At 49.2% G+C, this 287,537-nt stretch overlaps 4 protein-coding genes across 11 annotated transcripts; 1 reads left to right on the top strand and 3 right to left on the bottom strand.

Annotated features, from left to right (window-relative positions):
- Positions 1-4,995: 4,995 nt before the first annotated feature.
- WBP1L (WW domain binding protein 1 like) lies at positions 4,996-88,549 on the bottom strand. Of its 5 annotated transcripts, none has more exons than XM_077823259.1 (4): positions 88,407-88,549; positions 37,718-37,820; positions 8,915-9,076; positions 4,996-7,230 (listed from the first exon to the last, which is right to left on the bottom strand). In XM_077823259.1, the coding sequence occupies exons 1-4, from the start codon at positions 88,491-88,493 to the stop codon at positions 6,479-6,481; spliced, it is 1,104 nt and encodes a 367-aa protein (XP_077679385.1). In that variant the 5' UTR covers positions 88,494-88,549; the 3' UTR covers positions 4,996-6,478. The 5 variants fall into 5 exon arrangements, with proteins under 5 accessions (XP_077679385.1, XP_077679388.1, XP_077679386.1 ...); XM_077823262.1 differs by lacking the exon at positions 88,407-88,549 and adding an exon at positions 52,320-52,343; XM_077823260.1 differs by lacking the exon at positions 88,407-88,549 and adding an exon at positions 51,026-51,342.
- A 7,623-nt stretch (positions 88,550-96,172) lies between these two features.
- Positions 96,173-125,130, bottom strand: SFXN2 (sideroflexin 2). 3 transcript variants are annotated; one of them, XM_077823267.1, is made up of 12 exons: positions 125,079-125,130; positions 111,289-111,461; positions 110,482-110,652; positions 106,928-107,026; positions 105,713-105,788; positions 104,431-104,516; positions 102,604-102,664; positions 102,070-102,136; positions 101,176-101,225; positions 100,266-100,315; positions 98,365-98,412; positions 96,173-97,788 (listed from the first exon to the last, which is right to left on the bottom strand). In XM_077823267.1, the coding sequence occupies exons 2-12, from the start codon at positions 111,444-111,446 to the stop codon at positions 97,689-97,691; spliced, it is 966 nt and encodes a 321-aa protein (XP_077679393.1). In that variant the 5' UTR covers positions 111,447-111,461; positions 125,079-125,130; the 3' UTR covers positions 96,173-97,688. The 3 variants fall into 3 exon arrangements, with proteins under 3 accessions (XP_077679393.1, XP_077679391.1, XP_077679392.1); XM_077823265.1 differs by lacking the exon at positions 96,173-97,788 and having other exon boundaries at positions 97,921-98,412; XM_077823266.1 differs by lacking the exons at positions 96,173-97,788; positions 125,079-125,130 and adding an exon at positions 117,232-117,355 and having other exon boundaries at positions 97,921-98,412.
- Positions 125,131-125,293: 163 nt separating this feature from the next.
- On the top strand, positions 125,294-164,197 carry ARL3 (ARF like GTPase 3). Of its 2 annotated transcripts, none has more exons than XM_077823268.1 (6): positions 125,294-125,420; positions 139,201-139,344; positions 140,747-140,863; positions 146,732-146,782; positions 147,897-148,074; positions 160,391-164,197. In XM_077823268.1, exons 1-6 carry the CDS (start codon positions 125,418-125,420, stop codon positions 160,555-160,557), a joined length of 660 nt encoding a protein of 219 aa, XP_077679394.1. In that variant the 5' UTR covers positions 125,294-125,417; the 3' UTR covers positions 160,558-164,197. The 2 variants fall into 2 exon arrangements, with proteins under 2 accessions (XP_077679394.1, XP_077679395.1); XM_077823269.1 differs by having other exon boundaries at positions 147,897-148,082; positions 160,391-160,578.
- A 68,478-nt stretch (positions 164,198-232,675) lies between these two features.
- Positions 232,676-286,067, bottom strand: TRIM8 (tripartite motif containing 8). Its single transcript, XM_077823270.1, has 6 exons — positions 283,395-286,067; positions 241,863-241,958; positions 239,901-240,134; positions 238,457-238,488; positions 236,736-236,851; positions 232,676-234,148 (listed from the first exon to the last, which is right to left on the bottom strand). Exons 1-6 carry the CDS (start codon positions 283,962-283,964, stop codon positions 233,541-233,543), a joined length of 1,656 nt encoding a protein of 551 aa, XP_077679396.1. The 5' UTR covers positions 283,965-286,067; the 3' UTR covers positions 232,676-233,540.
- Positions 286,068-287,537: the final 1,470 nt, after the last annotated feature.

The raw sequence follows: 287,537 nt of genomic DNA on the forward strand, positions 1-287,537 counted from the left end.
GCCTCAGCCCTCACTTACCCAGCTGTTCTAGTTCAGGACTGGGAGTACTCTGGGGCGGTATGGAAGAGATTTGGAGAGCCCTCTGGTACTATGACCCAGGCTGCCTCAGCAGACCGGGGCCAGGAACCCAGGAAGCTGGTAGGGAGTAGGTGAAGAGGCAGGACCTGCAAAGGGGAGCTCCAGACAACAGGAGGCCCCCTTAGACTCCCAAGCAGGTGAGGAGCCAAGGGTGCCCCCTTCAAGAATCAAACATTTTAATGTGCGGTTCCGACTTTGCAGGAGGACAATCGAGAGATGACACACTGAATCAGTTGGCCATAGTGAATGGAGAGGTGACAAATTTCCCCCCAATCAAACCAGGTGATTCCTGTGGTTCAGAATCTGAGCTGAGTGGCTTTGCTATCCACAGGAGGACAGTCAAATGGGGGAAGTATGGGGACAGCTCACAGTACTGCAGCCAGAGCATCAGGATCTCCTCCGATTGGCTCACACACCATTGGCAGGACACTTAGGCCAGGAGAAAATCCTACTCAGAGTCAGAGTCCATTTCTTCTGGCTCAGGATCTGTAAGGAGATCAGTGAGGTCTGTGGCTCTTGTCCCGAGCATCAGCCAGTTCCTCCTAAAAGAAATTTCAAAAGTTCCTCTAGTCCCTCTCCCTTTGAATACACAAGGATGGACTTGGTTGGGCCCCTGGAGAACAGTGCCATAGGGCACCACGCTGGTGACACTGCATTATTCCATGAGGTGCCTGGAAGCAATCCCAATACACACTAGGAAGGCTAAGACCATCGCGACTAAATTGATAAAGGTCTTTGCCAGGGTAGGGTGTGCGCTGGGAGATCTTCACCGACCCGGGGACCAACTTAATGTCATGGCTGATGAAGGAGTTACGTAGCCTGTCAAAGATTAAAACCATCCAGACCACCTTGTACCACCCTCAAATGGACAGTCCTGTGGAGTGCTTATACCAGACACTGAAAAGAATGCCCAAGAAGTTCTTGGCCTAAGCCAAGGATCAGGCCAAGGATCTGCAGCAGTAGGATCAACTGTCCCGCCCCGACCCTCCCCCGTTTGCTGTACTGAAATTTCTATTTTTTTTTGCCCTTTGAACTCCGATATGGGGGAGAACCCTCCAGTATCTTAGACCTAGTAAGGGGGATGTGGGAGGAGCAGGGCTGCGGGGCAGAAAACGTTAATTCAGTACATATTCCAACTCCGCAAGAGGCTCAAGGCCCCGGCCACTTTTCACAATGGAGAATCTCATTCGTGCCCAGCAGGCACATGAGTACGTACACAATGGGGCTCGCCCTAGTGTGTTTAAACTCAGGGATCACATACCCTTTTTACTCCCCAGTTTTGTGTCCAAGCTTTCGGCGAAATGGAAGGGGTCCTGCGACATAGCATAGCAGGTGAAGCCAATGAATGATGAGGTTAGGCAATCAGATAAGAAGAAATGGACCTAAGTTTACCATGAAAACCTCTTGAAACCTTGGGATGTCCAATAGCCTTGTTCATAGACCCTTATCTGCTAGAGTTAGGAGCCCAGGCAGCATAGCCTAAAGTAGGGGAGAACCTTCTGCCAGCACAGAAAGTCCAAGTGCAGCAGATTCTTTCCCTTTTTTCACCCTGAATCAGGGTGAACACACTTAACCTATCACGCTATCGAAATCAAGCAGGTCACAGAGGTAGACACACCCTCTGGCTCCTTTTCAGGAAGATGTGGTAAGTTGTTCAACAGGAGCTCCAAACCATGCTGGAACTGGGAGTTACCGAGTGGAGAAGTCCTAGAATGTTGGCCTTCAAATTAGATGGCACCTCCCAGTTCTGCATCAGTTTCTCCCACGCCCAGAGAGGACAAGATACTAGAGTGGTAGGGTGAAGCGAACTACACCACCACACTGGCAGATGCTTCTTGCACCCAGATCCCACGAGAAGACTGCCTTCTCTGCTCTGTATGGGCTCTATCAATGCCAGGTCATGCCATGTGGCCCCCACAGAGCACCTGCAACCATTCAGGAGCTGATGGACCAGGTCCTCCAGCCACAGGCCCAATACGCTATGGTTTATTTGGATGACATGTTCATTTATTGCTGTGGCCAGGAGATCCACTTAAATAATGTGGTGGCCATCCTCAGGTACCTAGAAGACACTGGGTTGATGGCAAACAGAGCTAAGTGCAAAACAGGAAAGGAGAAAACCACCTACCTGGGATACATGTTGGGGAAGTGCTAGGTCCAGCCCCTTGCCTATCAAGTGCAGACCTTGAAAGCCTGACCTGCTTCCACCACAAAACTGCTACAACAGTTCCTGGGACTCTGGGGTCCTATCTCTGGTTTGTGCATGGATTCTCCACCACAGCAGCCCCCATCATGAGGCTAGGAAGGGCTGCTAGTCAGAAGCTTGTGAAATAGCCTTGCTGACACATGGATGGGTAGGAAATCAGTCTAACAGTCTTGATATCTCCTGCTATACATTAGCTGGAAGCTGAATCCCCAAGAGATGGCATACTCCATCACTGAGAAGGAAGGCCTGGTCATAGAGTCACAGAATATCAGGGTTGGAAGGAATCTCAGGAGGTCACCTAGTCCAACCCCCTGCTCAAAGCAGGACCAATTCCCAACTAAATCATCCCAGCCAGGGCTTTGTCAAGCCTGACCTTAAAAACCTCTAAGGAAGGAGATTCCACCACCTCTCTAGGTAACGCATTCCAGTGCTTCACCACCCTCCTAGTGAAAAAGTTTTTCCTAATATCTAACCTAAACCTCCCCCACTGCAACTTGAGACCATTACTCCTTGTTCTGTCATCTGCTACCACTGGGAATGGTCTAGATCCATCCTCTTTGGAACCCCCCTTCAGGTAGTTGAAAGCAGCTATCAAATCCCCCCTCATTCTTCTCTTCTGCAGACTAAATAATCCCAGTTCCCTCAGCCTCTCCTCATAAATCATGTGCTCCAGCCCCCTAATCATTTTTGTTGCCCTCCGCTGGACTCTTTCCAATTTTTCCACATCCTTCTTGTAATGTGGGGCCCAAAACTGGACACAGTACTCCAGATGAGGCCTCACCAATGCCCAATAGAGGGGAATGATCACGTCCCTCGATCTGCTGACAATGCTCCTACTAATACAGCCCAAAATGCCATTAGCCTTCTTGGCAACAAGGTCACACTGTTGACTCATATCCAGCTTCTCATCCACTGTAACCCCTAGGTCCTTTTCTGCAGAACTGCTGCCTAGCCATTCGGCCCCTAGTCTGTAGCGGTGCATGGATTAAGAAATCTGTAGTAGTGCTGATGAAGTGGATTATAAATCTGGTGATGAAGTGGGCCATGGATATGCTCTGATATTATCTCTTGGAAACCCATTCACCCTGATCACAGATGACAACTTCCTGTGATGGCTAACCACCATGAAAGACAAGTACCTATCCAGCTGTACTCACTTAAAATACAACATAAGGTGGGAAATGCCTGCCGAAACGCAGACTTATTCTCCCAAGGGAGGTGGGGAGAGCTGATGGTACCCTGGTACCATCCCGAAGGGGAGGGTGTGAGATAAGAGACATCCCACACTGGCCAGGAAAGGGTTAACGAACTGCTGTGGGCTACCTCAGTCCCACCCCACGACCCCTGCAGCAGGTGTCAGGCTTGGAGGGAGGGGTTAAAAGGGAAGAGCACAGTTCATTTAGGGCTGGCTAGGACGGAGAACAGATCCCCAGCCCCCACTCTGTGTGAGGGGCCTGGCTGGAGTCAGGAACTTCTTGAGAGCCTGCTGCCTGTCAGAGCTTCTCTGAGGGGAGGTAGGCCTGATGTGGGACTACTCTTTGCTACCAGTGCCTTGCTTGCTGCTGTGGGGTAAGACTGTGGCAGGTGGTGCCCTGTGTGAACAGGGTGGCAGCCAAATGAACCTGTTCTTGTTCCTTTACACCTGGCCAAGTTTACACTAGTGATTTTCCCTGAGCCCATCTGAGACCCAGGTCACAGGATCTTTCTACCACAAGGGTAAAGATGGTTTGGAAAAAAACAAAAAAATTGGTTTGTGCCCTTTTTGCTTCTTTATGATCTACGAAGGCAGCCAGAAAGGATTTTTCAAGCACAATGGAAGACCTTGTTTCTCACCTTAGAAACATCAGGACTATCAACTCACTTTCCTTTGTTGCTGGAGAGGATCTTGAAGATTGAGAGAACTGAAGTGGGAGCTTCCTTATCCTTAAACTGAAAAGGCAGAGTGTTGCAAACTAACAAGGAGAACTTTTCTCCTAAATGTCTGTGAGGCCACCTTCAACACGTGGGATTTAGTGAGGAAATGTTGAGGAAGGAGAAGGTGGCGGTATAGGATTCTTATTATTAAAATCCTGCTTTCTGAAAGTTGTTAAATGCTTTTTAAGCTTTCTTGAAATATGTGAGGAAGAGAGTTTAACAATTTGCAGGTCAATTCTGTAGATGGACAGATTTTAGTTCTCTCCTCAAAGGGAAGAAATGATCAATGAGCACAGCAGCTAGCAACAATTCTCCATGGGGGAAGGGTGAGGAATAGAATTCCTAGGCTTGCAGCAAACGATCAGTTCCCTATTTGTATGAGCCACTGTAAGTCTGGTCATACTGTACAAAGAGCCAGTCAGAACAATTAATGTGCCATGGAGTATTTTTTAACCACATGCGCACATCATAGCATAGAACGGGCTCTGACGAATCTCAATGAAAGACTGTTTCAATGCATCCTATTGTAGAAATTGCAATTCTAGTTCCAGTGAACATCTGCTTAATGTAAGGCTGTTTGTTGGGGGAGGGGAGAGAAATGGCTGCTCTTTAAAAAACGTTGCTCATTACAGATGAACAAGCAGAAACTAAAATGCACGATCTTCAGTACAGAGGTAAAGTATTTAAATGAGAAACCTTGAATAATCCATATTTGTTACCAGCAGAACATAGTGTATGTCAAGTAAAATGTAAACACGGATTTTTGTTCTCCGTTCACAAAATGACACACACGCGAGTTATCAGAAAAGGTGTTATATTTGGTTTCCACGTTACTGAAAACTGATTTTGGTTTCGATCAATCAAATCTGAATGCCTGCGTTAAGGTTTCAATTTCCCTCCATAACAGTAATGATCGAGATGACCATAAGTAAAGGAAAGCTAGAGGGGAACCCAAGCACACTTCATATATAGATTGAGTCCTGCCCTCTTCCACAGGAACGCTCCAGGGAATGTTAGTTTCAGCTGTTTGTTTTTTTTTTCCCTTCCCTTTATACTAACAAAAACTCTACTGTTTATTAAAGCAAAGCTACAGTAAATTTTCTTGCAGTCTTACAGCAGGTTTCATGTTACCAGTAGGACATGCATGAATGTATTGCAGTCACACACACAACGCTCAGACATTATACAGTAGCCAGTTGCCACCTTAAAAAAAAAAAAAGAAAAAACCCTAGACATTCATTTCTTTTAAGTGGTCAGCGTTAGAATCGCACCAAACTTTTGGATTAAAAAAAAAAAGAATACTGCACAGGTCTCCGCTGTAAGTAATCCTTTTGCAACAGACGGAGGTTTTTCTCCATTTGTTCAACATGCATCACTGAAACTTGAAGGCACACTGGCCAAAGACAGCCCTGGTTTTTGTTTTATCATCTTAGCTAAAGTGCTGCCCTAAGGGTACAAAAATAAAATGAAAAATAAAAAAAAGGCCAAACCTTTTGCAGCACACAAGCTGAATGTCATGTAGAGACCACAGTACTTGGAAAGGCAGCCCAGCTGCCTGGATTCTAACTCATAGCTGTGCTCTGAGAGGCATTGATTAAAGGAATATATTTGCCTTTAAAAAAAAAAAAAAAAGAGTATGTAAAGGCAAACTCTGCGACCCTTTTTGTAACTTGCATGCTATAGACTAATATTCTGTCTGGAAGAAACTGGTCCTTCAGTTACCAGCATCAAGTGGGGAATCTCCTACACCACTACCTGTTGCTGAAGCACCAAAGATTACAGCACTGTTCTGATTTAGTGATTTATTGTTTGGGAGAAAACTTGGATTATCTCTACTCCCTCAAGAGCACTAATCAAACCAGAACTCTTGGGCTGCTGACTGCCAGTGCTATCAGAAGCTGTGTGCTTCTGGGAAGACACCTGGAGGGTGGAGCCATACTGTATTTCTTATCCTCACAGGGTTAGACTTGCTGAGCTTTATGACTTGCAAGATAAAGCAGGTTTTGGAAAACTAAAACCAACCAAACAGTAATAATCCACCACCAAAATCATCATTAGGAAAGTTCCATTTTACCAAGGTCTCGTTTTGAAACTGAAGTCCCTACTACGTGTAGGCGGAGGGATGCGATTTTAAAAAAACAGGAGCAGTTGCCCACCCTCCCAAGCAGTGCTTTTGGGGATATTCCCAAAATTACATCGGGGGGGGGAAAAAAGCTTGCATGACCTTTTTTAAAGTTGTTCTTACTCCTTTTATAGACTCTCCCTTATGACTCAGCCACTTTAGCTGGGAGGGTGATTGGTATGAGAGTTTGGAGAGTCCTGCTCATTTATGGTGTTCAGGAGGACACACACCGGCTGCTGAGGCAGATGGTGGTGGTTATGTTCACGGTGCTGCTCCTCGGAGGCACTGAAAAGCCCTTCTTCCTCATCCCCATGGAGGCGGCCACTGCAGCTGTCACAGAAGTCCAGAGGCCCATCCAAAGTATCGTCAATGAGCCCATCAAGCTCCTTGAGGTCATCGTCATGGTGGCCCCGGTTGCAGACGCAGACTTCAATTCCCGAGTCGCCAGTGAAACGGCGGTGTCTGCTGGGTGTCTTGTCCTTGGCATCGGGAATAGCCCTGTTATGGTCGAAGCTTTCACAGCTGTAATCTTTAAGCAGTTCCTCCTTGCTCTCGGAATCCTTATCCGGGAAGGACACAGGATCGGCCATCTCCTCCAACTCAGGGCCGGTGCTGGAGCTGCCTGGCTCGGTACCCTGCATTTTGGTGACAGTTCGTTCAGCCAGTGTCATGGAGGATTCAGGGTCCCGGACACGGAGGGACCCAGTGCTGTCAGTGCTGCTGTTAGTGCCACCTGGCGGTGGAGGAGAGCTTGTCTGTGCGGGCTGGAGGTTTCTTGGAGTATCCGGGACTGTGCTGTTGCCACCCCCTGGGACGCACTGCTGATGTAAGGCACTATATGGTGGGGGAGGGGTTGGAGGTCGGTTCACCACTTCCTCATAGGGAGGCAGTAAATAATTTGGCAAAAATCCTAAAATCGGGAGGTAGAAGTTATTTCATGTGCAATTTCATGAAATTTGTTATTTAAAATAGATCAATGTCATTCACGTAATTTATGATACTTTGCCCATCTCTAGCAGCTTCTAAACCAGCGGTTCTCAAACTGTGGAGTGGACCTACAGGGGTCACCAGGGCTGGTTTAGACTTGCTGGGGCCCGGGGCCAAAGCCCCACCACCCAGAGCCAAATCCCGAGGGTTTTAGCCTGGGTGGCAGGGCTCAGGTTACAGGCCCTGCTGCCTGGGACTGAAGCCCTTGGGCTTTTGCTTTGGCCCCTCAGCCTGGGGCAGTGTGGCTGGGTTTTGCCCCCCTCTTCTCCCTCAGGATGGTGGGGATCAGGCGAGTTCAGGCTTTGGTCCCCCCTCCTGGGGTTGTGTAGTAATTTTTGTTGTCAGAAAGCGGTCGTGGTGCAATGAAGTTTGAGAACCCCTGGATTCTAAACCAAGCAACAATGAGTTAGCATCATCCCCTACGTGAGGAGGTAATCATCACATTTTAGAGAATGGGAAACTGAGGCACAGAGAGAACGTGACTAGATCAAGGTCAGAGGGAGTCCGTACAGAGCTGGGAGTAAAATCCAGATCTCTTGACTCCCAGTCCCATGCTTTACCGATTAGACCACCCTGAACAGTGCACTATAAATTACAGCAGAGAATAATCCTGTATTGGTTGCAAGAAACCGACTAGGTGACTTCACAGATTGCTAGGCTGGGGTTCTCTAATCACTGGTGTTTACATTTCCAAAAAAAAAAAAAAAAAAATCAAAGATTTCACCCCCCTGAAGCTTTTTGCATATGTAAGAGGAGGCAGCAACTAGAGTAAAATTAAGAGACTTGGCCCCTATGTTGTTTTAATATTGGATTCAGTATTTCTGGTGTGGCCAGAGTGAAACCCTATCACCACGAGTGGCGAGGGGAACACTATATTTGTGCTTATAATGGACCCACAAATCAATTAAAGGTTTTCCTAAGGAGACAAAACAGGCTGAAGTGGACTGAATTAAGCAACTGATCAAAACACTCTTTAAACAGTATAACTTCAAGGGAAATGTCCTTATATCATAATGCATCAGGGCAACTGCATTCTCTCCTCTTTCTGCCAATATAGCTCCCACAGATGCAGTAACAATGAATCTGTTAACTCACTGGAAATCTAGCATGGTCTAGTAGGCAGAGTATAGGATTGGGAACCAGGAGGGTCACAGCTGAGTCATCATTCCCACCTGGCCCCTGAGTGACCAATCTCTGTCAAGCCACTTTCTTTACCTCAGTCAAACCAGCTGCAAAAATAGGTTACATAGCAGGCGTATCAAAGAAAGATTGCTCCAAGCTCTCCTGAATACGGTCTTTTAAAAACCTCTCCATGGCTCCAGGAAAAGGTACAGATAACCCAGGAGCAGAAAAATGACAGGGATAAAGGCCCTGTTGCTGGCACAGTTCTGCTTCCAGAGTCAGCAGGGCCACATGTTCCAGGCAGCTAAAATTTACCTCCTTCTCTCCACAAACCACAAGTTAGGCAGCAGCAGCCCCCAACCTCTCCCTCTGACCCAGCAGCTTCTCCCCTCCTCCACCCGACATGGCGAATTCTTTGGTCTTTACTCTTTCAAAAGCCAGCCTGCTCCCTGTTGCATCTAGGAAGATCTGTAGGAAGTACATACGGAAATAAAATGGCAGAGCTGAGTAGTTATGGGCTTCCCGGTAAGCAATCAGGTTAATCTCGTGTTGCCGCTGCTGTGCCTGGAGGCGGTGTTTGGCACGCCGATGATGGCAAACGCAACAGCAGCTAAGTATGATGATGACAGTCCACACCAGCCAGAACCCTGGGAACAAACAGGGAGGGAAGAACTGGTTATTCACAGTGCAATTCATTTCCGTGGGGGGAGAAATGCGAATTACACACAAGATGCAGTGGAAAAGATTATGGGATAATATTTAAAGCAACGAGGTGCAAACCTAAAGCTGCAACGTCTGCAGATGTTCTATATGTTACACTTTTGTTCAAAAATATACAGGTTACAACCAGGCTCCACAGCGGTATATTGACCCTAACAACAAACTGGGCAATTTTATACGTGCTTCAGCACTCGAAAGAGCAGAGTTCTGGGAGAGATCACGAACATGCTGGGGACACAGCTCCAAGCTGTCCAGGCACCATGCTTCCTGTCAAACATCTCACCCATCATAAATGTTTGTTCTAGGCAAAAAATATGGTTCCATATAGAGCTGATGATGGCAAAACAGATGACTCTAGACCAGAAGGATACTTCAGCTTCAAATGATAGATCTCACCCAAGCAGCAGTATACATCAGCACTGAGTTTCTCTTTTCCCCGGGGGTGCCGTGCCCCCACTCCTCTCCCTCCCCTGAGGCCCCGCCCTTGTTCCACCTCTTCCTGCCCCCGCTCTGACCCCTCCCCAGTCCCCAGCCTGCTTGCTGCTCTCCCCCTTGCCCCAAGCCCCTCCCCTAGCTGCCAATCAGCAAATTGGGGGTGCCTTCAAACAGCTGTTGCTGGTGGGTGCTGAGCACCCACTATCTTTTTTCTGGGAGCGCTCCAGCCTCGGAGCGCCCATGGAAGTATATGAAGGGCCCTGACAAATGTTAGACTTCCTTTGTAATCTAAGGACAGAGAACAAGTCTGATATTGATCTGACCGGAGACTAACATTTCTCATTAGTAAATTACCGAATATGTAAACTTTGGTGTGACCTGGCACACATGAAGAGGGTGCACGAGGACGACGACCTTGAGGACTTCACCTTCTGTGGCTGCCTAAGAGATGGGATATGGGAGGCTCTGGTGAGAGGAGACAGGTCGGGGGGACTAGGGCTTGTGCCTCCTGCATGGCATGGGGTTGGAACAGGGGAGCCACAGCAGTGCCAGCCCCCACAGGGCCTCCAGGGGTCTCAGCTGGGGCCAGCTCTAGGGCAGTGTTTTTCAAACCGTGGGTCGCCTTGCTTTGGTCATCACCGCCAACCAGGACGTTAAAAGTCCCATTGGCGGGGCTGCCCAGCTAAGGCAGGCTAGTGCTTACCTTTTCCGACACTGCGCTGTGGCCTGGAAGCAGCCAGCAGCGGGTCCGGCTTCTAGGCAGGGGGGCCACGGGGCTCCGCGTGCTGCCCCCGCCCCGAGCACCGGCTCCGCACTCCCACTGGCTGGCTTGGGGGAGGGGTTAGTGGTGCCTGCGAGCGAGAGTGACACGGAACCAGACCTGCTGCTGGCCACTTCTGGGGTACAGCGTGGTCCATGGTGCACCCCAGCTGAGCTGCTGACCGGGAGCTGCCGAAGGTAAGTCCGTGCACCAACCCTGCACCCCTGCCCTAAGCCCCCCCCGCCAACCTGGAATCCCTTCCTGCACTCCAAACCCCTCATCCCAGGCCTCACCCCAGAGCCTGCACTCCCAGCCCAGACCCCCTAATACACCCCGACCCCCTACCCCAGCCCAGAACCCCTCCTGCACCCCAAACTCATCCCCAGCCCAGAGCCCTGACCCCCTCCTGCACCCCAACACCCTGTCCCAGGCCAGAGCCCCCTCCCACACACACACTCATTCCCGGTCCCACCCCGCAGCCCTCACCCCCACACCCCAACCCTCTGCCCCAGCCCAGAGCCTGTGGCCCCAGCCCAGAGCCCTGACCCCCTCCTCACCCCAGCCCCATACCACAGCCCTGAGCTCTGCCAAACCCAGAGCCCCTCCTGCACCCCAAGCTCCTCATCCCCAGCCCCATCCCACAGCCCTCACCCTCACCCCCCAACCCTCTGCCCCAGCCCTGAGCCCCTCCCACACCCCAAACCCTTCATCCCCAGCTCTGTTGGGTTGTGGGCATCTACAATTTTCTTCAACTGGGTCCCCAGTAAAAAAGTTTGAAAACCACTGCTCTAGGGTGCAGGGCTCAGACCTCCCGACTCTGGTATTAACGAAATGGGTGTGAATTGAGTTGTTCACAAAAAGCAGATCTTTTTCTCATGACAGAAGCAAGCAGGGAGCAGGCCACAGAACACTGGCATAGCATGTCATCACTTTATTTTGTATTCCTTTAATTGCACAGGCTGAAAAATTATCTATTGAATTAAGAAAAGATTGACACACACCCAGTGACAGCCAAATCTCTCCAAAGACCTAACTGGAAATTCAACCCTGTGGGATAGGCCTCTCCTGGGATTAGGAGGAATAGGGGTTGGGGGGAAGGAGGCTATCCACCCCCTGTTGGAGGGTAAAGGACCCTGCAGCCCCCCCCATCCTACTGCAACTGTGGCTGCAACTTCTGAAAGAACTCTAAACTTTCTTACATCCTTACTTAGGACACTGAAAAACTCCATGAAGGCCCAAAAATCAGTGAGAGGCGAAGTTTGTTTTTGTACATTTCCCTTTTGTTTGAATTCCCGTGAATGTGAGTAACAAACTTCCGAAACATAAAACAAAATTTCCTTTTGGAGTCCAGCACTTTTGATAATCCAAAAGGAAACTTTTCAAAAAAACCCACACCAGTGTTTTCCACTGGTTGTGGTCACTCCTGCTTTCATTTCTCTCATTCTGGACAACATAAAGTCAACCGCTCAAACTCTTTGGTTTTTGTGCATTAACACAATGCTTTTTCACAAGGGAATTTTAAAACAAAACTCTTTTTATCCACCTCTCTCCAAAAAGCAAACCTGCCCCAACCACTCTACACTAGGACAATATTTCTAGAAATATCTGTTTTACATAGGATTCTGCCTTGCTAGCCACAATGTTTAGGGGTGTTTGGTTCAGATTCATCTCTGGTTTATTCTTTTTAAACCTAATTTTTGGCCTAACTTACTTAGCAGCGCCCCTTTACAAATACACACACACACAGGTGCTGAGAGCATCTGCATAGTTAAGGTTTACTTTTAGAAGGTGGGGAGAGGGAGCAAGAAAAACCTAGAAATCTCTCGAATGAGCAATCATTCATTCCAAACTTAGGACAGAAAGTAGTGTACCCACTGCACTAACTTTGAATAATTTCATTGTACTCAGTTCAAACAAATACAATCTACTGTGCCTCCAAGCTCTTAGAATGGCGCCTTGTCTTGACAATGGGAGATACACAAATCAGCCCAAATTCCTATCTTGGCCAAACAAATGAAGTACTGGATCTCTCTTTCATTATACAATTAGATTTCCATTCCTCTAGGAAAATTATCTTGTGCCCAGAAGTGTTGATGTAGATGTAGGAGTACTCTGCATCTCCTGATATCTGTAGGTAAATCCTGTTTAAAGCTCCCATGCAGTTTTTCTAGCTAGTCTACTCTGCCGGGCTTACTGTAAGGGTGACAGAAAAGAATGTGAAAACAACGAGGAGTCCTTGTGACGCCTTAGAGACTTTTATTTGGGCATAAGCTTTTGTGGGCTAAAACCCACTTCATCAGATGCATGGAGTGAAAAATACAGTAAGCAGTATATATATTACAGAATGTGAAAAGATGGGAGTTGCCTTACCAAGTGGGGGGTCAGTGCTAACGAGGCCAATGCAATCAAGGTGGATGTCACCCATTTCCAACAGTTGACAAGAAGGTGTCAGTATCAGCTGAGGGAAAATGACTTTTTGTAGTGACCCATCCACTCCCAAATTTGTTAGTCTCTATGGGTATGTCTACACTATGACATTAAGTCGAACTTATTAGAAGTCGATTTTTTAGAAAGCGATTTTAGACAGTCAATTGTGTGTGTCCCCACTAAACGTATTAAGTCGGCGGAGTGGGTCCACAGTACCGAGGCTAGCGTCTACTTTCGGAGCGTTGCACTGTGGGTAGCTATCCCACAGTTCCCGCAGTCTCCGCCGCCCATTGGAATTCTGGGTTGTGCTCCCAATGCCTGATGGGGCAAAAACATTGTTGCCGGTAGTTTTGGGTACATGTCGTCAGTTGCCCCTCCCTCCGTGGAAGCAACGGCAGACTATCGTTTCGCAACTTTTTTCTGTGCGGGCGCCATACTGCTTTCAGCAGCCAGTGCAGTAGGTCTGCAAACCATCGTCATCATCCACCGCTTCCGCTACCACTCTGCTCTCCTGGTGGTCTTGCAGGGCCGCTTCCGCTGCAACTCTGCTCAGCTGCTCTTGTCTCACCATACCACGGCAAGCGTGCAGCCTGCTCAACTGTTGTGTCCTGGCAGCAGACGGTGCCGTAGGTCTGCAAAACTGGTCATCCAACCACTGCTTCCCCTGCAACTCTGCTCTCCTGCAGACGCCATACCACAGCAAGCATGGAGCCCGCTCAGATCACCGTGGCAGTTATGAGCATTGTAAACACCTTGCGCATTATCATGCAGTATATGCAGAACCAGAACCTGCAAAAGCAGGCGAGGAGGCGATGGCAGCGCGGTGATGAGAGTGATGAGGACATGGACACAGACTTCTCTCAAAGCACGGGACCCGGCAATTTGGACATCCTGGTGACAATGGGGCAGGCTCATGCGGTGGAACGCTGATTCTGGGGCCAGGAAACAAGCACAGACTGGTGGGACTGCACAGTGTTGCAGGGCTGGGATGATTCCCAGTGGCTGCGAAACTTTCGCATGCGTAAGGGCATTTTCATGGAACTTTGTGACTTGCTTTCTCCTGCCCTGAAGCACAAAAATATCAAGATGAGAGCAGATCTCATAGTTCACAAGCGAGTGGCGATAGCCCTCTGGAAGTTTGCAACGCCATACAGCTACCAGTCAGTCGGGAATCAATTTGGAGTGGGCAAATCTACTGTGGGGGCTGCTGTGATCCAAGTAGCCCACGCAATCACTGAGCTGCTGCTATCAAGGGTAGTGACTCTGGGAAATATGCAGGCCGTAGTGGATGGCTTTGCTGCAGTTGGATTCCCTAACCGTGGTGGGGCAATAGACAGAATGCATATCCCTATCTTGGGACAGGATCACCAAGGCAGCCAGTACATAAACCAAAAGGGGTACTTTTCAATTGTGCTGCAAGCACTGGTGGATCACAAGGGACGTTTCACCAACATCAAGCTGGGATGGCCAGGAAAGGTACATGACGCTCGCATCTTCAGAAACTCTGGTCTGTATGAACAGCTGCAGCAAGGGACTTACTTCCCAGACCAGAAAATAACCGATGGGGATGTTGAAATGCTTATAGTTATCCTTGGGGACCCAGCCTACCCCTTAATGCCATGGCTCATGAAGCCATACACAGGCACCCTGGACAGAAGTAAGGAGCTGTTCAACTATAGGCTGAGCAAGTGCAGAATGGTGGCAGAATGTGCCCAGCCTTCTGTTGCTTGGGCAGTCCTCTGGGGTGGAGTGGTTGGGTGCTCGGAGGCCCCCCGCCCCGCGTTCTTGGGCGTCTGGGAGAGGATGCTATGGAACTTGGGGAAGAGGGTGGTTGGTTACACAGGGGCTGCAGTGGCGGTCTGTGCCTTTCCTGCACACCTCAACCAAATACCGGAGCATAACAGTTTGATCCTCCAGTAGCCTCAGCATTGCATCCTGCCTCCTTTCATCATGCTGCCGCCACCTTTCCTCTTGATCCCGCCACCTCTCCTGTTGCTCCAGCCATCTGTCCTCACGTTCATTTTGTGCTTTCCTGGAATCTGCCATTGTTTGCCTCCACGCATTCTGCTGGGCTCCTTCAGTGCGGGAGGACTGCATGAGCTCAGAGAACATTTCATCGCGAGTGAGTTTTTTTCGCCTTCTTATCTGCGCTAGCCTCTGGGACAGAGATGCTAGTCGCAGTGTTGAAATATCTGCAGCCGCAAGAGGAAAAAAAGGGAGACTAAAACTGAAAAAGACACACTGGCCATTTAAAAGGAGGAGCTGATGTTTTTGGGTTAATGTGCAGCACAAATCCAACTAAACCCCCCCGACACCCAATTCTCTGGAATGATCACTTCACCCCTCCCCCCACCACGACAGCAGGGATGATTTCTTTTCAGCCACAGGCAAACAGCCCAGCAGGAACGGCCACCTCTGATGTCCCCTTAATAAAATTCCCCTATTTCAACCAGGTGACCATGAATATCATCACTCTCCTGAGGATAACACGAGAGATAAAGAACGGATGTTGCTTGAATGCCAGCTAACACTGGACACACGCTGCCATGCTTTCTTATGCAATAATTCCAGATTACGTGCTACTGGCCTGCCGTGGTAAAGTGTCCTACCAGGATGCAATAAGGCTGCCCTCCCCAGAAACCTTTTGCAAAGGCTTTGGGAGTACCTCCAGGACAGCTTCACTGAGATGTCCCTGGAGGATTTCCCTCCATCCCCAGACACGTTAACAGACTTTTCCAGAAGCTGTACTGGCCGCGAATGCATCCCAAGTCTTTAGGGTAAATTAATCATTAAACACACTTGCTTTTAAACTGTATTATATTTACAAAGGTACACTCACCAGAGGTGCCTTCTCCGCCTTCAACATTCGGGAGCCCGGGGTTGGGAGGGTATTGGCTCCAGGGTGATAAACAGTTCCTGGCTGTCGGGGAGAACGGTTTCTCTGCTTGCCTGGTGTGCGCCATCATCTTCCTCGTCCCCAAAATCCTCATCCCTGTTGCGTGAGACTCCCTTGCAGGAGTCCACGTACAGGTGTGGGGTAGTTGTAGGGGCACCCCCTAGAATTGCATGCAGCTCATCATAGAAGCGGCATGTCTGGGGCTCTGACCCCGAGCGGGTGTTTGCCTCTTGGGTTTTTTTGGTAGGCTTGCCTGAGCTCCTTAAGTTTCACGTGGCACTGCTGCGGGTCCCTGTGATAGCCTCGGTCCTTCATGCCCTTGGAGATTTCTTCAAATATTTTGGCATTTCGTCCTTTGGAACGGAGTTCTGATAACACAGATTTGTCTCCCCATACAGCGATCAGATTCAGTACCTCCCGTTCGGTCCATGCTGGAGCTCTTTTGCGATTCTGGGACTCCATGGTCATCTCTGCTGATGAGCTCTGCATGGTCACACCACGATGGCCAAACAGGAAATGAAATTCAAAAGTCTGCAGGGCTTTTCCTGTGTACCTGGCCAGTGCATCCGAGTTGAGAGTGCTGTCCAGAGCGGTCTCAATGGAGCACTTTGGGATTGCTCCTGGAGGCCAATACCGTCGAATTGCATACACACTAACCCAAATTTGACCCGCTGATGTCAATTTCAACGCTAATCCCCTCGTCGGGGAGGAGTACAGAAATCGATTTTAAGAGCCCAATAAGTCGACAACAATGGCTTCATTGTGTGGACGGGTGCAAGGTTAAATCCATCTAACGCTGCTAAATTCGACCTAAACTCCTACGACCTAAACTCGTAGTGTAGACCAGGGCTATGGCTACGGCTACACTTGCAAATGTAGAGCGCTTTGAGTTAAATCAGCCTTCATAGAGCACAGTAGGGAAAGCGCTGCAGTCTGTCCACATTGACAGCTTCAAGCGCACTGGCGTGGCCACATCTGCAGCACTTGCAGTGGCATTGGGAGCGGTACGTTATGGGCAGCTATCTCAGCATGCAATTGACTGCAACGTGCTTTTCAAATGGGGGGGTGGAGTGTGACAGGGAGTGTGTTGTGTGTATGTGGGGGGACAGAGTGGATTTTTGGGGTGCTGAAAGCATGTCAGCATGCTGTCTTGTAAGTTCAGACAGCAGCAGACTCCCCCTCCTCCCCGCCTCTCTCTCTCTCTCACACACACACACAGCATTCCACAGTAATGCTTTGTCTCAGCGCCAGCTTTCAAAGGGCATATCCACATTCCTAGGCATGTTCAAAACAATGAAAAGAGTGGCCACTTGACTTAAGGGGATTATGGGACGTTTCCGGAGGCTGATCAGAGCGCAGTAATGCAACACCTTGTTCACAGTGAAGCCCGGGCATTTCACCCACTACGCACCAAGTGTTAATCTTCTCGCTGAGGTGGAGTACCAGGAGCCCTCTAGCCGTGGAGTCAGAGAGCTCTACTTGTCTTGCCAGTGTGGATGGGGAGTGAGCTGGGGCGCCCAGGACTGCTTTAATGCGCTCTAACTCACAGGTGTAGCCAAGCCCTATGGTGCCACAAGGACTCCTTGTTGTTTTTGCTGATACAGACTAACACGGCTACCACTCAGAAAAGAATGTGAACTTTTGAGTAACAAGAGTGACAAGGAATGTCTCAATGTTCCATCCTGATGTCAGAATTTTGGTATTTCTCTCTCCCCAAAAAGAAAATGAGTACTTGTGAAACTTTAGAGACTAACAAATTTATTTGAGCATAAGCTTTCGTGAGCTATAGCTCACTTCAATGAAAGTTTATACTCAAATAAATTTGTTAGTCTCTAAGGTGCCACAAGTATTCCTTTTCTTTTTGCGGACACAGACTAACACGGCTGCTACTCTGAAACCTCTCTCCCCCAGTCACTCCCACTCCAAAGAGGCCTTTATCCAGAGTACTGAGGATTGCCCCACTCCAATCTCCAACACTGCTTGGAGGGGCTGATTTGCAATCAGCACCTTTCTGGCTGAAGATGAATGGACAGAACTCCTCTTGAAAGAGATGCTATCCACTCACTCAAGCCCTAGCTAGACTAGGAAGTGAGAAACCAGTCATTGAAATCAGGTCTTTCACATAGCATTATTATGGAGCCAGCACCATGGCAGGTCTAGATTTCATTTAATCTCGAGAAGAAAAGAGCAAGGAAAGAGGAGAGGAGAGAGATATGGAGAAAGTCATCCAGAGCCATACTCAAAAAACAGCTGCGAATTACACCCACCCTTTTCCAACTGTTACAGGGTTGCTAAAATAAACACAGAAGCAGATTACTGTAGTACATTTTATCAGTTAATTTCCCGAAGAATTATTCCCATACTGGTAAGCTGTGCATGTTCAGTTAAGATGTGCTGGAGAGATGCCACTGTTAAGCAATTGCAGCTGAGACAGCAGAATTCTTCTATTGGGATAGCTGCTCCCTCCCACGTCTTAGTCCTCCAGATACAAATAAAATATTTCTAAATAAATCTTATTGCAAAGGAACCCAAAGTGCTTTACAAGACAAACTGACAGACAAGCTGGATGGAGGGGCTCAAGTAAAGCACAGTTACCTCTGGGGTGAAGTGTGGCAACTGAATAACACAGCAATATCACACAACAGTTCAGGATAGTAAATTAATGCTGGATTCCACTGAAACTGCAGGTGGACTTTGAGGGAGGCAGAACATAATTAACTTGCCTGTCATCTGACCAATACACCAGGAACACCACACCCTATTCTTATGGAAAGGATCATGGGATTGTTCTTGACCAGAAGCAGTCAAGACTTCTGCTGTATTCCTCATATGAATTTCCGGAACCAGAGCCAGCAAACACCATGCAGAGGGATTGGTTCACTGACCACCAACACTTCTTGCATCCTGTAGGTATTCATAGGTGGCCTCCCCGCCATGCCCCAATTACTGACTCAGCCCAGGCCAGAATAGCTTGTTAGATGAGAGGATCATAGTGCAAGATGTTAAAAGTTGCAGGCCATAAAAATCTTAAAACGTAGCAAATATGTAGTGCAACGATTTATTTGAAGTGAAAGTATGAATATAAGGCTAAGCGCAAAGATGTCTAGTAAGATACACTGAAAATACTGTGCTTACGAGAGGGGAAAAGCACATTAGGGAGTGAACTATACGTGAGTGCACTGAGTGTTGACTGACCTGGAACGAGCAACGGTGAAAATGTGAACAGAAACACATGCAGGATCATGCACACAATAGGTTGTTCTTTCTGGAGGTGGGGGAGAGTAGGGGATTTCCAAAGTCACCCACACAAGACTGGCCACATAGCAATTATCAGAAAACCCACAGAGATGAAAAATGATGAGAGAATGATCTATTGGTTGACCGGTGGCGATCCTGAGCTGGCAAAGCACGGCTGAGCACAGTGGCAGCAGCTGGGCTCCTAATCTGGAGAAACATTCATAGATTCCAAGGCCAGAGGAACCATTATGATCATCTAGTCTGACCTCCTGTATAACGCAGGTCACAGACCTTCCCCAAAATAATTCCTAGAGCAGAGCTTTTAGAACCACCACCAAACCTGTAAGTATGGCCTGCATTTTGTTTCCTACCCGTGGAACATGAACACAAAAGAAAACGTGTTTTCTATTATGCACAGGATAAAATATACTTCTGGAGGGACTAAATAAAAGCCTTGCAAGTGTTGTTTTAAAGACAGAGAGCAAGTCTACCTCATACAAACAATGGGGGAGATATTCAACAGGCAAAATAGAAGTCTGGCACCCAACTCCCAATGAAAGTCAATACAAGTCAGGCACCTACCTGCCCTCTGTGCCTTTGAAAATCTTTCCCTGATGTGTTTCAACAACTTTCTCCCTCCCACGTGGAAGACACCTGCTGGCTTCATTTTGGGCTGATCAAAATTATCCTTCCAAGGAAGGTGCTAAAAGAACAGGCAGGGATTAGGCTACCCTGAGATGGAAAGTGCCTTCTTTGGAAGAATGACCAATCACTTCTTGGCCTATTGGTCGATGGCATCAAGATCCTTCAAATAGACAAATGACAGAGCGGCTCATATTCTTGGTTAAAAAGATGTACAGGACAATCATCAAATTCACGGAAGTTTCTGAATATTTCTCAGTTTACTGAAACAGTTCTGTCAAAAACAGAGGCTGCCCTCATCTCAAAAAAGGTCTGCCTCTGAGACATACTGGTGTCAACAGCAATCTGTGGAGGATATGGCAATAGTGATGCAATCAAAAGTGTTTATTGCATCAGTAACAGCCAGGGAGTTAAGTTTTTCCACAAGAGCTCTGTGCCACATAGTGTCAAAAGCTTTTATTAAAAGATATTAAAGACAATGACATTAGTTCCATACACAGCATCAAACACACTGTCCAGGTAACAACAGTATGAATTCTGAGCATAAGACAGCCAAAACAGGTGCCATACTAGGATTTTTGTGGGTGGAGGTTCTGCTCCCAATACAATCAAACCCTTTTCTGCTACACATCGGTATCTTTGGAGATAGAAATCAGGGATGGGATGGAACACCTACTCCTCCTAGGAAATAGTAACCACTTCAAAACTACCACTCACAGAGTCAGTGTTCCCTATAAAATATTCTGGGCCAATGGCCATGGAATTGCTCAGATTTTTTTTTTTTTTTTTTTTAAAGCCTAACCTATAACAACATTTCACCAAGAGGGGAAGAGGTCATTTTCTGTCTGACAACAGGAGGCACAAATACCATGTTCACCAAGGGCAACATTCCAAGCAAAGATTTCACTGAGGGAAGCTCCTTTTATCCAGTACAAAATGGAAAACATGTTTTCTTTCGTGTTCGTGTTGCAAGGGTAGGAACAGAATAATCTGCCCTAGAGATCACAGTAAACTTGGGTAAATGCCACTGTTCTGTTGGCAAGAAACTCACTAAGGCCAAGCCAAAAAACACCACAGAGTGCTTCTCTGTCTGACAAGCACGTTGGGTAATGATCTTGGCTTCACAATATCTGGTCCAAACAGGAGGGGATGTGGGGCAGTTTCACTGACTGAAAGGCATACTTCCAAGTAGCAACATCTTCCTCAAAGATGCTTGAATAAAAGCTAGTTGAAGGGTCAATATTTTTGTCACCCAAGAACGGGAGACCACTTTAATCAATGTTGCAAGCTTGGTGCACTGGAGTTTTGCAGATTGTGTCAGGAAAAGACATCTCTGATCACAAAGGCCATGTCAATATCCTGCCTTTTCAGAGAAGAAGCTGCTCCAAATCAGTGCTGTCTCTTAAGAAGGGATTATGAGGCTACTGACAATGTACGTTATCATACAACAGCTGAAGCTGCCAAATGTAACAAATATTTGTAGAGTGGAATAGTCAAAACTCCAACCCATTTTGTTGCCCTCAGAGCTGCTGACTTGAACATGTGGCGATGGAGGTTAACTGTAGCTAAATTCTTAGACTCCTAGATGGTGGTGAATATACACATGCCGCAACTACTGTATAAAACCTGGACACAATAATACAATAATAAAAGACATAATAAACAGTTCTGAACATCCCTGCTTGTAGCTTCATCATCTTTCAACTAGAGTCAATATGAGGCAGCAAATCAGCAAACGCTATTTAAGTCTATGTCTCTGTCCTGGGGAAAGACTACCTAGAGATAAATAACTTCTTTATGCTCCAGATGAAATAACAATGCTAGAGGCCTAGTGAGGACCAGCCTAGGGCAACTGATCCCCAGTCTCTGTTACTAGAATACAAACAGCAAGTTGAACAATGGCCTCAAATGAATCCAAGGTGCACATCAAGTTTCAGAACATGTCCAGGCCACTGGAAAACCAACTCCAAGATAATATTTTACACAGGCAAACCAAAGCGGTGAGAGGTGCAGAAGAAGGTCGAGGTAAAATGATCACAGGAGGTATGTCTACATTGCAATTAAAAACCTGCAGCTGGCCCATGCCTGCTGACTCAGGCTAGCCAGACTCGGGCTAAGGGGATGATTAATTGTGGTAAAGATGTTCAGGTTTGGGCTGGAGTCTAGGCTCTAGGACCCTGCAAGGTGGGAGGGTCCCAGAGCTCAGACTGCAGCCTGAGCCCGTCTACACCGCAATTAAACATCCCCGTAATCTGAGCCCCTTAGTCCAAGTCAGCTGGCACAGGCCAGCCATGGGTGTCTAATTGTAGTGTAGACATACCCTAGGAAGGGTTCCTAAGGAACTATCCTGCCTTTCCTTGATGTTTAAGAGGTACTACATCAGAGGTGGGCAAACTACGGCCCGCGGGGTTACGTGCAGGCAGTGAGCTCCTGCCGCTCTGAGCAGCATGATAAGGGGGTGGTGGCAGTGCGCGCAGCGGTGGGGGGGTTGGGCAGGGGGCCCTGGGGGGCAGTCAGGGGACAGGGAGGGGCAGTCAGGGGACGGGATCCCAGGGGGGAGGGAGGGGCAGTCAGGGGACAAGGAGCAGGGGAGGTTGGATGGGTCGGGAGTTCTGAGGGGGCGGGAAGTGGGAGAGGGCTGGGGCCAGGCTGTTTGGGGAGGCACAACCTTCCCTACCCAGCCCTCCATATAGTTTCGCACCCCAATGTGGCCCTGGGGCCAAAAAGTTTGCCCACCCCTGTACTAGATCATAATAGTCCAGACTAGGCAAGACTGCTGCTGCTCCTATATAATAAAGCAATCAGTAAAGAGGGCCAAAACCTCTGTACTGTATATTTCCTCCTCTACCCTTCTATCTGTGACTCTTACCAACCTACATTAAACAGCTTAAGATGATTTTGCCAAACATTTATCTTCTGAAACTGGCTATAAATGGTGAAAAAATAAGTGACAAAATTTCAGAAACATTAATAGTGACAAGTTTTTAATTTAATTTCTCCTTCTCTATTTTAGTCTAGGCTACCTAACGGCAGCAATGAATTGAAACACTCACAGATACTGGAGCAGCAGAGCTATCAAAGGTACAGAGTAGGAGAGGCAAGCCAGATAAGGAGCTGAAAGAAAGGTAAGGTGTAGCAGAAAACTCTATAAAGGAAAACGGACACAGTTATGCCGAAGGACAGCTGGGGGCGAAAACGAAAGAGGATAAATCAAAGGGAATGGGAGACAAACTCTTGGACATGAATCTCAATTACAAATCCTCCCTGGAATATGCACGTGTTGCAGCATCGCAAAGGTTTTAGAAACTAACAGTCTCTGCACAAATATCCTGACTGAGGATTGTGTGTGTGTGTGTGTGTGCGCGTGTGTTGGGGGGAAACAACAACCCTCTCTCAAGGTTCCCGGGAATGCATGCAGAGGGTTAGTGAGAACATGGTTCAGAACAGCAATAATATAAATGGTGCTGGCTGCAAACAGAGAACATTTTTCATTTATAATCCTTCTCCCAGTGGCTGCATATTAAGGATTTGTTTTCTTTCAGAATTGAGGTGATCAGTATCACTGCTCAGGGGTAAAAGCAGCAGAGGCAACTGAGAGGAAACACAGATCTAGATATAATTCTAACTGCCTAGAATTCTTACTTACTGAGCACCTATCTGTATAAAGTTCCATAGAATAAAACTGCCAGTAAAACACTATGGCTGCTCAGGTTTCAGAGTACCAGCCGTGTTAGTCTGTATTCGCAAAATGAAAAGGAGGACTTGTGGCACCTTAGAGACTAACCAATTTATTTGAGCATAAGCTTTCAGTTTTTTTCCACTGAATGCATCTGATGAAGTGAGCTGTAGCTCACAAAAGCTTATGCTCAAATAAATTTGTTAGTCTCTAAGCCCTGGTCTACACTAGGACTTTAGGTCGAATTTAGCAGCATTAAATCGATGTAAACCTGCACCCGTCCACACGATGAAGCCCTTTATTTCGACTTAAAGGGCTCTTAAAATCGATTTCCTTACTCCACCCCTGACAAGTGGATTAGCGCTTAAATCGGCCTTGCCGGCTCGAATTTGGGGTACTGTGGACACAATTCGACAGTATTGGCCTCCGGGAGCTATCCCAGAGTGCTCCATTGTGACCGCTCTGGACAGCGCTCTCAACTCAGATGCACTGGCCAGGTAGACAGGAAAAGAACTGCAAACTTTTGAATCTCATTTCCTGTTTGGCCAGCGTGGCAAGCTGCAGGTGACCATGCAGAGCTCATCAGCACAGATGACCATGATGGAGTCCCAGAATCACAAAAGAGCTCCAGCATGGACCCAACGGGAGGTACGGGATCTGATCGCTGTATGGGGAGAGGAATCCGTGCTATCAGAACTCCGTTCCAGTTTTCGAAATGCCAAAACCTTTGTCAAAATCTCCCAGGGCATGAAGGACAGAGGCCTTAACAGGGACCCGAAGCAGTGCCGCGTGAAACTGAAGGAGCTGAGGCAAGCCTACCAGAAAACCAGAGAGGCGAACGGCCGCTTCGGGTCAGAGCCCCAAACATGCCGCTTCTATGATGAGCTGCATGCCATTTTAGGGGGTTCAGCTACCACTACCCCAGCCGTGTTGTTTGACTCCTTCAATGGAGATGGAGGCAATACGGAAGCAGGTTTTGGGGATGAAGATGATGATGATGATGATGAGGTTGTAGATAGCTCACAGCAAGCAAGCGAGCGGAGAAACCGGTTTTCCCGACAGCCAGGAACTGTTTCTCACCCTGGACCTGGAGCCAGTACCCCCCGAACCCACCCAAGGCTGCCTCCTGGACCCAGCAGGCAGAGAAGGGACCTCTGGTGAGTGTACCTTTTAAAATACTATACATAGTTTAAAAGCAAGCATGTGAAAGGATTACTTTGCCCTGGCATTCGCGGTTCTCCTGGATGTACTCCCAAAGCCTTTGCAAAAGGTTTCTGGGGAGGGCAGCCTTATTGCATCCTTCATGGTAGGACACTTTACCACTCCAGGCCAGTAACACGTACTCGGGAATCATTGTAGAACAAAGCATTGCAGTGTATGTTTGCTGGCATTCAAACAACATCTGTTTTTTATCTCTCTGTGTTATCCTCAAGAGAGTGAGATATAATTCATGGTCACCTGGTTGAAATAGAGTGCTTTTCTTCAGGGGACACTCAGAGGAGCCCATTCCTGCTGGGCTGTTTGCCTGTGGCTAAACAGAAATGTTCCCCGCTGTTAGCCTCGGGGAGGGGGGAGGGTTGAGGGGGTAGCCACGCGGTGGGGGGAGACAAAATGCGACCTTGTAACGAAAGCACATGTGCTATGTATGTAATGTTAACAGCAAGGTTTACCCTGAAAGAGCGTAGTCACTGTTTTATAAAATGTGTCTTTTTAAATACCTCTGTCCCTTTTTTTTTCCTCCACCAGCTGCATGTGTTTCAATGATCACAGGATCTTCTTCCCAGAGGCTAGTGAAGCTTAGAAAGAAAAGAGTAAGTGGCGGGCTGAAGAGAGGGCTAAAGCTCAAATGTGGCAGCTGCGTGATGAGAGGAGGCAGGATTCAATGCTGAGGCTACTGGAGGACCAAACCAGTATGCTCCAGTGCATGGTTGAGCTGCAGCAAAGGCAGCTGGAGTACAGACTACCACTGCAGCCCCTCTGTAACCAACCACCCTCCTCCCCAAGTTCCATAGCCTCCACACCCAGACGCCCAAGAACGCGGTGGGGGGGCCTCTGGCCAACCAGCCACTCCACCACACAGGATTGCCCAAAAAAAAGAAGGCTGTCATTCAATACATTTTAAAGTTGTAAACTTTTAACGTGCTGTGCTTCAAGTGCTGTGTGGCATTTTCCTTCCCTCCTCCACCACCCCCCCTGGGCTCATCCCCCTATTTGTGTGATGAATGAATAAAGAATGCATGAATGTGAAGCAACAATGACTTTATTGCCTCTGCAAGCGGTGATTGAAGGGAGGAGGGGCGGGTGGTTAGCTTACAGGGAAGTAGAGTGAACCAAGGGGCGGAGGGTTTCATCAAGGAGAAACAAACAGAACTTTCACACCATAGCCTGGCCAGTCATGAAACTGGTTTTCAAAGCTCTGATGCGCACCGCGCCCTCCTGTGCTCTTCTAACCGCCCTGGTGTCTGGCTGCGCGTAACCAGCAGCCAGGCGATTTGCCTCAACCTCCCACCCCGTCATAAACGTCTCCCCCTTACTCTCACAGATATTGTGGAGCACACAGCAAGCAGTAATAACAGTGGGAATATTGGTTTTGCTGAGGTCTAAGCGAGTCAGTAAACTGCGCCAGTGCGCCTTTAAACGTCCAAATGCACATTCTACCACCATTCTGCACTTGCTCAGCCTGTAGGTGAACAGCTCCTGACTACTGTCCAGGCTGCCTGTGTACGGCTTCATTAGCCATGGCATTAAGGGGTAGGCTGGGTCCCCAAGGATAACTATAGGCATTTCAACATCCCCAACAGTTATTTTCTGGTCTGGGAATAAAGTCCCTTCCTGCAGCTTTTGAAACAGACCAGAGTTCCTGAAGATGCGAGCGTCATGTACCTTTCCCGGCCATCCCACGTTGATGTTGGTGAAACATCCCTTGTGATCCACCAGAGCTTGCAGCACTATCGAAAAGTACCCCTTGCGGTTTATGTACTCGGCGGCTTGGTGCTCCGGTGCCAAGATAGGGATATGGGTTCTGTCTATGGCCTCACCACAGTTAGGGAATCCCATTGCAGCAAAGCCATCCACTATGACCTGCACATTTCCCAGGGTCACTACCCTTGATAGCAGCAGATCTTTGATTGCGTGGGCTACTTGCATCACAGCAGCCCCAACAGTAGATTTTCCCACTCCAAATTGATTCCCAACTGACCGGTAGCTGTCTGGCGTTGCAAGCTTCCACAGGGCTATCGCCACTCGCTTCTCAACTGTGAGGGCTGCTCTCATCTTGGTATTCATGCGCCTCAGGGTAGGGGAAAGCAAGTCACAAAGTTCCATGAAAGTGCCCTTATGCATGCGAAAGTTTCACAGCCACTGGGAATAGTCCCAGACCTGCAACATTATGCGGTCCCACCAGTCTGTGCTTGTTTCCCGAGCCCAGAATCGGCGTTCCACAGCATGAACCTGCCCCATTAGCATCATGATGCATGCATTGGCAGGGCCCATGCTTTCAGAGAAATCTGTGTCCATGTCCTGATCACTCACGTGACCGCGCTGACGTCGCCTCCTCACCTGGTATCGCTTTGCCCGGTTCTGGTGCTGCATATGCTGCTGGATAATGCGTGTGGTGTTTAATGTGCTCCTAATTGCCAAAGCGAGCTGAGCGGCCTCCATGCTTGCCTTGGTATGGCGTCCGCACAGAAAAAAGGCGCGGAACGATTGTATGCCGTTGCTCTGATGGATGGAGGGGCGACTGACGACACGGCTTACAGGGTTGGCTTCAGGGAGCTAAAATCAACAAAGGGGGTGTCTTTACATCAAGGAGTATTTCAGGCAGGACGTCACGGAGGGTTCCAATAAGAAATGGTGCACCTAAGTTATTGTTCTTATTGGAACGAGGAGGTTAGCCTGGCCTCTGATTGATACATGGCTAGATTTACCTCGCTGCACCTTCTCTGTGAGTGACTGCAGTGTGACCCAGAGGAATGAGTCCCCTAGACAGGGGAGGAGGCAAATGAGTACAAAACAAATCTGGTCTATTTCTTGTTTTGATCCACTCCATCTATCTTTTACATCTTTGGCTGGCAGCAGACGGTGTAGAAGGACTGTATGCCATCCACATCTCATGGCTGCTCGGCAGAAGATGGTACAGTACGACTGCTAGCCATCCTCATCTCTTGCCTGCCCGGCAGAAGATGGTACAGTACGACTGCTAGCCATCCTCATCTCTTGCCTGCCCGGCAGAAGATGGTACAGTACGACTGCTAGCCATCCTCATCTCTTGCCTGCCCGGCAGAAGATGGTACAGTACGACTGCTAGCAATCCGTATCGCCTGCCTGCTCACCATAAGACGGTTCAATAGGACTGACTGCAGGACTAAAAAGAATGACCTGGTCAAGTCACTCCAAATTTAGTTCCTGCGCCCATGTCTGCCCAGGCGCTCCCAGCCGATGTGGCCAGGAGCACCTCGGACATGATGATGACGGCTACCAGTTGTACTGTACCGTCTGCTGCCATAAGGCAAAGGGTTGCTGCTACTGTGTAGCAATGCCATACCGCGTCTGCCAGCACCCAGGAGACATAGGGTGACGGTTACCTGAGCGGGCTCCATGCTTGCCGTGGTATGGCGTCTGCACAGGTAACTCAGGAAAAAAGGCGCGAAACGATTGTCTGCCCTTGCTTTCATGGAGGGAGGGAGGGAACGGGGGCCTGACGATATGTACCCAGAACCACCCGCGACAATGTTTAGCCCCATCAGGCATTGGGATCTCAACCCAGAATTCCAATGGGCAGCGGAGACTGCGGGATAGCTATCCACAGTGCAATGCTCCGGAAGTCGACTTTAGCCTCGGTACTGTGGAAGCACTCCGCTGAGTTAATGCACTTAATGCACTTAGAGCATTTTCTGTAGGGACACACACACTCGAATATATAAAACCGATTTCTAAAAAACCGACTTCTATAAATTCGACCTTATTCCGTAGTGTAGACATACCCTAAGGTGCCACAAGTACTCCTTTTCTTATGGCTACTCAGTTAAGCACTCAAAAATGATGAAATGCCAAAATTAAGATTGCACATGCAACCTGACTTGGCTAATTGCGCACATGTGTTATGATTCATTCTTGTTACAATGAGGTTATTCTTCCAACGTACTGTATTTTCCTACTGCCCTAAGTTGTTGTTTTGGTTTGGTTTTTTTAAGCCCTTTAGGGACCTTTGCCTTGTCAGGCATCAGACTCAGGGCATGTCTACACTTATTGTGGATCGATGTTGCAGCGATCGATCCACTGGGGGTCGATTTAGCCAGTGTAGTGAAGACCCGCTAAATCGACCGCAGATCGCTCTCCCGTCAACTCTGGTACTCCACCAGAATGAGAAGCATAAGGTAAGTCGACAGGAGAGTTTCTCCCGTTGACCCAGCGTGGTTTAGACACCGCAATAAGTCAACCTAAGCTACGTGAGTAACGTAGCTGGAGTTGCATAACTTAGGTCGACTTAACCCCGTGGTGTAGACCTACCCTCAGACTTCAACTCCAGAAGGGATCATTGTGATCAGCTTGTCTGACATCCTGCACATCGCAGACCACAGAACCTCACCCACCCTCTCCTGTAATAGGCCCATAACCTCTGGCTGTGTTACTGATCTCCTCACATCTTGATTTAAAAATTGCAAGTTAGAGAGATTCCATCCTTTCCTCCAGTTCAAACACCAGCAAGTGACCCATGCCCCATGCTGTCCAAGAAGGCAAAAACACCCCAGGGTCTCTGCCAATCTCACCTGGGGGAAAATTCCTTCCGGATCCCAAATGTGTTAGATCCTGAGCATGTGGGTGAGATTCACAAGACAGGCACCTGGGAAAGAATTCTCTGTAGTAACTCAGAACCCTCCCCATCTAGTGTCCCATTTCTGGCGGCTGGAGATATTTGCCAATAGTTACAGATAGGCCACATGCCATCACAGGCAACCACCATAAACTCAAACTCAGTCTTGAAACAAGTTAGGGTTTTTTGTCCCTACTACTACTTTTGGAAGGTTGTTCCAGAGTTTTACTCCTCTGATCGTTAGAAACCTTTGTCTAATTTCAAGCCTAAACTTATTAATGGCCAGTTTATATCCATTTCTTATTCTGCCAACATTGGCTCTTAACTTAAATAATTCCTATCCCTCTGATGTATTTATAGAGAGTAATCATATCTCCCCTCAGCCTTTGTTTGGTTACGCAAAACAAGCCAAGCTCTTTGAGTCTCCTCTTATAAGGTAGGTTTTCCATTCCTCTCATCATCCTAGTAGCCCTTCCCTGCACCTGTTCCAGTTTGAATTCATCTTTCTTAAACATGGGAGACCAGAATTGCATGCAGTATGCCAGATGAGGTCTCACCAGCCGCCTTGTATAATGGTGCTAATATTTCTCTCTCTCTACTGGCAATACCTTGTCTGATGGACCTAGGATTGAATTACTTTTTTTCCCCCACAGACGCATAACATTGGTGGCTCATAGTCATCCTGTGATCAACGAGTACACCCAGGTATTTCCTTTCTGTTGTTTCCAATGGCCATGTCCCCAGCTTGCAATAAAAATTCTTGTTTTTAGTTCCTAAATTGATGACCTCAGACTTTGCACTATTAAATTTCATCCCATTTCTATTCCTCCAGTTTTCAATTTTATCCAAATCTTCTTATGTGATATTCCAGTCCTCCCATGTATTGGCAATACCTCCCAACTTTGTGTCCTCCGCAAATATCATTAGCACACTTCCACATTTTGTGCCAAGGTCATTAATGAAAATGTTAAATAAGATTGGTCCCCAGACCAATCTAGTATCTGACTTTATTGACTCAATGACCAATAACTACTGAGGATGGTCGTGTGGTAAAAGCACAACGATAGGTGTCGGGAGACCTGAATTTGATTCCCAAAGCTGCTATACATTTCTTTTACTTTGGACCTGTCACAACTTCTGAGCCTCAATTTCCTCATCTGTAAAATGGCGGTAACTACCTCATGTGTATCCTTTTCCTCCTTTCTCCATGCTCAAAGATGACATTTCAGGTTAAACATTCAAAAAATGTCACCTAGAGACAAAGGCCAAGCTCAGAAATTTCCAGCAAATTATAAGCAAATGAAAAGGGGATTAGAATGGATATTGTTAACAACCTATTTACAGTGGTTACTGCACTCTCACTATTTACCACTTGGCTAGCGCCTCCCATCTGGGGATTCCAAAAGCACTTTAAAAACATTAAGGCAATTCAACGCCTCTGCAACGTAGGTGTTCTCTCCATTTCAAATCCTCATCTAAAAGAAAGGAAGGCTCTCTTCAGAGTGACATTCTCCCATTTCATTTTCTCCCTGTGCTTAGCAACAGATAATTCAGACTATAGCGCTATATTTTTTTGGCACCAAGGCGTTCAAACTTTGTTTTACTAAGGGATGAGTGGGGAATCTGGACCAAGCTGTTATCTAATTTTAAACACAGCCCGTCCACCTGCTTGACATATCATGTTCTTTATTCCTCCACTCCACCCCTTAACAAAATAATACAATGATTTTGCTTCCTATTCTCCCCCTGTCCCCCCACACATACCATCATCTCCTTTAATTGGTTCATAACACCACATACTTCTCACTCCCATTTATTTCTAGAACTTTTCAGGCCCCTGATTTCTAAACCAAGGCCCCCTCCAAGTCCTGAAAGTGGAAAGAGAACCTGTTTACAGGAACTTCTCCCACTGCCCACAAGATGGGATCATATTACAGGAGGCACCTCCGGCTGGCCAGGACTAAGTTTCTTTCCATTCCTCTCCTGACATCCCTCTCCCAAGGCACTGTGGTAAATAAATCAAGGATTTGTCTCAGCAAGACTGGCAAAGAGGCATGGAATTAGTTTTCAGATGCACAGGGGTGATGGAGGCCTGAACAATGTTCCCTGTAATTTTTTCCATTTATGTGCGGAATGAGTTTTGTTACATGCACATGTGCACCACCAGTAGAAACAAAAAATCTAGATATAATATATATTTTAAAAAAGTTACCATAGGGATAATTACTCCAGCTAGGACAGGTCAGACATTTTAGAACTCACTACTAAAGAATTAAATTTACGCAGCATAAGAGAAATAAAACTATGAAATGCATAGACCAGTGAAAAACTAAAACAACAGCACTTTGAAAGAATAAAATTACAGAGAATATGGCTATGTCTACACTACAGCTGGGATCGATGCTCTGAGATCGATCCACTGGCGGTCGATTTAGCAGGTCTAGTGAAGACCCACCAAATTGACAGCAGATTGCTCTCCAGTCAACCCCTGTACTCTACCCTTGAGAAGAAGAGTAAGGTAAGTTGATGGGAGATTTTCTCCCATCGACCCCCCGGAGACCCGCGGTAAATCATCCTAAGGTACGCCGACTCCAGCTATGTTATTCACATAGCTGGAGTTGTGTAACGTAGGTCGACTTACCGTGGTAGTGTAGATATAGCCTTAATGTGCATTATAGGAAGTACAAAGAAGTAACAACAACATCACAAGTATGTGTTGCGAGGTGAGTGTGTGAGAGACAGAGTGCGTAAGTGTGCATGAGAGAGAGAAAGACAGCAACAGGAGTGTGTGAGACAGTATGCATGTGCTGGTTTCTGGAGAAGTCTATAAAGAGACAGCACACGGTCTCTCAAGGCACTCACCTAAAGGCTCAGACCACAGCAGCTCTCCTGCTACTGAGCCCTGTTCCCTCTCCCCCGCTCTATGGAGATGGGGTACATGGGGAAGGAGGAGGCAGGGGAAGGGGGACACCCTGACATCAGCACTCCCCCACACTCTGCACAGCAAGCAGGAGGGTCCTGGGAGCCTCCCTGTTACCTTCCCCAGGGAAAAGGGGCCAGGCGCTCCAAGGCAGAGGGCAGGAGTAACGCAGCTGCAGAGCAGTGAGGGGATGGAGCGCCTGAACACACGCCGCTGTGAGCGGCACTTGATTCACTCCTGGGCAGCCACGTGACAGCGCAGCTTAGAGGGAACACAGGTCCTGAAAAGGTCAATATGAACTGAAACTTCTCTACAGCTATTTCAGTATATGGATTGCACTGGTTAACGTCAAAAGCTTTATCAAAATTTGCAATGAGCATAAAGCAAGCAACCACAGTTTAAAATGGCAATTTAACCATTCATTATTAAAAATTAATATGAGTCCCCATGCTGGCTGTGTGGAGAGCAAAGCTGTTGCCATGCATGAAATGGCTGTTAAGAACTGTGACAAAGTTCCTCCTCTAGCTTGGTGGGTCTTGCGCTTATTAGCAGATTTGCTTGCCTCAGAGATTCACGGCAGCCCTCAGTTTGGCCGTTTTCATGAACCCACAGTCCAGGTCAACTTCTCCTGTGTCTGACCAGGAGTTGGGAAGTTTGGGGGGAACCCGGGCCCACCCTCTACTCCAGGTTCCAGCCCAGGGCCCTGTGGAATGTAGCTGTCTAGAGTGCCTCCTGGAACAGCTGTGTGACAGCTACAACTCCCTGGGCTACTTCCCCGTGGCCTCCTCCTAACACCTTCTTTATCCTCACCATAGGACCTTCCTCCTGGTGTCTGATAATGCTTGTACTCCTCAGTCCTCCAACAGTCCACGTTCTCACTCTCAGCTCCTAGTGCCTCTTGCTCCCAGCTCCTCACACGCACACCACAAACTGCGGTAAGCTCCTTTTTAAACCCAGGTGCCCTGATTAGCCTGCCTTGATTCTAGCAGCTTCTTGATTGGCTGCAGGTGTTCTAATCAGCCTGTCTGTCTTAATTGTTTCCAGAAGGTTCCTGACTGTTCTGGAACCTTCCCTGTTAACTTTACCCAGGGAAAAGGGACCTACTTAGCCTGGGGCTAATATATCTGTCTTCTATTACTCTCCTATAGCCATGTGGCCCAACCCTGTCACAGAACATAAGAATGGCTATACTGGGTCAGACCAAAGGTCCATCTAGCCCAGTATCCTGTCTACCAACAGCGGCCAATACCAGGTGCCCCAGACGGAGTGAACCTAACAGGCAATGATCAAGTGATCTCTCTCCTGCCATCCATCTCCACCCCCCAACAAACAGAGGCCAGGGACACCATTCCTTACCCATCCTGGCTAATAGCCATTAATGGACTTAACCTCCATGAATTTATCCAGTTCTCTTTTAAACCCTGTTACAGTCCTAGCCTTCACAACCTCCTCAGGCAAGGGGTTCCACAGGTTGACTGTGCGATGTGTGAAGAACTTCCTTTTATTTGTTTTAAACCTGCTACCCATTAATTTCATTTGGTGGCCCCTAGTTCTTATATTATGGGAACAAGTAAATAACTTTTCCTTATTCACTTTCTCCACATCACTCATGATTTTATAGACCTCTATCATATCCCCCCTTAGTCTCCTCTTTTCCAAACTGAAAAGTCCTAGCGTCTTTAATCTCTCCTCATATGGGACCCGTTCCAAAACCCTAATCATTTTAGTTGCCCTTTTCTGAACCTTTTCTAATGCCAGTATATCTTTTTTGAAATGAGGGGACCACATCTGTACGCAGTATTCAAGATGTAGGCGTACCATGGATTTATATAAGGGCAATAAGATATTCTCCGTCTTATTCTCTATCACTTTTTAAAATGATTCCTAACATCCCGTTTGCTTTTTTGACGGCAGCTGCACACTGCATGGACGTCTTCAGAGAACTGTCCATGATGACTCCAAGATATTTCTCCTGATTAGCTGTAGCTAAATTAGCCCCCATGATATTGTATGTATAGTTGGGGTTATTTTTTTCCAATGTGCGTTACTTTACATTTATCCACGTTAAATTTCATTTGCCATTTTGTTGCCCAATCACTTAGTTTTGTGAGTTCTTTTTGAAGTTTTTCACAGTCTGCTTTGGTCTTAACTATCTTGAGCAGGTTAGTATCATCTGCAAACTTTGCCACCTCACTGTTTACCCCTTTCTCCAGATCATTTATGAATAAGTTGAATAGGATTGGTCCCAGGACTGACCCTTGGGGAACACCACTAGTTACCCCTCTCTATTCTGAAAATTTACCATTTATTCCTACCCTTTGTTCCATCTTTTAATCAGTTCTCAATCCATGAAAGGATCTTCCCTCTTATCCCATGACAACTTAATTTACGTAAGAGCCTTTGGTGACGGACCTTGTCAAAGGCTTTCTGGAAATCTAAGTACACTATGTGCACTGGATCCCCCTTGTTCACATGTTTGTTGACCCTCTCAAAGAGCTCAACAGATTAGTAAGACACGATCTCCCTTTATAGAAACCATGTTGACTTTTGAGCAACAATTTATGTTCTTCCATGTGTCTGACAATTTTATTCTTTACTATTGTTTCAACTAATTTGCCCGGTACTGACATGAGACTTACCGGTCTGTAACTGCCAGGATCACCTCTAGAGCCCTTCTTAAATATTGGAGTTACATTAGGAATCTTCCAGTCATTGGGTACACTAGCTGATTTAAAGGACAGGTTACAAACCATAGTTAATAGTTCTGCAATTTCACATTTGAGTTCTTTCAGAACTCTTGGGTGAATGCCATCTGGTCCCAGGGACTTGTTACTGTAAAGTTTCTCAGTTAATTCCAAAACCTCCTCTTGTGACACTTCAATCTGTGACAATTCCTCAGATCTGTCACTTACAAAAGACGGCTCAGGTTTGGGAATCTCCCTAACATCCTCAGCCATGAAGACTGAAGCAAAGAATTCATTTAGTTTCTCTGCAATGACATTATCATCTTTAAGTTGCTTTCCATATGGGAGAGACAAGCTTTCAAGCTTAGAGCTCAAATGCTTGTCTCTCTCATCAGCACAAATTGGTCCAATAAACGATATTACCTCGCCCACCTTGTCGCTCTTAAATCCTGAGACCAACAGGGCTTCAACACCACCACTGCTTTCCATATTGTCATTTAACTGCCCATAACGTTTATATAGCACGTCTCATCTTGAAGGATCTCAAAGCGCTTCACGAGATATACTTATCCAGGGTCCTGCTGTTCTGTGATTTCTGTGGCAATGGATGAAGTCTATAGATGCAGAGCTGGGCTCCAGAATCTGAACTTTCATTTAAAAAAAAATTGTTCCCATGGATGCAAAGAAACCCTTGAAAAATGTAAACTGAAGTGATATCTGCCTGGGCCTGCAGCCAGCCTGAAGTAACAGCTCTGAGGCAGGAGTTGCCCCATTGAGATAAACTGGGCAAGCCTCAAATCTAAAAATGCCAGTTTGAATCCCTATATTGTTACCTATTCCCCAATGAACACCTTAGCACATATATCCAGTTAATGAGTTTACTCACCCCATAATCTTCAACTGCCTTCCTCATTTTCCCCAGCCAAATGTCCCAAATATTTGGATCCCAGATACCTAATTCTTCAGATTTCCTGACTGCTTTTATGATGCAGTGAGACACTGTCAATGCAAAGAACTGTCACATACTGATGATGTGGGCTCAGTGTAAAATAAACTGAGTTTAATATTAAAAAAATAACAGACACTACTATGCTGATTGCATTGTTTGCTTTCACTTCAGTACAATCTCCATTTTAAAACATAAGAAGCTGTCTTCTGATTTCCATATTTCTTCCGAAGAGCAGCTGTATTCAAGGGCCCTGTTGCAAAATTTAGGTCCAACAAATTTCTAGACAAAGGACGAAGCATCAGGAATTACTGCCGTTGAATCTAGAGAGATTGGAACTCTTCATGTTTGTATTACTACACTTTACATAAGTATCTCACTGTGGGAAACTGAGACTGCCAGTATCAGAGGGATTAAGAAGTAGGTACAACAGTTACATAAAAGCAACAAGACTACAGGGTGTGGCGATGAATAGTATCAGCACATTAGAGACGGGTGATCAGTTCACAACAGTTCCAGAGGGTTTGTGCACAGGCCCTCCTTTCTACCCAACCCCTTGGTATTCTAGAAATACACAGAATATCACCACCCCATTTCTTGCGTTGTATTAGGTGGAGTGATCATTCTTACTTCCTGTCCTTTGAGCCTCCCTTTTCCCCTACACCTCTGATAAGAATCCTGCTATCTGGTATCAGCTTCTCTCTGTTTGGTGCCCTCCAGCAATTGGCTAGTCTACACTGGGACCTTACATCGCATAGCTATGTCTCTCGGGTGTATGAAAAATCCACATTCCTGAGAGATGTAGCTATGCTGTCTTAACCCCTGGTGTAGGTGACGACTAGGCCGACAGGAGAATTCTTCTGTTGATCTAGTCACTGCCTCTTGGGGAGGTGGATTACCTATACTGATGGGAGAACCCTTCCTGTTGGCATAGACAGTGTCTACACTGAAGTGTTACAGCGCCATTGTAGTGGTTTAAGTGTAAACACACTCTAAATCTGACATCTCCAGTCCTTGTGAGTCAGCAGATGTATTTGCAGCATAAAGGAATTCTTGCCTATATTTTGTCTTCTAATTGATTTGGAGGACATCTCAGCTCCTTAGGTAAAAACTGAGCTAGCAAGGAGTGTAGACAACAGTGTATGTTAATCAGGGCCCCACAGACCTACTCTATATCCATGGAATCTGCCCAGAATCCATTCCTCACCAGAGGAATTGTGCTCCAAATCTGAACTTTTTAAAAAATAAGATGAAATTTCTAGTCCTGATGCTTAAGAAAACCTTATAAATAAGGCTACAATTATGTCAAGGAATCCGTGACTTCCAGAGATTTCCGGGACATTTCTCGCTTCAGTCCCAGGGCGGCTCTCAGCTGCTGCTAGCGGCGCCCCTCTCCCTCCCCGTGCAACTCCCAGCCACTGGGCAGCAGGGGGACCCGAAGCACCCAGCCTCTGCAAGGAGACCCCACACAACTGCTGCAGTGAGGCTCACAAGAGCTCCCAGCCACAGCAGCTGGCAAGGACCCCTGGAGCTGCCCAGCTGTGGTGGGCGTGGGAGAAGAGGACCCTGGAACTGCCCAGCCGTCGCAGGTGTTGGACCTTCCTCCCTCCCCATTTTGTCACGGATATTTTTAGTAAGAGTCAGGGACAGGTCACAGGAGTCTGTGAATTTCTGGTTATTGCCCGGGACCTGTCCCTGACTTTTACTAAAAATATCCGAGACAAAATCTTAGTCTTACTTCTAAACAAAGTGAATCAAATGTAAACCAACCCAGTGTTGTACAGTACTTCTGTTGCAGATAGCCTAAAATAATGAAAGATAAAGCTGTGCTTATCTCTGAAGCCAAACAACTGCCTGAGCCAAATGGAGAAGGTTTTTTTGTTGCAAACTCCAAGTACTCTGTCATGGCTGTTGGTAGGAAGTACCACTGCCATTACACCAGAAGATGCCAGGTCCCTATTACCACAACGCTCTAGCCCAGCCCAAAGCAGGGATCCAGTTGTTGTCTCTGCTGCAGTACATCTGGATGGCAACATATAAAAGGAATTTAAGAAGGAAACCCAGAAGAAGGATCAGAAAGGCTCATGGTCATGCAGATTATGAAAGGAGTCTATAAAAAAAGGAAGGACTTACACCAGAGTTCATAGTAGTAGTTGCAACACTGTGACTGTCCACAACAGTGACCTGTTTCACATATATAACTTTGATTGTTGACACCCAGGCAGGTTTGCTTGTCCTAAAATTAAAAACAGAGACACACAAGTTACTAACATTATATTTTTAAAATATAACTATATAACGCCTCCCACACAAGGCTCTCAAAGCATTTTAAACACATGCATTAGATTTCTCAAGACACTAGTGAGGTACATAAGTATTAATGCAAATTTACACAAACAGAGAGAGAGCGAAAGCACTGCCCAAGTCTTCCATAGCTGAGAAGAGAACCCAGGTCTACCGACTGTACATGGTCCAATGCTTTAACGAATAGACTACATTGCCTTTTATTACACACCCTTCCATTCATTTTTAAAGGTATCCCATTTTGTGCTCTGGACATTTTGTACATAGGAGAGAGAGATTTTGTTCCACATTTTACTTTGTTGTATTGCTGAGGCTGTGTGTCAAGCAGAGGAAATGCTTTATAAATAGAGAATGTTGTAATCTGAGTGAGAACTGCTTGAGTTTATTTAAATCCAAGTGGCAATTACGGTATATTCTTGTAAAATTCGGCTCTGAAATTATTCTCTTACCATTAGCAGCCTGGTTTATATAAAATCAGCTTTCCAGTAAAGCTGCTTCCTGGAAGCTTCAGCATTCTAGGAGTGGAGCCAAATCAGCTGTACTTTATCACTTTGCAGTCCTCCCTCGCTGTGGTTCTCAATCTGCGGCCCAGGTAACACATTGTGGGCCGCATATGTGACCCACAATGACAAAAAGGTTGAGAACCACTAGTTTACGTGTTACTACAAATAGGACTACAAGTTTTTAAGTGATGTATTTTCAAGTACACACCATAATAGGTGAAGAACATCGGTCATATTCTTGGTATTTACCAAGGCTAACAGGTTCACTAGATACCCTGTGTATTTTTTTATTCCTTCATTTTAGGGTTTGTTTGTTTTTTTAACCAAGTGATATTTCACTTTCATTGAACATACCACTTGGACCAATTATAGTTCATGTCAATGAAACCCCATACGCTATTTTTTTTTTTAAAAAAAAGACGACATTCTATTTTTGGATTCAAGGAACAGGTGAGTATCATTATTAAAACATTCCCACCCCTCCCACCAACCTAATCAAGAGTTAGCACACTCCACAAAAGTCACGCTTCTGGCTTCAACTCCCCAAGTGCCTACATCGAAGTAGCAGTGTAGTTTCTAAAAGAAAAGCCTCCTACGTCCCCTTACACAGCAGAAAGAGCCCTCCTCCATTTCTTCCGTAAGAAGAGCTCCCAGAAGCCTTCCAAACTGTAAAGGGGTTTTTGAGCATGTGCACAGCTTCATGAAAACACAGAACAGTGTGCTACTTTCCCTTACTCTGAACTGGGGAAGAGGCCATGAAAAGATATCAGCAGCCCACCTGCTTAATAGGCAGAAAGAGAGAGGGCTGCCTGTCCTGCTAGCTCTGCAGGGGCAGCAGAACCTTCTGCCAGACAGACCTCCCAAAGAGCTCGGCTGCAAGTGATTGCTTTTTCCACTCACAACCCCGCTGCTAGACTTGCTTTGAAATCAACCTTGTTCAATCATGAAGTATTAATGCAATTAAACAGTGTTAAAAAGTGCCACGTGTTTTACGTTCTTTATTGGAGGGAATTTTTTTTTTTAAATGCTAGATGCAGAAAGCAGATGTCCCACACCTCGATAGGACGAAAAGTATAGAATCATAGAACCATAGAATATCAGGGTTGGAAGGGACCTCAGGAGGTCATCTAGTCCAACCCCCTGCTCAAAGCAGGACCAATCCCCAACTAAATCATCCCAGCTAGGGCTTTGTCAAGCCTGACCTTAAAAACTTCTAAGGAAGGAGATTCCACCACCTCCCTAGGTAACGCATTCCAGTGCTTCACCACCCTCCTAGTGAAAAAGTTTTTCCTAATATCCAACCTAAACCTCCCCCACTGCAACTTGAGACCATTACTCCTTGTTCTGTCATCAGCTACCACTGAGAACGGTCTAGATCCATCCTCTTTGGAACCCCCTTTCAGGTAGTTGAAAGCAGCTATCAAATCCCCTCTCATCCTTCTCTTCTGCAGACTAAACAATCCCAGTTCCCTCAGCCTCTCCTCATAAGTCATGTGTTCCAGTCCCCTAACCATTTTTGTTGCCCTCCGCTGGACGTTTTCCAATTTTTCCACATCCTTCTTGTAGGTCTTTTCCACCTGTAATTTCTAAGATGATAGTCAAATGTTCAAGTCATTCTGCTGAGCTATCATAGAATTTTACATTTCAATGTCTTTAACCACAGCATTTGTTTCCCAAAGTGCAATTATGGTCAAGGAAATAACTAGAAATGGCACATCTCACAATGTCTCTGTGGCTAATGTATCCCAAGTCATATCTGTCCACTTAATAACCATTTTTTCCTCCTATTCGCCACGCAGCAGCAATGCTATTGGAGAACGAACTAGATTCTTTCCTGGCTCATGCATCAACAGAATTGAGACTTAAGGTCTAACTGAAAAAACTGTAATACTGTTGATGATGCACAAGGAAGAAAATGCAGAACTTGATTTTCAGATCAGAAATTTGGGTTTGCAGCTCTGACAAACTCTAAAGCAACATTATTTGTGTCAACCAAACAACTATGAGTTAGAGTCAGAGATAGGCCAGAGCTGGAATCCCGCACTGTCATTTTAAATGTTGCTTTGCACCAGGATATACATTTCAAGGAATTAAACAGCATTTATTCCAATACCTATTTTCTTCTGTTCAAAGTATAACATTTCAAAGAGCAAAAATTAAGACTTTGCAGCAACCACCTGTAACAAAGATATAAACCTCCCTGGACTGTCTCACTTACTTAAAGCTCAATTTTGTTTTGGGGGATTTCATCATAAGTTGTTCAAACCACATCATCATCCCTCTGAGTTCCCTCACTGACTCCCCCTTGTCTACAAAAGTCAAGTTTAAGACAACTGCTCTTTCCAGCCCAACTCTGCACAATATCATCCTTGCCTACATGTACTTACAGGGGGCACTTGGTGACCCTGAATGTTTTGTCTTATGAAGTATGTTGTAACTACCACCAGGCACTTTGTTAAACTTTGATTTCTCACTGCATCCCACTTTGTCCCTTTACTCCTCAAGTGATGCAAACCTGATTTAGAGCCCTCCCGTCCCCTCCCCCCCCCCCCGTCCCCACTCCCCTGTGATATTCAATGTCTTGTAGGCACAGAGGGCTGCATGGAATATCATATTTTCCTCTGTTTATATGCCAGGCTGCCACCCACTTAACTCAATCACACAGCCTGAAAACCCTCTTTTCCCACAAGGCCTGCAAATGTTAAACTTACTTCAATAACATGCCATTTCCATTCCCATCTATATTACATGAAAGATTTAAATTATCACCATCCCAAATCTCCGAACGTGTTCTCGTTGGAACTTTGTGATTTAGGGCAAGCTCTTCTTGGGCAAGGGCTGTATCTTTATTTAACATTTGTAAACACTCTGTTTAGACTATTATTTGGAACACTGAACACATGGTGCTTATATAATAATTAAGGTAGCCTCCAACTGCAGCTCTTTTAAATGAAGATTAATTTTTACAAAATCTCAGCCACAATTATTAGTTACCAAGATACCCAAACAATGTGACTTATATTTCAAATGTCTCCTGGGCAAACACAATGTACCTTTATTATTATTATTAATTATTAAAGTGAGGTATGAAAGGAAAAAAAACAGGTATGGGCAAGACAAAGGACAGGAAGAATATTTTTGTAATAAGAGAACGCACACATGCAAAAAATTATTGTCTCATGGAGGCAAAAATTAAAGGATTAATGCATTGTGCTACAGTGCTTTTGTGTCTAGCAGCTATTTTTAGATGAGTAGCTGTAAAGGTCATTTTAATCAGAGAAAGGACTTTCTGTGTTACTAATAATGGAACCATTAGATAGTTGAAGCTTAAAGCATAAAGGACACCAGCAAATGCCACTTTATGTTTTGTTCTTGCACTCACTTGCTTTATCGTCAGAAATTGGGAGCGGAGGGGAGAGGGGAGGAGGAAGTGGGGAAACTTACCTGACCAATTTTTCCCCCTTGTTTTATAAAAGCATTATTCTTTCCCACAGCTGCAATGCAGGGGTCCTATTGGACACTACTGGCTGTGTCTGGCTGTCAAATAGCAGCAATTTGCAAGCATGCTTCTCCCACCTCAACCTTCACTTGGCTAATAGCAACCATTCTTCTCTGCTGCTAACCTCATCACAGTTATCCATTTACGGTCACCTCCAGAATAGATTCCTGCAGTGGAGTCTACACCAGGCTACTCTTGAAGGACATTCAAACTTCGGCTAGAGCAGAAAGTGCCCGTCTGCTTACTTAGCATTTTATGCATGCACCCATTACATCTATTCTGCAAAGACTGATTGGCTTCCAACTAGTTTCCAGGTACAATTCAAGGAGTTGGCTCATAAAGCCCCGTATACTTTGGGTTTAAGGAGTTGGCTCTCCCCATAAAGCCCTGTATACTCTGGGTTTTAGGCTATCCTCCAAGAGCCAAGACTTTCTGGGACACATGAGTTGGGCCAGCATTAGCGGGTAGCAAGCAGGGCAAATTCCGAGGGCCCCATGCCACAGGGGGCCCCGCACAGTGGGGCTTAGACTTCAGCCCCGAACTGCAGGGCCAGGGCTCCAGCATCAGCCTGGTGGGGTTGGGGTTTTGGCTTCAGAAACGTTGCAGAAATCCAATGTGTAAGCAGGTAAGGGAGGCAGGGTGGGGGCCCACTCCTTAGTTTCTGCCCTGGGCCCCAGCATTCTTGCATGTGAGCTGACCGAACGTTGATATGTACCATTTTGGGGGCAGGCGTTTTCAGCAGAGGGCCCTCAAGCCTGGCACTCAGTTCCTACCAGTCAGCATAGCAAGCTGATGGGCATGCTGCAAGGCCCATCTATTGCTCAGGATTTTTCTGAGGTTGAGTTGGCAGAGTCTGAAGATCCTTTCTGTATTATTTTGACACGTTAATCTGGATTATTTTTGCACTACACCTATTGCATTTATAATACACACTATATAAACAAATAAAAGTAAAACTTGGCTATTTTGGTTTGTTTCCCCATAAATGATAAACCCATCGCGGTGTTGACAACTCCACAACTAACAGGGGATGTGCAAAGCTGTTTTTATTTACAACTTGTATAAATAGTGATTTAAAACTTTATAGTACACTACTTTCAAAACTGTATTAATAAAAGGCTAATTAGGATTTCTATAAACACTTCATATTCAGAGTGCTTTACAAACAATCCTTGTAACACCCATCTGGAGGTGGGCATATGGGGAACTTGAGGCAGCATCGTTAAGCGATTTGTTTAAAACCACAGAGAACACTAATGCACCTGTGCTGGGATGAGGAATCAAATTTCTTACTCCTAGTTCTGCACTCAGACCTCACTGTGTATCCAAGTCAAACTTAGGGAAGGTCAGTTTTGAGGCTAAACTACTTAACGTCTCTAACCTTCACACATATGCTACTTGAACTGTCAGTCACAGGCGAGCAGTAAATGAGATTACATTGTATATAACTATAGAATTAGAGAGACAAGGTGGATGAGGTAATATCTTTTATTGGACCAAATTCACAAGCTTTTGAGCTTATACAGAGCTCTTCTTCAGGTCTGGGAAAGGTACTTGGAGCAGAGCGTCCCAGCTAAATACAAGGTGGAACAGATAAGGAGTTAATACACCGCACAAGAGACCAGTCAAGATGAAGTGGGCAGTAACACATCTACAGTCATAGAACAAAGGAGGGTTATAGTGGGTTACAGATAGTTGTAATGAGCCATTAATCCAGTGTCTTTATTAAGTCCATGCTTTTTGGTGTTTAGCTGAGTTATGAATTTAAGTTCGTAGGCTTGATTTTAGAAGGTGTTGTTGGGCAGGTTTTCTTGGATGATGAGGTCAGAGGGATTTTTTTTCTCTCTTTACTACAGAGGCCATATTCATGAGCCACTATTAGAATTAAGGAAGTAAATCAGAAAGCCTTCAGAAAATGGATAGACACAAACTTTGTATTTTGATTAATTCACAATCAGCTCTTATACGATATATTTTGTAAACCTCCAACAGTAACAAAAGGGAAGAATGGTCGTCTACCAACACACGAAAAGTATCTAAGGGCTCGTCTACATTACCGGCTGGATCGACGGGCAGCGACCGATCCAGCGGTCGATTTATCGCTTCTAGTCTAGACACGATAAATCGACCGCCAAGCACTCTCCTGTCGACTCCGGTACTCCACCAGCGTGAGAGGCGCAGGCAGAGTTGACAGGGAGCGTCAACTGTCGACTCTCTGCAGTGAAGACACCGCGATGAGTAGATCTAAGTACATCAACTTCAGCTACATTATTCACATAGCTGAAGTTGCCTATCTTAGATTGATCCAGCCCACAGTGTAGACCAGACTTAAGAATCATCAATCATAAAAACTCATAAGTAAATCCTTCAAATGCAAGTTAATGTCTTGATTTGATTAGGTTTCACATATCAGACTATAACTAGCCTTTGGCTAGTCCTGTCCATCATCAATACCTCATGAGAGAGTACGCACAAGGGAACTGAAATAATCAGTTGTCTACGTTCAAATAACGAGGGCTTATGTGGCTGTGGGTTTAATGAACTAGTTTTTTTACTGCTGAAGATTTTTGCTGAAATGTTGACTTGTGACTCAGGGCACAAGTGCAACTGCATTTAGTGGTTCATCACTGCCCTCAGTTATGCACATCATAAATCCATGTTATAATCTATCATGCTCAAGATAATCTCAGAAATGTAAAATGGTACCCAGTCAAGGCCAACCTTCACCGTGGACCCAGAACTGTGCAGTGGAGACCCCCATATATTCTGGCGGCACTAGGAGCCAGATGATGCCCCCACCATGGTTCCCTGGGGGAGAACTGCAAAGGAGGAGGAGCCAGCCAGAGATTCCAGCTGGTAGAAGCAGGAGCAACCAAAGCAGAGACTGCAGCACACTCCAGTCAAAACTGGAGGTTCTCAGACTTCCTCTGCCCTGTGCTGATCAGCTGTTTGCTCCCATCCGCCCCCTCCCTCCTCACAGGCTCTTCACTTTAGCTTCCCTCCACAGCCACTCCTCCTACCCTTGTCTTCCCTTCCACGTGCGCCTCATCTTCACTTCCCCTTCCATTTAGCCGATCTATCTAAACTCACCCCACGCCCACAAAAATCATGGAACTAACATGCTGGTTTTGCTGCCATCAATTGTTCACTCTGCTTCTGTGTTATACACCCCTTCCCCCATCCTGTGACTGTCTTGTCTATTTAGACTGTAAACCCTTTGGGGCAATGGGCCATCTGTGTGTGTGTGTGTGTGTGTGTGTGTGTGTGTGTGTGTGTGTGTGTGTGTGTGTGTGTGTGTGTGTGTGTGTGTGTGTGTGTGTGTGTGTGTGTGTGTGTGTGTGTGTGTGTGTGTGTGTGTGTGTGTGTGTGTGTGGAGTGCCTAGCACAATGGGGTCCCACTCTTGGATGCCCCTTAGGCAACACCTTAATAAACCTGATAAATAACAATAACCAGCTAGCATTGCAGGCCAGGACTGAGATGCACTGGCAGAACCATAAAGCACTGGACTAGCTCAGGGGATGCAACTCAGGACTGCATTACATTGGCCAGGCTGTGTACGTACTGTTGCAGGTCAGGATTGAGGCATAATTGTGAGAACTATGTAGTGAACTATCCAGTATCATTATAGATCTTCATTTCTGTACGAGCTAAATTCCTCAGACACATGGAAGAACGGAAAAATTAACAAACATTTGCATTTAAGTATTGTGACTTTGCCAGCATCATTTAATGCAAGCATGAATAGGCAGGAGTTGGGTAAAGGTGCAAACTATGATAATTATGTAACAGTAATTACTGGAATCTGTGGAATTGATCTGTGCCACATCACACGGGCAATAATCTCTTGTAAGCCTGACCCAAGTCAGGTGACTGGGGCTAGAGAATAAAGAGAAGTCTTATCAACTCTCCTGCATGCTATACCTTTATTACAAATGGCAACATGTTCAGTTTTACCTTTTATATATGCAAAATGCCAGATAAAAGGAATATTTTGAGACAAGTGAGCATCAAATGTTGATAGTGTAATCAAGTGCAAAGAAAACATACATCAAAGCGGCCCCAAACACAAGAGAAGGGCCCCAAACAGGAGTTTCAAAATACACTGCTTGTTGCTTTACTACTGCAGGCATCATGAGAACAATATTTAACAAACATTTAATCACCAAGATTAATTGGCCACAGTGGACCCAACCTTCGCCACCAAAGCACAATGTTAGAGGTTTTATAAACACAGTTCACCTTCATGAACAAGCTGGCTCACTCATTTACTTCTGTGCTTGAGAGAGACTCAACCTTTCAAAAGGGTACACTGTCACTTTAAAAATCATGCTGTATATTTATATCTAATATTAAAGTCACTTTTCACTTTTGTCTATAGAAACTTTCATTTTCAGGTGTTTAGTGCTGCAGTGTCAGGGCTGTAAACGTTACATGGAAATGTTTACTTGTTTAACAACTTTTTTTTTATGCCTTGAAGGAGGAGTCCTTGCTGTGTCCGGACTCCTCCCCATTAGTGATGTCATTTCCAGGAAAGAGCTATTTAGAGAACTTTTCAGAACTGGCTTTTTTTTTTTTTTTTTTAGTTGACAGTATTTAAAAGTTTAAAACAATTTTTTTTTTAAATAAAATTAATCCAACATTTTATTTGCCTTTTGGTTTGAGTCTTTAGGTTGTACTCAGGTCAAGTTTCCCTCTGCAGCCAGGAGGGTGAAAAACGCACTTTTAATGAAAGCTGGGATTCTTACAAAATCAAATGCGGTCAGGAGCTGGAGCTTTAAGAAACACCCAAATACCACACCTGAAGAAGAGCTCTGGGTAAGCTCAAAAGCTTGTCTCACCAACAGTAGTTACTCCAATAAAAGATAATACCTCCCTACCTTGTCTCTCTGACACAGTCTTTGCATTCTTTTATATTTTTAAGGGGAAGTAAATATTTCATCTTGAGTGCTTTTTCTACCCAGTTGTCCATTTTTGCTGCTATTATGGCTTCCAATTTTCCTACTCAGCAGCTCTTCCCTGGCAAAAGCACTTCACTAGGAAATGTGGGGCCAAAGAATAAATAGCCACTCAAGAAGTTCTTCCAAATGGAAGCAACTAGACCAATTTATTAAGGCCTGCAATGAGTGGAGTTAGAAAGGAGGCTCCATATGCACATTTCCCTCCCAAGATCTTATTCTTCCACTTCATCCATATTTAGTCCATTTGTTAGACTCAGTTCTGCTAGGGAAGAGGTTACATTCAGTAAAGCATGTAACTGAATCAAAGCAACGGAGCAAAACTTGATGCTGTTTTAGCTCAGATGAAAATATTTGTAAGATTCACAGAAGCTGAGAAATCATACAAACTCTTTTAAAGGGCAAGATCAAATTAAACGACTTGCAGAGATCTATGACCCTAAATATTCAAGAGAACATTTGCATGAGGCTCTCAAAAATAAATTCAGAGCCTCCAACCTTTGTACATTAGGTTTAAAGGAGTGATCTGAAATAGGATCCTCTTATAAATCAGCCTTTTTAATTAGATATTTCAAAAGTGAAATTTGAACCTTCTTTATCACAGATAAAGGTCGTCACTCACCAACATTTTAAAATTAAACGGGGCATAATTTTTCTAATTTGCAGTGAGTTTTGAAACAGATTCAAACTTTTTTTTTCCTGTGCGCTTTTCATTATGTGGGTGCGTTTACAGTAAAAATGTGTACACCTATTGTCCAGCTGAGAAGGAACTGGAATTTTCAGCCCTTTATCATGAAAACCAAGGCACTTCTGTCTACACTACGCTCTATCACTGTTGCCAGGATCAGCTGAGCACCATGTTGTTGGAATGCAGATACAGATTTTCCAGTGTAAACAAGGCTTTGGGGACCATTAAGCAGTCCTGCTAGCCCCAGACACTACAGAAGTTGTTTCTCATCCTTGCAAAAACTTGATTGGGCCTGGCTGATATATTACATAGCAGTGCAGAACACCATGATTAGACCAATAAGGAGCACAAGTTCTTGAGAAGACTGTAGCTGACTTAACCTTGCATGCATTTACATTCTTCTTCACTGTAATATACACATCAAAGTTTAAAAAAAAAAGTGAAGACCTGGAATCATTTTTTGAAGAATAAACAAACCACTTTTCTTCACTGTTATCTACAGTGATAGAGGATAAAAGGGATAAAGTTTGGGTTTAAAGTTCTACACAAGAGGACACAATGATATTTTCCAGGATTACTGTTTTTCTGTTTTTCATTGTCAAAAATCTTGGTAAAGGAGCTGGAGTGAGTAGAGTTTCTGCCTGACCTGGCAAATCGTGCAAGGTTGCTCTTCTCTAGAGCAAGCCCCTTTACCAAGATTTTTGACAATGAAAAACAGACATTTTACTTGCTTGTCAAAAAACTTGCCCAGTTCGGATAAGAAGAACTTTGCAAGGGTGGTGAAAGGGACCTTCAGCTCCAGGCTGGATTAAATATTTAAAACTTTTTAATTGCTGATAAACTATTGGTCACTCAAAAGCAAGATACTTTAATCTTTTCAAACCTGATCCAAGCCCACTAAAGTCAATGGAAAGATTCCGATTGATTTCAACGGGCTCTGGATACAACCCTACTTTATTTAGTACCAAGAAAGAACTGAATTGAGAATAAGGCCAAGATACTGCAACAGCACATTCTACCAGCAAATAGCACTCATAAGCCCCGACCACAGATAAAGAGAGGACTAAAAAAATGTTTATTCTTGTTTCCCTACTAAACACTCAAAGACACAACACTTCTCATAGACATTTCACATTTGCTATTTACAGGACTTATTACTTAAAATGACCTAGCAAGGATGGCCTGGGCTTTGATCCTAACAAGTTTAATCACACAAATGGTACAGTACTTGACATTTTATTATATGTATTATGCAGCTGTACCACATGGTGACGTCACTAGATCACAAGATAAGCGGATTCAGCCCAATATTGAACCAAACTCCTATCATGGTGTCAAGACAATGTAAAATGTATTGCTTGCGGTGTGTCCCTCTCTTTACAAAAGTGGAGGTTGTAACTGCTTGTGGCCATTCTGATCTCCATAACACTTATGTAAGTGTCCTGGCCAGATGTCAACTGGGGTAATTTTAATTAATTCCCCCTACAATTTGATATGAATACCATATTTTTCACTTCCTGTCTCAAAAACGGTTCTGTAGTCCCCATCATGGCCAAGTAAATAGTTGTTCAATATCATACCACAGGCAACTCCACTTCAGTGGTGTGTGACGTGATTCCTACACTTCATTTATATACAGGAAGTTATCCCAAAGCATTTGACCATCTTATCACCTAGAAACTGAAGTTGGTGTTTTACCTACACTTATTTTTTCATTTCATATGTTCCCAACACTGTTTTTATCCACAAATGAAGGACAATTAAAATATACAGAAACCTGTTCTTGAGACACCACCAGCTGTTTCCACTTCCCGTTTATGCATTATGTACCTGGGGTGTGTTTTTTAAAATGTATACCGCAAGTGGAACAAAGATAGATAAGCAGCCTGGTCTCCAACATTAAAATGCCCTGTGTTGAGCTAGACAGATGAGTAAAGGGAACTCTAGAGCTCCTAAACTCTGGTTTAGCATGCTACCTAGTTTATCATGCAATAATCACCCTCAATTTTTAATTTTATTTTGGGATGGGGGGGAATATACTTCATAGATTTAGAAAAATAATCTTAAAAATAAGATACATGAACATCTGATGCTGACCCCACTTCACAAGCTAAACTGATCTTGCAGAATTTTATTACAGATTGAAGATTTACTTAAAATCCTTAGAATAATTTCTTCAAAGATTGAACAGCTCTTCCAGTCCGTACCTACTACCCACACAACTTTCAATCACAAAGGTCTTTCCTTCCACAAAGCTATGACAGCATTGTATTCCCTGTTCAAAACTCTCAGATTTTCAAGCAGATTCTATCTGGATGTGGTTTGCTAACAAGTGAACCGTTATTATAGCCATTATGTACAACTGCAAAGGGTCAATGGGTTAGAGGTAGATTATCATGTAAAACTGTTTTAGAATCAGTGAAAGAAAAAAAACCCACTACCCTACATTTGGAGAAAAAATAAACTGGTAACTGATAAACAAAGTGACAGGGCTACGTATGCAGTAATTTGCTAAACGTTAGACCAGGGGTTCTCAAACTGGGGGTTGGGACCCCTCATGGGGTCACAAAGTTATTACATGTGGGGTCACAAGCTATCAGCCTCCACCCCAAACCCTGCTTTGCATCAGCATTTATAATGGGGTTAAATATATAAAAAGTGTTTTTAATTTATAAGGGGGGTCACACTCAGAGGCCTGCTATATGAAAGGGGTCTCCAGCACAAAAGTTTGAGAACTGCTGTGGTTAGACTCTGCTGTCCTTTTAAGCAACAGAAAGTGCCCAGTTTAAAATGCCTCACATTTGCTTGGTATTTTAATGCTAGATTAATAGCTATAAAGCTATACCTATTTATTGTACATTACCAACTTCAGTAGTGTTGAGGACAGTTTACAGTTAGATCTCTAGACAGACATGCCTCCGAGACCAAAACAAGTTTTAGAACTCTCAGAAGCTTAAGAACAAATAGTTGGCAATGTATTCCCAGCCAGGGAGCGGTGGGTCAGTTGCTACTGTTTCTCATTCCTTGTTACATTACCAAATATAAATTCATTGTTTCTTGTAAAAACAACAACTTTCCAAAGCTATTACATAAGTCACCAAATCCAGGATCTGTGCCTTGCTAAAACGGGCATCGTGTACGTGTTAACTCTTTGCCATTTTCTGTTTCCTCTCTTCAGTGAGTTATTTTGCTACACAGCATGACTCTGGAAAATAAATATTACCCATATATTAAAAAAACTCTTCAAACACTGACAGAAGTTTAAAGCAATGTAAACACATTTCCATATTAGGACCTGTGGAAAGTACATGTTAAAAAAAAAAAACACACACACACACACACACAGGAGAATCCCTCTTTGTTGTGAATCTAACAACAAAAGTTTGTTCTCCCGAACTGAAGTTTTGTTCCTTCTTTGCTAATGAAAAGAAAGTTCTCCTGCAACAGCAACACCAAAACACACACACACACACACACACACACTTACTTACCTCTCTCCTTGGAAAGTGAGAAAACATTTTCTAAAAAACCAAGTTCTCCACCGGAACCGGCAGCAACCAAACCAACCAAAACTAGTTACCTGTCTCAGACCCAAGAGGAAAGGCATCCTGCATTCTCATCATCCACGCTAATGCTTTGGAACAAAAGAATTTTAAAGTCCCTCAACAACCATTTCCTCATCTGATGTGCGCAGGGCCTGCGATCCTATTTAAACCAGGGCTTTCCTGGCTGGGAATGTTAAGTAAACAGGGTCCCAGAAGACAGCATGCACTCGCTCGCTCTCCGCCCTTCCCCTCTTTCTCCTCCCACACCCTGTGACATCTCAGACGCAGCAGAGCTGTAGTGTTTGGCAAGGGGGAAATGACATCAGTTCAGGCACTGCAAAAAACTGGAGACAGCTGCTGATTAACAAGAAAAGGGCTTGCTACAAACTTGAGATGCAACTTGGTATTTAGCAACCCTGCTCTAGGCAGAGGCGTTAAACGCTACATTTTGGGTGAACAAGGAGAACTATCTTGGCTCTAACCAGATACCCCAAATGAAATAAAAACCTGTATTAAAGAACAGCTCTTCAATGACATTTAATTAAAATTCCTTACGCAAAAATACCTCAATTTCTCCTCAAAAATGGCTGTCTAGTTTGGATGTAGCTCCTTTGAGCAGCTTTGTAGTCTGCACTAACAGGCAGCATTTGGGGAAGATGGATCAAAACCAGAACCATGTTTGAACACCTCCACACTTGGAGGATTTGGCTAAAATGGAACACCGATCTAAACCACTCCCCTGGTTTTGCCCACTTTGATTTTTTCTTTAAAGAGTTCTTACTGCACTACTGGCAAATTCACCACCACCAAACCCCTCGCTTACTAAATGGCAAAGCTTCCATTTCTTTCAGTGGGAGCAGGATTGGGCCCCCAAGCAAGCCTACAAAGAGGTGATGTGGCAGCTATTTTTATCCTTGCCATGCCGTGAAAGCGCGTTGCTGTCCCAGTGTAGTGCCCCTACTTCTGGGCATTAACCAGCTCCACACTTTGAGACCAGTGGGAGGTTGTACCTCGTAAACAAACTTATCTAGTCACCAAGAATGCCAATCTTGTCTGTCCTCTCATAAACAAGTGGTACAGCAAGTTCTACAGCGGTAGGGGAGATGACACAGCAGACGGTAATCTAAATTTAAACTGTCTATATCTCCTTCTTTAAAAGTTCAGCAACCCCCCCCCTTTTTTTGTTTCTCTTAAATCAGCAGCTGCTCTCATCTGTCATATGCTAAACTAGAAAACTCACCACTTCCATGTGCAGAGGCAGCAACTAAGCAGGCATTTAACAGAAGGGGAACTTCTCTTTTATTTGATCCTCTCAACCTCTAGGCGGCTACAAATTAAAGATATTTGGGGAGTATCAGAGCAGGAGTCCTTTATGTACAGAAGCCTATTAAATCCCTTAATGGGAAATAGTGGTTTTTAAATCATTTCAGGGCTTTTAAAAAAAAAAAAAAGAAACTACTTACAATTCTTATAAATTCAGATTTTCAATTGCATTACATTTTTAAAAAGCCTTAAAAACAGCCAAACCGTTCACAAGCAAGTTTGGTGAGAACTAGTCTCAGACAATTACCACCTTTTCAAACTTTTCAGCACTCCTGAGCCACTGTTACCATGTTCTCTTGGAAGTTCCTGAATTGTTTCCCAACTGAGCACATAGTTCTGGGGGTTCTCTGAACACAAACAAGAGGGAGAAATGTAGTAAGTATCCTTCATACTTACACAGCACCTCATCCAAACGTTAGAAAGCACTCTACAAACACTAACTAATCCTCTAAACATACAATTCAATGTTACATGGTGCCACCTCCACTTTATCAACAGGGAAACCGAGGCACAGAAGTTAGTAGTAAGCTGCATCTCCTCAGCTTTTGGATTTTCTATCTTTTGCAAGTTATCAGAACTTTAAATGACCCGTCCAAAAAGTTACCCCGATGTCGATTACGCCACATGACACGTCTATAAACTCATGGATGAAACATTCAAACCATCAGAGGTTGCTTTGCCAAGCAAATGGACAATACCAATGATATGTTTTGGTGATGGATAGTTATGGGCTCTTTTGCCAACATCTGAAGCTTCTGGTCCTGGCCACTGCTGGAGACAGGACACTGGACTAGGTGGACCTCCAGTCTGATCTAGTCTGGCAATTCCGATGTTCCTAGTGTTAAAAGTTGACACCCTCTGACAACTTCAACTGATCCTCCCTTTCTTCAGCAAATCACAGAAGAGTCTCCAGTACATATTCAAAAGACAAGAGCTCAGCAGTAAATCTAGTGACTCAAGATCCAGATTCTAGATACACAGTAGTAGGAAAAGGAACAGGAGGACTCGTGGCACCTGAGAGACTAATCAATTTATTGGAGCATAAGCTTTCGTGAGCTACAGCGCCACAAGTCCTCCTGTCCTTTTTGCGACTACAGACTAACACGGCCGCTGCTCTGAAACCAGGAGCAGAAAAGGAAGTAACCGATCTTCAAAAGTAAAGTAACAGCTTCCCAGCTTACTTAGCACCACTCCCTCAGCAGGGGCCTTGATGCTCTATCATTAGAATCATAGAATATCAGGGTTGGAAGGGACCTCAGGAGGTCATCTAGTCCAACCCCCTGCTCAAAGCAGGACCAATCCCCAACTAAATCATCCCAGCCAGGGCTTTGTCAAGCCGGGCCTTAAAAACCTCTAAGGAAGGAGATTCCACCATCTCCCTAGGTAACGCATTCCAGTGCTTCACCACCCTCCTAGTGAAACAGTTTTTTTCTAACATCCAATCTAAACCTCCCCCACTGCAATCTGAGACCATTACTCCTTGTTCTGTCATCTGCTACCACTGAGAACAGCCTAGATCCATCCCCTTTGGACCCCTCTATCAGGTAGTTGAAAGCAGCTATCAAATCCCCCTTCATTCTTCTCTTCTGCAGACTAAATAATCCCAGTTCCCCCAGCCTCTCCTCATAAGTCATGTGCTCCAGCTTCCAATCATTTTTGTTGCCCTCTGCTGGACTCCTGCCAATTTTGCCACATCCTTCTTGTAGTATAGGGCCCAAAACTGGACACAGTGAAGACTCTCTCTTCTCTCCATGGGGTGGTTCTATGCTGGGAGCCGTGTCACTGCTTGGCCCTTCCTTTTGGCTTTTCTTTTGTGTGTTGGGGTGCCGGCACCAGCTTCAGCAAAGATGCTGTCAGTGCCAGAGGAGCTGGAGCTGACGCCGATGCCATGTCTGTTGGTACTGGTGCCAAAGTGGTAGCTCGCAGATACGGTGTTGAGAAAGTGACAGCCAATGCTGATGATCCTGGCATTAAGCTGATCGGAATCAACGTGACTGGTGTAAAATTCAATGCATTTCTCTTTCCTGCCTTTTTTGCACCCCTAGACCCTGCGGTGTGGTGTCTGCTTGAAGGGGCACTTGCTGAGGATGACCCTTTGGGTTACTTGGAGGTGGATGACTCCTCCAGGTCTGAGACCATGAGCATTTGTCAGTCAACCAGGTGTAGCTTCAGCCACATGTCCCTCAATTTGCGAGTGATTGACAAGAAGTATTTTCACTCTGAGTGCTTATCAGGGATGTGCCTCTCCCCCTGACAGAATAGGCATCAGCTATACTGGGGAATGAAGTCTGGCAGCGCTTAAACCCTAGTTTAGAGTCTGCCAGGGTGGTAGGCATGAGGCCCTTTGTTCCACTTGCAGGGGCGTGTCTGGGGAGAGGTGTCTGTTTTGTTCTGGTTTTAGGAAATGTTCAAAGTAGAGAATTGAAGATAAGGAGGGGTGAAGTAGTATTTGTTCTCCAATTCAATCTAGAAGATGAGTTTGAAACAAGAAGAAAAGACCTTGCCAGGTTCAGTCTTGCTGCCTCAGGTGGTAAGAGGGAACAGAGAGAGGGTGGCAGCTGCAGTTGCTCCAGTCCCTTATGCCCTTGCACAGAAGCATGAAGTGGCACCCATGGCCTTGATGGACGCTGCAATGCAAAAAGATCCCATCTCATATGCAGTGAGGTCCACATTGACCCATAGTTGAAGAACACAGTGTTCCAGTTAATGGTATGCCAATGATTTTATATGAAGTAACAATATTTGCTATATTACTCTCCACTGCATTTCTCATGCATCCTAACATTGTGTTTTTCTGACCACTACTGCACATTGAGCAGAGATCCTCATTGAGCTGTCCACAATGATGCCCAAGTCTTTCTCTGGAACAGATACAGTTAATTTAGAATCCCACAGAGTGTATGAGTATTTTAAATTATTCCCTCCAGTGGGCATTACTTTGCATTTATCAACATTGAATTTTATCTGTCATTGTGTTGCTAATTCACTTAGCTTAGGGCTGGTCTCCACTACGGGGAGATCCCCGCTGCTACAATCGATGCAGCAGGGATTGATTTAGCGGGTCTAGTGAAGACCTGCTAAATCAATGGCAGAGTGCTCTCCGGTCAACCCCAGTACTCCAACTCTCCGAGAAGAGTAAGGGAAGACGACCGGAAAGCCTCTCCTGTCGACCAGTGCAGTGAAGACACTGGGGTAAGTCGACCTAAGCTATGTCAACTTCAGCTATGTTATTCACATAGCTGGAGTAGTGTAACTTAGGTTGACTTACCTCCGTAGTGAAGAAAAGCCCTTAGATCCCTCTGAAGTGCCTCAGTCTTCTCTAGGCTTGATAATTTTATATCACCTGCAAGTTTAGGAAAGCAGCAGGAAATCCAGAAGAGAAGGTGAAGATTTTTTCTTACCATTCAGTTTTACAAGGAATATACAGGCTCTACTTCCTTTTATATTGGCTCTGGGAACGAGCATGAATATGTTTCCAGCCAAGTATCAATTCTGCATGGTGGATACTTTGAAGAAAACTGAAAACTCTGACTTACTGGGAGATAATAAATGTAGGAAGAAGAGTCAGCAGTAATTGTCTCTTCCAAAGCACCACCACATTGGGTGTTACACCTTGAAAACAACACTGTGAAGAATAAAACAGCACAGACTACAGCTAAGAATAGGAAAAGCTCCCTGAAGAGTTCTAAAAAGGAACCACAACTCAATCCAACCTGAAGTACTCTCCTGGACATACACCCCCACCCCTCATTCTGACAATACACCTCAATCTTGACTTTTACCACTTGTCATTATTCCAGTCGTGGGGGTCTCAAACAGGAATGGTTGTGTTATAGAGACAAATGCTGACAGGGACTCAGATGACATCAAACCAGCCAGTTAATCCACTGGTCTACTTAGCCCCAGGGTTCTCTGAGGTTTCTGTTGCCATCTAACAAGAAACCAAACCTGTGAGTAGACTGCTGTAGGAAAACAGAAATACTGACAGAGCTCCAGCATAAACTTTGAGGGGAGCCTCTCCAAAAAGAATTAGCATGCACTGATCAGTACAGTGCAGGTTCTGAAGAGCAAGGAGGAAAAGACTTAAGTAGAGTCTCTTCAGGTATCTTCAAAGAACCTAAGCAAAGTTTAAAAGAATAAATGGAACCTATAATTTCAATGCTCAGGAAAGCTCAACACCAGTTATTCAAAAGAACAGCAGTTTCTGAACATACATTATACTTAGACACTGCACTTCTAAATTATTGTACAAAAGCCTGGCTCAAAGTAATAGAGCAATCCGGTCTTAACTTCCATTCTCCATTACTGAGATTTTGTTTTCAAGCATACATCGGGGGGGACGGACCAAAAAGCTCAATCTTAAAAATACACTCACACTAAAAGTTTTCTAAATTGCCCTACAAAGCATTTCCTATAATGTACTTATAATCCATTTGACTATGTGGAAGAAGAAATTTGATCTGTTTTTCCAAACACTGAGCTGCTCTTTTTGAAATGTTAGAACATCTAATACAAATTAGGATGGAGTGAGGGACTGACATGGGTGTTGTTATGAGAACCGATCTGGACTGATTTAGCACAAGTGCTTACAGGAAACAGCAGGAAACATGTCAAGATCTTACAATCTAATGTCGCATTTACTACGTTCATTGTTTCTACTTTGGCTCATGTTTTTGCATAAACAAGGAATACTGTAGATACCCCACTTCTCCCCCCCCCCCCCCAAAGAGTGGGCAAACCCTTCCTTTCTAATAGAGACTGCTGGATGTAGTTCCCTCCAAATCTGACCAAGGCTATTGCTGGGTGCAAAGGATGACTGGAAAGCAGCTCCCCACCCACAAAGCCCAGGGCCTGTTTTGTCATTCAAAATGGACTGCTAGAGAATATGAAACACTCTCTTCACAGGGCTGCCTTGCCTTCACAGCTCTTGTGCTTCCTTCTAGCCCAGAAAGCTTGGATTCCAACTGCAGCCCAGACCACTGACCCTGGACCAGCCCTTTCAAACTAACAGAGTGAGTGACTGGGTTCAGCATATCATGATCTACCCTCTATCTCTAACTCTTAAATTTTCTTTTCTCTCATTTCTGTGCCTTTTGATTTATCTACTGATGCATTACTGGCCTTATAGCCAAATGCTTTAGTTTACTCAAACTTTCTTGAGCATGAGTAAATGACACCATTTATTGTATCATGTCCAGTATTTAATTGTGCAAGGCATTTTAGGACACAATTTGTATGAAAAGTTGAAGACAAAGTATTATATGAAACATTTAAAGTCAGTTTAACGATAGAAGAGGAAAGCAACATGTTATTTGGAGGATGGGGAAAGAAAATATGTTTGTACCTATTGAGTACTTAAACCCTACCAGAATATATCAGATGACAGATGCCTTCCTTTCCCCTCTATCCACATACTCCCTCCCCTCTCTACTCAGCTGTCCCCTAGACCTGGAAAATCTATTAGTTTACCCAAACAAAAGTTGCCACTCAAACTCCATCTTCTCTGCTAGGCAATATACCAGCAGCTAATTCAAACTACTGGGATTACCTAAAGTAGTGGGCAGACGCAAAACGTATCCCCCATACCTGCTCTGTTCTTATAAAAAATACCTGCCTCGGTCAAATGAATGCAGCAGGTCAGCAGACAGATTTAGATTCGTGTATAGAGCTGGAGAGAGTATGGACAGTGTATAGGACACTGGACCAGAAGGCAAGAGAGCTGGGTTCTGTTCCTGGCTCTGCAACTGACCCGCAAGCTGCTTCACCTCTTTGTCTCTATTTCCCTATTGGTAAAATGGGAAGAATGTTACCCTCCTTCTTTAGTAAGGTACTCCAAGATCTACAACGAAGGGTGCTATATAAGAGGTAAGCAGTATTATATATGCCTCACAATCTTGACAATGACCCCTTTAAAGGAGCGACAAGTTATCCAAATATTCCCCATGTCTGTATTTTGTTATGAGCAGCTTCCCAGCAGACTGCTGGGCTCTGCGTAACTAGTAAAATAGCAAATAGAAGTTATGCCAGTAACATTCATGCTTCAGCAATAACCAGAGCACTGCACTCTACCCAAGCACTGCTAACATTAATATCCATCTCTTTTACTGCAGTGGTGTATCCATACACCAGACAGTTTTGGCATCACAAAGGCACAACTTTCAACACCTCTCCCTCGTGCATCATCACCTTTGGAACATCTATAGCGTCTCCACTTGGATAATTTATGCTCAGTTTGTTTATGTAACACTTATTTTATATACTTAAGTGATTAAAAAGCCCATTAACAAATTATCTAGAAGAAAAAGGCTGACCAGAAAAACTTCCTTTATTAGTATCAGCGAATAGGTTTCACCTTGCTATACTGACTACTCTAAGTTTTACTAGAGCTCATTCTCCCTCTGGAACACTAAAGGTGGAGAAAGCCCAGTAATCACACTGCAATGGGTGTAAGACACAGGAGGGGGGTGAATGGACCAGCCTGCCCTAATCCCCGTGAACATTATGCTTGAGGTGAAGATACTGGATTGGCTACAGCAGAATGCACGACAGGAGGGATTCCCTTAGCTGAAATCTTTGGCAACCCCATGCCCTAGACAGGTTTCAGAGTAGCAGCTGTGTTAGTCTGTATCTGCAAAAAGAAAAGGAGCACTTGTGGCACCTTAGAGACTAACAAATTTATTTGAGCAGAAGCTTTCGTGAGCTACAGCTCACTTCATCGGATGCATGCAGTAGAAAATACAGTGGGGAGATTTTATATACACAGAGAACATGAAACAATGGGTGTTACCATACACACTGTAACAAGAGTGATCAGGTAAGGTGAGCTATTACCAGCAGGAGAGAAAAAAAACCTTTTGTAGTGATAATCAAGGTGGGCCATTTCCAGCAGTTGACAAGAACATGTGAGGAACAGTGGGGGTGGGGGGAAATAAACATGGGGAAATAGTTTTACTTTGTGTAATGACACAACCACTCCCAGTCTTTACTCAAGCCTGTGATTAATCAGTCACACTATCAGAGGCTCGTTCATCTGCACATCTACCAATGTGATATAAGCCATCATGTGCCAGCAATGCCCTTCTGCCATGTACATTGGCCAAACCGGACAGTCTCTACATAAAAGAATAAATAGACACAAATCAAATGTCAAGAATTATAACATTCAAAAACCAGTCAGAGAACACCTCAATCTCTCTGGTCACTCGATTACAGACCTAAAAGCGGCAATTCTTCAACAAAAAAACTTCAAAAACAGACTCCAGCGAGAGACTGCTGAATTGGAATTAATTTGCAAACTGGACACCATTAAATTAGGCTTGAATAAAGATTTATTTATATTTATTATTTATAAATAATAGCTGGGGATTCTCCAGTTGTAGGAAAAGCCTCAAAAGCATGAAGTTTTCAACCTGATGAGAATGGCGTCTACAGTTGCCAGTAGGGTTAGAAACCAAACCTGCCTGGGCCAGAAAGGGGCTATACAGATCATGGAACATTTGTCTCTTCTAATCTTGACCAAGACCTTTGAATAACAAAAGGAATTGGAGAAAGGAACATGTGAACTCCTGCCCCTTCAAGGAAAGAATGGAAAATAGGTCCACTGACAGTGTCATACTTAATGTCTTCTACAGAACACAATGTGGTTCTCAGAGGAATGGTAAATAGATCTCTCAAGCAAACACTATTAGAAAAAGATCTGCCACATCATCCTAGATGTAATAACTACCCACAGCTGTCTAGTACTGATCAGCTGAGCTTGTCTGCAGTGCAGGCAACAGGAAGCAATATCCTGTTCCTTCCTTCTTAGGAGACACAGCTCAATTTTCCACAATTAGATTTAGAGCTACCTTTTGCGATAGCACATCTCCGAAAGCCCACATTGCATTCAGTGCCACCCTAATCTCCAGACATGCATTTGAATGGATTCCTGGAGAAATTAAGTCCCTTGAATATGGAACACACCACATGATCTCCCCATTACAAACAGGACGCACCCATGGCTACTACAATCTAAATCCGTTAATTTGGAAGTCCTTTTCCTAGTTACAGGTTTTCATTGGACTGCCATCGCATCAGTCTCTCTCTACCACCCGAAGTGGGTGCAATTATTCTGCTGCTCGTAACCACTGAAGGTGCCTCAAGTAAACACATTCCCACAGGTACTGTTGAACGCTATTGTGACCATGAGGTCCAACACTGACAACATAGGTCTTGCTGAAACCTCTTGGCCCTGTCAAAGTCATCTTACCAGATCCATTGTATCCTGGTCCCTTGCAGAAAAAGAAAGGATCTGAGAAAAGAATGATTTCTGAGGGGAAAACTGGTGGTGAGGCTGCTTTGATCCATTCTGGAGTGCTGCCTTTGATCAGTCAACCATCCAAACAGGGAGAACATGCACTCCCCATGTTGATATGCCATTATGATCATCAAGTGTTCGGTAAATACATGCAATGCCAATGCCAGCCCAGAAAGCAATATCACTATCACAAGTACAAGACACTTCTCCAGGCACCAGGTACATCTTTACATGCACATTAATGCCTGCAAAGCCTAGAGCAGAGACCCAGAGGTCACTTTCTTCTAGAAGAGAGACTTGTTCTCAGATACAGAGTTGGAACTTTTACCAGGTAAGTGACTCAGGATGGGCCTGAGCCTGTTGTTTTTTCCCCTCTCCATGTCTCAGGGAGAGCCTGAAATGAAACTACTTCCCTCTCTTTACCAAGTAGCATGGAATCAAAGGAGTTTTTTTGCCAAGAAACACTGAATTTCCTACAGTGTCTCTTCCTAACGTAGTGCTGGACTCAAGGGCAGTCTTGACTGGGGCAAGATAATTTTTCTGACCCAAATTTGGTAAGCCTATTTGAGAATAATCAATCTCTCTCTCTCTAAAGATGACCAATGGCCCTCAGGGGTATTGTATTTTTAGTTTAACTTCCAGCAGGAAGCTCTCTGAGGTGCTTACTAGCTAATGCAATTTTCTAGGTGACTTATCTTCAACAGTCTTCACAAAGAAACTGTTAAAAACATTTAATTAGTGCCAGTGTGTGTGAGCAAAAATTTTGATTGAAACTTATGGGAAAAGTATGAGTAATGTTATCTTATATTTTTTATTTTGTTCTCATAAAAATTTTGATCTTCACTAGAATATGAATATGAGTATGAAATGCATATGAAGTGGTATTTCGGATAGTAAGATTCCACTTTTAAAGTAAGTTAGTAAATACTAATCTATAAATTAATAAGAATATTCACTGATAACCCTAATGGGAGTGGAAATACCATGGTATGTGCATATTACCAGATTTGATCTCGCTCATTTTAGGGTAACCAGAGTAATTCCAAAGAAGACAATTAATTATGCTAGAGTGACAGCAGTAAAACCAAAAATATGGCCCAGTATGCATGTTCTGTAAAGCCTAATAAAAGTTTAATTAATTCTAGTTTGTATCATTTGGCTAGTACAATGATAGAAAAAGCCTATATTTGGAAACATCTGTTCAAGGGACACAGCCAAGGTTGAACCAGGAATCCTCAGTTCTGCATCATCTGACTTGACTGGTTTTCTCAACTTAAATGTTGCATTATCAGCAGTATTGTGGGCAAGGAAAATGAAATATTAATGCAAAAGACTTCACTGCTTGTTAAGATTTTAAATGTACAAAGTCGGGAAGCGAAAAACTTCAGGTTCTCATTGCAATATTACACTACTTTACACAGACTGGAAATAAAATGAAATTTTTATCAGTTTTACCTCAGCACATACAAAGCAGCTACATTAACAATGCAATCTTAAGGCTGAGCAGTTAAAAACAGAAGAGCCAGGAAAAACAAGAGTTCAGGTTCCCACAGCGATGTTATTTTGGCCATGTTACACATCCTGTATGTTTTCCACTTCATATTTAAAAAGAAGAAGAGCATTACAGTCTGTAGAGTTAATGCTTGAGCTAGAAAACACTCAAAAAAGTTCATTGACTCTTTGCTGTTACAAAGCCTCTATTTCAACCTTTTAACTTTTTCAAAATAGAAAAGGCATTTACAGAATTATAAATAAAGCAACCTTCAAAAACTACAGAATAAAGAGTCATATGTAATTTTGAACCAAGCTGATTTGACCACCTCCTCTAAACTTTGTCCATACTGAGACATTATTTGCCATATTTCAGCCTAGAGAATTTTTTGGACCAAATTATGAAACCACAAAAATAGGGACTTCACTAATATCCTTTTGTCATAAATATAAAGGGAAGGATAACCACCTTTCTGTATACAGTGCTATAAAATCCCTCCTGGCCAGAGGCAAAACCCTTTCACCTGTAAAGGGTTAAGAAGCTAAGGTAACCTAGCTGGCACCTGACCCAAATGACCAATGAGAGGACAAATCTCAAATTTCAAATCTGGAGGGGGTGCGGGGAACAAAGGGTCTGTCTGTCTGTGTGATGCTTTTGCCAGGAACAGATCAGGAATGCAGCCGCACAGCCCCTGTTAGTAAGTAATCTAGATGGAAATCTAACGCATTTCTTTTTGTTTAATGGCTGGTAAAATACGCTGTGCTGAATGGAATGTATATTCCTGCTGAGCCTTTGCCTTCTCCATCTACAGTGCACGCTTCCTCTCTTTTTCCTTCTCCTCCTCAGCACGCTTCCTCTCTTTTTCCTTCTCTTCCATAGCTCTCCTGTGGGCAGCCTCCTGGGCTTACTTATCGAGTTGTTTTAATTCGACTAGTCTCTGGTGTTCCTTTTCTTTCTCTTTTGCTTCCAGTCTGGTTAACTCCAGTTTGCATTGTGACTTGCTTTCTGTCATCCTAGCCTCTCTGTTTTTAACTAACTTTACACCCGAGAGTTAGAAAGAAAACAAAAACAAAACAAAAAAAGGCTTGTAAAATTTTGCTGTACTGTAACCTGATATCCCCCCCTTTTTTTTTTCTTTTTTTTCTGATAGCTCTTCTCAGCCTACAGAAAAACCCTTTTGTTATGCCTGTTGCTCTGTCCCCCAGGCAGACAGACAGACTCTACAGCTGCAATCACCTTTTACAAAACCTATTCAAATCCTGCTATGCTTCTGGTTCAAAATGATCCCACTGCTCTGCCACCATGTCAAGGTTCCTTCCCCACTCTGAACTCTAGGGTACAGATGTAGGCACCTGCATGAAAGACCCCCTAAGTTTATTCTTACCAGCTTACGTTAAAAACTTCCCCAAGGTACAAACTTTGCCTTGTTCTTGAACCCTATGCTGCCACCACCAAGGGTTTTAAACAAAGAACAGGGAAAGAGACCACTTGGAGATGTCTTCCCCCAAAATATCCCACCACGCCCTACACCCCCTTTCCTGGGGAAGGCTTGATAAAAATCCTCACCAATTTGTACAGGTGAACATAGACCCAAACCCTTGGATCTTAAGGACCATGAAAAATCAATCAGGTTCTTAAAAGAAGAATTTTAATTAAACAAAAGGTAGGAGAAACACCTCTGTAAAATCAGGATGGTAAATACCTTACAGGGTAATCAGATTCAAAACATAGAGAATCCCTCTAGGCAAAACCTTAAGTTACAAAAATATACATTCCACCCAGCACAGCTTATTTTACCAGTCATTAAACAAAAGGAAATCTAATGCATCTCTAGCTAGATTACTTACTAACTAACAGGGGTTGTGAGGCTGCATTCCTGATCTGTTCCAGGCAAAAACATCACACAGACAGACAGACCCTTTGTTCCGCCTCCCCCCACCCCCTTCCAGATCTGAAAGTATCTTGTCCTCTCATTGGTCATTTGGGTCAGGTGCCAGCTAGGTTACCTTAGCTTTTTAACCCTTTACAGGTGAAAGGGTTTTGCCTCTGGCCAGGAGGGATTTTATAGCGCTGTATACAGAAAGGTGGTTACCCTTCCCTTTATATTTATGACACCTTTATTCAGAGGTACAATCACATAAGAAGAAATGTGGGGAGGAGGGATGCAGAAGTGAAAATCATGAGCTTTGCAGTCAGATTGAGAGGAATGCCAACAGAAAAGCAAAAAAAAGTTTTGTGCCTGGGAAGCTGCACATTGGCCTGGAGCAATGAACTGCAGCCAGTGGGAGCTGCGATCAGCCAAACCTGCGGATGCGGCAGGTAAATGAACCGGACCCCCCCACCAAGGGGCTTACCCTGGCGGGCCGCGTGCCAAAGGTTGCCGATCCCTCGCCTAAACCAATCCAGGCAAATAACATAATAGTCCCATTCCAAATGACACTGACAGGGAAAAAAGTTCCATTTTTATTCAGCAAGGTCTGGCTCAGCCTTACTTGACACAGGAATACCTCAGAAGCTTAAGGTTATTTTCTATTGATATTTTGTTACATTCTTCTGCATCCTTTTTTCCCTCTCTCTCTGATAAAGAAAATATGAACATTATTTTACACAAATACCTATCTTTTCTTAAAACAAAGCATGGTCTTTAGATTATAGAAAAGAAAGAACTTGGATTTGGATGACCTGGGTTCTAGTCTCAATTTTGCACCAGATTCTGACCTTGGCAAAGTCACAGGTTTTCTAGTCCTCAATTTCCCAGTGAGCGGAATGGGGATATTACTTACATATCTCAGAGGCAGCTTATTTCATTAGAGCTTGTAAAGCACGTCAAGATCCTTATATACAAGGCACTGCAGATGTACTGACTATTATATATTCTTATGCTAAGTTAGGCATATTAACTAATTGGTATAGAGTTGCAAATAAATTTTATGACTTCCAGTTGTTCTTGTCTAAAGAAGGTAATTTTCCTTGGTTTTAGAACTGGCCACTCACCAACTCAAACATGCCAACCTTTTAAGCCTGTGGTTTATCAGCTTCCCTTAATCAGGGAAAACTTGATACAGGTAGAAAGTCATCCTCTGCACTATGACAGTGAATGACCCTAAATAACTGAGCAATCTTCAGAGAGTAAGAGAAAATACAGGCAATTGGATTCAATTCTCAATGTTCTATGACAGTTGTAAAAACGAGGACAATGACTGAATGGGTAAAGAGGACTGAGGCCACGTCTATACTACAAACTTTGGTTAACGCAACTGATGCCATCATACAGCTGCTGAAGTTAATCACTTGTACACATGATACTTGGCTGCTTGCATCAGTGCTGTACACCCTCACCAGGAGTTCTTGTGTCTATGCAAACCGCAGTACACCACTGGTAGGTATCCCAGTGCTGGGAGCTACTCCCCTCGTCGGGGTGTTATTTTTACAGCGCTGTTATCTCTCCCAGCACTGGTGCTGCGACTACACAGACACGTTAATGCACTGCTGCGTGAAGACATACCCTGACAGGTGGAATCGCATCATAATGTAGGTATGGGATGACACAGGCATATGGACTCCAGAACAAGAGCTGCACTGACAGCAAAGAAGCGAGTGACGATCACACACTGGAAGCTTGCAATGCTGGATTGCTACCGGTCAGCAGCAAATAATCCACAGTGTGGGCCACTGTGTCCTGCTGTCCAGGACTATGACACTCAGCAGCGTGCAGGACATACTGGATGGATTTGCAGCAATGGGCTTCCTCAACTGCAATAGGGCTATAGATGACACATATACCCCTATTTTGGCACCAGCCCACTTTGCCCTTTATTCCCCGCTTGAAGTCAAAATTCTCTCTACAGCAAGCAGTATGGCTTTACTTTAAGTGAATTTAGTCCTGAATCTTGGTGGAAGGTGTTACCTCTCTGTAAAGCCCTATAATTGTTACCAGCCTAGACTGGATTTGAATGGATAACCTGGACATGAAAAGCTCCGTATCTCATTACCAATCCCTTGGCCTGTACTGATTCCAAATAGCAAATACTGAAATCACAGGGGATTATGGCTCTAGGAGGAGGAATAGCAGCAGGAGCAGATAAACTCTTAAGAACAAAGATCATGGGTTATGCAAATATATCAAGCAAACAGAGAAAGACTGAATACAAAAAAGAGTGGTCTCCAGGTGCAATATACTACTTTGTATCTCAGTCACAGCTAACACAGATCACTGTCATTTAAAATAAATAAACAAATAAAATCACATTTGTCTCAAAGTGTTCTAAAATGAAGGCAAGAGACCTTTTGGCTCCATTCAAACACACACAACTGCAACCCCACCCACCCACAACCTGACTCAATACATTAGGCAAGTAGTATTTCACAATACCTATGCCACAGATTAGAGAAATCCTGGACGCTACATCTAAGGCTATGTCTACTTTGGCACTCTTGGCCCTAAAACTTGTGTTGCTCAGAGGTGTGAAAATACACTCCCATGAACGACAAAAGTTTTAGCAACAAAAAGCGCCGGTGTGAACAGTGCTTGTCGGCCAGAGTCGTGCTCCCGTTGACGAATCTACCGCCCCTGGCTGGGGGGGGTTTTGTTTAGTCCTTGGGAGAGCTCGCGCCATTGTAAGGTGCGCTGTGCAGACATAGCCTAAATTTGTAGAGCCCAGCATCTAACGTCTACCCTCCAAGAGCTATGTTGGCTCGCACTACCCAATGAACTCTCACTGCATTTAGATCCTGGTGCTATGCCAGTACAGATACGCGCCAGCCCTAATGATGCAAGAGGAAATTCTCACCATGTTTCAAAGTGGCATCAGCAGAGAGAGGTCTAAAGGAAGTATCGTATATCGTTTTATTTTTTTAAACTTTGCAATGTCATACCTTCCAGAGAGGTTGGCAGACTAGGAGATAGCCACAAACAACTAAAAATTTTCATCAATGGAGTAGATACTACTCGATACCTTTAAATGACTATTATATGTGCAGATTTACTGCTTCGTTAGACTATCTCCATAGACAGCAATGGGCAAGGAACATTCTGATCAGCAGCACTTCCCTTAACCTCTTTCTGGTGAAGGATGTTCCTTCCCTGACTAGCCATGACCTCCACTCTCCCCGCATCCCAAAACAGGGATGCCTTTTGAAAACCTGTGTGGCCGTCAATCACTAACACCAGTGACCACACATAGGAAAAGAACCATTCACCTGCTATGGGGACATTTTTGTTCCATGTCTGTATGGTGTCTAACACAATGGGGTCTTGGTCTATGACTAGGTTCTACGGTAATACAAATTAATAATAATTTGTTGCTTTTTGTTATAGTCGAGCCACTCTAGCCGAGATACACGCATCTTCCCCTAAGCCCCTCCATCTCACTCTCACATACAAAACATCCCAGCAGAAAAGAATCAAACCCACCATATTAAGACTAACTAGAGGACATGATTGTATCCACGAGCCGTGCATTTTAGGTCTCCTTGTGAAATCCTATATACCAAAGTTCACATTAAAAATAGTTTGCAGGAAGGAAAGAAAAAATATAATACAAGTTAGACAAACAAACAATCAGAAGACTCAGACAGGCAGTGATGACACTTTTTAAAGTGTTAGCACAGATCACATTATAAACTTTGAAATGTTCTTGCAAGTGACCTTGTTTCATTTACACATTTCTGATTAACCCTTTTGCATCTTAGAGTCTAACATATAATCTCTGTTGTTGCTTAAATCATCTAGCCTGCCAAAGAAAGCATAAGCCGCCTCAGAAGCAGAATGACGCACGTAAAACAATAAATACTAATCCCCAGTGTGGATTCCACGCAACTGAATTTGGTCATAGAAAATGGGATCAAAAGTTCTAAAACAGACATGCACTGGAGAAATTAGGAATCATCCCACAGTCATATCCAAAGTCTGGAGCAATTCTTAAAAGAATAATTGCTGTCAAGTTAAGAGAAAGGAGAGCAGAAGAAAGCCAGCATGTATAAAAAGTAGCCATTAGGCAGCGTTTTGTGGACACCTTAAAAATGACACACACAGCTTATTGATCAGTGTTATCATTAAACCATATATGGTACTCCATCCATAATCACTCCTCACCTAAAAGCTTGAGAGAGAAAAAAAGGTAGGCATTGGAAAGCCAAGAAAACAAACATAGTGGCTCTGGCTGACAGACTGGGGGAGGAGTGGAGGGGGCCAGACCAAAGGGACTCCCACTGAGAATGCTCTACCTCAAGCATCCAGACATTTAAATCAGCAAAGCCCTGGCAGCAATGAGCAAATATACAATACTAGCTAGCATCTAGGGCCTCCAGGAGAAAGAGGTACCAATCAAAAGTAATTCTGTATACATCCACCAGGATCCGCAGGCGAGTCAACAAGACTTCAGGGTCAGTGGTATCAGACTGCTGTTGATAGATCTAAAAGGAACTGTATGGACACCCAACCTTTGTCTGTGACTAGAAGCTCACCAACCAGTGACTAGCATAGTTTCTGCGCCAGACCCATGGTCAAACACTCAAGGAGGTCTGAGGATTCCATTATCTGCTCTATCTTTTGTAAGCACCAAGCAGAAAAGGGGGGTGGGGGAGATGTTGGTCATTAAACGCTTCCTTAGACGCTCAGAAATAAACCTCTTTCCCTATACGTTCCCCCAAACCAAAATCTAAATTTAGCAAACATTATTGTGCGTTTTTAGAGAGGGAAAGCCAAAATGGTTATTTTGTTTACTTCTTTCTCTGCATTCCAGCACCATCCAGGGAGTCAAAGATATGCACATGCCTGAGTGCAGACACAGATACAGTGAATGCTAGTTATGCACAACTTCTTGGTTTCCAGTAAAAAGTTGCCATTATCCAAGAGTTGCCAATAAATGAAGGTGTTTTCAAGTGCACTCACTGCATATATACATTACAATTATACAATATACTACAACCGTCTTTACAATGAGTAAACCAAACATTAAAAATGTTGATGTAGTTATAATCAATGCTCAAAGTGAAACAACACTGTAACAATTTATCCCATGTTGTTTGCTAATAACCAGCGTTCACTGCTCATCTACTCACACTTGCTCAGCAAAGGGCTCACATAGGGCCACCAGAACCTAAACACCATCAGCAAAACACAGGTCCACATTGTGACAGGTTACCCCCGCCCCCCACTCCAGGGTGCCACCTGATGTACTGGAGTCCCACTGAGCCCGCCCACTCCACCAGCCTGGGCTCCCTCACCCTGTCCTGCTGAGCCAGGCCCTCGAGCCTCCTCTAGCATACACACAGATAGGTTTCAGAGTGGAAGCCATGTTAGTCTGTATCAGCAAAAACAATGAGGAGGCCTTGTGACATCTTAGAAACTAACAAATTTGTTAGTGTCTAAGGTGCCACAAGGCCTCCTCGTTGTTTTTACACAGGTTAGGACACACCCAGCTGCAGAAAGAGACAACACTGAAAAATCAGCTCTGTATGGGACGAATCAGCTAGGGGATTGCTCAGCAACTCCAGTGCACACGCCCTCTGGCATGCAAACCCAAAATTGTATGGTCTTGCGCTGCACAGAGAACTGTGCAACATAAGCTCATGAAAATCACCCCCTCCCTCAATGTGGAGGAAGATATACACCGCTTTTTGCCCCAGTTATGAATTGCACAAACTGGTTTAGAGAAAACAAAATAAGTTTATTAACTACAAAGGATAGAATGTAAGTGATTATAAGGAAGAGCAAACAGATCAAAGTGGATTACTGAACAAATAAAAACTAACATGCAAACTAAGCTTAATATACTATAGAAACTGGCTACAAGTAAAAAGAAAAGGAGTACTTGTGGCACCTTAGAGACTAACAAATTTATCTGAGCATAAGCTTTCGTGAGCTACAGCTCACTTCAAATAAATTTGTTAGTCTCTGAGGTGCCACAAGTACTCCTTTTCTTTTTGCGAATACAGACTAACACGGCTGCTACTCTGAAACCTGGCTACAAGTAGTAATTTCTCACTCTAAATGTTGTTTTAAGCAGGTTGCAGAGTTTCTTGAAGACAAGCTGCTCTTGCTTACAGCTTAAAACTCCTAATATTCCTTTCACAACCCAGGCACCTTTTCCCAGCCTGGGTCCAATCCTTCTCCCCCCTGCTTTGTCCCTTTCTTAGATGTTCTCAGCAGTCATCCTGGCTGGGGAATTCAGTGAAGAAAGAACCCCGATCATCTCACTCCCCTGTCTTTAAATAGGATTTACATATGGCGGGAATTCTTTGTTTCCCAGTTTGATTCCCCAGCACGGTGGAACATTTCACTTCAAAGCATTGTTTTAAGTTAGGTCAAAATGGGGGTCTAAATGAACTGCCTGGAATTCTGTTAAGGATGGCTTCGCTCAAAGAAATGACCACCACACAAAGAATGTTGTTATGAACACGCATTTCAATTAGTGCTGGGATTCTCAAACTGGGGGTCATGGCCCCTCAGAGGGTCATGAGATTATCACATGGGGGGTTGTGAGCTGTCAGCCTCCACCCTCAAACCCCACTTCACCTCCAGCATTTATAATAGTGTTAAATATAAAAAAAGTGTTTTGAATTTATAAGGCGGGTCGCATGCAAAGTCTTGCTGTGTGAAAGGGGTCACCAATACAAAAGTTTGAGAATCACTGACTTAGTGGGTGAGAAACCCTACTTGTAAGAGTTATACTGAGCCAGTTATCTACATACAGAAGGCAAGACAGCTCAGAAAAAATACTTATGGGTGACAGAACACATTAAGGGACCCTTTTCTCAACAGCATTCCACCTTATCTGGCAGAATGAATATCATGTCTGCAAAAATTGCTTTACTTATTCTGCTAGAAATGTTCCTTAGAAGTTTTAGGAATATTTATTTCAGGTGGGTTTTTCTGCTGAGAAAATGACATTTATTACAGAATCTCCAGGCTGGCCTGACTTGCTGAGGAATTACATGTTAAAGTCAGCTGCACGAGAACTCATTAAAGTGAAGTTTTGAATTAAAATGCTCTGCCTTAAACAAGAGACTTTATTTAATGGGAATATTCAACAATACCCTACTGTTTATGACTTGTAGATCCGTCCTCAAACCACTGATTTAATATGCTAACTACACAGTAAAAGTTTGCACAAGGTCAATCAAATGTCAATTATATGCAATGCAGATTATAACATGGTGAATGGTGTCTGAAAAAAAATCAGAGAAATGTTTATGCAGTTCAGACCCAAAGTTTAGTTTTCATATGCTTTTATTAAACATTATGTAGCACCATGACTTTGCACATATTAAAAAAAAAAAAAAGACCATCTCCACCCCCAGAAAATTTACCATCTAACTTAGACAAAAAGAAGAGGGTATTATTACACCTAGCAAGAGAATCATGCAAGGGCTGGTATTTTTAAACGGATGCCCACCATGGAAATCCAAGCAGGAGTAGCCAGTTTTGAGATGGATTGAGGAGGGCAAAGATATCTGATGCACAAAAAGGATTCTCCTGCACAGGACTGGAAGCCCAAATACAACTGCATTTCAGCATGCTAGCACATCAAAAGTAGAACCCGAGACAGTCTAGTTTCACTGTCCAGACACAGTGAAAGTCAAAATGTCATCTAGAAAAAGTATATTTGGTTTTGAAATTCCAGGTTGGCAGGGGGTGGGTGCGCAGTTAGTTTTTTGTTTTTTTTTTAAATGGGAAGTATCCCTTTAAGACATCTCAGGAATTCTGTCTTCCCTCAACTCCCAGGAAGGGTGTATGTGATAAGCGGTCCACTCTCTAAGAAGCTAAAACCAATCAGATAACTGTTTGCTCTAGATGTTCCAGGCACTTTTAAGATAAAAAAAAATCTGACTGACAAAGCAGTTTATGGTGCCAGTTCAGCTTCTGTATCTCCTTTACAACTGGACTGTTTGTATTTGAGTGATCTCTTCCTCATTTCACTGCCCTTCTGATCTAACCTGCTGGTTTAGTCCCGATTTTGTGACTTCACCATCTGCTGCCTTCAAAGTGAATTTGATGTAAGAAATTCACCCTTTTAACTTCACTACAGGATCAAATCAAACATGAGCTGTGAAGAGGAAAACCTTTCACCCTGAATTCTTCTCTACCATATGTGAAACTTGCCACATGGGGCTTGTAGAGGCTCAGAAACTTAACACTTTTATAGTGCTTTACGCTTCTATTTGTTTATGGTAGCATCGCCATGTGCCAGGAACTTTGGAATGGTCCCTACCTTAAGGATAACAGTATCTAATAAAATACATAAGAATTCAAATCAAGGCTCCACAACTATGTATAATAAAGTTTGTCCACTCTGAACTGGACTCTGAACATCTTGGGACAAAGATATCACAGAAGAAACCCCAAGTTTCTTAATCACTAATTGTATTTTAAACCTGAAGGATCTAGTCCTATACACTGGACTCAAGAGCAGGAGATGAAAATGTATTTTACTTGCCGCATGCTGTACAAATATTACACTATTCGTCTCACAATATCGCTGTAAGGAGACACAGCAAGTATCATGGTTTTGTGAATCTGTATTAAGCGATCTGCAACAAGCTTTGTATGAGGAGCGGATAGGCCAGGGGTCTCAAACACGTGGCCACTGGCCACATGTGGCACACGGAGTTATTTGCTGCGGCCCGCCAAGCTCCCTGCGCCCACCCCAAGTTATTTCCTGCGGCCGCCAAGCTCCCCTTACCTGTCCCCCCTCCAGCGCACCATGACCCCGCTCCTCTGCCTACCTCCAGGTGCTTCCCGCCGCCAAACAGCTGTTTGGCGGAGCTTAGTGCTTTCCAGGAAGGAGGGGGGAGGAGCGGGGAGCCGCAAGCTCAGGGAGGAGGCGAAGACGACACAGAGCAGGGGTTGGGATTTGGGGAAGGAGTTGGAATAGGGGCAGGGAAGGGGCGAAGTTGGGGTGGGGACTTTGGGGAAGGGGTGGGAAGAGGCGGGGCAGGGCCTCATGGAAGGGGTGGAGTGAGGGCAGGGCCAGGGGCAGCGGTGGGGGATGTGTGTCAGTGATGCGGCCCTCGGGCCAATGTGCTAGTCCTCATGTGGCCCTTGTGGTCATTTGAGTTTGAGATCCCTGGTATAGGTATTGTTATCCTGAGATTAAGGTACTTTTGCCTCATATTATCGCTGCCACACAACAGTTACGGTTCGAAACAAGTGCTCAGCATTCTGATCAGACATCCCATGGTGCACTGCTCCACTGCTGTGGTGTATGTATTTTGGCATTTCCCACCCTGCACATTGTAGGATACCTACTGGAAGACAATGGAATTCTGAAGTTTGGGGAAAGGGGGAGGCATCAAACTACATTCCCATGATCTCTCTCTTTTCATCCCATCATCCATTTGGGTTTTGCAAGTCAATGCCGTTTTCAAAGTGCTGATAGGCAGCATGGAAGAAACATTGGCGAGCACTGCAATCTTCAGGATGATGAATATAAACAGGCTGCAGCAAGCATGTCTACAATCATGCTTCATGACTTCAGAAGCAGGCCATCTGAAAAACAGAGGCTGACATCCAGGAAACACTTCTCCTAGATATTTTCCAGAAGCGCCTTCACTTAGAGTGCCACTTTTGGACTTGGACAACTAGCACTGACTAGTGGGACAGAACAGTGCTATAGACCTGGGATGACCAGCAGTGCTGGCAGAATTTCAGGATGTCAAAAGCCACTTTCATATAAACCTGTGCAGAGCTCTTGCCAAGGCTGCAGTGGCGGGACACCCATGTGAGAGTTGCCCTCAATGTGGAGAAGTGTACAGCTAGTACTATCTGGAAGTTAGCCATCCCCAACTACTACTGATCAGTAACTAACTAGTTTGGTGTTGGTAAGATCAACCACTGAGGCTGTTACCATGGAGGTTTGCGCAGCTATCAAGGAAGTGCTTTGCCCCTGATTCCTAAGGCTAGGCAATGCATGGGAGGTGAATGGTTTTGCACAGCTGGAGTTCACAAATTCTATTATGGTCATTGAGGGGATCCAGGTGCCTGTTCTTTGCATCTTCACCCTCCAGCACCAGACCGTGGAGTTCAAAGTTATTTCATCCTGGGGCTGCAAGGCCTGGTTGATCAGCATGGACAGTTCACCAACATTAATGTGGGGTGGTCTGGAAATGTCCATGATGCCAGGAGCTTTAGAAACCTGAGACTTTCCTGTAATGGAAAAAAATTGAATTTTTGGTTCAGTAGTCTTTGTGGACTATGGCAGTGCCAGACATCAGTCATTCTGGGAAACCTTGCTTACCCTCTGCTTCCCTGACTTACAAAGCCTTCTACTAGGCAATTGGACGGGAGAAAGATACACCATAAGTAGCTGCAGAATAACAGTGGAAGGTACATTTGGGAAACTGCAAGGTAGATGAAGGAGCCTGATGTCAAGACTGATCAGCTATCCTAAGAGGGAGATTTCTCTTCTCTGTGTTTTACACAACTTCTGCCAGACCAAGGGGGATAGCCTCGTAGATGGTTGGGAGACTTGCTGAATGTTTTGAACGGGCAGAGAAGATACCTCTATGACATGCTACAGGGGCACAAAGTCAGGCATACACTGTGCCTATACAAACATGGCGGGGTTGAAAACACATGAGGCGGAAAGAAGGTAGACCAACATGGCAACGCCCTCAATACAGCTGTATTATAATAGATCACACAATACTTACTGCAAGTGATCCGTTCCCCAGGTCAGGTATCTTCCTGTGATCCAGACCATTCCTCAGGCTGTGAACTGGCCAGCTCCTGAGTCTCTGGGACTGCATTTCCCTCTTTGGACTTGTACACATAAGTTATGTCAAAGTAAGCGCTAAAGTCGATCAGGGGTGTGGAAAAGCCACCCCCGAGTGACGCAAGTTATGCTGACCTACAAGCCAGTGTGGACAGCGTTATGTCAGGGGAGATGCTCTCCCGCCGACATAGCTACTGACGTTCAGGGAGGTGGAATAATTATGCCGATGGGAGAGAACTCTCCCATCGGCATAGAGTGCTTGCATTAGAGTGCAACAGCAACGCAGCTACATCGGTACAGTTGCACCGCTGTAGCAATTATAGTGTAGACTAACCCTTAGTTCATCAAGTCAACGATATCAGAGATTTCGTTATCAGTCTCCTCCCTCTTGGTTTGCGCCTTGGTTGACATTGGCGAAGGGTGTCCTCAAAATGCAGGGGTTCAATGGTGAGATTTCCAGCAAGTTGACAGTCCTATTCATTATAGAAGCTGCAGATGCTGCAAGCTCTCCCAGAGGTCCTATTATTGTACTTCACACTCTTATAACCCAGTCGGAGTTCCTTTCCTTTATTGTGGCATTGGCTTAAGTCCCAGTTGTACCTCCCTCTCTTTCATTTGTTTGGACAGCTGCTTGTATATTTGTGCATTTCGGTAGCTAGAATTCAGATGGGCCTGTATGTGCTCCTCTCCCAATAGGGCAATGAAGTCTTCGACCCCAGCCAGAGGCCACACTGCAGTACAAGTCTTGACTGATCAGCATTGAGGAACAGGACAGCTTTGCAATCTCCACAAGAGATAGAATTACAAGACACAGAACTGCACCAGCATTTAAACAGGGAGGTGACCTCCAGCTATAATGACCCCAGGCACTAGAGAGCACACAGGTAAACAGACAGGCCAACCCTGAGCCAGCAAAGCAGTGTGGGATACCAGCAGGAGGAATTGGCAGATGAACAACAGTTTTGGGATGGGTAAAGTCATTCCACATCTCTCAGTAAACCCGCTTTTAAAGTGGGCTGAATAATGCATGTTAAAACACCAGATAAGCAACAAAAAAATCTGACTGTGGAAGCAAGACCCTTTAACACGAAATAACGCAAGTTAACCTGCAACAAGTTTCAAGTGTAGACAAGCCCTTCGTTTCACCATCTAAACTGCAGATACTGAGGCAGAAAGGTGAAGTGATTTGTACAATAATGCTTCACAAGCAAGTCAACGGCAGAACCAGGATTAGAATTTGAGAGTTCTTAATAGCATCCTTGTGCTTTTCCTTTAAAGATCTGACAATATACAAAAGAAATCATCTTTTTAAAGTGTAACAAAAGATAAAGTGCTATTTTAAAGTTCGCTCTCATGAAAATGTACCTACTTTAAGAAAGCCTGGCTGTTCAGCCCCCTCTTTTACCACAAGCTTTACACTAATCTCTAGTTTACATGTTCATCAAGATACAGCACCCTCAAAGGCTCTTAGTTTGGAATTGACAAGATATCTGGTTTTTGGGTAGGGATGAAAAATGCTGACAAAGGCAGACTCAGCCAGAGGACTTTATATGCAATATTTGTACAAGCCAGATAACATTTTTTTAAAAACTATTTATATAATTAAATGTGAGAATTAAAGGCATAAACAAGCTACGTTTTACCCTGCACCCAGTGCTGAAAGGAAGGACAATGACTTACAAAGATTATTGGAAAACCACTTAAAGTTGTGCAAGAGATAGAAGAAGTTCTCTTCATAAGAATTTTGACAAAGATTGTGTGTGTCACTCATTTAGGAATCTAAATGAATGTTTAAAAAAATTGTAATGGCAGTTTAAGTGTTTAGGCTTCAAAAAATTAGATTCTTCTATACTGGAGATGCAGGACAGGAACTTACAGAACCAAAATGGAGAGGGCTAGGACACAAATGGAGGAAAGACCTGAACAACAGAAAAAAAACAGGCATTGGACTGAAATCCCCAGGGCAAGAGGCAACGAGCAGACCGAGCACAACATGGAAACGCAGAACAGAACTGAAAGCCATCAAAACACTAACAGAAGAAGCTCAGACTGCAGCGAGAGCCTGTCAAAGATGGAAGCGATGGTGAAGAGCCTATGTTCTGCACGGAATAAAGAGGCTAGGGTGACCAGACAGCAAATGTGAAAAATCGGGACAGGAGTTGGGGGGGGTAATAGGAGCCTATGTAAGAAAAAGACCCAAATATCGGGACTGTCCCTATAAAATCAGGATATCTGGTCACCCTAAAAGAGGCATAAGTCGGTCAAGTCAGTCATACTGGATATGCAGCAATAGCTCACCAGAAGCCCACCCAGATGTTTATTTTCCTCCACTTGCACTAATATAAACACACCCGTCATCTAAGGTCTCTGTAAGTTGCGTGGCTGCACAGCAGCATAGTAAGCAGCCCTGGCGGACCTGCCACGGTGGTGGAAACAGCCCCCTCCCCACCCCCCTCCCGTGGTCCCTGACCTGTTGCGGCCGGGGGGCGGGAGGGAGATGGGACAGGCGTCCCGCCCCCAGCCTGAACCTAGTCCAGTCCTCAACCTGCCGTGGCGGGGAGAGGCGCCTCTCCCCCCCCAGCCCAGGTGCTGCTGCATTAAGAAAGAGCTGGGGGGAGGGCAGTCCTCTCTCTCCACCATAGCCCCGGAACAGCCTCCACTCCAAACCCCACATCCCTAGCCCCAGTTACGCAATGCTGTACACACATGCAGTGGAGCGAATATTCCTTCCTGATCCTTGTGGTCATTAACTTACACCTCAACCCCTACTAATGTACAACAAGACATTTAAATGTGTGACATATGACCTAAGCGTGGAACACCTGGAGTAGCAATCAAACTTATTTTTAACTTATTCTCACTGTGTGGATCAAATGAACAGATCTGCACTCTTACAGGAGAGGAGGTTAAGGAACGGTTCCCTACTCAAGGGTTTTCAGAGATGTTCCCAGCCCAGGCTTCTCATAGGACATGAGGGGAGATCCCTGACCAGGCTGCCCCCAAATTCAGTAAATGCAGGCCAAACTCGCTTTAGCTGGACTGCGTTGGTAATGTCGTCATGCTACCACCACCCGACCAAGGGCGCAGACGGTCCTCAGCGCTCCTCCTCCAGCAGCTGTAGCCCCTCCCACTTCTCCTCGCTACACTTCCCCTCCAAAAGGGGAGAGAGATCTCGGAAGGAACGATGGTTAGGGAAAAGGGAAGGGAGAAAAATGGGGCCCCATTACAGTTTTCACAGGAAGGAAGAGACAAGTTGAGCCTCAACCCTATGAAGAACACAGCAGCCAAGGGCCACCTCTTCTTCCTCTGTCTATGAAAACCATACAGGCCCCAGCTGCCTTCCTTGCCCAGAAACCACAATGGACTCCCTTCTTTGGAGGCCTTGCTCGACTGCTTTGAAAGGGAAGGGGGAGCAGAGAAAGAAGCAGGGGGCTAACTGCCAAAGATGGGTCACCTTCTCTTCCAAGCCCTGCTGGCTCCTGAGGTCTGCAGAGCATCACCTAAACTGGCAGTACAGTAGCATACAAAGGCCAAATCAGCTGCAATGCAGAATGTACAACAAAATGTTGATTCCTCAAGAGCTCTGGTTTGCATGATATTTGATAACTCCTTCGTATTCAAAGCTAATAAAATGTATTATTGCTCAAAAAAAATTAGTCTTTACAATCCTGCTACAGTATTTGACTATGAGCCCCTGTTGAAGTGAATTCCCCAGGATGACTACCGTACTCCGACTATTCTGTTCTTTTTTTAAGCCCAGGATTATAACCTGACTGATTTCAACGCTTTAGGGTAGTGTTTCTCAACGACCAGTCCACGGACCTGCACTGGTCCCCGAGATCTCCCTGACACAGTTTAGGAAGGCAGCAAGCCAGTCCCTGGTATCAAAAAGGTTGAAAAAAACTGCTTTAAGGCATAGTATTCATTGGTGGTAGATGAAGTTTATCCTTAATCCTGCTCTACCACTTCTTCCACTATATTTCTTTCCAGTCAGCATTGAACCAAGACTGCAGCATGGCATGCAGGGGTGCTTTGTCACAGAAGTTCTGTTTTTTGTACTAGATGTATAATCAAGATACTAACCATTCACCTAATCATTACAAGATACCATGGCACGTTTTGCAAATGTAATGGTGTTAATCCCAGCATACCCAGCATTTTTGCCAAATTCTAATCCAAGTATTTACATTCTGCCCCTAATTTCCCCACATCATTTCAGATGGATAAAATAGTCCCTTCAATTCCAGTTCTGAACTGTTGGGCAATGTTACTGTGTACTATTAAAGAACTTCTGCATTCCACCTCAGAGGAAGCGGCATCAATTCCTGTATATCGTATGTAATATACTGCAAGCAGGCAAGATGGAACTAAGCCTCACTGAAAGTAAATGAGACTTGTGTCCTAAATCAATTGTCTCTCCAATATCCAGGGGCCAACACAGCTATAACACTGCAAACCTACCAATTAGGTGCTTTTGAAAATTCCACCCAGAGTCAGTAAATGGCTTTAGTATCTCTGCTTCAGAAAGGGTTACAAAATTACTATGCCTAATAGAAACCTTAGCATTTGTCTCACTGATTCAGACACTGCACAGTCTGCACATAACGGGTTCCCAGGGTCTTCAAAGGCCCTGAAGTAGGACGTTCATTTTCTAAATACACTTCTACTGCTATCACTTTCCAGTTTCCAACAGTTCTAAACACTTCACAGGGAAGATATAAAGCAATTTTTTTATTAATACAAATTTATCCAAGTTTTACGGGGAAACAAAGACCATTTAATGCTTTGGTTCCCCATTTTCTAAAATCTTTGAGACTGGAGTCCACAGTAGGAAGATTTTTGTTTGAAGGCATTACACTGTATTATGTATGTCAAAGTCTCCATTCCCTGTAATTTTGTTCCTGCAAGTGTATCTGCTTTGTTACAGGCCAATGAACACAGGTGAGTTTTGGCTGTGATTTGTTAACTCAGGGAACACAGCCTTGAAATCTTGATTAGCAATCACTTACCACACATGCCTCCTATCAGCCCAAAGCTATGTGGCAACAGAATTGAGATAAAGCAGCAAAGAGCAAGACCACACAAAACTTGCCTCTTACCTCCCCCATTCTAAAAGCACTCAAAATTTATTTTTGGTATTGCATTTTTCAAGCTTCAGCATGCTGACGTTTGTTAAGGAGGGTCTCGGCTTCAATCATTCCATTAGATGAAAGCTGCCCACAGTGTTTTCAAGTGTAGAGAATGATGGGAAGGAAAATAGTTTTGGACTTCTATGGTGACTTGCATTCATCCTTGTGAGGCAGGCACGTCTTTTCATTTCACAGATGGAGAAAATAGTCACCAGAGGTCAAAGGACTTTCCTCAAGACCCAGAGAGAGTCTATGGCAGAGCTAGGAATATAATCCAGAACTCCTGATTCCTAGTCTCATGGCCTAACCACTAGATTACACACTGCCAGTAAGAGCAAGGACAGGTTAACTTAAGTTTTTTTGTTTTTCTGAAGAGACACAAGCATAGGAGATGCAAAAAAATTCCAGATGAGACTGACGGGAAAGGGATCAAGATCTTGGGCTGATGAAGAGGAGCAAAAATAAGAAATTAAGAAAATAAGTTAAGAGGTTACTGTATTTTTGACACTGCAATTTGAAACAGACTGAGGTGAAATGCTAAGTGCTGGCAAATGGAACGCAATCACGGGTGACGAAACATCTGCAAAGGCTATTTTATCTAAACTTCAGATCACAAGAGACTTAAGATTCAAAAACAGTCAAAATGACAATAGAGAGTTAGTTTGAAGACAGCACTATATAAATTCAGCCCTCCTCCGAAGCGTTAACTGTTTGGAAAGCAGTCTGCAGACTGGCAAATGAGTCACCCAGTAATGAAAGGTTTCAGAGTGGTAGCCATGTTAGTCTGTATGAGCAAAAACAACAAGGAGTCCTTGTGGCACCTTAGAGACTAACAAATTTATTTGGGCATAAGCTTTTATGGGCTAAAACCCACTTCATCAGATGCACGGAGTGAAAAATACACTCCGTGCATCTGATGAAGTGGGTTTTAGCCCACGGAAGCTTATGCCCAAATAAATTTGTTGGTCTACAAGGTGCCACAAGGACTCCTTGTTGTTTTTGCTAGTAATGAAAGGAACTCATCATATAGATGGAGACATGTGTCATGATCCTTGGCTCACATTCAGGCACAAAGACACGTATGAGTATTCAAAAAGTACTAGATGCCTTCTAAACACATAGTAAGACATGGTCCCTGCCCTAAAGAGGTTACAATCTAAAACAGTTTTGTCTAAGGTTATTATCGTTAAACATTTAGCAGCCTGTTACACGACAAGATCCTAGGTTTTGCCAGATTGGCTCAGATCTGAGATCCATCTAGTTCAGTATCTTGTCTTGGACAGTGACTGGTCCCAGATACTTCCGAGGAAGGTGGAAGAACCCTGCAGTAGCAGACTTGGTATAGTCTGTCCACAGTCTCAACCTGATCTATGAGACTAGACCTCTTGGAACACTGGGTGGTTCCAGACAACTGGAACAAAGCTAATGTTGTCCCAGTACTACTGGAACAACTTACTAGGGGTTGTGATGGATTCTTCATCACCGGCAATTTTCAACATCAAGACTGGATGTTTTTTCTAAGAGAAATGTTGTAGTTCAAACAGGAATTAATTCAGGGAAGTCCTATGACTAGGGGCCTACCAAATTCATGGCTGTGAAAAATGCATCATGGACTACGAAATCTGGTCTCCCACCATGAAATCTGGTCTTTTGTGTGCTTTTACCCTGTACTATACCAATTTCACAGGTGAGACTAGAGTTTCTCAAATTGGGGGTCCTGACCAAAAAGGGAGTTGCAGGGGGTCAGAAGGTTATTTTAGGGTGGATCGTGATATTGCCACCCTTACCTCTGTGCTGCTGCCTTCGGAGCTGGGTGGCCGGATAGTGGTGGCGGCTGGCTGAGGGCCCAGCTCTGCAGGCAGCAGGTCAGAAGTAAGGGCGGCAATACCATACGAGGCCATTCTTACTTGTGCGCTGCTGCTGGCGGCGGCTCTGCCTTCAGAGCTGGGCTCCCAGCCAGCAGCTGCCGCTCTCCAACTGCCCAGCTCTGAAGGCAGAGCCACCGCCTGCAGCAGCGCAGAAGTAAGGGTAGCAGTACCGCAACCCCGGTACAATCACCTTGCGACCCCCTCAACTCCTGTTTGGGTCTGGACACCTACATTTACAACCCTGTGAAATTTCAGATTTAAATAGATAAAATCATGAAATTTACTATTTTTAAAATTCTAAGACTGTGAAATGGACCAAAATGGACAGTGAATTTGGTAGGGCCCTACCTATGACCCGTGACATACAGGAGTTTAGCCTAGATGATCACAGTGGTCCCTTCTGGCCTTCTAATCTATTAATCTTAGAGAATGGATTAAGCCCTGAAGCATGAGGTTTAATATTCCTTCCAAAATGCGTTAGTATTAATCATAAGCACTGGATATTCATGATATCCATATAAGTGTCCAATCCCTTTTTGAATCTTGATAAATTCTTGGCCTCATCATCTTCTTGTGACAATCTTCACAGCCTAATTATGCATTGTGTAAAAAACGTATTTTATTAGTTTTGCATTTTCCACATTCTAATTTCACAAAATGTCTTGTGTTATGAGGCAGAGAGAAGTTCTTGATGTACCTTTTTATACCTTCAGCATTTTATATTTGTCTTCTAATACCTTCTTATTTGTCTCTGTCGCGGGGTACGTACACCCCAGTCACAGGATGGCAGGTTGCGTGCGATAAAGGGTTACGGCTCAAGTGGCTAGTGTAGATACTGCTGTTTTAGCCCATAAAGCATGGCAGTGCGGCCTAGCAGCCAGAGTCCTTGGGGCTGCCCTTGCTCTCAGGGCAGCATGGTCTAATGGCCAGAGTCCTTGAGCAGTGCCCACACGCTGCGACAGGTGTGGGGCAGGGTACGGGGATCCGGGCCCACCATTCTCAACTGGGTCCTGACCCAGGGCCCTAAGAAACCAGTAGTCCACGGTTCAGCTCAATTTCCTATTTTAACACTTGTGTTCCCTGGGTTGCTTCCTACCTCTGTTTCCTGCTCCGAGTTCTCCTACAGGTGTCAGCCTTCTGGCCCACTCTCATCCCTCAGGGTCAGTGGGGATTCTGCCGTTGATCCAACTGGCTTGGCTTCCATGGTCCATAGCGCCAGCAACAACCTGGCAGGAGCCCACAGCATACATCCATTCTCCTCCTCAACCAGCCCAAACTAAGCTGGGCCACTCCCTTTTATATCCTGTCTCCAGGCTAAGCATGCCCATCAGGAGTTGGGGGACATGGCCTCTTCATCTCACAGTGTGTGGTTAACCGCAGCCGGATCAGTGCGGGGGAGGTACACCCAGTCACAGTCTCCTTTCTAAAATAAACAATCCCAGTCTTCTCAATCTCTCTTCACACCAGTTTTCTATATCCTTGATTATTCGTCACCGTTCTCTGAACCCCACCTAATTTTGTGAGAGAGAGTACCTTAATAAAGACATGATAATGTTCTTCATACCATTCCTTATTCATCTTAACATCTTGTTTGCTTTCTTGACTGCAGCTGCACATCGAGCAGAAGTTTTCATTGAGCTGTCTACAATGACTCCCAGGTCCCTTTCATGCACGGATACCGTTAATGTAGAACTCTGAGGGGTATGAATAGTTAAATGTATTCCTCCGAAGTTCATTACTCCGCATTTATGAACACTGAACTTCGCTTGCCATTCTGTTACCTATTCACCTAGCTTGTTTAGATCTGTCCAAGTTCACCACAGTCCTGTCTGGTTCCAACTGCCCTAAATAGCTTTCTCATTTGCACCTTTTGCTACCTTGCTACTCACCCTTTCCGGATCAATAACATAATTAGACAACACTGGATCTAGTATGAAACCGTGATGCGCCCCACTATTAAACTTTTACCATGATTAAATTTGATTATTATTATTTAATCCTACTCTGTTTTCTGCCCAATATAAATTTAAACACGAAAAGGATAATAATCTTACATTTACTATATGTAATGCCTCGTATCACAGAGGATACCAAAATGTTTCTGAGTAAATTGAAATACAATTACATATACAAGAAACACCTCAACTACCACTGAAACACAGCTACCACTCACATTAAATGTGACCCGCGTTTAAGAATGCCAAGCAATACTAAACAACAGACACTCAGACACCATTGTTACAAACAATATAAGGGATTAGAGATGGATGTTTAGGAAGAGAAGAATTTTGAGAAGAATAAAATTTGGGAGGATATTTTAGGTAGGCATGCCATATAAAAATCCTTTGATGGAATCTGGCCAGAATAATACATATATCCAGCAGCAGCACTATGCCGAGCTATTGGTTCAGAAGAGACTCAGAGAGAAGAATGCCACCTACTGGATGATGTTGAGATTCAAGCCCTGACCTGGCCTGACCTTGATTGGCTTGTGAGGTCTGACAGGATCAAAGAACAAGGTGCTATGGCTGACAGCCATAGTTAGCTATAACCAGCCCTGAATTTTCTGGGTTGTATTTTTAAATAAGTTGTTTTTGTTTTTAATCAATCAATTTTTAATTGTAGTGGATTCTCAGACAGATAATTATGATTCCGAGTTAAAAGCAGCCCCAATTACTCTAAAAAAAAAAAACAACAACAACCACCACCACCACCATCAAGGACTTACCCAGGATACATTTTACTTTTTCAAACCAGATTTTACATTTGCTGTATAGAAATAAATTTACGCCTCAGCTCAGATAGCTTGGAGAAAATCATGTAATACTGTACATGGTTCTGAGTTCACAGCCATGTATGAAACAAGAGTTTGAATTGATGGGAAAACATGCTACACACAGGTGGACAGCCAGTTGAATTATGGTGCAACTATCACAGTACATGGAGTCCTTAATCCAACCTGCAGAGTCACTTAGAGGTTCCCAGTCTGAGCAAGGACAGAATGTACTTTGATCCCCACTGTCTCCTGCCAAAGCTGCAGAAATCAGTGAGCCAAAACCAACAGTCTCAAAAGATATTGTGGCAGAGGTGTAATATGCCCTATGGTTATATACAGCAGATTTCATTCTGAAGGATCTCAATGCACTTTTAAAAATATAGGAATAACTTCACTCTCTGAATAAAAGTGGCTAGGCCAACAAAGGTCTTTTGGAGTCTAAGGCTACGTCTACTCTAGCATTTCTGTCAATGTAACTTATGTTGTTCATGGGGTGTGACAAAACACTCCCGAGTGACATAAGTTACACCAACAGAAGGGCCAGTGTGGACAGTGCTATGTCAGTAGGAGACGCTCTCCCACTGATATAGCTACCGCCACTCATTGGGGCTGACTTAATTATGTCAAAGGGAGAGCTCTCTCCCATCAACATAGAGCGGCTACACAGGAGATGTTACAGAGGCAAAGCTGCATCAGTACAGCTGTGCCACTGTAAGGTCTCTAGTGTAGACATGGCCCAAAAAGAAGGACCTGTACCCTGACCACACCCATTGGTGGATTATGGAGCTTTTTCCTTGCTCTGATGTTTCAGGCACAGGCCTCTATGTGAGGCAGGATACCAGCTCAAACCCCAGGTGCTAAATGCAGCCTCAGCTCAGGTGAAATGTGGCAGCTGTTTAACAGCATACACCCATGTTATACAAAAGTTTAGAACATTAAATAGAAATGCTGTACTATGATAATGCTTGACGTAGCTTCAACTGCAGAGCTGAGTTTTGCACTTAAAGCAGGGATTCAGCCTCCTTCTTATGTATAAAGAATAGAAAGTATCATCCCCAAAATTAGAACACTGATATTGAACTTGGCGTGAGACATTTTACAAGTAAACCCATTACACTGAGAAGACTTGTAAAATGTGTCCTTTAAGCTCTCTCAGACTTTTTTTGTCTCAAATGATCTTAAGACTGGAACAACACAGGCTCTTCAAACTTTTCATATTAGTTATCTCATTGAAATCTGTGCATAAGCTACATTTGACAGAATATAGTTGTAATTAAGCTAAGAAATCCATACATGCTAGGCATGGAAATGTACAGAAAAGGCATCCAAACTACTTTTATTCTGCCCTATACTGACATGATACAACACCACAGAATTATGATTAATGCATTTTAGAGTTTATGGTTCCAGATTTGATAAAACGGATTTTTAAAGATATTTATTTTTCACTCCCCCTCGCTTTATGGTGTCACTTCAGAGCAGAGTTAAAGAATCCAAACCATCTTAACTGTTTGATTTCCTTTTCAGTTTAACCTTAACTCTGAATTTCTTGATTTGTAGTGGTTGTTTTTTTGGATAACTGCAATATTTTAACCCTTAATTTACTAATACATACCCTCAAGATTAATTCCAGTTTACTGGATACAAGGAAAGGTCAAGGAGGCAGAGAGTGGTTAAGCAAACTGAAGTCCAGATAGTATAGAGCAATAAAATAAGAGTAACTATAGGAAATTTTTTGGTAAAGACTATAAGCAGCATGGACTATTTTTAATCTGAAAAGCAGAATCATCTGCAACAGAGCATGCTCTTGGGAACTTTTGTTCAGTGCAGGCTCAACAATAAGAGCTCAACCTACTGAATTACACAACACATTCCCTGCAATAATACCTCACCATTCTTTAGTCTCCCAGTGCCAGTACCGCCCATCCTAGCTTTACGCAATGTTACTTATAAGATCTGAAGGAATCACAAATATAAGGTGGCATGGATGCAGGTGTACATGAATAAAATTTTGTTATAAGCTTATTTTCAATATTTCACATTTCTGATTACAATTCGTAGTAGGCGGTGCAATAACACTAGGTGTTTGAGATGCAGAGGTAACCTAATATCTAAAATAAGCAATGTAAGCCAATTTTATACAAACAAAAACTTTACAAAGGAAACTTATAAAATATCTTCTTGCCTCTATCTGGTCACCACAGGAAATACACATTACCAAGAACAGTGTGCCTTCACTCATGAAATACATAAATTTTTTAAAGCACCCCATCCACTCTCCTGCTGTCTTCCTCCCCCGAGCCCCACTTCTCATATCCACCAAGGTCTATTTTGCTGTTGTATTGATTTGAAAGATTAGACGTACAAATTGCATACACAAGTAGTCTAGGAACAAACTTGCTTGTATTACTGTTGCCATGTCTTCCCTCACCAATTCCTTCTTGTTTGAGACACACTGAGAGGCAGTGACTAACAAAAAGAAAAGGAGTACTAGTGGCACCTTAGAGACTAACCAATTTATTTGACCATAAGCTTTCGTGAGCTACAGCTCACTTCATCGGATGCATATACTCCTTTTCTTTTTGCGAATACAGACTAACACGGCTGCTACTCTGAAACCAGTGACTAACAAGTATCTTTTACTCACTTTACAGCAGCTACTGCATCTTTGTTTGTATATAAGGGAACATAGAGGTCCACAGTTTTCTAGAAATAATTCCTCCCTCTGAATGGCCCACCGCTAAGATATGCCATTTGCACAAAGTTGAAAATTTTATTTACATTAGCTCCCAAAGGAAGTGGTAGAAGCACCAACACTTGGATCAGTAAAAACCAGACCGAAGACACAGTCGAGAGTACACAATAGGGTACAATCTTGCACTAGTCCGCACAGGAAAGGACATAAGATTTAACAGATCTACAATTTCCATGGTCACAGATAGGCTGCATCTGAAAATATTTAGAAGATTCTGGACATTCAGCACTCCAAAACAGCAGCCTTCCTGCCACTCAGCAAAACAAGATTTTCAATCACCTTGGTAAATATACACAATCAGGAGGAGATCATAAATTTTGTGGTCAATTCTCCCATCAGTGGGTCAACACTGGGTGTCCCGAACAATATGTTTTGAGATGGGCGCATCTCTGGGTGAGAGTCCATGATCTGGGTTACATGGAAGGTCAGAATACAGGATAATAATTACCTCTCCTGGATTCAACCCTAATAATCTGTTGAATTTATTTCCAGGGTTGCGGGGTTGGCTGGTTGGCTTTTTTCTACCCGGGGTCCTTCATACACCACACACTAAGAACCGGCGGGGCTGACGTGGGGCAATGGAAGAGAACATGACAACACAGAGGCAAAAAGATTCAACAAAACATGGGAAGGGAAGAAGGGAGGGCTTAGACCCTCCCCCTGGGGAGCTCAGAATAAGAGGAGAAATCTTCACTGCGGGCAGGGCAGCGCGTTAAGAAAATCAACAGCACACAGACGAAGGTGAAAGCAGGAAGCCGCTTAGGCCCCTTTCCCAGGTATGAGGGGGGTACACAGGCATGGGGGGGAGTGGAGCCGGCTGGGCCAGGCCCCAAAGTAACCCACCCCCCCCCGGGAGCTGCAGCCCCCCTTCGCACCCCTGAGGGGTCCCCCGAGGGCAGCTCCCCTCCTCGGACACCGGGCCCCCAAGCCTGTCGCCCCCCACAGGCCTACCGCTGCCCCCTCAGCCCCTACCTGGGCGGGCTCCACGCTGGCCGGCAGCCCCTCGGGCAGGACCTGGAAGAGCAGCAGGGCCATGGCGCCGAGGAGCCTCCTCTCCATCCCCCCCCCCCACCCCCCGCCTACCTAACCCTACCGCGCCCGGCCCGGGACGGGAGCAGAGGGGTGCCCCGGCTGCCGCCCCGCCCACCTGGCGTTCCCATTGGGCCGCCCCACGCCCCGCTCTGCCTGTCATTGGCTCATGTCATCCGCGCGTGACACCCCCCCCCAGGGGTTGAGCTAATCCCGTGCGCCGCCATCTTGAGTGCGGCCCGGGAAGAACTTTTTTTTTTCCGTTTTGGCCGCCATCTTGAGTGAGGCGGAAGCACATGGAAGGGGCTGCTGCGGAAAGGGAAGCTCGGCGCCTGACATTTAAAGGGCCGGCGGTGGGAGGTGGATGATGGCCCAGGGCCCTCTCCACCAGCACGGCCGTCTGGCCTGTGCCCACCCCACCCCACCCCGTCCCGGCCCTTCCCTTCCCTTCCTCCCCCAACTTGTCCCCAACTTTGTAAGGAGAGAGATCACTTTAGATAAGCTATTACCAGCAGGAGAGTGGGGTGGGGGGAGAGAAAACCTTTTGTAGTGGTGAACACCCTTTTTTTCATGGTTTGTATGTATAAGAACATCTTCTGTATTTTCCACAGTATGCATCCGATGAAGTGAGCTGTAGCTCATGAAAGCTTATGCTCAAATAAATTGGTTAGTCTCTAAGGTGCCACAAGTCCTCCTTTTCTTTTTGTCCCCAACTGTGTCCCTGTCACCCTGACCCTGTCACCCCCTCCTTTTCCCCCCGATTGTGTCCTCATCACCCCCAGCTCCCCGCCTGTGTCCCTGTCACAGCTCTCCCTTCCCATCCTCCACACCTGTGTCCCCATCACCCTTAACTGTTACACCCTGACCCTCCCCCAACCACGTCCCCATCACAGCCTGAGCCCCCGACCACATCCCTGTCATGCCCCAACTCTCCCTCCTGACCATGTTCCTGTCACTCCCAGACCCTGCCTCGACTGATCATGTCATGGATTGAGAACTGGTTAAAAGACAGGGAACAAAGGGCAGGAATAAATGGTAAATTTTCAGAATGAAGAGGGGTAACTAGTGGTGTTCCCCAAGGGTCAGTCCTGGGACCAATCCTATTCAACTTATTCATAAATGATCTGGAGAAAGGGGTAAACAGTGAGGTGGCAAAGTTTGCAGATGATACTAAACTGCTCAGGATAGTTAAGACCAAAGCAGACTGTGAAGAACTTCAAAAAGATCTCACAAAACTAAGTGATTGGGCAACAAAATGGCAAATGAAATTTAAGGTGGATAAATGTAAAGTAATGCACATTGGAAAAAATAACCCCAACTATACATACAAAATCATGGGGGCTAAATTAGCTACAACTAATGAAGAAAGAGATCTTGGAGTCATTGTGGATAGTTCTCTGAAGACATCCATGCAGTGTGCAGTGGCCATCAAAAAAGCAAACGGGATGTTAGGAATCATTAAAAAAGGGATTGAGAATAAGACGGAGAATATCTTATTGCCCTTATATAAATCCATGGTACGCCTACATCTTGAATACTGTGTACAGATGTGGTCCCCTCATCTCAAAAAAGATATACTGACATTAGAAAAGGGCAACTAAAATGATTAGGGGTTTGGAACGGGTCCCATATGAGGAGAGATTAAAGAGGCTAGGACTTTTCAGTTTGGAAAAGAGGAGACTAAGAGGGGATATAATAGAGGACTATAAAGTCATGAGTGGTGTGGAGAAAGTGAATAAGGAAAAGTTATTTACTTGTTCCCATAACATAAGAACTAGGGGCCACCAAATGAAATTAACGGGCCGCAGGTTTAAAACAAATAAAAGGAAGTTCTTCTTCGCTCAGCACACAGTCAATGTGTGGAACTCCTTGCCTGAAGAGGTTGTGAAGGCTAGGACTATAACAGGGTTTAAAAGAGAACTGGATAAATTCATGGAGGCTAAGTCCATTAATGGCTATTAGCCAGGATGGGTAAGGAATGGTGTCCCTAGCCTCTGTTTGTCAGAGGGTGGAGATGGATGGCAGGAGAGAAATCACTGATCATTACCTGTTAAGTTCACTCCCTCTGGGGCACCTGGCATTGGCCACTGTCGGTAGACAGGATACTGGGCTAAATGGACCTTTGGTCTGACCCAGTACGGCCATTCTTATGTCCTTATGTTCCTGTCACACCCTGACCCTCCCTCCTCTGCTACCATGTCCCCATCATGCCCCAACCGTATCCCCTGTATGAAACAACTTCATCCTTCTCCCCACCCAGTATGATTGGTACCATCATCCACTGCCTCAGGAAGTGAACTAGACACCCTGACAGGTCTGGTCCGGGCTCTGGCCTCATCTATGACAGTCAAGACAGACCCAGAACGGCTGATGGCTCCAGTGCAGGTGCCCCTGCTGCTATCACCCCAGAGAAGGACACGGGAGGGCCATGGTGAGGGAACAGGTCGGGAAGCTTCACAGTGCATGGGCCACAGGAGGCTCCATGTGGGGTGGGCCTAGGACCCCAAATTGCCTTGATTCCTTCCTGTCCAGAGAACATTCTGCTTGTGCCCACTAAAGGAGCTGAGGACCCGCAAGCCTGAGAATCCCACCCCAGCAGTCCCCCTCCTGAACAGGGTCAGGGGAGGGAGAGAATGTGGGTGTGGGAAGGGGAGCAGCATGACAAGCGAGCGGACACATTCCCACTGTTAAGGTGTAAGGTTGCTCCTGCCGTGTTAGCTCTGCCATACTGCACATGCTGCATTTTCAGTGCCCAATATTAAATAACCAATAATGCTGTGGCAACGCTAAAGGAAAGAGGAATAGAAAATGTCGCTTGGCAGAGCTTAGCTTAGGGAAGGTCCTGGCTTTTTGATGTGCAGAAAATCCTACCTGTCCCTTTGCACTAATGCGGGGGGAATTTTTTGCATGTAATTCCCATTTGATTTGATTTTTCTTTTCAAGATACAACGCTGTCATGTTTCACGTTTTTGGCCATCAGTTCGCTCAGGACTTGTGCTCACAATTGCTCAGTAAAAACATATCCTTGCTTTGCAAATAAATAAATAAATAAACCCTCTGTCCCTCCCAAGGCAGCAGTGTTTGCTCAGCTTATCGCTAACCCCCTCCCCCAGCAAAACAAACAGCATGTGTTCCTCTTGAGGCGGGTACAGAGTATGCCAGGACTCAGCGTGACAGGGTATGTGCTGAAGCAACATTCCTGGAGGAGTGAAAATGGTGGTGGCAGCATCGGCTGGTGCCTGCCTCTGTGTCTTTTGCCTTCTTTATTCCAGTTTGCTTTCCGGCCCCTCTGCCTTGGGCCTGCTTTTCACTTCTTTCTGAGAAAAGTCTGAGGTGGAGGACTCAGACTCTGGGCATCTGATTGACTTTCTGCACCCAGAGTATGAGATCCCTGAGAGACCCACCTTTTTCTGAACAGTGGTGCCTGCCTGTCATTTAGAGGAGGTTGAAAGGGAATCCTCAGACTTCTCAAGGAAGATATTTGGGGGTATCATTCATGGTGCCCTGATAACTGGTCCAATATGAAGTCCATCCATGGTGCTGGTCACTTGTCTGAGGCAACTACTTGGAGAAGATGGCTGCACTCTCATTGCCAGCTGCTGCACCTCTTGCTGCTACTAAGCTCACTTTCTCTTGCAAGCTTTTAGTTCTGTGGCCAACTCCACCAGCAGAGCCTTGTGCATCAGCCTTGTTTGTGTGGTCCTTCTTCACAAAGACATACCACTGAAGCTACTGGACAGGCAATCCACCTGGAGACATGGCTAAAGGCCGGGCAACCTAAAGCTGGCTTGTTTATGCTGTTACCAGCTTTGCCCATTAATATGGGGTATGCTCATTTATTAGGGTTACTCTTCGGGGGGGCAGGGGGCTGTATTTCTATTGATGTACTGCTGATGTCACTTGTGTTCTCATACAGAGCTCTACTTCTCCCTGCTGCAAGTTCCCTCCCAGTGGAGCTATCCTGCAGACCTAGGTTCCCCAGGGCTGGGTTCTTCCAGCCCCAGCCTCAGACAAGAACACACACATTAACAGAGGGTGTCTGAGAGGAGCGGGTTACTTAGCACTCCCAAGCTGACCCCTTATATATCCCCGGACTCAGTAAGCTGGGTCAAGCAGCACTTCCAAGCTGCCACCCTCATATGTCCCAGGTTCAGCCTGTGTCTATCCCCACTTTTCATGTTACAATTGTTCTGGTAGTAACCCACCCGATGAGCAAACCCCACAGGATTTTTGGGCGTTGCAGGATCTTTTAGCTTAGGTACAAGGAGCATTGCTGCAGAGTGAATGAGGAAACCAAAAAACACCCACGGGGTGGGGGAGGAGGGTGGGAGGGAGAGAGAGAGAGAGAGGGAAGCAACCAGCTTAATCATGAAAGTTATTTATTGCCAGGTAATAACCATACGGGAGCCAAACAAACAAAACAGTTATAATATGAAATCTAACTTAAACTTGATCATAAAAGTCAGATTTAGAAAACTATAACTGATCACACAATTCAGGGTCAGAAGGCTATACCTAAAGAGAGAGAGGGAGAGCTGGGTTCTCACCACACCAGGAAGCTTGAATCGATTGGGGGTCCCAGGTGATGGTGGTCCCCCTAAGAGCGTCATGGCTGCAGCATGGGAATTGAACTAGAAAATTGTTGTCCCCATCTCTATCAAAGGGGATTTATCAGCCTTAGACACCAACAGTGTTTGAATGTTAAGTCCATCCAGCCGCTGCAGTCATGTCAACAACAAAACTGAAGCACACAGAGTTCCCGTAGCAGGGAGGAGTCCCTTCAAGAAGCTAATGACCTCAATGGCGACGTAGGCTGGGCATGTTTGCTTTGAATAGCAGCGGCACGTTGTGTTACAAGAATTGTCTTGTTAACAACAAGGCACGAGGCACCTTGGCTCCAAGCAGGCACGGCTGGTGCGCACACCGCCGAGCCGAGGCAGGGTGCGTTTGCCACGGGCTCAGCACAATTCCAGACTTCAGGTGAAATTGCTCTTGTGCAACTTGACAAAAAAAACTGCCGGCAGGGAGAGGAAAGAGAAGCAATTCTCCTCTTCTTGGGCCTCTTCCCTCCCCAGGGGAAACTGGCCCTTATTTCACTGGGGATTAGAAATATCTGAGATGCCAAATTATCTCCATTATTACTAACAGCAGACCGGCAACCAGGAACCTCCTCCCCAGACTCAAAGCCATCGTCCGGCTGACTGGCTGTGACCTGTTTGTTATTTCCGAGTGCCCAAGGGGCGCGCTAAGGCCCTGCCCAGCAATGAGACATGGTCCCAGCCCCCAAGAGCTTATGATCTGAAACCCTTATCCTGCAGTCAGGTCCACGCAGGTGTGCTGAAGACAAGGGGGCCCCGCCTGAGCCCAAGGATCCAGAACCAGCTGCAGGATCAGGGCCTAAATTCAGACCTGAAAGCGAGGCTCATAATTAAAAAAAAGGGATGGAGGGAGGGGGAGAGAGGGATGAGATAAGGGGAACCATGAGCAGACCATGTGGTTTATCAATAAGACACTCAATTAGGGCTTTTAACAATTGTTCACTGGCCTCTCCTAGGGGAGACATCGAGGGAGGTGTTTGGGGTGAATGGGTTTTGGGAGGGTGCCTCAAGCAGGGGGCAAAGACCACAGATGGCACCAGGGTAGCATGGGTGAAGGGGGAGGGGAAAGGAGGAAAAGGAGACCAGGGCGGAGATATAGAGGCCAAATGGCCTGAAGGCCTTCAGAACAGGCCAGGACACTTGGGCTCACTGCCTAGGACAATGGGGAGCCAAGTGGAGCTGGGCACACAAAAGGATGGGAGGCAGTTGATTAGGGACACAGCGACTAGGATAGACTGGAAGGGGCAGGCCAGCCGGGGAGATCAGAGTAACCAAGCCAGAAGGGAACGGGTGAGCAATTTTGCCAACAGGAGGGAAGGCACCGTTCAATTGGCCATGGGGCTCAGTGCTGGTCTTGAAATGTTCAGAGCAAGCAGAAGGTCAATCTCAGGAGTTCAGCCTTTTCGTATTCACACTGATCTCCAGCACACATGCCTGCCTGCTGCTCATCTCCTCCCAGCAACAGCAAGGTCATTGTACAGCCACAACCTGCTGTGAATCGAGGATGGAAGCTACTGCTCCACAGGGTGGTCACAACTTTCATCTCCCGTTAGGCCGGGGGGCATTGCGAACAGCCCGGCCACACTTCCTGGCCACAGCCTGGACTGCTCTTTGCCAGGCAAGGCCGAAGGGTGTGCTGCTATCACGCCCTTTCCTGGCCAGGTGGCCACTCGGCTACAGCTCAACTCACACAGCCTTGGACATTAGAACCTGCTCCCCTCGGGCCAGGACAGCAGGGTTATTATCCCAGGCTCTCTAATTGCCACCGGCAGCGTTCCGCAGGCAAGGGCAGAAGAGAGGCCGGCCAGCGTCTCACCTGGAGGATGGCACCTCTAACGGCCGCCAGCATGCCAGGCCACGCTTGTGTGGCGGAGACGCAGTCGGCAGGGAACTACTTGCTAAGTGTGCGTATCCCCCTGACAGATTTAAGTCCTCACCCTTGCACAGCAATAACCAAATTATCGGGCAGTTGTCATGGCAGATTGTCCTGACACCCTCTCAAGCTACCCCTTCCCCAATACACCACCCCAGCCACACGTCCTCACCCCACTAATAGAGACGCACATTCCTTCCCTCCCCCACCCCGTGACGCACGCACATACCCCCCCACACACTTATGAGAAAGCTGGAGCTGAGGTACAGTTCAGTAACTTAAGGGCATAAAACATCACAGGGATGTTGTAATTATCCCAGAACTGAGCATTAGAACACCAGGAAAGTCAGCATTAAGCTTAATTTAAAAGAAATCCAATCATGTTAAGATATGAAAAGACAAGTTAGGGCCCCCAAGCACCCTTAACTCTGCCCAGTAATGGCATGTGGGGGTTGAGGGAAGAGAACGAAAACTGCATCTATCAATTTAATCTAATGTTGGAGAACAAACTAAAATGTCTTAATTGTAACCAGATGCTTATTGCATGGAATCACTAGAGGGCAGCAGGGACTTTTTAGTCTGTGGTGTACAGCGCCTAGCACAGTGGTGGGCTGGTCCACATTTGGAGCTCCTAACCCCTATGGAAATAGGAATAATAAATGACAATACAATGGAAATCTTAGCAGAGGAGTCCTAGTGCAGACAAGGTCTCAACCAGTTGCTAAAACTAGCGCTGAATTCCAGCTAGGGAGGTTGACTGTGTCTCTCCCCAAATTACCCCTGCTGATGCATTTTAATATGGCATTATTTTTCAGTTCCTGTCCTAAAATAGAAAGGCTGCTATTTGCTACAAAACAGCTGTCAAGTTCCATCCCAGAGGTGGTTGCACTTCAGTGCTGGGTGAAGTGAATCCTAAGGATATAGACACACACTCACGGACGTCTTTGTACATCCGTTAGTAAAGTGCTTTGGGTGGGAAGCACCATCAAAATGTCACCCATTCAGTAATTCTATTAGCTTCGCAGGGATCAAATTGGAACCTCAGAATCGTGCAGGGAGTGGTCTTGTATGCTCATGCGAGGGCAGAATTTGGACTCCCAACATTCAGATCCTCAAAATGCTCCAAACCGAAAGGCACTTCAGGCTGAAAACGTCAGCAGCCATCACAAATACACAGAGACATCCCTTGCAGGCTCTTTAAAGCAAGTGTCCACATAAAACACAACAGCAGAGTCGGCGAGTTTTAAAAATCCTCAGATTTTATTTTTTCCCCTCTCCGTTGTTTGTAACAACTTCTCCCAGTCAAAAGCTTACAACTAACATTTCCTTACCCAGCAGGTTTCTTGTGAATCCTGAATTTTTCCTGCCTCTCCTTAGAGGAGGTTGAAATTGACAGAGATCCCACCTTGTCCCCACTCTGTGCCCCAGTTGCACGATGCCAGCACAGCTCCAAGAGTAGCTTGTGTTGAGTGCTGGGTAGGAGCTACACAAACAGTGGTGATCATCGGTTCTTCCGATTACAGGCAATGGGATGGTGGATTTAAGAAAAAGAGAGAGAGGATAAAAGCATCAGGCCATTTCACACTCCATTGTATGGACTGTAAACCAAGACAAATCTGGGACCTAAACACTTGAGGGTGAGGGACACGTTTTCAAAACACGCACGCATAAGGACCAGCAAGTGCTCAATCTGCACGTGCAGTTATGTTTGCACTGCTCAGATGCTGAGAATCCAGCCCTACATGTTTACAGAAAGGCCATGGCTGTTTAAGACATCAAATGTGGTTGCATATTAATTAGTTATTTAGTCAGAAGAGGCTGGTACCTTCTGAAGGCAGGTGAACAAAGACCAGGGCCAAATTCTGACCTCACTTAATCTGGGGTGTAGCTGGAATAATGGCAACTGTTTAACTGAGAGCAGAATTCAGTTCACAGCTGCAGGACAGAAGCTGGCATTGACTGTACTGTATATGACCTGCAACACGAATGGCAGAGCCCATCCTGCCTCCCTGAACAGAAGAGAGATAGCACCATGTGTATATTACCCCAGCTACCCCCATCCTGCTAAGCAGGGGGAGCAAAGGCAGGGGAGGGAGCCGTCTAAACAGGGGAACAGAGCAGTAATCTGTCACAGAGAAAGGGGCACAGGACTGCAAGAACCTTCAGCCATGTGGCTGGACCCGGGCAGCTGGCTGGGATACCTACAGCAATCAGACCAGTTCTCAGACACTTTGCAACAGGTGGCATCAGTCCAACAACTAAGAGAACAGGATCCTGGCACACCAAGGTCGTTCCAGCCTCCCGCGGGTCAGACCCAATGGGAGGAGTTAAGGCAGCAGGAGGTGCTCTTCCCTGGATTAGCCAGCGACAAGGAGGAGCTGCTGCTAAGGCCCAGGGGTCTGTTGACCTATGGTGCCCAGTGACGGCTTTGCTGAAGAGGGCACATTTCCGATTCTGTCCACTAGCGGGCCAACACCAGTGCAACAGATGTAGCGCCCCCCACAGGTGTCAGTCACTCAGAGACAGGCCCCAAATCTGTCTGGGGGAGCAGAAGATACAGGGTTAAACCAAAGAGGAGCCAGAAGTCACCTCCAGATCTGCCTCTCCCCCCCAATAATTTGGCAGCCAGGGTGGGGGAATCCAGGTCTGATTGGTATGTCCCGAGCCCATCTCCAGATTACAGCTCTGCAGCTGCAGGTGGCCCTATGGAATGCGGTGCAGGGCCGTGGACGGCTCCCGAGGTAGATGCTCGATTTACAATCCCTTGTTAAAATAGACGTAAGGCACGCAGTCCCCGTGCGTGGCCTGGATGCAGGCTCGGAGCTCCGGCTCCAGGCTAGACAGTGCCAGAGAGCTGCAGGGAAAGGAGATGGACAGTCAGGCTTTGATTTGCTCTGCATTTCTTCTCCCAGACCCTGCTGGAAGTGTCCTTGGTCTGGGAGCGGCTTTCTCTCCGGCTGGCTGGAGGGGTGGGGGTGGGGGGGGCAGGAGGCAGGCCTTCCTCAGCCAGATCTTAACAGTGGCCATGGAAGCAAGTCACTGTCTGAGATGAGCTGCCCTCAGGGCAGGCAGCAGAGTGCACAGACCTGGGGAATCCAGCCCCATCCTGCACCCTGATCCCAGCACAGGGGGCAGAGTGCAGAGACCTGGGGAATCCAGCCCCATCCTGTGCCCTGACTTCAGTGCAAGAGGCAGAGATGGGGACTCATCTCCCCCCTTCCCCACTCAGGACAGAGTGCACAGTGTGGGGATTAGCATCTGTGCACAGGTCAAACCCTTTGCAAGGGCAGCACTGGCTGCAAGCCCTCAAGATGACCAAGTTCCCAGGGACAGGCAAGGCCTTTCCAGAAGATGCCTGCACCCCCTGGGGTATTCAGAGGATAGGTCAGGAGAGGGGTTCTCAGGGAGGGAGAATGAGCGTGGCTGGTACCATCTCTGTGGGAACAGCGAGCAGGCAACCGGCACCATGAATAGGAGGCTGCAGGACAGAGAAAACCAAGCGTTACCATTGACAACTCAACGTCCACTCTCAGAGCAAGAGCCAACCCTCAGCGACACTGACAGCCCCCACAAGAGTCACCTCTCCTGGAGGGTGCAAAGCTGAGAGCTGGACCACTCGTGGTCATTCGAGCTCCCACGAGGTGGGGCATTAGCCCTGGGGAATCCTTGTTCCGCCCCCCACCTCCGCTCCTCAAAGGCCCCAGCGTGGCTTGTGGGACACCAGCTAAGTGGCCAGGTCACAGTGGCTGGCTAATTTCGGTGCTGGGTGGAGCGATCTAGCTCCGCACCTCCATAGAGCACCCTGAGCATTGCTCTGGTGAATGTCATGTTGGTGCCGGGGCCAAGGTTCAGTTCCCAGCCAGGCTGATGAAGTCCAAGGCGGCTGATTAACACCAAGGTGTAGGTGAGCACATTGCCCTGGACTCTCATACAAACACCAGCGAACTGGCCACCCACACTCGGCCCAGCAGAGCAGCTTCTCACTCTGGAGCTTCCTTCCGTGCAGCTCTCTCCAGCAAGGTGGCTGAATGGTGAGTCCGGAGATCGGGGTTAAATTCCCAGCTTACACCCAGACTCCCAGCATATGCGACCCTGGGCAAATCTGTCTCATGCCTTAGTCTCTCGCAGCTGTAAAATGGGGATAATGCTTCTCTTCCTCCAGGAGACCCAGGGCTGATTTCACAAGACACTCCCATGCTACAGCGGTGGGGGTTGGAGAAGCCGAGGGATGGACGTGCCCAGTAGGATGAAGCCTGGGCCCCCAACCCCCGGTGCATGGCAGGACCTCCCTTGTTGGTCCCCCTGTCCCAATGCCAGACTGCTCCCACTTCTGACTGTCACAACTGCTCCAGGCCTGATTCTCCAGAGTGCTGGCAACCCCTGGATTCCCCTGAAACTCGGGAAGCTCGGAGGCTCTGAGAGCAAGGGTCTACGGGAATCTGGGGGATGGTCCCTGACAGGGCTCAGGAGAGCCCACAGCAGTTAGCATTGCTTGGATCCAGGGGATTTAGACACAGAGGAGAGGGAATACCATTGGGGAAGGGACAGTCCTTCGCAGTGTAGCAGGGACCCTGGGTTCAACCTTTACCAAGGGGGACCTTCTCCTTGGGTCCTTCCCCCTTCCTCTGATCCACAGCATGGCAGTAGGGCCCAGTGTATTGCAGATCCTTGATCTGCTCCTGATGCTTCTTTCTCCTCCACTTCTGGAGATCAGTCACCCAAGGATTCAGCAGGGGCCTGTCTACATTAGAGATCATCACGTGCTGTGCTGGAGTGAAGTTGGGCACGGCCCCCCATATGACTCAGCCGGGTTTCACTGCTTCCATTAAGGATGTGACAAGCACCCTACACCAGAGGAGCGAGCAGCTTCTCCTCCCCAGCTGTTGGGGCTTGTGATACAGAGGGAAGTGGTTAGAGCAGGGAATGGCGTCAGGATGCCTGGGTTCCATTGTCTAGTTCTGCCTCACTTTGTGGTGCTAGGCAAATCACAAACCCTGCCTCCCCGCCCCCCCACATTTGTGTCTCTGTTTCGCCAGCTCTGAAATGGGGATGTAATAATTACTACCTGCCTCAAAGGAGCACTGGGAGAATCCATGAATGATTTATTATTATTACTGAGGTTCTTATCTGTGGCAGGGAAGCCCTGGACTCTGAGCTTGACAGAAGGTGGGAAAAGAAAGAGATTTTCAGAGTCCCTGCCTGGAAAGAGCCAGCTGTCTGCTCCTGTTAAGGCCGCACACTGACTGGGTTCTTTAGACGGCTCTTTTCTGAACCCAAAACCGCAAGGCTGGAGCTGAGGAAAGGTGGTGATTCGGGAAGGAAGATACTTACAAGCCCCCGGCCAGCATCACTTGTAAAGGTGCGTGGAGGACCTGAATTCTCTGCAAAGAAATCAGCCCAGGAGAATGTGAGCCCGGAACGTCATCCCTAAAATTATCACAGCCAATGTCCAACCCAGCCCGGGGAGAAGGAAGCCTTCCCCCAAAGAGCTCAACGTGCTTGGTAGTCTGGCAAATCCTTTGTTCATATCCCGTATACTCACATGCTTTCTGGGGCTCCCTTAGGGTCATCTGGAGCTCTAGTGGGCCCCCATAACTCAAAATGATAAGGGGGCTGGAGCACATGGTTTATGAGGAGACGCTGAGGGAACTGGGATTATTTAGTCTGCAGAAGAGAAGGATGAGGGTGGATTTGATAGCTGCTTTCAACTACCTGAAATGGGTTCCAAAGAGGATGGATCTAGACTGTTCTCAGTAGTAGCAGATGACAGAACAAGGAGTAATGGTCTCAAGCTGCAGTGGGGGAGGTTTAGGTTGGATGTTAGAAAAAAATTTTTCACTAGGAGGGTGGTGAAGCACTGGAATGGGTTACCTAGGAAGGTGGTGGAATCTCCTTCCTTTGAGGTTTTCAAGGTCTGGCTTGACAAAGCCCTAGCTGGGATGATTTAGTTGGGGATTTGTCCTGGGGGTTGGACTAGATGACCTCCTGAGGTCCCTTCCAACCTGGATATTCTATGATTCTATGACAAGGGCCAGCAGGGGTGGGGGGAAACTGAGGAAAGAGCACAAGCGAGAGATCCCAACCCCTACAGATGGTCCGGGGGGAAAAGGGAGAAAAGAGGGGGTAACAGGGCCATGGGGAGGTCTGACCACCAGGAACGGGGAGCTGGATATGGATGTGGACAGGACGCCACTGCGTGGGGATGATGGAGGAGGAACTCAGAGACTCCTGAAACACTCACCTTCATGAAGGAGAGCTTCTCCAGCCGCTCCATGAGAATTGGCAAAAGAACTAGCCAGAAAGAGAGAGAGAGAGATATTTTATCAGCCCAGCCGCTCCATTCTCTGCCAACAAAGCTCACTGAAGAGCCGGGGGCCAAGCAAGGCGAGATCCAACCACAAGGAAAAAGCCGTCACGGGAGGTGAGCCCTTGAGGTCTCCCTGCCTGGCTCCCAATGGCCAGGGACATGCTTTGTATCAGAACCACCACACCAGTGCTCCCACTGCCAGTCACTTACACCCAGGAGGGCCAACATCCCCGCCCCAGCCTGCCTTCTGACTGGGGAACCGAGCAAGCACCCCTGCTCTGAGCCAAGGGCAGGGAAAGGAAGGGGGCATCTCCTACTGCTCTGCAGAGCGTCCCGGTGGCAGGTACTAGAACAGCACTGAGACTAGGGGAAGATTTCCATCCAGCGGCTGAGTCATGCGGCCCGTCAGGGTGCATGGAAGGGGGAGGAGATAAAGAATAAGGTGGGGAGGGAATCCCCAGGGGCTGGAGTGGAAGGGAATGGTCCTTTAGACCAAACAGGCAATATTTGGACTGTCTGTACATTGCCTTCCATCAGAGGGTCTCGGCACACTCTGCAGACACAAAATAAACCAGGTGCGCTGGCCGTTGTACAGATTGGGAAACTGAGGCAGACCGAGGGTCTGGGTGTCAGAGCCAGGACTAGGCCCCAGACGTCAACAGTTCCCAACCTTCTGTTCTACGCACTGGCATATCCTAGGCACCAGCCTTTCTGCACCCAAAGGGCTTACCCCTCCCCCGCCTCCCGCTAGCCCCTGCACCGGTGGGCTTGCTGGTTGCCTCCTTCGTCTCCCCCACAGATTGCAGGGGAGGTGTCGCTGGTGCTCACCCATGCCAGGCGCTGCCATGACGATCCTGGAGACCACCACCTGGGTAATCCCCTTGGCCGCTGCGACCTGAAAGCAAGAACAACCGTCAGCCAAGCCTCTCCAAGGACTACATCTGACGGGGCAGTAACATAGCCAGCTGGGCCGGTCCGTGCTCGCTGCTCCAACGCCTCCGTGGGTCGCTGGGGGAGAGGGGGTGTCCAGGTCTGAAGCACCTGTGTCACCTACTCCAGTCCCATCCCCCAGCCTGCCCCAGCCCCAGGGAACGTGAGCAAACATGGCTGGATTGGCCTTAGGATGGCAGAGTTAGGACCAGAAAGTCGGCAAGGCTGGGAGCTCAGACTTTTCTGCAGTTTGTCTCACGGGCCCCGCACCCCACCCCCATTCCCGCACCAGCTGCGGCATCAGCTCCCACGGAGACGTGATCCCGGAAAAGGATTCAACGTTTTTTCAGGCGGCTCGGTGCCACACGAGCAAAGCAGCCAGGCCATCAGAACCCATCGGTAACAGCCACCCCGCCCTGCTCCATGACGTACCCTGGAATAGCCCAGCTCACGGTCCTTCTCGTCCGTCACCATGATCCCGTTAATGAGCTCCCTAAACACAGACAGGGAACCATGAATGCCTCAAACCCAGCCTCCTGGCTCACCCCTGTCCATACCCCGCATGAAAACAGGGTGGGCCCTCCTCTCCTCCCCCCAATAGTGCTGAATGGTCCACACACACACCCCCCCCGGCTTAGCACAACAACCTCCCCTCCCCCAAACTCTAGGCCATGCAGGCACCTCCAAAATTTGCTCCCCAGAGGTTTATAGGCTTTGGCCCTTGACCCTGGTGTCATCATGCAGCCCAGTGCATTGTGGCTGTAAAATGCTGTCCAGCTGGAAGGGCAGTCATCTGATCTGAGTGGGGATAAGGCAGGGTGGCGATGGAGAATCGGGCCCTTTTCAAACCTTCTGCCACGTGGGTGAGAACCATGCGAACAAGGGCCGATAAGAAAGGCGGAGGGGTTGCAGTGTCTGTTTTTGTTCTGTTTGTACAGCTCGTACCACAGTGGGGTCCTGGCCCATGCCTGGGGTCCCTGGGTGCTACAATGTTCCCTCCCCTAAATCACCTCATTTATCATCTGTTTCCCTGGGCTGGAGCAGCACCCCAGGCTGGCATTACCCGCAACAACCACAGCTAGACAGAGCACGGCATGGACAGCTCCCACCCAGCTTGTCTGGCACAACTGGTGCCCCTTCCCTGCACCCTACTGAAAGATGCTACCGTAATTCAAACAGGAATTATTTCGGGGAGGGTCCCTGGCCTGCGTTACCCAGGAGGTCACACTTGCGGATCACAGGGCTCTCTCCTGGCCTTGGAATCTATGATCATTCAGAGGAAGTAGAGTTTTGCCATGGTGACTAAGACTCCCGGCCCATCAACTCCGGGCTTCTTCCTCAGACAGCAGCCAACGCCTGATGCTTCCACGTGACACTTCCCCTATACTGCGCCGGCCTGTTTCTACCCATATAGACGACTTTGTGTTGGTCTATATCCACTCCTGGCCCACCACTCTGCTGCCAAATTAATCAGAATAAAGCAGTTGCCACCTCCCCTAGCAAGACTCGTCTGTCAGCGTTTTAATACATGATTCAGAAAATGTGTACCACTAAATCTCTGGCAGGGAGATCAGGTAACCGGCTCTCCACCATCCCGATGCAGGATTTAATCGCTAAACATCAGGGCTGCCCTTCTCCGGCCATGAAAGGGGGGGGGGGTGGCGGAAATGAACGGCTTGTGCAATGCTGCCACCTATGGGAGGCTGCTGGAAATAGCACCTACCCATCTCACAGGAACACGGCGGGAGGGTGATGACAGCTCTGCTATACCCCGGGCCCACCAGCCTCTCCAAATGCTGGAGGGCAACTGAAAAACCCTCCAGAGGAAAAGAGGGTTTTGCCACTGAGATTTTGTTGGTCCTGCTGAGAGTTTAGAACGTGGGGGCGGCTCTCTTAGGCACATAGGCAGGTGCTGGCTTTTGGGAAGAATATCAAGCGTGTACATCAAGCTTCATACAGTGTCAAGAGCTGTCCAAATATTAACAACCTAGCTCAGTACCATCACTCCCATCACACCAACGGGGAAACTGAGGCTGAGAGAGGGGAAGCCACCTGCCCTCACAGCAAGCCAGTGATAGACAAGAACAGTGCCCAGGAGTCCTGGCTCTCAGATCTAGGCTCCAACCACTGGTTAACACGGCCTCTCTCCTCATTACAAAAGTCACCTCTGCCTGTGGTTCAAGATCCCACATCCTTGTCTGGTTGTTGACAAGGTGCCACAGGCCGGAGCACATCCCAGGAGAACAGAGACAGACTTACTGTTGCCTCATCATGGGGATGTTCACACAGTTGGCGGCAGCTACGGCTGCGAATGGGACCCAGCGTGCCACGAGGGGCGGAGCTCTCTAGGAAGGAAAGAGACCGAGGTGAGCACGGCCATCACAACAGTCCTGGAACGGCCTTCAGCATCCCCTAGGTGAGAGGAGTTGCTGGGCCAGCAGGAAGCCAGCAGCCCAACACACAGCGTGAGAACTGGCGCCCTCAGCAGGGAGGAGTGAGTGACTCTCGGGGACTGAGCCCCAAGGCCACGACGGACTCTCAGAAGCAGATGCGTAGGGGAAGCTTGCTCACTGCCACATGGGCCAGGCCTTCAATGAAACCCTCCAACCTGCAGGTCCATCAGCCAGCACCTTTCACCCAAATCAGACCCAGCCGCTAAATCAGGCGGAAAAAAGTCCTGAGACCCAGTTCCCTTATTCAACCCACTGCCCTGTGCGACAACAGCCTGGTCAGCTGGTATCTGTGTCCGGCTGCACCTGGAGCTCGTGCTGGAGTACTGCCGAACGCATCAACAGGGCTGGGAAGATCAGCACCAAAGGCCTCGCAGGGAGCATGGGAGCCAGATCCTAATGAGATGGGTTTGGGCACAAGGACCTACCCAGAAACCTGCTGGTATCTTCACAGGGAGGGAGAGATGGTCCCAGCATGGCTGTATGCTAGGGCGTAGTTGCAAGGGTGCTTCGGACAAGGACCTGGGGCGCGTGCATCAAAACTAGGCATCAGGGTTGTGACCGTCGTGTTATTAAATGGGAGGGAGGAAGGGCCTAGTATGGGAAAGGAGTGGACAGGAAAAGTCGAGGTCCCCTGCTGTGTAGGTTGAATGCCAAATCTCTGGACCTTTAAAGGGGCTGTTGAGTCAGCAGCTTGTCCATGGAAAGGACACTCCTGCAGAAAGCCTTTGGCGAGAACACGGAGCGGCTGCAAGTTTGCTTCTGCATTCAGCCTGGGGCTGGCTTACGCTCGATTGCAACAGTCTTCAGTTGCCCGACACGTCAGTGGCGTCCACGTACACAGGGAAGCTACTCCGCTAAAGGGTGGGGGGGAGCCACGGCTGAGCGGGCACTGGCGGGGACCCGTGTCTTAGTGGCACCATCGGAGAAGCGGATCTGACAAGCAGCAGAGCCAGCAGCGCCCTCGAAGGCAAGTCCCCCTGTTTGCAAGCAGAGAGCCTCCCCCACTGCACCCATGCCCTCCGCAGATACCCCCGCTCCACGGTGTCTTCCCCACCACACGTACACACAGCAGAGCCCCCCCACGGTACCTTGGTGTACAGGTTGAGTCCCACTGCAGTCACCAGGGCTGTGCTGGTGGCAGATACGTAAGCCACTCCGATTTGCCTAGACAGTAATTTACGGGGGGGGGGGGGGGGAGGAGGAGAAAACACATAACTCAGCAAGTCCCAGAGGTTGCCTGAACAAGCGCCTGTCCCCTGGGAGAAGCTGGGGGGCAAGAGGGGAACATCCTGAGGACTCCCCCAGACAGGTTCAGGACTGGCTCCTGGAAGTCCCACATGGAGCTCCCAAAGGGCTGCGGTTCACACCCTTGGAACGTTTCCACTTGGGGGAAAGAACGCAGGAAGCGCGGCCTCATGGGTAAGGCACAGGACTGTGAGGTGAGGAAACAGGGTTCTGTTCCCAGCTCAGTTAATCTCCATGTGCCTCAGTTTCCACATCTTTGAAATGGGTTGATATTATGTCTCTCGATGTTGGTATCACGCCTTCTGACCCTCTATGGAAAGTCAGAATATTCTTCTTAAGGAGCTGAATCCTGTGGCTCATTACATGCTCAAACTCTCCTCCTTGGCACATGCAGATTTAGGCAGCTCCTGCAGTTAGTAACCTTCCAAAGACACGCAGCCACCTCTGGGGTAGAGGGCAGCAGCCACCTGGTGCACACAATGCTGCTCTGTGATGCAAAGAGAGGACGTGTTGGCCAAGGACACCAGGGCAGATTGCTGTCCACGCAGAGCGGAATGGACCTTGGTGACTGCAATGCCGAGTCCACTCCAGCTCTCCTGCAACCCAGCATATCTACCCAGGTGGGATGAAGGCCTCAGGGCCTAGTGTTCCCCAGCTGGTCATCTCTAACAAACTCCTGCTAACACAGAGCCTGGGGAGGGGGACGCGTCTAGGGGCCCACGGGAGCGACAGCTCTTCAGTGAGGTCAAAAGACTCAGGTCCAGAAATCTAAGCCAGGCAGCCTCCAGCCTCATGTGCCTTTAGACTGTGCCCCGGGGTTGATCCTGGGCATGGCAGCAGGAGCGCTATGCCAAGTCACCAGTGCCACAGCCCCTCAGCTGCCACCTATTCAGAGACAGCCTAGAGACTCCACGGACCAGTCAGGAGCCCATCTCACCCAGGGCCTGGGGAGGAATGGCAGGATTGCTCCCAACAGGGCATTTCCTCTCCCGGCGACAGGGCGGACACCTGGTTGCGAAGCCCAGCAGGCCCTGGGATGGTGCGGGGCAGATACTCACGTGAGCGAGATGGGGCAGGCCGCATTCCTGTTGGTGTAGTTCACCAAGGCGTTGAACGACTGGTTCACCCACTGCCAGAAAACCACCGCCGGGACCGACCTGTCAGAGGGAGACACCAGAGCTCAGCCTGTGCGTTCTGCCCTCCCGCCGCCTGCCAAAGCACCGAGTCGCAGGGCTGAGCTCGCCCCTTCCCAGGGCTGGGGAACTGCTGCAGGCTGCGGTCGGTGTCCACCTCTCACAGCAGCAATGTAGCCCCATCCCCCCAGCTGTCAGGGGTTGGCAGGGACGCTCAGGAAGGATAAACACTGGGGGCGATACACACAAGATACCCAGACCCCACTGCAGCTGCAGGCACTGCCAGTCCGGAGTCAGATGGGGACAGTCTTTGGGGGACACAAGACAACACACACCCAACCCCTCCAGACCTGTCCTGAGAGGGCTTGACAAAGAAAGAGTGAGAGTGTGTGTGTGCGCGCAAACAAACATCACCCCTATTTTGCCAAGAAGGAAACCGAGGCACAGCTACCTGCCTGCGGTCCCACTGGGAAATGAACCCAGGAGTCCTGGCTACCACTCCACAGAGCCATGTTGCCTCCCACTAGAGCAGCAAGGTGACCAAGCAGTGGGCCTGGGCTCTCAGCTAGGCAGGGAGGGCTCCTGGGGTATTTGTTCATTCCTGCCGAGCTGTGCTGAGCCCAGGGGCGAGGCTGTGGTGGGCTCCTTCCCCTGGCCACTCACTCCACCAGGCACCACATCAACCTGGCTGAGTTCTGCTCCACAGCCTGGCGTGGTCCCTACCCCTCTGAAGGGAAGGACGGTCTGTGGTGACGGCATGTGGGTGGGACTAAGGATCCCGGCAGAGATCCTCAGCTCCGCCAGCAACTCATGGGCACTCCTCAGGCTTCCCACTCCCTGCATCTCAATTTACCCATCTGTCAAATGGGGGCAGAGGGGATTCGTTCCTTGTCTCACTCGGGTTGCCAGCATGACTTTACTGTCTGAAAAGCACCTAGGGATCTGTGGGCAGAGGGGGATAGAGATGAGAGGATCTTTCACAGACCAGTTGGGGACAGGAAGCTCAGCCCTTTAAAGGCCAGGAAGGGGATAAAGATAATGGCTGAGAGTATCCTGAGCCAAACAGTTTATTGCTCAGGCAAAGGGAGACTCCACCTTCATTAATCCGATTGGTCACTATCTAGGGATTCGCAATCCAGGTAGCCAATGGCAATATGAGTTTAGAAAAGAGGAGGCGCTAAATGCCTTTTTGCTCCTCCCCTTGCTAGTGAGGAGGTCTTGTCAGGCTCCTCCCAGAGGAGAGCAAACCAACCCGCCAGCATCTGACTCTACAGTAGAGCTGCAAAAAATCCCAGCTTTGGTCCATCATCTGGAGTCAGGCCAGGATCAGCCCCTAGAGAACATTCTCGTTGAACGGCATAGGAGGGACATAGAGGAAGGCAAACATGGGGGCACCTTTTAATTCCACTGACACACACCAGAGAAGGAGAGGTTTTTCCAAGAGTGAGAAAGGAAACATTGTGCTACAGATTAGGAACTGTCTCTCTTGAACTGTGGGACTCGCTGGGAGAGGTGGGATCCGGGATTTCAGACGATACAAAGGAACCAGGAGAGGCAAGTTTAAAAAAAAAAGAGCAGTAAGAGCCCAGGACTGGCTTTGGGTTAATAATTAAAGGGTTTTTAATCAACAGCAGAATCGGTTAATAAGATAAAGAAGAAAAACATGCCAGTGAAGCAAAGGACAGATGAGGTTTCAATTGGGCAAAGGGCTCATTTTTTGCACAAATACTTGGATGTATTAGAGGCCGGGACAAAGATTTAAATCTAATGAAACAGAAATGTTAGCAGCCTTTTTTAAAAAAGGTGTCTTTGTGCTGGGTTTTAGCATTTTCCTGCCAGGTTGCAGACACCAACCCAGCCCTGTCCTGCTGGAACCCCACAGTGAAACTGATCAGAAGGCAGGACAGTGAAATTGACCAGTTTACCTTTCCCTCCCTTTTGAAACTAATAACCCCAACAAAAAAAAGATGAATTAGCAGAAATGGTGACAAGTAATTTCACTTGCTGTAACCTCAGAGCAAGGACACGTTTCCTCCACGAGCTCAGGGTTTCTATGGTGACCACGTTTAAGCTCCCAGGGCTGGGTGGAAGGGCCGGAATTTCAAAACATGGCGGAGGAGGAAGCTGTGGGGGTTTGGCACAAGCCTGGACTGCGTAGCTATCGGTGCAGGTATTCAGGCATAGGCCTAAGTTAATGCAGTGAAGTAACGATCTTGCAGGCCTCAGTCCTGTAGGAAAATAGTTTAGCTAAACAAGGCATACAGCCCCAAAGACTTAGCATAAGCAGTTAACTAGGAATAGACCTAGATCATAAGATGACACCACGGAGGGCTGTCTGACCCCAAGAATGCCATGGTAACTAACTGGCATCTACACCAATAAGCTTGAAGTAAATGAATGGGTAAAGTATGGGAGAAGGACACCCCCACATTAGTAGGGCAAGGAAATACAAAAAAAGCCCTCCTGAACATGCATTAAGCACAGCGGTGTCAGCATCACACATTATAAAAGTTGTGTCCTGGCCCGTACATGTATGGGAGATGTAACGCGTGGGAGATGCCAGGATGACAACCATTGGTGACACTGAGGGTGAGGACGAACGAACACTCTAAGTCCTTCTGCAAAGGACGGTGGGAGTATACAGATGCTCAGCCGCCCTTTCTGTATTGTCTCCATCTACCGTGCTGGGATGGAGTGTTTGCAACTTCACTAACTGTGTTAATAAAACTAACAGAAATACAGAAGGTATTTGCTAAGAGTGAGTGTTGCAACCACACACATTGGGGTTCCCAACTGAATGGTAATTTTAATACTACTGGGCCTGATCTCGGGAGTGTTGATAGGGAATTCTTAAGTAATCGATATAATTAATACACAATCTCTAGATCAGGTGACAACTATATGGAGAGGAGAGGGAGGACTGAGAGGCTAGCCCCAAAGTCGAGGGCAGGCACATAGTGCAAGGAATACAACCTGTAAATAACATTCTAGCAGCCTATGAAGAGGCTGTTTCCCTGCATGAAGATCACCAATGTTTCAGGTCAGGGGTCATATCAAACATGGGACTGGACTGGACTGGACACCCTGGGGAAATTACCTTGCCCACATGGTTTAAAGGTCCCAGTCATGTTAATAGTCCAGGAGGATGCTGCACTGAATGGTCAGAAAGGCTCAGAGATAGAAGATCAGGTTTCTCTTCACGTTTGTCACATCACAGGCCCAGCCCTTGCATCTCCGTTCTATCTAGGTGTTTATGCCATGCCCATTACCGTGGCATCCACGCTGGTGGGATTGATATTAGAATCCATGGTGCTGCTGAGTCTGTCCCCCTGCCCTTTGCCACCAGGAGGGAGCTAATCCATCCGGTCTGACGTGGCTTCCTGCAACTCATTGCAGTCAATTCCCTGCTTAGCCTAACAGGGACAGCTTTAAAGGGGGACTGGGAAAGGGGCTCTTGCTGCTCCCCTGCAGCCCCTGACCTGTAAAACTGCAGCATGAAGCCAGTGATGGCCATTCCCCCGGGCACCTGAAATGACATCCTCCCAATCAGGTTCATCTTCTCGCCAGAGTCTGGGTGGAACGCAGAGTCGTAGAGCTTCTTGGCGTAGAACAGCTGTTTCTGGCTGGTTCCCGGGGGTACCAGCCCAGCCCTGCAGGTAGCAGAAAGAGCAACGTCCTGGGAGTTTGTCAGCTCACCATCCCCACCTAGTATCAGACTCCTGCCAATCTCCAGCCTTCACATACTGCCATGCCTGCAGAGTGCCTACAGAATGGGCTTAGGTGAGCACGGCTCATCTAGGGGCAAGGATGCGTTTGGTATATGCGCTGAAAGGGGAGCATCCATATTCCCCATAACCTCCTCAGTATCCCCGCACTATGCAAGACCCCTGCTCTCCAGCCCCACCACCTCTAGGATGTCCAGATACCATCACCACCTTACCTACCCGGAAGGGCTGCATGAGAACTCCTTATGGGGCCTGTTGGTGCAGATCTTTAAGAAGCCAAAGACTCTGCTGAGCAATGTGAGATGCCCCCCTGATCCCAACCCCTGGGGCTGAGCACATGCAATCTACTGGCTGGCATGGGGTGGCTACTGCTCTCTGCTGGACCAAATGTACTGTGCTCAAGCACATGCTACTATGTCACCCCCTTGTGGTGAAAATACCACTGCTGAATAGAGAGGGAAGCTTTCCTCACCACAGGGGTTTACCCCCCACATATAGCAAAGGCAGCCTGCAAACAGCCTTCTACCTTCATTCAGATCCAATGGCCGCCTGGCCATTTACCTGCAGCTTTCCACCAGCGCCTTAGCCCTGTCCAGCTCATGTTCCGACACCAGCACCGTCCGCGGGTCTGTGATGTTGAAGAAATGCTTTAGGCGCCCCACAAAAGTGTTCTGGTCCCAGCGTGGGGCGTCAATGCTAAAATTGGTCAGCCTGATCATCGTTTTAGCGGGGATCTGGAGGGGAAAGAGAAAGGGGAGAACTTTTAAGAGGAAACCTTCCCCTAACCTCCCCAAGGTTCCTGTACCAGAGTATTGCCACGTAATCGGCCTTCACAGCCAGCACTTCTCCGTGAAATGGCCTGGTGAGCAAATGCGGGAGAAGATCCTTCTTCCCAGGGCCAGGAAGAAAACCCAGTGCGTGAGAGTTAGGGTAGGCCTCAGGAGTTGCTCAATCCACTAGCCCAAACTGCCTTTCTAAGCAAAGGTAGTGGTGCAGGGCCTGGCCACCACCTGGTTCTGGCTCAAGCATCACTGAAGCCGCTGGCCATTCAGAAGCCAGCTTCATTCTTGGAGAGGTGCATGAGCTCACACGCTCATTGCCGGACATCCCTTATTTAGCCTTGGGCATGCAGAGCGCACAAGATACCACTGGGGGAGAACGGGATGCCAAGAAACATTTCTGCCTCTACTTAGGGCATCAGCTCCTCAAGGCAGGGATATCCTGTGTATCTGCACAGCACCTACTAGCACAGTGGGCTGGAGGTTTCTGGGTCCCACCACAATACAGATAATTATGTAGTCTAGTTTTCCACACTATAACATCAGCTCAGGTATCCCAGCTGAGCTCAGCGGCCTGAAGAGGTCAGAGGGGACAGTGACGCATGACACGGGCAGAAGATGGTGGCTTACATCCTCAGGTCACCAGTCTTAGTCAGTCCCAGGCTGGCGGCAACCTGAAGCTTTTATCCAGCCAATAGCTGTTCAGTGGCCCATGTGAAATGAACGAGCCTAGGTGCACCTCACTCAAACCACCCTCAAAATGGCAGCTTAAGTTAGTTGCCAATTTAGCTACTTTGTCACCAGATTTAGGGACTTTTTTGTTTCCCTAGCTAGAAAATAAGTATCAAAGTGACCAGTGACAAATTTAGCGACTTTTACTGCCAATTACGGTGACTTTCAGAGAAAGAAGTCACCAACATGAATGGTCACAAAATCATTCACAAGCAGCTTGATAGCATTAATACAATTCATTCCGTGCTCTTCTTACTACATTCTGTTGGACACCACATCAATGTCATTACGTCTCAACTGAGCATGTCCTTGGAAGGAATTGCATTCCAGGGCTGCTTGGGCTGAGATCACTGTAATCTGCAGGCAAGGAAAAGAAGTTCGTGGAAGCTAATTAAATACTTTGCTAAAGCCAGGGGCACTTTGGAGAGAGCAGCACATTAGCCAGGGCTTGTTTTTACCCAAATGTTCTTTCTCACCGCTCCATAGTAGGTAGCACGGCCTGTGATGCAGGGGAAGACAACTAATAAAGCAGGCTGTGTGTGGGAGGCAGGTTAGCCAGCCAGGAGAGCAGCACGGATGGAAGGTGGGGTGGGAGGAGACGGGGCCATGTGCCCCCATGTGCCTCCAGGGAGGAAGCCCTTACTACAGGATCAAAGGTGGAAATAACTTGATTTCAATTCCCCTTTACTTCTTCCTCTGGCTTGGCCTGGGGTTAGCTGCCTAGTTGTTTTCAGAAATCGAACGCTGGAAGCAGGGGGAAAGGGTCCGGCTAGTGGATTTTTGTTTTTAACCTACTTTCTTGGCTCCCTGCAGGGCCGAGCTCACGTCAGGCGAATGCCCTCTTACCCCTGGCTCTGGGCTCCCCCTTTCACTAACCTGTCGGCTCAAATCCAGGCTGGCAAGAAAGGGAGGCTGGGCTGAAATTCACTGACCTGGGCTGCAGGGTACAGAGCACCCTTCCCAATGAGCAGAGGGCCACTGGCTCACGTACAAACCTTAAGCCCTTTGCTGAATAGGCTCGGAGAGGGGGAGAACATTTAATGAGGGCCAGGGGAGGTTCTGCCCTTGCAGCCAGGCCCCCTTAAATGGGTGGAAATTGGACTCTCAATTAGGCAAACAGCAAAGTCCATACAGCGGGGGTTTGTAAATCTTCCTCTTCCCCTCTGGATCAAATTGCTGCAATTAAAAGCACAACAAACAAACAAAAACCCCATAGTCGTGATAACGTGGCATTGCTTTATAAATGAAACACACCAGATTAAGAAGGGAAAATATTCATTAGCCCCAACGCATAGCATCCTTCCTATCTATCGGACACGTTTGGCAGTGCTTAATTTGTGCTGGAGCTTGCTGGGACTGAGGGTAGCTGAGCCCTGGCCCCTCTTTCATCACAAATTAAGCACTGGGCATATCTAAACCTGCAAAATATCCTCATCCCACTGCAGTCCAGGGCGGCTGGGATTGGTTAATTTCAGCCAAGCCCTACTTTCTTGCCAGCGTGGATTTGAGCCAACAGGTCAGTGAAAGGGGGAGCCCAGAGCCAGGGGTAAGAGGGCATTCACCTGACCTGAGCTGGGCCCTGCAGGGAGCCAAGAAAGTAGATTTAAAAATAAAAATCCACTAGCCGGACCCTTTCCCCCTGCTTCCAGGGTTCGATTTCTGAAAACAGCTAGGCAGCAAACCCCAGGCCAAGCCAGAGGAAGAAGTAAAGGGGAGCCAAAAATCAAGCTAGCTCCACCTTTGATCCTATAGTAAAGGCTTCCTCCCTGGAGGCCTGGTGCCCCCACTCCATTGGGGCACGTGGCCCTCTCTCCTCCCACCCCACCTTCCATCTGTGCGGCTCTCCCGGCTGGCTAACCTGCCTCCCCCCGCTCTGCCAGCTTCATTAGCCATCTTCCCCTGCATCACAGGGTGTGTTACCTACTATGGAGCAGCAAGAAAGAACACATGTGGCTAAAAACAAGCCCTGGCTAATGTGCTGCTCTCTCCAAAGTGCCCCTGGCTTTAGCAAAGTATTTAATTAGCCTCCACAAACTTCTTTTCCTCCCCTACAGATTACAGTGATCTCAGCCCAAGAAGCCCTGGAATGCAATTCCTTCCAAGGACATGCTCAATGGAGACGTAATATTGACTTGGTGTCCACCAGAATGTAGTAAGAAGAGCATGGAATGGATTTTAACAAATCTACAGAGCTGCTTGTGAATGATTTTGTGACTATATTCGCCTGGGCGCACGCACACACACACCTGCCTGTGTATATATTTCTCTGTTGAATACTCTGGAAATTTTGTTTAGTGCCATTTTTGACTCCTTTTGAGTGCTTCAACAGCTACATCTAGTGACTTTTCAAGATCTGTCTGGTGACTTCCTGCTATCTGGAGTTGGCAACATTGCCAGGCTCAGTGTCTGGGCTCCTCAATCCCGGCCCTCTCTGCTCTGACCTTCCAACTCTGGCGGGGGATGGCGGGAGGGTGGTGTTACAACTGACACCTGCTCCCTAGGAACTGTACTAGGATCCCAGAGCTCATTGCATGGAGGCTACCACAGAGCCATCATGACCTTTGCCTTGAACTGAACCAGCAACCTACAATGAGAAGAGCTCCTTGCCCATAACCGTTCCCCTGAGCCAGCCTGGCCCAATGTCAGCCAAGCTCTGATGTTGCAGGATAGTGGAGGTTTCAGATGCTTTGCCCACTGGCACTTTATTTGGGATTTTTTTTTTAAACTCCCCACTGATAAACTCCTAGAGAAGTCCAAAGCCGCTGGATTTCTGGATTGGAACCCTCTGGAAGTTCACCTGAAAAATACATTCTGCCTTAAAGAGAGATTTCTGTCCTGCTGCCAGGAACAGAGCCACCTAGCTACCCAGCAGGAGAGTGAATTCATAGCGCAGCCTTTACCAACACACTATTTCCTTACATCGCGCCATCAGATGCACCTCGCTCCCCAACCCCACTTAGCACTACTGCAATATTAAGGTTGATAATGTTTAGCATTCATTTAAATAGTTCTGTCCACATCCTTCATGGACACTATCCAATTAATCAAAGACTTTCAAGCTTGCAGACTTCAGGAGAAGTTAATGCTGCTCTTAGGACGTTATCTTTGGCACACTGCACATCCTGCTTGTTTCACTAGGGGATTTAACAAGCAAGCAATATACTAAGTTTTATATTTAACAAGGAACACCGGAAGCTAAGACACTGAATTTCAGCAACACTGAGGAAGAAGCCGTAACCTGGCATTCCTAGTCATCTTTTTTTCATAGATTCCAAGGACAGAAGGGACCACTGTGACCATCTAGTCTGACCCCCTGTATAGCACAGGCCTTCTGAGCACTTGATACTGTAAGTTTAGTGTTGGGTCAAGACCACTTTTTTGCAATTAATTTCCCTGTGTTTTTAAAGCCAAAGGAGACAGCTGAAGGTATTTTGCTTGGGCAATTTGCAGTCTGTGCTAACAGAGCTCGTAACTTCTTTGATCCCGGGCCTATGCCAGAGACTTTTAGCCCAGCGGTGCACTCCGTTTATAAACAGCGAGGCAGCAAGGTTTGCAGATGATACTACACTGCTCAAGATAGTTAAGACCAAAGCAGACTGTGAAGAACTTCAAAAAGATCTCACAAAACTAAGTGATTGGGCAACAAAATGGCAAATGAAATTTAACGTGGATAAATGTAAAGTAATGCACATTGTATGTATAGTTGGGGTTATTTTTTCCCCAATATGATGGGGGCTAATTTAGCTACAGCTAATCAGGAGAAAGATCTTGGAGTCATTGTGGATAGTTCTCTGAAGACATCCATGCAGTGTGCAGCGGCAATTCAAAAAGCAAACTGGATGTTAGGAATCATTTAAAAAAGGGAATAAGACAGAGAATATCTTATTGCCTTTATATAAATCCATGGTACACCCACATCTTGAATACTGTGTACAGATGTGGTCCCCTCATCCCCAAAAAGATATACTGGCATTAGAAAAGGTTCAGAAAAGGGCAACTAAAATGATTAGGGGTTTGGAACAGGTCCCATATGAGGAGAGATTAAAGAGGCTAGGACTTTTCAGTTTGGAAAAGAGGAGACTAAGGGGGGATATGATAGAGGTCTATAAAATCATGAGTGATGTGGAGAAAGCGAATAAGGAAAAGTTATTTACTTGTTCCCATAACATAAGAACTAGGGGCCACCAAATGAAATTAATGTGTAGCAGGTTTAAAACAAATAAAAGGAAGTTCTTCACTCAGCGCACAGTCAACCTGTGGAACTCCTTGCCTGAGGAGGTTGTGAAGGCAAGGACTATAACAAGGTTTAAAAGAGAACTGAATAAATTCATGGAGGCTAAGTCCATTAATGGCTATTAGCCAGGATGGGTAAGGAATGGTGTCCCTGGCCTCTGTTTGTCAGAGGATGGAGATGGATGGCAGAAGAGATCACTAGATCATTACCTGTTAGGTTCACTCCCTCTGGGGCACCTGGCATTGGCCACTGTCGGCAGACAGGATATTGGGCTGGATGGACCTTTGGTCTGACCCAGTATCTTAAGTTCTTATGTAAATACTGCAAACTTCCTCCATTCTTGGTGGACTTTATAACTTCCCTGGATATGGAATTATTTGGCCTGTAGTGTGTACAAGATCCTTCAGCTTGGTTAATGGACTCAGTAGGTTTGTCGTTATCAAACCCCGCAAGAAGACAGACGTTCTAAAGAAAAATCTGCAAGATGGGCAACCTCTGAGCTTGTTGGCTGATAAATGCCAAGTATTCTCATTGTTGTATTCTAGAGAGCCAGCAATTGTTGCAGTACTGGCCTAGGAGCTAGGAAAGCCAAAGTTCTAATCATAGTGACATAGGCCTGGAAGGGACCTCCTGGATCTGGACCTGTTCAAAAAAAGAGGAACTTAAATTGGAACGTGGGTGAGCAGAATTGGATTGGTTTTTCAGAGGAGGCCTGCCCAGTGCAATGGTATTAATACTTTCCCATCGCTACGGGCATACCTCCTAGCATTGCATTTGCCTTTTTCACAGCCACATCACAATGGTAGCTCGTAGTCATCCTATGATCAATGAATACACCCAGGTCTTTCTCTGTCACTTTCAGCTGCAGAGCCCTCAGTTGATAGCAGAACTTATTAGACCCTCAGTGCATGACCTTGCATTTTGTACTAGAAATAGGATAACATTTAATATTACTCCAGTCTTCTAGATCATCCAGTTCTTCTTCTTCTATAATATTCCAATCTTCCTCTGTATTGACAGTGCTTCCCAATTTTGTGTTTTCAGTAGATTTCACTAGCTCACTCCTACTTTTCGTGCCCGGGTCATGAATGAAAATATTAAAGATTAGACGAAAGAACGAACCTTGAGGAACTTCACTAGAAACCTCCCTCCAGCCCGACAGTCCTTCAGCACCGCCCACTGCCATCTCCCCTTTAGTGATTTCTTTACACATTTTACAATTTTGTACTAATCCTCATCTTGTCTAGTTTAACTAATAATTTCCTGTGGCGTTGTATCAAATGCTTTATTGACATCCAAATAGATTAGATCTACCGAATTTCCCATCATTTCCCTTATTTAAAGAAATATCAGGTTCATCCAGCACTATTTTTGGTAACCCGGTGTTGCATTTCATCGCATTTTCCCTTGACCTCTATGTTGTTAATTTTTTGTTCCTTCAAAATTTGTTCCAAAGCCTTGCATACTGCTGAGCTCAGACTAATGGGTCTATGGTTTCCCAGATCAGTTCCTCCCCCCCGCCTACTTTGTTAAATATAGACACTATGTTTGCTATTCTCCATTCATATTCTACCACACCCAATTTGATAGATGTATTAAAAATCCTTGCTACTGGACTTCCAGTTTCAAGTGTCCATTCTTTCAGTGTTCTGGAATGACGATTATCTGGGTCCCCAACCAGAAAGCTCAAAGAGTTTAACGTGTTGCTTCCTACCTCAGATGTGGTTATTTCCATTTCTAGATGCTCATTCACACTGGTCATCCTGCCTTTGTCACCCCATGTTCTCCATTCCCGGCCTTGCTAAAAACTGAGGCAAAGTTTTGGACCATACCTAGTGTACACTTAATTTCTACCCCATCATCGCTGCATGGCAACCCCACTTCTTTTCTTGCTCTTTTTATTTATATAGCCAAAGCATCTTTTACTATTTGTTTTAATGTCATTTGCAAGGTCTAACTACTTTTGGCGAGTTTCACTTTCTCCCTACGCTTTCAACACCAACATGGAGCTTCTGTTTGCTGATCAATCTCTTTCTCTTGTTCTCGTAGGCTCTGTTTACTCCTAATATCCTTTCTGAGCTGGTTCTTCAACCAGCTAGAACTGGAGAGCTTCTCCACAAGTTTTTCTCCCCCATGCTGGGACGCAAAAACGATGTGGAATTTGTACCTTAAGACTTAAAAAAAATTCCAAGCCCGTCCTGCACATTGAAATCTCTGAGCTTTTCAGGTCAGTTAACTTCACTTAATTCCCCCAAGATCTGCCCTTTTGAAATAAAAAACCTTAGTTACCAACTAAAAATCTGCAAACGATCACATCCAGGAATAACTGTCAGAAGCATTTGCTGTCCAGTCTATACTCAGGAAGTTAAAGTCTCCTACAATGACAATTTAAGGTAGTATTTCTCTCTCTAACATTATGACTCCAACACAAACGTATAGGTCCTCCTAAACTTTCTGTACCTCACTGTTTCCCATCATCTTAACGAGGATCATTAAACTTACCAGCCTTGCCAGGTTGAATTGATGTTTGTGCAATGCTCTGAAGATGAGAAGAGCCATATGAAATAGCCAAGTATTGATATTCGGGGAAGGGGGTGACCCTGATGGCCCAATTCAGAAAAGGAGCAATATGAGGATCCTTTGGATTAGAAGGATTCTGCTGCCCCCTTAGAATCACCACTTACAAAACAAATTAAGCCCGTGGTACCACTTTCTCTACTGGCAAAGATGAAGTGATAGGAATGGGAGAACTTAAACACAACGCACCCCAAGCTCGTAGGTTTAAGAACGGATTAACCTTGAGCCCAATCCGAGCTGCTAGCTCTTACCTTGAGGATGCCACCTGGGCATATACTATTTATTTTAGAATTAAGTTATTGTTTGGCTTTAAAGTAGCCAGGTAACTGACTGCGACTGGCTGAGAGTTTCATGGCATGTTAAAGAGATCCCTACACATTAAGACTTGAACCTTGAAATGATGGACAAGGCTCACAAAAGGAACAGGGCGGTGATCTGCTCTCAGATTTTACAAAGCAAAATAGCCTGCTAAGACTCGGCACCAACACAGCTTTTCCCACCTGCAGATCTCCCTGCAGTCGACAATGAGAAGCAAGTTTTGCTCTCCCCATTTTACAGACAAAGGTCACGCAGCCAGACAGTGGCAGCGTTGGGGATCATCCATGGAGCCGTGTTATGTTTTAAATGAACGTTTCTCCAGATCCATTTCCGACACAGACTATGTCTAGTCTAAGCCCTCCTTTGAGCTATGCAATGGAACCCACACCTGTGGGTGTTTGGCATCTAACAATCTACTACTTCCCAGTAACAGATGTTCCTAACGCCACGCCTGGGAGAGTTGTCACACTGCAGGGCCTCAGGGAATCACAGGAATGAGAGAGAGAAACGGATTCTTGGTTCCTCTTCTCCATCCTCGCTGGGGCAGTATCGGTCCCCACAGAGCACTGTGCAGCCCAGTTTCGGACATCCCAGGAAGCACGTGTCCCGTGGCTGACTAATTCCAAAATCCTGTGGATAGATCCATTGTCACTGATAGTTCCAGTGTAGCAGCGGGAATCCTAACTTACCATTTATCAGACGATCTCAAAACATGGCAACCTGGCTAACTTCAGTGGTCACTGGGGGTGGGGACGCCCCATGCCAAACCCATACTCAACCAATGCACTTGACAGCACTCATTTTACCACGTGCCAACATGGGTGCATTTTTAAATGGACTGGCATCACCCACTGGGGCCATGGGGGCTGCAGCATAAATTACTTCAGCAGCTGCCCAGTGCTGTTGTCCTGGATACATTGCTGACTGGTCTAGAGGTCTCAATGGAAGGAAGGGGTGTAGCCTCAAAACGGGAGGAGACAGCTGCCATGCTCTACTGGCTGGGGATGATGTTGGGGAGCAGGAAACAGACAACGTCCTTTTGAGCCATCAGCCACATTCTCTTCGCTCCACTCCTGCAGTGGCTTCCATTCAGCCAGCCAGCTACAGAGCACCTCACCTACAGGTTGTCTCCCACCTCGTCTTCACAGCTCCTGGAGAGCCACCCATGTACAGCCACCTCTGGGTGGCAGAGATCCCTCTGGTGAGCAGGAACCGGCCAAAGCAACGGCAGGAGAGAGATGCAATCAAGGGAGAGGGATGAAAGGTTGGGCAGTGTGCAAATCCAGAAGCAGTGCAGTCCAGTGACTAGAGCAGGGAGGCAGGAGCTGAGCAACTGGCCCTGCCAATATCATGTAGTTTCCTTGGGCATTGTTGGGGGGGGGGGGGGGTGAGAGGAGGGGAAGTCACTCGAAACACAGGTGCAACTTCCGAGTCTGGTTCTTGCGGTTAAAATATCGGGGGAGGGAAGGAAAAATAAGACAGACTGGAAAATGAAATAATCACTTTGCTTGTCAGTTTGTCCCAAGTTAAAGCCCACGAAGGATCCTAATTATTAATCAGGAGAGTCCAACGACCCTGTACTGTGCAGGGGAATGTGACTTGCCCTTGCAATGCTAGAAAACAGTCCATCAAGCTGAATAAAGCTTACAGGTCTCAGTGCTGAGCTTGACCTCTAAATAAATATTAAACTTCTTTTATAAATGTGCATCATCCTCTCAACATGCACAGGGTATTCCATTCACCAGGGGCCCGATCCAAAGTCCACTGAAGTCAATGAGACCCATGCATTCATTTCAATGGGATTTAATCAGGGGAAGAAGGTGGTGTTTGACACAGTACCACATGACACTCCCATAAGCAAGCCAGGGAAATGTGGTCTAGATGAAATTAATGTAAGATGAGTGCACACCTGGTTGGAAGACTGTACTCAGAGCAATCAATGGTTTGCTGTCAAACCGGTAGGCAGTAGCTTGTGGGATCCCACAGTGGTCAGTCCTGAGTCCCGTACTATTCAATATTTTCACTGATTACTTGGATAATGGAGCGGAGAGTATGCTTACAAAATGTGCAGATGACACTCTTGTGAGAAGGGCTGCCAGCAGTTTGGAGGACAGGATTCGAATTAAAAATGATCTTGACAAATTGAAGAATTGGTCTGAATTCTACAACTTGAAATTCAATAAAAGACAAGTGCAAAGTACTTCACTTAGGAAGGGGGAAAAAAAAATCAAATACACAACTACAAATGGGAAATAATTGGCTAGGTGGTACTACTACTAAGTATCTGGGGTTATAGTGGATTACAAATTGAATAAGAGTCACCAATATGACGCAGCTGCAAAAAAGGCCAATATTCTGGGCCACATTAAAGGAAGCATTGAATGTGAGACATAGGAGGTAATTGTTTTGTCCCGCTCTACTCAGCGCTGGTGAGGCCCCAGCTGGAGTCCTGTGTCCAATTCTGGGTACCACACTTTAGGAAAGAAGGGGACAAACTGGACAGAGTCCACAGGAGAGCAAGAACGATAAAAGGTCTAGAAAACCTCACCTATGAGGAAAGGTTAAAAAAACTGGGAAAAGAATACCAAGGGAAGACCTGGTAACAGTCTTCAAATACGTTAAGGACTGTTATAAAGAGGATTGTGATCAATTGTTCTCCAAATCCACTGAAGGCAGGGCAAGAAGTAATGGGCTTCATCTGCAGCAAGGAAGATTGAGTGTTAGATTTTAGGAATAACTTTCTAACCATAGTAGTTAAACTCTGGAATAGGCCTCCAAGGAGAGGATTCCACAACCTATCACTGGAGGTTTTAAAGACCAGATTGGGCAAACTCGTGTCTCAAGGGTGGTCTATGTTAACTTGGGCCCAGCTCAGCACAAGGGACTGGACTTGATGACTTCTTGAGTTCCTTCCACCCCTACAGTTCTAGGATTCTAAAAACTTTAAAGTCCATGGGGAAGGAGAAGCAGCTATGGAAGAGATACACCTAGCAGTGAAGGAAGAAATAGACAGAAAACACTGATGGTAAAAGCAGACCAGGGAGAAAAGCCAAATCAGAAAAGACAAAACATCTTGAAGAAAGAAGGGACTGATGGTTTTGCAGTGAACGTGCAAAGCTTGCGGTCAGGCCTCCTGGGTTCTATCCCTAGCTCTGCCCTCTCTGTGCCACCAGTTTCTTCATCTCTAAAAATGGGGATTATATACCATATGGGAGAGTCATGAGTTACAAACACGAGTGATTTAAAGGTCTTTGAGATTCTTGGCTGGAGGGAACAACAGCAGGCAAAGAGTTAATTTAAAGGAGAGCTTTGAAAGAGGAGTCTGAGGGGAGGGGAGCTATACAGGCTCCGAAAGAGAGAATGAAGGTGTAAACCAGACAGATGGAGATCAGGGCTGAGGGAAACTGATGTAATGAACCTCAACACCTCACTGGTGCAATGCCACTGATGCCATGATGCTAAGGATGTATTTAGCTCAGAACATTTCCATTGTAGAGCGTTTGCTTTGTCCAACATTGTGACTAAGTTTTAATGATGCTTTGGCTGATTTTATGCCTTTCCCCCCACCTTTGGATGGGGTGGACACAGTGAACCAGTCCCTCACCCCAACAGCAGCTGCCCTCCCCCCCAAGGAGGTTAGAGATTCCCCCTTACTTTCCTTTCAGTGAACCACGGAAAACAACATAATCTAATTCAACATCTCTCTTTCTGTGTAGAAAAAGCATCAGTAAGCAAGGAGAGAGGAAGGGGATGTGGGTGGGTAGCCCCGGCAGGGATGAGGGGGGAGAGCAACGAGGTGAGGATTTCACCACCTCTGGCTGTTGTCCAAAGCCCGGAAAGGACATTTCCTTTCAGTTCCATCAAAGGAAAAACTGGCTCAAATCAACATTCAGCCACTTGGAAAGGTCCAGAAAAGTTACCATGGACACAGCAGAAACATTCCATCAAGCAACTGATGTGATCAAAATGCCGTTAACCTAACAGAGCTTGAAACAGCTACTGTGGCAGGGCGAGGGGGAACAGAGGGGGCTGCGTTTTTCAGAAAACTGGTTTAAATAAACACAGAGAACCCAGCCACTTAGCGACTCGCTTTGAGAGATTTCAGATGATCCAGGAGCTTGCTTCGCACCCCTTCATTATGTCCAGAGTCTGTTTAGAGAGTCACCAGTTGCTATATTCCCAGGGCTGTCAACTCTTCCCGCTGGATTGGGTTTCAGAAGATTCCTTCTCTTGCAACAGAGGGTTTTGCTTGCATGGTTTCAATGAGCTACAATTTCAAGTCTCAACCCTCCATCCCCTACAACAGTGACGTGTGGCAGGTTCTCCCACACCCAACTGGCTAGCCCAGGCCAACACACACTCCCTCTTCCCCGCTTCCTTGCATGAGGCTGCATCTGGGCACCCATGGTTAGCCTGATGTGACCCAGGTTACAGCAGGTAAAAGGTGTCAGAGGAAATCTCTGCTTGCTCCCTGTCAATCACTTAAGCCCCAGCCATCAACTCAGGCACTCTAAAACATTGTGGAAGAAAAAGCTTTAGGGTTTGGACAAAGACCCTCGTGTGCGTCCTGATAGCAGAAACTCTGGCCCAGCCGCTGACCAGCTCCCATTGGGATTACTCACTGCCATGGGTCCATCCAAAATACAGCAACCAAAGTTACCTTCCTAGGTCACAGCCTGTTGTTTTGCCCACACCACACCCACACCCCTTTGGCTCTCCCCACTGGCCCCTTTCCAGGTTCTACAACTCCACTTCTCCCCGCCTGTCTGAGCTTATCTAGTCCCCTCCACTCTGCCAAGGCTGCGCCTATTGCACAGCCCTGCCCTGGCTCTCTCAGCTCCCCTCGGGGTTTTCACTCTACACCCACCCCCATGAAACTGCACTGCCCGCCCCCCTTGGATACCCTAGGCTTTGCACTGTACTCCCCTTCCTAGTCCCTCTCCGATAACGTCCCTGTCTCCACACACAGCCTATGCTGCACCTGCCATGTCCTCTCAGATTCTCTGGGCTATATACTGCGCCCTCCCCTCCACCAAAACCACTACACTCCTCTCTGATCACTTGGTTTCTACCCGGCACTGCACACCCTTCCCCTCCCCTCTCACATCCACCCCCCAACAGGGTAAACACTGCACTCCCCCCCCAAAGCACTGCGCTTCCCTTTCAGATCTCCTGGGCTTTACATTGCAATCCCCACAGCACTGCACTGCCCCCCCATTTCAGAGCCCTGGAACCTTGCCCTGCCTCACACTGCACTCCCCCCCCCTTCAGACCCCCGGGGGCTTGCCCTGCCCCACCCCCCCTTCAGACCCCCGGGGGCTTACCCTGCACTGCCCCGCACTACCCCCCCCCTCAGACCCCCGGGGGGCTTGCCCCGCACTGCCCCCCCCCTCAGACCCCCGGGGGGCTTGCCCCGCACTGCCCCCCCCCTCAGACCCCCGGGGGGCTTGCCCCGCACTGCCCTGCTCCCCCTTCAGACCCCCGGGGGCTTGCCCCGCCCCTTCAGATCCCCGGGGGGCTTGCCCCGCACTGCCCCGCCCCGCCCCGCCCCCGGGGACTTGCCCTGCCCCCTATTACACCGCACTCTGACCTCCTGGGGTTTACCCGGTGCCCCCCATTGCACTGCCCTGCACCCCTCTGCCCCCCCTCCCATTGCACCGCGCCCCCCAGCTCTCCGGGGTTTGCATATCCCAGGGCCCCCGGCCCCCTACCTGCTGCAGCCCCCAGGCCAGAGCCCCTCTCCCTCGCTCGGGCCCACGTGGCTTTCCCCGCCCCGCTCCCTCAGGCGTGGCCCCTGTCAGCCAGTCAGAGCCGGCCGCCCCCCCCCTTGCCAGCACCAGCGCAGGACCCGGGACGGGAGCCAAGGAGGTTTAATACGCATGCGCCGAGGAGGGGCACGACGCGGCCGGCAGGGGCCGGAATTTGTGTCCGACCCGGCCCCGCTGCCGCTCGTGCGACGTGCGTGCCGCGGAGAAGGGTGACGCTGTACGTAGGAGGCGGCGCGCATGACGCAGTTGCCCATGGTAACCCGGGAGCCGCGTAGGTAGAGGATGGTGAGTGCGAGATGTGAGGGGGGGCAGCCAGGGGAGGGTCCTGCTGTCTGGGGGAGGGGCCGGGGGCAGCCTGGGTGGGGAGAGGGATTAGGGAGTGCTGGGGGGGCCAGCCTGGGTGGGGAGAGGGATTGGAGGGTGCTGGGGGGGCAGCCAGGGGAGGTCCTGCTGTCTGGGGGAGGGGCCGGGGGCAGCCTGGGTGGGGAGAGGGATTGGGGGGGCTGCCTGGGTGGGGAGAGGGATTGGGGGGGGCTGGGGGGCTGCCTGGGTGGGGAGAGGGATTGGGGGGGGCTGGGGGGCTGCCTGGGTGGGGAGAGGGATTGGGGGGTGCTGGGGGGCAGCCTGGGTGGGGAGAGGGATTGGGGGGCAGCCTGGGTGGGGAGAGGGATTGGAGGGTGCTGGGGGGGCAGCCAGGGGAGGGTCCTGCTGTCTGGGGGAGGGGCCGGGGGCAGCCTGGGTGGGGAGAGGGATTGGGGGGGCTGCCTGGGTGGGGAGAGGGATTGGGGGGTGCTGGGGGGCAGCCTGGGTGGGGAGAGGGATTGGGGGGTGCTGGGGGGGGGCAGCCAGGGGAGGGTCCTGCTGTCTGGGGGAGGGGCCGGGGGCAGCCTGGGTGGGGAGGGAGGGATGGGGCTAGGGTGCTATGGAGAGGGAGCGATGGGGGTCCAGCCTGGGGGGAAGGGGTGGGGGTTGGGGACCAAGCTTGAGGGGGAGGGTGGGAAGGGGTGGGATGCTGGGGGGCCCAGCCTGGCTGGGGAAGGATGGATGGAGGGGGGGCTAAGGTGCCGTGGAGAGGGAGGGAGGGAGGGAGGGAGGGATGGTGTCCAGCCTAGGCGAGGCAGGAGGGATGGACTGGAGGGGCTAGCCTGGGTGGGGAGGAAGAGGTGGGGGGCTGGGGATCTGCGAGCCAAGCCTGGATGGGAAGGGATGGATGGGGTGCTGGGGGTACTATGAAGAGGGAGGGATGGGGGGCCAGCCTGGGGGTCTCATTGGAGGAGAAAGGACCAGCAGGTATTCAGAAGTTTCTGGCATGCAGTGCCAGGGTGAGGAGGGGTTGACACAGCTGCTGCAGGGGAGCACCCCCATCCCTCCAAGAGGTGGGCTAGCCCTATGGCAGGATGGTGTGTGTGCAGAAACTAAAGAGTCAAGCTTATGACAGTGGGACAGAGGATGGGTGAAAGAGGTGAACAGCCTCCAATAGCCCCACGTATAAGGGCTGCATTCAGTCCTCAAATCCATAGACATGGCCTGGTTTGCACACACTGGTTCAAGGCAACCACATTGTCCCTAATTGAGTTGCTACACGGACAGCATACTAGGAGCATAGCATCTTCACTGTGATGGTTCTGCATTCCCCACCCATCCCAGCCTGCAGCATTCCACACTGCTCCATCATAAAAGGTGTGGAGACAAAGGCCAGGGCCCCTGTTCCCTTTTTGTTCAGTTGATGGTGGGTCATTACATACTAGACACAGTGGTCATCACAGAAAATACATCTGCTTTAAAGATGAGGGCAGTTACATAATGCAATGGAGCACTCCACCAACTACACTTGGGCAGCGACTGCTGACAGATAAAGTTGTACTTTTGCTTTGTGAAGGTCTCAAACTGATACAGTCTGGGATTTGCTGAATGGTTTCTGAGCATTTATTGTGTGTGTGAGATGGGGTGGACAGGAGGGAAGTAGGTAGTTTCCAGTGCATGTTTTACTTAGCATTAAACAGAAAGATACACAAATGTATTTCCCATATATAAAATCAGTGTTTCCCAGAGTGTGTGGTATGGCCCCTGGGGGTTCATCAGAGACTAGCTGGAGTGGGGAGAGACGGGGGAGCACCCCAGCTAAAGACCCTGACATAAATTGTTCTCCAGAATCTCAGCTTTCATTAAAAGAAACAAAACAACAAACACTAAGTCTCTAGCTGTTATGGCTGTGAAGAAAACCTTGAAAATGTGAAGGGAGTGAAACCACTTCAGAGACCAGAATTTGCAGAGAGCCTAGAACAACAGCCCTCAGGAGTGAATTGCCCCATTGTTTTCAGTGGTTGCTTACTCTGATGCCAATAATGAGTTAACAATGTTGATATTTAAATTATTTCAATGCACATCAAAGCATCTTAGAAATGAGTGGAAGTTTAATATTATGAAGATCTATTCCAGCAATTCCCAAAAGTGTGGGGCAGAGGGCATGAAGTACCAGCTGGGGAAAGGAAGTGAGGGCACAGCAGATGTATACATTGAGAGATGGGTAGATTGTTAAACTTCACCTGGTGGGACTGCAGTGAGAGCCCAGTCAGTTTTGTTGTCCTAAAAGAGGGCTCATCTTTTGAAAGTTTGGAAAATATTGTGTTAAATGGCACCTGTGGCTTACTTGCTACTGTAAATAACTATATTTACATGTTTACGGCACTTTATTAACAGACATCAGGCAAAGAGTATAATAACTTTGTACTTACAGGGTCTTTTATTCAAGGACATCAGAGTGCTCTATCATGATGTTCAAGTATTATCCCATTTTGCAGATTGGGAAACTGACTCACGGAGAGGTTAGGTGACTTGCTCAAAATTATTATATGGAGACAGGGTAGTTTCTGCATAGTTAAAAGTGGAGTCAGGCACTTAAGGCTGATTGTGATCTATTCTTTCAAACAAAACCACAATCCATTTATTGTCAGTAGTATCCTTGATACCTAGAATTTGTTCCAGAAATTGAGAACTTTCTGAGATAAGACTTGGAAAGTGACTCCTTTTAGAAATGTTTGCATATGGTCTAATAGTTTGTTGGTGCTTTTATCTGCACAGTAAAATTACATTACATCATAGGGTTTTTTTAAAAGAGTACGTCTTAACATTGACTCATATACAGCAGGTAGTTATCTAAGACAGGTATACTGAAATATGTACAAACGTGTTCCAAAAGCTAGACACGAGTTTCAAATACCAAAACCAACAGAAGGAAGAAAAGCATGCAGGCATTGTCATCATTGACACCCATAGATAGAAATTTTGTGTGGTTAATCTCTAAGGTGCTACTAGTCCTCCTTTTCTTTTTGCGAATACAGACTAACACGGCTGCTACTCTGAAACCCTTTTCCTATGGAAATCTGCATGTGACACATTGCTAACAAATTTAAAGGAAGCAAAAGAGTTTGATTTCAATTATGCAAAGGCATGCACAGAAGGACCCATTCAGATATCTCCCAGTGGCCCAAAATAGAAAACTTTGTATGACCTCTTTTGATAGAAAACTGTGTCAGTGGGTTTGAGCAGGGAAAACTTTCTAGGTGATTTGACTCCAGCAAAAGGTAAACTTTAATGCAGAAAAAAATGTATGCATTGAATGACACCATAGTCTGGAATTTGCGCAGCAAGTAATTGATTTCGTTTTGACTGTGTTAGAAGTATTGAATAAGCTGTGCTAAATAGATTAAGGCTCTTTGGTTGTTTTGAAAAAGGCTTTTATGTAGCATCTGTAGTTAGGCAGGCTAAGAGAAAGTTAATCAAACATCATGCTTCAGGGCATCAGCTAATTAGCTGCAGTAAGGAAGGATTCCCCACCCTCACACACTGTGTACAGAATTGCACAATGGACTAGGAATGAAACATCAGCTACTAGCCACTGCTGAAGGCATATTAGACTCGATAGACCGTTTGTTTGATCCCACTCTACCAAATCCTATATAAATACAGTGAAACCTTCACTAATCTTCCTCAAATAGGCATCCTCTGTCTTACGGAATGCTTTTAGAGTTGTTGTTATTACTCTTTACTGTAGTGTGTAGGAACCCCAGTCTTGGACCAGAACCCCACTGTGCTAGGCACTGTACAAACACAGAACAAAAAGAGAGTTCCTTCCCCAGGAGCTTACAATCTAAGTGTAAAACAAGAGATAACAGGTGCATACAGACAGACCAGTGGGAGAGTACAAGGAAACAATGAGACAATATTAGTCAGTGTGATAGGCAGTTTTTTTGTAGGCATAATGGAAAAGGAGGGTTTTGAAGGAGGATAATGAGGTAGCTCTGCAGATGTTTACCAGGAACTCTTCCTAAGCCTGACTAGCAGTGTGAGAGAAAGCAGAAAGGCGCTTGTTTCAGATTTAACAAATGGGTAATGGAGGCTTGCACCATGGTCCAATCAGAGGCAGGAGTCAGCATCTTGATAGAGAATAAGAGAGGATAGGTAGGGTGGGGTTAGGCCATGAAGGGCCTTAAAAGTGAAGACAAGTAGCTTATGTTTGATGTGATAGAGAAGGGGGAGGCAAAGGGTGGGGTGACATGGTCAAGCAGTGGGCTAGGAGAATGATCTTTATAGCAGCATTGTAGTTCAGTAGAATTTTATTTGATCTTTTGTTAAATGCCACGCTTACTAAGGAAACATTTGCTGGTCACTGAGGGCACTGATATTCTAATCATCTGAGCTTTGTGGCTAATACAACAAAACAGAAAATATTTGCTTCTTCTCCCTAATCGGGATACAACTCCACCCCGCAGTTACTGACAGGCCCTACATCGCCTTATTTCTAGACCATAGCATAAAGTGAAATAGTTCTCTCCATTACATCCTTTATATTGTCAACTCTGATATGATATTTACACAGATAATTTCGCAAAAAGAAAAGGAGTACTTGTGGCACCTTAGAGACTAACCAATTTATTTGAGCATGAGCTTTCGTGAGCTACAGCTCACTTCATCGGATGCATACCGTGGAAACTGCAGAAGACATTATATACACACAGAGACCATGAAACAATGCCTCCTCCCACCCCACTGTCCTGCTGGTAATAGCTTATCTTATTATTACCAGCAGGACAGTGGGATGGGAGGAGGCATTGTTTCATGGTCTCTGTGTGTATATAATGTCTTCTGCAGTTTCCACGGTATGCATCCGATGAAATGAGCTGTAGCTCACGAAAGCTCATGCTCAAATAAATTGGTTAGTCTCTAAGGTGCCACAAGTACTCCTTTTCTTTTTGCGAATACAGACTAACACGGCTGTTACTCTGAAACAGATAATTTCAATGCTCAGTTCCCCCTAGATCAACTTCTAATTTGGCCTATAAATGTGACTCTTCCTCTCAAGAGCTTCTATGGCACAGGATGTGGTTGCATGCACCAACTAGTTCTAGAAATCCACATAGCTTGGATTTAAAGCTGAATAAACCTGCCAAACCTTAGGACTGTAAATGTCATTGTATTTTTATATACATGTATTAAGAAAAGTTTAGCGCACGTAGCTATAACAAAAAAACTTTGGATAATTCAGTGAGTGTTTTCAACCTAGAAATTATATATTTTCATAAAACCACATATTTGTATTCTCAGAAGGATGCTAATGAGACGATAATTTTCTTTCATATCCAATTTCCTTTTTGAATGCTGTATATCTCTGTATTTGCCACCCAACAGTGTAGAACCCAGTATTAAATTTTATATAATTTCTTGGTAATTATCCAGTGGTTTTGTGTTTTGCTTTTCTAGTATCTCCACCCACCTTCCAGAAAATGTAGGTATCTTAGTGGTGCTCTCAGGTGTCAGTCTCTTGTTGGAGGAGGTCCTGTGCCTCTCTGTACAAAGGAAGGATACTTTGGTCTCTCGTTCAACTCAGTCAAAGACTAAAACAGATTATTTGCTTCATACATGCCACCACTTCTGGAGTTGCCCAGTATGGCTATCCTCATCTAAAAGGTGTAGCCTGGCAACACTATACACCCTGTCACACGGCCTCCACAGTTTCCCCCCTCCATATTAAAAATGCTGCAATCTGTTCAGTTTTATGCAGATTACATGTAGCCCTCACGCTCCTGACAAGTTGCCAGTGCAGCTCTTCAGCTGGACAATGTGCTTAAGCCTCAGCTGAAGACTTGTTCTGCTACTGAACCTGGGAACCCCCCACATCACCCATCTCATCCCTTAAACTGCCAGTACACAGCTGCCCTGCCACTAATCCAACCAACAGATTGCTTTTTTTAGTATCCTTGCCTTGCCTGCTGGAACATCCATATCACCATAGCAGTCAACACTGCTGTTTACTGCCCACATTTATGGTTTTCCCATTCAAAAGTTAATTCAAATATTTTGTTTGCAAGTAAAAACCTGTCCATCAGCATGTGCGTAGTACAGGTTGCACGTGCCACATGCTGGAGTTATGCAGCAAGTAAATTAATTCTTACTTTTTCTAGTCTGCTAAACCATCAAGGAGCACTTAACACCTTTTTAGCTCATGTATTTAGTAGGGCTCTCAAGTGATTGATTAATCGCGGAAACAAAAAATTTTATCACGATTAATCGCACTGTTAATAATAGAATACCATTTCTTTAAATATTTTTGGATGTTTTCTACATTTTCAAATATATCAATTTCAATTACAACACAGATACAAAGTGTACAGTGCTCACTTTATATTTATTTTTGATTACAAGTATTTTCACTGTAAGAAAAGAAAAGAAGCAGTATTTTTAAATTCACCTAATACAAATACTATAATGCAATCTCTTTATCATGAAAGTTGAACTTACAAATGTAGAATTACGTACCAAAAAACTGCATTCAAAAATAAAACAATGTAAAATTTTAGCGCCTGCAAGTCTTCTCAGTCCTACTTCTTGTTCAGCCAGTCGCTCAGACAAACAAGTTTGTTTACATTTGCAGGAGATAATGCTGCCCATTTCTTGTTTACAGTGTCACCTGACAGCGAAAACAGGCATTCTCATGGCACAGTTGTAGCCAGCGTCACAAGATATTTATGTGCCTGATGCGCTAAAGATTCATATGTCCCTTCATGCTTCTGCCACCATTCCAAGGGACATGTGTCCATGCTGATGACAGGTTCTTCTCGATAACAGTCCAGAGCAGTGTGGACCGACGCATGTTCATTTTCATCATCTGAGTCAGATGCCACCAGCAGAAGGTTGATTTTCTTTTTTGGTGATTTGGGTTCTGTAGATTCTGCATTGGAGTGTTGCTCTTTTAAGACTTCTGAAAGCATGCTCCACACCTTGTCCCTCTCAGATTTTGGAAGGCAGTACAGATTCTTAAACGTTGGGTCAAGTGCTGTGGCTATCTTTAGAAATCTCACATTGATACTTTCTTTGCGTTTTGTGAAATCTGCAGTGAAAGTGAAAACGAACAACATGTGCTGGGTCATCATCCGAGACTGCTATAACATAAAATATATCGCAGAATGTGGTTAAAACAGAGCAGGGGACGTACAGTTCTCTCCCTAGGAGTTCAGTCACAAATTTAATTAACGCATTGTTTTTTTAACGTGCATCATCAGCATGGAAGCATGTCGTCTGGAATGGTGGGCGAAGCATGAAGGGGCATACTAATGTTTAGCATATCTGGCACGTAAGTACCTTGCTGTGCCAGCTACAAAAGTGCCGTGCTAATGCCTGTTCTCACTTTCTAGTGATATTGTAAATAAGAAGAGGGTAGCATTATCTCCTGTAAATGTAAACTAGTTTGTTTGTCTTAGCAATTGGCTGAACAAGAAGTAGGGCTGAGTGGATTTGTAGGCTCTGAAGTTTTACATAGTTTTATTTTTGAGTGCAGTTATGTAACAACAACAAAATCAATATTTGTAAATTGCACTTTCACAACAAAGAGATTGCACTACAGTACTTGTATGAGGTGAACTGAAAAATGCTATTTCTTTTGTTTACAGTGCAAATATTTGTAATAAAAATAATATACTTTGATTTCAATTACAATACAGAATACAATATATATGAAAATGTAGATAAACATCAAAAATATTTAATAAATTTCAGTTGGTATTCTATTGTTTAACAGTGCAATTAAAACTGCGATTAATCTCAATTTTTTTAATTGCTATTAATTTTTTTGAGTTAATTGCATGAGTTAACTGTGATTAATTGACAGCCCTAGTATTTAGGTATTTATAAGGCTGAATTTTTAAACATCCCCACAGATTTTACTGAGTGATGCTTCTGCCGGATATTAAATATCTATTTACTAGAATCAGAATACATAGATGTAACTTTAGAACAGTAACGTTTTTGAATGACTGCTAGCCCAAACTAGAGTTTGTGTCTTGATTTAAATTGGACTGCATTCTAACTGCACACATGAGCTATATAATCTGTATACAAACAGAGCTGCTAAAGCAGAGTCCACATCTATATATTGGTTTGCTTTTCTTCTAGCCTTCTAAATCAGCTTACTTTATACCTCAGAGAATACTTTTATTTCTATAAATAACCCCTTCTCTCTTGGCTAACCTAGATAATCCTGCGATCAACCACACAACAAGAAGTGTCACTTGAATAGAATATGGAACGACGCTGATCTTATTTCTTGTAGGCTGTTGTGTTAGTTTGGAAGTTCATCATTCAGCAATAGGAGAGGATCTATTAACATTTGTTTTTCATTCCTCCCCTGAGAAGTATTTAGTGGTAGATAAGTGATGGTTTGTAGCTTATTCTTTTGCATTTGGTTTCTTGTAGTTGCATTTAAAGTTAAAAAGATTCCTAATCTTGACCTGCTCTGGGAATTTATTGCTTTACTCTTAGCAAGCAAAAAGAAAAGGAGTACTTGTGGCACCTTAGAGACTAACAACTTCTCTGTATGTATATATATATCTTCTTACTATATGTTCCATTTTATGCATCGGATGAAGTGAGCTGCAGCACACGAAAGCTTATGTTCAAATAAATTGGTTAGTCTCTAAGGTGCTGCAAGTACTCCTTTTCTTTTTGCGGATACAGACTAACACAGCTGCTACTCTGAAAAAGAACAGGAGGACTTGTGGCACCTTAGAGATTAACAAATTTATTAGAGCAGAAGCTTTTGTGGGCTACAGCCCACTTCATCGGATGCATAGAATGGAATAGATAGTAAGAAGATAGATAGATAGATAGATAGATACACACAGAGAAGGTGAAGATGCCATACAAACTGTAAGAGGCTATTAAGTTAAGATGAGCTATTATCAGCAGGCGATAAAAACTTTTGTAGTGATCATCAAGATGGCCCATTTAGACAGTTGACAAGAAGGTGTGAGGATACTTAACTTAGGTGTAATGACCCAGCCACTCCCCGTCCCTATTCAAACCCAGGTTAATGGGATCTAGTTTGCATATTAATTCAAGCTCAGCAGTTTCTCTTTGGAGTCTGTTTTTGAAACTTTTCTGTTGCAAAATTGCCACCCTTAAATCTGTTCTTGAGTGGCCAGAGAGGTTGAAGTGTTCTCCTACCAGTTTTTGAATGTTATGATTCCTGATGTCAGATTTGTGTCCATTTATTCAGTGTACATGGCAGAGGGGCATTGCTGGCACATGATGGCATATATCACATTGGTAGATGTGCAGGTGAACGAGCCCCTGATGTCGTGGCTAATGTGATTATGTGTCACTTGAATAAATATATGGACAGAGTTGGCATCGGGCTTTGTTGCAAGGATAGGTTCCTGGGTTAGTATTTTTGTTGTGTGGTGTGTGGTTGCTGGTGAGTATTTGCTTCAGGTTGGGGGGCTGTATGTAAGCGAAGACTGGTCTGTCTCCCAAGATCTGTGAGTGAGGGATCATTTTTCAGGATAGGTTATAAACCATCCCTGACAGGTGTTTGTCTGACCTGTTCCTAGAAACCTCCAATGATAGGGATTCCACAACATCCCTTGGAAGCCTATTCCAAAGCTTAACTGCCTTTATAGTTAGAAAGTTTTTCCTAATATCCAACCTAAGTGTCCCTTGCTGCAGATTAAACCCATAACTTCTTATCTTGCCTTCAGTGGACGGGTCAGCTAAGAGCATGTCATGCACTTGCCACTTGGCATCAAGAAGATTCAATATTTCAGGATCATCATCATCATCGAACCAGTCTGCATGATAGCATTTTGTATATCTATCGCAGCTCACAACAGCATTATAGATTGTATCATGCAGGGACAACCTTTCAGCAGATAAGTCATCACTAATTGTTGGAAGAGTTAGCTGTGTTGAGAATTGTTCAGCAGTTGATGGGTCTTTCAGCCAGGCAACATTTAGATACTTAACTGACTAGTTTTTACACATTTTTGGCTGAATAAAAAGGGAAAACTTTGATCAATAAAGACGGTTGTCAGTCCCCCAGTCTGCTCCATGTAATACTCAGGTTAGATGTACATCTCATAGGTCCCGCTGTCAGGCCAACACACACAGTGATGTCACCCTACCATTTTGTATTTGTTGGTAGGCCAGTAACTCTGTCACAGAAGGAAATCAGGTTGATTTGTTCATGACAAATCCATGCTGGCTATGCCTTATAACCCTATTATCTTCTAGATGCTTTCAAATTAATTGTTTAATAATTTGTTCCAGTATCTTTCCAGATATTGAAGTTAGTCTGACTGATCTATAATTCCCTGTCCTCTTTGTTCCCCGATAAAAGATGCACCACCACCACCACCCACAGTGCTGCTAAGTGGTCAGGCAGGAGTTGGCAAGTCTCCTGCAAGGCCAACCCTTGCTGTCCAGTGTGCAGTTTGTAAACCTCATCACCTGCCCTTTTTAAAGAGAAGTCCTGTGTTTGCCCCTCTTCAGTCCTTTGGGACCTCACCCGTCCTGTGTGAGTTCTTGAAGATAATTTCTAACGGTTCCAAGATTGTTTCAGCTAATTCCTTAAGTGTCCTAGGTTGAATTTCATGAGGCCCTGCTAACTTGAATACATCTAAATTATCTAAATATTCTTTAACCTGTTCTTTCCCTATTTTGGCGTCCACTTCTTCCCCTTGTTCTTAATATTAATTGTGTTGAGTATCTGGTCACCACTAACCTTTTCAGTAAAGACTGAAGCAAAACAGACATTAAACACCATAGTCTTTTTGATGTCGTCAGTTATTAGCTCTCCCTCTCTGCTAAGTAGAGGACCTACGCTTTCCTCCATCGTTATTTTGCTCCTAATGTATTTAAAGAACATATTCTTATTGCCTTTTATATCCCTTGCTAGGTGTAGCTCATTTTGCGCCTTAGCCTTTGTTACTAGTTGTGTGGTTAAACTTGTATTTTTTAAGTTGTCAGCATGTTGATGAATAATTCTGAAAGCCTATGTACTTGATTGACCTCCTACCCCACCCTTTGCCATTACTCATCTTAGATTGTAAATTCTTTGGGGTCAGAGTGTGTCTACCTTTATGTATTAGGCAGCACCTAATACAAAGCAGTCCTATCTGGGTGCTACCATCATATATATATTTAACAACATACAGTACCATAGATAGTATACATTTCCAGTTTTATTAACTGACAACGTATGATAGGCACAGACAGTATTAAGGCACAAAAAGGTAGCATTAAGGGTGAGATTTCAATCTTACTATTGCATTTCCAGACTTGAGAGCTAGATGGCTTAACCTTTGCATTATGCTATTACTTCTTAAAAGCATCGAGTTGGGACTGACATTTGTTAACTTTCTACTTGCATCCTACAAAAACATTCTTTTAAATAACTCCTCCTCAAAAACTTCCCCTGTACAAGGGATGGTGTATGTTCATTTATTAGTTGTGTCAGATAGTTTAGTTGATTGATATTCAATTAATGCCCATAGTACAGGTGGTCAGAGGTGGGGTCATATATAACTTTGGTTTTCCAGTGTTATCAGAAGCTTAGCTGGGATGATCTGTGTAGTGAGATCTTCCTTTGGAGCTTATTAATACCATCCTTGTGCAGAGCAGAGTATTGTAAGTGCTCAGAGGTGGTGGTTTAAAAGAGGTGGAAGCTGAGGCAGCTAGGAGCCAATACACCTGCACTGGAATAGGATGCTACATTAAAAGCCTGCTTTCTAAAGAAAAGTGGTGATAGCTGATTTCACTGGATCCTGAAGTCTTGTATCCACAGCATAGGATGGTAGTGCAGAGACAATACCAGGACAAGTTTCCCATTGCCCTTAGCCAATGTGTCTCAACCCTGATCTAGAGGGAGCCATCTTCAGGAGCAGTCTCCATGGCCTCAACAAAAATATTTAGAACTTGGAACTCTTCCCATCTACAGAGCACTTTACAACCTATAACTAATTCATCCTCATACCATCATCATGAGATCGGAAAATATCATTACCCCCATTTCCAAAACTAAGGTTCAGTGATGTGCCTGGAGGGCCTCTGGGTATGAGCTGGGATTTGAAGTGTGAGTTCCTGGCTCCAGGTCCTATTGGTCTCAGCACAGAGCACACATGGCTGCCAATCAATGCCTCTTATGGTAGTTTTTTTTATGGGAACACCTGACCAGTAGAGACTGGACTGAAAACGAGATGACCCAAAAGGGATGAAGAGGATTTTCCTCCACAGACACATTCCAGAGAGGAGGATGATTCTAATTAGGTGTGATAGCAAGATTCCCACTGGGGCTCTGTTGTGATAGGTGCCATACAAACACATGGTAAGAGCTAGTCCCTGCCTGGAAGAGCTTACATTCTAAACAGGCAAGACGAAGAAAGGGTTTGGGAGGGGACAGAGAGGCACTGAGTGATTAAGTGACTTGCCTGAGGTCACCTAGCAAATCAGTGGCAGAGCTCTTGACTCACCATTTGTTGCCCCATCTACTTGCTGCACTGCCTCTCTATTGTGTGTCTGTGCTTGTCAGAAGGGTTCTGAATCAAAGCAGGGTAAGTGGTGGTCCTCAGTTATATGCCAGCACCTAGAATGCTCTTCTGCTGACCGTTATTTCATAGCAGTGCAGGTGTCTGATCATTGGCACCAGCAAAGGTTTATGTTGTGTTCATAGATTCATAGATACTAAGGTCAGAAGGGAGCATTATGATCATCTAGTCTGACCTCCAGCACAACGCAGACCACAGAATTTCACCCACCCACTCCTGCAAAAAACCTCTCACCTATGTCTGAACTATTGAAGTCCTCAAATCGTGGTTTAAAGACTTCAAGGAGCAGAGAATCCTCCAGCAAGTGACCTGGGCCCCATGCTACAAAGGAAGGCGAAAAACCTCCAGGGCCTCTTCAATCTGCCCTGGAGGAAAATTCCTTCCCGACCCCAAATATGGCGATCAGCTAAACTCTGAGCATATGGGCAAGATTCACCAGCCAGATACTACGGAAAATTCTTTCCTGGGTAACTTGGATCCCACGAGCTCCATTATTTTCTAGTGGTTTGCATTGTAAATAAATCGACGTGCCGATTCCGTTTCCTAATCCCGAATGATACTGTCAGCTCGAGGGGCTGAGCCTGGCTAATGTTTGAAGTTTTCTTAGCCATGAGGCACAGTGATCTGAGATACTTTTGTTAGCTGCTACATCCTCAGAAACCTGAACGTTTCATTTGCCTAGCATCTTTTAGAGGACCAGTAAATGGGGTTTTGGATAATCAGGGGTGTTACTGGGCACATAGTAACCTAGACAGAGGGAGATTTAGATTAATGGGGTTTTGTTGGTGGTAAAAATAATACAGATCACCTGGTGGCTTGACTGCAGCTCATTAATGTACCTCATCTTTGGGATATGCTCTCTGGCACAGTGAATACTGAATAGGCTACAGGAGTTGAGTTGGACAACACAGCCCTTTGAATGGCCCCCATCAGCTGGCATGCTGAGTGATATTAGTGGCAGTTGTGTGCTTCTAGACCCAAGGTGATGCTGCATGTGGGAGTGAGGCACTGAGAGAACAGAAGTGGAGAAATGGAAGAATGAAAGGGTGGGGCAAGTCCTCAGATCCTGTTTGCGCTGGTGGTGGGATCTGCTGCCATGTACCATGAAGCAGAGGGAGGAGGGCAAGGCTGTGGAAGGGGAAAAAGTTTCAGCATGGGAAATAACATCTTGGATTTCCTGGCTGCTGCAGGGTTTACTGTCAATTCTGCGCAAACTGAAGAGTGCACCAGACCAGGAGGTGAGAATCCTCCTCCTGGGACTGGATAATGCAGGCAAGACCACACTCCTGAAACAGCTGGCATCTGAAGACATCAGCCACATCACACCGACACAGGTAAGAAAGGCTCTTCCTGGGCCTGCAGGCTGCTGTGTGTTCTGTTTCCATCCCACATGCCATGTTAACCATATTTCAGGTACAAGCTATGCCTATGAAATGCTAAAGACTGCACACAAAACTAAATTAGAACAGTGGGGGAGGTTTAGGTTGGATATTAGGAAAAACTTTTTCAGTAGGAGGGTGGTGAAACACCTAGAGAGGTGGTGGAATCTCCTTCCTTAGATATTTTTAAGGTAAGGCTTGACAAAGCCCTGGCTGGGATGATTTAGTTGGGGACTGGTCCCTCCTGAGGTCCCTTCCAACCCTGATATTCTATGATTCTATGGATATTATCATTATATTGGTGTGTTTTCAACTGCAGAAAGGGAGCCAGCCCCAAATGCTTGTATAGCTGGAGAGCATAAGTTTTGCACCCTTTGAGCCAGATTCTGACCTCAGGCATGTTGGTGTGTATCTGGACTAGCTCCATAGAGTTCAGTGGAATTACTTGGGATTTACCAGGGTGTAACAGAAATCAGATTTGTTTTAACAAACAAAGAACAACTTGTACGTTTCTCTCTATGCTCCTTGCCGCTTTCCCCCTGGGCATTCCCAGAATCCCACAGATCATGTCATCCCTAGCTGTTGGTTTTTACTCCCCTGCTTCAAGGCTCCCCATTGGGGCAATTGTGTCCCTCCAGTCCAAAATGCCATCAGCACCACTCCTGACTTGACCAGAGGAGGCTGCTAGAGAGCTACGCAAGGTGCTCTTCTCCCCAGCTCCCCTAGAAGCAGAGTGCCCTGCCTCGCAGCATTCCCAGCCCCCGACATCCCAGAGCAAAAGCCCACGCTCAGATTCCAAGCTCTGATCCCCTGGGTCATGTGGCAGCACGTTGCCAGGCCACAGCACATCCTGTTTTTCCAGTTGAACACCCTTTCAGTTGGAGCTTTAGTTGATGAAACAGACCCTTCAGATATGCAGCTGTTCTTTTAAGCTGAGCACTAGTGTTGTGTCGAATGAAGCTTAGTCCTCTGGCTTTGGGTTAGACTGTACTGTGTACTCAGTTTTCACAGGCTTAAGCCTGCTTCTGACAGTGCCCTCTGTTTTTTTCCTTATCCGCATCTCTCTCTCACCTCTTGTTGTATCCACCCTTCTGAGCACTCCAAAGACATTAACAGCAACATATGTCTCTGTAGCCATGACAGTGTCAGCCCTTGATCCAGGAACATATGCAAGCTGACATGCATAAGGCTGCTGTTCTCTTTCCTCTTCACCTCTCCCGCAGCTGATCCATCTGAACAGCAACACGGCCCTATCTTGCCATGCTTTTCAGCAATGTGATATATAAGCTGCTAATGGTACGCTCTCATGAATATGATCCTGAGATTCAGTGTGTGGTTTTACTTATGCTCATTACAGGGCTTTAACATTAAAAGTGTACAGTCTCAAGGTTTTAAGCTGAACGTGTGGGACATTGGTGGACAGAGGAAGATCAGGCCGTACTGGAGGAACTACTTTGAAAACACTGATGTTCTTGTAAGTATTGGCCACAGCTAAGTGCTTGTTAATGCAGTGGCTTTCCAGGCAGAAAGACAGGCAGTGCTAAACACCCTAATTCTGAGTAACGCCATTGTTGGCATAACATTAATCATTCTGAACCCATTGGCAAGACTGGACACATGGTGAAAAATGGGGGAATTGGCAGAAACATTTCACATTTATTTTTGACTTTTCCAGCACATTGTGCTGATCACTCCTATACATGCTCAATTACAAGTCTCTCTGGTATTAATGGCATAATGTTAACATGATACTTTGCACATCTGTAGCAGTGTACATTGGAGAATCTTAAGGCATTTTACAGGTACTAATGAATTAAGCTACAAATAGTGAGGTAGGTTCAGTATTATCCTCCTTTTACAGATGGGGAAACTGAGGCACAAAACAGTTAAATGACTTGCCCGAGGCCAGCCAGGAAAGTCTGTGGAAGAGAGGCAGAAAGATAATGCTATCTTTAATTACAAGACTATCCTTCCATACCTATTTGAAGGTTAATGTTTGTAAAACTCTGAACGTGAAAACCTTAACTAAATGCTTAATTATAATGTAGGGCCTTTACAGTTACAGGATGCAACACATTGTGTCTTAGAGCACTGTACAGAATACATACAAAATGCAGCCACTTCTAAGGGCAGGGTGGCAGCAAGCTGGCACCCACAAGCCTGCACAGTGGGGGAAGAGGAGCAATATTGGCCAGGGATATTGGGCAAATCCCCCACTCTTACCAAAAGTTCTACAGATTCTGTAAAAAAAACAGGAGGACTTGTGGCACCTTAGAGACTAACCAATTTATTAGAGCATAAGCTTTCGTGAGCTACATTCTGAAGAGTCTGTACAGATCAGCAAGGGCCTTTGATCTTGAGGTACATCTGACAGACACGGCCCAGCTGTATGTCACTCAAGTTAACCCCCATGGAAGATTTAAAAGCTGAATTGTCTCAGCCAACAACAGAACCTGTGTTGCCACTAAGTTTAGGAAATCCAAACCCAATGCTTAGATCGCTGAGGCTATATCTACACCACACAGTTTTCCAGGTGATTGGCACCCAGGTATGAGCACCTGGGTTAGCCTTGCCTGGGTGTGAGCATCTGCACTGCAGAGCTCGAACTGCGTTACTGCGTCCTCATTGTTTCTGCATTCATCTGTGTGTGCCTGGGAGTGAGTCCCATGGTTTTGTGTTGAGACGCCCTAGGATTCTTTCCCAGTTGGTTGCATCAATTGCGAGAGAACTTGTCTGTCCTCTGGCCTGGGGATTTGTGGAAAGGCCCTGGAGAGCTGTCAGCACTTGAGTGACTTAGCCTGCATCCTCATTTGCAAAGTGGGTGAGTTCCAGCCTGAGTTAAAGCAGGGCCCAAGCTCTAACCCACACTCCCAACCAGCTAAGCTCATCTGAACAGTAAGTTGTTGCTATCACATTGTTTTACAGATGGGGGAAACTGAGGCACAGGTGGACTGTGACCTGACTGTGAACACGTAGAAAGTCTTACATTACTTAGTCCCAAAGAGTTTACAATCGATCTTCTTATATGTTCACACAGCAGCTAGCACAGTGAGGTCTTGGTCAATGACTGCGGCTCTTAGGAGTGGTGCTACCTCAGTACAAAATAATAATTAAAAGTCAATATCAGAGCCAAGAACTGGCTCTTAATCTCCTGCAGTGTGCCATGCTCTAATCACTAAACATGCTGCCTTTCAGCAAGGCGCTGCACAATAAAATACACAACAAATACCAAATAGCTGGGCTACTCAGCATCACTGTAACAGGGGTAGAGTATGGGCCTACAGAGAGGGGGCCAAGGTGAACATAAAAAGACATCTAGCACAAGGGTGAGACCTTACAAGGAGGGAGCTGTGAGAGAGCGACCAAGGCTTAACAAGGCTGAAGAGGGGGAGGTCCCTTCTCCATTACGGGCTTTCAAATACAGCAGAGCCAGCTTAGTCAGCGAGCTCCTGTGTAGGCTATCAAGGCACAAAACACAGGGCGGCCATAAAATAATCACGACTGCTCTGTCAGGGATTATCTATGGTGCTGTGTATGGTGGGCAAGCACTATGCAAGTAGGCAGAAGTCAGCACTGCAAAGCAGCAGCCAGGGAGCCTTTGACTGCTACAGCAGACACTTGAAGTCCGTGCATGGTGAAGATCTGTCTCCATGGGTATATTGAAGATATATGAAGATGCGTCTCCATGGGTATATTGCAGGCCATGTGACTCCCAGTTCTTCCTTGCCAAGCTTGTAGCAGCAATTAAACCGCCACATTCCCATTACATTTACTGCAAGGGAGGGGAGGTGGGAAAATAAAGGCTAATTCTAAGCCCGGAGGAGCGGAAAGTACCCCTCCTCTCTCCCCCAGCCTACTCAATACAACAGGAAAACCCTGTTTTGTAGAAGGAGTAAGGAAATGGGCAGTGAGGAAAAGGACCGGTTTCAGCACTGGTGGACGGGAAGGTAGGCGTTATACAACGGCTGGTAGCAGTCACTTCCTGACCCATTTCCACCACCGTTTGTATGGAAATTGCGACGCGTTTCCACCAGACTTGATATTGGCCCATTGTTTTTTTAGAAAGCACGTGAAATGCAGGTGAATGTTTTTCTCACACTCTGTTCATGCTGGTACAGCATTTACAAAGATAATTTAAACTCGAGTTGTGCCACCGAGCCCATGCTACCCCTGCAGTAACCAGTTCAGATGGGCTTTGCAATGCAGGAACTCTGGGGCCAAGATAAGGTGCAATCGCAAGACTCCTGCCTCAGCTCCATTCAGATTTGCATTGCACAAAGGGAGAGGACCCTCCAAAAATGTTTGAAAACCATGAAGTGATTGCACATTCAAATCAGTGCAGGTGTGTGTGAATGGGAGATACTCCAGCTCTACACACCTGTGATATTTGGAAGCTTAACCCAGTCAAATAAGGTGCGGTCTGTTTGGATGATTGCATATTCAGACACACACCTGCAGCGATTTTGCATGTGGCTTTCTGCTTTGGAAGTAGGCACTTTACATGTGCTGCGCTGGTTGGCGTTGTGCTGTGCACTGGAGGATTGCCTGCAGCCCTGTCACCGCAAACTGTAATCTAGTTAGATCTTGCAAGTTAAGCGCTGATAGGAGACCCCCCAAAGAAAAGCCAGTGGCTGCTAGAGAAAGGATTGGTGAGTGTTAGGGGGCACTCCTTGTGAGCGCTGAACTAATGCCCCAGCAGTGTGAGCTGGGGACTCTGGTACTGGAAAGGTCATCTTTCAGGTGAGATGTAAGGCTCAGTAGCTGACCAGTCATCCTCACTACACATCCCATGACACTTTCTTCAAGAGCAGAGGTGTCAGCCCCAGTGCCCTAACCAAATTTCAGTTTGAAGAATTATGTTCTCTCCCATAACTACCTCACTTTTGGCTGGATATGGTGGTCCTCACTTCCTGTCCTAAACAGTTATGTAGTGTTCCTGTGCACAGTAGCTAAACAGATAGCATTTCACCCTAGAGGAGGCAGCTGTTGATATTCCTTCTTTGTAATTTTAACAAGTTTTCCAACAGTAGATAAGATATGGCATCCTCACTGAGGAAAGCACTTAATGACATTTTAAATAGCTATTTACTATAGTTTATAATGTTTCATTTAGTGCTTAGGAAAGATGTTGAAATGACACCAGATCCCTCAGCTCGTCTACTGAGCATGGACCAGTATAGTATGGGCAGCGGCATTGTAAACTTCCTATGCATATGCTGTCCTCCACCAGTGTGCATCAGCTCTGATTTGTAAGGATCATGAAACCACAGTAAGTAGAGGAAAAAATGCATGAGGTCACCAGTTACCTCTTCCCCTGGCAAGCATACGAGTTTTCCTCACAGCATATTAAGTTCCTACTAACTCCAGCCTTTCCCAGTCAAAAAGAACAAACATAATGTTGGGAATCATTAAGAAAGGAATAGATAATAAGACAGAAAATATCATATTGCCCCTATATAAATCCCTGGTACGCCTACATCTTGAATACTGCTTGCAGATGTGGTCGCCCCATCTCAAAAAAGACATATTGGAATTGGAAAAGGTACAGAAAAGGGAAACAAAAATGATTAGGGGTTTGGAACACCTTTCATATGAGGAGAGATTAATAAGACTGGGACTGTTCAGCTTGGAAAAGAGACGATTTAGAGAAGATATGATAGAGGTCTATAAAATCATGACTGGTGTGGAGAAAGTGAACAAGGAAGTGTTATTTACTCCTTTTTGTAACACAAGAACTAGGGGTCACCCAATGAAATTAATAGGCGGCAGGTTTAAAACAAACAAAAGGAAGTATTTCTTCACACAACACATCATCAACCTGTGGAACTCTTTGCCAGAGGCGGTTGTGAAGGTCAAGACTATAACAGGGTTCAGAAAAGAACTGGATAAGTTCATGGAGGATAGGTCCATCAATGGCTATTAGCTAGGATGGGCAGGGGTGGTGTCCCTAGCCTCTGTTTGCCAGAAGCTGGGAATGGGCAACAGGGGATGGATCACTTGATGATTCCCTGTTCTGTTCATTCCCTCTGGGGCACCTGGCATTGGCCACGTCCAGAAGACAGGATGCTGGGCTAGATGGACCTTTGGTCTGACCTAGTATGGCTGCTCTTATGTTCTTATGTTTGGAGACTGTTCTACAGTTTAATCAATTTTGCTGTTAGGAATTTTTTTCCCCTGATATTCAGTCCACATTGTCCTGGAAGCATGGAGTCTCTGTCTGACACTGCAAGCAAGGGTGCCATTTGTGGTGTGATGGGGGGAATTATGGACACCGATCCCCTAAGAACCAGACTGACACTCATTCCACTGAACAGCAGTCCGCAACTTGCAGTCACTCCTGGTCAGGGATGGATTCATATCAATGACCTGGAAATGAAAGGCCCCATGTTTCGTTGCCAGGCCCCTCAGTCAGCTGGGGACCCCGACTCTCATGTCACACACACACACATCTGCCAGTACCTGAACCATTGTGGAGTTTCTTTTCAACTGTCCTTAGCAAGTTACTGTTTGGGGAAGGTTGATTTTGGTCAGTGTAATCCTTCCTGTGTTACATGATATGCAAACACTAAGGCTCCACATTTAGGCCTGTCTATTGTTTTAAACAACTGAACTGTTTCAACCACATTAGCGATGAACAGGGGCATAGTTCAGAGGGATGGGAGCAGCTGGCTTTACTAAATGCATATCTAGCAAGAACTTCAAGGAGCCTGAAAGACTGTGTGGAGCTAAAACCTCTTCCACAGGTTATGCCACTTGCATTTACCCCCAGAGGGTTCAAAAACAAGTTCTTAGTCTGCCAAGGAAGGAAACTAACTAATTCAGTGCTGGTGAAAGATGCCGAACTGACCCACCTCTCCATAAAACAAACAGTAGAAGTGCAAGCTCCTCTCACGCTGCCCCCTGTCCAATGGTCTTAGCCCTGCCCTGGAAGGAAATTCAATCTCCATGACCCATTCAGTCCATTTCTTCGCTGTCAACACAGTCAGTAGTGGTTTATGTGGACACATTACCACTGGGAGGCAGCCTGATTTACTGTACTGAGCACAGAGCTGGGAGGCAGGAGACTCCTTAGTTCTGATCCCAGCCCTGCCAGCAACCCCCTCTCTGACCTTGACCAGTCCACGACCCTTTTCTCCCCATCTGTAAAATAGGGATAGTTGCCTACCTTCTGGGGTGTGGGGAGGGGTAGTTACTGTTTGTACAGCACTTTACATAAATGTTTGTGCCTGTGTAAATGATAAGGATTGCTATTGGGAACTGGATTCAATTCAGTTTTATACAGGCTACTACATCCTTCAATGTATTCCAAATAAAGTAACTCCTTCGCCTGTTTCCTTTGTAGATCTATGTCATTGACAGCGCAGATAGAAAGAGGTTTGAAGAAACGGGTCAGGTAAGTAACTTATGTTCAACTCTCTCTGAAGTAAGGTTCATTAATGCCCTTTCCATACAGAAGTTAGGAATATACTTGTTGTTTGTGTGTGGAAATTTGCATTTCAAGTGGGGCTTTCCTTTCAGCATCAGCATAAATTATTAGTTGTCTATTAATTTGATGAAGGGGCTACCCTTGGTTCACCTCTACCAGAAAAAAATGGAACCAAATGTTTAAAGCCTAAACCTTTTCAGGTCCTTCTGAATCTTGCCAAAACAAGATCATAAGGAATCATGTTCTTATGATTTCCACTTAAATTTGTAAATATTGACTTGAACGTTTCTTGGGTCTGATCAGAAACATTTAAAAAGTTTTGTAACTCAATTCTGTTTTATCCTGGTTTTCAGAATGCAAGTAAATTGCTTTTTTGGCCTAGAATCTGATCCGTGATGCAACTCATTCTTGCACAGCAGTACAAGATCTCTTCTCCCTCCTCCCCCAAAACAAGGACAGTCTGTAGCGGTTCTTGAGCTATCCACTCCCCAACAAGCACATGTTTTACAAAATACCCTGCAACATGTCATGCAAGTGAAACTAAAGTCTGGCCAATAAAACCTATCGTCCAGCCTGGCTTTCAGCATTCCTTCAGTAGGTAGCACAGCTTCCTTGTGGGAGGGAGATTTTTGTTTCTGAAACAAGATTCTCTTTTACGAGTTACAGTTCATAAAACTTGGATCAAAAATCGAAGCTTGTTACTAGCATCATTGCAGAGGTTCAAACATATTAGAGATAGAACCACCTGATTTCAAGGATGAGTCAGGGCAATAACTCGATGTATTTTGTGTTGGTTTCCAGAGAGCAGGGATTGGCAAAATGCAGAGTTGTAGCCTTTAAAACAACTGTTAATTTCAAACTAAGCTAAAGACTCACATAACCTGTAATTGAAAGAACTTGCTTCTGAACTCTGAGCACAGATGATTGTATACTCTCTTGCTTTTTTGTAATAGGATCCAGGTTTCACTGGAACACTCACTTCCAACATTTGCCCTAAATATAACTCTAATTAGAGACATGATCATCCTCTGGTGGTTAAAGGCTTCTCTCCCCCCCATAACCCCCTTTTTAAATGATATAGGAGCTGGCCGAGCTCTTGGATGAAGAAAAGCTCAGCGGAGTCCCTGTGCTCATATTTGCTAACAAGCAAGATTTACTTACGGCTGCCCCTGCTTCGGAGATTGCTGAGGGACTGAACCTACACACGATCCGTGATAGAATCTGGCAGATCCAGTCTTGTTCAGCCCTCACAGGAGAAGGTGTGCAGGTGAGGTGATAGAGAGGGCTTGTTGTGCCAACATACCTTACTGAATGAGGAGAGGCTGTGTGGTGTTATGAAGGAGGCCAGTGATCACAAGGGCTCCTCAGAAAGCAGAATATCTTAATCAAGTTTTAGGAAGGCATTTATTTATTTTAAAGAGATGATGTCAGGTTAATCATTTCATGAAACACGTTGTCTTACCTGTGCTGTTAACTCCTTAGATTACTACTGCATAAAACTTTCAAAATCAAATTTACTTCCACTGATGCTGGGTTTTGCTTCAGCTCAGACAATGGAGAGAGGCTGGTCAGTTTCACTTTGGTCCAGCCTACAGCACAAAAGAGCTGCCCGATGGTGGGACCCACTTATGATGGTAGCACCTGATGTGGCTAAAACTCTGTAGACTAGGCTGAGCCACGTCCCTGAATCAAGACTGAAACGTGGTTTTAACTTTGTTGGGTGCTACCACGTAATAGCATACCAGGTCGTACAACACGGTAATTTTTTGTAACATAGATGGGACTTGAGTTTAGTCGGTTTCACGCTTTCGTGCATTAGTATAATATTTGAATATTTGGGTTGCAAACACTGTGGGAGGCTGTTTACATTCCATCTCAACTCTTTTACTTAGAATTTAAAAAAAAAAAATCTGTCTTTACAGAACCCAAAGTGTAGGCCTAAATATACCAGACAGTAGCCTTTCAAGAGCTTTTATTTATTTAGCCAATATATAAACTTGGCTGCATTTGTAGCCAAGCTTGTGAAACATTTCAGCCCTATCTCTGTTTTGAAGTGGTGCTGTTACAGGGTATTATAATGTTATACTATCTCAGTAGGTGACTTGGACTTGCTGTTTCCTAATGGATTTTTGCCCCACAATGGCTATTATTCAAACCTAAAATACTCTTGAAGAAATAAAGCAAAAAGGAACACAAGCTTATATTTCAAATGTGTACATGCATCCCCATGTCACCTCCTCCCTCTCCCCACTCACCCGCCTGCCCCAGGCTCTCACCCACTTTGTTGCTCCTACTCATTTCTCCAGGAGGGAGCTGTGTTGGCTCAACAGCTGTAAACATGATTGGGTGTGGAAGAATTAAATGCTGAAAAATGGGGATTATCAGCTTCACCTCTATTAGCTGAAAAATGCTCCTCTCCCCAGCTGATCCAAGTCTTTCTAGACCTACATGGCTGCTTTCCTATTGTCTGCTTCTTCTCATTGTGCCTTCAGATGTGTGCAGTGCACCTGTGTGTATCTAGTAAAGTCTAATACAAGCTAGTACGTGGAAGTAAAATCCACTCCTGTGCTTATGTCCAGATAGCAGAGGCCAAGTCATTAAGTATCTGCAGACTTAAATACTTTGTTCATCACCCTAACCTAAGTGAAATGCATTTAGATGTGAGCCAGATAATGTCTCACTTTGTCACCCCCATTTTCCGGTACTGTAAAAGATGGCAGCTTATTACAGAAATGATCATCCAGTGGGAGGGTGGGCAAGTCATAACCTGCCCTAGAGCCTGTAGAGTGAATAGCCATCCCCATTCCCAACGAGCTCAGAGAGGAAGGATGGTCCAATGTTTAGGACACTTGTCTAGGACTTGGGAGACCTAGATTAAAGTTTCTGCTCCACTCCAAACTTCCTGTGTGACACTGGCAAATCCCCATGCCTCAGTTTCCCCTCTGGACAATGGGAATAACAGCCCTGCCCTGCCTCAGAGGGGTGTTGTGAGGAGAAATCCATTAAAGATCATGAGGTGCTCAAATGTTCCAATGATGGAGGCCACATAAGTACCTCAGATAGATATCTAGATAGGCAGACAGCACTTCACCTCCATGGCGCCATAAACACCATCAAACCAGACAGCAAGACGCTCTTGCTTTGGCCAGGAAACATTTCTGGAAACACAACTAGAGCAAGGATTTTAGATCTCGGTTGGCTCAGACTAGGGAGGAGTCATTTATCCTGCCTTTTGGGTGTGTCCCATGAAACCACAGAGGCAGGCCACCCCCTCAAACTGTGGGGAGGGGTTGGGATTAAGACAAACACATGAGGTTTGTGTTACAGTATCTCTGCACCGTGCTGTCATATGGGGAGTTTAGATCCCTGTGCACTACTCTGAGAACTTCTCAGATAATGTTGACTTTAGTGACAGAAAAATAAATGAAGATGCTGGAAGCCAAGAAGCATCCGGTATTTAGAATGAAAGCAAGAGAACAAGCCTGCTGCCATTGCTGGCAGTGGAGCATAGTATCCAGTTAGACCTGAGAGACGGTACCAATGGATTTTGATAAGAGGGGTTTCTCTGGAATGAGTATGTGCAGGAACTGAGTTCATAGGGAAGGTTTGGTGAGGGCCCCAAGGAAGAACAATGAGCAAGGATAAATAATGACAATAACCGAAGGGGAACCAGTTTGAAGGTCATTTAATTAGTTTAGTTGATAGTGCCATGGTGTATAGAATTGGGTAGTTAAGACTGGGGATTTCAAGGTTAATGAGATTAGATTATGGTTAATAGAATGATATAAATTTAGAGAATTTAACTATTATTTGAAATAGGTTCGTTAATAAAAATGTTAATTAAGAAGGGAATCTGTGTTGTCATCTTGTCCTTTAACATTAACCTTTTGGGACTTGAGAAAGGTCACAGCAGCTTCCTTGGAAAGCCATGAATAAAAGTGACTGGGTTAGAGGGAACCCCCACAGGTTAGCCCCCTGCACCAAGCTGTCACCCACTGGGCTGCCAATAGCACCAGCTTGTTTCCGCTTCCAAAGAACAGAGTTTCATTACCTCCTCACTCTCCTTAGTGAAGCTGTGGACACATCATTCATTTTGTTCATGAGACTATGGCATTGTTCAAAGAAGAGAGACTTCCATTACGCTCTGAGTGCATTTGAAGCAGACCCTTACTTTGTCTGTAATTCAGAGCTAGCAAAGGCAGAAGGATTGTCTCTCTGCAGTAGTGATTTGGTTTCTGCCTCACAATCTGGCATAAAGACTCACCCGGTTTGCAAGTGAAAGCTCATGTTTATATACCATTGACAGCGTAGCAGAATAGCAGAAGCCGTGTAATAAGTGGGCTGTGTATGGTATATGGTATGAGGTGGTAATTGGTTCTGGTGACAACAGGGGACAGGGGAAGCAGTGCCTCATAACAGTGATTTGTTGGCAGTTAGACGCTCTGGGGCAGGGGTGGCCAACCTGGGGCTCCGGAGTCACGTGCGGCTCTTCAGAAGTTAATCTGCGGCTCCTTGTCCAGGCACCGACTCCGGGGCTGGAGCTACAGGTGCCAACTTTCCAATGTGCCGGGGGGTGCTCAACCCCGGCTCTGCCACAGGCCCTGCCCCCACTCCACCCCTTCCCGCCCCCTCCCCTGAGCCTGCCGTGCCCTTGCTCCTTCCCACCCCCAGCCTCCTCCACACCATGAAACAGCTGACTGGGAGGTGTGGAGAGGCACTGATCGGCAGGGCTGGGTGGAAGGCACGGGAAGGGGGGTCGGGGGAGCTGATGTGGGGGCTGCTGACGTATTACAGTGGCTCTTTGGCAATGAACATTGGTAAATTCTGGCTCCTTCTCAGGCTCAGGTTGGCCACCCCTGCTCTGGGGGATGCACTGTGAGAACAAAGTATCTAACTGCACTCTGTGTGGGAGAGTAATGTACATTGTGCCATGATCTTACAACATGGCAGGTAGACAGAGATGGGGTGGGAAGGGGCAGCCACATGTGTTTCATTTTGCTATCTACCTGCCTGTTGGGCCTGCTTAATAAGAATCCTGAACGTTTGTTGGACGTGATTCATGCCTTTGGACCAGTCTGCATTGCACAGTTTGCTGCATCATGGGACCATTTTATAATATCCCTGAGATGGGACCAAACTGTGCTACTGCCCTGTAAAGGCTAAGGGCAAGTTCCTCAGAATGGTGCAGAGGGTCCTTAAAGCTGTCCTAAACGGGCGGGGGGGGGAATCTTCCATTGGCATAATGCTGGAACGCATTATGCTCTGCTCAGCCTCACAGCAGTAATGGCCCCTTGATGCCATTACAAGTCTGTGGAAGTTAGAGCAGCCTTTAAACTACTCTAATCTGTGTCAGGGCCAGCTTGGCCCCAGGATTATGGGAGGTAGAAAGGTGGCCTAGAACCACCTGTGCCTATCCCTCTTCAGCTGAGCCCTAGTATTGTAGTGTGTTAATATCACAGTTTGGCCCATCCACCCAGGCAAGAGGTATTATGAAGTGGCCTTTGACAGTATAATGTGCTGCATTAATAGGCCCTGAGTTTGTTTTAAGGCCAGTATGCACAGGGACTTACCATATTTTAGCCAAGTTAGACACACCTTTAAATTGCATTAAAAACCCATTTGGATAACAGTAGCTATACCACGGTGGACAGACAGGGGTTGCAGGGGATAAGGAACAGCGGAGCTAGGAGCAGAGAGCTTAGTGATGTTTAATGTGGGAGCAGAGAGGGAATTGTCAGAGCTGTGTCAGGAATACAAGATTACAGGAGTCTAAAAAGAAATTTACATCTAGGCAAAAAATGTGTACCACTTGTAGCAGGATGATAGAAGCAGCAGCCTGGAAATCTTAGGTACCGGGGCAGGATATTAGCAGCGTGGACAGAGAAAAAAGTAACATTTGAAATAAGGAGTATGCTGAAAACATCCAAGATAGCGAATTTTGAACTCCCCTGACCCAACTGATTATGGCATACCCAGGTTTACCTGAAGGAATTAAGCCTTATTGCCCTCAAGGTCATGTTTAGGGGTCAGAAGTTTGTGACTGTGCCTGATCCCTGGTTTATCGCATGGGAGCAGACATCAGAAGGTTCCTAAGAGGCGGAAGGGACTTGTTCGCTTGTATTTGAGGTCTTATTACTTTGCTCTTGTAGCTAAATTGCTGATAGCATGGGGTTTAAAACAAGTTGAGTGCAGTCAGCCAATCCCAGCCTGCAGCAACCCTCTCCAAATCTGCCAACACAGCTCACCTCTGGCCTGCTACCCCAGCTACTATTCCAACGTCCAGTCTGTCCTGAGTAGAGAGTCTGCCAGTCATGGCACATTGCGTGGTGCTTTACTGTATGCCTGCTCTGCAATCAGAGGGGTGTCTGCAGCATAGCCGAGCTAGTTTCAATCTCGCTAGCTCCAATAACAATAGCAGGGAAGCCCTGGCAGCACAGGCCATACCAATGCACCAGGACCCTGGGTGTGCACTCTGTACTCCAGTGACTAGCCCGTGCTGCTGCCCACTGCTGTTACTGGAGTAGCTAGTTCAAGGTATGTCTACATGGGCTGCAGTCACACCGCTGTATTAGAAATGGAAAAGATTCAGAGAAGGGCAACAAAAATGATTAGGGGGATGGAACAGCTTCCATAGGAGGAGAGATTAGAAGGACTGGGACTGTTCAGCTTGGAAAAGAGACGACTATGGGGGGATATGACAGAGGTCTAATAATTTGTGAATGGTGTGGAGACCATGAATAAGGAAGTGTTATTTACTCCTTCATGTAACACAAGGACCGGGTAGAATTAGTGGGGGAAGCAAAAGTGGATGGGAATCTGGGAGGCAGTGACCATGAGTTGGTTGAGTTCAGGATCCTGACGCAGGGAAGAAAGGTAAGCAGCAGGATACAGACCCTGGACTTCAGGAAAGCAGACTTCGACTCCCTCAGGGAACGGATGGCCAGGATCCCCTGGGGGACTAACTTGAAGGGGAAAGGAGTCCAGGAGAGCTGGCTGTATTTCAAGGAATCCCTGTTGAGGTTACAGGGACAAACCATCCCGATGAGTCGAAAGAATAGTAAATATGGCAGGCGACCAGCTTGGCTTAATGGTGAAATCCTAGCGGATCTTAAACATAAAAAAGAAGCTTACAAGAAGTGGAAGGTTGGACATATGACCAGGGAAGAGTATAAAAATATTGCTCGGGCATGTAGGAATGATATCAGGAGGGCCAAATCGCACCTGGAGCTGCAGCTAGCAAGAGATGTCAAGAGTAACAAGAAGGGTTTCTTCAGGTATGTTGGCAACAAGAAGAAAGCCAAGGAAAGTGTGGGCCCCTTACTGAATGAGGGAGGCAACCTAGTGACAGAGGATGTGGAAAAAGCTAATGTACTCAATGCTTTTTTTGCCTCTGTTTTCACTAACAAGGTCAGCTCCCAGACTGCTGCGCTGGGCATCACAAAATGGGGAAGAGATGGCTAGCCCTCTGTGGAGATAGAGGTGGTTAGGGACTATTTAGAAAAGCTGGACGTGCACAAGTCCATGGGGCCGGACGAGTTGCATCCGAGAGTGCTGAAGGAATTGGCGGCTGTGATTGCAGAGCCATTGGCCATTATCTTTGAAAACTCGTGGCAAACGGGGGAAGTCCCGGATGACTGGAAAAAGGCTAATGTAGTGCCAATCTTTAAAAAAGGGAAGAAGGAGGATCCAGGGAACTACAGGTCAGTCAGCCTCACCTCAGTCCCTGGAAAAATCATGGAGCAGGTCCTCAAAGAATCAATCCTGAAGCACTTGCATGAGAGGAAAGTGATCAGGAACAGCCAGCATGGATTCACCAAGGGAAGGTCATGCCTGACTAATCTAATTGCCTTTTATGATGAGATTACTGGTTCTGTGGATGAAGGGAAAGCAGTGGATGTATTGTTTCTTGACTTTAGCAAAGCTTTTGACACGGTCTCCCACAGTATTCTTGTCAGCAAGTTAAGGAAGTATGGGCTGGATGAATGCACTATAAGGTGGGTAGAAAGCTGGCTAGATTGTCGGGCTCAACGGGTAGTGATCAATGGCTCCATGTCTAGTTGGCAGCCAGTATCAAGTGGAGTGCCCCAAGGGTCGGTCCTGGGGCCGATTTTGTTCAATATCTTCATAAATGAACTGGAGGATGGTGTGGATTGCACTCTCAGCAAATTTGCGGATGATACTAAACTGGGAGGAGTGGTAGATACGATGGAGGGGAGGGATAGGATACAGAAGGACCTAGACAAATTGGAGGATTGGGCCAAAAGAAATCTGATGAGGTTCAATAAGGATAAGTGCAGGGTCCTGCACTTAGGATGGAAGAATCCAATGCACCGCTACAGACTAGGGACCGAATGGCTAGGCAGCAGTTCTGCGGAAAAGGACCTAGGGGTGACAGTGGACGAGAAGCTGGATATGAGTCAGCAGTGTGCCCTTGTTGCCAAGAAGGCCAATGGCATTTTGGGATGTATAAGTAGGGGCATAGCGAGCAGATCGAGGGACGTGATCGTTCCCCTCTATTCGACATTGGTGAGGCCTCATCTGGAGTACTGTGTCCAGTTTTGGGCCCCACACTACAAGAAGGATGTGGATAAATTGGAGAGAGTCCAGCGAAGGGCAACAAAAATGATTAGGGGTCTAGAACACATGACTTATGAGGAGAGGCTGAGGGAGCTGGGATTGTTTAGCCTGCAGAAGAGAAGAATGAGGGGGGATTTGATAGCTGCTTTCAACTACCTGAAAGGGGGTTCCAAAGAGGATGGCTCTAGACTGTTCTCAATGGTAGCAGATGACAGAACGAGGAGTAATGGTCTCAAGTTGCAGTGGGGGAGGTTTAGATTGGATATTAGGAAAAACTTTTTCACTAAGAGGGTGGTGAAACACTGGAATGCGTTACCTAGGGAGGTGGTAGAATCTCCTTCCTTAGAGGTTTTTAAGGTCAGGCTTGACAAAGCCCTGGCTGGGATGATTTAACTGGGAATTGGTCCTGCTTCGAGCAGGGGGTTGGACTAGATGACCTTCAGGGGTCCCTTCCAACCCTGAGATTCTATGATTCTATGATTCTATGACCAGGGGTCACCCAATGAAATTAATAGGCATCAGGTTTAAAACAAACATAAGGAAGTACTTCCTCACACAATGCACAGTCAACCTGTGGAACTCGTTGCCAGGGGATGTTCTGAGGCCAAAACTATAGCAGGGTTCAAAAAAGAACTAGATAAGTTCCTGGAGGATAGGTTCATCAATGGCTATTAGCCAAGTTGGGCAGGGATGCAACCCCATGCTCTGGGTATCCCTAGTCTGATTGCCAGAAGCTGGGAGTGGACAACAGGATCACTCGATGATTGCCTCTTCTGTTCACTCCCTCTGAAGCACCTGGCGTTGGCCACTGTCAGAAGACAGGATACTGGGCTAGATTGGACCATTGGTCTGACCCAGAATGGCTGTTCTTATGTTCACTGATTGCAGTGTAGACATACTCTGTGTGAGGGGCCATCAGTCTCATTCATTCTTGTGACCAAAATGCAGGATTTGAATCCAACTCTTTAGAAAAGAAAAGCTAGGAGTATCCACTCGCAATAATCCTCCTCATTGACTGCCATGCACAGGATATGTTGCCCATATGTGGAAAGGAGCCTCGTCACTATCGTTCCATGAGATGCTTTGCAGTGTAGTTTCTCCAGCGTTTTAGCCAACATGAATTTGTAGCAAGGGCTCTGTGGGTTGAGGGGACTTATTCAATAAGGTGCATGGACTTTTCCCGCAGTTCAGTGTTCAGCATCTTTTTTATTGATGTTTACTAGCTGTTTGTAAATGAATAGAGACAGTAAAATCCGAAGAATTCTAACTCTCTCCCCATCTATGGCGTTAGATTTAATATCTGCTTGGGAAGGGAATATTACTACTGTATTCATGTTCATTCTTAGAATAACTGCTAATGCCAAAGCATACTGCTTCAGAAGAGTGCAAAGTTAGTTATTATTTGTACTTTATGTATTTTAGTCACAAGGGTTTTATTGTTATTGTAGGGATGAGGTACTTTTCATAAAGAGTCAATTTCAAGTACGTACAGGCAAGAAAATATAAGGACAAGGGGCAGAAGAAAAATTGCTCTCATTGTTTTTAAATCCTCTATGGACTTGGTCCTGTCTTTTGTACCCACCATTTTTCTTCCCCTTCCTGCTCCCTCTGTACCTGGTGCAAGAGTCTTCTCCAGCTCACCGCCTCCCATCTGAAACAGCCTCCCTGGGTTTCTCCACCATAACAACTCTCCTTCCCATTTCAAACCTTCGCTGAAGGTTTGTTGTCCCATATCTATATTTTTCTTTTCCCTTCCATTGTATTCACCTCTTTGCAAAGTATACTGGGATACCCTCTGTAGGAAGGATGCCACACACAATAAAGTTGCAATAAAAACATTTAAGTTATCTTTAGTGCTTGCAGATAACAGTATTTTATTCATGTCTCTGATATAGCAAACATTTTTTCCTACTGGGACATGTCAATCCCTCAGACCCTCCCCCATGAACTAATTAGATATTAAAATTAACTCGTTCTATAAAATGGCTTTAAAAGCCATTCCTGCTTTAAAAGTTAGGTGACCTAGGTTTGGATTTCAAACCCCTTGGAGTTCATCTTTTGTCTCTCACAGTGCTTTGTTATTCTTTTGCCCTCGTTATATGGTTGATGCAGTTTAGGCTCCCGGCCATGGTAAATCCCAACATAAACTCGCTTTATGATCCGCGCCTCTCGGGTGCTCCAGTGGGCTGATTTCCCCTCCCTGAGCTCCCTAATGGCACCGGGCCGAGTTTTAATCACTGTAAATTCAGGTTCTGGTCAGATTAGCTGGGAGATAGGATGCGCATTTGTTGTTTTGCAGTGATGTATTGTTTATGGGATTACTGTGCTGAATAGCAAAGGGTGTCAGCTGATATTTATTACTTTAAGCTGTCTCAGCTGTTCTGGTTCAGCAAGTAAACCTACATTCAAAATGAATGAGGGGCTCTGCTTGCCTTGTATGCCATGATGTGTGCAAATGTGATTATTGCTTCAGACACTGGGGAAGCTGAAATCATTCTGGGAGCATTTTTTACCCTTTGCAAGCAGTCATGCAGATTTCTAAAGAACACAACCGAGCGGAGGGCTTCAACATATCTCCGTCTAGCTCCACTGTAAACCTATGGCCTCGTGTACCTTGAGAATCTCTCTCCAAAGTGATGCGCTTTAAACCACTCTATTGATTGCTTAAAGCATTACATGTTTTACACATAGGTTTTACATTGTTACTGAAGGGAAAACACAAAGCTCCTGGGCCTTAAAATGAATTTACTCTCGACTTTTCCCATTTGGTCAGAGGATTTCTGACAATTTGTTGTACACACTGATCTCCGCTGCAGTACTAAATAAAAATGAAGAAAGTGACCCTCCCTGAGGTTAGGCTTAGAGCCATTATTAGAATTACGCCTCTGTGTGTGTGTGTTTGTGTATGTATGTCCCATAGTAATTTGATGCACCACTGGGTTTGTTTTATAATTTAAAACTGCAGCAAGGGTCAGTTTAGAAAACCACTGGACCTCTTCCAATAAGAACTACCCAATGGGACAGCTACCAGGGTAAATTTCTATTTTCAAACTGAGATACCTTATGTGCTCCCGATTAAGCCCTGAGGATTCAGTATCCTCTTTAAAACCTTCTGTATGGCCACCATCTTTCTGGCTAAGAGCTAGACAGGACTCTATTCAGAACCAATCTATGAATTTCCTTTCTTTGCCAAAAGGGGTTGCTGTTGTGTGCCAACAACACTCTTCCATTGTTATATGCAGCATAGTTGTCGCCATGTCAGTCCTAGGCTATTAGAGAGACAAGGTGGTGAGGTAGTGAGCCGGTACGACATCGTGCATCAACTATGGGAAAGGGACTGAGAGACTTTTTCCATTGGACCATATGAACTGGAACCATAAACTCATTGAACATTAAATCCCACCAAATGAGGGTAAATCCATCCTCATCATCATATCCACTCATTATACTCCACACCTGAACATCGCCATTATATGGACAACATACCCCCACATCTCAATGTTTGTACTTTTACCCGTTAAACTTTTACCCCCAATCGGGGAGACTGCAGATTATGTATTCCTTACGCCACCCATTCCTAAACTGAATTTCGCACCCCTTGATAATCTGTACCTTATTCCCTGATAACCAGAAACTTCTGTGCTTAAACTCTGTACTGTTTTCTTTTTATTTCAACATTATCTTAATAAAATTATTAAATTTCTTATTAGATCAACTTCTGTTGGTGAGAGAGACAAGCTTTTGAGCTTACACAGTCCTGAAGAAGAGCTCTGTGTAACCTCAAAAGTTTTTCTCTGTTACCAACAGAAGTTGGTCCAGTAAATTAAAAGATATTCTCTCTCCCACCTGTTCTCTCTTACTGATGCTCTTGGGAAGATCAAGCTCTTAACCTATTTCTCCCATTCTGTGCTGGCCTGAGAAATAAGAGAGCAGGAAACAACATGCAGCCCTGCCACTGGACAATGCAGAAAATTACTAGCAGACTGCTCAAATATTTTTAAGGTCTAACGGCTTTAAAGGTGTAGTGATAGTTAGCAAAGTGACTCTACGAATGACCCACTGGGGCTCCCTGTCCTCTCTCTGCTGCCCCCGATCTCATCTGCCCAGTTTACAAATCCAAAGATGGATTTTCAAACCTCAGACCTGAAAATCCAGCTGGCTCCCTCCTTTGAACATCATCTTTCATACTAATTAAAGACTCTGCACTTGGACTCTAGGGGGCAGTTTAGAGGGTGCACATGGCTGACGAGAATCCAGCTCGTGCACTCGGCAGGGCTTTTAGGTCAGCCGCATGAGCAGGTAAAATGATGCTTTCTTTGCTGGAGCATTCCCTTCAAGACAGATCCCAACTTGCTTTATGGACAATAAACTAGGACTCCCAGCAGCCCTGTGTGGTAGAGGAGTGTTATCATCATAGATGGGGCAGTCTGTCTATTTAACGTACTTATATGGCCCCCATCACAGGTGCATCTGAGTGCCTTACAGTCCTTACTGTATTTCTCCTCCCAACACCCCTATGAGGCAGAGCAGGGCTGTTATCCCCATTGTACAGATGGGATCCGAGGCACAAAGAGACAGGAAGTCTGTGGCTCAGCAGGTTATTGGACCCGAATACCAAGTTAGCACCCTAACTCTAGGGACAGTGTCCTCTAAAATTGACATACAGGAAGACTGAGTGACTTGCCCAGGGTTGCAGGAGTCCATAGCAGAACCTGGAATTGAGCCTCAATCTTTTTAATGACAAGTCAGTCCTAACTCAGAGGACTCGGACACAGAGGTGGAATGAGAAGACAACCCTTTTTTACTGAGTCCCTTTTCTGACCATAACAGCTCTGCGACAGGAGCCACTGAACAAAGGGGAATTTGCAGTTTACGTGTCGCATTGTGGGGAATTATGGGGAGAGTGGTACAAATATGTTTTCCAAATGACAGCTTGAGGATTCCTTATCCCCTTCCTTGACTAACCTGCCTTTCTCTGTGTCCACCTTTTGTCCGAAGGACGGCATGAACTGGGTCTGCAAAAATGTCAATGCGAAGAAGAAATAAACCCCCCTGAGCTGCATGGAAATGGAGGAGCTGTGGAAGCTGAATTCTATCCTGGAAGCACTAATTTGCTGCTTTCTGACCAAATGTTTTTTCCATCTGTGCACAGCTACAGCTGTTAAAAAAAGGGAACAACAACAGTTCAACCCACGGCTGGAATTGGACCTTTACCTGCTCTTTAGTACAGTTATTTTTCCCAATAAAGGAATTGTACTTGCCCCCCCCCCCCGTATAAATAGTATTAACTGTCTCCACACTCCTCTGATTAGAAAATGTGATTTTAAACAAGAGTAAGCTTGTGATTCAGGTTAGAGAATTCCAATAGGCTGGGGGCTTGTGTTTTGGCTTCTGCAGAGCCAGTATAGTCACCGAGATGTTCACAGCATGCCCTGCACCCCACTGGTTCCACAGTCATCCTGGCCATTCTCAGATGTCAGTCAAACCTTTTCCCCAAAGCAGATGTTGTTTCGGTAGCAAGTGTGGGTTGTTAAAAGACGCACGTCATTTTGTGTAAGGTGGGTAGAATTCTCATGTCATCCCCTGCCCCCTGTAGCCCTAAAAAGAACCTTCATCTTAACCAGATACAGCAGTGATGCTGCACCCCTCCCTAGAAGTGGGAGAGGAGCCATGTATGTATAACCTAAGCTTTTGACAGTTTGAAGGCAAGGAAGGGGTAGCTTTTCCTCCAGCTAAAGTAAAAGGCAGGCCACTTCACGGTGGCAAATACGTGGTTACCCATGTTCAGTGCAAGGGTGGGCGGTTATATTTTTGAAATTAGTCTTGGTATGCCACAAACCCTGGCCATCGAGGTAACTGTGCAGTGAAGCGCAGTTAATTCCATGTTTCAGTTCCTAGAACAAGGTAAAACCGCTCCCACTTTTCTCTTTTTTGAACACACAGTGTATTTTCTGCCTTCTCTAAAATCTTTCACTTCAGGAAATGCACTGGGACTTGTGGAGTGAAAATCTACAATTGCTTTGCAGTGGGGATAGCTTTCTGCAGTTGATCCTAGGTATGAGGCTGGAGCCATGAAATGGCCATTGTGGGAAAGAATCTCCCAGTTTAGAATTAATCCCATGTAGGGGTAGGGATTGGAATAATGGCAGATAGGAAGCAGGAAGGAAAAGCTTGTTCTAAGACGATGAGTCGTTTTCCCTTGACTGACAAATTCCACAACTTCTTCAGTTCAAATGGATGTGTCAGAGGTGAGATGGGGGTACTAACTGGTAGGAAGGAAAGGGTGCTTGTCCCCTGTAGGTCCCCAATTCAAATCCAGCCCAAGTTGACAGGGACTAAGAGTCACTGGCACCTGAAAGCAGTTGCGTCCAGTGCAAAAAAAAAGCTGCTGGCTCTCAGTCCAGCTAGTTTCTAGCATACAGATTTACAGATTGTTTAAAAAAAAAAAAATCCACCATCCTGATTGGCAGCATTGCTTGCAGCCCAAGCATGAAGGCCAAAGAATGACCACAGCCATGCCCTGCCCTCTCATCGCTAGGAGACAGCTTGGCGGGCAGTGTGGGAAAAGGTTGCCCTGCCTGTACCCTGGTGATCCTGCTTTCTGGAGAGCCAGAGTACATCTGTCTCCAAACCCAGAAGGAGAATGGTGTGGAGATTGAAGTGATCTAGCCCCAGTGTAAAAACCAAAAGACTGGGGAATAAAACAGGCTCAAGTGAATTCCTAAGCGATAGCTAAATACGCAAGGGGACATGGTTCTAGCTTTGTGCAGAATGAGCAAGGCAGCATGAGACATGCAGGCAGATCTGTTTAAAATCAGCTTGCTCAGTGACTCTCACCTGCAGCTGCAGTACCTTATCCGGAAGCCCAGGAATCTTCGCAGCACATGTTCCCAAGGGCTACTCGGAGTAACGCATCGCAGCATGTGTCTGCCTTTGCTTTATTCTTAGTGCATCCTCCTGCTGTAAACAATCGCAGCTCTCTTACAAAGAGCGAGGTTGTGCTGTTTTAAGTGGCTAAATGCAAAGCTTCAGAATATGGGCTCCCAGCCTTGAAATACGTCACCTTTGCGGCATTGAAAGTGTAGAGTTTCTGAAATGCTTCCGCACCCCTAAACGTCAACAGTTTTAAAAAAGCCCACACTACTGTGACCTTAGGTCCCTGCCACTTTAAAAGAGCCTTGAGTTAGGCTCTTCCCTTCTCTTTATCACGTCTTTAACAAGCAGAAAACTACACTGGCTCGTTTCTTTTCAGCTAAGAAGCAACTGATAATGGGTGTCGCAATTAACTGTTTGCATTTGAAAAGATTTTCCTTTTTTTCATAGTCAGACATATATACACTTGGAAATTGTATTTGTTTAATTTTTTCCTAGAGTCTCAACTTGGAGAGGGGAAATTGACTTTGGTGGTCATTGAGTCCAGAAATGGCTTGCTGGATCAATAGATATATGCCTGCATGTAGCGAGGCATGCTTGCATCTTTGGTGCAGGCATCTACGCACACAATGCTCCCTGCTAAAATCCAGCAGACACAAGTAATCAATCTGTTCAGGTAATAATGGAGAGAATGTGATAGTGTGAGGGGCTACCGGACTTTTATTTCCATGTGTGTAGCGGGACTTAAGTAGACCATGCCATACTGATGACCATAAACTTTCTCCTTGTGGTAAACAAGCCTCCATGCATCCACTGGATGGGAATTTAAAAGTATTTGAGACACAATTCACCTGCCATCTCTTATTTTAATATGTTTACAGTCCATTCAACCCTGATCAGCTAAGCAAAGCTTCTCTCCTCCCTCAACACCACCTGTCTAAACACAAAGCATAAGACCGGTTACAACCATCCGGAACACCTGCCATCGTTGAAAACAAATCTCCATTGCACCCGCCAGGGTCACATTCAATTTATGCCAATTATGGTGTTTAGGTTTTGTCCTTCTGACTCTGTCTGCTTTTTCCCCTTTAAAGGAAGTTTCTATGGAAACAAACTGTCTCATTGGCATGGGTGGAGTTTATTCATAGACTTTATAGCTTCAGAGATTTCAAGGCCAGAAGGGACCATTACGATCATCTAGTCTGACCTCCTGTATAACACAGACCATTAAATCCCACCCAGTAATTTCTACATCAGGCTCAATGATTTGTGATTGAAGTAGAATCTCTCTTTTAGGAAGACATCAAGCCTTGATTTAAGGACTCCAGGTGACAGAGAATCCACCACATACCTTAGAAGGCTGTTCCAATGGTTAATTACCCTCACTTTTAAAAACGTACATCTTATTTCCGGTTTGAATTTGTCCAGCTTCAACTTCCAGCCATTGGATCCTGCTAATGCCTTTGTCTGGTAAATTAGAGAGCCTTCTGCTAGTGCTATCTGGGTTCTTAGAAGGGGAAAGATGGTGGAACAGTTAAAGCTCTGGATGGAACATCAATAGTTCTGGGATAACACTGGCTTGAGACATGCTAAGTTCTCCTTTTACCCATTTTCCAACTATATTCTGTGCACATTAGGGATTTTTGTATTCTTTCTAATTGCAAGTGATCACTGTGCTTTCGTTATTAAATACATTTGTATGACAACAGCACCCACTAGCTTCATTCAGGATCACACCCCATTGGGCTAGGGCTCCGTACAACCCATACATGAAGATGCATTTTCTTCCCCTGGAGAGCATACGGGCTAGGCTATCCAGTTCTGTCTTATTGCAGGATATAATCTGGCCCAGACACGCTCTAGTTTGTTCCTTTTTTGAATTTGCTCAAAGGGATATTTGCAATATTTGGTCATGTTGTAAAATTCAGTGTATAATTTAGATGTCTTTGTCAAGAAATAAAAATTGAGTAGAAACAAGAAGCCAGTGTTTTGAGTTTATATTTAGTTTTCAGCCAAGGGTTTGGGGTTGTGTTGGGTCTTTATTTTTCAGACCATCCTAAAGGAAGACTTCACTTTTAAAGAATCCTATTCTCTATAGAATGCCTTCAATATTTCAGCTCTGCCTCTTCTCATCAAAGAATTAGAGATTAGTTATGAGTAGAATGCCTCACAATTTTTGAAACAAGTCGTCTTTTCCCCCTGAAAAATGGCTTTTTATCCAAAACCAACATTTTTTGCAAAAAAAAAAAAAACAAAACCTGGCACTGGACTTTGCTGGGTTGTTGGTTTTTTGGAGGGTTTTTGAGTGTGCCAAAGATACACTTTAAAAAAAAAAAAAAAGCTTGATGCTTTTATTGAAAATATCAAAAAGATTAACAAGTTCACCAACAGTTTGGATAACATTTAATCAAAACGATTAAAAAGCAAACTTTTTTGTGTGTGGGAAACCAGAAAATGGTTGAGTTTTGAACACTTTGAAATGAAACCACGTTTGACATTTTGGGTGAAACTACTGGATTTTACCTGTTTCTGCAACACTACCCCAGGCAAACGAGAGAGATCAGCAATTGGAGCTTTCTGAAAGGTTGAGTGTATGTTCCCTCTATACTCAGGACAGCTAGCAGACTGGCAAGCCATTGGAAAAAACATTATAGATGGTCACACCATATTTTAGGCCCTTTTTTTTTTTGGACTGATCCTTGATATTATTAAAGCAAACTAGGAAATACTTTCACATCTCGTTTGCCTAACGGATTGGATGTGAAAAATATTTCTGTGGCAAGTGAACACGCCAGGAGTTGTCTGAGCTGTCACAATGTTATATATTGTCCCCCCCCAATTCTCTGCATTTTCCCTCTCCTGTTTCTATTTACAGTAGGCCTTGATGTAATTTATGACAGGTCTGCGTGTGACCTTGCATGTGTCTGGTATAGCGAACCACAGATACCCTACATGCAGAAGCCTTGCTGTAACATTTACATGATGAATTTAGTGCTCTAAAAGGAGTTGACTGTACTGGAGGGGAAAAATAAAAAACAACCCAGCAAGCCACAGGCTGAAGGAGAAATAAAAGAACGTTTTCCATTGCTGTTTAGCCAACACGTCTCTCTTGTTCACACCATGCCGATATCCTTGACTAAAACCTTTAGCAGAATGTGGGAGTCTTTTGGGACTGGAGTGCTGGAGATCTCACTCTCCCAGCTACATCCCCAACATCACTAAGCGGACAACCCGCTAGTGCATCTCATCTACGGCTTGCGGCAAGCTACCAAGCCAGAATGTTTGTCTGTAACAAGCATCCAGGCTGCTTTCAAATAGGTCCCAGCAGCTTTGCCCACTGAGCTGCCGCGCTGCTACGCCAACCAAGTAATTGCAATTAAGATTTTTTTTTTTTTTGGTACGTGGAATTGGGCTCATGTTGAAGGCTTTTGATTGGCTTGCAGCTAAATTGCAGTTTAGGGCTCAGTTGGCTGCATTTAGGGTTGTTGTGGTTTTTTTATTGCAATCTGTTCGCTTATTTCCCTTTCCTGCGCTGGTAGGAAACTAAACTCTGGTAAAATCTGCAGTCAGTGTGCACTGAAGCTGGAGTGTGGCTTTAAAGGGTTTCTGTGCTCAGAACAGTGTAAGTGTGTGTGTGGGGGGGGCGCGTACACCCCCCCCCACACACACATGGGTATTTCACATTTAATGTGGTGGTAGAGATGTCTGTCCCTAATCACCATAATGAAAGGAAATCTGACCCTACAGAGGACTTGCTGGTACTAGATCTTCTCTTTGTAAAGCACCATGACCCACCACTTGACAGTCAGACACAACAGCCACGCACAGAGTATAAAAGGATAGCGAGATATGGCTCTGTATAAATACTCCAAAAAGAAAGGAAAACTGTCGAGTAACTTAGGGCCAAAATCTGATCTACATTAGAAGCTGTCAGGGAACGTTCTACAACTAACTCATTCATGGGAGAGATTTTTAAAGAGACTTTACCCTCGTGGCCTGACCTTACGATATTTTTTGTTGTGCTACTGCCAGCCAGCAGAGGGCGCACAATCTGAACCCGCCTACAACTGGGTGGAAATTGACGTCTCTCAATGGTGCTCTTGTCAACAAAGAAGAGCCATTTTGGCTTGTGCTCCAGAGGAGTGTTCTTAACCAGGGGGCGGGAAGACGGTGCTTTCAGAATCCAGCAGCTGGCCTGCTCACTAACACAGCCTACAAGGAATACGTCACCCCAATTTATCTCTCTCTATGCTGGCTCCCCGGTGAACAGAGGCCTGATCAAGATGGCGGTCCTTTGGTTTTGGTCCCAACTATCAGAGAAATCACTTCCGCAGCGAAGAGATCACATGATGGCTTCGCTCTGCTGGAAAAATCAAGCTGTTGGTAAATAGGGGAGGACTTGTGTTGGCAAATACGGGCTAACCATCCTCCTTGTGTTCACAACTACGTGCAAACCCATTTCTTAGACTCATCCCTCTTCGGGTTTTCTACCACTGCTCATCACCACAGCAGCTGGGTGCCTTCCATGTAAAATCAATAGCAAAGTCCCTAGTGGATTTTCATGGGGTCTCTGGTACGTCTCCCTTTTTGGGGGTGAAGACTCTGCTTGGAGTACAGTTTTTTGGAGGGAGGAGGGTAATAGAGGCTGGGAATAGAAGGGGGCACATGAGCTTTCCTGCAAAAACCCCAATGCATCAGCATTCTCAGACTTAAATAACTTTAAGCTTATTCCTTCCAACAGAACTGGAAGACAGAGATTCGTACATTTTCTTCAGTATCATGATGATGGGCCACCTTATGAAAACCTAGACAGATTTCAGGCTTCTGATAGTCTCCCAAATAAGAGCGTTGTACAAACGATATTGGAAAATATGAATGCTCCTTTAACCGTAGTTGTTTGTAACCCCAGGCTCCGCCACATTGGCCCTCCTTCTATACAAATGTTTGGGGATCCTTTCACACTTAAGTCATGAAACGTTATCAGTGAATATATTTGGGCAGAACAGACTACACAGGGGGCAAAAGTTCTACTTGTCATTTCCTGGCACAGCCAAGTGCACATGCCAACATTTCAGGAGAAACCACAGATGCCTTTGTCTTCTCCAATGAAATCCTCTGGGCTGCAGGAACAGAGGCTTTAGAAGGAGAGAGATTTTGTTGTAAGATCAGGAGGGTGGTGGCTGAGTGAGCATAGCCATGTCCCCCTCTAGTGGCCAGCTGAGGGCCTGCTACTTCGTTGATGAGTTACTTGTTTAGCTCGAGTGGCTAGGCCAACTCCCATTGTGGGAAAACTCCCGCTGGCTTTAATGAGAGTTGGCTCACATGGTCAATGCTGAAGGCCCAGCTCTCTGCTGACAGCCATTATGAGCCATCCCGGACACAAGCAGCGAGAGGAGAAGCAACGTACCCCTCATCACCACCAAGAGGCAGCAGCTCCCCTCTCCTCCCATGATGGCCCCATACATCACGTATTTGGGGTGCAAAGGCGGCACAGGTGGGGGAGATGGCAGCTAAGTAACAGTGCTGCTGTGAAAACCAGTCCCTCCCTTCAACAGGTGCTGCCCGAAGAGGGTTTCAGCTCCATCTCTACAATGGGGCTCTACAAAGCAGGGCTTCTCATGGTGAATGCACTAGTCCAAGGCAGCTGTCCCACTCCCAGCTCCCTCCTGACCCCCCAGATTTTACGTTATATTCTCAGTCGCCTCCCCCTAGCACCTGTGAGGCCAGAGACAGCTCGGTTTATCCTAGAGGGCTCGGAGACTGAGGGGATTAGGCCGATCTGAGGGCTGGGGGGGGATGTGGATTAGAGGGCCCCACAGGGCTTCTGCTGTTCATTTCACTCATTTTAAAGTGAATGTACTGCTGATGGGCGAACGCCAGGCTGGCAGCCCCGAGCCCGTGTCCGTGCCTGGGAGCACTGGGCCAAAGGCCCCGAGCCCGCAGCCCAGGGCCAGCGTGAAGATTGTCCTCGTGGCTGACACATTGGGTTCAATCCCCAGTGTCGGCCAAGAGAGCAGCTATTGCACCTACAGAAGGGGAGACGCTGTCCCCACTTGGCTGAGTCTCTTCCTCTGGCACCATTCCCAGCGGCTGGAGCAGGGAGCCCCAGAAAGGCTGTTGCTTCAGGCTGGGAACTGCAAGCTGAACACTGCTGCTGGCATGTGCTTTGCCCTCCACGTCCCTGACCACTGCCTGCCCCCGCACCCCTCTGTGTGCTGTCCCTGCTGCAGCCCTGCCCTGGCCCGGCCACCCGGCCGGCCACACGTCGGGTTGTACGCCGGCCAGTCCTGACCAGTCCAGATATAAAACTAGTCGTGGGTTCGTACCGAGCACGGGACGGAAGTCGCAGCTATTCCAAAGAGGGCATCGCTCCACGCCTGCCGGCCCAACCTTACACCATGTGGGCGGGGTCACGTCAGCAGGGGGCGGAGTCACACCATTCTCCGCAGTACCGGAATGTCCAGTGTTCTGGGGATACGTCTGTCGCCACCCTACCGACCACAGCGCTGGGCCCCACCTCGTGCCCCCTGATCATCTCATCATGCCCCGCCCAGTGATCTAGGCCACCCACCTGTATAGCGCAGGCCCCCAGCACCACCCAGGCCCTGCACACTAGACCCAACAACTGAACACAGACTAAGTCAGGGGTGGGGCAAACTTTTTGGCCCAAGGGCCACATCGGGGTTGCGCAACTGTATGGAGGGCCAGGTAGGGAAGGCTGTGCCTCCCCAAACAGCCTGGCTCCCACCCCCTATCCACCCCCTCCCACTTTCCACCCCCCTCAGGACCCCCGACCAATCCAACCCCCCCTGCTCCTTGACCCCTGACCACCCCCTCCCAGGACCCCCGCCCCTAACCACCCCCTGGAACCCCACCCCTATCCAACTCCCCCTGCTCCCCATCCTCTGACTGCCCCCCCAGAACCTCCACCCCATCCAACCGCCCCTGCTCCCTGTCCCCTGACTGTCCCTCGGAACCCCCTACCCCTTATCCAACCCCCCCCAGCTCCCCGCCCCCTTACCATGCCGGAGCCAGCCGTGTCACTGCACTGCCCGACAGGAGCGGCGGGCCAGCGCGCTGCCCGCATGGCGGTGTGGCTGCGAGGGAAGGGGGCAGCGGGGGAAGGGCCAGGGGTGAGCCTCCCCGGCCGGGAGCTCAGGGGCCAGGCAGGCGGTCCCGTGGGCTGGATGTGGGCCCACCCCTGGACTAAGTACTGCAGCCCACAGCAGCCTAGACTATTACGTACCACAGGCAGAGAACAGGAGGGCCTGAGGGGCACCAGAGCCTGAGATCCCCACAATGGCAGGGAAACAATTACGTGAGATACACCTAGATAATCCTGCGAGTGATCTACACCCACACGCTGCAGAGGAAGGCAACCCCTGCCCCCCTCTCCAGCCCCGAGATCCCTTCCAGTCTGACCTGGGGGGAAATTCCTACCTAACCTCACACATGGAGTTGTGTTTGACCCTGAGCATGTGAACAAGAACCGGCCAGCCCTAAGCACCTGAGAGAGGGAATGCTCGGTGCCACCCCAGGTCCCTGCCCCGACCCCTCCTTCTTCCATCTCCAGCCATGGCCAGCCCTGATGCTTCAGAGGAAGGAGACCAAAAACCAACCCCAAATACATTGGAGGAGATTTCTTCCTGATCCCTGCAGGTGATCGGCTGAAACCCTGAAGCATGAGCGTTAAGAATAAAAAATGAACACCAAAAGTGAGTCCCAGGGCCCCTGAGCCATGCTCCCCAACTCCCCCGCACAAACAACCCTGTTGTACAATCGCACTCATTGATTTATCCTGCTCTCTCTCAACACTAAATACGTTGTTTGCCCCCATGACTCCTGTTGGGAGGCTGTGCAAGAACCTCATCCCTCCTGATTTCCCACTTGAATTTTCTCCCGGGCCAGCCTTGTCCTTTAGCTTCATCAGCTTCTCCCATCTCCAGGCAACCCCCTGAAAATTGATGACCCATTGCACAGGTCTCTGTTCCGCATGGAATTTCCACTCCCTCCCTCCCTGGCTTGTGATCTTCCATGACTCATGCAGCCGCCTTCGTATGGGGCAGCAGAGCCGGCGTTGCTATGGGAAGCAAAGTAGAGCAGATCCTTAGCTCTGAAACAAGGACCCCCTACCCCCAGGCAGGTGTCCAGGGATCGCTTTGGAGCCTCCTGGGGGGCTGCAGTGAAGCTGGGTTTGCTCAGTGGTTAAACACCACCTCTGCCAGGCACGTGATTTTTTTTTCAGCCCCTAGGCGCCTGGTGCACTGCCCATCACAATTCCACTGCAGACACCTTCAGCACCCCTGTGAGGCAAGTCTTGGACCAATCCCTGGCCACACTTGTCCCTGCTGTCTGCCACAGGCACACAGACCCTCCCACCCCATAATGCCCTTGAGCTAAGGGAGAGTCTCCACCAGCAGAGGGGCTAGGACACACGGCCAAACAGCTCCAATGGCACCTAGGAGAGGGCCAAGTCATTCAAGGCCCAGGTCCTGCCTCCCTTCATGCATCTCAAGCAGCACTTCGCCTGGCGAGGAACCCACACCCATAGCACACGCAGCAGAGGCAGGGCCAGAACCCATGTCTCCCGCAGCCCAGCCTGGCGCTTTAACCCCTAGGCCACACTCTCTTTCCCATACACTAGTCCCCTTCCGCGCTGGCTTTTCAGGATTAGCTTGGGCTTTGTCTGTGGTGCCAGGAGAGAACCGCCCCGGCCTGAGCAGCCACCTGCTGGCTCCTAATTTGCGCCAGCTAACGGACTCTCAGCAGGGGCAGGGCCGGGGTCGATCTCCAGCTTCGGAGCCGGCGCCGAGCTGAAGCCGCCTTAGGGCCCAGCAAAAGCTGCTGACTCAGGAGCAATCAGCGAGGCACAGCTGCCCGGGGGCGGGACGGCGGCTCTCCACACTTTTGCCTCTGAATGTCGGGATAAACTCCCTTTCCCCAGCCGTCCCCCTCCCGCTCACTCCTAAACAGTTGGCCCTAATGAACATACGGCCCAACAGCTGTACGCGGTTATGCATATGCATGGCTCTCTCTATATTTATACCCCCCTCCGTCGACACTGAGATCACAGCTGTCGCTTTTCTTCCTGCCGAGCACCGCGCCCGACGCTCGCGCTCTTTGGAGTCTGACTTGACCTATTTTGCAGGCAGAAGTTTTTGTGCGATGATGATTTACCCACTTGGGGCTTTTGATTCCGGCTGAAACATCTTGATTGAAGGCAAACAATGGCAGCTTCTCCAGCGAGCGGCACCGCGGTTTGCTGACACCGCACGACTGGGCCGGGCCAGCTGAGCGGGGCAGGTCCCCCGGGCCCGGCCGCTGGAGCAAATGAGGGCGGGCAGTGCCCTGGGGAGATACAGCTCACCAACCGCTGCTTAGGGCGTTGCGATCCGCTGAGAAATGCGGGCAGCCCAGCAGCTGCCTGCTTGCTGCAAGGAGCTAGACTCTGCAGCAGGAACATGCTAGGTGCTTTGTAATTACCCTGGTCTGTAGCCTCGCCTGTCCTAATCACCCTCCTTCATTTTCCTCTTCCGGATAAGGCCCAAGTTCTGTAGATTGGTTTGTTATTGGAGGGCGGCCCCGGCTAAGGCCCGGGCTGGGCGCAGCGCTGGTCCGTTATTGGAGGGAGGCCCCGGGCTGGGCGCAGCGCTGGTCCGTTATTGGAGGGAGGCCCCGGGCTGGGCGCAGCGCTGGTCCGTTATTGGAGGGAGGCCCCGGGCTGGGCGCAGCGCTGGTCCGTTATTGGAGGGAGGCCCCGGGCTGGGCGCAGCGCTGGTCCGTTATTGGAGGGAGGCCCCGGGCTGGGCGCAGCGCTGGTCCGTTATTGGAGGGAGGCCCCGGGCTGGGCGCGGCGCTGGTCCGTTATTGGAGGGCGGCCCCGGCTAAGGCCCGGGCTGGGCACGGCACTGGTCCGTTATTGGAGGGAGGCCCCGGCTAAGGCCCGGGGTGGGCGCGGCGCCGGTCCGTTATTGGAGGGCGGCCCCGGGCTGGGCGCAGCGCTGGTCCGTTATTGGAGGGCGACCTGGCTAAGGCCCGGGGTGGGCGCAGCACTCGTCCGTTATTGGAGGGAGGCCCCGGGCTGGGCACAGCGCTGGTCCGTTATTGGAGGGCGGCCCCGGCTAAGGCCCGGGCTGGGTGTAGCTCTGGTCTGTTATTGGAGGGCGGCCCGGCTAAGGCCCGGGCTGGGCGCGGCGCTGGTCCGTTATTGGAGGGAGGCCCCGGCTAAGGCCCGGGCTGGACACAGCGCTGGTCCGTTATTGGAGGGAGGCCCCGGGCTGGGCACAGCGCTGGTCTGTTATTGGAGGGAGGCCCAGGGCTCGGCACAGTGCTGGTCCGTTATTGGAGGGAGGCCCAGGGCGGGGCGTGGCACTGGTCCATTCTTGGAGGGCGGCCCCGGCTAAGGCCCGGGCTGGGCGCAGCGCTGGTCCGTTATTGGAGGGAGGCCCCAGGCTGGGCACAGCGCTGGTCCGTTATTGGAGGGCGGCCCCGGCTACGGCCCGGGCTGGGCACAGCGCTGGTCCGTTATTGGAGGGAGGCCCCGGGCTGGGCACAGCGCTAGTCCGTTATTGGAGAGAGGCCCAGGGCTGGGCACAGCGCTGGTCCATTATTGGAGGGCGGCCCCGGCTAAGGCCCGGGGCAGGCACAGCGGTGGTCCATTATTGGAGGGAGGCCCTGGGCTGCGTGCAGCGCTGGTCCGTTATTGGAGGGAGGCCCCGGGCTGGGCGCAGCGCTGGTCCGTTATTGGAGGGAGGCCCCGGGCTGGGCGCAGCGCTGGTCCGTTATTGGAGGGAGGCCCCGGGCTGGGCGCAGCGCTGGTCTGTTATTGGAGGGAGGCCCAGGGTTGGGCGCAGCGCTGGTCCGTTATTGGAGGGAGGCCCCGGGTTGGGCACAGCGCTGGTCCGTTATTGGAGGGAGGCCCAGGGCTGGGCACAGCGCTGGTCCGTTATTGGAGGGCGGCCCCGGCTACGGCCCGGGCTGGGCACAGCGCTGGGCCGTTATTGGAGGGAGGCCCCGGGCTGGGCACAGCGCTAGTCCGTTATTGGAGAGAGGCCCAGGGCTGGGCACAGCGCTGGTCCATTATTGGAGGGCGGCCCCGGCTAAGGCCCGGGGCAGGCACAGCGGTGGTCCATTATTGGAGGGAGGCCCCGGGCTGCGCGCAGCGCTGGTCCGTTATTGGAGGGAGGCCCCGGGCTGGGCGCAGCGCTGGTCCGTTATTGGAGGGAGGCCCCGGGCTGGGCGCAGCGCTGGTCCGTTATTGGAGGGAGGCCCCGGGTTGGGCACAGCGCTGGTCCGTTATTGGAGGGAGGCCCAGGGCTGGGCACAGCGCTGCTCCGTTATTGGAGGGCGGCCCCGGGCTGGGCACAGCGCTGGTCCGTTATTGGAGGGAGGCCCCGGGCTGGGCACAGCGCTGGTCCGTTATTGGAGGGAGGCCCCGGGCTCGGCACAGTGCTGGTCCGTTATTGGAGGGCGGCCCCGGCTAAGGCCCGGCCTGGGTGCAGAGCTGGTCCGTTATTGGAGGGAGGCCCCGGGCTGGGCACAGCGCTGGTCTGTTATTGGAGGGAGTCCCCGGGCTCGGCATAGCGCTGGTCCGTTACTGGAGGGAGGCCCAGGGCGGGGCGCGGCGCTGGTCCGTTATTGGAGGGCGGCCCCGGCTAAGGCCCGGGCTGGGCGCAGCGCTGGTCCGTTATTGGAGGGCGGCCCCGGCTAAGGCCCGGGGTGGGCGCAGTGCTGGTCCGTTATTGGAGGGAGGCCCCGGGCTGGGCACAGCGCTGGTCCGTTAATGGAGGGAGGCCCCGGGCTGGGCGCAGCGCTGGTCCGTTATTGGAGGGAGGCCCCGGGCTGGGCACAGCGCTGGTCTGTTATTGGAGGGAGGCCCCGGGCTCGGCACAGCGCTGGTCCGTTATTGGAGGGAGGCCCAGGGCTGGGCACAGCGCTGGTCCGTTATTGGAGGGCGGCCCCGGCTAAGGCCCGGGCTGGGCGCAGCGCTGCTCTGTTATTGGAGGGCGGCCCCGGCTAAGGCCCGGCCTGGGCGCAGCTCTGGTCCGTTATTGGAGGGCGGCCCCGGCTAAGGCCCGGGGTGGGCACAGCGGTGGTCCGTTATTGGAGGGAGGCCCCAGGCTAGGCACAGCGCTGGTCCGTTATTGGAGGGCGGCCCTGGCTACGGCCCGGGCTGGGCGCAGCGCTGGTCCGTTATTGGAGGGAGGCCCCAGGCTGGGCACAGCGCTGGTCCGTTATTGGAGGGCGGCCCCGGCTACGGCCCGGGCTGGGCACAGCGCTGGGCCGTTATTGGAGGGAGGCCCCGGGCTGGGCACAGCGCTAGTCCGTTATTGGAGAGAGGCCCAGGGCTGGGCACAGCGCTGGTCCGTTATTGGAGGGAGGCCCCGGGCTGGGCACAGCGCTAGTCCGTTATTGGAGAGAGGCCCAGGGCTGGGCACAGCGCTGGTCCATTATTGGAGGGCGGCCCCGGCTAAGGCCCGGGGCAGGCACAGCGGTGGTCCGTTATTGGAGGGAGGTCCCGGGCTGCGCGCAGCGCTGGTCTGTTATTGGAGGGAGGCCCCGGGCTGGGCGCAGCGCTGGTCCGTTATTGGAGGGCGACCTGGCTAAGGCCCGGGGTGGGCGCAGCGCTCGTCCATTATTGGAGGGAGGCCCGGCCTGGGCGCAGCGCTGGTTCATTATTGGAGGGCGGCCCCGGCTAAGGCCCGGGCTGGGTGCAGCTCTGGTCTGTTATTGGAGGGCGGCCCGGCTAAGGCCCAGGCTGGGCACAGCGCTGGTCTGTTATTGGAGGGAGTCCCCGGGCTTGGCACAGTGCTGGTCCGTTATTGGAGGGAGGCCCAGGGCGGGGCGTGGCGCTGGTCCATTATTGGAGGGCGGCCCCGGCTAAGGCCCGGGCTGGGCGCAGCGCTGGTCCGTTATTGGAGGGAGGCCCCAGGCTGGGCACAGCGCTGGTCCGTTATTGGAGGGCGGCCCCGGCTACGGCCCGGGCTGGGCACAGCGCTGGTCCGTTACTGGAGGGAGGCCCCGGGCTGGGCACAGCGCTAGTCCGTTATTGGAGAGAGGCCCAGGGCTGGGCACAGCGCTGGTCCATTATTGGAGGGCGGCCCCGGCTAAGGCCCGGGGCAGGTACAGCGGTGGTCCATTATTGGAGGGAGGCCCCGGGCTGCGCGCAGCGCTGGTCCGTTATTGGAGGGAGGCCCCGGGCTGGGCGCAGCGCTGGTCCGTTATTGGAGGAAGGCCCCGGGCTGGGCGCAGCGCTGGTCCGTTATTGGAGGGAGGCCCCGGGCTGGGCGCAGCGCTGGTCTGTTATTGGAGGGAGGCCCCGGGCTGGGCGCAGCGCTGGTCTGTTATTGGAGGGAGGCCCCGGGTTGGGCACAGCGCTGGTCCGTTATTGGAGGGCGGCCCCGGCTAAGGCCCGGCCTGGGCGCAGCGCTGGTCCGTTATTGGAGGGCGGCCCCGGCTAAGGCCCGGGCTGGGCGCAGTGCTGGTCCGTTATTGGAGGGCGCCCCGGCTAAGGCCCGGGCTGGGCGCAGCGCTGGTCCGTTATTGGAGGGAGGCCCAGGGCTGGGCACAGCGCTGGTCCATTATGGGAGGGCGGCCCCGGCTAAGGCCCGGGCTGGGCGCAGCGCTGGTCTGTTATTGGAGGGCGGCCCCGGCTAAGGCCCGGGCTGGGCGCAGTGCTGTTCCGTTATTGGAGGGCGGCCCCGGCTAAGGCCCGGGCTGGGCGCAGCGCTGATCCGTTATTGGAGGGCGGCCCCGGGCTGGGCACAGCGCTAGTCCGTTATTGGAGGGAGGCCCCGGGCTGGGCACAGCGCTGGTCCGTTATTGGAGGGAGGCCCCGGGCTCGGCACAGTGCTGGTCCCTTATTGGAGGGCGGCCCCGGCTAAGGCCCGGCCTGGGTGCAGCGCTGGTCCGTTACTGGAGGGAGGCCCCGGGCTGGGCACAGCGCTGGTCTGTTATTGGAGGGAGTCCCCGGGCTCGGCACAGCGCTGGTCCGTTACTGGAGGGAGGCCCAGGGCGGGGCGCGGCGCTGGTCCGTTATTGGAGGGCGGCCCCGGCTAAGGCCCGGGCTGGGCGCAGCGCTGGTCCGTTATTGGAGGGCGGCCCCGGCTAAGGCCCGGGGTGGGCGCAGTGCTGGTCCGTTATTGGAGGGAGGCCCCGGCTAAGGCCCGGGCAGGGCACAGCGCTGGTCCGTTATTGGAGGGAGGCCCCGGGCTGGGCGCAGCGCTGGTCCGTTATTGGAGGGAGGCCCCGGGCTGGGCACAGCGCTGGTCTGTTATTGGAGGGAGGCCCCGGGCTCGGCACAGCGCTGGTCCGTTATTGGAGGGAGGCCCAGGGCTGGGCACAGCGCTGGTCCGTTATTGGAGGGCGGCCCCGGCTAAGGCCCGGGCTGGGCGCAGCGCTGCTCTGTTATTGGAGGGCGGCCCCGGCTAAGGCCCGGGCTGGGCGCAGCTCTGGTCCGTTATTGGAGGGCGGCCCCGGCTAAGGCCCGGGGTGGGCACAGCGGTGGTCCGTTATTGGAGGGAGGCCCCAGGCTGGGCAAAGCACTGGTCCGTTATTGGAGGGCGGCCCCGGCTACGGCCCGGGCTGGGCGCAGCGCTGGTCCGTTATTGGAGGGAGGCCCCAGGCTGAGCACAGCGCTGGTCCGTTATTGGAGGGCGGCCCCGGCTACGGCCCGGGCTGGGCACAGCGCTGGGCCGTTATTGGAGGGAGGCCCCAGGCTGGGCACAGCGCTGGTCCATTATTGGAGAGAGGCCCAGGGCTGGGCACAGCGCTGGTCCATTATTGGGGGGCGGCCCCGGCTAAGGCCCGGGGCAGGCACAGCGGTGGTCCGTTATTGGAGGGAGGCCCCGGGCTGGGCGCAGCGCTGGTCCGTTATTGGAGGGAGGCCCCGGGCTGGGCGCAGCGCTGGTCCGTTATTGGAGGGAGGCCCCGGGCTGGGCGCAGCGCTGGTCCGTTATTGGAGGGAGGCCCAGGGTTGGGCGCAGCGCTGGTCCGTTATTGGAGGGAGGCCCCGGGCTGGGCGCAGCGGTGGTCCGTTATTGGAGGGAGGCCCCGGGCTGGGCGCAGCGCTGGTCCGTTATTGGAGGGAGGCCCCGGGCTGGGCACAGCGCTGGTCCGTTATTGGAGGGTGGCCCGGCTAAGGCCCGGGCTGGGCGCAGCGCTGGTCCGTTATTGGAGGTAGGCCCAGGGCTGGGCACAGCGCTGGTCCGTTATTGGAGGGAGGCCCCGGGCTGGGCGCAGCGCTGGTCCGTTATTGGAGGGAGGCCCAGGGTTGGGCGCAGCGCTGGTCCGTTATTGGAGGGAGGCCCCGGGCTGGGCGCAGCGGTGGTCCGTTATTGGAGGGAGGCCCCGGGCTGGGCGCAGCGCTGGTCCGTTATTGGAGGGAGGCCCCGGGCTGGGCACAGCGCTGGTCCGTTATTGGAGGGTGGCCCGGCTAAGGCCCGGGCTGGGCGCAGCGCTGGTCCGTTATTGGAGGTAGGCCCAGGGCTGGGCACAGCGCTGGTCCGTTATGGGAGGGCGGCCCCGGCTAAGGCCCGGGCTGGGCGCAGCGCTGGTCCGTTATTGGAGGGCGGCCCCAGCTAAGGCCAGGGCTGGGCGCAGCGCTGGTCCGTTATTGGAGGGCGGCCCCGGCTAAGGCCCGGGCTGGGTGCAGCGCTGATCCGTTATTGGAGGGCGGCCCCGGCTAAGGCCCGGGCTGGGTGCAGCGCTGGTCCGTTATTGGAGGGCGGCCCCGGCTAAGGCCCGGGCTGGGTGCAGCGCTGGTCTGTTATTGGAGGGAGGCCCCGGGCTGGGCACAGCGCTGGTCCGTTATTGGAGGGCGGCCCCGGGCTGGGCACAGCGCTGGTCCGTTTATTGGAGGGCGGCCCCGGGCTGGGCACAGCGCTGGTCCGTTATTGGAGGGAGGCCCCGGGCTGGGCGCAGCGCTGGTCCGTTATTGGAGGAAGGCCCCGGCTAAGGCCCGGCCTGGGTGCAGCGCTGGTCCGTTATTGGAGGGAGGCCCCGGGCTGGGCACAGCGCTGGTCGGTTATTGGAGGGCGGCCCGGCTAAGGCCCAGGCTGGTCGCAGCGCTGGTCTGTTATTGGAGGGAGGTCCCGTGCTCGGCACAGCACTGGTCCGTTATTGGAGGGAGGCCCCGGGCTTGGCACAGCGCTGGTCCGTTATTGGAGGGAGGCCCAGGGCGGGGCACAGCGCTGGTCCGTTATTGGAGGGCGGCCCCGGCTAAGGCCCGGGCTTGGTGCAGCACTGGTCCGTTATTGGAGGGAGGACCCGGGCTGGGCAGAGCGCTGGTCCGTTATTGGAGGGAGGCCCTGGCTAAGGCCCGGGGTGGGCACAGCGCTGGTCCGTTATTGGAGGGAGGCCCAGGGCTGGGCACAGCGCTGGTCCGTTATTGGAGGGCGGCCCCGGCTAAGGCCCAGGCTGGGCGCAGCGCTGGTCCGTTATTGGAGGGCGGCCCTGGCTAAGGCCCAGGCTGGGTGCAGCGCTGGTCCGTTATTGGAGGGCGGCCCCGGCTAAGGCCCAGGCTGGGTGCAGCGCTGGTCCGTTATTGGAGGGAGGCCCCGGGCTGGGCACAGCGCTGGTCCGTTATTGGAGGGAGGCCCAGGGCTGGGCACAGCGCTGGTCCGTTATTGGAGGGCGGCCCCGGCTAAGGCCCGGCCTGGGCGCAGCGCTGGTTCGTTATTGGAGGGCGGCCCTGGCTAAGGGCCGGGCTCGGTGCAGCTCTGGTCCGTTATTGGAGGGAGGCCCTGGCTAAGGCCCGGGGTGGGCACAGCGCTGGTCCGTTATTGGAGGGAGGCCCAGGGCTGGGCACAGCGCTGGTCCGTTATGGGAGGGCGGCCCCGGCTAAGGCCCGGGCTGTGTGCAGCGCTGGTCCGTTATTGGAGGGCGGCCTGGCTAAGGCCCGGGGTGGGCGCAGCACTGGTCCGTTATTGGAGGGAGGCCCCGGGCTGGGCACAGTGCTGGTCCGTTATTGGAGGGAGGCCCCGGCTAAGGCCCGGGCTGGGCGCAGCACTGGTCCGTTATTGGAGGGAGGCCCCGGCTAAGGCCCAGGCTGGGCGCGGCTCTGGTCTGTTATTGGAGGGCGGCCCGGCTAAGGCCCGGGCTGGGCGTGGCACTGGTCCGTTATTGGAGGGCGGCCCCGGCTAAGGCCTGGGCTGGGCGCGGCGCTGGTCCGTTATTGGAGGGAGGCCCCGGGCTGGGCACAGCGCTGGTCCGTTATTGGAGGGAGACCCAGGGCTGGGAACAGCGCTGGTCCGTTATTGGAGGGAGGGCCCGGGCTGGGCGTGGCACTGGTCCGTTATTGGAGGGCGGCCCCGGCTAAGGCCCGGGCTGGGCGCGGCGCTGGTCTGTTATTGGAGGGCGGCCCCGGCTAAGGCCCGGGCTGGGCGCGGCGCTGGTCCGTTATTGGAGGGAGGCCCCGGGCTGGGCACAGCGCTGGTCCGTTATTGGAGGGAGGCCCAGGGCTGGGCACAGCGCTGCTCCGTTATTGGAGGGAGGCCCAGGGCTGGGCGCGGCGCTGGTCCGTTATTGGAGGACGGCCCCGGCTAAGGCCAGGGCTGGGCGCGGCGCTGGTCCGTTATTGGAGGGCGGCCCCGGCTAAGGCCCGGGCTGGGCGCAGCGCTGGTCCGTTATTGGAGGGCGGCCCCGGCTAAGGCCCAGGCTGGGTGCAGCGCTGGTCCATTATTGGAGGGAGGCCCCGGGCTGGGCGCAGCGCTGGTCCGTTATTGGAGGGAGGCCCCGGGCTGGGCGCAGCACTGGTCCGTTATTGGAGGGCGGGTCCAGGCTGGGCAAGGCGCTGGTCCGTTATTGGAGGGCGGCCCGGCTAAGGCTCATTTTATAGCCTGGGATGGTGAGACACAGAACCAAAGCAACTTGCTCAAGGTCAGAAGTGGAACCCGGGTCTGGACATTAACCACAAGCCCTGCCTTTCTCTCCTGGGGAGAAGGGCTTTGGGGCCTCATCCAAAGCCCATGAAAGTCAATGGGCCTCTCTCCAGGGGCTTTGGATCAGCCTCCTGGTGGGCTGGCTTTGAACGTGTGCCCTAAAGGTCTACGGGCATCCAGAGCCCCTTGCTGGTCCCATCAGCCACTGGACAAAGCCCTGGCTGGCATTTGCCAGGGGCCCATGCCGCAGGGCTGGGTTGAATGGTTTCCTACTGCAGGGGTCAGCTGTGACCACAGAAGCAGCAAACGGGGGAGGCCCCGATGCTCAGAGCTACCAGCTGCGCTGTCCTTGGCTGGCTCCTCCTCTAACAAACCTTCTTTTTAAATCTAGTCACAGCAAAACAGTTCGAACATTGCCACAGCGTCCGTATCTGCTGAACGAGTTGTGCCATACCCTCGGGAGCCGAGTCCCCGCCCCACGCCCCGGGCTCGGCGAGACGGTCTGCGAGCCCCCACACCCTGCAGCCCCGGGCTCGGCGAGACGGTCTGCGAGCCCCCGCCCCACGCCCCGGGCTCGGCGAGACGGTCTGCGAGCCCCCGCCCCACGCCCCGGGCTCGGCGAGACGGTCTGCGAGCCCCCGCGCCCTGCAGCCCCGGGCTCGGCGAGACGGTCTGCGAGCCCCCGCCCCACGCCCCGGGCTCGGCGAGACGGTCTGCGAGGCCCCGCGCCCTGCAGCCCGGGCTCGGCGAGACGGTCTGCGAGCCCCCGCCCCACGCCCCGGGCTCGGCGAGACGGTCTGCGAGCCCCCGTGCCCTGCAGCCCCGGGCTCGGCGAGACGGTCTGCGAGGCCCCCGCGCCCTGCAGCCCCGGGCTCGGCGAGACGGTCTGCGAGGCCCCGCGCCCTGCAGCCCCGGGCTCGGCGAGACGGTCTGCGAGGCCCCGCGCCCTGCAGCCCCGGGCTCGGCGAGACGGTCTGCGAGGCCCCGCCCCACGCCCCGGGCTCGGCGAGACGGTCTGCGAGTCCCCGCCCCACGCCCCGGGCTCGGCGAGACGGTCTGCGAGGCCCCGCCCCACGCCCCGGGCTCGGCGAGACGGTCTGCGAGGCCCCGCGCCCTGCAGCCCCGGGCTCGGCGAGACGGTCTGCGAGGCCCCGCCCCCTGCAGCCCCGGGCTCGGCGAGACGGTCTGCGAGGCCCCGCCCCCTGCAACCCCGGGCTCGGCGAGACGGTCTGCGAGGCCCCGCGCCCTGCAGCCCCGGGCTCGGCGAGACGGTCTGCGAGGCCCCGCGCCCTGCAGCCCCGGGCTCGGCGAGACGGTCTGCGAGGCCCCGCCCCACGCCCCGGGCTCGGCGAGACGGTCTGCGAGCCCCCGCCCCACGCCCCGGGCTCGGCGAGACGGTCTGCGAGGCCCCGCCCCACGCCCCGGGCTCGGCGAGACGGTCTGCGAGCCCCCGCCCCACGCCCGGCGAGACGGTCTGCGAGGCCCCGCCCCACGCCCCGGGCTCGGCGAGACGGTCTGCGAGGCCCCGCGCCCTGCAGCCCCGGGCTCGGCGAGACGGTCTGCGAGGCCCCGCGCCCTGCAGCCCCGGGCTCGGCGAGACGGTCTGCGAGGCCCCGCGCCCTGCAGCCCCGGGCTCGGCGAGACGGTCTGCGAGCCCCCGCCCGCCTACTCACTACTTCCAATGTGAAAGGGAGTGTAAATCTCCTAGTCCCCACCGGGCCACAGCACTAACCATTGCAGAGCTGGCAGGGTCTCAGCTGAGCTGCTGAGACCCAAGACTACCCAAGTACACAACAGGGGGGGGGGTGTGTTGTGTGTGCACGCGTACATGGACACTGTGCATGGGTGTGCTTTCACAGACACCGTGCGGGGGAGGCTGGGACTGCAGTCAGGATCGGAAGGTATTGGCAGAGGGCATTGGCAGCGCATGGTGTTGAGCAGAGGAGGGATGGGGGGCGGGCGGCCTGGGGAACCATCCCCCCATGCTGCAAAGGAGCGAGACGGAGGCCTCTCTCCACTGGGTTTCTCCATCTCCCTGGGGGACTCTCCTCGTGTGTCTGTCGTCCCCCCCCCCCACATGCCAGGCGCAGCAGGTCCCAGTGTTACTTGGCCCAGGTGGGCTTGGCCAGCCAGGAGACCATAAGAACGGCCATAACGGATCAGACCAAAGGTCCATCCAGCCCAGTATCCTGTCTGCCGACAGTGGCGGATACCAGGTGCCCGAGAGGGAATGAACAGAACAGGGAATCATCAAGAGATCCATTCTCTGACGCTCATTCCCAGCTTCTGGCAAACAGAGGCTAGGGACACCATCTCGGCCCATCCTGGCTAATAGCCATTGATGGACCTATCCTCCATGAACTTATCTAGTTCTTTTTCGAACCCTATTATAGTCTTGGCCTTCACGACATCCTCTGGCAAGGAGTTCCACAGGTTGACTGTGAGGTGTGTGAAGAAATACTTCCTTTTGTTTGTTTTAAACCTGCTGCGTATTAATTTCAGCTCCCCCTCACCCCCAGTGATCCGCCACCTTACGAAAGAGGCAGGCTGGGAGCTGCATAAAGGGAGAATTAAACCCACTGGTACCTCCATTCCTTTCCTCTAGCCCTGCAGCAAGACATTAGCAGCATCCGGAACTGAGCCCAGGTCAAACGGCCCAGGAGCCCCCTTTGCTCTGACCACTAGGCCACGCTGCCTGCCCAACGGAGTGAGGGGAAGGGGACCCAGGAAGTTTGGACAGGGCACCCCACGCCTTGGGCTCCACTCGAAGTACCCCAGCTTCTTAGTCTACTCCCTGGAGGAGCAGGTCACCACAGGCCCAGCCCTTGCTGGTTGTACAGGGCTGGGCCAGGCAGTGCGAGGACCCTCTGGATTTGTTGCTTTGTCCTGCCTTTCCTCGACTGGTGTATTTATGAGCCCCACTGAGTCCCTGGAGCAACGGTAAAAGCACCTAAAGCCCCTGGCCAGCATGCAGCCACTGGGCAGCTGCTGAGGCGGTGGGGAGCAAACCCCTAAATCCTTGGGTCCCAGAGCAGAAAAGCCTCGGGCCAGAATCAGACAAAGCCGGTTTGTGTTGGTTTTGTTTGAAGTGTGTCCTTCATCTCTGTTCCTACGGCAACAAGGCCCTTCACCTCCTGGCCCAGATGTAGCAAAGGAAGTAGCCGGGGGAGGAGAGATGCAAAAAAATGGAATGAAAAAGAAAAAGGAGGACAGGGGGGCGGGGCGGGGATAAAATCAGTGTCTGGCTTCTCTGTGCGCTTTCCTTGGTCTGGAGCAGCTGGCTCCGGGTCCCAGTGGAGACAATGCTCCCTCACTGGGGGACCCGTCTCCCAGCAGCTCCAGCACTAAAGGGTTCAACTGAGTTTGTGCCTGGAGATTTATTTTTCAAATCGTGTTCACGCCTCAAAATCTTGGCGTGCTTGCAGCTCGCCCACCCCACTTTCCCTGGGCTCAGATCTTCACGGGAAGTTGACTGGCCTCCTCTCCCACCCTCCAAAATATCCCTCCACATCATGTTCTACGTCAAACAAAGGAAGCTTTTGTTCGACTGAGCTCCGTTTGTTCAGGGGGTTGCTCTAAAGAAAGGAGGTGCTGGCCCTTTAAATGAGTGTCTTTCCCCAGAGCCTTGACAGTCAAGTCGTCCCCTCCCCCCACTTGGCCGTGTGGAAAATCTGGAAACTGAGGCTGGAATGTGCTGAGCAGGATCTGATCAGACAGAGGGAACTGGATCAAAGGCAGGGGCACGGCCGAAGGGCTCGGGCACAGGAACAATGACCCAGTGAGCAGCACTTTCTGGCATGAGCCACCACAGCAGCAGAGCTTTTGAACATGAGCTCAGAGCTCAAACGTAAATCGCCCTGACGCAGCAGAGTTCAGCCTCTGGAGAATGGCACTTCCAAGTGCTGCAACCCAGGGACGAGGGAGCCCGGGGATGGGGTTTGATTGTGCTCCTGGACCATTCCGAATGTGCACCAAACCCAACATCCACCAAAGCCAAGGAGTGGAGCTAGGCAAACAAATTATTCAATCCCACTTCCCCCACCAAGAGTTTTGATGACTCCACTTAACGTTCCTCTCTACACCTGGCCCTCCACAATTTCAGTATTTCAATCAATTTGTAAACATCTAGAAGATAATAATGTGATAAGTAACAGTCAGCATGGATTTGTCAAAAACAAATTGTGTCAAACCAACGTGATAGCTTTCTTTGACAGGGTAACAAGCCTTGTGGATGGGGGCAAGCGGTACACGTTGTATATCTTGACTTTAGTAAAGCTTCTGATGTTGTCTCACATGACCTTCTCATAAACAAACCAGGGAAATACAACCTTGATAGAGGTACTGTCAGGTGGGTGCAGAACTGGTTGGAAAACCGTTCCCAGAGAGTTATCAGTGGATCACAATCATGCTGGAAGGGCATAATGAGTGGAGTCCCACAGGGATCGGTTCTGGGTCCAGTTCTGTTCAATATCTTCATCAATTATTTAGATAATGGCATTCAGAGTACACATATAAAGTTTGCGGACTATACCAATCTGGGAGGGGTGCAAGTGCTTTGGAGGATAAGATTAAAATTCAAAATGATCTGGACAAACTGGAGAAATGGTCTGAAGTAAATAGGATGAAATTCAATAAGGACAAATGCAAAGTACTCTACTTAGGAAGGATCAATCAGTTGCACACATACAAAATGGGAAATGACTGCCTAAGAAGGAGTGCTGCGGAAAGGGATCTGGGGGTCATAGTGGATCACAAGCTAAATATGAGTCAACAGTGTAACGCTGTTGCAAAAAAAGTGAACATCCTTCTGGACTGTATTAGCAGGAGTGTTGTAAGCAAGACACAAGAAGTAATTCTTCTTCTCTACTCCACGCTGATTAGGCCTCAGCTGGAGTATTGTGTCCACTTCTGGGCACCACATTTCAGGAAAGATGTGGACAAATTGGAGAAAGTCCAGAAAAGAGCAACAAAAACGATGAAAGGTCTAGAAAACATGACCTGTGAGGGAAGATTGAAAAAACTGGGTTTGTTTAGTCTGGAGAAGAGAAGACTGAGAGGGGACATGATAACAGTTTTCAAGTATGTAAAAGGTTGTTACAAGGAGGAGGAAGAAAAACTTTTTTTCTTAACCGCTGAGGCTAGGACAAGAAGCAATGGGCTTAAATTGCAGCAAGGGTGGTTTAGGTTGGACACTAGGAAAAACTTCCTAACTGTCAGGGTGGTGAAGCACTGCAATAAATTGCCTAGGGAGGTTGTGGACTCTCCATCATTGGGGATTTTTAAGAGCAGGTTGGACAAACACTTGTCAGGGCTGGTCTAGATAATACTGAGTCCCGCCATGAGTGCAGGGGACTGGACTAGATGCGAGGTCCCTTCCAGTCCTGTGATTCTACAATCAGGGCTGGCTCTAGGGTTTTTGCCACCCCAAGAAAAAACATTTTTGGCCGCCCCTGCTTTTTTTTGTGCCCCCCCACCCCAGGCTCTGCCCCGACTCAGCCCCTTCCCAACACCCGGCCCCGCCTCCTCCTCCAGGCGTGCCACATTCCCTGCCCCCATTGCTTCCTGCAGCTCCTGCCCCACCAGAACTCCCCGCCCTAGCTCACCTCCGCTCCACCTGCTCCCCTGAACACGCCGCGCTCAGCTTCTCCCCACTCCCTCTCAGGCGAGGGAGAGGCAGCGCGTTCAGGGGAGCAGGAGGAGCGGAGGTGAGCGAGGGTGGGGGGCAGCGCAGGAAGTAACGGGGGGGGGGTAGAGGAACCGCTCCCCGCCCCAGCTCACCTCCGCTCCACCCCCGCCACCTCCCCCGAGCGCGCCGCCACTCGGCTTCTCCCCCCTCCCTCTCAGGCCTGCCACGCGAAACAGCTGTTTTGCGTGCGGCAAGCCTGGGAGGGAGGGGGGTGAAGCTGAGTGGCAGTGGCGCACTCAGGGGAGCAAGGGTTGAACAGTACGTGATGAGGCTGGGGCCACACACGTTGCATGGGGAGAAGCCCAAATATTGAATAGCTGCTCATTAAGGGAGCACTGGCCATCCTGGGCACTGAATGAAGCAGAGGTCCTGTGGAAAACACGGTGTGATCGTGCAATTAACGACTGCGTCATAATGCACGTGCACGAGGGGGCAGAATTAAGGTTACCCAGGCCACCTTAATTCGGGCATTTCCAAGCTTTCGAGTGCTCGGCTTTGCAACCTGACTAATGTTCTTTTAATGTCGGTTTGGATGCATAGCAACAATTCTAGATAATGCCACCCAGCCCTTCCCTGTACGCTGCTTTGGATCTTACAGAGACTCGAAAGAGGCCTCTTAAATCTCACATGTAAACGTCACTTATTCTCCAGGATTTGACCAAACTCTGCAGCCATCGCATGTGATCCAAGGACTTGAGACCCACCCACAGGTGCCATCTCTCTCTGGCTGTGGGGGGGTCTGGCTGGCATTGAGACGGGGTAGATGCTAACCTATCAGCCTCTGGAGTCTGGGCCAAGTTCAGAGCAGATACATGCTCTACTGAATGCCGAGTCGATGCGGTGGTGACCCGGGGCCATTCCGTTTCACAGCCACACCTCAGAGATGTGCTTAACCAGATCTAACTCCCTTGGGACATTTACTCAGACCGCAACATCAATGAGTAGCTTGGCACAATAGGCAGCATTTGCTCTGATGAGACTGAAATGCCGGGGGGGCTACAGGGCAGCACCAAGCTATATTGTCATAGCTCAGGGGTGCTGGGGTCCCAAGTCTGGAACCGCAGGGGAGCTGTAGGGCAAGCTGAGGGGCAGTGGCAGAGCAGTGGGGGAGGCCAGGGCTGGAATTGGGGGAGGAGGGGCTGGGATTGAAGTGCATTGGCATTGCTGGGGGAAGGGGAGCCAGTGCTGTAATAGCAGGGGGGGCTGCAGGTCAGGGCTGAGGGACATTGGCAGAGCTGTGAATGGGGGAGGAGCCCGGCACTGGGATAACAGGGAGGCTGCAGGTCAGAATTCATAGATTACAAGGCCAGCAGGGACCACTGTGATCATCTAGTCTGACTCCCATATACAACAGGCTATATAAACTCCTAGAGCAGTTCTCTCGGAAAAACATCCCAGCTTGATTTAAAAATGGCCAGCGATGGAGAATCCACCACGACCCTTGGTACATTGCGCCAGTGGTTAATTACATTCACTGTTAAATATTCACACCTTATTTCCAGTCTGCATGGATCCAGGTCTTGTCCTGTAGGTTCCCTGTCCCTACAAGGGGATTGTGTTCTACCTTTCTGTGCTAGCTTGAAGAGCCCGGTATTAAATATTTGTCCCCCACGTAGGCACTTACAAACTGATCGAGCCACCCCTTAACCTGCTCTGTGTTAAGCTGCATGGGTATCCACATAGCAGAGACTAACCTCCCGAAGTCCTCTGCCAGCACAAACTGGGATCAGCAGAAAACCCGAGAGGGATTCCTTGCGGGGAGTGGGGCAGGATTTTCTTTGGTTGTTCCAAACTCCTGGTCAGGGATCTGGAGGGTGCATGTCCCAGACATTCCATCTGCAAAGCTGCTGAAAGCCCCAAAACTGCTGCAGCTAATGGCAATTCCCCTTCAGCAGGGATGGGGCAGGGCCTGGGAGCCTGTGATGCCGATGTGATCGCTGCTGTCCCGGCAAGTGGGAGCTAGTGTTGCTGGGTAGCCGAGCCCAGCTTCTCCAAGGAGCAGGGCTCAGGAGGCTGAGGTTATTGGGGTGAGCGGTGCTGTCATCTGCACAGAGAAGGGAAAGGGGTGGAAATCTGGGGACCATAAGAGCTTGTAGATCCTTGTTGAGCTTGGAGGATGAGGTTAGTCCATGCATCTCAGGGCTGTTGAGCCCCCAAGAGAGGTCAAGGGGTTTGAATACTTGCCAAGGGCTTGGAGATGCCTGGATGAAAGGAGATAGAGAAGCCGTGGCTTCATGGCCCACCCCGCTCTGCTCTAGCTGCTGCTTGTGGTCCTGGCTCCCTTAGGAATGCTAAGAATCCCCATTGCTTTCTGCTGCTTCTCTTGGGCTTGTCCCACTGACCTCTACACCTCCACAGGGGACAGGATGGGGCTCTGCGCTGAGACTCAGGGGACCTGGGTCCCATTCTCAGCTCTGCTACAGGCTCCAAATCTGGCCTTGGCCACATCACTTAATCTCTCTCAGCCTCAGTTCTCCAGCTGTAGAATGGGGGACAACAATCCGCTCTCTTGCCTGCACCCCATGTCTGTCTCGTCTATTCAGACGGCATTGGGGCAGGGCCTGTCTCTTCCTCCGTGTTCACGCAGCACCAAGCACGAGGAGGCTCTGATCTCTGTCGGGTCTTCTAGGCACTAGAAATAACTAATAAGGAGGGGACCTAGGATTGACCAGATCAAAGCACCGGCCCGCAACGTGGCGTCTAACAGCAGACAGTATAAGGAGAGATGGAGGCTTGAGGCAGAAAAAGCGATTGCAATGAGTAATGTATAGCCCAATGCTTCCACACAGGAACCCCACCATGCACCCACCCAATGCAAGAAGGGATAAAATTCCTCCCCGTGATCCATCCATCTCTGGGCTCCGTCAGCAACCTGGCTCAGTTCTATTTGAAAACCAGGCCTTCGAGGTTTGGGCCCTTTCTTCTTTTTTTTTTTTTTTTTTACGGTGTTAAAACAACAAACTAGAGTGCTAAGTCCATTATGGGTACATTATGCAAAGCGATGCAAATTGCAACATAAATCAAGCTGACAGTCAAACTAAAAGTTGCCCAGACATTCCCTCTGGACAGCGCTTCGTGAGCAACTGAGCGTATCTGCTGATGTCAGTTGCATAATGGTCTTTGGATCAGGAGCCGGGCAATCCTCGCTTATTACAGCATTCCCTTCTCCCCAGAACCTCGCTCCACCTGCCCAGTGCAGAGACGCTCGGCAGAACATAGCTGCCTTTCCTTTCCCCTTGGCTATCAGGGGGTGCGAATACCACAGGCAGGTGGAGCGACTGATACCTAGAGCAGCGGGGGAGTTCCTGCACTGTTATGATGCCGAGACCAGTACCGTTAACCTCGCATGGGGCTTTATTTTCCATGATTTGCTGCAGAGAGGAGTCAAGGACTGGTTATAAGCAGAGCCCTGTGGATTAATTGGGCAGCTTTAGAACTCACCCCACCCAGCAGAACTATGAACCAGAGTCTAACCCAGGGGTCTCAAACACACGGCCCGCAGAGCTATTTGCTGCGGCCCGCCAATTTCCCCGCGCCCCCCACCAACCCCCCCAGTTATTTCCTGCAGCCGCCAAGCTCCTCTCCCGCCCCACAGCGCACCGCATCCCCGCTCCTCTACCTACCTCCAGGCACTTCCCGCCACCAAACAGCTGTTTGGTGGCATTTAGCGCTTTCCAGGAGGGAGGGGGGAGGAGTGGGGAGCCGCGTGCTCAGGGGAGGAGGCGGAGAAGAGGCAGGGCGGGGTGGGGATTTGGGGAAGGGGTTGGAATAGGGGCAGGGAGGGGGCAGAGTTGGGGTGGGGACTTTGGAGAAGGGGTTGGAAGGGGGGAAGAGGCAGGGCAGGGGCGGGGCCTCATGGAAGGGGTGGAGTGGGGGCGGGGCCAGGTGCAGGGGGGAACAGTGTCAGTGATGCAGACCTCGGGCTTCATGTGGCCCTCCTGGTAATTTGAGTTTGAGATCCCTGGTCTAACCTTTCCTGGGGTGAGGTGAGGGGAAGTAAATGACCGGACCCGAGAGAGTTTTCCAAGCAGAAAGTGATTCATAGAGTTCAAGGCCAGAAGCGGCCATTAAATCACCTGACTGACCACCTGTATAGCACATTGGCTCCATTTCCCTCCGTACTGAGCCCACTCACTTGTGTCTGGCTGAAACCCGTCTTTCAGAAAGGCATCCAGGCTGCATCTGAAGACATCAAGCGACAGGGAACCCACCACTTCACCACTTCACTTCCCGGTTTTCTAACTGGAATTTGCCTGGCTTCAGCTTCCAGCCACTGGGTCTTGTTCTGCCTTTCTCCACTAGATTACAGAGCACCTTAGTTCCTGCTAATTCCCCTCTGCAAAGGGACTTATCCACCGTAATCAAGTCACCTCTCCATCTTCTTGTTGATAAGCTAAACAGATTGAACTCTTTAAGTCTCACTCGGAGGTATTTTTTTCCAGCCCTTAACATAATTTTTCTGGCTCTTTTCTGCATCTTTTTCAATATCTTTTTGAAAGTGGGGACACCAGAACTGGGTGCCCCTGTCGCAGAGCTAGTTGACCTCTTGGGCATGTGCCAGACTGAACCTCCCATGCACTGTCCCTAGTTTGAGGGCTCTAGGCACACTCTTGGGGTGCAGATCTCCCTGCTGAGAGCTGAGATCTCCACAGACCAACTGCCTCACCCCAGGACCAGAACTGGTCCCCAAACTACCCCATAGCTTCAACACACCCACACCCAGAACTCAGCCCTGCATGCATTTTTGAGTCCACGGGTTAAATCTTCGATGGGCATACGATCGGTGTAGCACATACCAGGTGCACACGGACGCACAGAGACTTTGCACAGGATTCTAAAGCACCATTCTCTCTTTTAAGTAAAGAGCAAAGGGCAGAGAGTACAGATCATTTAGAAAACAACACACACCCATAACGCAACGCCCCTCGCTAGCTCACCCTTCCCTGGGAAGTCCCTGGGGGACGGGCTGAGTTCGGATAGGGTTCCCTCTTGACTTATCAGGCTCCTGCTGCAGCTCCCCTCTCCTTGGGCTGATGAAAATGGCCAAAGACACCAAGCAGAGCAACTCCTGCCTTCTTACAACCTCCCAGTCCTCTCAGGTGACTCCCAGAGCAGCTTCAGAGGTGAACACAGACCCTATTGGGTGACTTCTCCCCAACAAACCTGTTCTCCTGGGTGACACCCAGCCTGTTGTCTAGGATGTTTGTATTTGAATAGCAGACCACCCTGATTTAATGATCCTGTATTGTATTACTGCTCCTTGGGACTTCAGTCCACCATGGGGATAAAAGGACAGAGAAGGCAAAGGGCTGCACATTCAAAATGAAGTTTGCGTTTTGGTCAGGATACACACAGAAAGTTCATAATCCCACACAGAACTCAAACTGTACAGACATTACAAAATGTCCACAACAGCATTCCAGTATCGGGTCTCACCAACGAATTAAAATCACCTCCCTGTGCCTACTCACCACTCCTTTGTTTATGCAGCCAAGGATCACATCTTCTTTTGGCCACAGTATCATTCTGGCAGCTCAGGTCAAGTTGCTTGCCCACCACAAGCCTTAAATACTTTTCAGAGTCTTTGCTTTCCAGGACAGAGTCCTCCCTATTCTGTAGGGCTGGCCTGTGTTCCTTGTTCCTAGGTGTATAGGTGGAAGAGGTGTGAACTTCTCCCATTCATCTCAATGGGGTATCAACTTGGAAACAATTGTCTGATGGTTTTAGAGTAGCAGCCGTCTTAGTCTGTATTGGTAAAAAGAAAAGGAGGATTTATGGCACCTTAGAGACTAACAAATTTATTTGAGCATAAGCTTTCGTGAGCTACAGCTCACTTCATCAGATCACTTAAAAGTCAGCTTGTTAACTATTCCAGTGCTGATCCTTTCAGCTCATTGGCATGAAGTGTCCAGCCCTGCTGATGTATGCATGTGGCATATTCAAATTACACAGAATCTCAGTTTGTCTCCTAACAGGTATGTTTCTAGGCATTGTGGTTGGGAAGTAAACCTGGAACATGTGAACGGAGCATAACCAATGCAGTGACGTCTGCCTGAGTCTGCAGACAGCCTGAAAAATAACTCAGAGAGGTGTGAACAGGCCAACCCCCATTAATCCCATTGGAACATTAACACTGAAGTCTAATGAAGACACATAAAATGTCAGCATTAACTATTTCATTGCTCTTCATTTTAGCAGATGGAATGGTGAAGGGAAGATGGCCATAGGGAAGGAAATGCAGGAGGAAGAAAGGAGTGACACACAGACAGGGAAGAGGAAGAGAAACAAAGGGCAGGAACAACACTGGCCCTGAAGGGGAGCAGATGTCCCATTAAGTGGTGCTGAATGTGAGAGCAAAGCACTGAACAAATGGGAGATGGAAGTTTAGGGACTTTATGGAGTCTCTAGTCTGCCCTTGATCTTTGGGCAAACCTCCCATTGACGTCTGGGGCGAAGTCCTGAATTACACTCCAGGCCATGCAACATAGCTTGGAGCTCCAGATGCCTCAGTTCCCCCTCTGTACAATGTCCTACCTTGCAGGGGGGTTGTGAGAGTAGATATACTAAAGATTGTGTAATGGGGACCGATAAGTTCCATACACCAAGCCAACTGGTAGTGGCATCATACCATTGTAGCTCCAGCAGGTATGTCTGCCACCAACACCCTCTGGAGAGAGGATGATGGAGCATGGGAAGAGAAGGCTTTCCCTTGAGTTCATATCATTGTCTAGTTAAGTAACAGACTGCCTGGCACCCGCCAAGTCAGCAGTGGATCAGAGGGAGAGCCACATGGTTGGGAATGCTGCAGTTTCTTTCTCGGATCTAACTCAGCCCGCAGACAGGAGACAGAACAGCACGTCCTCAGGATGCTGCCGAACGCAGCGCTGACGCCTCAATAGGGAGACAAGCACGCTTCCCTCTTAGCTCGTAACACACAAATGCCCAGCAAACCAGGGCAGGGGATGCTGTGCTGCTGGGGGTGATGTCAAACCAAGGACCTGGGCAACTGAGTTCAGGGAAGATCCCAGGGCTTCCACCCCGCAGCGCAAAGGTGCTCCATGCAGCGTCTTAGTCAAATTCGAGCTCGAGCTGTCGCAGCACGTTCTGAAATTCCTCAGCCACGTTAGTGAGGGAGAGGGCCACTTCAGGAAGAGGGAGCATGGCCTAGTGGATAGAGGCACTGGACTAGAAATCGGGAGACCCGAATGTCACGGAGTCACCGGGCGATGCTCTGGAACTACTCCATACGAAGCCAGGCAGGAGGACTCTGGGGAAACCTCCTCTCCCCAGGGCAAGAAGCTTACACAACTTTGACTTTCCTGGGGCTGACCTGGGCGCATTCAGCATCCCCGTCCACACCGTCCGCTTCCCACAGCGAGTCCATACAGGCGGGGCTCCTGGGGAAGCCAGTGGGTTCTGCACCCCAATTCCACAGTCAGACGTGACTCTCAGCCAGCCAGTAAAACAGAAGGTTTATTAGTCAACAGGAACATGGTCTAAAACAGAGCTTGTAGGTACAGAGAACAGAACATCTCAGTCAGGTCCGTCCTGGGGGGCAGGGAGGCCAGAGCCCCATCTGAGCCTCCCCACATTTCCCCAGCCAGCTCCAAACTGAAACTCTGCAGCCCCGCCTCTCCTCTGTGTCTTTCCCTGGCCAGGAGGCCACCTGATCTCTTTGTTCTCCAACACCTTCAGTTGGCACCTTTGCAGAGGAGGGACCCCCAGCCATCAGTTGCCAGGAGACAGGGTGTCAGCCATTCTTTCTGCAGACACCATCACACTGACCCCCTAGGGCTCTCCCACAATCACACACCCTTATCCCACCACCTGGATACTTAAGAACTGCATAGGGGAAACTGAGGCACCCACCCATTATTCAGAGAAAACATTAAGAACATTCCCACTTCGTCACACCGCATTCTAAACCTGGCTCTGCCACTGACCTGCTGTCTGTGACACACCTTGGGCTATTCTCGGTTTCCCATCCCACCCTTTGTACACCTGTCTATTAAACTAAGCTCTTTGGGGCAGGGACTGGCGACCCCAGTTTGTAGTGTAGACATGACCTGTGTGTTTGTACAGCTCCTAGCAAAATGGAGCCCTGATCCCCATTGGGGCCTCTAGCTACTGTCTCAAATCTAAATAACAACACACTGTTGTGTTGTGGGGCTATCAGCTGTTAAACAGCTGTAGTGATCTTTATATCGCTGCAAAGTACTCTGAGCCTTTAAGAAGGTGCTGTATAAAACAGTATTCCATCCTCGGAACTCACTGCCCCCACGACAGTGATTTATGTTATACGGCGAGGCTATTGATTTATTCTTTATGATAAACGACCCAGAGCCTGGCTAATTAATATTCCTTCATAATTTCCAAGAGCTGATGATGTTATCTTAAAAAGCTCCCCAAGACGGGCTTCCATACTGATGAGGTTGATATATGTGTTTAAGCTGATGACATCTAAATATGCTTCCCATCATATTTAAGCTCTATGTCTAACTTCTAATGGACCAGGAAGATTTCCTCTGAAATAGAATTTTAAATTAAAGGAATTTTAGGAGCCAAGTGAGCAGGGCCTGTTGGGGAGCTAGTTGGGAGCTCCCTTCGGTTCCTGGATATTCATCGACCAAGTCCAGAAGGGTCCATCATGAGCCCCATATCTGATCTCTTGCGTAATACAGGCCAGAGAATTTCACCCAGTAATGCCTGCATCCGGCCCAATAACTTGTGATAAATTATACTGACAAGCAGAATTGTGCCTGGCTTTCCAAAATCATGAGATGGGCCTGCCAAAATTATGAGATTGTCTTAAAAATCATGAGATTTACATAGTAATACCGTGGGCGGGGGGGGGTGTCTCTTTCTTTGCCTTCTGCGGTTGCAGCTGTTAGGGGTTACATTTCTCTCTGCTAGGCATTTCCTTTTATTTGCGAACAAAAGCTGAGTCCTCAGCCCATCACCTGACTCCAACAGTTGGGGCTTTAAGAAAACCACCAACTCTTGTAAGACTCAATAAAACGGCAGGTGTTGGCAACACTGGAAAAGGGACAAGAAATTAATTTAAAGATTCCTTAGGTTACAAACATTATCCTCTAGATTCACACTAAAATCAGATTTACAATCAAACATATTTTTTCCATCCTTACCCTGATTGTTTATTTAGATTTATGCAAATGCTACAAAAGGGCTCCTATCCATATATGTCCTGGGAGCCCTTGACATAGCTTAAAAGTACAGTGAAGTGCAGCTATACAATGAATTATAACTTAAATGCCAGTGAGCCAGGCAACTTAAAACCCGGAAAGTCATCTCCCTTTCCAACAATTCCCCCACCCTTCTGATACTTCCCCCAACCCTACCCCATTTTTAAAAACCTGAGAAAAATGAAAAGACCTGGAGGTGATCAGACTTTGGTTATTTTGGACTAGGAGGAAGGAGTGAATTCTGAAGTCCGGAGATGCTCAGAGAAAATGCCCTTCCCAATAGTAGCTCTTCTTGTTTATACCAACTTGGTGCAATTGGATCAGCCTGGGCTTCGGAACCAGACTGGACTGCCCAGGCCCATGTCAATTGCACCTCCTCAATCCCACCGCACTCGCGAGGTTTCTCAGGCACTAGCCCAAGGAACTGTATTTGGCCTCAATGTTCCAAAGTTTTACACCTAAGCTAAATTTGTGGGGGTAGGAGGCCCAGTATCGAAAGCTACACTTCCATCCCCTCTCACCAAAGAGGTGACTGCTCCTATCCTGCCTGCACACAAATAAATTGCAACCTTTTAATTAAGCTCCTGGTGACGAGTTATCGAGGCCACAAACTAAAACACCGAGAAGTAGCTTCTGGAGCCACTGTAGTTATTAGACTTCGCCCTCACTCCAGCCCTGGTTCCCCAGATGTTTGCAACCAGATCCAGCTGTTCTTCATCAGTCTTTCTCGATCAGTGTCACCAGGCCCTGGTGTCGTGCTTCCACCAGGCCCCGAGTCCTTCACCAGACACCAATTTTGCTCAGCCAGCTGCTCATTTTTCTTTCTGCACTCTGACACGTTTTCACCCGGCTCCTAATCCGTCTCTCTCCATTCACAACTCAAGCCGTTTATTGATGCTCTGTTTCTAACCCGCCCTCCCCCCAACCCCCATCAGGACAAAGTAGCCTATCAATTCAATAACATGCCATGTCCGGTTTCCCATGCACCCTCCCTTCCCCCGTCAGCATCCTGGGAAATCTATAGACGAGACTCAGTGCAAAGCAGACAAGGAATGCTTACACGTGAAAGGTCTCGCTAACCAGTGCGGTGGAAATGTTCTCTAGCCAGGATGCAAGCCCCAGAGAGAACGCCATGCTGCTAAATGCTTATTTTGCCTCCATGTAAAACAGTGAGAGTCAAATTGACGGGCAGCATGATCTAGGGTCTAGAGCTGTGAGACCTGGCAGCCCAATTCCCCCACTGATTATTTATGATTCGTATCGTGGTAGCTCCTAGGAGCTGCAGTCAGGGACCAGAAACCCATTGCTTAGGCATGGTGCAAACACAGAATAAAAAGACAGTCCCTGCCCCAAGCTGTTTACAATCTAAGTAAACTCAGTGTGTGATCTTAGACAAATGATTCTACCTTTGTTTCAATTTCTCTTTGTCAGGTGTGTGAGTGTGAGTGTGTGTGTGTGTGTGACAATTCTCACCTCCGAACAAATTGTGGGACTTAATTGTTTGCTCTGAGCTTTGTGATATTTGGCTCAAAAGGGTGGGACAAATACAAAGTATAATTAGGCTTAGAAGGGATTAGGTTTTTATCCATGTGTCAGCAAACGTCAATTTCACCGTACACACACAAACCCACCAAAAAACATTTCCATTGATAATCATCAAAACGTACAGCTGGGCAAAGTAAGAAAAATACTGCTTGAGAACCTATTAGAGTTTGATTTAAGGACATTTACTTTGTAGATGTGATGTGATGTGATGTGAACAGTTTTGTTTTAAGGGTTATAAAGCTTTCACTTTTTGAATTTCCATATCTACTGTCATTAGATAACTATTGGCTGACCTACCCATCATTTTCTGCAACACTGAAATAGATACAAAAAACAACAAATGCCTTAACACCCAATATTTTGCACAACTGTGAAAATTGAAATTGATAAAATAGAAAATATGCTTAAAAATATAAACATTGATATTATCTTTTGAAATGATCAAAAAATAGAGCTGGAATTCTGCCAAGCCAAAGTATAATGATCAAGCAACTTCAAGGCACATTTCAACAACTACGCCAGAATGGATCTTCCCTCTGCTCTTACAATATCCCCAGACCTTTCAATCCAGTCCTAAGTCGTTTCTACTTCCAAATGGCATTCTGTAATACCATATACTACCGTAAGGCAAACCAAACTAATTAATGTCTGCCACATACATGAACAGACATCCGCTCAGCTGCACTTCCTCCATGTAGCACACAGGAAGAGAAATCTCAACCTTCAACCCCAAACGCACAGGCCTCTATCGCACGAGGTACAGAGATCCCCCCACTCGCTGCAGCCCCTAGAGAGAGACATTGAACACACCTGATTAGCTCTGAGCGTGAGCCTCTGGGCGGAAGGGAATGGCACACTTATAATACTGTCACATCGTCAAAGCACTGTACTTGCATTGATTGACACATTAATTCTCAACATGCCACCCCCCCACCCCTCAGTGAAGTAGGAGTGTCTCACCCCACAGAAGAGGCAGCCGGGTGAAATGACTTGACTTGCCCAAGATCGTAGAGGCAGTCACATGCAAATCTGGGATCAGAACTCTTAGCCATTGTGTCACGGTATGGATACGGAAAGGAAAAGCCTTAGAGAATTGCTGACTAGAAAATCCTCAAGACTTACCCTTGGCAGAGATGCTCCTTACTCAGCCAACTCACCGGCCTGGAAGATGCAGCTGGTCACGCACAAGGCAGACCTGAAAGAGATTTGTTTAAGAGCTAAATTAAAAGCACTTTTGCTCAGAGTTGGTCATTCACGATTTTCACAGATCCCCAGGCCAGGAAGGACATTGTGACCACCTAGTCTGACCTGCATAACACAAAGGAGTTGGTGTTTTTTTTAGTCAAACAGCAAAGATTTTGCCACCCCCAGGTCAGACAAAAGACGAGGTTGGAAAGTGCTCAGAAATTCCCAGCCGCCACAAAATACTTGAGAAACAGCGTCCCTGTTTTATGTCTCTTTGTGGTTTAAAGAGCTGTGTTTTCTCCCCTGCTTTGGCCCATCATATCTGAAGCGAGTGAGACTGACGAATACGACATGCTCAGAATCCTGTCCTTGGGTCGTGGCAGGATTTTAAATCCTAGGTGGAAGAAGTGGAGTAGAGACCAAGACATAATGGACTGAATTCCATGTGGGTTTGGGCTGTGGCAGGGCAGAAGATGGGTGCGTGTCTCTGGCTTATACACTTTATTTTAGGGCACTGAGACTTCCACTTTAAAATGACTGACTTACTTTGAACCCCTGGCCTCTCGAGCTAAGAACTGTCTTGAGGACAACCATTTTGAAAGGAAAGAAAAGGACCTACTTGGCCTGAATTTATAGGTTACTTGGGGAATGTAACGATTGGCTGTTCCCCGCCCATCCACCCAATGAGCTGGATCCTAGGGCACTGCTGGGATACTAGAAAACCTGGAAACCACAAGATGCCCTGTAGTGTTTGCGTGCACCTCAGCTCTCTGGAATGGCAACTAGTGTGTGTGGGAGTGTGACAGAGTGATTGTGTTGTCCTAGAGTTTTTTACAGCCCCTGAAGCATGAAAGCCCTACCACTGTGAGAGCAAGCAGAGATTCCCCTTTGGTTCCAGTGGCAGGAGTCTTTGCTTTATAGAACACAAGGTACCGAGTTCTGTTCCTGGGTTTGACTGAAAATCTCTCTGAGTTAGGCCTGGTCTATGCTTAAAACTTAGGTCTACGCAGCTCTGTCACTCAGGGGTGTAAATTTTACACAGAGATATAGTTAAGCTGACCTAAGCCCTCATGTAGACACCACCAGGCCAACAGAGTCTTTCCATTGTATCCTGAGTCTTCCACGTCCTTGCTTGTTTTCCTCTTCGTCCCTGGTTTTCTTTGCTGGTTGTTCTTCTCCCATTCTTATCAGATGTCCAGCCCACCTCAAACATGCCCTCTCCAGCCCATCTATCACTGAGGGTCTCAGGTTCATCTTACCCCTCATTTCTTCCATGCACACTCTGCCTACCCTGCACTTGACTGCATTCTCTTCAGTATATTATTTTCTACTACTTGTATCTTCTTTTCTTCCATCTTGGTAACTCCCACTGTTTCCAAACCCTAGAGCCAGCAGGGACAAACACATGCCGCATACACTGTTCCTTTCAGTTTGTTCCTTATTTGCTAGTCCCACAGCATTCCTTGCAGCTTTTTCACCGCCGCTGCCAGCGCACAGGGAAAGGGTTCTTCGTTTCAGTTCTCCTCATCTCTCTCCAACGGCACTAAGTTTACTTCCCAAGGGCTAGGGTGACTAGACAGCAAGTGTGAAAAATTGGGACGGGGGTGGGGGTAATAGGAGCCTATATAAGAAAAAGACCCAAAAATCGGGACTGTCCCTATAAAATCGGTACACCTGGTCACCCTACCAAGGGCAAAAATTCTTTCTTCCGAATCAGCTTCTCTCCTGAAATGTTAATCACCAGCTCTTCTTGCACCTTCCCAATTTGCGTAACTCCAGCTTTCTTTGTGTTCTTCAAACCATGATCTTCCAACACAGATGCCCAGTCTGATCCCACATTGAGCAATTCCTCTTTGCTGTCAGCCATAGGGGCCAGGTCCTCAGCATACATTGGTTCTCTGTGGCTTGGTTCTTCTACTGATTCACTTCATAACTCGGATGGAGAGAAGTGGACTCAGCACTCTGCCTTGTCTCTGTTGCACCGTCCCCTCAGAACTCTCGGAAATTCCATGTATTGTTGCCTTAGGTTCTGACCCTCGATACTGCTTCTCTATCCTCTCCACTTCTTGAAGTGCCCCTCCCATCCATCTCAATACTCCAAACACCGGTGGAATCAAGCCACATGCTTTCTCAAGACCAACAAATGCTCCACGGCAGCAATGCCCTCCGTTGATCATTCTTTCAAACATCTGTCTCACTGCAAATAGCGGGTCTAGAGTTCTCCTTCCCTTCCAAAAGGCATGTTGCTCCTCTCCTATATTTTCCTCCACCTTGCCTCCAAAACTCTCACAAAGACTTTGAGAGGCTGATGTAACAGGGTGATCCCCTGATAAGCGTTTGGATCATTTGCATCACCCTGGCCCTTCCAAAGAGGCACCATTGATCCTGCTCTCCAGGTACCCAAGCTTGATCCCAGCAAACACCTAGTAATGCATAAAGCCACTTGACTCCAGTCCCTCCAACTGCCTTGATCATATCAACAGTTATCTCATTGCCACCAGCAGCCTTACCAGTCTTCACTTCATCCAGTGCTTCTTCTGCCTTGGCTCCAGAGCTTGACACCTTCTGTGGCTTCCCCATAACTGTCATCGGCTCGCTTTTCATTTCATATTTTTTCCATATCGCTGCCACCACTTATGGGCTGGTTCCCATGCTCCACACGAAAAGGATGGGTTTCATTGTTCCACTTTTTTTTGCCAACCCCAAACCTCAGTTTCCTGCTGCCGCCTTCCTCCAGCCTGCTGTACAATTCCTCGTCAGCCTCCAGTCTTGCCTTAGCAATGGCCTTTCCAGCACTGTGCCGTGTGCAGAGCTCCCAGGGTGGCAATGGCATGGCAGGGCAATGGGTTAGTACAGCTCCTCCAGCTGTTGGCCTCCCATTTATATAACAGCAGCTGCAGGCGGCAATGGGAGGGACACTGCCCATGGGGTCCAGTCTTGCTCAGTGAGAGAAGACACCAGTGAGTTAACCCTTCACGGTGCAGGGTGTGTGAGAGATTCGACCCCCTGCCCCCACCCCCCATCAGCAGGGGGCAACAGCTGCTTTAATCCCCACTCCCCCCCCCCATCCCATCCTTCTGCCTCTGATCCCCAGTGTTGCTACAGACACCTCCGTGGGGGTGATGGCGGCTGCATGGGCCCTAGCGGGGCTGCTGCCAGCAGTAGCTGTGATGGAACGAGGCAGCTGCGGGAGAGCAGGTGGGTGAGCCTGCCAGCTGGCAGTCTCCGGAGCCGCCGAGTCTCCATGCACTGGCCAGAGGCCGCACTGGGTCCCATCCATCCCCACACCTGAGACCCAGCCCGAGGGCCGGGGGGGGGCAATGTTCTCGGGAGAAGCAAGAGGGAACCTGCCCCTGGGGGAGCTCGTGGAAGTAGCCTCCTCGTAGGCTGAGCCAGCTGGAGCTGAGAAGCGCCGGTCTCCCCTCAAAGCCATCTCCTCTTCTTTCTGGGAGATCCACCGAGCTGGTCTCAGATGGGGTTCTATGTCCTGGCAGAGCTATTGGGAATCCCAGGGAGGAGCGTAGGGCCTCCGTGGGGTTGGACCATCCTCACCTGTGCTGGGAGGCTCTTTGCTGGGGCTGGGCCAGGCTGAGCCTGTCTCGCTGGGAGTCACCTCGCTGACCACTTTCCACCCAGCTCTGTGCGGGCGTGCGAAGTGCGGTCCTAACACTCTCTTAGCAGAGCGGGCGCTTCCTGTACTAAGGAGCGCCGTACCTGGGACCGCCACTAGAGGGCATCGTGATGCACCGCATTGAGCCTTAGCTCCTCCCACAGCCTGGCCCTCCGGGCCGCTGCCCTTCAGCCTTTGCCCTGGCAGCCTCCCCGGCGGTAGGGAAGAACCAGGACTCGGACAGAATGAATGCAAAGGGGATTCTTCACTGAGGCCTCTGGGCACAGACAGGGACCCCGGGCACAGGAGCTAAGTCCTGGGGTGGACTTAGCCGCCATAGAAGACCCTGCTGACTCCAGAGCGTCCCCCAGGGACAACGCTGCTGCCTCCTAGTGGGACAATACCCCAGGAGTCCCACAGCAGCCCCATCGAAATCAAGCCTGGCCTTTGCACTCTATTCATGCAGGGGAACGGGGGGAGAGGGGGTGTCCTGCCCAGCCCCTGGATGACGACCTAAAAACGCCCCCTCAGGTCCTTTATGGGGGGACTGTGCTTCCAAGGCCTGTCCCTGGCATCTGAACAAGGGCTGCTGGCTGCCCACGGAATGGGTTTCCTTCGCTCTCCCTTCCCTGCACTGACCCCGTGGCTATGGGGGGAGGCGAGGTGCCGGGGCGGTGAAAGACCCCTGCCCCTTCTCGCTGAGGGGATATTCTGCTGAGGCTGCGCCATTTGGCAGCTGGGGTCCTGTCCCCTGCAGGGACTGCCCCTCGCTACTTGAAAGGAATCATTCACAGTCGCAGGGGTTGGTCCAGCTTGGAGGCTGATAGGGGATTGCTCCAGCCATTCAGAGACTCCCCATGTTCCCTTCGCGTGGGCTCTCTGTCCCTCCACTCAGGTCCATAGAATCATAGAATCATAGAATATCAGGGTTGGAAGGGACCCCTGAAGGTCATCTAGTCCAACCCCCTGCTCGAAGCAGGACCAATTCCCAGTTAAATCATCCCAGCCAGGGCTTTGTCAAGCCTGACCTTAAAAACCTCTAAGGAAGGAGATTCTACCACCTCCCTAGGTAACGCATTCCAGTGTTTCACCACCCTCTTAGTGAAAAAGTTTTTCCTAATATCCAATCTAAACCTCCCCCACTGCAACTTGAGACCATTACTCCTCGTTCTGTCATCTGCTACCATTGAGAACAGTCTAGAGCCATCCTCTTTGGAACCCCCTTTCAGGTAGTTGAAAGCAGCTATCAAATCCCCCCTCATTCTTCTCTTCTGCAGGCTAAACAATCCCAGCTCCCTCAGCCTCTCCTCATAAGTCATGTGTTCTAGACCCCTAATCATTTTTGTTGCCCTTCGCTGGACTCTCTCCAATTTATCCACATCCTTCTTGTAGTGTGGGGCCCAAAACTGGACACAGTACTCCAGATGAGGCCTCACCAATGTCGAATAGAGGGGAACGATCACGTCCCTCGATCTGCTCGCTATGCCCCTACTTATACATCCCAAAATGCCATTGGCCTTCTTGGCAACAAGGGCACACTGCTGACTCATATCCAGCTTCTCGTCCACTGTCACCCCTAGGTCCTTTTCCGCAGAACTGCTGCCTAGCCATTCGGTCCCTAGTCTGTAGCGGTGCATTGGATTCTTCCATCCTAAGTGCAGGACCCTGCACTTATCCTTATTGAACCTCATCAGATTTCTTTTGGCCCAATCCTCCAATTTGTCTAGGTCCTTCTGTATCCTATCCCTCCCCTCCAGCGTATCTACCACTCCTCCCAGTTTAGTATCATCCGCAAATTTGCTGAGAGTGCAATCCACACCATCCTCCAGATCATTTATGAAGATATTGAACAAAACCGGCCCCAGGACCGACCCTTAGGGCACTCCACTTGATACCGGCTGCCAACTAGACATGGAGCCATTGATCACTACCCGTCCAGTTCCAGATGGCTGCTGCTCGTGCCTCTCCTGCTTTTGTCTCATGCTCCCTGTCTCTGTGTGCGGGCCAGCCTGCCTCCCTTTCGCTATTATACAGCCCCTCCTGGCCTGAGCTGCCCAAGCCTCCTCCAGTATAAAAACTGACAGGAGATGAGGGACTGAGTGACGATCCCCCCAGCCTGAGCCACGTTCCTGAGGCCAGAACATGCTCCCCATGGCCAGCACATGAAGCAAGGCCGGGCCAGCGCCTCTCAGAGACAGGCCCAGCATGGAATCAGAGGCCAGCTCCTAGCTCCGGGGAGACATGCTTTCCCACCCCGCAGGAGGCTGGGAGATTGAAGGTCAAGGAAAGGGAGGCTGGATCAGCAAAAGAGAAATCCCCTTCTCCTAGTGAAGCTTAGTGACAAGCTGGTCTCTTTTGCAGAGGCTAAGGCCCCTGTGAGCCAGGGAAGTGGGGTAGTCTATGGAGTTTGTACAGGGCTGGATAATGGCTCCGTGAGATGTTCTGGCTGGAGTGCAAATCACTTAGCGCTTCTGGGACTTTGGTATGCCTGTCTGTGACATGGGGATAATGATCCCGACTGTCTGCCTGGGCGGTTGGGAGGGTTAACCCATTCAAGGGTGCGAGGCACTTGGCCACGTGCAGATGGCAGGGGCTGTAGACAGGCTGGGGGGGGGGGGGGCACGCTGGAGCCGGAATGCAATCACACGCTAGCTCTGAGCGAGCGAGCGCACTAAGAACACCCAGTGGGGCTGGGGCTACACAAGAGCCGACCGCAGAAGCTCCTGGCCGAGACCCTAGACACGTACTCAGGGGAGGGAGGGGGCTAGCCCCTCCTGGGCAGCTGCAGCTACATGGCTATTTTTTAGCACTTTCGCTTGCTCAGTGCTAGGGCTGGAATCCCTAGGGCTAGGGCTGTAAATCCCAGAGCTACCGGGAATCCCAGGGAGGAGCGTAGGGCCTCCGTGGGGCTGGAAATTACATCTCTAGCTCCAGGGTGGCTGTACCCTCAGGGGTGGCAATAGTGACCCCATACACCTTCCCCGAAAAGCCAGACGGCAGCAAAGGGAGGGGCTGCGGTGAGACTTAACAAGGGGGAGATTCATGATCGCACTGCTCATCGGCTTCAGCCAAATGACACTTTCAGCCATTCAGTATTTAATCAAATACTTCATTAGACCCCCCCCCCCCAGCTAGACCCCTGGCTGGCTGGACGCACGCACACCCATCTAGCTAATTTCTAGCTATACATAACCTTTTTGCCAGGTAGCGTCTCCAAACAGCTCGAGCCCCTACCCAGCAATCAGGGAAAACTTACCCCTACCCCTCGGCACCTCTAAGAGGCAACCCGAGCACTGAGTCTGTGTATAACAAAAGAAAACTTTTACTAAAAGGGAAGGGGACCCGAGCACTAGCCCTGTCTAGCTGATCTATCTACACCCATGTTAAGCTCGCACTGCCCTGGCTGATGCGTCAAACTGAAACACTCTCTGGCATCATCCCCAAGGAAATCCCAGCTCCGTGGCAGGCCATATTCATGTGCATCTGGTGCAGCATGAATGGTGGAGCAGGCAGCCAGGGGCGTTCTCCGTACATGGGTCTGGTGCCATTCCGTCAGTACACCCCCACCGGCAGCGGGCCCGGCTCTGCTCTCAGTGACGACCTTCAAGGGCTAAATCCTACTCCCACGGGGATCAAGAGCAAAACGCCCACTGGGGTCAATGGAGGCAGGACTGGCCCTAGCTCTGCAGTAACTTCCTTGGAGTCAGTGGGAACTCCGGCAGCTTTATGCTCAGATTTATACACCAGGCCCCCAGCATAATAAAACAGGCTGAGCAGAAACAACACTTCTTGCTGCTCTAGCAGCATCCAGCTGGAAACATGCTTTCCAGACACCCCTGAGCTAAGCTGCTCGTTGCCCATCTGAGGTGGGTCAGTATCATAGCCCCCATTTTACAGATGGGGAAACAGAGGCACACAGTGGGGTTGGGGGGCAGGACCTGCCTAAGGCTAGACAGCAGAGTGGGGAATAGGATGCAGGCGTCCTGCTCCCCTGTCCTGTGCCTGAGCCAGGAGCCCCTCTGTCCCCATTATAAAGCCATTGAGGTTGTCAAAGTGATGCGAGCGCATAGCTGAATGGTCCCACATTGGAGTGGAGGATAATGCTGGCAGGACCAATGGACGAGGTTGTGGGAGTGGGGGCAGGGGAGGCAGATGGCTGTTTTCTGCTAAAAGTGACTTAGTGAGAGAAGAAACTCACTCCTAAAATAGGGGCCATTAATCCTGCTCCCGTCAGGCGGTGACCCAAAGGTCAGTGACTCCAGGGGAAGCAGGCTGTGGCCCAGGAGTGTTATGAGTTCCCATGATAATGCTGCTGTCACCCCTGGGACCCCACCAAGCTTTCCAAGCACTGCTGAAATGCAGCCACCTCTGGGATGCAGTGCGGCAGCCAAGTGGCCCTCCAGCAGACATTGAAAACAGCATTTTTGACCAAGGGCACCATGCAGCATGTTGGTTTTAAAGATCTCATCTGACGCTGCGTTTCATTAGACATGGTTTTCTATCTTGGGAAGAGCAAGGGCTGAGTTGACCCTTTGGGGATTTGAACCTGGGATCATAAGGAGTTTATATATTTCAGGCCTCCGGCTTAGCTTACTAAAGCCCTCCCCTCCAGCATAACCACTATAGTATCACTACCTGCAACTGGAGAGCTTGCAGCATACTGAGTAGCTGCTGTACCATGTTTACATGGATCAGATCGGCACCCCAGGCCTGAGTATTTTCATCACAGATTTTAAAGTGTAGGGAAAGAAGAGATACAAATGGGGACATGGACCGGTCAGGTTTGGCTCAAATAAACCTTCCCCTGCAGTGTTTACAATCCCGGCATTACGAGTGCATGAGGCCAGAGATGAACTAGACAAGGTGAAATGGGCTAGCCTACGTTCGTTCATTGGCCAAACTGGGAGAAATGCAGAAAGTGAACAAAGAGCGTAAATAGTGAAAAGCAGCTTGGAGTTTATACATCCTTTCAGCTGCCATAAGCTGCCACGTTATGCACGATGTGGAGAAGGAACCTGGTATATGATTTTTAAAGCGTCAGCATAGCTAGAAACATACGCTCCCTTACAAGATTAAGCCGCCCTTGGGCATCATTTGTTTTAAAGGTTTAAATAGAACAGGGGCGGTGTGGAAGAAGCAGGGAACCAGAGATGTGTGATTTGATGCCTGGTTCCGCACAAGACTTTTGCCTATTTGGTGGCTTGGGTGCATCAAAATCAAAGATGGGAATGAGGAAGGAAGAGTCCATTTTATTGGCTGGCTGGAGAGCATTGCAAAAAATCACAGTTGTTAATCAAAACTAGGACTAAACCACTTCGGCAACATGTGGGCTGCAGGAGGCAGAATGACAGAGGCCCTAAATGAATTATCTCTGGTTTAGGCATGGCTGGCTTAGGTCAGATTTTAGGGGCTGCTAGCAGCCCACTCGGTTCTGCCTGCCTGCCTCTGAACGGTTTCCTTTCAGAGAGCTCTTTCCCTTGAATTAGAAACAGAAAGTGTTTGGGTTCTCGTTCCTGTCCTTTCAAGCTACGTCGATTTTGTGGCAGAGTCTGAGAGGTGAGTGTGTGTCAGTGTACTTGGGGAGGTGCAGTGCTAGGCACAGGCTGTCTATGCAATGGGATATGCTGCACTGGGACAATACAAGGCTTCAGCTTTCACAGGCAGCTGGCAATTGTGCTCTTTCCCCTCAGATGATCAGCCAGCGAGATGGTGCAAAGGACGAGAGGCTATCAAACTGGGCAGGTGGAGATTCCCTGCAACGGGGCAGAGCGGAAGTGTCTCCAGCCTGCTCATGCAGCTTGGACTGAGCAGAATTCATCACATAGGAGGCACGTGGTGCTGGGTTTTCAGGATGCTGATGACACCCCCACTGTATGTTAAAAAGTAAGTTAAAAATTACTTAGACCAGTTAGATGTCCTCAAGTCACCAGGGCCTGATGAAATGGACCCTAGAATACTCAAAGGAGCTGACTGAGGAGATATCTGAGCCATTAGCGATTATCTTTGAAAAGTCATGGAAGACAGGAAAGATTCCAGAAGACTGGAAAAGGGCAAATCTAGTGCCCATCTATAGAAAGGGAACTAAGGGCAACCCGGGGAATTACTGACCAGTCAGCTTAACTTCTGTACCCGGAAAGATAATGGAGCAAATAATTAAGCAATCAATTTGCAAATAGAGAACAGGGGTTCTCAACCGTTTTCTTTCTGACCACCCCCCCAACATACTATAAAAACTCCACAGCCCACCTGTGCCACAGTAAGTGGTTTTCTGCATATAAAAGCCAGGGCCAGCATTAGGGGTTAACAAGCAGGGCAGTTGCCCAGGGCCCCACACCGCAGGGGGCACTGTGAAGCTAAGTTGCTCAGGCTTCTGCTTCAGCCCCAGGTAACGGGGCTCAGGGCCCTGGGCTTCAGCCCCATGCAGTGGGACTTAGGTGTTCTGCCCTGGGCCCCAGCAAGTCTAACGCTGGTCCTGCTTGGTGGCCCCCCTGAAACCTGCTTGCGGCCCCCCCAGGAGGCCCCAGACCCCTGGTTGAGAACCACTGATCTAGAAGATAATAAGTTGATCAGTAACAGTCAGCATGGATTTGTGAAGAACAAAAGAGACTGTTCTCAGTGGTAGCAGATGACAGAACAAGGAGTAATGGTCTCAAGTTGCAGTGGAGGAGGTTTAGGTTGGATATTAGGAAAAGCTTTTTCACTAGGAGCGTGGTGAAGCACCGGAATGCGTTACCTAGGGAGGTGGTGGAATCTCCTTCCTTAGAGGTTTTTAAGGTTTTCCTTAGAGGTTTTCCTTAGAGGTTTTTAAGGTCAGGCTTGACAAAGCCCTGGCTGGGATGATTTAGTTGGGGATTGGTCCTGCTTTGAGCAGGGGGTTGGTCTAGATGACCTCCCGAGGTCCCTTCCAACCCTGATAGTCCATGATTCTACGTCAAACCAACCTGATTGCTTGTTACCCTGTCAAAGAAAAAGCTTTATGGATAGGGAGGAAGTGGTAGATGTGGTATAGCTTGACTTTAGTAAAGCTTCTGATACTGTCTCCCGTGACTTTCTCATACACAAACCTGGGAAATGCACCCTAGATGGAGTTACTATAAGGTGGGTGCAGAACTGGATGGAAAGCCCTTCCCAGAGGGTAGGTATCAGTGGTTCACAGTCATGCTGGAAGGGCATAATGAGTGGGGTCCCGCCGGGATCAGTTCTGGGTCCAGTTCTGTTCAATATCTTCATCAATTATTTAGATCAACCTTTCAGAAGTGGTGTGCCGAGTCTTCATGTATTCACTCTAATTTAAGGTTTCGCGTGCCAGTCATACATTTTAACGTTTTTAGAAGGTCTCTTTCTATAAGGCCAAATTATATAACTAAACTATTGTTGTATGTAACGTAAATAAGGTTTTTAAAATGTTTAAGAAGCTTCATTTAAAATTAAATTAAAAATGCTGATCTTATCTGTTTAGTGTGATCCTTGCCCTTGCTGAGTTTTCCAATGTCTGCCGTGTATTTGGATACTTTAAGCTGTACATGGGCTTCTGAGTGATAAGTTGTTAACCAGCTCCGAGAGGGACAGTGGACAGATTTCATGTGTGAAAATACCTGCTCACACAGATATGTAGATCCAAATGCTAAAAGCATTGTAAACACAATTTTCTTCAAACAGTTAAATTTCACTGGCAGGGACATCCAGCAGGTCAGAATAGAGGCCCCATAATCTCTCTCGGTAGCTTCAAGTGCACTTGGCAGATCTATACACTTTTGATGCCCACAATTCTGATCTTTTTAACTGAATGAGCTGCATTTTGAAATCCTCAATCCCCATCCACTGAAATACTGACAAATCCAAGTCGCTTTCGTTGAACTTTTCAGGTTTAATTAGAAAACAAAGCATTGGGTCAAATCACTGAAAATCTTGAAATCTGTCAGAAAATTCTGATCCAGTTCTTGCACGTACATTCTAATCTCAACATCCAATGCAGTGTGCTGGTCCATGTGGCGTGACAGTGATGTAAGCAGCAAATCAGGACTTAAAAATGGCGCACAGTGGCATTGGAACAATTTTTAAGGTGGGGGTGCTGAGCTGTGCCCCTTCTTGCCCCTGTGTGCACCCCTCATTGTCCCAGGCTGGGGCCAGGGAGCCACAGCCAAGGGTCTCTGCAGAGCCCTGGGTTGGTGGCCAAGACCCCAGGCCAGCAGCAGAGCCCACCAGACCGGTGGCTGGGACCCAGCTTGCTTGCCGCCTTTGGCATGCGTGCCATAGGTTGACTATCCCCGATTTAGATAATGGCATAGAGAGTCCACTTATCAAGTTTGCGGACGATACCAAGCTGAGAGGGGTTGCAAGTGCTTTGGAGGATAGGATTAAAATGCAAGATGATCGGGACAAACTGGAGAAATGGTCTGAAATAAATAGGATGAAATTCAATAAGGAAAAATGCAAAGTACTCCAGTGAGGAAGGAACAATCAGTTGCACACATACAAAATGGGAAATGACTGCCTAGGAAGGAGTGCTGCGGAAAGGGATCTGGGTGTCATAGTGGATCACAAGCTAAATATGAGCAGGTTAGACAAACACCTGTCAGGGCTGGTCTAGATAATACTTAGTCCTGCCACGAGTGCAAGGGACTGGACTAGATGCCCTCTCGAGGTCCCTTCCAGGCCTATGATTCTATGTCTGTGTCTCATCTGATGCAGTTCAGCCGCTCAGCCAGTGTCCAGTCGAGACTGGGGCACAGCTGAGAGTGAGCTAGTGAAGCCAGAGGGGATGAGTGTGTGGGAAGCTGCTGGAGGAGATGGCAGAGGTAATCTCAGCCCCTTTGACTGAGGGAGTGCAGCCTCCATTAGTTACCAAGGTTGGCAACCTAAGGGCGATTCTAGAACCCCCCCCCCGCTGTGTAACGCTCCCAGCACAGCAGCAACCCAGTCAGCTTTCACCCGCTGCATCTGGCTGGGAGGCTGCGACCTTGCCTTTTGGCTGCAGAGCCGGCCACCCTCCTACAGACCTGTCACCTTGGGTTTAGACCCTTGCAAGACGCTCTGTGTGGGGCTGCACCTTAGAACTGTTTGGAGGTTGAAGCTGGTGCAGGAGGCAGTGGCTCGCTTACTGAGCGGGGCATTTTGCTGGGAGTGCCCGAGCCCCGTGCTCTGGGATCTGCACCGGCTGCCTATTGGGCTCTGGGTCGAGGTTAAGGGGCTGGTTATGGCCTGGGCCTGACCTCTCTCCTTGGACCACACTGCCACAGCTGCAGCCAGTGGAGATGCCTGAGCTGGTTCCCACACATTCGAAGAGAGAGATGGGGCAGCCGGCAGGCCGGCTCGGGGCAACTTGCTGCCCTGCTTGATCCAAAATAGCCTGGATTTGGTGACCTGGGTACCCTGCAAAAGATCCCTGCCCATGGTGGGATTTGCAGAGTGCTGAGCGGGTGCTCCCAGAGTGATGAAGCAGTGGAAAGGAGTGGTTTTGGAGGCAGCTGGCCAGCCAAGTGCCTCCTTGATGGATTGTTTCATGCGACTGGGGTTACACCGGTGGTGGGCAACCTGTGGCGTAATCTGAATGCGGGCCACGAGACATTTTGCCGACGTTGACCGTCTGCAAGCATGGCCCTCCCGCAGCTCCCAGTGGCTGCAGTTCACTGTTCCCAGCCAATGGGAACTGCGGGAAGTGGCGGGCCGTGGTGGGCCGCAGGTTGCCCACCACTGGGTTACACAGTCATGTTGAGCAGCAGGGCACCTTGAGCCTAGTCACAGTGTCTATTTTTGTTATTATTTGATGCAATGAAACACAGTTAGTTATGGCCCGTGGTTCACCTTTGGGTGCCCGGCTACTACGATTAAACGAACCAGGGGCCTTTGCCCAGCTTTGCTGATGTGCCGGGCGATGGTTAAAGTGCAAGATGCCATCCGCAGAAGCCTGCAGCTGGATCATGGCAAGTTGGGCCCAGGTTGTAATTTCCAGTGCACACAGGAATGTGGCCAGCCAGGGACATGTTCTCCTCCAAGTGCGCATGTGCAGATGGCAGCTGCAAACACGGTCTAAAAGAAAGAGGGGGCGTTGCAGAAGAGGCATATTGTATCGTCACTGGCTGGCAGAGATTAGGAACAGGTCAGTTACACTGAAACTAAGACAATACCCAGCATCACTAGCAAAGCTTTCCCTTGCAAAACTGTGCCCCAGGGGCTCTCTGGTCCCCCAGTGCAGGACAGCCGGGGCTAGGCGTGACGCCAACACAGAGAATGTCTGGCACACATTTAGACACTTGTTCGTTTTCTCAACCGCAAGAAAAGCTGACTTTATAGTATTGGAAAACTAAACTAATGCAAACATTATCTGGTTTTCAAATTTTTGAGTTTTCTTCCCCTTTCTTTTTATTTCTCCTGCCCGCCCCTTTATTTTCCAAATTGATCACTGGAAAAGGGGCCAGGGAAGACCCAATCACTGGTTGGGGGGGGGGGGGGATATGGGGGGCGGACAAAAAACAACCAACCAACCAGAAAAGTCTTTCCCCATAAAAAATGAAAGTTTTCCCACTAAAAAAACTTGCTTTAAAAAGGTCATTTTTCACTTTAAAAACGTTTCAAAAGGCAAATCTCCAGCAGCTGTCCTTGGCTGCTCGGTAGACTCGCTCCTGCAATTCATCATTAATCACTGATAAGACCCCAGTACTCCTTCCGAGCCAGCTGGCCCAACACAGCCCAATCCATAGACCATTGCACACGCCAGAGATACACCAGGACTTGTCGGGAGTGTTAGATCGTTATAGAATCATAGGACTGGGAGGGCCCTCGAGAGATCTTCTAGTCCAGTTGCCTGCATGAAAGGCAGGACTGCATATTATCTAGACCATCCCTGACAGGTGTCTGTCCAACCTGCTCTTAAAAGTCTCCAATGACCGAGATTCCACAACTTCCCTGGGCAATTTATTCCAGGGCTTAATCACCCCGACAGGAAGTTTTTCCTAATGTCCAACCTAAATTGCTGCAATTTAAGCCCATTGATTCTTGTCCTACCCTCAGAGGTGAACAATAAACTTTTCTCCTTCCTTCTTGTAACAAACATTTTATGTACTTGAAAACTGTTAGCGTGTTTATTATGCAGCACGTCCATCATGGAAAGCGATAGGTAAGGGCAGCATCGTGATTCAGGTCTCAAAAACCCCCCAAAAACAGATTTCTTTTTTAAAAAATGTGGGTTCTTTTAATTGGCCTTCTGGGTTTTGAGCCTTTAGTTCGCACTTGGGGCACATTTTCAAGCTTTTCTCTGAAACGCTGAGGCCCAGAAACTTGTATTTTTTAAAATGAAAGCTGAGTGTTGCACCTAATCACACGTGGGGGCTCTGTGAAAAACACCAAATAGCACCAGGCTTGTGACAAACTGGAAGAGCTGGAACATGGGCAGGGCTAAGTTGACAGGACCAGGAGATCTTTCTTATCGGCTCTTATCAGAGTGGAAGAGGGAATCTCATAGCTGTGTTATTATAGATCGGCGGGCAAGCTGCATATGCCAGAAAGGTTGGAATGAATAGCCAGTACACATGGCTGTCCTTCCTCCTGAGCCAGCGGGCTGGGGTAAAGCAGGAACAGTCATGTCTCTCTGGTTGCTCATTGGGCCTGGTTAGTCAGCGTGTGATTCACTCTTCACCTGGCACACGTTCATGTTGACTCACCCTCGTGCCACTGAGCGGCCGCTTTGCCAGAAGAGCGCTTGGTATGAAAACAAGCAGGCGCTGGGGCCAGCCTTTGGGCAGCACAGTGTGACCCCCTCGGGCCTGGTTTTTGGAGGTGCCAAGCACCCCCCAGGGTGTCCCAGTCACCAAGTTCAGCATGATGGACCGGACTCTTGTTTGGACAAGAAGGGATAAAAAACTCAGTCTTAGAATCATAGAATATCAGGGTTGGAAGGGACCTCAGGAGATCATCTAGTCCAACCCCCTGCTCAAAGCAGGATCAATCCCCAACTAAATCATCCCAGCCAGGGCTTTGTCAAGCCTGACCTTAAAAACTTCAAAGGAAGAAGAAGATTCCACCACCTCCCTAGGTAACGCATTCCAGCGTTTCACCACCCTCCGAGTGGAAAATGTTTTTCCTAATATCCAACCTAAACCTCCCCCACTGCAACTTGAGACCATTATTCCTTGTTCTGTCATCAGCTACCACTGAGAACAGTCTAGATCCATCCTTTTTAGAACCCCCTTTCAGGTAGTTGAAAGCAGCTATCAAATCCCCCCTCATTTTTCTCTTCTGCAGTCTAAACAATCCCAGTTCCCTCAGCCTCTCCTCATAAGTCATGTGCTCCAGTCCCCTAATCATTTTTCTTACCCTCCGCTGGACTCTTTCCAATTTTTCCACATCCTTCTTGTAGTGTGGGGCCCAAAACAGGACACAGTACTCCAGATAAGGCCTCACCAATGTCGAATAGAGGGGAACGATCACGTCCCTTGATCTGCTGGCAATGCCCCTACTTATACATCCCAAAATGCCATTGGCCTTCTTGGCAACAAGGGCACACTGTTGACTCATATCCAGCTTCTCGTCCACTGTAACCCCTAGGTCCTTTTCTGTTGAACTGCTGCCGAGCCATTCGGTCCCTAGTCTCTAGTGGTGCTTGGGATTCTTCCATCCTAAGTGCAGGACTCTGCACTTCTCCTTGTTGAACCTCAGATTTCTTTTGGCCCAATCCTCTAATTTGTCTAGGGCCCTCAGTATCCTATCCCTACCCTCCAGTGTATCTACCTCTCCTCCCAGTTTAGTGTCATCTGCAAACTTGCTGAGGGTGCAATCCACACCATCCTCCAGATCATTAATGAAGATATTGAACAAAACCGGCCCGAGGACTGTCCTTTGGGGCACTCCATTTGATACCGGCTGCCAACTAGACATGGAGCCATTGATCACTACCCGTTGAGCCTGACAATCTAGCCAACTTTCTATCCACCTTATAGTCCATTCATCCAGCCTATACTTCTTTAACTTGCTGGCAAGAATACTGTGGGAGACCGTGTCAAAAGCTTTGCTAAAGTCAAGGAACATGTCCACCGCTTTCCCTTCATCCACAGAGCCAGTTCTCGTCATAGAAGGCAATTAGATTAGTCAGGCATGACTTGCCCTTGGTGAATCCATGCTGACTGTTCCTGATCACTTTCCTCTCCTCTAAGTGCTTCAGAATTGATTCCTTGAGGACCTGCTCCATGATTTTTCCAGGGACTGAGGTGAGGCTGACCGGCCTGTACTTCCCAGGATCCTCCTTCTTCCCTTTTTTAAAGATGGGCACTACATTAGCCTTTTTCCAGTCGTCCGGGACTTCCTCCAATCGCCATGAGTTTTCAAAGATAATGGCCAATGGCTCTGCAATCACATCCGCCAACTCCTTTAGCACTCTCGGATGCAGCGCATCCGGCCCCATGGACTTGTGCTCGTCCAGCTTTTCTAAATAGTCCTGAACCACTTTTCTCCACAGAGGGCTGGTCACCTCCTCCCCAAGCTGTGCTGCCCAGTGCAGCAGACTGGGAGCTGATCTTGTTCGTGAAGACAGAGGCAAAAAAAGCATTGAGTATATTAGCTTTTTCCACATCCTCTGTCACTAGGTTGCTTCCCTCATTCAGTAAGGGGCCCACACTTTCCTTGACTTTCTTCTTGTTGCTAACATACCTGAAGAAACCCTTCTTGTTACTCTTAACATCTTTTGCTAGCTGCACCTCCAGGTGTGATTTGGCCTTCCTGATTTCACTCTTGCATGCCCGAGCAATATTTTTATACTCTTCCCTGGTCATTTGTCCAATCTTCCACTTCTTGTAAGCTTCTTTTTTGTGTTTAAGATCAGCAAGGATTTCACTGTTAAGCCAAGCTGGTCACCTGCCATATTTACTATTCTTTCTACACATCGGGATGGTTTGTCCCTGTAACCTCAATAAGGATTCTTTAAAATACAGCCAGCTCTCCTGGACTCCTTTCCCCCTCATGTTATTCTCCCAGGGGATCCTGCCCATCAGTTCCCGGAGTCAAAGTCTGCTTTTCTGAAGTCCAGGGTCCGTATTCTGCTGCTTTCTTTTCTTCCCTGTGTCAGGATCCTGAACTCGACCATCTCATGGTCACTGCCTCCCAGGTTCCCATCCACTTTAGCTTCCCCTACTAATTCTTCCCGGTTTGTGAGCAGCAGGTGAAGAAGAGCTCTGCCCCTAGTTGGTTCCTCCAGCACTTGCACCAGGAAATTGTCCCCTACACTTTCCAAGAACTTCCTGGATTGTCTGTGCACCGCTGTATTGCTCTCCCAGCAGATATCAGGGTGATTGAAGTCGCCCATGAGAACCAGGGCCTGCGATCTAGTAACTTCCGTGAGTTGCTGGAAGAAAGCCTCATCCACCTCATCCCCCTGGTCCGGCGGTCTATAGCAGACTCCCACCACGATATCATCCTTGTTGCTCACACTTCTAAACTTAATCCAGAGACACTCAGGTTTTTCTGCAGTTTCATTCTTGAGCTCTGAGCAGTCCTACTGCTCCCTTACATACAGTGCAACTCCCCCACCTTTTCTGCCCTGCCCTTCAGCCCATCTTTATCCATCAAGGTTAGGATGTGATCTTCATTGTGGGCAGCTCAGCCCACATCGTCCTACTGTGGGGTCCTTCCTCCAAAGCACCGGAGACGGGATCCACCCCTCTGAACGCAGAGCCGTCCTGTCGCTGAATTGTTTTTATTTTAAATACAGCTGCAGCCTTGCGTGTGTACAGCTGGCGATAAACAATGGGACAAAGGCTCTGTGTGTATGTGTGTGTCCCAGCGATGGAGGCCAGGCAAAGCCCCGGGCAGGAAACCCCCAGCCCTCCGCAGATCCTGTCTGCGACTGACCCACCACAACACACACTCAGAGGTGGCAGGACACGGTGTTCTTAAAGGGACCCCATCCCTGCTAGCCACCTTGACCAAAAAAAAATTGCTGTCTCCTGCCTTCAGTGCAAGGGAAAGGAAGAGCTGCCAGGGGCTCAGAAGGGTCTGTGTGTATGTGGGGGATGGAGAGCAGCTTGATTGATACACTCGGGTTTTCAGAGGACGGGGAGCAGGGGAGTATTGAGGGGAGGGGCGAAATCTCTCTCCCTGCTGCATCTGGGGCTTTGATGACCCCCTAAAGGCCACAACAACCCATCTCAGGCCCCATGGCCGGGGAGGGAAATTGTATTTGCCGCTTCGATGCATCCAAGGCCCCCAACCCGCTGCTTTCCTTGGTCTTCTACCCTGCAACCTTCCCCTGACCTGTATCCGGTCCTTCTCCCTTCTGCGCCCCCCAGGCCCCATCTCTCCATGGCCACCCCGCCCTACTCTCCCCTGAAATACTTTTATCTGAGGGCCCCCCCATTCTTCTCACCCCTGGGCCTCCTTTTCCTCAGAGCCCCCTTCCCCCATGCAGAGCCCCCCGACCCGAGCGCTCTGCCCTTCCAGACAGCCTCCATTTCCCCACCCCAGGTGGCCTTGCCACACTGCCCTGTGCCAGCTGGCACCCTGGGTCCCCCCATCCCAAAGGGGCCACCTTTGCCTCACCTCCTGTCTCTGCCCCCCACAGCAGAGGGTGGGTTCCGAGAGGGAAGGCTGGTTGCGGGGGGTGCGATTCCTCTCCGCTGAGCCAGCCACTGGGAGCCGTAGGGGGAAGAAATGGGCCAGGGGTGGGTTATCCTCCCCCACCCCCGCCCCGTTAAGCCCTTGCAAAAACTCTTGGGTGACTCAGAGCTGGAGCAGGGAGGCGGTTTCCAGGCAGGTTTTCGGGGGATTATTATGAGCCACGCAGCTGTTCAGAAACTGTTCGGGGAATACAGAATAGCCACTGATTGCTCACGTTCCTAGGTGTCTGCACAGCACTGGAGCAGAGCGCATGGAAGGAGATCAGAGCCAGGCTCGGCTGGGGCCTGTCCTTCACTCCCCTCTCCCTCCCTCCCATGTGGGCAGCACACAGGTTCTGCTCCTGCGGCTGGAGATACACCCGGCCAGGAGCCACAGAAGGGGGCTGGGCTTTGCTTTAGACCCGGCTCCCACCAGAACCAGTGTCCGGTGACCTGCCAGGCTGTGTCAGTGACTGGGGCATGGGGTGTCACGCCTAGTGGTTGGCGCTGGAGTCAGTAGCCAGGAATCGAAGCACAGAGTCAGAGCCGGAGGCAGTAGCCAGAGCCAAAGATCTGAGCCAAAGGTTCCTGGAGCAAGGCAAGGCAGGGATAATGCTGATGCCCAGGCGGCAGCAAGGCTGGGAACCTTCACTGCTAGCCTATGAGCTGGGCCGTCGCCAGCCAGGCAGCTTTCTGCAGGCCAGCTGTGCTCAGTAGGTGGCCCGGAGGCTGGCACCGGGGATGTCTCAGCACTGGGTGCTGGTTGCTGTTCCCAGGGCGTGTGGGGACCGGGCCTCCGAGGCACTACCTCAATGATCAGAGCCGGGCAGCCAGGGGAAGGGGCTGGGACTGTGCTGGCTTGCTGCTTGTTCCTTGGCTGGGCTCCGCTTTTCTTTCTCCTCAGCCTTAGCCAAACGCAGACCCGGCCTGACGCAAGAATTGCAGCCTGGGTGGAAAGTCCCCAGGAACTCCCCTGCCCCTCAGCGCTGCACGTGTATTGGGATTAAAGCGCAGCAGCTGGGCAGCGTGGGGGAGCTCCCCAGCCCGGGCTGCATCTGTCCTGTGGAAAACACAGGACTTCAGCCCCCAGGGCTGCTGAGCCAGCACCTTGCCCCACAGCAATCCCTTCGATGGAGCAGCAGACAAGACCGAGCATGGGCATCTGGGCACCAGGTGGACGGACAAACCACCTTTGCCCTGCAGAAGACATTCGAGGCCTGCCTGGAGGAGAACCACCTTGAGAATGCAAACCCTGCCAGGCCCAATACGAGGGTGAGGGGCACACTATCAACACCCAGGGCCAGATCCACTGGTGGGATAAGCACCAAGGAGCCACGCGCACTTACACCAGCCAGGGCTCTGGCCATAAGGATGTGCAGCTTGAATACGCAGGATGGTTGCATTAGCCGGGAGTGCCCCAACCAGCCATGAAAGCGACCCCTTGCTGTGGGCTATGGAGGTGCCAAAATTTGAACCTTTTCTCTGCAGGGACATTGACTGGAATAGCTCCCCATGGGGACTCAATTATAGATTTAGTGACATTGATTCAAGAACTTTGGATTAGTCACTTTGATTCCAGCATATCCCCCCGGGAAGCGATTCTAGTCAACTTCCCCACATCGACAAGCCACCAGTCAGGCCTCAGTTTCCACAACCGAGGGGGCCAAAGCCAGCTGTGACATGAGAGGCGTCACCCCTTCTTCACTCACCATTGCTTTTCCAGTCACTCTTCTCTTTCCCTTCTGCCTCTTGGCTTCTCTCCCCGTGATCATGACAATGTATAAGCTACAGGACACACACGCTGTGAGCTACAACCCAAAGCTTCCTTACTTTCCTGATGCAGCCACACCAGCAAGAGCTGCAGCTACTGTCCTTCCCTCACCACACACGCCTGAGTGTGTAGCCTCCCTTTTAAAGCAGCAGAGATCCTGCTGAGCATGCCCAGTGGATTTTCTGCTGCTAGGAGGCGGGGCTTTGAAGGAGGCGGAGCTGAAGCCCTATAAGTACAGCTCTCCTTCGCCATCAGAGGCAAGGTGGGGGCTATCCTGAGAGGTGATAATGAGCAGCGGTTTATTTGCAATCAAAGACGTGCTGGAGCTCAAGCAATTTTTTTTATTTTTGTAAGTGACGTGGCAAGCCCAGAGGTCCTGGGGCTATGAACTGCCAGGCCCAGAGGTCTTGGGGCTATGAACTGCCAGGCCCAGAGGTGCCAGGGCTTAGCCCTGACAAGCTGCTGCACAAATTAAGCACCGGTGATAAGTATTGCTGGGAGTTCAGTACCTTTTGGGATTTGGCTCTATGTACAGAGCTCAGATGCTTTAGTGATAAAGCTGGTCAAAAAATGCGGGTTTATTTTTCCCCTATTGAAAGTTTAGACTTTTAGTGAAAAACTGAAATATTTCGGCTGAAAACTGAAATGTCTCCCTCCCGCTGGGGAACCTCATGGGCTCCCTGCTCAGACTACATCTCCCACAATGCACCACAGTCTCCCCTCCTGGTGGAGTTCTGGGCTGTGGTGCATCATGGGAGATGTAGTTCAGCTGAGGCACCTGGCCCATAGAGGAGAAGAGGGACGTGAAACCATCCTGGCAGGAAATATTTTGCTCTTTGGCTATTGGGGCTTGTTGACGAAAAATTGAAGTTTTTGACAGAAAGCAGGCACTTTTCTCATAAGGTTTCACTTAGTCGAAAAGCCAGGTCTCCCTTGGGAAACAGTTGAGACAGAAAAATCCTGTGATAAGGACTGAATAGGGCAGGCCTCGTTTGGGATTGTTAATTCTGAACACTCGCTCCTTCTACACCCAGGAAATTCCCCCAGCTAGCCACATCCGCAGAAGCAACAAGTCCTCCTTGTAATGGCTGAGCTGGCCCGACCTGGGAGTCGAATAGGGTTGCCAATTTCAGTTGGACGTATTCCCGGAGGTTTCCTCACATGACAATCTTTAATTCAAGATGAATCTTTAATTCCTGGAGACTCCAGGACAATCATGGAGGGTTGGCAATTCTAGATGCAGTGCCCTGGGAAGGCTGTGAAATTCTTCTCTGCCTCTAAAATGGTAGCCCTGCCTCAGTGGTGTGGCTTTTCCCAGGCCCCGCCTGCCCTTCTCTCACTCTGTGATGGCACCGCTTGGGGAGGAAGGCCACAGCCTTCTCCACATTCGTGATCTTGTGCCTACGCTGTTGCCTCCAGCTGGCGCCGCCTCCCTCGAGGAGAGGGTTCGGATTTGCCTCAGCTAACAGCGCTGAGATCCAGCGCGGGGCATCTGAACTGAAAGGGCAGCAGCTGCACAGAAATCAAGAGGAAATAATAAAACAAAGGTGTCCAGCTGCCTCCGTGGTGCTATGGAAAAGCAGGCTGTCATAAATATAAAGGGAAGGGTAACAACCTTTATGTACGCAGTAATATAAAATCCCTCCTGGCCAGAGGTACAGAATCCCCTTACCTGTAAGGGGTTAATCAGTTCAATTAACTTAGTTGGCAGCTGACCAGAAGGACTAATGGGGAAAGAAGATACTTTCAAATCTGCGGGGGGGGGGGGAGGCTTTGTTTTTGTGCTCGGTGTTTGTTCTCTTGGGAGACAAAGAGAGAGACCAAGCAAGTAATCCAGCTCCTTCTGAATGATACATCTAAATTTACAGGAAGAGTAAGTAATAGCAAGGAAATGCGTTAGAGTATCTCTTGTTTTAGCTTGTGTATTTTCTCTATGCTTAGATGGAGGTTTATCCCTGTTTTTTGTAATTTTAAAGTTTTGCCTAGAGGGGGGAATCCTCTGTGTTTTGAATTTGATTACCCTGTAAAATTACCTTCCACCCTGATTTTACAGAAGTGCTTCTTTTACTTTTTTTTCTTTATAATAAAGTTCTGTTTTTTTTAAAGAATCTGATTGGTTTTAGTGTCCTAAAAACCCAGGGATTTGGTCTGGGCTCACTTGTACCAATTGGTTAGTATATTATTCTCAAACCTTCCCGGGAAAGGGGGTGAAGGGGCTTGGGGGGAATATTTTGGGGAACAGGAACTCCAAGTGGTTCTTTTCCTTGAATCTTTGTCTAACTCACTTGGTGGTAGCAGCAAATACTGTCCAAGGACAAGGAGGGAATTGTGCCTTGGGGAAGTTTTAAGCTAAGCTGGTAGAAATAAGTGTAAGGGGACTGTTGCCCCCTTACTAACAGTCAGTGGGGTGTTTTGGTTGGCTAGCTCCCAGTACTAAAAGGGGAAGGGTCTATGGGAAATCAGGACCCTGAGACTGACAGTCCCCAGGAACAATGGGAGAGGCCAATGCTCCAGGTCAGCCTGAATGACAGGGCGAGCAGGCTATTCAGGGAGTCAGGAGGCCAGGGAGGTCCCGTCCTCCATCTGAGCTGGAATTGGTTGGGTCAGACAGAGTGGGGCCGAGCTAAGGAGAAAGCAGGGGCCTGAGCTGAGCTGGGGAGCTGAGCTGGGCCAGATCCAGCAGCCCAGAGAGAGCAGACCCTGTCCTGGGAGCAGAGCTGCAGCCCCAAAGCTAGAGGCACAGCCCAGAGAGAGCAGACCTGCCCTGGGAGCAGAGCTGCAGCAACCAGAGCCAGACGGGCCAGAAAAGCAGCCCAGGAAGCAGGTCAGTGCTGGGAGCAGAGTCACAGAAGCAGCCTGCAGAGCAGACCTGTCCCGGGAGCAGAGCTGCAGCAACCAGAGCCAGAGGGGCCAGAGCAGCAGCCCAGGGAGCTGGAGGCAGAGCAGCAGCCGTGCAGAGACCGAATGGTGGAGCTGGGGCTGGAGCAGTCCGGAGCTGGGTGCGGTGAGCAGCTGGGGAGAGCGAGAGGGGACCCTGGGTAGCGGGCCCAGCACAGGGAGACGCCTCAGCCAGGAGGCTGCAGGCCAGACTCGGAGGGGGATTGGTAACCCTGACAGGACAGGGGTGACACTGGGAAGAAGGGTCCTGCCACCTAGAGCCTGAGAGCGTGTGGCCACCACCAGAGCAAGTGTCCAACCCGCAGCATCCCTGCAGCACGGCCAGGGCCTGAGCAGGAGGCCTGGGGCTTACAAGGAACAGACTGTGAACTGCCCTGACGTTCCAGAGACACTGTTTGTGATGTTCCCTGCCACAGAGCGGGGTGATGTGTTTCCTTTAACCTTTCCCATTTTCCCTTATTCTTTTCAAAATTAATTGTTGATTAAATAACTTGCATTTGCTTTAACTTGTATGTAATGATCAGTGGTTCAGAGAAGTGCCCAGTGCAGAGAGAGTACCCCGGAGCGGGGACACCCTAGCCCCTGTCCTAGGTGACCACAGCAGGGTTGGGGGTCGAGCCCCCCAGGAATCCTGGGCCCAGCCTTGTTGGGGTTACGAGGACTCTGCCAGACAGGAGAGGGGAAGGGGAGTCCTCAAGGGCAGGGAGGCCACTGGGTAAAGGAAGTGGGAGCGAGGACTCAGATCCTTTCGCTAGCCCACTTCACCGGGGTAGTGCAGAAGCCAGGAAAGTTCCCCACAATAGCGGGACTATTCCCCCGCTTACATAAGCTTAGGGGGTCTTTCATGCAGGTCCCCACATCTGTACCCCAGAGTTCAGAGTGGGGAGGGAACCCTGACACAGGCCCTGAACTTGAGTTACAAAGGGAGAGTTTATTGTGCAGAAGGCCTTTGTCTTACCTCTTTGATGCTGTCTTATTCCCACCCCAGAAATACTGCAGAGGGGCAAGGCTTGTGCTTTCGGGGCGTGAGCCAAACCCCACTGCAGTTACTGGGAGTTTTTCCATTGACTTCAATGGACTCTGGCTCTGGCCTTTTGTGCTAAAGGTCCCCGGCTCGATCCCAGCCGATAACTGATGTGGGATTAGTTACAGAGGATCATTATGACCTCATAGACCTGGTGTGTGGCAGCCTTTCTGAACAGTAGCTGCCCTGTCCGCCGTCCTTCTCTCCTGTGGGAGGGAGTGGCTTAAGCAGACCGTTGTGGAATGGCCCAAGAACCAGACAAGGCCCCTCTGATGTATTGATCCAACCCCCATACCGCTCTCCTGCAACCTAGGGTTACCATACGTCCGTATTTTCCTGGACATGTCTGGCTTTTTGGTTCTTAAATCGCCATCCTGGAGGAATTTTTAAACACTAAAATCGTCCGAGATTTTGCCATTATTATTTTTCCCCAAAGAAGGGTTGATCATTCAAGAAAGAAAGTGAATGTTGATCACTTGAGAGAGTGCCCGCTTTTTCCCCCTAGCTTCCAGCACTTGCGCCACGAAACAGCTGTTTCGCGTGGCTGGGGGGGAGGAGGAGGAAAGTGGCACCCACAGGGGAGGAGGTGGGGCCGGGGCAGGGATTTTGGGAAGGGGTTGAAATGGGGGGCAGCGAAGGGGTGGAGTTGGGGTGGGGCCAGGGCAGCATGAGCAAATCCTCAGCCCCCCCCTGGAGTGTCCTCTTTTTTGAATGTTCAAATATGGTAACTCTACTGCAACCTCCCCTGCAATCCGTCCAGGGGCCAGCTTCAAGCACCAAGCCAGAGTAACTCCCTGTGCACCGAGCTGGCTGCATAGTGAAACTGACCACGCTCACAGTCCGATTCTCTTTGCAGGTGCAGCTGCTTGGGTGAAAGGGCTTGATGCAGGAGGCTTTGCAGGCAGTGACGGATGAAAGGAAAGGAAATGAACTAGGATTGCCTAGGGAACAAGAGCAGGTTTCCTGCTGCTCAGCGTTCGAGCATCAAACGGGAGCGAGCCACAGAACAACAGGCCCGAGTTACACACACAGTTCTGCCAGCTAAGCAGGACAGGCTCCTCCCTGCCCATGACCTTGGGCCTCAGTCCCCTTCCCGCCCCTCCAGCACTCTCCTGCTGCCCACATGCCTCCCCTGCAGCCCCTGTGCGTTCCCTGTTTATTCACGTGCAGCCAGAGCAGAAGCCCAGGTGAATGGCACCTCCAAGGCGGCCGGCAGGCAGGTGGACAGACAGGCGGACGCGCCAGATAGATCCGTGCTCCCAAGTGGCTTCGTTTCCTGCGTTGTGGTTTGTCGCTGCAGGGCCTGTGCTGTGGCATTTCCTCCCCCCACCGAGTCGCCACCAACATCCCCCTGCCTGAGACAGATCCCTCGTTGTCAGACGCTGTGATGGCAGCATTGGATCTGCTCCTTGAGACCCTCCTGTGTCCTGATGTGCACGTCTGTGGGTTGCACTGAAATGGGAGGCATGCTGGGCCCTCTGCCAGTGGGGGTGTAGCTCTCCTGGGCTGACCCAGGGACAGAAATCATTGTGTTCTGGCAGGTCTGGGCTAATCCCCGCTGTGCTAAAGGGTTGGGAGCTCCCCAGGCTGCCTGGCAGAAGAGCACGTGGTGGGGATGGAAGTAGGTTGGTCCTCAGATGAGGCTCACAGCAGTAGGAGAGGATCTGGCTTGAAGGATCTGGAGCAATTAGGGACCCAGTGGCAGGGTCAGATTCTTCCTGGCTCTCACAAGGACAGGGAGTCTCATAAAGGCACCAAATACCCTGGCTGCAGTGGCATGACTCCAGGAATGTCACTGGCCCTGAGTTTTCCAACGCTTTCTGCTTCGGGGTAGGTAGGAAATATCCAACGAACAGCCCCGTGCTGCGCATTTTGCGGCCGCTGCTTCCAACCCTCCAGCGATATCCCACCGCTGTGGTGGCCCGAGCTGGCTCCTTTTGTTCACAACCTCCCAGCAGAGCTGCCTGGGCCTGAACTGATCCTGGGGCTTGCACGCCAGTCCTGAGAGCCGGCTCCCAGCTGAGCACAGCCCGTGTGAGGAAGCTGGCTCTGCCATGGCCCGTGCTGGGTCTGCTACGTGGCCAAACAGGGGGCTCCCCTCTCCTGGGTCAGCCCAGCACCTTCCATGACATCCGAGGGAGTTAGAGGTTCAGGATCTAGCTACGGCGCAATCGGGGTGCGGGGCGACTGCAGCGGGGCTAAAGACAGCGAAAATGCAGCTTTAGCAGAAGCCGTACCAACCTGCCCAGAACCGTGGGTACCTACCTGAGGTCCTCCTAGGCTCCATGCCACTGCATCTTCGCTGCTCTATTGAGCCATGGTGCTGCAGTCACCCCTCCGGCTGCAATGTAGAAATGCCCCGAGACACATTCTCTGCTCCCTTCACGTGGCTTTTACCCTGCCTTGGCCTAGAGATGGCTCCAAAGCAGAATGCCCCTTTGAACTCACGAGCCGTCCAGCTCAGGGTCCAAGCTAGAGCATGGGCTTTTTGCATTTTCTATCAATGCAATAGCTCTGCCTAGATTTCCGAGCAGCTTGTCTTTCCTCCCCCGAGCTGTGCTCATCTGGGCCCTTTGCTCCGCCTGAGATGGAAAAGGCCGTGGGGGCTGGGGAGGAAGGCTAGCAGCCGGGAGGCAGCGCATCAGAACTGCTGACGGAGCCAACTCACGGGCCATGCTTAGCAGGTGAGGCTGGCTCATTCCACAGCACGCAGTGATGATAATGCAGCACAATAACCTTGCAACAGTGACGCAGAGGACTTAAGCCGCACGAGCAGCAGCAACCTTGGGGATTGAAACAGCTCTTAGAGCCAGCGACGGGTAGAAGAGAGAGGAAGGGCTGGAGTGCAGGAATGACTGTCCCATTCCACTCCAGAATTAGCTGCATTTCCATGGTGATCACTGGACACAAAGGGCCAGATTCTGATCCGATTCACGCCAGCAGCTCCCTTGCCCTGAATGGAGTTGTTCCTGATTTACACCAGTATGAATGAGAGCAGAAGTGGGCTCGGGGCTGAAAGCAATGGGATTCTTCTGTGCTCCATCAACATGGTTTTAATAACTGGCCATATTTATAGCCCCCCCCAGAAATAGTTCCATTTCAGCCGTGGATGAGCGATGTCCCTATATGTAGACTGCAAAGCAATGATCCGTTTCTGTGCTAGATACATGTGTTAATAACAACAGAACAGGCTTAAAAAAAATCCTCTCTCTGGCTGCTGCGTAATGGGCTGTCGGATTCTCTGAGGGAGGCCAGTACAAGCCAAAGTGCATCGATCTGCAAAGGGACTGACAGAGTTTCCATTTTAAAACAGACCTCAGCCTATCTGGGCTTCAACCCCCGTGGTAAAATACCCTGTGTGGTGTCTGGTCTGACATGTAGTGAATTCTGTTCTTGGGGGGAGGGGAGGGAGATGGAGTGGTGGTGGGGGGGGAGTGTTCATTGCAAGCCGCTGTCGTGGCCTCTCCTTCTTCTGGCCCCAAGAGCCTGACTGCATCGGAGCAGTATGATGGTGTCGGGCTTCAAGGCAGCTTGGAGCTGCGTGGGCCTAGCTGCGTGGTCAGAGATGCCAGGCCGCTTGCTGGGAAGGGAGGGGGCAAGGCAGGAAGGAAGGCCCCGTCAGCCTCCGTCCCAGCCCCAAGGCAGATTACTCTGAGCGCATAGGCAGGATATAGCATGGCCAACCCCACACGTGAGTCACATCCTACCACACCAGGTTTGCTTCATTCCTGCTGCAGATGAGGTCACTGGGGCGATGACTACACCATGGAACCTCTGCCCTCTGAGGTCCCTAGCGTCAGCGCAGCGTACGCCGACAGAGGACGTTTTCTGCTCCAATTCCCACCCAAGCACCAACTCCCCAACCAACCTTAACTCTGCCCACCGAAGCCCTCTTCTGGTTGCACAGCCGTGGCCGCACTGGGGTGTGATAGCTATGGGAGTCAGGGCATAGGCACCGACACCATGGCTGGAGCGCCCACGGAGAAAAATTAGCGGGTGCTTAGCACCCACCGGCAGCCAGCTCCTCCCTCTCCCCCAGTGCCTCCCGTCCACTGGCGGCCCCTGCTGATCAACTCCTCCCCCTCCCTCCCAGTGCCTCCTGCACGCTGCAGAACAGCTGTTTCGCAGTCAGCTGGAGGCGCTGGGAGGGAGGGGGAGGAGCAGGAATGGTGTGCACTCGTGGGGGGGCGGAAAGCGGCAGGGAAGAGGCGAGCAGGGGTGGAGTGGGGGCGGGAAGAGGCGGGGGGGCTCGAGGGGAAGGGGTGGAATTGCGGGCAGAGCCTGGGGCTGACTGGGGGGTTGAGCACCCCCAGGGAAAATTAGAGGCTAGGGCCTGTGGGTCAGGGGAGTGGTTATATCACCCCCCACCCCCACCCCGACAAGCCATGACAGTGTCACTTCAGACCAGGCTTAAATCACTAACCAGCTTCTGTCCCGCTGTTTCTGTCCTTTCCAGGCGTAGCTGTGTGATCGGCTAAGCCTTTCCTCCCAGAAGCGGAGGATGGCCCTGAAAGCGTCGCGGCGGGTGAGAGGCACCTGTGACCTCACTGCCCCCAGCAGCGGCCGCCGGATGGGACGGGAGAGCACTGACACGACCATGGCTGAGGGCGGAGGAGGCTGCGGGCACCCTGTTGTGAGGGGATAAATACGGTCGCATAGACGCACTGAACTGGGGTAGTGGGAGCCGGTCAGACGAACGCGTAAGTCAGTCCCTATGTAGCCCGGACAGGTGCCTCGAAGACGGCTGATGTGGAGAATGCCCCCAGATCAGCCTCACACCCAGTTTTGATTTCCGCTTCTTCCCACCACTCCAGCTTTTCACCAGGTCTGTGATCCCATGGGAGACATGGGTGGCTCTAGCCACGCTTGGCTTCTCACCAGGGCTAATACGAACCAGCAGCTGGCTGTGCCCAAGACTGCCACATGATGGTCTTCCTAGAGTCTGGCTCCAGCCCTCATTCCGCTGTGCAGAGGTGACCCCCAACCACCTGTCTCTGACAGGGAGGCCAGGTGTCCTTCCACCCAGCTCTCTGTGAGCTAAGGTGTCCCCGAGGGCATTGCCCCATGCGGCAATGCACGCCCCCATGGCATTCTGTGCCTTGCAGTATGGGAGAGCTGCCCAACTGTTCCCAGACTGTGCCAGTAGAAACCCAGTTAGGCAGCATGGCTGGTGGCAAAAGCAGCTGTGCTAATCAGGGCAGATGAGCTGGTCACATGTAGTTACCAAAATATGATTGCTCGTGCAGTGCAAAGAGAACCAAAGTGGGACCATCTTACCCAGCTTGCTAGGCAGAAGGGTAAAGAAACCATCTCTATTGAAACATTGCCTGGCATAAAAATACAGATTTTAGATCTTTTTGAAAGAAAGAAATTGTACAAAAATCTAATACTAAACTGACCTGCCTAGGCTAGGTCTGGCTACATGTCACTTTTTAGCTGTGTATTAACACACATTAACACACATTGGCATGTCAATAAATTCTAGTGTAGACAGGACACAACCCTTTGTTACTAGACATGCTTAACCCCAGGCTGTCCTCACAGCGGGGCAGAAATGTTTGGTTCATAGATTTTAAAGGCCAGAAGAGTCCATTATAACCATCTCGTCTGACACCTTATTTCCAGTTTGAATTGATCTAGCTTCAACTTCCCACTCTTGGAGCTTGTTTGTACACTAGCATATTCAATCATGTTAATGAACACGCGACAAAACAGGACTCAAGGGTATTCAAGGGAGACAGACCCGCGGTCCAAGTGCAAAAGGGAACGTAAACAGCAGTGCTGCCGGGATTCGATTTTGACACTCACCAGTGTCATTGTTAGTGAAGGGAAGGAGTGATGGACAATATCATTTTTAATTGGCTGTGTCTATTTAACCTGTTAGCAGGGTTTCCCGCTGCTCCTTTTCCCATTTCAAAAAATGACTCTCTGCAAGACAGATATCTAGACTATTGTCTCTCCTGGATGCCTGAGGTCACCTTTGTATAGAACCGTCACAGAGCAACCACCCCCCCTCCCTGAACCCCCCCCCACCTCTCTATAGTTTTCTGCATACTGACTCTAAAGAAACACATGGAAACTTGTGACCTGCTGCAAAAAAGAGAGAGAGAGGAAAAAAACAGATATTTTATCAAAAGAGAAACTGAGGCAGAGAGGTGAAGTTCCTTGGGTGAGGTCACCTAGGGAGTCAAAGGCCAGGGCAGGTCACAGTTTCCGTGCCTCAGTTTCTTCAATTGTAAAATGAGAAGAATGCACCTGTAGCAACTCCACAGTGGCTTAGAACGTCCTGGGGGTCTCTGTGCTGTACCCCACGATCACCAAGAATGTCAGGGAAAAATCTCTCCTCCAGAAGCACAGGACTGTACAGGTTGTGCTAAAAGAGAACTCCCATGAGCTGTTTTCAGTACAGGGTCTATGACACAGAGCTCAGCAGTGCTGATTGCAGCCAGCAGAGGGCAGCAGAGCCCAGACACACTGGCCAATGCACTGCAATACAAACGCTCATTTGAGTTTCCTGGCATTAGCTATTCGGTTAGTGACGGCTGCGAGGCTGCTCCTTCCATGCCCTGTTCAGCCTGGCTGGTGAGGCTTCCAAGAGGTATCATTACGCGTCCCTAACCCACAGGCTGGCAATAAACGCTTGCCGAGGACACCAGCCCTATGGAGCAGGTTGCATGACAAACACTTTGCAGCTGCCAGAGGCAAACTGCCTGCAGCCGGGAGCCTTCTGGTCCATGTGAAAGTGCCATTGCACGGGCGTCAGCCCAGAGCGGAGACGCGCTCAGCACACGAGGGACAGATGTTGGAGGAAAGGAAGGTGGGGGAGGACAAAGCAATGACATAATGGGGGAGGAGGGGGGAAATCTAGGGCTAGGCCCTGCTACCATCAAAGCCAGAAGCTCAACTCCCAGCTGACTTCAAACAGCAACAAGGAGCCTTCCCTGCACCATAGGACTAATTCCTGCTCCAACCTGCTCTGAATGAAACAGCAATTGATGTGTCCTCCCCTCCCTCTTCCCAGTACAGCAGCTCCCTCTCATGGGAACACCGTGGTGGGGGACAGTAAAGGCTTCTCTTTCAGTGCCGCCATCCCGCTTGCACCTCCGGTGTAAACAGATATGCTGACCTGAGTAAAGCGAGGAGGACTGGAGACTCCGTAGCTGATTCAGCCAAGCCCTTAAGCACCTGCTTCGCTGTATTCCCTGTTGAGCAAAGCCCTTCCCCGGGGACCTCTTTGGGGGCAGAGATGGCCGCTTTGTTCCATTTGCACAGCACCTAGCCTGTGTGTAAGGGTTTGCTTGGATCGGGGCCCAAATGAGCAACCCCAGCACTTCGCACTGCGTGAGAGAGAGGAACTACTTCGGTTGACAAACCCTGCTCTGCGGAGAGGGGAACTCCGCGGCGGCCTGCTGGTACATCCCGGGAGACGGCAGAGGGAGCACGATCGGTCTCTCGTCAAAGCCAACGAGGGTACGTCTACACTGCCATAACCCCGCCAGGGCACTGGGTCTCAGAGCCTGGGTCAACTGACTCGGCTGGATCCCAGGCTCCGAGACCCAGCCCCCGGGTCCTTTATTGCAGCGGAGACAGACACTGAGAGTTCAGCCATTGGGGCTAGTGGATAAGGCAATGGGGCTAGGACTCAGGAGACCTGGGTTCCATCCCTGGCTCTGCCGGTGCCCTTGGGCAAATCGGTTCTCTTCCCACCCACCCACCCTCCCTCTGCCTTGTTTGTATTTGGGTTATGAACTCTTCCGGGCAAGGGCTAATTCTCATTAGGTTTTTATACAGTGCCTAGCACAACCAGGCCTGGTCTTGCCAGGGGCCCTCTAGCTGCTGATGTAATAGACGTAATTCTGTAGGATCATGGAGCAGGCCACAGCTCTCTGTGAGCACCAGTCCTCCACTAGGCCACGCCAGCCTGCGAACCTTGGTCTCTTGGGAACCGGAGGAAGAGGAGAAAGGAGCCAGAGGAGGGGACACGCTGAATGAGGGGGGACAGAAAATACCTTTATTCCATGTCTACATGTTCAAATGCAACAGGAAAGAGAACACAAGCCCCAGGGGGATCTGATCCCTTTGTACAACGTCTTGCCCTGGCCCCCTCCTCCGTTGGTACACTCAAGCTTAAGCAGCCCCTGCTTGAGGGTCTTTCTGCACCCCATGCGCCCGTCAGTAGCCCGTGGGGAGAAGCAGCAGTACATCACATTTGCATACGGCAGGTCGGGGAAAAAAGACTGCAGCCGCAGTTCCTGTCCCGATATCGTTTGCGACCAGCTGGGAGACGGCACCGATTGATAGCCACACACAGGCAGGATGGATCAAAGAAGGGCCCAAATGGGAACTCCAGGGCCAAACAGAGCCAGGCGTTGATTCTGATTCTGTTTGGGCCAGAGCAGCCAATGCCCAGACCCTGGGTTCCACAGTGCTAGCCTAGACCACGCCTGCCTGTTCTCTCCAGCATGCAGCCCTCCACCGGCTACAGGGGAGAGCACATGGGAAGCTGTCACCAGTTCAGGAACCACAAATGTTCCTGGACCTCACAGCCTCCTTCCCACTCGCCGGTGTCTGAAGCCAAAACATCAGCCGAGCTCAACGAAAATGTTCCTCCAGGAAGGAGTCTGGTGTCCCGACAGGGCCAGGCCAGGCCAGACACCACTAATGCCCATGTAAGTCAGGAGCGAAGTCAACAGCGCTGAACCCGCAGTCACCAGCTCAGAGCCGAGCTGGATTTCACAGGCTGTGCCTCCCAACTTGCTTCTGCAGCAAAAAGGGGGAGTTCGGTGGTTTGTGGAAGTCAACTAGAATTAGAGCTTGTCTGAACGGCTCCCTCTGATCTGCCCCCACAGCTTCCAGGTCAGCTGGTCTCAGTAGGAGCTACGCTATAAAAAGCGGAGACATGAAACGCCCACTCATCCATGGGACCTAAATCTCTTGGTCCAGACCAGCTGTGGGCCGATTAGTTGGCCACAACCGGGTGTGCAATCCAGCTCCGGATGTGCCAGGGCGGCTCTGAACTGTATCCATACTGGGTTCACTGCTACTTGATAAAGGCAGGCAGATCCTTACACCGTAGTCAGCAAGATTTCACTCTAGTCCATGGGGACAGCAATCTCTGTCCTGTCCACATCCCCCAATAAACCTTGCTTGGTCACAGCTTTTAGAACGTAGCATCCACACTTACAGCTCTGACACAGAGCTCCGGGGGACTGATTTATATTGACAAAACAATGGGTCTGATTTGGATCTCACGCTCTGTCAGCGAGAATCAGGAGTAATTACACTTTAAGTCACTGGGTAGAACCAGGATGAGGGCCCAGTTCTGCATGCACTTATTACCTGGAGTAGCCCTTATGACCAGGTGTAGCCCCACTGAAGTCAAAGGGCTGCCTTCATTGCTGTGCCAGGTGTAATCACGTACTCCTCCCAAAGTGAATGTGAAACCTACCAGATCAGAACAAGGGAAGGCACCCACCCATTCAGCACCCAGATGAAGTCAAATCAACAGGACTTAAGCACACGTTCAAGTGTTCTGCTGAATTAGGAGCAAAAGGCCGACACAAGGGGGCTGAATCGTCTCTCTCCAGCGCAAATGAGGAGTGACTCCGCTCCAGTCAATGGATTTACACCACGGAAAAACTGGAGTAAGATAGGAGGAGAATCAGGTAAACCATGCAAGGCAACGGAGAAGCAGGCCAACCGCAACGATCCAAGGCACTGAGCGCCGCAGAATCGGGCCCGACACAAGACCAGAATCGGGCCCCTTGGTTTTAAAAGGGCTTCTCCAGATTTACCTCCGCGTGAGCGGCCCAAAGCCTGCATGCGTTTGACCAACATTTGCGGTGTTCCCCCAACCCAGGCGCTGCTCATCGGATCGTTTCCAACACCTGAATTAGAGAGACAAACCCACCAAACCGGAGAATAGCCTATTTCTAAAATGAGGTCACAGCCTTCTTTTGGAGCAGAAACGGGCCCCTGTTCCCTGGGGGGGGCCGCGGGGGAGGCAGAAGGGGCAGCAGAGCGAGGCATTTGCACTAAGTGATCACATTTATTTGAATATTTTTTTTGTGTTCTAAAATTGGTTACAGAATAAATACCTGTGCCTTATAGCAGGAAGTCCACTTTTTTTTTTTTATACAAAGTGCTTGTTACAGGAAGTTGCATCAGCGATACACGGGAAGGGGCGTGTGCAACTTGGCGACGCTTCCCCCCCGGAAACTAAAACAGAATTTTTTTTTTTATTTATTCTTTTCTTTTTTTTTTTTTAAAGTTTCTTTTCCCTTTTTTTGTTTGTCTGTTTGTTTGTGCATTAAATCTCCTGCCATTGTGTATTTACAAATCTCCGAAAGAAGGGGAAAAAAAAAATGCCAGGATGCATGATAAGTGGCCTTTCCACACACACACACACACACACACACACACACACACAAAAGATAAGCCTTGTTTTAAAAAAAAAACAAACCCAAAAATCTACAAGTATCGTTTCTTACTGAATCAATGATATAATTTTTTTTTTTTTTAAAGGGAAGGAAAAAATAAAAATTAACCAAACCAAAAAGAACCCACAGACACTGAAACAGAAAAGGAGCCACCGTCCCTCTAAGTTTTCCAAACCAGAAAGTAGCAAGTACGTGTGAAATTCGAAACCAGATGTCTGATTGAAAAACCTCATTCATTTCTTCCTCATCTTTTTCCAGGAAGGGGAGGAATTTTGAAAAATTAAATTAAAAACCAATATTAAAAAAGAAAAAAGCGAGATGAGAGAAAAGAGCCTCCCACATTCCGAAGAGGTGGGAAGGAAGAAAACTGGGTGCGATTTAAAAAGAAAAGCAAGAAAACTGGATTTTTATCTCCGAATGTGTAATTAACAACACTCTGTGGGGAGTCTGATGGTTAACTGGTGACGTAGTGTTTGGTGGAAGGTTGGCCGTAGACTCTATAGAAATCCTGGCGCCCGTGCTGCTGGGATGCGTCAATCCATTCCCTCACGGCAAGTCCGGGAAGTGACTGAGGTACAGCCGGAGCAGGGGGGAGCGGGTGGGAGTACTCCTGCGAAGAGACTGTCCAGGGGAAGTGACCCGACCTGGGGTACGGCTGGTGCCCGCTGTGATTGGACACCGAGGAACAGTAACAGTTATCCACTGAACAGACCAGGATCTTGCGCCCGCCGTACTGGGATAGCACAGACTGCTGAGAGGACGTGCTATTGGGATAGTGAGACGGGTTGAAGACCGAACCAGAGTGGACTGGCTGCGGGCCACTGGGCAGTCCAACAATGTGCTGCGTGGAGCTACAAGGCACCATGGGTTGTGCGGACTGGCCCTCGCCAGCGGAAGCCCCCTGGCTCATATACTGGCTTGCCACAGTCCCAGACGATGGCTCGAGAAAGCTGCCTTCGGGGAAGGCTGCGGAGTGCTTGCGTTTCTCCGCTCCGGAGTTGCTGACGCTGCACGGGTACATGGGGATGCTCTGTAGGAATGGGACCGGGGTGCTGAATGGACCTGGATGGGGAGAGAGAAAAGACAAACGGCCCGATCAGAAGCCACCGCTGGAATTCAGGAGCCGGAGGGGAAAACGAACAATGGCTCAGAGAAACAACAAGACCATAGGCGCCAACTCCCTGGCTGGAGCCACCCGCCGAGCAGCTCCTCCCCCTCCCCCACAGCACCTCCCGCCCACCGCCAATCAGCTGTTCAGTGGCAGGCGGGAGGCACTGAGGAGGAGGGGGACAAGTGGGGGTGGCAGGAGGTGGGGAGGGGCTGTAGCTGTGGGGAAAGGGGCGGAGTGGGGGCAGGGTCTCGGGGCGGAGCACCCCACTGGGGACAGCTAAAGGTCGGCGTCAGTTCCACCCCGCTCTCCCAGCATTCCCTTCTCCCTGGAGACTCCAGCCCTGCCCGAGGCGTCGCTGCCATGTTCCAGAGAGGGCGGGCCCCTGGAACCGGCCCCCCAAATCACCACACTCCTCCCGAGGGAGGGAGCCGGAACCCGCGCCCTCGGCAACCATCTGAAGAGATGGAATTTGCCCCGTGCACCGAGGCGACTGCCCACATGGAAGGAGGCGGGAAGGAGGGGCTGGAAGCTGGTTTCAGAGCCGCAATCAAAGCTGCAATTACAGGGCCATGGTCCAGTTCCAGCCCTCCCGAAGCCTGTTCCCAGCCCAGAAGCTGCATTGATGTCAGCCAGCGTACAAGGTGAACCCCGGCTGGGTCTCTTGGAAATGCAGGGCTCTGTACACCAGCCAAACATGACCTCACCCTCCTTGCCGAGCAGCTGCTGGCTAGGAACACTCTGCATTAGTAGTGCAGCCCCAGGCCACGAGTTCAGGAGACCCTGCCTGGGGGCGATACTAGCCATCACGCACTGTTCATTACCCTGGGAACTAGAGGGAGCCATGGGGTTTGCAGCTCCCATGCTGTGTCCAGCAGCCTCAATACAGAATCCCATCTACATCCATTAGAGAGGACTTCTGCCTCCTCTTTAACTAAAGGGGTGCAATAGCAGAAATCCAGAGTAACACCACTGATTCCAGAGCCATTTACAGGAGAAGAATAGGACTCAGATTTCTGCCTTGTAACAGGGCATCCAGTTCTAGGAGCCCACGCAGACCTGCAGGCCTCTTGCTAACAGAGAGGCAGAGTTATGTCTGCGGACTCACGCTGGCAGCCAGACCAGGCGGCCCCTATCAGCTCCAACCTAGGGGTATGAAAAGAGACATAGGGAACTCTGGGCAGGGATAAAGGGGTCCTGCAGGGACAAACTTTTAAGGACAGCCAGTTGAGGTTTCTTTTGTTGTTATTTAAGTTAATGCTAAAGGCAAATGGCAGGAAGGTGCCCAGATACCATGGTGATGGGAACCAGGGATAGACAGAGGCAAATTTGGCCCAGATCCTGTATGTGTTCTGTGATTGGAACAGGGTGGGAAAGTCCCCTGCCTGCATAGCCGTTTTCTGTCACTATTTTGGGAGAGCTGGGATAGTAATTAAAAAGACCAGCATCTATTTAAAAGAATTCACTCCAGTCCCCTTTTGTATTGGCTGCCGAGCAGCCTTCAAGAAACACTGCATTTTACTGGCACAAATGTTTGCAGAAAGCAATCCTGAAATGCACAGCAGTTGCACATGGGCACCTGGCACTGAGTTGTGCTGCCTTTTTTGATGTCTAAATCTGCTCGGCCGTCAGGGAGCACCCGGGGAAACTGGTACAGCCAGCAGCTGGGCACACCATTTCATCATCACTGCCCGATCCTCCATCCTCCCAGATGCCCTCCCGTCAGACCCTGTTCATTGTCCTCCTTGCTGGGTTAACTCTACGTTAGCCTGGAAGATCCTTGGGCCGGGTGAAGCCCCAGATGCGCCCATGGCACTGTATATACACAACAAACGACGCCATCACCAATGGAAATGGCATGTAGGGAGGCACAATGCAGTTATCCAAGTGGGCCAGAGCACCGGCACCATCACCTGTCCTGGGAAAAGGGCCCAGGGATCCCTAAAACCAGAACTCGCTCATCCCGGTGATCCAGATCATAGTCACAGGACAACCTGTGCTGGGAGCTAGTTCCGCTCATTGCCTGGTGGCTGCAGCAGACCCAGGGAAGGGCAGCGGAGCGGCAGAGGATGTTTCCTGATGGGTCTGCCATCCTTGCAGACACACACAAAATACAGAGGGCTGTTTCCTGCATGTAAACCCCCTTCCCGCACAAAGGGCCGGACCCTGACCAGGCTCACGCAGGCATCAATCCTGAGCCCCTGGAGTTCCTGTGGCTTTCCTGCAGCGACACAGAGGTCAGAGGTCACAAAGGGGTTCTGGGCTGATTTAAACCTTCATGCAATTAACGCACAAGCATGGGCGCATTCAATCCCTGGCACATTTTTAGCCTGGGGAGCTGCCCTGTTTCCTTCGGTAACCCTGGAGATGCCGAGCGATGGTTTGCCAGCACCACGCTGCAGAGAGCGGATCGACTCCAGCCCTGGGCTAACCCTGCTGACCTCAGAGCAATGACACGGGGGGGGGAGGGAGATCCGGCTGCCTCTTTCCCCGGATCTCGGTGCCACACGACAAGGCCCATGGATCAGAGGGATGTCTCACCTTCCAGCAGCTTCCTCAGCTGCTTCTCCTTCTTGGCGATCTCGTTCAGGAAGAGCTTGGAGTTGAGGTGGCCGATCTTGGGAGGTGGCAGGCTGCCGCCCGTGCAGTTCTGAGTCCTTTACCAACCCGCAAGGAGAGCGAAAGGACTCATTAAAAGCGTCAAGCTTCCCCTCCTCACCCCCCACGCTCTGCCCGGCTCTCATCTCTCCCCAGGCCTTTCCCAGCGGCTGACAGCTGCCAAACATCTGCCGGGCAGCCTCATCTGTAATTAGCTCCGCTTCAGCCAGGGACAGAAAGGCCTTTACATCAGCCAGTCCCTCTCCTGGGGCTTTGGCCAGCCTAGTTTTAAAAGGCCCCCGTGGTGCGACTCCCGCATCCCCCGCAAGCGCTATTTCCATTAGGAGACGCCCCCGTAGCCTGACAGGACACAGGCAGGAAGCCGCTCCTGATATCCAGCCTGCGTTTCCTTTCCGTTCAGCCCGTTATCCCAGGGTACCAACCGACATGGCGCCCCTCCCTTCTGGGGGTCTTATGCCCTGTGATCACGGCCCCCCTACTCCCAGCTCTTTTAATCTCTCCTCCCAAATCAGTCTGTGGCTCTCCTCGGAGCTCCCATTCGGCGGGAGGCAAATGCATCTGTTCGGGAAGGGCATGTTCTTCCTCGGGGTGCCCTGCCTGCGTCTCTGCGGCCAGCAAGTAGGCGAGGACCATGCTGGAGAGACCAAGAGGCACACACTGCAGGGGTGGAGACCGCAAGTCCCAGCAGGGCTGGTAGCTAGGCCCAGGGATGGATCCACTGACCTAACACTGGTGGCACTCAGTCCCCTCTCATGAAGGCTCACTCTTCTGGCAGAGCGTGTGACTTTTCTCCCCACCTTCCTCCCGCCCCAGATAACGGCTCCGGATCATACAACCACCACCACCACGCTTTCTCCTTCTAGTAGCTCTAGAAGATCTCAGAGCACTCTACACATGACAATGACTCAAACCTCCCAAACCCCTGTGGGGTAAATTCTTAGCTCCATTTTGCAGATGGGGGAAACTGAGGCACAAGGCCGAAAAGTGACTTGCCCAACGTCACTCAGTGAGTGTGTGGCAGAGATGGGGCTAGAACCAAGGTCGGGCGACGCCTAGCCCTGTGTCTAAGTCACACTCTGTAGCCCTGCAACACAGCCGACAGAGCCTCCGATCCCACCCTTGCTTGAGAACATGAGTTGCCAGGAATCATAGAATATCAGGGTTGGAAGGGACCTCAGGAGGTCATTTAGTCCAACCCCCTGCTCAAAAGCAGGACCCATACCCAATTAAATCATCCCAGCCAGGGCTTTGTCAAGCCTGACCTCAAAAACTTCTAAGGAAGGAGATTCTACCACCTCCCTAGGTAACGCATTCCAGTGTTTCACCACCCTCTTAGTGAAAAAGTTTTTCCTAATATCCAACCTAAACCTCCCCCACTGCAACTTGAGACCATTACTCCTTGTCCTGTCCTCTTCCACCACTGAGAATAGTCTAGAACCATCCTCTCTGGAACTACCTCTCAGGTAGTTGAAAGCAGCTATCAAATCCCCCCTCATTCTTCTCTTCTGCAGACTAAACAATCCCAGTTCCCTCAGCCTCTCCTCATAAGTCATGTGTTCCAGACCCCTAATCATTTTTGTTGCCCTTCGCTGGACTCTCTCCAATTTATCCACATCCTTCATCCGGGGAGACTGGCTTCTTACCTGTCCATTAAGATTTTCACGGACTTGGTATTCTACAAGGGAAAGGAGAAACCCTGGTCAGTGACTGCTGTGTATCGTCTCAGCTGTGTCCCGATGCACCTCTCCCAGGACCTGCAGCCCCCCCCGCACACTCCAGGCCTGACTCTCTCCTGAGCAGAGATGATGCCAAATTGCCGCAGGGGGCGTGAGATGCGGTAAGTCACCCGCCAGGAGCTGGGACGGGACACAGTCACCTGGCAGTGGTGTTACACTTCAGGAGGAGGATCACCAGGGATGAACGACTAACGTAGCACTGCCCCGTCGTGCCCACCCCCAGCTAGCTTCACCGCCACTCCCCAAAACAGCAGCCTTCGGATTCACCTCTGGGAAGGGATCTGGGGCCCTGGCCCTTCCCACTGGCTCCAGCGCTCCCCTCTATCAGGGTGTAAATTCCTGCTCATCCGCTGGATTTGGTCAGAGATTTTCCCGGCTTCCTTTAAAGCCTCCTTACGAGGGAAGCCAGCACAGGCTGCAGGCTCATGAGGAGCTCAGGCGTTGATCATCCGCCTTAAAGGAGGAGCAGAGCTGTCTGGGGCCTGTGAGCAGGAGATTACTACCAGAGGAGGGTGAGGAGAGGGGAGATACTGGCCCAGCTGCTCCCCCACCCCAGCTTCAAGGCCAGGAAGGGCTCCTTAATCAGTCGGAATCCATCCGGGGAGTGAGGTGAGGCAGAGGGGTCGAGCCGGTTCGTGCACCAGCTCAATCAGGGTTTAAGTGGAAGGCCCTAAAACCCACCCAGGCTCAGAAGGGAGGGAGATCCTGAGGGTCCCCCTTTTCTGTTTAGCGATGATCCACAGGGCCTACCCCCACCCCTAGCTCTGCTGTGCGACTTGGGTTTTGTTCCTGGCCCATCTTTTGTCCTCTTCCTCCCCGGGCTGACTGATTATCCCCACGGGCCATGACAGGGGCAGGGCCAACCACTGCCAGCCTACCCCAGGAGAAACCAGCTAATCCACAGCAAGGACCGAGGAGCGTCCTGGCTTACAGCCAAACAGGCATGTGGGCTGGAAAAGCTACTCCGGCCATCAGGAGACTGGGGCCAAATTTAGACTCTTAGGAGGAGCAGATCCTGCCTTGTCCCCCGCTCAGGAGCCCCCTCCCCTAAGGTGCTCCACCTACTCTTCCAGGCTGGGAGATGGGGGTATTGATGGCGTGGGGAGAGCTGACCCGGGGAAGGGGTGTGGGAATCACGAGGTTACTCTGCTCCCAGCCCATCACTAAACCTGAGTCTCTTTGTTCTGGGGTCACGATGGGGGTGTGTGGTCAGGCCAGGGACCCTGAAAAAGCAGTTGCTGTCCCAAGATGTCCCCCATCCCTCCCCTACTGTTAGAATCCGGCCACCAGCCCCGTTATCCCAGGGGCTCCCCCTCTGCCTTCCCATGGCCAGCTGGGCCCCTCCTGGCACCTTCATGAAGTTGATGTCCTCGGTCTTGTCGAACATGACCTGGACGGAGCTGAGCAGCTTCTTGGCCTCCTGCATGCGCTCGTTGAGGTGCAGCACCTGGGCCGCGTTCTCATTGCAGAACTTGGCCTGGGCCTTTTCCAGGATCTCCATGGTCTTGCGCAGGTCCTCGTCCAGGAGCTGGTGCATCTTCTCGTACTGCAGACGCACCTCGTCCTTCAGCTGGCTCACCTTCTCCTGGGGGGCGGCGGGGAGGAGAGCGCCCAAGGTCAGACCCCGCCATGCCCGCTCGCTGCAGAGCCCCGCCCGCCGCCCTCGCGGAGGGAGAAACGGGGACAGGGCCTGCTAGTGCTTTGCCGACGTCCCCGGCCTGCCCCGCCCCTCCCCCGACCTGTCTCCTGGCGGGCCAGCCCTTCGGCTTTGCCTCAGCCCATGGACCAAGATATTTAGGGCTGTGGAGGTATTTACAGGAGGGAACAGCTTGGCCCTGTGGGTCAGGATGCCTGGGTTCCATTTCTGGCTCGGGGGGTTGGCAGGGTGAGCTGAGTGATCACAATGGATTAATTAATTAGTGTCACCCACCCAGGCCTAGCTTCTAACAACCCAGAGAACAGCCTTCCCCTCCATCCAGAAGCCAACGCAACCTGCAGCCGCAGGCCTCCGTGCAAGGCCTCTGCCATGCCTGGGAAGGCCCGTGATGGGTGGCGGAGCAGTTCCAGGGCCATCTGCCAGCTGGACCATCGCTGGCAGTGCAGCCGAGTAGCCTGGGAATCGCAGAGGTCCCAGGGCGGCTGTGGAGGCTCAAGGCCTCTGCTGGGATAGCGAATTCCCTCCAGATCCAAGCAGATCACCTGGGATCTATGGGGGCTCAACACCGCCCCAGAGCAACCAACTCCACCAGCGAGGGGAGCTTTCTCCAGGGCCCGTTCAGCCCTTAGTTCCACAGCCGAGCCTGCCCACGTAGGGGCCAGATCCCGCCGCGCTCACTGGCTTGAGACCCCCCTGTCAGTTTCACCGGAGCCAGTGAGCTAGAGCTGAAAGGCTCTACGCGCCCCCTGCTCTGCCTGGGCCCCCTGGGGGGTGACCTGCCTTGTGGTGGGGCCATAAAGAGGAGGGGGATGGACCCAGCAGATTTTCCCCTACGTAAAATATTAACCTCGATCTCCGAAGTCTCCCCTTTCCTGTGGATTTCAGCACTCCCCTTTAACGTCCCTATATAAGGGTCTCGCACCTCTGGGTCCCATGCCCTGCTCCGAGGAGACGCTGGCATCCCACTTGGCTTGGAGTGTATTAAGACGGTTCCCTCTCCCACCCACCCAACACCCCCCCACACTCCTTCCTCTTCCATGGCCCTGGGGGAGAGCAGTGAAACCCCCTGTATCCTGAGGGAGCTGGGGGCAGGCAGAGGGGCTGCATAGACCAGCAATAAAAAGCTCTTGTACCAAGAGACTTTCCCCCACTTCCCCAACCAGGGCTGCTTAGCTAGCACCTGAGTAATGAGGCAGAGAGAGACAAACCCAGCCCGCCGTGCCTGAGCAGGGCGCCCCTCCTCCCCTGAGAGGGTAGCCCCACATCAGCCCCTTTTCCCCACATCTTCGCTTTGCCCCGGCTTCACTTGGGGGTCCATTCTGGGCACTGACTCCCCTTCCCTCCCCCAAGATCCTAATAAATCTGGATGGCCAGCAGCTCCGGGAGACCTCCCACCAGCATCGGGCCGCTTCTGGATCCTCACAGCAATGGCAGCTCTGGGCTGACTGCCCTGGCCCTGAGCAGAGAGTTAACTCCACGCCGGCTGGACCTCTGTCCCCCCTAAGCCCGGCACCGCGGAGCCGCAGCCTCCTCGAGGACGGCGGGTGATGCCCGGGCAGCCCCTGGTGCGGGAGGACTGGCTCGTGCCCTGCTGCCACGCGAGACCCTGCCTTGGTCGAAGGGCGCGGCCACGAGGGAGGGAAAAGCACCAGCTACCTCGACCAGCCGCTTGTCCGACTCCAGCTTGTAGAGCTGCTCCTCGATGTCCTGCTCCCTCTCCTCCAGGCGGTCCTGCTGCTTCATCAGCATCTTCTGCAACAGAACAGATGGCAAGCGGCCGTCAGTCACCGGGGCAAGCCGCAGGGGCACGTGAGGGAAGACAGACGCAAACGGGATCAGCGGTACACAACATCAACGGGGCAGCGGAGGTAGTGTGCTGGCTACCGGGTCAACCGTTCAGGGGTATGAAATTCTGATCTACAAGGTCCCATCCTAAGCAACCCTCCCCAGCTAGCAGGCAGCGTCCGTCCCTGATTCGCGGCCTCTCTGCAGTGCCAGTCTCTGCCTAGCTGGCATTTTGGGGGTAGCAACGACCATGGGAGGGTCTTGCAGAGCGAGAGACACATCCCCGCCTCCTCCCTCATGGGAGACTTTATATTGGTTCTTTCTTGGTGGCTTTCGTGAGCCGATAAGAAAACTCCTCTAGACTGAAAGCCTGTTTGTGCCTGGAAACCACCTTGGAACAGCCGTCCAGAGGGTCGGGTTTGAAAGGTCAGCGTGCCCTCTTGAAAGGTCAGCGTTCCCTCTCCACACAGAGGGCCTGGCCACTGTGGGGTCTGACCCGTTTCTGTTTCAGACCCTGCGTTTCGGCTCCCCGCTACAAGCGACATTGCACAGCCCTGTCACAGGGATAATGACCATCACAATTACCCAACAAGCCGATACTGACTGAGTTTGGCGGGACAGACGCTCTGGCACCCCCCAGGAGCAGATCTGGGGCTCTGGCTGGCCTGGAGAAAACAGCACCCCTCTATAAACTGAGGGAGGCGCTGCTGACTGCACTCACAGCCGCCTCCACTGAATACGCAAAGATATCTATCCACTGTCCCTTCCAGGCCTTTGGAGAAACCGAGCTGTGCTGTATTCCCGGGGTCTCCCATACAAGACCCCTTTCCCACAGCCACTTCTTATAGGACCACCAGGTCTGGCTGCGAAGAAGAGTTGACACAATCAGAAGCGGCTACCAAGAGTAACAGCCTATACAAGATAAATGAAGAAAAAAGTGCATCTCGTCTGCTCCTCATTCATTCTCCTCCTTCTGTCCCTTGTAGCCCCACTTCCGCATTATCCAGGGACAGGGTTTTTGTCTAAGCAACCAAGTAAAGAATCCAGGGAATAGTAATACTGGCGATAAATTTTACAGGCTGGCTGAGCATGTTGTAGCCCTCTCTCGTGGCTGCTAAGGATAAGAGCCTACTACCACCAGCAGCTGACTGAGTTACTCCTTCAGCTCTAGAGGTAGAAGCCGATGCATAGGTACGGAAGTTTGTAAGTTCAATCCCCACTCATGACTCCCAGCACAGCGTGTTACATATATGCTGATCTTACTACTACTCAGTTACACTTCTAGAGATCTTTCCCTACATGGGAGGATCCCAAAGTGCTGTGTAAAAGAAGGGTTACTCTCATTTGATACACAAGGAACCGAGGCAAAGAGAGATGTCCAAGGTAACAAAGCAAGTCAGTGGAAGAGTTGGGAACAAGTGCCAGATCTCTTGATCTCCAGTCCAAATCCCTATATCCCCCGATTATTTTAGAGGTGATGACAGAAGGAAATATTTATAGTATAGCCTCGCTGATCAGAGTGAAATGTGCAGTGTATTGGAACAAGGCAGTATCCCTTTTAATAGTTTGTGAGCCCTCTAGAGGCGCTCACTGTGTTCTATGCTGTAGACACTGCCAGAAACCAGTCAGAACAGCCGGGTGTCTGCCCCTTGGCCTCGCATGTTCATGTATATTTACTAAACATGGTTATTTGGGACCTAACTGTGCCCCTGTGGTTCCTTCACATTGTTTCTGTGCTGTAAAGAGTGAAAGACACAACAAGATGGGTGATAGGAAGGTAGAGCAGATAAACAGCATTTCAGATGAGGGCCCTTCATCCCAAAAGATGGGAGAAGGTGGCCTCATTTCTGATACACGTGTTTTTTTCTGGATAATAAAGATTCAGCTAAACCAAGCTTGCGAAATCCTACGGAGGTTTTTTTGGCTGGGGGAGTGAAATATCACGATACGTTTTCCAGGCTGATCGCTGTCAAGGTGGAATCCGTGGCTGGGCTGGTACATTTTCGTGTTGGGTTTCAGCTACTCCGGCGAGAGAGGAAGCTCCGGCAGGTTCCTCCCCGACGGCAGTGCCCTTGGAGAGAAGGCCCATCCTCGAGAATTTAGGGATGAGAGAGGAAAGAACATTTTAAAAGCTGCCCCGCAAGCAGCTTCTATTTTCTAACGGGGGAATCTTGTTCTGGGAAGAGGACCATGTATTTTCCAGCCTCAGCCAGATGGAAGAGACACACACGCACACGCCCTAAAAGACAGAATAAATCAGAAATCCAAAAATGGCTACAACCATATGAGTCATCTGCTAAACAGCTTGGCTCGGAGGCCCGGCATTCCGGCCAGAAGGCAAGCAATGAGCCACTGGTACAGGATCAGCGCCGGGCAACTCCAGGCGCTACGTCAGGGGCGCCCAGCCCGTAACACACACGCAGAAGAATTCTCAGACATTTGCCCTTAATTCTTCCTGCGTTAATCCCTTCAGGAAAAGCCACTGCACTCCTAACCTGACCGAGGAAGAAGGGAGGGGCAGCTGGGAAACTGACCGGTTGGAAGAGAAAACACGGCACAGCAACGGGGACACGGAGGGAAATGGCAGCTAAGACCAATTTTGAGGGGATTATTGCTAATATAAACCAGCACTCGGGGATTTATAATCAAGTAATTAATTCCTGGCCTAAGCAGGGGGAGGGAGGGCGGGAGAGAGGCGGAGGACGGAGCTGCCACGATTAGTTGCATTGCAGGGAGAGGCTGAAGCCTTCAACTTATTTTGTACGCAAGAATTTGGAGCCTCCTCGATTCGGTGTTTTTCTGAAGGTCTGGGGCACCTGCAGCCTCGTTAACACTTGGATAAGTCAAGCACTAGTACAGGAGTGGGCCCCTTCTTGGGTTTCTTCGCCTCCAGCCTCGGTCCCTTAATGAGACACTGACGGGTCAAATTGGCCCTGAATCTAGGCTCTGGATCAAACCAGTAGCCCCCAGCGGGTCCGTATGCAGCCCCCACTCTGCTCTCCTGGGTGGGGTGGGGCGGGGCATGAGGACCTGAGGGGGAAACTGACTTGCAGCACTAGTGAGCCTGACTAGATGTGCAATGAACAGGAAGGGGGTGTGCGTGTGTGTGTCAGGAACAGCAGAAGCACCCTAAAAAGTGTGTGTGTGTGTGGGGGGGGGTGACACAGGTGCCCCTACCCCCACTTCCCCACACTTTCTCCCTGAGCCCCCGCTCCCCATTCCCCTCAAGGCCCCACCCCGCCCCTTCTTTCCCAGCCACCCCTTCCCACAAGACCCCCTCGCTTGGTCCTCCCCCAGCGCTTGCTCTTATGGCTATGCCCTTCCAATTTTAAAAAGTGGGGAGGCCATGGCTCCCTGGTCCCCCCCGTTCTGGTGCCCCTGGTGTGTATGTCTTTAGGTGGTTGTAAGAAACTGGTGTTGGGGGTTGTGGGTGTGTACATACACACACACACACTTACAGCGTTATTAATATTTATATTGCAGTAGCATTGACTAGCCACCAGGGAGATCAGGGCCCTGCTGCGTTAGGCGCTGTACAAATGCAGAGAGCCCCCCGGCCCCGAAGAACTCACCATCTCAACAGACAAGGCCAAGTGGGAAGGGAAGCAGAGGTACAGGGAGGGGACGTGACCTGCCTCCGGTCACACATGTCAGTGGTGGAGCTGGGTCCCACCCAGTAGAGGGAAGTGATGAGGGGGGCAGTGAAGCCCAGCGGATGGGTTATCGGCATATCTCACACACAGCGGATGACGGGCCTTGACCAGCTGATTTCCCCAGTCCCATGCCAAGCAATGTTTGCCGCAGACATAAGCCAACTACCTTCATCAAATGCAAGATCTGTCCAAAGGACCCTGCTGATTTTCGTGGGTCACTTCTTCCCGGATGACTGGCTCCTGGTTCTCCTCAATCAACTTGCAGGGAACCAGCCCGAGAGCGGGCCCTCCCCTCTGCATCTGCTCACGAGGTTACCTCACTGCTTGACAACGATTTCTTTGCCTTTGGGATACCCTTGGGAAGTCAGATCTAACCACGAATCACCACTGTCCAGGCCAGGAGTTGACAAACTTTGCCATGTCCCCAGCTTCCCCTCAGGGGAAAAATCCCTTCTCAGGGGCCTCCCAGAAAGCCGAGCGCTTCATGAAACCTCTACAAAAAGCCATTACAGCCTCTGCAGCAGAAAGGCAGGCATGGAAACAGAGGCGACGCAAGCTCCTCTGGGACGCTAAGAAACCCCCAGGACAGCCTCCGGCGGAGCTCCGGCTTGCACGCCCGTCCCGATCCCCAGCCTCAAGCTGCACACCGCGAAACCCGGGCCATTCCCAGGGCCGGACAATGGTGCAGCAGCCTGATCAGAGCCTTTCGTGAGGCCACCACGACAGCCTGCCGGAGCAAGGAAGGAAGTGGATGGCCCCATTCAATTCTCCTACAGTGGCCCAAGTAACGGGCATTCTGTAACAAGACATGCTGCACAGAACGCAGACGTGACTCCCGGCCTCCAGCCACAGAGCAGGAGGAGGATGTTGTTGAGGGGGACATCTCTCCACAACCAGAGCCCCGAACACGGACGACTCCTGAGAGTCCAGAACCCTGTAGAGCTCCGTGGTGACTGGTCAACGCGCCGTGGTCATCGACTGTGCGACGAAAATAGGATTTTTTTTTTTTTAAATATGAATGTAGTGGGTGAAATCCTGGTTCCATGGAACTCAATGGGAGCTTTGCCACTGATATCAATACATCGACGTTCCTAGCAAGGAGTAGTTAAACCAGAGTTCAGTCATCTGACCGCTGGGGAGTTTAAATGTGGGAGGCGTGCAGCGCCGTCAGCAATCCATTCCAGGAAGGCCCACCCAGACCTCGTGCAGTACAGGTTGGGTTTTTCATGCTGCAGGCTACTGACCCATGAAGCTACAGGGGCTGTCCCCGCTCAGCTGCCTCGATGCAGAATCCCCTTCACATTCCCCACTCCTGAGCCCTGGCTCTTCTCCCACACTCCAGCTCCACCAGAAGCCCCCCACACACATCCTGCAGCAGGCCCCCCGGAGCCCGCGGGAAAAGTTCCCACTGACCTCAATGGGACTCTACATCCCAACGTGAGAATGGGGCCCGAAGCAGGTCTACCGGCTCACAGCTGTTAGCACTGCACAGCAATGCAAAAGATCTGGGTTCGATCCTCGGCCCAAGCCTCTGGAAAGGCAAGATCAACACCCTAAGCACTTAGGGCCTGTCCTGTCCATGTGGCAGCTCTTTTAACTATTTAACCCCTATCTATCTGTACATCCTTTCAACCCTTCCGCGCAATGCTGCCAACTCTTGTGATTCCATTATAAGCCCCACAATACGTGGTGTTTCATCTAAAGCCCCAGCTCTTGGAATCCTGTGATTACATGAGAATCACTGCTTGCTTGCTTGAAGTTCCCAGGCCTCATTGGTGCAGAGAAAAGTTGGAAAATGTGCCATGAATACAATCTAAAGACTCAGAAGACCAATAAAAGAACCTAACATTTATGACGGTTTGATACAGCTCACGATACAGTTGCACCCACAGCAACAAGTTCCAATAATAAAAAATATAGGCAGAAATCACCCCTTGCTGTATTGATGAGAGCAATTTCCTCTCTCTGTAATATGGACTGCGCTCTTTAGGTATTTTGAAAAGGAAAATATATCCCTTCCCTCTCCCCCGGACTTCCTGCCAAACAGGTATTTCTGAATTCGGGAACTACCCCCTCCTCCAGCTCAGCAGGGTTCACCACTTAATGGGTGATCCCCCCCATAAGATTTGCAGCAAAGTCTCAGTTCATGCAGGACTTTCCTGTTGGGATAACCTGAGCCCCTTTGCATCTGTTTGATGTCTGGCTATCTGTTTGCATTTCCCAGAGTCTAAGAAACCTTACGCCCTTTCTCTGAGAAATGGGACAGTGCAGCCATTTGCTGGGATGGCAGCTGATCAATTTATTCCATTTAAAAAACAAAAACAAAAAGAACACCCCTCATCCGTAAAAAGCAATAAACCCCCCACAGTTTACACTGCTCCACAACGTGAATTTTGAGGAACAAAATGTACAAAAGATAAAATGAAGATTAATAATTTCCTTTTTATTTCAGCGTAAAGAGGTGAGTATTTTGTTTTGTTGTGTTTTAAATTTAAGCCTTCCCCTGTGGTGTTGTGAACTTAAGTACAGGGACATGAACCTAGTCGCCTATGAAAACCAAAAGTGAAACTGACCAGAAACACTGAGAGAAACTGACTGGTCCAGTTTCACCGCTCCAGCCAAGTGAAGCGCAAAAAGAGAATCAACCACATCAGTGGTGAAAAGTAGATCTGTTTGTTTAGGCTCTTTGAGGCTTAGTAATTCACGGTGCTGTCAGTAATACAGGGAAGGATTCTTATTTTATATGCAAATTTTGACAGTGTCTTATTAATAAATAGAAAAGGAGTACTTGTGGCACCTTAGAGACTTATTTGAGCATGATAAATAAATTGGTTAGTCTCTAAGGTGCCACAAGTACTCCTTTTCTTTTTGCGAATACGGACTAACACGGCTGTTACTCTGAAACCTGTCATTATTAATAAATAACATTACTAGCCACAGAAATCCCCACACGTAAGGAGATGCTGCCCCAACACTTAACGCAGTCTCTTTTATAGTCCAATGTGGCAAGGGTTGAGTCCTGCACGGTGCTGGAGGAGCTGGGTGCTGAGCACATAGGAAGAAGGGTGCTCACCACCTTGCAGGGCTGGCCCCCACTGTGTTGAATCTATTGTTCGCTCCATGCATAGTTACCAGAGCAGTAACTGGTTCCTTAGCAGCCGGCAATACATTGGCTCACAGGCGGAAAGCGGAAGCAGTTCCAGCATCAGAGCACAATGGATTTCTGAATGGAGGGAAATACTGTTTTACGTCCTCAGAGTAGCCTGCCAGTGGGGATCCCAAATTAATCGGAGCCTGGGCTGAGTGGACGTACTACAACCCCCAGCAGCGCAGCACTCCCCACCTGCCTGTTCTGTTAGCGTAACAGATCATTCCCCCGCCCCCAAAGGAGCTATATAGCTAGCTTTGATCCCACCGTGACAAGGGAAGGATGGGATCATACTCTGCAAGTATAGGAAGGCCACAAACACCAAGCTGTTATTAAAGGTAACCGGAGGAAAGAAAATCCAGGTTAATTATCAGAGGATCTATGTTGGTCCGGGCTGGGTGAACACCTGGGAATGTTTACTCGGGTTAGTGGTGTTGATGTCCCCTGCGATCATAAACAGGAGTGAAATTTTGTTCGCGGGAAGAGAGAGAATCGCAAATGCACATTCAAACCGATAATCGACCTGGCAGCACAAGGATCCTAAGCGCTAAGTCACCGCCAGCAGCTCCCAGGTGGAGCTCCACTGACAGAACCCGATCGCCGGGTCGTTCAGACCAACGGATACACTGGTAAGAATCGAGGCCTGGGAGCGGGGAATTGGTGAGCAGGAAAGAGAGGCTGCACTCGCTGAGAAAACGGCTAACTCTAATTGCAGGGCGCAAGCGTGGAGGAGGCTCGGCATTTCCTGAAAACCAGGCCCCTTTCAGGGCACGTCTACACTGTGACAAAAAACACCCCACAGTAGTGATGCTCAGCACCTGGGCCAACGGACGGGGGCTCACATCACGGGGCTAAACGTAGCCCTGTTGAGATTCCCGCTCAGGCTGGGGCCCGGGCCTTGAGACCCACCCACCCCTTGCCAGGTTTCAGAGCCCGGGCTCCAGCCTGAGCCCAAACGTCTACACGGCTACTTTAGTTCCACGGCATGAGCCTCCCAAGCCCCAGTCAGTGACCAGGCTGAGACTCGCTTTCACGGGCTTTTTGCAGCATAGATGTACCCTGTGATGTCTCAAATTGGGCACCCCGAAAACAGAGGGACCTTAAAGCACTAATCTGTTTTGAAAATTTCGGCTAGGCTGTCTCTTTCTCTCATCTCTACACGTCTAGAGCAAAGTGGGCGCACGGGAGCTGGAATCTTCCAAAGGTGCTGAGGGGAGTTAGATGCGCAAATCTCACTGAACAGCAATAGGATTTGCCTATAAAAATTCCAGCTGTCATTACACACACCCCCACCCCCATAGATACACAATTACTGCTTGTATTACATTGTATTGTAATTGTATTACATTGCTTGTATTAGCATCTAATCATGGATCAGGGCCCCATGGTGCTGGGCACAATACATGCACAGAGACCTGGGGGGAGGTGATTTTGGTACTAGGGACTAAAACTTCATAGAAATTATATATATATTTTAAGCTTCCAGAGAGAAGGAAAACAAACAAACAAACAAACAAACAAGGTGTACTAGGTAAAGAGAGCAAGGCAGGGCTGTTATCTGCATTTGATAGATGGAAACTGAGGGCCAGAGACACTCAAATGACTCATCCATAGTAAATGAACCAGGGTCTTCCATGTTCTAGGTGAATACCCTAACCACTAGACTATCCTCTCTGCAGCAAGCAGCTCGTACACAGTGTTTCTGCCAAATCCATTCAATAGCAATCCTGCGACTGTCCTACTTTCAAAGTGTTGAACAGTGCTGAACCCTGGTCAGATAACAATCGATACCCCCAACAGCACCCCTGCCTGGAAGCTGCCATCGCTAACCCAAGGTGACAGCCCAGCCTGGGAGAGTTCGATGTCTGAGCTGTACCCCGGCAGAAGCTGAAAACTACGTGCTCAAATCCCACTCTCACGGAAGTCAATGGCCAAGCTCCTATGGAGTTCTACTGGAGTGGGTCACACCCCAGGCCGTCCTTGGAAAGCTGCTTTTTCCTGCTCTCCAGATCACAGAAGTGAGAATTCCCGAGCACGCCCTTCCCCTTTAAAACAAAGGGGATCAGCCTCCTATCAGGGGGCCCTTTCGTGCTTTTGCAGCTACCCAGACTAAATTAAACTTGCAAGTTAATCTGCCACACGATCCACCCCAGTGAAGCACCCTCCCCCAGCAGGTCATCTGGTGGCAAGAACCAAAAAGCTTTGTCTAGCTGAGGTTCTTCCATAGCACCTCTTGCTGGGATCTCTGCATCGCATCAGACACGAACCAGTGACCATCAGTGAGAAGGGGGTCCTGTCCATTTCCAAGGAAGGCTTGGTTAAGTCCTTACTAACAAACCCCAACGATCACTAAAGCAGCATTTTAAACTTCTACATTTCGCTTCACACTGGTTCTGCCCTTCGTTGACATTTTTGCTCCTTCATTGAGCTTGGGGCAGTACACAATCAGAGGAGCCCCCGTTTCTTTTTGGCTCTAGTGAGTTTTGCTCGCTAGTGTTCATGCTGTGGCAGAAGTCTGGGCTGCAAGTGCCACAAGGTAATTTGAAATCCCCCCCCCCCCCCCACACACACCTGAAAGCTTTGGCTAGCACAGTTCATGTGCTGTGACCACTGCTTGCCACACTGATCAGAACTATTTTGCTGTCCTCTTGTGCCTCACCCTGTCTGTTGGTTATTTGTCTCTCCTCTTGTAACTTACGAGGACCATTCTTTTGTTAGATGTGTACAGTGCCTAGCACCCTGGAGGCCTCAATCGCAGACTGGGGTCTCTAGAGGCGACCATAAGGCAAACAATACATGACACGCTTTCACTGAACCACGAATAAAATTTATATTCTGATCAGAGTTTATTACAGTATTTGTTTTAAATACCCGAAACCGTTAAAATAAATAAATAAATAAAACTCTATGCCACCTGACACTGTCCCTTTAAACACCACGGGCTAGCTAGTCCAGTTGTCTCACTCTGCAGAGGGCAAGTGTTGTAGGGCTTTGATCTCGCTCTCTTCTTGCTCTGGCTCTCCTCTTGCAGCCAAATTACAGTGCTGAGCGCCCGAGTGAATAAGGTCATTGTTTGCAACAACCGGAAAGACAGAGCTGAGGGAACAACACAGGGCCAGAGGGAGGTGGGGGCGGGGGGCAGAAGGAGGAAGATGCAGCAAGAGCAAAGAGGTCACAATCAGAGCAACGGCTCCAGATACCTTAAATGGGCCAGAGGTAAAACAGTCTCTGGGCCCCACGCTGAGACCTGAGTCCGGCACAGCGGCCCTGCGGGAAAGCGGATACTGGCTGCCCCAGTGTCCCAGCATAGCAGTGGGGTTAAGTCACCAGCACTGAATTTTAGAACACAATGAACTAGACACACACAGCACACACACACACGCCCCGCTCAGGCTGCATCCAACACCAGACTCCTCCCTCTGTGGTTGCTGCTTTCCAGCCCTCACCACAAAAAAAGTGAATTTCCTAAGAGAAACGCATTCATAACTATGGTGACCCCTTCCCATCCAGTGGAGGACTACAGTGCCCCAGCCTGTAAACAAGCAATAGACTTTATATGGAGATCACTCAGCCACCACTAAAATGCAGCCGTCTCTGGGGTGGAGCACAATGGCTGTTTAACAGCATGCTGCAGCACGAGCGCAATTTATGACAGGACATGACGAACACTATACCCATTTGAAACCACAGAAGGAATTTTAGGGGGGCCGGAAGTAAACACCAGGCCTGGAATTTGGCCAGGACACTGGGGTGAACACCCCACCTACTGCAGAAACTTTAAATGACAAAGTATTTAGGGTCCCCAATACAGAAGACAGGACCTCCTGCAGCAGAGAAGCCCTTAGTCCTATGCTGGGGCATTGCTCCAGTACTGTGGGGGATCAGTGACCCCGAAACCCCTTCATGCCTCTCATTCAAACCCTATGCAAGCCCAGCCCCACTTAGTTCATCAGATGCGATGTGCTCGCAGCCCGAGGTGATGTCTCTGTACAAACAGCCTAATGGAGAGAAGGAGCATTGTGTTCCTTTAACACAGAGAAATCAGCATGCAGAACTGCACAGCCTCAGAGCCAGGAAGCCTCAGAGCTAACTCCTTGGGCAAACCTTGGGACCCCACCTGTCCCCATCTGAAACAACCCCAGCCTCTGAAGGGGTGAAACACGCTAAGCTCCGGATGAGTGCCTACGACTGATGCAAACAGAGAGGCGCTGGCCCTTTCATTATCTCTCCAACCCCCAGGAGACTGACTGTAGGCCGATCCATTTACATAGACAGGAAGGAAATGTTTTCTGGGTTTCATCTTACACAAATTTACAGTAACCAGCAGTCAACAGAGGAGGTCTTGGGCGAGCTGAACGCCTCTCCTCCTCCCCAGCTAGCTAAACACATAGATCATCTATTTTCAGGTCTGGCCAGTCTCACGCTACTTTCGGGTGGATCCAAATCTCAGGCCAACTTCCACCAACGCTACCGGGAGAGGGGGCCCGCAACACCCGCAAGGGCTGAATGTCCCCCTAGGAAGGAGACAATGCAAAAATGGGTCTTAAGAACTGACCCACCCCCGCTCAGCTACACCTCAAGATCACTCTTGCAGTTGGATTTCAAAGAGGCCCATCTTGTTTTGCAAACCATTACGGATGCATCAAAACCACACTGCTTGCACCGATCTGTTCTTCCTGTCAGGACGAGCCTTTTATAAGGAAGTCAGGCGTAATTTTATGGAAGCCCTGTAGCCTGTGATATGCAGGAATTCAGACTCCACAATCACAGTGGCTACCTTCTGGCCTTGCAGTCTATTCAGTTGCATTTCGGCTTTTGGTGCTTGCAAGTTTAATGATTTGACAAAGGCACCTCCCTGTTTCCCGGTCAACCTTGTAACAAATCCAGGAAACACTTCCGGGAGGTCACTGGGCTGAATACAGCTGGGCCACATGGAACTTCACACTCCCCGCAGGGACAGAACTCAGATCCCCCTGCTCCAGAACGACAGGCCTTGCCCACTTGAAGGAACATCTCCCCTGGCATTGAGCTGTATAGGGCCCATGACACACGGAGGAGCCATTTGGTTTAAGGTCCTTGAACAGAATACGTTATGTGATCACAAAACTATTTCTAAGTGGAATTTGAACATGATTCCCCAAATGGTTATGCCGTGTTGGCATAGCGGTGTTGGTCCCAGGATATTACAGAGACAACGTGGGGGAGGAAATCTTTTTTTACTGGACCATCTTCTGTTGGTGAGAGAGACAACCTTTTGAACTTCCACAGAGCTCTTCTTCAGGTCTGAAATGTGTGTTAACTACTTACGCTAAACAATCTGTCCCACCTGGTATTTAGCTATGGCACTTAGTATGTTCGCCAGCCCTGAAGAAGAGCTCTGTGGAAGTTCAAGAGCTTGTCTCCCTCACCAACAGAAATTGGTCCAATAAAAGATATTTCTTCACCCACCTTGTCTCCCCAAATGGTTGCGCTTTTAGTGACTTCTATGTTTGCACAGAGCCCTGCAGATCTGCCACAATTACAAAAAAAAAAAAGATTGATATCTGGGCACTGAAATTCCACAGTTAGCTCCAATGCCTTTAAAATCAGCATGTTGAGTGGTGAAGTCATGACCAAATGCCTCCCTGTCACCTTTCCAAATAACCACCTTTAGCTGGCGTCAACGGAGGATCTCAAAGCACTGGACAATCATTCAATCAACCATCGTAACACCCCTGTAAGCTGGAGCCCCTTTCTACCCGTGGGAAACTAAAGCATGGAGAGTGGAAGTGACTTGTTCAAAATTCACACAGCAAGTGAGGAAGAGAACCCAAGAGTCCAGCCACATTCCTTCTCCCCGCCCCCCAGTAAGATGCAACAATATGCTTGTATATTTCAGTCTGCTTCCAGTCCTTCCTTGGAGTCAGGACTCACAACCACAGCGGGACATGGATCAAGGTCAGCTCTTGGCCCCAGAATACCCCACGGCTGTGACAGATGTCGTGAGATGCTACCTGGACAACACCTGGGGTCAAGCTCTGCCCTCACTCGCACCTGTCCGCACTGGGGCCTGGATACAGAGTGCAATTTCGATGCTCCCTGCTGGGACACATGGAAGGAGCCCAGTGGGAGAACGTTGGGTGGGAGAGGGCTGAGAGCCCGTTTACTGTCACCGCTTGCTGCTGAAATACCGCACAGCTCTGGGCAGAGGAATCTGAATTTGTGTTGCAGCCTCAGTGACCTCATGTCCTTAATGGTACGTCCCCTTTTCCCCCATCCCATCAGATTACCACCTGCAGGCCGGGAGGGAAGAGGAGGGGGCCATGGATGCCCGCAGGATCCATCTTACCACTAGCTAGTTTTGGAGGAGAAAGGTGCATAATATTCCCGGTTTCTTTATTTTGCCAAGCAGGTGGCTCTCCAGCCATACCCTGCGAAGAAGCCCCCACGCAGCAGCCCTGTGAGCGTCTCTCTCTCAAACTCCTTCCACCGCTCGGTACTTCTGGCTGCTCAGCGCCAGCACCCCTGTTCAGGAGACACTGCGGGCTAGCTCCCCATTCTCCTTGGGAAAGCTCGGTGGGGAAAAAAATTAGAGGGCACCATGAGGTCTGGATTGAGGTTCACCTGCAGAACTGGGGGCGAGGGGGACTTGCCCTGTACTGGCCTCCAACTCAGCTTGGTATGAAATAGCAGTCGCGTGCCCGGGTTTCCTCCGGGGTTTGCCACTGCCAGCCCCGTTTCCAGTCATTGCTCCCTGCTGTTTCCATGCTCCCCCCCCACGCACACACAACACTAAAGCAAAAGGCCCTGCCGCACCCAGTTAATCACACTCTGCTCCCCAGCACAGTGGATAGCGACGGGGATAGTCATTGGTCACAGCTCCCGACATGCCGGAGAGCTCGTAAGACTTTCTAATGAACTCCAGGGGCAGCCTTCCCACCACACAGGGTCTGGATTCGCCAAGGGGGTGGGGAATTATTGCCCTGCTGGGGTCTGTGTATCACTCCAGCCCTGCCCAGAAATCTACCCCCTACAAACCCAAACACACACAGGCAGAACATCCAGTGATCGGTGAGAAACTCCCACTCCCCCTGTCTAGATGCTGCCTACCCCTCTGTGGACACCATGTGCAAAATGGCTCAGAACAAGGCATCCAAGGCATCAAAGGGCCCAGCAAACACTGCTCGGTCCCACCCATAAACGGGAAGCAACGAATGACAAACAGAACAAGCAAAAGGAACTCCTTTTCCCCCAGCCTGGGAAAGCCAATTCACAGAGGGTCAGGGAGTCAAATGCGGCGGCTGGATAATTTTATGGGCCATAATTTTCAAGTCACGCATGGCAAGATGGGGGTAATTAAATTTCATGCTTCAGGAGGCTGAGGTCAGGAAGAAATTCCCCACCCCTCCCCGTGTGCACAGTGCCGTCCAATCATGGTGGCCTCCCTCTGAAGCATCACACACGCTGGCCCCATAGTCGGGTCGGCCAAACGCGCCTATGGAAGATCTTCAGAGGTACTGAGGCACCTAACTTCCACTGAAACCAATGGGAGTTAGGAGCCTAAATACCACTGGGCCTGCTTGCCTTCCTTGTGTTGCGGTCACACCCACAGGAGAAGCCGCTCTGCAGCCTTCTCTCTCCCCTCTTACCCTGCCGCTGCAGTCGCAGAAAGAGACAAGCCACATTTCCCATGGGGTGGCCTGCGAGTGCCCTTTGCTGAACGCACTTCCTGGGCACCGGTACTGCTGTTGGGGGGGGGGGAGGGAGGGGCGCCACCTGGTAAGAGTCCTGCCTGTTCCAATGGCCCCACAAATTGGCCCGTTTTCATTAGAGAGGCTTCCAGGCTGCTATGGGGAAAACGTCCCCTCTTGGAACCATGTGGGCCATGGACCTTTGCTGGGTCACCTGGTCCTCAGCGGCATTGTTGGGGGTCACCCCTCTGGGGTGGTGAGCGCCCGAGACAGGAAAGCCACAGTCAGCGGGTTCCAGGGGGAGACAATGCAAGTGATTGTGATCGCACAGCCAGGCGGATGATTTGATCCTTTCCCGGCTCTCCCCTCAGGCTGCCACCCCCTCACACAGGCAAAGCCTTCCTCCAACCGCTGCAGACCAGTGCATGCTGTCAGGCCTGTCCTTAGCTGGCCAGGGTCCTTTGCCAGAGTAGGAACGGGGGGGTTAAGAAGGATAAACAGGAGGGGAGAAAAGAGGAAGAGCAGAAAGCTCCTGGCAGGAGTGAATGCAGGAGCCCTCCCCCGCACCCAGCGCTCCCCCCTCCTGCCCCCCCAGTCACCCTAGCCACAGGTAAGGTGGGGACAGTGGGTTTATCCTGGTCACGTTGGTGATCTCTCTGCTCCAACCAGCAGCTCCTTCCCTCAGTCCCAGCACGGATACCATGAGGCTGAGCACGGAGCCGCAAGCAGGGCTCTGCTAAGGGGAACCAGACAAGCATGGTACCATCAACGTGAGCCCCTCGTGCAGAGACACTGCACCAGCGTGATTCACCCCAGTCCAGGGTAACTCTACTGCCTAGAGCCACAGCCTGAGGCTTAACTCAGGTGCGACAGACAGGACAAATCTCTCTGTGGTTAGAGGACAGATCGGACAGGGAGAGGACGTCTCAGCTCCATCTCGGGCCGGCCAGACACACCTCCTCTTCTATCTGCCTACCCTTCCCGAGCGCTAGATGAGAATGCTTTTCCTTTCTCATCAGGCTGCTCTCCCCAACAGACGCATTACAAGACAACACCGTCCAGGTTCTGCAATGCCATAATCCAGGGACAGGTGCTTTATATGCATATAAAATACCCCCGGCAGAGCAGAGGGCTCCTGCATCAGCCACTAGCCTAAAGGAACGTGGCAGAAGGCAAAGGCTGGCAAAGAGAGGAAGACAATACATGTGGGATGGGGGAGGCAGTGTGGCCTAGTGGATAATGAACAGGCTAAGGACTCTGGAGACCTGGATTCTATTCCCAGCTCACTACTGACCGGATGTGTGACCTAGCGATGGGAACGGATTTGCTCCGTTTCCCTTCCCACCTTTTGTCTCCCACGTTTAGATATGTACATGCTCTCCGAAGCAAGGACGGTCTCTCACTAGGTTTGCACCGCACCCAGCTCAAGGTGCTATCGTCATGCAAATAATAATGCTAAGGCCGTGGTCACATTGCAGTGAGAGGATGTGCTGTCTCCAGGTCTACAGAGAGGATCTTCTAGTGACGTTGGCTGATTTTCGATCTGCAATCGACTTACATTTTTGCCCTGGCAGAATTCCAAAACCCTGAACACCCTGAATACTAATGGTTAGCTCTGCAGCACGGAAACATTGCAAGAGATAGCACTGCCCCCAGAGTCAAAAATAAACGCGGATTTTGTAACTGGGATAGTTCACAACGGCTGCAGATTTTGTTGTTTTTTTTTTTTTAACGCTGCATCAGGCATCATGGACTAACGAGTTCTTTGCAGGGATCCGGGTTTCACATACACATACTCATACTCTCAATCACAGCCCCATGGTCCAGCGGGGAGAGAGAGTGTCTCTCTCTGTAATTTGCCTTCAATCGATATTTATGGAAGGAAAAATATCCCTCTTTATAAATCCTGATGATTAACAATGAAAAATTTCCCCTTTCTGGACCACGGGGAGGGAAACTGATCAATATTGACATTTCCCAGTGAGGAGATCAGCCTCCTGACCATAATTACGTGACAAGCAGCAAAGTCTCTCTAAGGGCATAACAACATCCCCAGCCATAAACTTCCTAAGGGGGAGGCCCCACCACATCAAATCAGAGACAGCTACTTTCACTTGCCCAGTCACCATGGCAACGGGATGGAGAAACCAGGGGCGACAGCTAGGCTTTCGGGGAGGGAGGGAGGGAGGGGAAAGAGGTCAGCGGCTCTGAGCCAACGTGGCCTCATCGGCACAAGGACCCCAGGGGCCTCTGGCCAAGCGAGCAGCTGAATGGCTAACCGTAGGCTCCTGTCTGCTTTAAAGCAAAGGAGATAAGAGAGACGATGGGCCAGCGGAACCGGAACCGTTCTGCAGAAAGCAGGGACGCGAAGGGCAATCGAGAGGTTACATGGCCCAAAGCAAGATCCAAACCGTTACGGGTACATAAACCGCACTAGGATGCCCTGGTGGGGAGATCGCACCCAGGTGACTTGCCCCCCGACCGCTCATCATCCCAGGTCTTTTTGCAGCAGCACTTGGCTCTTCTACAGCTGCCTTTCACCGGCAGATCTCGAAGCCCTTTGCAAAGGGGGTGGTAACAACTGTCTCCCTGTGGTTGATGGGGGGCATAGGGGACTAAGGAGTATATTTTTAAGTCCTTTTATAATTCTGGGGGCCCAGCTTGACTGGGATATATCACGCCTGGCCCATGAAACGAGCAGGAGGCAGGGCCTGGATTAGAACACAACCCTGTATCCACAATGTCCAGTCCCCCCACCCCATCTAACTGCTAGAACACGGGTTTAAGGCCACGGAGAGACCCCCTTCTCAACCCCTGGAGCACAGCCCCTCCGAATGCACGGTGCTTAGCCCTGGCGAGGCTCCAGGGCACAGCCCCACACCCCACTCGCCTCCTCATCGCTTCTCTCTTGTGCTTTTTAACGATTAAGAGTTATATTGATTTTCAGCAAAACAGAAATACCAGGTGGGGGGGGGGACCCACAGAGCACAGGAGAGAAAGAGGAGGGTTCGCAGATTGGAAATCTGGCCAGGAAGAGAGGATGAAAAGCCCGAGGAAAAAGAACAAGACGGCCATGGTGTGGTAAGAGACGAGGGCTGCAGAAGAGGGATTTATTCCTACAGTCAGCGTGTGACCATATAGCACAGAAATTATGATTTATAATGTGAATTGTGGTAGCACTGGGGAGCCCCAGTCACCGGCCAAGCGCTGTACCAACACAGTAAACAGGACAGAGGCTGAAGTCAGCAAACGAGTCTAAGGGAGTTAGGCACGAAACCCCTTGGACTTTGAAAGCCCTGGCCAGAGCCCTTTACAACAATCAAGAAAGAGCTGGGGGTGAAGTCCTGTCCTCACTGACGACAATGGAAAAAACTCCCACTAACTTCACCGGTTCCCGTCCCTGGATTTTCCCTAATTCTCTCTTTCACAAGCAGCTGATCTCTCCTGGTGGGGCCAACCCAGGGAAACAATGTGACACCAAAGCCAGCAGCTGATCTCTCCGGCTGGCTTGAACATAATCAGCGGATGCCTGGAAGTCCCGGGGTTCTAATCCCAGCTGTGCCACCAACTCATTGCGTAACCTTGGGCAGCTCACCTAACTCCTCGGGGGCCACTCTGTGTCCTCAGCTCTAGAACAGGAGATAGCAATATTGGGCGGGTTTCCAAAGGGACAGGTAGCAGTTAAGCGCCTAACATCTTCTGGGAGTCGGGTGCCTGGAATCTCTCGCCCTTATTGTGACGGCTGGCGAGGTTAAGGTGTAAATGAGCTAGAGATAAGCCTGACCCCCTGAACCGAAGGGAGCCCTGAATCCAAACCCTCAAATCCTTCTCTGGCCCTTCTCAGAGCCCCGCAGCGCAGGCTGGGAGCAGAGAGATGCTGTGCTTCTGGTAAGTCGGCGCTCCGCAGCCTGCTATCAAACTTCCGACATCTGTTGGCTGGATGGTCCTGCTCCCAGCTTCGCTTCGGGTCCCCTCCTCCTCTGCGGAAGCAGGCGAGCCCCTCCTCCCCCAACTCCATTCCATCCCCTGCCAAGCCCAGGCAGATCCACTCTGTACTTCGGAAGACGTAAACTAGGTCGCTCTGTGGCTTACCCTCTTGCTGAGTGGTGCTGCCAGCCCCCCCCGCACCCCCCCCCGTGCACTGTGCTCTCCAAGCCACCTCCTCTGGCACGAGGTAGCTCTGCTAATACGGCCAGGCTGGGACGTGGGGCCAGATTCGCGGCAGCACAGAGAGGCCCTGCTGGATTTCCAGAGGGCAGGGTAACCAGTAACCAGGCAGGCTCTCAGAGGGACAGGAACTCAGGAAATCCTGCGCAAACCAGCAACCTGGTTCTCGGAAGGGAAAGAGGCAGATCTTCCTGCCCAGCTGCTAATAGGCGGCCGGGGGTGGGGGGTGGGGATTGTAATCAGCAGTCCTTTCCACAACTGCGAAGTGCAGGCCAAGATTCAGGGAGCTCCTGCCTGGAAAAACTAGGTAGCCCAGACTGCGGTTGGACAAAAGGAACCACAGGGTCTGCCTGGGGTCCGGCAGCCTAAATAAAGAAACCCCCTTTCTACGGGCTACAGCCAAGTCCTGTGTCTTCTCCATGCGGGGGCAGGGTGGAACCTGCAGGGCCTTTCTCCGTTTATGTTTTACTGTGAAGCAAAACACTTGGTTTCATTGCTGAGCAGCCCCCAAGTGCAAGATCCAGCTACTCCTCTGTTGCACAATCCCATCCCCAGCTCCACCAAGCAGAGGTTGTCTGGTCTCCGAAGGCAATGTAAAACGGCATTAGAACCCAGTCCGTTTCCCGGTGGGCAGAAAGCGTGCAGAACTGGGGACGTGCAATGGCTGAATCATCCACATGGCAATGCTGCCTTCCTTTATTTCCAGTCCAGACTAGACAGGGCAGGCTCCGAGGAGCGTGAGAGGGGAAGAGACCTTGAAATTCTCTGGGGAGTTTGAACTCCTCTTCTTGTATCCCAGCAACTCCACTTCCCTAATATACTCACTGCATCAATGGTGGATAAGCACAACAGCCAAATGATTTTGCTAAAAGGTTGAGCAGCGAAATAATCACTTGTGCTGCCATTAGGCTTCAGAGTTAACACAGCCACTGGGTGTGCGCAAGGCGTGACCTCTCAGAGCTGTTTTTTCAGGCTGCTTGCAGCTATCACTGCGTGGGTTACATTCAGATCAACTCCACACTCCTAATGGCTCGATACCTGACCTTTATTTTCCCCAATGCAAATCTAGATTCTGCAGTCAAATTCCTCAACACTGTGAATTCCGCAGCCATGAAATCCTGGGAAACACAGACTGGGCTGGCTACCGCGTAGGGAAAATAAATCAGAGAGAGGAACGGGTGGTTTTGTGGCTCAGACCACAGGAAGGAAGAGTCAGGAGACCTGGGTAACCTCAGGCAAATCAATTCACTTCTCAGGGCCTCAGTTTCCCTATCTTGGGGGGGAGGGGTGCAAAAGGGTTAATTAGGGTTTCTAGAGTGCTTTGAGAGTTTCAGATGGAAAGCACAATAGACCACAATATCTCAGCCTTTAAAATGCTTCACGCTATTTCGCTCTGTGCCGTTTAGTGAGCAGAGAACTCTGTCCTCCACTGCATTTAGTCACTAACCGCGGCAAACGCACCCTCATCTTACTGGGGGAAATTAATCATCGCCAGAACTCCTGTGTCCCTCCAGCCTGAGGGCACATGGCAACCCACACACAGGGACCGAGATGGCATCAGAGGAAGATGGGATCATCTAAATCCATCTTTATCTGTTACCTAAGCCAGGATTTGAACCTGACAGGCTACCCACCCTCCACTCCTGCATCTGTTCTCATTCTTATACTAACAATGGGCTGAAAAAATCCTTATGTTTTGCCCGCACCTCCGGCTGATGGTATCGGTACCTTTAGGGAACAGAGCAGGCAGCAAAAACTGGCCCACCTGTCTCAGTCCTGACACGGAAGGCCCTGCTCCAGGGGCGGGCGCGCGGTTCAGTCTCCATTCAGTCCTCGCGCGCCCTCTGCTAAGACCAGCAACAAGGGGACTAGTCGCTGCCCACTGTGGTGGGCCCTTTGCCCTTCATTGCGAATTGGGTTGAGACCACCAAGCAAAATGAGAGAGCAACGACTTTCAGTTGTCTCTAGAGCCTGGGTCTGAAGTGTCCACTCTTCGCTATCCAGCCCCTCCGTCCTGTCTACACTAGAAAGCTTGCGCCATTTTAAATAAACTGATTTTTAAACTCACTCTAGTTAAACTGATGCAAAACCCTAATGTAGATGAGCTTAGTGGATTAAATCCTCACGCAAAGAGATTTAAATTGTGTTGGTAAGTTACCAATTTTGACTACATTGATATGCACGTGGGTTCAACCGGCTTAAATGCATCCCAGGAGGGGGTTCCGCCAGTTGAAAGGGACAGCTTTCCACATGGATTAAGTTAAACCAGGGCAACTCTTCTAGTGCGGATGTGGGGCAACATTTTCAGAAGTACCCAGGAACCTCGTCCCATGTTCAAAAGTGACTCAGGCGTTCAAGAACCTCGCTGTAAGTCAGTGGGATTTAGGCACCTAAACATGCAGATAGGAGCAATATCACTAGGTGCCTATCTGGATCATTAGGTGCCTAAATACCTTTGGCAATCTGACCCTAACCCCTTCTGAATAGGATTTAGGCTCAGGCACTTTTTGAAAATTTTACTGCATCGTCATTCACTTTATACAAACACTCCAGTTTTAACACGCAGTCCCTTGGTGCCTCTGACAGTTGCAAATGGCTAGTCCAGCAAACAGCAAACCTGCTGCCTCAGCTAAACAGAGAGAAACAAACCAGAGGAATCTGAGAGCCAGCTGGACTCGGCAATCAAAATGAAAAATTAAATCAGCGTTTGCACTTCTCCAGCACCAGCCATCGCAGGATCTCAAAGCGGTTTACAAACATTAATTTAGGCCACACCTAGTAAAGGACACCTGGGGACCATGTGACAAACGCTGAATCGCACTAGCCTCTGGAGCAAAACCCGACAGCTGATTAAACAAACAGAAGTTTATAGCACCGTGAGATTTCTACCCATGAAGCTTGGCATTTCAACCATGAAAAGCCATTACCAATTACAATGTTGCTGAAGCTCAGGACCCGTCAGCTGTCTCCTTTAAAGCAAAATCAGCTTGGATATTTTTTTTTTGGGCAGGGTGGGGGTGGTGTTTGCTCAGAATTCTAAAGGCTTGGATTAGGATCTTTATGAATCCCATAGTTAGAATGTGCTGAAAAACGGCCCGAGAACACCAGATGTTCCAGCCAAGCTGCCAACGAGCAGCTGCTTGCAGCCTGTTTTTATTTTAAAAAGCAAAATGATATAGATCTAGATTAAAAAAAATTATATAGATTTTAGATACATGCATGCCTCATGGTACTGATTGAGGCTGTGGGTTTTGCTTCTCTTACGTGAGAATGGCAGTGAAGGGACGGATCTCTGCAACAACCCTCCCTTGAAACCTGGCCCTTCTCCTACTAGGAAAGAGTCACATTACTTTCTGATGGGGGAGGTGGATTTCTGAAGGTCTGTCCAAACCTGCCAATAAAAAGAAAAGCACCACAAATAAACATCATCTAACTAATGGTGCCAGCACCCAGGTTTAATGGCATCACCTCGCTGGCATTGTTTATCTTGAGATGCACAGGAGGGCGGGGTGTGTGTGTGAGTGAGTGAAGAAGGGCCAGTCTGGGTTTTTATTCAGATCAGTGTTAGTTGAGGGATGCAGGCGGAAAGTCTGGGGGGAGAAAGAGGATGATCTTGTGATGAAGTCATAGGAATAGGAGCCAGATCTTTGTTTATTCTCAGTTCAGTGACACACTCGCTGGGCACAAGTCACTTAACCATGGTGCCTCAGTTTCCCCATGAAATGGAGATAATTATATTTACTAATTTCCATTTACCTGTGCCCATTTAACACTTTGGGGCTCCCCTGCCACCAAAACTCACAAGAGCAGAATCCCACACACTTTCATTTTTCGCTCATGGTAAGATTCCCCACCCCCAACATGCTATAAAAGGAACATGTACGGAACATGGGGTAGCAGTTTCAGAATGAGGCGCTGAAGGGATACAGAGCCTTTCCGCAGAATGGAGACTGACTAAAAGTCATCCTGATCATCCACCTGCGGAGGAGTGGGGTCTAGTGGTTAAAGCAGGAGACTGGAAATCAAGATACTATCAAGATCTGCCGATGACTCCTGCATTGATCACTTCCCCTTTGTGGTCAGTTTCCATGACTATAAAGTGGGGATAATAATGCTCTGCCATGCTGGAACTTAAACGTTTATAAAGTGCTCTGCGATCCTCCAATGGAAGGCAGTGGAGAAGGGCAGCATCAGTCCTATTAGTAAAGTAATACCAGAAAATCATTTCACCTATCTTTATTCTCCACGTTTCTTCACATTTTGAGGCGTCTGTTAAGACTATTTATTATTTTGCCCCAGCTTCCATTAGAATGCTGGGGAAAACCAACCCTAGCAAGAAGAATCCAAGGCAGGACCGGAACCTGACTCTGAAGTTAATACTGCAAGCTACTAGCACTGAATGGCACAGGACAAAGGAGTTGTCCTGTTGGAACAGCCCCATAGTCACTCAAGTCCAACCGCTTGTCTCTCACCGTGACCACTGTTGGATGCTTCCAAGGAAGGGGACAAACCCCTAGCTGAAATACACCTGGCCAGTGGTACAATGTCACTCCATGGGGAAACCCCACATGGCGATTACTTTACGGCTTGAAGTACAAGAGTACAATGCAATACCATGTGTTTTTTTCTTCCCTGGGCAGGTGAGCTCAAGCCATTAAATTCAGATCTGGAGTCAACGGGGCCAGGATTGCAACCCCATAATTTAAACATTCTCAAGGGTGGGGTATTCAGATCTGGAGTTTCGACTGCACTCCAAAGCTAACCCTTGCTTAAGTAACTTCAGATTCTGTTCCTATTGCTAAGCATCTGCTCCTTTGATCAAACTTAATAAATTATTTGCCTCACTAATATAATGTGGCAGGGAGTTCCAGAGGTTAATCACATGTTGTGTGAAATAATCTTCTCTATCCATGGCAATAAGCTTCCTGCGCATCAAGAGAGAAGATATAAGCACCCCCATGGGGAAAGGGGATTTTTACCTCGCTCATACCAGCCTGTCTGATATTTTCTGTCCCATTGCAAGTGCTCCATACCTGTCCAGATCAGGTCCAACAATGATTCGTTACACTTAGCACTGCACAGCCATTAATGAATCTTTGCCCTTAGTCTTAAAGCCCTCAACAAATACTTGACATCAGACTATTTAAATCTTGCGCTCACACAGAAGGGACCAAATTCTCTGTTGGCATAAACAGGCCAAACCTTATTGACTTCCACGCTGAATCCAGGCCTATGCTGGGAGGATGGAGGCTAACGGGGAGCAGGGGTGATTGAAGTCCAGCCACAGAGCAAATGCAGCTCACGGAGGTTCTGGGCCAGATCCCCTTCCCACTGAAGTCAATGGCAAAACTTCCATTGATTGCAAACGGAGCATCAGTCAAAAGGGTGACAATGACTATGTGTCCCAGCATGCAATGCTCCCATCTTGCTCTCAGGAGCCAGGCTATGTAGAATATTGTATTCTGGGAGATGGAGTCCCACTGTCGTGCCGGGGGCAGCTGAAAATCTGCATCATTTTGGTAAGAATCAGGTATGGCCAATGCAGCCTCCTGTCTCGGAAAAATTTGGGTATGACCACCGTGTTAGTCTCCTTGCCTTTTAAGCTAGGCCTGAGTGAAGTTCATTAACCTACCTGTGCTCAGGTGTAAGCATGTCCTCACCCGAGAGATGCAGCACCCAGGCAGGAATGCTTCTTTAATGAATAAAGCCCAGGACTGGGAGCCAGCAGATCTGGATTCTAATCCCTATTCTACCGCTGGCTTCCCAGGCTGAGTTTGAGTCTACACCCCAGGTTTTCTGGGATTTGGCCACTGTTGCTCAGAGCAGGTGGCCTACGCGAGGCCTAGTAAACTAGCTCAGGGCCAGCTCCACAATGGTATTTAGGCTCCTCATTTCCACTGAACCGGTATACTAACACTCAAAGGGACCGTAAGGCCATCTCGTCTGACCTGTAGACAGATCGTAGGGATTTCCCCAGTGCTAGAGCCCAATCCTTCCCACTCAGCCATGTGACTTCGGACCAATTCCATTTAAGCGAATCGAGTTACATGTGCAAGCAGGAGGGAAATCAGACCCAATAGCTTGGGGTGGTGGAGGGATGGCTCAGTGGTTTGAGCACTGGCCTACTAAACCCAGGGTTGCGAGTTCAATCCTTGAGGGGGCCATTTGGGATCTGGGGCAAAAATTAGGGATTGGTCCTGCTTTGAGCAGGGGGTTGGACTAGATGACCTCCTGAGGTCCCTCACAACCCTGAAATTCTAAGATGAGAGCTTGCCTAATACAGGAGGGAAAACTCATGTACAAGCTTCACGGTTCTTAATTCCAGTGGCGCACACTGTAGATAAATTTCATGCACACCCCAGATGATTCCTCGCCGCCCGCCCCCCCCCCCCCCCGCTTCAATCAGACATGGGGAGGAGTTGAAGCAGAGTAGTTTGGTATTGGAGCAGAGAGCCGTTTGGAGGAGAGCAGTTTGGAGAAGTGCTGTGGTGGGCCAGAAGACCAAGACCCTAGGTAAAGGGAAACCTGGCTTGTGCAGAGCAGAGGGACTCCACAGAGACAAGGGGTTGGGAGAAACCTGGCCTAAATAGAGAGAGGGAAGGAAGCTCCACAAGTTGAAGGGCCGGAGAGGGAAGTAGCCCAGGGAAAGGAATCGCTAGTTCAAGTGATTTGCCGCTATCCCTAGGACCCCTGGGCTGGGACCTGGAGTAGAGGGCGGGCCCAGGTCCCTCCCTCTCCACTCCCCTTCTCTGGGATACTAGTGGGACAGTTGATACCCCAGATCAGGGGTGAGAAACAGCTTTCTGAACCTCTCCCCCCACAAGAAGAGAGAGCACGGGACCCATCATCGTAGTGCCGGCAATTTGTCACACGGTCTATTATCTTTGTAATTTCATGAAGAGAATGAACACAAGTTAGGAATTAAAATATGTAAAGTCATGGGCTGATTTAGTTGGGGATTGGCCCTGCTTTGAGCAGGGGGTTGGACTAGATGACCTCCTGAGGTCCCTTCCAACCCTGATATTCTATGATTGGAGGGGATACAAGGGAATTGTTTCCTGTGTGCTCTGCCCACACACTTTACTGCTCATAAAGATGTCACTGAAAGCACCAAAAGGGGTCATGCTCATGGGACAGTCGATGGGTATTTTGCTGCTTGCTAGGGGTGCTTGATGTCAACGAGCCTGGGCCGTCACCATGGGTTGAGTGTTTCCTCCCAAGCCAGGCATCTGCCGGTGAGCCTCTGGATTTCTTTACCCCTAATTGAGAGCGGCACCTTCCTCCCCTTGCTAGGCCAGCGGACAGGCCATTCAGGAAGCCACGGATCCCTTCTGATGTCATGAGGGATTATTTTGCACAAAGGCCACGCCTCCTGGGAAGACATGGGATGGAAACTCACTGTGCCTATAGCAACTGTGGCCTCTAGCTAACACCATGTGGTTGATGAGCGCACCAGTATGGAAGAACAGTATGAGCTCACAGCTGGGAAAGGAAAGGTTAGGTTCTATTTCCCAGTGTCTTTACTATCAGGCCAATGTGCCTAGGAGACCATCAGTTGCTCGGCCTTATCACAGCCGCATCAGTTTGCGCCCCTTTATGATGTTCAAAGGAGAAGTTTAAATTAAAAAAATCTGTTCAATGTTTTTTTTTAAAAAAAAACACCCAAAATACCAAGTCTAGGAATTATTTATGCTCCAGGAATTATTTTGGGAAGGTTCTATGGCCTATGTCATAAAGGAGTTCAGAGTAGATGATCATCATGATCCCTTCTGGCCTGGGAAATCTATGAAGTCCCGACTTCCTCATTTTTGTTGAAAAATTTAGTAGAATTGTGACATTTCAAGAGATTAAAGTTGAGCAAGGGAGAGCTGGGGAGGGGTTTTCCATTTGCACTGTTTTAATCAGGGGTAGTCAATAGGCAGATGGTCGGCCAAATCTGGACCTCCAGATGCTTCTGAATGGGCCCTGAAATCTTTTTATTTACTTATTTTTTAAATCATTTTCTCTGGAGTTTAGACCTTGACTATACCTTGACCAAGAAATTTGGACCTTGATAAAAGTAATTGAGTATCCCGGGCTTAAACCCTTGGTTTTGCTCTACACCTGTTTGAATTCAAACACCCAATACACAATTGGGAGAAAGGTGCTCTTTGTGAAGGCATCCAACATAACTGCTCCTTCAGGCAAAGGCTGTATAAATACTCATCCACAGTTCTCTAAGTACTCCAAAGAGATTGCCAGCAAAAGCAAGGGAGACAAGGGTTTAATTAATTCTTAAAATGTCAGGTTAAAAACAAAACAAAAAACCCAAACACCCCCAAAACAACCGTACAGTTTTTTCTACGCATCATGAAGAAGGAATAAAGAGCACAATTGTGTTTTCCTTCCTCTTTGCAGATCACATTCAAGATCAACTGGGTGAGGATTGCTGGCCATCCTAATCTGCCCATCAACTCATGAACACACCTGTCTTTCTGCTCGCTCCCCTGGCCAGTAAAGAACCTTTTTTGAACCCCAGCTACACTTGCATTAAACCAGTGTTAACTGGCTAAAATACCAAGAGGGCAAAAGGGCATTAAAAACCCAAATTCAGACCAGGCCTACATATGGCCAGCTGCAGTTCCTACTCCACAAAAATCCCTGCAACTTCTTACTATCCATTTCCAGGATCTTGACACCCTTTTTTGTGCCCACCTTTCTTTACGACCACACTGCTCCCTTGACTAGCACCAGCGATGCCAGGTTGAACAGTGGTTAAGCTGTTGTTAATTAACCCCAAGAAATTTTTTTTCCTTCCTGAACACAACCCAATTTGCCTTGCAACCCTGAGAGACCCCCACGCTCAGATGTGGAGCTGAATTTCCTTTGTCTCAAACTATAATCAGACCGCACCTCTTCCCGGGGAGCGTCAGACCCTTGGCCATTCTCAGGGACTGAGAGGTCCCGGCCGTTTGATGGAGACCATGAAGTAGTGGCAGGTGTTTCAGACATTCTTTTTCAAGAGGTATGATTAGTAAATATTGATCTGGAGATCTTCTTGCATCGCATGCTCCTTGGGGAAGGTAAAGCGTCTCCCTCTGTGTTTGGGAAGCACATTTTGGGTACTTGCCATGATAATCAAATGATTATAACTGTTGTGTTTTAAAATTTTTTTTTTTTTTCCTGCTAGCATCCGGATGCCTGTCATTGGTTTTTAATCTTCCCTGATTTGTTAGCAGCCTTTGACACTATTGATCTTAAGATCTTCTTGTTTTGATTTCCAGGGACTGGTGCTCAGGGGTTTGAATCTAGCCTAGTCAATTACCTCAAGTGATGGGTTACAAGAATTTCTCTCTAGTTTTGGAGAGTTAAGCTGAGCTATTTGAGGGAACCATCCTTGGACTTTGATTGTTTATCTTGGGATCTGCAAACCTACCCTGAGTTTGATAAAGCTACAGTCGATTTCAGTATCCTCTCTCTGAAGATGATATTAATATATCTAAAGATTCTCCATCAGAATACACTCCACTTCAGAGGTGTATAAAGCTGGTGGAGACAAGCCTGGGAAATACCCCCTGCACAGGGCACCTTCCCAGCTGGCACAGAACTAGCATAAGAACTCCTTATGAAAGGAGACTCGAGGAGCTTGGCTTGTTTAGCCTAACTAAAAGAAGGTTGAGGGGAGATATGATTGCTCTCTATAAATATATCAGAGGGATAAATACCGGAGAGGGAGAGGAATTATTTAAGCTCAGTTCCAATGTGGACACAAGAACAAATGGATATAAACTGGTCATTGGGAAGTTTAGACTTGAAATTAGACAAAGGCTTCTAACCATCAGAGGAGTGAAGTTTTGGAATAGCCTTCCAAGGGAAGCAGTGGGGGCAAAAGGTCTATCTGGTTTTAAGATTAAATTCGGTAAGTTTATGGAGGAGATGGTATGATGGGATAACATGATTTTGGTAATTAATTGATCTTTAAATATTCATGGTAAATAGGAAATAGGCCTAATGGCCTGTGATGGGATGTTAGATGGGGTGCGATCTGAGTTGCCCAGGAAAGAATTTTCTGTAGTATCTGGCTGGTGAATCTTGCCCATATGCTCAGGGTTTAGCTGATCGCCATATTTAGGGTCGGGAAGGAATTTTCCTCCAGGGCAGATTGGAAGAGGCCCTGGAGGTTTTTTGCCTTCCTCTGTAGCATGGGGCACAGGTCACTTGCTGGAGGATTCTCTGCTCCTTGAAGTCTTTAAACCACGATTTGAGGACTTCAATAGCTCAGACATAGGTGAGAGGTTTATTCCAGGAGCGGGTGGGTGAGATTCTGTGGCCTGCGTGGTGCAGGAGGTCGGACTAGATGATCATAATGGTCCCTTCTGACCTTAGTATCTATGAAACTCTGGGCTAGTTCAATTCCGTCATAAAGAGTGGACAGACTGCACTTTGGTCCTGCTTCCCACGGCCATAGAGGTACACGTAAACCAGAGCAGGCCCGAGGAAGTTGGCTATCAGCAGAAATAGAAATCGGGTCTCCTGACTCTAAAGTACAGCCTCTTCGGCTCCAGGAGAATCTCCGTTAGGATTCTGTGGAATTCAACAGTACAAAGTCTATGACACCTTCTCATTCTCCCTCCCAATGTCTTAACATTATCTCCATTTTAAAGATAGGGAAACTGAGGCAGCGAGGTTAAGTGACTTGCCCGTGGCCATAGAGGGAGACCATGTCAGAGCAGTGATTCAAATTCAGGCCTAATTTCTGGATTCGGGTATACTGCCATTTTCTGAAGCAGGGATCAAAGAAGAGGCCAATTTTCTTGTGCCTAAGTATCTTCACTGAAACCCTGTTGTCTTCCAGCATGCCCTTCCACCGGGGCTGCAGCAATGGCTCTCAGAGACTTGGTTTGCTCAGATTTAAAGTTTGCTCATCATGCCCTCGGTTCTACTGGGAAATTCTGGAGGGCTTATTCTCTCTAAAAATCTCTTTTGACCATTTGTGCTCCCAGATCCTTACCAGGAGCTCCTGGCTTCACTCACGACTGTGTTTATTCTGACCTAGGAACTTAGTCTTCCTGCATTTCTAACAATCAGAGCCTGACTGCTTGCAGAGGTTTTTCTTGGCTGTTTCCATATTACCTGGATATTTGCATAAGCGGCACCTCAGAAATCCGGTTTGACCTTCGACAGGTCAACATTTACTCCCTTCCACTGGCAGGATCTGGCTCGGGCAGCTGCAGGCTAATGGAGTGCCTGGGGGCTGGGAGCCAGGACTCCTGGGTTCTCTTCCTCACTCAGCCACTGGCTCACTGCCGTGGCCTGAGGCAAACCAATTTCTGTTCTTTCATTTCCCCACAGTCCCAGAAAAGCGGGAATAATTGACCCTTATTCCCCCTTTTTTCAGGTGCTTTGAGATCTTTCGCGAAGAAGTGCTACATTCAGGTTACGTATTATTCTAGGGGTCTCTTCAGTCTCCCTTAGGATATGGCTACACTGGGATTAAAAATACCCATGGCACCCTGCCTCAGATCCCAGATCAGCTGATTCAGGCTCACAGGCTGCAGGCTATGGGGCTAAAAATTGCAGTGGGCTGGAGCCCGGGCTCTGAGACCGCCCCGAACATCTACACTGCAATTTTATAGCCTGGCAGCCCAAGTCTCATGAGCCTACTGCAGCTGATTCAGGCCAGCTGCGGCTGTGCAGCAAGTCTTTTATCACAGTGTAGACGCACCCTTCGACTCTCCTCCCCAACCCCTCCATCATCCAGCGTACCCCTTTGCATGCCTCGCCTCTCAGGCAGATCATTCTGCTCTTGGGGGAGCTTCACCACTTAGCTGGAGGTTGAGTTTTTGTTTGTTTGTCGAGTCTGTGTTTATTATTAGCGGGCCATAGTGCACTCCGGTGCATGGAGATTGGTGCCGTTTAAATTAACAGGTAACAAGAATCACAAGCCAACCTTGAAGTGAATCAAGGTCAGGAAGGAAACCTGGGCCACTGGGGCCCCAATTCAGCAAAGTACTTAAGCACTTGAGTAGCCATGCTGACTTCAATGGGTGTCACGTGCCTAAGCTGCTTGCTGAATCGGGGCCAGAAGCTGCACGCTCCAGTCTTGGCCACCTTCTCAGCACCACAGCGTATATGGTGATGGCGTCTGCACATGGACTAGCGGTTAGAAAACAGGACTCCTGGCTCTGCCCCTGACTTGCCATGTGACCTTGGGCAAGGCGCTTCCCCCTTCTGCGTCAGTTTCCCCAGCTGTAAAATGAGGATAATGCCAGCCCACCTCACAGCAGTGCAATTAAGCTCACTTCCCCGATGTACGTCGAGCGCTTTGAAATCCCTGGACAGAGGCCAGGGACAGGCACATTGTTACAGCTGCTGGGTTGGAACGTTGGCCTGGGGCGGGGTAGTCACTTCCGGCTGCAGCGGATCAGCACCTCCTGCCGGCTAACACGGGGAGGTTAACAGGGCCACGCACGGGGAGGCAGCTTACCCACACCTCCTACCTGCGGGAACAGCACAGAAGGGGCGAAGAGAGAAAACTGGGGACCCTGCATGGTACAGGGATGCAATCTTATGACCTCATCCACAAGGGTCTTCCCTTCGGAGCCAGGCGTGAGCTACGAGATGTCCCACGCCACCACCTCCAGAATAGCTCTATTAAAGTCAAGCCGAGGCTGGACAGGCCCTCAATGTCAGAGCTAGAATGGTCTGTCGGCCTGCCCAGCCCAGCCCCCCACCCCCCTGCTCCACTGGACATCAACCCTGGAGCAAAAAGTGTTATCTGGCCGCGAGAGTCAACTGAAATTAAACCAACCAGGGGCCAAATTTCCCCTCATTCGTCCCTCCCCCAACGCTGCTGGCGGTGATGGAGACCGCGTGGCTTTATTATTTACGCCCCCCCCCCCCCGAGCCTGTTGGAAAGCCGAGCTCAAATGAGCTTTCGCCATCAGAGCCCAGCGTGCCTGGCCAAGAGAACAAAGAGACAGGCGGGCGCGCACACAGAGAGAGAATCCCTTTGTCTGCAAGCAGGGATCCTCACCCAGCCACATCAGCTTCCACTGAGCAACCTGCAGTTTGTGCCGATGCCGGGGGGGGGGGGGGGTGGGAGTTTACACCTGCATCTCATGCCTGCTGCACAACCGTGAAGAGGCCAAAAGAAACCCCAACCAACGCTCATCGGTCCGTGGCAGAGCATCAACCTTCCAACTCAGCTGCAGCAATCCCAGCAAAACCTCAGAACGGACTGGAGGGAGGTTCCAGGGGACAGGATATGAAACCCACACAATAACTGGGCTCAAAGCAGGGTTTATATCAACCCCACATATTTCTAGGGAAATTGCCCGTTCAATTTAATAACCTCTTTTTAAAAATAAAAAAAAAATGGTCCAGCGCTGAACCAAAGCTTCAGAAGCCGGGTCACCTTGAGGTTTTCGAAAGCAGGAGTGCCAAGGGGACAAGAGGATCCTTCCTTGGAGGACATGCTAAGGGGGAGGAGAGCCCAGCTCTCCATGAATCCACTAGACGATACACTCTGTCGGCCTGCCAATATTCACTGATATTTTAGGGAGCATGCAAGTGCTCGTTCCCCAGCCAGAACTTCTGTGTCTGCCAAGCGCTTCATCTGGATCCATCCACGGCTGAGAAGTTTCCAAATCTGCTTGTAGATGTGTCCAAAAAAATAAAAGGTACAAACCAAAGGATAAAAAGCATCAATGGGGGTGGGGGGGCGGGGAGGGGAGGGAAGACAGGGGAGAGAACCTCAGGCTGAAAAATAAAACCCCATTTTTCCTGGCACATCACCACCAGGAGACAGAAATAATTTAATTTAGTTCGCAATGTCTTGCTATGTCGCTATATAGCACCCAGCACAGGCGAACCCCAGTTTTGGCTGTGGTCTTTTGGTGCTGCCGTAATACAACCAATAAGAAAGGGGAAGAGGTTGAGGTTGTGACTGAATGCTGGACCTGGGGCTGCAGATTCTCCTTTGCCGAAAACAACGGGGTTTGGACAAGGACTATTTTAACGAGTTTGATCTGGAGAAGAGACATAAAATACTTATAACAAACCCAGGATTTCATGGCTGAAACTATGCTGCTCTCCAACAGCTGCTCAGGACTAGTTCTCTTTTCCTCCAAAAGCACAGGCCCCTATCCCTTGAGCTAAAGGAGAATCTTCTTTATCAGTACAGGGTTTATGACACACAGCTGAACAGTTCTGATTCCATACAATAAAGGAAGTGGCGTACACACCCAGACCACACTAGCCAGTTTACTGCAACGCTTCTGTCCAAGGCACTGTGCAAACACAGCCCGCATCTATGGTATAATAAATGTTAGCCCCATTTTATAGGTGGGCAAACCGAGGCACAGAGAAGTGAAGTGGCCTGTCTACATTCACATGACAAGTGAATAAAGGAGCTTAAGATTAACTCAAGAGTCCCTGGTTACAAGTCCACTAAACACCATCTCTCTTAACAAGGGGCTGACAACTCCCCCCTCCCCCTTAGCCTACTGCTGCTGCTAAGGCAGAGAGGGGACAGTCTCCAGAGACACCAGCCTGGAGATAAATAAAAAGCAGACTGGATTCTGCCCTGGAGCCCACGGGAACAACATGCATGATCCAGAGCAGGATCCGGCCCCGAGTGCTGAGTAATAAATCCGTATGTACACGTCCGTTTGAATTCGGACAGAACGGCGGCCGCTGAGTTCCCAGCGCTCCGCGCTGATCACATTGCCAGGGCAGCACAGAAGCGGATTATAAAACACCGCACCGGCTAGCAGTTCTGCAAAGCTACCTAACGGCGCTGCCCTCTCTTGGCTATTTCATTGTTTCAATGTTAGCCCCTCCTCTCCTTCCCCACCTTTTGTCCCCCACTCTAGGGGAGGATCTGCTGCTGTCAGGCCCAGTTCAGCTCTGATTACGAGTGCAAAAACTGGTAGGATCACTGAGGTGTGCTAAGGAAAAAACAAAAACAAAAAACCCACACACACCCACACACACAACGGAATAGGCCAATGCACTGCAAAGCAGTCACAGAGCTCTTTGCTTCCCTCATTGCTCTAACCTATTGCCACTTATCCAACAACCTGCTCCTCGTGCGGCCAGCTCTTGCTTATGCTGGTCTGAGCCAGGAGATCACCCGGGCACACCTGCTGAGCTCAGTGGGGCTTAAGCAGAATCAGGTCCACAGGCTCCTGGCGGGGGGGGGGGGGGGGAGAGGGGGAGGGAGAGCTGCTCCTTTCTGCCTTTGGCCCAAACCAGCCATTGAGAGCGGAAAGTTTGGGAAGGGGGAGGCCAGGGGAAGAGTCTTCAAAACCTCTATAATATTTACTCAAACTCCTTCGCTCCTTTGATTACAGCTGGTCAAACATCCCCTCTCTTCCCCATCACGCCTCTGTTGTGGGGGGGGGGGAGGGGAGGGAAAGAAATTATACTTTCAAATTAAGGCCTCTTTTCTCTCCTCTCTTTTTCAACCAACCAACCACCCAGCTGGCCCTTTCCTCCCCCAGCCAGATCACGTGTAGCAGAGAATGGTTCTCCATTGCCCAGCTTCTCTGGTGAATGGCACTCTGTGAATATCACAGATTAGCCTCAGACTGAACAAGATGCTGGACCAAGTTTATTACAACAAGGGTATTTCCGCAGCCATCAAAAGCTCTGTTTATACCCGCAGGTTTATACTGGAACAGACCTGGCCAACGCTCCACTGACTTCCTATTTCACAGTTGCCCTCCCTTTGCTTTTGAAGCTCTCCAAAGCAGGCTGCGTGGTGTGGTAGGAGCTACAGAGAAGATCCTTGTGCTAGAATCTGTGACACAGGAAGAGCAGTCAGAAGGCGGGGTTCTATACCCAAGCTGTCAGGGACTCAGTGGCTGGGCAAAACATCCAGTCTTTCTATGCCTCAGTCTCCCCATCTGTAAAATGGGATAATAGCTAAACCATGGGTGGGGGGAGGACCTTAACTTGCTTCTGGTTCTAAAGCACTCTGGGAGCCCCGATAAAAGATGCTATGCACAGTACCACATGGACCTGTCTCATATGCGGATGTAATCCTTATACACCTACCCCTAACACTGTCCCTCCTCCACTGCACATGCCTATGTGCAGTCCCAAATTACGGCCCAAGGGCCTTTGCCTTTCCAGCTCCTACCACACCAAGCCACCTTCTTCCATCCTTCCCACTTCATCAGCTCCACGTCTTGTATCCGGTCTCTGCCAAAAACCTCTCCCCAACCTCTGCCTCTTAATTCCTCTGGTAGTTATTTTTCAGATAGCTGTGTATAAAGCACTTGGGGATGGGGATTTGTAGCAAAGCAGGCACAAGCAACCAAGCTGCCTAGGTGCGACTGCATTCCGAGGCCTTAGTATAAATGCAGCAAGGAAGACAAGGGGGAGGGTATAGGAAGAGGAAAGAAATATTTCAACCCACAGCCAAGGAATTCAATAGGGAAATTCAAGACAGTTTTAGTTGACCGATGGCCTAAAGGTATCGTCTTGCTTTGGGGGACTCCGAGGATCAAGACAAGTTCATGCTAGGGGTAACTTCCCAGACTTCAAAGGCTTTACACCAGGGATGGCTAGGCACCCCCAAGATTCCTCTGAAGTACCCTTTCCTGCTATCTTATGCATTTAATTTCCTGTCTTCTAAATTGGCAGGAAAACCAAGGGCAACAGCAAAGCCCACACAAACCAAGGACTGTTAAAGACACGGAGATGGGGCCAGGGAGGTCTGACGAGATCACCTATGATGGCCTAAAAAGACACTGCACACAAAGGCAGAATCCCAGGGCACAAAAAACCGTTCCCATTTGGCAGCCCAGAGCCAGAACAACAAGGGGGTGCTGCAGGTCAGGACTGAGGAACATCGGAAGAGCTGTGGGCAGGGAATTGAGGGACATCAGCAGAGCTATGTAACGGGTGTCTCGGACCAGAATAGCCAGGGACTTCCTGTGAGTACGGAGGCCCACTGGCGTAGCTGGGCGGGACCTAGTGCCGTAATAGTCCTGAGTCTGGAATGAGGCACTTTGCAGAGCACTACGGGAAATGCTTGCACAGCATCTGTCCCCACTGACCAGTCACGAGTACTAAATTACACCAAGCTCTAGGCAAATATGTATAAACACTACCCCTTCAATGATCTGCACCTCACACACACGTCTGATAACAAAACACCTGGAAATATACACACGCCTATTAAATCAAACCCTATGCACTATAAGCTACAAAACCTGGTTTTGTTTTTAAAATGCAACCCACCTCAGCTCTGCCTAAAGCGTCTCAGTTCTAGCTGGTGCCAGCCACCTGGTATTTAGAGGCACTCCAGTTCCAATAACATTTTTTACCATTGGGAGAGAAGGACCCTTTCAAGGGGAAAAAAAAATTCCCCCAGCTCCACAGCTGTCTATCAAACAGAGGTCTGCAGAGCTCCCGCTCCGAAACCCATTGTGTAACTGGCAATTTTTTGTCCTTGCTGGAGTGCGTCAGGGCAAATCGATAGGGCCAGCCAGGAAAAGGGGTGGAAAAAAGCCACCATGGACATTTTCCACAGATCATCTGCAGGGAGGGTATGGCCAGCCACTGCTTTGCCTGGACAGGCACGATTAACAGGTCACACGTATGTCAGGCTCTGTAGCCATTTCTCCCAGCAGTGCACTGGCACAAGGCCTGACTCTGTACAGAAATTTCGCTTCCAAAAAATCTTCCCCGGCAGGAGCTTAGAATTCAGCACTGTTCCCCCCACCGATCCATTTCAGACTTTTGGCAAATACTACAGGTCTCCTCCCTCCTGGATTTTAAAAGAGAGCTGAAATCAACTCGGCTCTTTATGTGATTAAAAACAAACAACTCCCCACCCCACCATGTCCATCTATAAAGCCAAAACCATCTTCCCTGTGCAATAGCCAAATCAGCACTGCTCTGGAAACAGGGCCGTACTGCCTTAGCACCTGAAAGGGGAGCACTGAACATTGTTTTCAAAAGGTCTCACCAAAATAATACTGGTTACATATAGATCTCCCATTCTTCTTAAAAAAATACTACAGCTATTCAGAACACAGAAGAATCCCCCCCCACACACACACCCCAAAGCTGTTCTACCTGTAAGGCAAGTCAAATAGCAGGATTAAAAACCCTGAGCATCCCTAAAAAAAAGGCCAAAGCACAGGGTATACATGGCATTTTAACTCTGTACTGTCTGCTTTGAGATTCCCAAGTGAGCTTTGATTGAGGCTAGTCTAAATCAATTGCATCCAGAACAGAGATTAGGATGAACATGGCAACATTTGGAGAATGTTTGGGAGGAAAAAATGTTTTGCTGGTTTTGTTTCCTATCTTCCTTCAAATCCCCATTAGGTGACTTCAGAATCGGATATAACTTTTCTTTAATAGACAAACAAAAAACAAAAGAACAACAACAAATTGTTCCCAAGATGGGGTTATTCTGCAAGGTTGGAAGGAGATTGCATTATAACCGGGGATAAAGGTCAGCCCGGGAAATTTAAGATTTCAACAACGAAAGCAGGGCCTGAAGAAAACCCCCCTCATCTTTTGATTCCTTAATACAAACAAAATGACAAGAAACAAACAGAGGGCTTTTATTTTCATGCCACAAAAACAGGAACTAAAAGGAGAAAACATCTCGGGGTGGGGGGAGATATATTACACACATTCGCAAGCAAAAGATTAACCACAAATGATATGTGCTGCTAATATCTGTATTGCAATAGTGTCGGTGAGCTTCAATCATGGACCAGGACTCCACTGTGCTTGGTGCTGTACACACAGAGCAAAAAGACAATCTTTGCCCTGAAGAGTTTGCTATCTACATACAAGACTATCTGCCTTTGCAATTCTGAATGTGTTTATTCGAGACACACCTGCCCCTTCTCCCATACAGTCTTATCTGTGCCCCTGCAACCTGGAACGATCTCGCCTGACTCGTGCTCAACGTACTGTTTATATTGCAGTAGTACTCAAAGGTCTCATCTAGATTGTACAGCACCTAGCACGACTGAAACCAAACACACTGAAAATGACAGCCCCTGCACCCAAAGAGCGTACAGTCTCCAAGACTTGACCTAACAAGCGGAGGACACAAACAAGGGGTCACAAGCCTTGGGCTTGTCGAGGCAACCATCACAACTTGCCACCCGGCTAGCTGTGATCAGGTTACCTTCAAAGGCCTCCCATGCAGACTTCAGCCCCAGGCCCTTGCTACAGACACAGAGCTGGATCCAGAGTCCCGCTACACATTGATATTAGGAAGGTGACAGAGCAGAGAATCAGGCCCAGAGTCATCAAACGTCTTTGTTAAGTAATTAAAAAACGATCAAAAAAGGAGCTACAAAAAGATCCATGAGGAATATCACATGACCAGTTCCTCTCAGACACATTCCCCCCCAGCCGCAGATCTCACTAGCTCCGTGCTATTAGCCATTCATCAACGTCATTATATAGCCCAGGTTTGGGGTTTTCTGCCATCCCTTGTTGTGTTGTGGCTAACCACACTCAGACAAGCAATTCCAAGGGAGTCAAAGGGAATATTCGCCTGAGAAAAAAAATCACCAGATCTGGCCCTTAGAGTCCAAGATCCTGAGGGCAGGAAGTTGCCAGTTCCTATTTGTCTGCAAAGCACCATGCACATTAAACATTTAAATGGGCAGATCCCAAGGCCCACTGACAAAAGGTGGGTTTATTGCTATTTTATTGAAGGGAGAAACTGAGGCACAAGACCTAGGTCACACAGTGAGCGAACGGGAGAACTGGGAATAGAAGCCAGATCTCCTGACTCCCAGCTCTGTGCTTTATCCACTGGATCAGGGTGCCTCGCTTATTCAGACAAACTCAGGCTGATGACTTGTAGCAGTGTTGATTAAGAACCTCAATATTTGGCCTAATCTATGTAAGGAATTTATTTGGTCCCCATTACAACATCAGAGCACTTCACAATCTTCAGTGCATGGCCCTGTAGGAGGGGCCAGTGCCATCATCCCCACTTCACAGAGGAGAAACTGAGGCACACAGGGGCTAAGTGACTCCCCTAAGGTCACACAAGAAGTCTGTGGCAGAACAGGAAATTGAACCCCGGTCTCGAGCCTCAAGCTAGTTCCTTAACCACTGGACCATCTTTCCTAAATACTAAAGGTTTGCAGTGAGACTGAAGTGTATTCCTTGCCTGGCTGTAGCTTTGCAACCTGCAGTTTAGCCAGGAAACGCCCTGAGGGGCTAACGCAGAGCCAGCAGAAGGTATCCTTCGAGCAACAACACATTTTAAAAGTGGGCGTGGATGAGATCCAAGTCTGCTGGGAACCCACCCGGAAAATTCCTTGGCGCGACGCTGCGCAGCGGACCGCCCCAGTGCGTGGGTTTCCCAGCCCAGCCAGCCACTCCCGGCTCTGGGATGAAGGTATCTTTCCTACTTGGCTCTGCCCTTTTCCCAGAGAGGGAAGAATTCACAGAAGCAAACAAATGCTTCTCACAAGTCTGGCTGAGTCTTTGCCCTTCCTCAGGGTTGCGGGGGGGAGAAGGAAAAGAAGAACCACTAGCAGCTCCATGCAGCTCTTTGCTTTCCCCAAAAAACCCAGAGGGGGAAAAACCACTTTCCTGTGAGCTCACACTGACTCCTCTCCGCAGAGAATCCCCCCCGGGCCTGGCCATCCAACTGGAAAGTAATCACGTTGCGCTTTTTATTTATTACCCTTTTTTTTTTTTTTTAATTGCTAAATGGTGACTCATTTTGGCAGCGTTAAAATACACAGGAAATCATCCCCATTTTACAGCAACCACCATTCGATTCACTGTTAAATATTTATTCCGCGCACTGCGGCCCTGGGAGGAAGCCGAGGGCCCCACTGCCCTGAAGCAGTTGTACGGGAGACAGCAGGACAGAACAGGAGAGACCTCGGGGCCAGCCCAAGGAAGACAGCAACGCTGGGGTGGGTTGATGGCCTATGCGCTTGTTAGCTGTCCCCAGTCTCCACAGCTAAGGGGAGGGACTAGACCCCAGGATTAGGGCAGGAAGGGCTCCACCAGGCCACGCTGCCAAACAAGGCTCAATATACAAAACCCCCTATTATTCCAGTTCTGGGCACGAGCACACAAAACCCCAGTGGTCTGTGCTCCTCCCAGGATGGGCACTGGTCCCACCCGTCCCCACCACAAACTCTTCATTGTTCAGCCAAATGTCAGCTAAGTGCCCACAGGCAGAAAAGCTGGTGCAGTAGCCCGCTGCGCCCCCATGCTGCCCCCTCCCCGGGGCTTTTGGAGAAGCCTAGTCACTGGTGACACCACCCCCAGCTGCTCAAGTTCCTGCCCCTGCCCCACCCCTCCTCCACAACACCCACCTCCAACCGGTTTCAAACATCACAAGAGGAGGGAGACTTTGGGGGAGCCCGGGTGGTGGGAAGAGAGAGGAGATGCTGATTTGACACTGACGAGCCATACCAAGGGAGGGATGCATTGTAATCAAGGCATTGCTTGCCACCCCTGGGAGCAAGCTGCCTGAAACCAGATTTCAAAGCAATTCAACCTACGAACCCATCTGATTTCCCTTCCATCCTCACTTATTTGGGAAGCAGAAGAGGGCAGGGCCTTCGGAAAAGGTTCTGGAGGCAAGTCCTCTAGCAAAGGGTCTCTCTCTGCTGATGTTTTGTTCTAAACCAGGGCGATTATGTTCTGCATTCATCCGCTGCAACAAATGGCCCACGGAGGGGATCCTTTACGTTATAACCACATACCCATAATTAGCTGCATCAGCAAGTTACCCATATCCTCTTCGTTAATTAGTTTGCAAAGCAGTTTGAAGGTTTCAAGTCCTATTGTCACCAGTGGGTGACAAATGACTTCAAAAGATCCCCATCAAATACCTCACTGCTTCCTTTCCCCCACCTCCACGCCATTGTTTGAATAACCCCTTGAAAGCTGAAAACACAAACCCCATACCAGTCATTTTATCACCCACCCCTGTTTGACATGCACTCCCCCCGCCCCCTTTCTCCTCACCCCCATGATGCCTTTCCAGCTGAGCTTGAAATTAACGTCTGCTTTTGTAGCCAGACTAGTCCACAGGATATGAGACACAGTAGGTAGGTTGGTCCAGTCAAAGATATTACCTCACCTACTTTGTCTCTCTCATGTCTGCTTTTGTTTACTTCCTCATTTGTACCCCAGCACCACTGAGGAGCTGGGAACAGGGCACTGCATCAAATGGCAGTTGCAGAACCATCAGGGAGGAGGAGTGCAAGGAGTTATTTTGTGTAGGTCCTACGTAAACACTGGCCTTTTCAAAAAATAAAAAGATTTCTCAATGGCACAGCAGAGGATTAAAAATGAAGTAGAACAGGGAATAGGTGGCAAATTCCTCCCCTAATGACTTTAAACCAGGTGGATTTTGTGGAGGGGAGGGGACTCAGATTTGACTGTGCCCACTTGAGTCTGGAATCTTCACAATTGAGTAAAAGCCCTTGATCCAAAAGAATCACTGTGGGGAGCTAGGTAAAGGTTCAGACAGGCAATACGGGGCAGTGATTCGCTTCCATCCCACTCTTGAACTGGAAGAGATCCATGAAGTCCCTTTGCCTTGCCCCACTGGCCAGTCCCAGGTCGGTTCCAACAACACATTATTTTTAAGGACTTTGACCATCTCTTTTAGACTGGAATCTCCTCGGGGCAGGGACTTACTTGCCTTTGCTTGTCTCTTGGGCAGCACCATGCACACCACGGGCGTGCTGCAACCAGCGCAACCATCTCAGAGAAAGAGACAAAAAAAGGGACAACTACGGGGTCCACTTACCCGGATCTCGTTGCGCCGGATTTCCACGTCACACACCGAATGGCCCTGGTGGGCCCCGCTATAGTAGCAGCAGAATTGGCACACGGCGACCTGCTCCGCTTCACAGTGGTACAGTCGGTAGGCGTTGTGCTGGGGGCAGCTCCAGGCCCGGACATCGTCCGCCTCCACCAGGAGGTGCCCCCGGGCCGTGGAGGGCTGCTGCAGGTGCGTCTGCACGTGAGATTGACAGCAGGGGGCCTCGCACCTCAGGCAGATCTTTTGGGCGGGCAGCGGGGGGCCCCTGCGGCAGAAAACGCAGTGCAAGACGGAGGGGGTCTTCTCCAGGTTGAGGGAGTTGAACTTTTCCACAATGTTGGTCAGTTTCAAGTTCTTCTCCAGGTTGGGTTTCTGGTTGTAGGCCTGATTGCATTCCGGACAGCGCACTAACCCAGTCTCTTTGGCCCACGCCTCCCCTATGCAGCCCCTGCAGAAATTGTGCTTACAAGGAAGTTGAACGGGTTCCACAAAGACATGCAGGCAAATGGGACATATAAGTTCCTCTTCAAAACAGTTCTTCCAATTTTCAGCCATTTCTACGGATATATATATATATATATAATCTCTCTCTTACTATTTCAGTTTGATCTACAGATGCCGATGGAGAGTGGGTTTTTCCCCCTGCAGTGGGAAGCCTGCCGGTAAACTGCTATTGAAAAATAAAAAAATAATAAAAAATAAAAACTACAGGATATTCTAAACTTCAAAGTAAAATAACCCACAGAGCAGAGTCCTACGAAACTCAAACACTAACAAAAATGTATATATACGATCTGATTAAGGGCCAGTGTTAGCTGGAAAAAAAAAAAAAAAAAACACAGAAGCTTTCAGGGTTTAAAGCCCACAATTTTAACAACTCTTAGGAGCAGTTTTGTTTCTTCTGATTCTGGAAGGTGAATCGAAACTTACTGAAGGTTGAAAAAAAATCCATACAAAATCCAGTAGCAGAGTCCAAGTTCCATTAAAAACCTCCTAAATTTAGAACTCCGGATTTGATTTTTCTTGTCTTCGGTTTGCAACTGACATTCAATATTTTAAAGGGACTTTTGTCCACCAACCCAGTCAGAAGCCCAAGAGAATAGACTGCCTCCGATTTCTTTTCCCCCTTCCTTTTCTCCCTGAGGGGAGCTAGGAATTAGTCTTTTTTTAAAAAAATAAAATAAAAAAATCAGAGTTAAGATCCAAATGGAAGGAAGGAGGAAGATTAAAAAACAATGAAACAACGAACTGGATTCTTTCAACTGCCCCAACGATTTTCTTCTAACCCAGCTCAGCAGCAAAAAAAATTCTTTCGGTTGCTTTGGAATAGTGAGATCTTGGACGGAAGAACACAGTGGGAAGACGGGTCAATCATTCAGATGAAATTCCAGCCCAGAGCCAAAGGAACCCTCCCTATCCCTTCCTCCTTTCACAAATAGGAATGAGAATGAAAGAAGAAAAAAAGGTTTGGGAGAGGGGAAAAAAAGGCCCATGAAACAAAAATCAACCTGTGCTCTAAATTCTCACTAGGGAACAGGTTTAGAAAAAGAAAATCTCGTTTCAGGATCTGGAGAGATTCTGATTCAAGGTAAAAACGTCCCCAAGTAGAAACAATAAGACAAAACAAAAGCTCAATATTTGGGAGCGAGCTGGGTCGCTGGCAGGAAAACAAGCATGCCTTGATCAAACTGAAAAGGAATTTCTCAACTGCTAATGAAGAGCCCTTCCCCCTCCTTTTCCTTCTCTTCTCTGTTTTCTCTCTGACATGAAAGCTATTTCTCCTTTCAGATCCAGCCTGCAAAAAGGGGGGGGGGGGTGAGAAAGAAGCTGAAAGCCGACTGCTGAAATGTACAATTCCAGCAGGATCTAGTCAATTCTCAGCCATTTTGAGTTGCCGCTCTCAGTTTGGATTTTAAAAATATAGCGACAAGAGAAAGGAGGGTGGATTTAACAAGAAAAAGTAATAAAAACAATATATAAAAAAAAAAAATAACCGATCCGGTAGACGGCACCACCCTGTAAAGTATGCGCCTGATGTGTCAGTTTAAGGAGGGGAAACTCCACATTGAGTCGGTGCAGCAGCAGCAGCTGCTGTTGTCTTTTGGCTTTATCATCAGATCAAAAAAAAAAAGCCAACAGGCTCATCACGGCCACCTCCAGCCATCTTGGTTTTTGTTGTGTTGTTTTTTTCTCTGTGTGTGTGTGTGTGTGTGTGTGGTTTTTTTTTTTTTTTTGGAATAATCTTTTTAATAAAGACAGCCGTCTCTTCTCCCCCTCCCTCCGCCCCCAGAACCATAAAAAAAAAAACCACACACCAATCTGGCAGCACCCTGGTTTCAAGGCTCTCTCTTCTGCCCTACCCGCTCCTCCCGGATTCTTTGCCCCACGCAGGGGGAGGTGGAAAAAACAAACCGACTCCCCTACAGAATGAAAAGGGAGGGAGGGGGGGAAAAAAACACACACACCCCCCCCGGCCGCCACGCAACAGCCCCAACCCAAGCGGGCTCGGCCCCGATGTCACACGCCCGCCGGGGCAGCGGCGACCGGGGCAGCGGCTCCCCTGGGCTGGGCCATAAAGAAGGAATAAGGCCCCCTGACAGCTACAGAGCCATCGTCAAGCTGCAGCTCCGGAGCCAGGCTGCCACATCCCCGGCGTGGGGGGGGGGAGGAGATGCGTGTCGGGGAGGGAGGGGGGGTGGGCAGAGCAGGAGAAGCGGCCCCCACACCGCCCTATAAATCCTCAAGATGCTACGGGGGGGGGGTGCGCGGACCCCAAAGTCCTCGGGATTTTTGCGGGGGGGAGGGGGCTGGAAATCGGGAAGCGGCTCCCCGTGCGGGGTGGGGGCGGGGGGCGACAGAGGCTGCAGGGGAGGAGGAGGTGGTGGGGGGGGGGGAGTCCGGGTCCTCTTCGGGCTCTCGCTGCGCGGGGGGGGCGGCCCGATCCCCCCGCCCCGAGCAGGCGCCCCTGGGGCCGCGGCGCCCCGTTCGCGTGACAACCCTCGGGGAGCGCGGGGGGATCCGGTCCGGAGGGTGCCGCGGCCGCCGCTTCCTCGCCCGCTGCCGCCGCCGCCGCCGCTGCCTCCCCGCGCCCGTGGCCGCCTCTCACGCCGGGGCCGAGCCGCCGCACCAGCCTCTCGCCCGGGCCCCGCCCCGCCGGCCCACCTGACCGCCACAAGTCGCTACATTGAAACACCGCCGCGTTCGGGGCCTCCTGCCTTAAAGCGGCCGCGCCTGGGCGCCAGAGGTGGGGGGGGGCCCACCGCTCTCCCCCTCCCCCTCGCCTGCGACCCTCGCTGCCCCCCTGGCAGGGTTAGGGCTGTGACCGTGGCACCCGGGACCCCCAGCCCCAGGCGGGTCCCGCAGCACCAGGCAGGGGACCAAGACCGCCGCTGCCCCAAAGAGCTTCCAATCCTTGGCGGGAGGGACCTGCCGGGAAAGACCAGGCCCGGCGGGTTAGCACGGGAGGCGGTGGACGGGAGCAGCATGCCTTTCCCGGCCCCGCGCGCAAGGCAGCCGTGGGGTCAGGGCTCCGGTGCCTCAAGCGTTCTACTCTGGCCAGGGGCACGGGCGTACAGCCATCCGCTCTGGCCCCCATTCCCACAGCATCTGAGGCCCTGATCCTCCAAGGCACGTAAGGGGGCATCGATGCAGCCAACGGCAGCGAGCCTCCGAGCCCGGCTCGACAGACTGAGGCCCGCTTCACGGGTAGCGCAAGCCCAAGGCGGTCAAGGTCAGAGGCTCACTGCTGCAGGTGGTGTAAAGACATACCCTTAGACACGTAATTCCCATTAAAATCAATGTGAGGTAGGTGCCGAAATACCTTTGGGGAGCTGGGCCCCACAATCTTGAATATATTTACCCTCACAACACCCCCGTGCAAGAGGGAAACGCTATCACCCCCATTTTACAAATGGGGGACCGAGGCACAGAGAGACTAAGGCCTAAGCACCAGACCATGTTGTGTGAGATCAAAGCTCTTCAGTCTCCAGGAAAATACATGGTTTTTCTAGCTGCCCACCCTGCAAACTCCCCCTGAGATCTGAGAGGTAGATGAATGCATTGCCAACAATACAGATTCTGGAGCTAGGACTTTGTAGGGGTGTGTGCGTTCTTTCTAGGGGTGCTGGT

Source organism: Eretmochelys imbricata, chromosome 7, assembly GCF_965152235.1.
Source record: "Eretmochelys imbricata isolate rEreImb1 chromosome 7, rEreImb1.hap1, whole genome shotgun sequence".
Taxonomy (NCBI): Eukaryota; Metazoa; Chordata; order Testudines; family Cheloniidae; genus Eretmochelys; species Eretmochelys imbricata.

Coding starts and splice junctions, on each gene's coding strand:
- TRIM8 (XM_077823270.1), bottom strand. CDS start 283,964: ATGGCTGAAAATTGGAAGAACTGTTTTGAAGAGGAACTTATATGTCCC. Junction 236,852..238,456: donor GTGAAAATCTTAATGGACAG/GTAAGAAGCCAG, acceptor GGGTTGGTAAAG/GACTCAGAACTGCACGGGCG. Junction 234,149..236,735: donor GCTGAGGAAGCTGCTGGAAG/GTGAGACATCCC, acceptor CTCCCCATCCAG/GTCCATTCAGCACCCCGGTC.
- SFXN2 (XM_077823265.1), bottom strand. CDS start 111,446: ATGATCAGGCTGACCAATTTTAGCATTGACGCCCCACGCTGGGACCAG. Junction 110,653..111,288: donor GCGCTGGTGGAAAGCTGCAG/GTAAATGGCCAG, acceptor TGCTACCTGCAG/GGCTGGGCTGGTACCCCCGG. Junction 104,517..105,712: donor GACTCAACCTGTACACCAAG/GTACCGTGGGGG, acceptor TTTCCTTCCTAG/AGAGCTCCGCCCCTCGTGGC.
- ARL3 (XM_077823268.1), top strand. Junction 140,864..146,731: donor TTGAAAACACTGATGTTCTT/GTAAGTATTGGC, acceptor TTTCCTTTGTAG/ATCTATGTCATTGACAGCGC. Junction 146,783..147,896: donor GGTTTGAAGAAACGGGTCAG/GTAAGTAACTTA, acceptor TAAATGATATAG/GAGCTGGCCGAGCTCTTGGA.
- WBP1L (XM_077823259.1), bottom strand. CDS start 88,493: ATGGAGAGGAGGCTCCTCGGCGCCATGGCCCTGCTGCTCTTCCAGGTC. Junction 37,821..88,406: donor CCAGCGTGGAGCCCGCCCAG/GTAGGGGCTGAG, acceptor TTTTAATTTTAG/GACAAGCAAACCTGCCTGGG. Junction 7,231..8,914: donor AGCTCTGCCATTTTATTTCC/GTATGTACTTCC, acceptor TCCCGATTTTAG/GATTTTTGCCAAATTATTTA.